Raw genomic sequence first — 217,785 nt, 5'->3', positions numbered from 1 at the left:
TCTCCTCCTGCCCCCAATCCCTCCCAGCATCAGAGTCTTTTCCAATGAGTCAACTCTTCGCATGAGGTGGCCAAAGTACTGGAGTTTCAGCTTTAGCATCATTCCTTCCAAAGAACACCCAGGGCTGATCTCCTTCAGAATGGACTGGTTGGATGTCCTTGCAGTCCAAGGGACTCTCAAGAGTCTTCTCCAACACCACAGTTCAAAAGCATCAATTCTTCGGTGCTCAGCCTTCTTCACAGTCCAACTCTCACATCCATACATGACTAGTGGAAAAACTATAGCCTGACTAGACGGACCTTAGTCGGCAAAGTAATGTCTCTGCTTTTGAATATGCTATCTAGGTTGGTCATAACTTTTCTTCCAAGGAGTAAGCGTCTTTTAATTTCATGGCTGCAGTCACCATCTGCAGTGATTTTGGAGGCCCCCCAAAGTAAAGTCTGACACTGTTTCCACTGTTTCCCCATCTATTTCCTAATATAGGGTGCTTCTATTTTTTCACATTAATTAGCTTTTTATTTTCGGCTGTGCTGAGTCTTCATTGCTTCAGGAGAGGCCTTTCTCTAGTTGCTGTTAGCAAGGTTACTCTAGATGAGTATGAGGGCTTCTCTTGTTGAAGAGCATGGGCTCCAGGGCGAGCGGGCTTTAGGAATTGCGGCTCCTGAGCTCTCAAGCACAGTCTCAGGAGTTGTGGTGCACTGGCTTGGTTGTTATGTGGCACGTTGGATCTTCCTGGACCAGGCATCGAACCAGTGTTCCCTACACTGGCAGGTGGTTTCTTAACCACTGGACCCACCAGGAAAGTCCCAGGGTGTTTTTACTGTTGCTTCTGTCAAAGGAGCATGTTTCTGTAAGCCTTGCTTTTTCTCCTGTGACTGCCAGAGGACAGTAGAGCAGCCAACACACAGACCTAGCATTTGTGCATGACTGAAGAGAGTGATGGTTTTATAGCATCTGGGCATTTTGCATCCACGAAGTAGGAATTAGGGTTCCACTCCAGATGGAGTTTCCTTTCTCCTCTTTTCTTCTAGAAAGGGATGAAGGAGATCCTTTTCAAGAAGCAGGCTTTCATGGGGAGGTTGTCACTGCTGACAAATACTTTTAAATGTTACTTTAGGCAGATACTATTAAATACTGGGGATATAATAGGGTACACAAAATAGTCACAGTCCCTGTCCTTATCAAGTCTGTGATTCTGGCAGAACCTACTAGTGACTAGTAACCTCATAAATAGTGTATATTGATGTTTTAGAAGCCACTTCTTATATTCAAATTTTGTTTCATCTGAGAGTTTCAGGTTATGCTACAAATTATCCCTGAGAGGAAAGCAGAATTCAAGCAAATTATCTTCTAAATATATAATGACTCAAACCTCAGGTAGAATCTTGAATATTTAATTAGCAGCACTTCCCAACAACTGTAGATTTCTATTGTTTGCATTATAGGTTTATCCCTAGAAATATCCTCCAATGTGCAATTTAGGAACAGACTGAAATATTCGATATCTCTGCTACTTGAGATAAAGAGTTGATTTGAAGAAAACAGTTGAACTTTCACCTCTGGAATCTTAGGATTATTCCTTTATTATTTATGACCCCTAAATATATATTTATCAGAATTTTAAATTTTACAATCAAGTCACACTGATACGGGAACAATGCTGAATTAAGACAGAAAGTCTGGATTCTGGTGTCAGATATTATTTGACTCCCAGGACCTTATGGAAGTGAGTTTACCTCTTTGTTATTTGTTTTTTTTTAATCTGAAAATGAGACAGGACAAAGGAAAGGAGGTATCCAGTTCACCAGTGTTCTGACTCATTATCATCCTCACTGCCTCACACTTTTTGCAATGTTGGATTTAATCACATGAAATTACCAGTATTTGACTATTTGAAAAGATTCTGTGTTTAACCTACATAACCAGCCATTTCATTTGGTTCAGTCTAATTGTTGAATTCAGTTGTGGGCTTTTATTGTGATTATCTGAGTTATTTATTTTAGGGTTCAGTTCAGTCACTCAGTTGTGTCCGACTCTTTGTGACCCCATGAATTGCAGCACGCCAGGCTTCCCTGTCCATCACCATCTCCCAGAGTTCACTCAAACTCACGTCCATCGAGTCCATGATGCCATCCAGCCATCTCATCCTCGGTCGTCCCCTTCTCCTGTTCCCAATCAGAGTCTTTTCCAATGAGTCAACTCTTCGCATGAGGTGGCCAAAGTATTGGAGTTTCAGCTTTAGCATCAGTCCTATTTTAGGGATAGCTGAAGCTAAACAAAATTAATGGCTCAAGTGTGAAGGAAATGTGCATTTGGAGACTATAATATTACTTATCAATGCAGTCCATTCTGGGTGTGCATAGAATCCAGTCTAGTCTTTTCTTTCTACATTATGCTAATTTTCTGGTCCATGGATGCTAGATGATTTGATTGCTGTATTTCTTTAGTGTCTGTCAAAGGAAGAGTTACTTGAAAGTTTTGTTAGGGTTTTCTCTGTAATAAGTTTTGGCCAGAAGTATCTTATTATGGAAGAGGAGAATATACTATTAGCACTGATATCCAGGGTATGAGTTAAATAATTCTGCAGAGTTGCCTTTCTTTTCCCTCTCTTTTCTATGAGTTATGTCAAGGAGTTGAAAGGGCGAACTTTCTCAATTTCTAGTTTTAGACCGATTTTGTCATTTTGTCATTCCATCCTACATCTGAAGGGAACAGGGCTAAGTTTCTCTAGTTGTTTGATGCAGATCCTTAAATATTCCTGCTTGAGTAAGCTGATGTATTAAACTTTTTTTCCCCCACTTCTTGAGGCGTTATTCATCTCTTTACCATGAAATAAATTGGACTTTTGTGTCTTTTGTCATTACTTAGACTTTTGGTCGCAGAAATTAATCAGTGAGAGGAAAGATAACCCACGGAGGATTTTTTTTTAGTTCCCCACCCAGGATAAAACCCATGCCCCTGCAGTGGAAGTGCAGACCACCAGAGAAGTCCCAAGACCTCTGGCTGCTCTACCTGAGACACTTAAAACTGTTGTTTTGTTACTGAGTTCATGCTTGTACTGCTTGCCACAGGACAGGCCAATAAATCGAGAGACAAGTTGTTGAGGCAGGGAATAGTGACTTTATTTGGAAAGCCAGCAGACTGAGAAGATGGTGGACTGTTGTCCCAAAGAACCAGTACCCAAGTTAGAATTTAGGCTTCTTTTATACTAAAAGTGTGTGTGTGGGGGAGTTGGTTGTTACAGACTTCTTAGGGTCAGAATCCTTTGTTCTTGCATCTGTCCATGTAGGTCAGGTTATTGTTTCTGTGTACCTCCAGCATGACAGATGTTACTCTGTTCTGTAGCCTTTTACATCTCTGCATGAATGGAAAAGTGTTATACCTTAAAAGTCAGAACCTTGAAAATGGGCTCTTCTTTATATTTCAGGCTATAGGCAGCATTCTTAACTTGTAGCAAAAGCAATAGAATACAAAGGTTAAAGTAAAGAAACAGATCCAATATGGAGTCAGATTTGTTCTTCCCTATTACAGTTTTTCTGGAGAAATCACATACTAGTCTATATGGAATTTGAGGTATAGATATCTCTTTCTAAGAGATGTTCCAAATAACTATTTTACTTTTCCCCCCCTCAGAAAAACTCTTGGGTGCTATGCCCAAAAGAACCAAGAATTTGAGAAACATTGACTAAATCTAGAAAAATGTAAGCAGTCATAATGGGCAAAGCAGATGAGGGGGTTGGGTGTCAAAGTAAACACACTGGAAGAAATAGGATTCTTCCTCTTCTCATACACTTTCTGAATCTAACCACAGAACTCCATCACCTTCTCTGTCACTTCCATAAGATTCTATAACTTCCTTCATTTATTTTTAAAATATTTGTTTATTTATTTAGCTGCACTGGGTCTTAGTTGCAGTGTGTGGATTCTAGTTCCCTGGCCAGGGATCAAACCCGGGCCCCTGCTTTGGGAGCACAAAGTCTTAGCCACTGGACCACCAGGGGAGTCCCTACCTGCTTTAAAAATATACTTAAAAATGGACTTCCCTGGTAGTCCCGTGGCTAAGACTTGTAGTCTCAATGCAGGGGTCTGGGTTCCATCCCTGCCTGGGAACTAGGTTGCACATGCTGTGAGCAACCAAACTCTTGAGCCACATCTAGCGAGTCCGTGGGCCACAAGAAAAAATGCTGTGAGCGGCAACTAAGACCCAACACAGCCTAACAAATAAGAACATATATATATATATATATATATATATAATAGAATTTATTTAATTGGATCCTTCTTTATCTACTTTTAGAGTGGCAAAACGGTGTTAAATTTTAGGGTATATGAAGATCTTCCTCTTTTAAAAATCTATTTCAGTTTCTTAAAGTAGCAGGACTCGAGAAATGGGAGTTGGGATGTCTTGTCTAATGTGCTTTGATTCTGCATTATTTTGTTTCCTTTTTTTTCCCTAGAGATAAGAGATAGTCCACCAATTTCAGGAGATTGGAGTTATGAAAAGAATTTTCAAATAATCAGATCGTTTGCTTCTGGAAGATAGAGAAAAGAAATTGGGTTGGATGATTCCTGAAATTTCTTATTTAGTATTTCCACTTATATAGTTCAGCCTGTCTAGTCCTAGTATGATCTTTTGAATGTAACTAAAATACTGGTTTTTGGAAATGTTCACATCAGATCATAAAATCTGGGTTATGTAATACCCAGAGGGATACACACTGGGAGACAGTGATTAATCTAAATGGAGCTAACACCTGTTAGCTTTTTACCAAGTGTTTACCAAGTGTGTCACGTACCTTCCTAAGGGTTTTATATGCATTACCTTATTTCACTTCATTACAATTTAAGGAAGTAGAGACTGTTTATTTACTGTATTTTACAGATGAGCGAAGTGATGTTCAGACATGTGAGGTAGTTCTCCCAGTGTCACTCAGCTTGTGAATGAGAGGACTGAACCAGAACTTGGATTTGACCCTAAAGACTAATGAAGGAGCTATTATCTCCACTTTAGAAATGAGTGCATCAGAGATGTTAAGTAACTTGGCCTAAAGTTACGTAAACAGTAACTAACAGTGGTGTCAGGATCTGAATGCATGTCTGCTTTTCTCTAAAACTTATGGTTTTAACTATCTTAAATTCTAAGATATCATTGAGCATTAAGGAGTGCAGTAAGAGAACACAACACATTGAGAATATTAGGATTCTTAAGAAATTAGGTTGAGTGCTGTTATAAACCTCATTATATTTATTTATCTCTGCTGGGTCTTAGTTGTAGCACACAGAATCTTCTTAGTTGCAGAATGAGAATTGTGCTCTAATTACTATATAGAGTTGAAGTGAAGTGTTAGTCACCGAGTCGTGTCCGACTCTTTTCAACCCCTACTTCACTTCAGCTCTATATAGTAATTAGTTCCCTGACCAGGGATTGAACCCAGGGCCCCTACATTGGGAACACAGAGTCTTAACCACTGAAAGATAAACCCCACTCTAAATCAGGTCTTAAAGACTAAGGTTTGGTGCCACATTGTTAGGCTAAGGGAGAAGGAACTAAATGTCAATGATAACTTGGCATATAGTGAATGAGGACCTCTGAGGGCAGAAAAGGGACTTAAAAAAATATGGTATCCGTGGGAGATGCCTTTATTGATTTATTGACTGCATCTGGCTGCTGTGCTTCCAGGCTCAGTTGCAATTCCCACATTGAGGCTGTTCCCACCCTTCCTGTGTCCCTTGAGCTTAGCAGGCACTTCCTGTCCTATTAGAAATGAAAGTTAGAGATTGGGGGTGTGGTATGTATGTATTTACTCTGCAGAATGTTGGTACTGTTTGTCCCTTTATTATAGCAAAAAGGTGACAGGAGAACTGGAATAGAGACTGGGACTTCATTTAAGGGAGGGTTTGGCCTTAATGTTTGTTGTGGCAAAGCAGACAGGTTAATTTATTTCTTAGAATATCCACTATGACAGTGAGGGGGCCTTAAGGGATTTGAAGGCTTTCATCCTATATCCCTGTTCCACTTGGACTAGATTGGTAAATTACTGGATAGCGTTCTTAAATTTTTGGTTTCCTACAAGTTTGTTTTATTGTTAAGGCACCATCTTCAGCACACTTCTTTAGTACTATTAGAGGTAAGTGTAGCAATTGTGTTAAATTTTTGATTCTAAAGTTAATGTTCCTTTCCTCCTAAGATCTTTGTATTTTTCTTCTCTGTGAAGCGTGTTTTTAAAAAAGTTATTTGTTTATTTTTCTGCAGTTTAGAGACAGCTTGAAGCAAACATCCCAGCTCTGTGAACTTCAACTTGGGGATAAACTTCAGATTGGGTGAGTAATCGTTTCAGTTTCATGGACCTTGAAGCTCAGAATAGTGGGATCAAGATTCATATAAGATAGCTTACAATTGTCAAAGAAATCACTAGGCAATTATGTCTCAGTAAAGCTGGGGGGAAAAAAAGAACTAAGCATCAAGTTTCATGACTTACTCCGGTTTGAAAAATCATTTTTGAAGTCATACCTGGGGGAATCTGAAAGGATTAAGAAGCATCAGCCCATCAGCGTGACCCAAGAGGAATAAAACTGTGCAAAGATCTGAAACTAGTTATTTCCCCATCCTCTGTTTTGCTTGTCTCTGCTCTTCGGTGAGCTCTTCTGTTTGTTATTCTGTGTGTTAAGCTCGCTGTAAATATGAAGTGGTGGTGGGGGAAGTACTGAGCTTATTTTCTTCACATGTTCTCCAAAGCAGTGTCCCTTTAAAATCAAGTTTGGAATCTTATAGCTAAGATCTAAGGAGAAAATGTCCTCGTTTTTTCCATGAGAATCTGAACTTGTACAAAATAAATAGGAAAGGGGATAGAGTTGAAAGACCTAAAAACTTCTTTTTGGTCTAACTGCTAAGCCTATGAAAAATTAAAAAATAACATCTTGGGCATTAGGACCCAGTGGAAGAGCCTCACTCAGACTCGGGGTTAACTTCTATCAGTGACGTAAACAAGCAGCCCTAGCTCATTCTTTACTCCCCCTCCCTCCCCCCTCCTCCTCCTCCCTTTTGCCTCTCCCTGCTCTTCCTCCCTCCCTCCCTCCTTCTCTCCCTCCTTTCCTCTCCCTTTCCCTCTCCCTTTCTCTCTTAGCTTCCTGACATTAAAGAGAAAATGCTGCTATCAGTGACGTCCAGGCCTGGGATTTCGACTTTTGGCTATAACAAGAACAACAAGAAGGTAGGGAAAAGTGCTTTTTTGGAATTCAGCTACTTCCTTTTCTGGGGATCGGGGAGTGCCCTTGGCTTTAACATTCTCCTTAAGAGGGGAACAGGCTTCCTCTCCTCTCAGCTCCTCTCTTTTTCCACCACTTTTTTTGGTCATCTTTTCTTACCTGGTTCCGAAGTTCCAGGAATTTACAGCCCTTTACCTGAGGCCTGAGAAGGCAGTGGAATTAAAAACAAATCAAGCTTTGCAAGTTCAGAGCTTTGTGAAGTTAGTTTGACTTCCTGCTGATGTATCCAATTTTCACAGGGAAAATATGTCACCTCAAACCCTGGCCCCCAGCCTGCTCACTCCAAGGTTATTTCGTTGTTTTAATTAACTGCATTCTCCTCCAGCCCACCTTCCTTCCTACCATTCCATCAGCGTTATCAGGTAGCTTGAATACAGTGAGTGAAATCACAGCTTCATCTGAGGACTGAGTCTACTCTTGGAGCTTAGATAGAGACCCTACTCCACCCAGCCTGTAGGCAAGGAGTTTTTAAGAGAAGACCTTGGGAATTAAGGCAGAAAGTTCTGGGATTCTTTGGGGTCTGCTGCTAAGCTGGGGCTTCCTGCTCTGCAGATAGCCAAGCTCAGCAGGCATCTTTGAAGTCTTTTTGATTAACCCACAGCTGCCAGAGAGTTGTGCTATGCTTGGGCACAGGGGCAGTCTGGGGAGAGGTGTACAGTTGTGCCCACAGTTGCCAAGGAATATCTTGGGCAGTTTCTTGGCATTTCAGTGCACACAGTGCTGACTAGGAGAAACTTTATGCTGTAGCAGAAAGACCCTTTACCCTCTGTCTTGATTTTCTAGCTGTTCTTTGTAGAAAAAAAGGTGCCGTATATATTTTAGGATATTTTGTTCATTTGATGGATTGTTGGGGCGTAGGAAGGGATTCTTGATTCTTTCTTATATACCTAACGAGACTGATATAGGTGAACAAAGTATCTGATGAAGGCAGTGGGTAAATGTTTGGAACCGAAACACCTGGTGTTAGTTTATATGCTATTCATTCTGTCATTGCTTCCCTGGGGGCTCAGACAGTAAAGATCTGCCTGCAGTGCAGGAGACCAGAGTTTGATCCTTGGATCGGGAAGATCCCCTGGAGAAGGGAATGGCAATCCACTCCAGTATTCTTGCTTGGAGAATTCCATGGACAGAGGAGCCTGGTGGACTACAGTCCGTGGGGTGGCAAAGAGTCGGATATGACTGAGTAACTAACACACACGTGCGTGCGCACACACACACGCACACACACACATTTTATATCCTTAGGAAATATGGGTTCATATGTTATCAATTTTATATACACACATAAATCAATATGATTTTGACAGAGGGATAGCTCATCTGTCTTTATTCTCTTCAAATCTTGTATAGTACTATATAAAAGTTTCCTTCCTAATTTTTCCCTCCAAGTCTCTCAGATTACCCGTTAAAATACAGTAAAATGAATTCCAGAAATTGTTTTTTTCCTATTAGTACCCATGTATTTGATGATATCTAAAGTATTCTTGTTTCTTAGCTCTGTACTTCCTTTTCCCCTTGTTGTATAGGAAACATTTAACCAGCTTCTAAATCTAGGATATTGTAGGGCAGGGGTCCCTAACCCCTGGGATCTAATGCCTGATGCCCTGAGGTGGAGCTGATGTAGAAATAATAGAAATAAAGTGCACAATGAATGTAATGCTCTTGAATCATCCGAAAACCATTCCCCACGCCCATCTGTGGAAAAATTATCTTTCACAAAACCGGGCCCTGGTGCCAGAAAGGTTGGGGACCACTGATGTAGGGGACAAGGGTTATTATTGTGGACTGGGGTTCAAGTATATCTCTTTCTGATAACTTGTAAGGTTTGAGAAGCGCATTAAGAAACCTGGGTTGGGGTAGATCGTAATTACTCAGGCTATTTGTCAAATGTTCTTTGGGTTCCTATAGGTCAGCGTTATGATGACATCACTTTGTGACTATGACAACTTGTGTGTATATGTAGGTTTGTAGGTATTGGGCCTATTTAAATGCAGTGATTAGTACGTTACTGTTTGTCTTTTTGTTGATGTGTACAGCTTAATGTGTTCATTTTTTGAAAAGAATGTTTTGAGTGAATCTGATCATGTAATTTGGCTGTTTATATACTGAAGGTTAGTTTTTTAAATAAGTTGTTAGTTTTTAGTAATAAACATAAGATGTATTTATTTTTAAAATTTAAGCATCAAGAGGTATATAAAACAAAATATCTTCCCTTCATGTCCTGAAGTTACCTAAATCCCACCCGGTAAGGGAAGTAATTAGTAGCAGCTTGCTTTGTCTATTCTACCAGACTCTTTTCAATGACAAGTTAAAGTTTTAATTTTGACATTGGCTTATTTACCATTTCTATTAATACCTAAGTTTGTCAGGTAGGACAAGTCTACAAAGTTTTGGAGATCTCTGGAACATTTGAAAAGCTGAAATAAAATTCTAAATTTCTGAGAAGGTACGCATTATAAATATCTGCTTTTCTTTTCCATCATTTTGTTGTACCAAAATCTGTAAGTCACAGATTTGTAGAGATCTGTTTTCTCTAAGGAGTATTTTTGTATCATAATTTACTGTAGTTGTCACTTCTGGTTAGTGGAATATCTTGAGTGAGCTCAGTTTGAAAAGATTTATTTGTACAGCACTTTTGTAACTCCATTAATTTTTATTTAATGTCTTTTAAAAGTAGAATTGTTTGGGGACTTTCCTGGCAGTCCAGTGGTTAGGACTCAGCGCTTTCACTGCCATGGCTGGGGTTCAGTCCCTGGCCAGGGAACTCAAATCGTGTAAGTCCTGCAATTCAGAAAAAAAAAAAGGAATGTTTTATTTTGAAACATATTTGTGTATTTTATCAGAGAAGTTGTTTCCCGAGGAGCCAAGGACAATTACAGTTTTCTTATTCTTTCTTGGCTGTTGTAAATACAGGTATACAATGAACAAACGTATAATGCCTGGTAAAGGCACATACATTCTTTCTCAGGATGTACTGTTGAATATCCATTCTTTTTAATGGAATTGAGTAATCACAAGGGCTTCCCTGGTGGCTCAGTGGTAAAGTATCTGCCTGCCAAGTCAGGAGATACTGGTTTGATCCCTGGGTCGGGAAGATCCCCTGGAGAAGGAAATGGCAACCCACTCCAGTATTCTTGCCTGGAGAATTCTAAATCATAGAAAGGAGAAAATGTGAATTTCAAAGAGAGATTCTGAAAAATTATGGTATTAAAAAAATCTATCTTAATTATTCTTAGTTCTTAAAGAAAAAAAAGAGAAGACTAAAGGTAAAAAGATCAGAGTTCTAAGGTCTCAACACTTCCTTCAACTTTTGAAAGAGTTGCCTCAGTAGAGAGATTTGTGTATAGGTGAGACTGAAAGAGGAAGTGTTTGTGAGTAAAGGAATTTCAGACTTGTAAAGAGCCTAACCACACCTTCCCTGACATCATCTTCCTGGCATGTGTTATTATAAGTTAACTCCTCACAGCATCAACAACCATTCCCTTTGGAAAAAAAGAAAAGAGACTTTGTTTAACTTGGGATAATTTGCCTTCCCTGACCTGTTTTGCATAAATTTCTATTTCTTCTTGATCTTAACATATTGAAGGCCATATTGGGGTGGGGAGTTGCGGGGAGTGGGGCGGGCTGGAGGAGTAGAGGCCGTGATGAGAGCGAACTGGCTGGTGGGCATTGCCAGATTTTCACTCTTTAAGAAGTCTGAGTTACCTGAAGGTTTTTGGAAGAGTTTACTCAGGAGAGCAGAAAGTGGGAAGCAATATTAGAATTGTTCATACTCCTAACAGGGAGAGAGAATTTTTGTGTGTTGCCCGCCAGGCTCCTCCATCCATGTGATTTTCCATGCAAGAATCCTGGAGTGGGTTGCCGTTTTCTTCTCCAGGGGATCTTCCTGACCCAGGGATCAAACCTGAGTCTCCCGCATTGCTGGATGGGTGTATATTACCTGCTTAGCCTAGTGCCTGCCCACCGTTGGGCCAGCTTTCCTTATCTCCCCACCTCCCCTGCATGTTGTCATTACACTGACTCTGCTTGAACCAGCTGTGTTATCTGCAGTTCTCTGGCAGTACTCTTTGGTTGTTGGCTTCCATTTCTAATCTCCTAAGAAAATATGCGGTAAGACAGAAAAATATAGAAAAGAAACAAAACAGAAGAAAATATAAATCAGAAGTCAGGGACTTCTCTGGTGGACCAGTGGTTAAGATTGTGCATCTCCAATGCAGGACACCCGGTTTCAGTCCCTGGTTAGAGAACTAAGATCCCACATGCTGTGTGTGTGCAGTGTGGCCAAAAAAAGTCAGCTAGAATTAAAATGCAGATGTGCAAACCTTAAGAGTTAATCCTGGAAGATGAAGACTGATGAATAGTCACGATTTTGTCAGTGGAGAGGTGGTTGGTGACTTTAACAAGCAATTTCAGATTGAGGAGTAAAAGCAGGGTTGGAGTGGGTTGTTGAGTGAACGAAAGTAAGGAAGTATAGATGGTAAATATGGACTGATCTTTTAAGAATTTGGATTAAGATGAAAGTGCAGGAAAAAAATTAAAAAAACAGGCAAAATGTCTGAATAGATATTTCATCAAAGAAGATCTACAAATAGCCATGAAAAGATGTCCAGCATCATTAGCCATCAAGGAAATCAAACCCACAGTGAGATACCACTTCACACCCACAAGGATGGTTGTAATCAAAAACACAAATAATAGCGTGGTGTAATTGTACTCTTATAACCTGCTGATGGGAATGTAAAATGGTGCAGCTGCTTTGAAAAAGATTTTGGCGGTTCCTTAAAAGGTTAAACACACTCTGTATAGACATTACTTTGCCAACAAAGGTCCGTCTAGTCAAAGCTATGATTTTTCCAGGGGTCATGTATGGATGTGAGAGTTGGACTGTGAAGAAAGCTGAGCACCGAAGAACTGATGCTTTTGAACTGTGGTGTTGGAGAAGACTCTTGAGAGTCTCTTAGACTGCAAGGAGATCAGTCCTGGGATTTCTTTGGAAGGGATGATGCTAAAGCTGAAACTCCGGTACTTTGGCCACCTCAGGCAAAGAGTTGACTCATTGGAAAAGACTCTGATTCTGGGAGGGATTGGGGGCAGGAGGAGAAGGGGCCGACAGAGGATGAGATGGCTGGATGGCATCACCAACTTGATGGACGTGAGTTTGAGTGAACTCCGGGAGTTGGTGATGGCCAGGGAGGCCTGGCGTGCTGCGATTCATGGGGTCGCAAAGAGTCAGACACGACTGAGCAACTGAACTGAACTAGGTATATACCCAAGGGAAATTAAAACAATGTCCACACAAAAAGCTTGTACATCAGTGTTCATAACGGCATTATTCATTATAGCCAAAAAGTGGAAACAATCCATATAGCCATCAACTGATGAATGGATAAGTAAAATACTATATTTACCCATACAGTGGAATTTTGGATTTTATTCAGTGATTAAAAAGTAGTAAGAGTACTGGGACTTCCCTGGAAGTCGACTGGTTAGGACTCCAGGGCATGGGTTTGATCTCTGCTTGGGGAACTAAGATCCTACCTGCCGTGTGATGTGCCAAAAAAAGAAAAAGTAATAGGGTACTGATACAGTCTACAAAACGGAAGAACCTTGAAAAAATTATGTTAGTGAAAGAAGCCAGTCACGAAAGACCACATACATTTGACCCTTGAACATCGTGGGGCTTGTAACACCAGCCCTGTGCAGTTGAACATCCACATATAAGCTATATTTGATCCTCCGTATCCATGACTCCTCCATATCCATAGATCTGCATCCTCAGATTAAACCAATAGCAGAAAATCCACATGTAAGTGGATTAAAATCTGTGTTGTTCGAGGATCAGCTGTATTTGATGCTTTCATTTATATGAAATGTCCAGAATCAGAGAGAGAGGAAGGAGACTAGCAGTTGCCTAGAGATGGAGTAGGAGAGTTCGGCGGGAAAGAAAAGTGACTGGTAATGGGTATTGGGAGAAGGCAATGGCACCCCACTCCAGTACTTTTGCCTGGAAAATCCCGTGGACAGAGGAGCCTGGTAGGCTGCAGTCCATGGGGTCGCTAAGAGTTGGACACAATGGAGCGACTTCCCTTTCATTTTTCACTTTTGTGCATCGGAGAAGGAAATGGCAGCCCACTCCAGTATTCTTGCCTGGAGAATCACAGGGACGGCAGAACCTGGTGGGCTGCCGCCTATGGGGTTGTACAGAGTCGGAAACAGCTGAAGCAGCTTAGCAGCAGCAGCAGTGGGGTATCTTTTGGGGGTAATGAAAATGTTCTAAAATTGATTATAGTGATCCAAATACCATTGAAATTATATTTTAAATGGGTTAATTACATGGTATGTAAATTATATCTTAATAAAGTTGTTATTTTATTTTTAAATATTTGTTTATAATTTTTAATTTGGTTGTGCTGGGTCTTAGCTGTGACATGTGGGATCTAGTTCCCTAACTAGGGATCAAACCCGGGCCCCCTGCATTGGGAGCATGAAATCTTAGCCACTGGACCGCCAGAGAAGTCCCAAGTTATTTTAAAAAGATGGGGAGCAGAGAAATGAGATGAAGGCTGGAAGAAGATAGTGGTATGTGGGGAGAATTTTCTTAAAGGTGGGAGATACAGAAGCCAAAACATAATTAAAAAGGTTCATGATCAGTTACTTGATACTTTCCAAATATCCCATTCTCTGATTCTGTTGCCTTTGTGCTTCGGGTAGTATTCAGCCTCTGATGCTTTCTTGTTGTTGTTCCTTCCTTTTGGAATGGCCTTTTGCTATTTATTTGTTCATCGTACTCACATTCATTAAATAGCTCCAGAATGTGCTAGGACCTATGTAAATAGACTGTCATTTCTTTTATTAAAAGAAAAAAAACAAAACCCTTTCTCTTGGTGCCATGTCTCCCTTCAGCTGCTGTTCCATTTTTCTTCTTCCCTTTATATAAACTATCTTGAAATAATTTTTTTAAGAGTTATATATACTAGCTGTGTCCAATTTATTTCCTTCCATTACTTCTCTTTTATTATCTTTAATATATTATTTAATAACAAGATTACATGTAACTATAAAGCATATCATGCACGGATATGAGAGTTGGACTATAAAGAAAGCTGAGTACTGAACTGATGCTTTTGAACTGTGTTGGAGAAGACTCTTGAGAGTCTCTTGGACTGCAAGGAGATCCAACCAGTCCATCCTAAAGGAAATCATTCCTGAATATTCATTGGAAGAACTGATGTTGAAGCTGAAACTCCAGTACTTTGGCCACCTGATGTGAAGAGCTGACTCATCTGAAAAGACCCTGACGCTGGGAAAGATTGAAGGCAGGAGGAGAAGGGGATGACAGAGGATGAGATGGTTGGGTGGCATCACTGACACAATGGACATGAGTTTGAGTAAGCTCTGGGAGTTGGTGATAGACAGGGAATCCTGGGGTGCTGCAGTCCATGGGGTCGCAAAGAGTCGGATACAACTGAGCAACTGAACTGAAGCTGATAAATCATAGTAATAAGAGGAACACCTGTGGGCTTCCCTGGTGGCTCAGTGGTAAGGAATCCGCCTGCCAATGCAGGAGACGTGGGTTTGATCCCTAATCCAGGAAGATCCCATATGCCACAACTACTAAGCCTGTGCTCTTGAGCCCAGGAGATGCAACAACTGAGCCCACAAGCTGCAGCTCCTTAAGTCCACACACCCTAGAACCTGTGCTCCACAACAAGAGAAACCACCACAATGAGAGCTCACGCGCTGCTACTGCTAGGGAGCAGACCCCGCCCGCCACAGCTGGAGAAAAGCCCTCGCAGCGGCAAAGACCCAGCCCAGCCAGAAGTAAGCAAAATAGTTTAAAAAGAGGAACACCTGTAAACCCATCTTCCAACTTAGGAACTATGATCATTGCCTGTAAATTACATACACGTAGGAGTTTTTCACCATCCCACTGCCTACCTCCCTTCTAAAGGTAACTACTCGTATGGCAAAACCAATACAGTATTGTAAAGTAAAATAAAGTAAAAATAAAAATTAAAAAAAATAAAGTGAAAAAAATTAAAAAAACAAAAATTCGAAAAAAAAAAAGGTAACTACTCTTAAATTTTATATTTATCATTCTATTGCTTTTTAAAAATAGTTTAAAATCGTGTTTAGTTTGCTTTTTTACATTGTTCTAAGTGCTTTACATATATAATTTAATCCTCATGACAGTTTCATGATTATTTTCCCTGAGTCACAGATGAGAAAAAATGCACTATAGAGAGCTTAATAATCACGTTTCTAGTGAATGGCCCAGCTGGGATGTGAACTCAGATCGCTGGCTCCTAATCTGTGCTGTCAACCTCTGCTTTATTGTCTTATTGCAACAGTCTTCTGTTTGTTTGTTTCCATTCAGTATTACATCTTCATGATTCATTCATGTTGTATATTTTATTCATTTTTTCTTGTTGTATAATATTTCATTTTGTGAATATACCATAATTTATCCATTCTTCCACCAGTGCGCTTTTGGACTATTCCAGGCTTGTTTGTTTTTGCTGTTCCTAACATAGCTGCTCAGAATATTATCATATATGTGGCACAGTTGTGTAAAAATTTCTTTGAAGTTTATACGTAGGAGTGGGGTTGTGGAGCATAGTTTGTGAATGTTGGCTTTTAAGAGATGATGCTGGAGAATTCCCTGGTGGTCCAGTGGTTAAGACTGCAAGGGGCATGGCTTGGATCCTTAGTGGAGGAACTAAGATCCTGCATGCCCAATAGTGTGGCCAAAAAAATTAAAATACATGTGCATGTTCAATCGTGTCTGATTCTTTGAGACCCATGGACTGTAGCCCGCCAGGCTCCTCTGTCGGTGGAATTTTCCAGGTAAGAATACTGGAGTGGGTTGTCATTTCCTACTCCAGGGGATCTTCCTGACCCAGGGGTAGAACCTGAGTCTCTTTCATCTTGTGCACTGGCAGGCGGATTCTTTACCACTGTGCCTCCTTGGAAACCCCAGTCTAAAAAGAGATAATGCTAAATTGCTTTCTAAGTATACTACTGTTGTTTCCATAAGCGATATAAAATTTATTGTAGATTCATAGCCTCTCTACTTATTGAAAATGTCATACCTCTCATTCTCGCTTAAATTCAATCTAATTTGACTTTTATTCCCAACGCTCCACCAAAACTGCTTTTACAAAGGTCTGCAATGACTTTCCATTTTCCTGAGTGGTCAGTTCATAACCCTCATCTTACTTAATCTGTTGTCGACACTTGACACATTTGATCACACAATTGCTTGAAACACTTTCTTCATTTGGTTTACAGACCACCATACCCTCCTGTTTCTCTAGCATCTGTGGCCTTTTCTCTGCAGGCTTCTTTGCTGGTTCCTCCTAATTTTCCTGATCTCATTTGGGAGATGCCCAGGACTCAGTCCTTGAGTTTCTTTTCTATCTGCACTTCTCCATTCATAATTTTATTGAGCCTCATAGCTTTAAATATTATCCATATCTAATGGAAAATCTGAAAAAGACTATATACATACATATATATATGACAGGGCTTCCCAGGTGGCTCAGTGGGTAATGAGTGTGCCAGTGGTGTGGGAAATGTGGGTTTGATTCCTGGGTCAGGAAGATCCCCTGGAGGAGGGCATGGCAACCCACTCCAGTCTTCTTGCCTGAGAATCCCATGGACAGAGGGTCCTGGCGGGCTGTAGTCCACGGGATCACTAAGAGTTGGACATGACTGAAGCGACTTAAGCACACACGCACACATGTATAACTGAATCACTTTGCTGTATACCTAACACTACCACAGCACTGTAAATCATCTATCCTTAAGTTAAAAAAAAAATCACCCATAGGATGACAAATCTCAAATTAGATTTCAACCTGGACTGCCTTCCTACAATTCAGATTCATATTCTAACATCACATCTCCATTTAGATGTTTATCAGACATTTCAAATTTAACGTGTTTAGAACAGAGCTCCTGCCTGCCTTCTTCCTTCTTACTCTGCCGCAGCTGTCCTTCTCACTGTCTTCTCCATCTAAGTAAATGTAAATTTACTGTAAATTTCATTTTTCCAGGTGTTCAAGCCGAACTTCTTCACTTATCCATGACTGTTCTCTTTCTCCTACAGCCCCATAACTAATAACATAATACACTAGTACCTACTTTATTGGACTCTTAGTAATTAATGCGTGCTACATAGTAAATGATCATTAAAATTACCCATGGAAGATATGATTCCATTCTTTTTCTTCCTGTATGCATATAAACAAACTTATAGTTTCTCTCATCTTAAAACAATGGAAACCCTGCTTGATCCCATTTCTTCTGCCAGTTACTGTCCCATTTTTCTGATCCTTTTATAATCCTTTTTATAATCTACCTTCTTGAAAAAGTAGTTCCTCTAAAATCTCTGCTTCATTACATTCCACTCTTTTTCTCAATATTTGCTCTTTTTATCTTTTAATTGTAAAATATATACACCAAAATTTGCCATCTTATCGATTTTTAAGTATACAGTGTAATGGTGTTAAGTAGGATGCATTCACATTGTGCAGCCCATCTCTAGTAGAACTCTTCATCATGCAAAACTGAAATTACCCTATTAAACGGCTCCCCCATTCTCCCCTCCCCACAAACTATTGGCAACCACTATTCTACTTTCTGTCTTTTATGAGTTCTCTAAGTACTTCGTATAAATGTAGTCATACGGTATTTGTCTTTTTGTGATTGACTTATATAACTTAGCATAATGTCCTCAAAGTTCATCCATGTTGTAACATATGTCAGGTTTCCTTGCTTTATAAGGCTGAGTAATATTACATTGAATGTACATACCACATTTTGTGTATCCATTCATCTGTGAGAGATACCTGAGTTACTTCCTTCCTTTGGTTATTGTGAATAGTGTTTCTGTGAACTTGGGTGTATAAATATCTCCTCAGACTCTGCTTTCAGTTCTTTTGGGTATATTCCCAGAGTTGGAATTGCTGGATCATATGGTAATTCTATTTTTAATTTTTTGAGGAATTACCGTATTATTTTCCTTAGTGGCTATACCATTTTATGTTCCTACCAGTAGTGCACAAGTTCTGATTTCTCCGAATCCTTGCCAACACTTATTTTCCATTTTTTTGATAGCCGCCATCCTAATGGGTGTGAGAAGGTATTTCATTATAATTTTGATTTGTATTTGTTTAATGATTAGTGATGTTGATCATCTTTTCAAGTGCTTATTGGTCATTTGTATGTTTTCTTTGGAGAAATACTGAAGCCCTTTGCCCATTTTTAAAGTGGGATTTTTTTGTTGTTATTGAGTTTTAGGGGTTCTTTATATATTTCGAATATTAATACCTTGTCAGGTATATGATTTGCAAATACTTCTCTTTCAGGAAGTGAATTTTTATAAACAAGTTCTACAATGAAGAGAAAAAAGCATCTTGATACATAAAAGTTAAAGTTTTAAAAAATTTGTAAAGGGTTTTGAAATTTAATTTTATTTGCTTATTTTTGGCTGAGCGGGTCTTTGTTGCTGCTCAGGCTTTTCTCTAGTTGTGGTGCCTGGGGGCTGCTCTCTAGGTGGAGCACACAGGCTTCTCATTGCAGTGACTTCTCTTGTTGCAGAGCACGGGCTCTAGACATGCAGTTGTGGCTTCCCGGGGCTATAGCACAGGCTCAGTAGTTGTGGCTAACGGGCTTAGTTGCTCCTTGGCGTGTGGGATCTTCCTGGCCCAGGGATCAAATCTGTGTCTCCTCCATTGGCAGGCAGATTCTTTACCACTGAGCCACCAGGGAAGTCCTAAAATTTTTAAATCAGAAAGTGTTTAAGACTGCGTGGGTACTAAGTTGCATGAGTCATGTCTGACTCTTTGTGACCCTATGGACCCACTATAGCCTGTCGGGCTCCTCTGTCCATGGGATTCTCCAGGCATGAAAACTGGAGTGGGTTGCCATTGCCCTTCTCCAGGAGATATTTCCCATCCAGGGATTGAACACACATCTCTTACATCTCCTTCAGTGGGTTCTTTACCATTAGTGCCAATTGGGAAGCCCCATTTAAGACTAAATTCTTTCAAATGTTCAAACAAAACAGAAAGCAATCTCAATAATAAAAGGTGTCCTTGGGGCTTCCTAGTGGTCCAGTGGTTAAGAATCCACTTCGTAATGCAAGGAACAGTGGTTGGATCCCTGGTCCAGGAAGATATCACAGCTGTGGGGCAAACGAGCCCATCCTCCACGACTATGGAAGCCCACACTCTTGGAGCCCATGCTTTGAAATAAGAGAAGCCGCCATGATGAGAAGCCTGTGCACGGCAACTAGAGAAAGCCTGCTTGCAGCAACGAAGACCCCGCACAGCCAAAAATAAATAAGTATTAAAAAAGACTTGATCTTGGTATATCATCCTTTTAACGTGCCGTTGAATTTGTTTTGGTAGTATTTATTAAGAATTTTTGCATTTATCCTCGTCATGGATGTTGGCCTGTTGTTTTCTTGTAGTATCCTCATCTGGCTTTGGTATCAGGGTTGATGTTGGTCTCGTGAACTGAGTTTGGGAGTGTTCCTGTCTATTGAGTTTTTTGGAAGAGTTTGAGTATTGGTGTTAATTCTTTGAATGTTCGGTAGAATTCACTTGTGAAGCCATCTAGTGCTGGAGATTGTCAGTCTCCTTATTAGTCTGTTCAGATTTTCTCTATTTTTTATTACCAAGACTTGGTAGATCATACATTTCTAGGAATTTATTCATTGCTTCTAGGTTGTCCAACTTGATGGCATATGATTGTGTCTTATGATCCTCTGTGTTTTTGTGATATCTCCTCTTTCATTTTAAATTTTATTTCTTTGAGTCCTCTTTCCTTGTAAGTCTAGCTAAAGGCTTGCCAATTTTATCTTTTTAAAAAAACTAATGTCTATCTATTCCTGATTTTATTTATTTTTGTCTTTCTATTCCTGATTTTATTTATTTTTGCTCTGATCTTTGTTACCTCCCTCTTTCTTCTAACTTTGGCCTTAATATGTCCTTCTTTTTCATGAGGTAGTTTGAGATTTTTTTTTTCTTCTTAACATGTGCATTAACTTCCCTCTGTGCTCTATTTTTGCTGCATCCCATGGGTTTTTGTATGTTGTGTTTCCACTTTTGTTTCAAGATTTTTTTTTTACTTCATCTCTGACCCATTGGTTGTTCAGGGGTGTGTTTAATTTCCACACATTCGTGAATTTTCCATTTTCCATCTGTTGTTTATTACTAGTTTATACCATATTGGTCAGAAAAGATACTCGGTATAGTTACAATATTTTTAAATTTACTGAGACTTTTTGTGACCGCATGTGCTCTATCCTGGAGAATGTTCCAGGTGCACTTGAAAAGAAGATGTAATCTATTATTTTTAGATGGAAGACTATGTTGTTAGATTATTTGATCTAAAGTATAGTTCAAGTCCATTGTTTATTGATTTTCTGTCTGGGTGATCTGTTCATTATTGAAAGTGGGATATTGAAATCCTCTGCTATTATTGTATTGTCTGTTGCTCCCCTCAGATCTGTTAATATTTGCTTAATATTTTAGGTGCTCTGATGTTTAGGTCCTCTTAATATTTTCAGTTTAGTCCCGTTGCTCAGTCATGTCTGACTCTTTGCGACTCCATGGACTGTAGCATGCCAGGCTTCCCTGTCCATCACCAATTCCCAGAGCTTTCTCAAACTAATGTTCATCAAGTCAGTGATGCCATTCAGCCATCTCATCCTCTGTCGTTCCCTTCTCCTCCTGTCTTCAGTTTTTCCCAGCATCAAGATCTTTTCCAGTGAGTCGGTTCTTTGTATCAGGTGGCCAAAGTATTGGAGTTTCAGCTTCAGCATCAATCCTTCCAGTGCTGTAAATCCTCTTGATGAATTGACACTCTTATAATCATATAATGACTTTCTTTGTCTCGTTACAGTTTTTGACATATTTTTCCCCTGATATAAGTATAGTTATCCTTGCTTTATTTTGGTTTCCATTTGTATGGAATATCTTTTTCCAGCCCTTCATTTTGTTCTTATGTGTGTCCTTGTAGCAAAGTGAGTCTTTGTAGGCAGCATAAACATTAGGCCTTCTTTAAAAATCCATTCAGCCACTCTTCACTCTTGCCTTTTGACTAGAGAATTTAATCTGTTTGCATTTAAAGTAATTATAACTCAGTGAGGACTTTTTATGGCAACCCACTCCAGTATACTCACCTGGGAAATCCCATGGATAGAGCAGCCTGGTGGGTTACAGTCCATGAGGTTGCAAAGAGTTGGACACAACTTGAGCAACTGACACAAGCTAAGGACTTATTACTGCCATCTTGTTAATTGTTTTCTGGCCATCTTGTAGTTCCTTTCTTCCTCTCCTCTCTTACTGTCTTATTTTGAAATTGATGATTTCTGATATGATGTACTTTGATTCCCTTCTCTTTATCTTACATATATCTATTATAGGTTTTTGTTTTGTTGTTACCGTCAGGCTCACCTGAAACATGTTACAGGTGTGACAATCTATTTTTAGGCTGATAACAACTTAACTTTGATTGCATACAAAATCTACCCCTTTACCTCCCCCCCATTTTATGTTTTTCATATCAGTTTACATCCTTTTATATTGTGTATCCATTAACAAATTATTGTAGCTATAGCTATTTTAATACTTTTCTCCTTTAATTTCTATACCAGAGTTAAGTAGTTAATATTATGATACTAGAGTATTCTGAATCTGTGCTTACCTTTATCAGTGTGTTGTGTATTTTCATGTTATTAGTTGGTATCCTTTCTTTTCAGATTGAAGAATTCTTTTCAGCATTTCTTGTTAAGGCAGGTTAAGTGGTGGTGAACTCTCAACTTTTGTTAGGGAAAGTCTTTATTTCACCTTCACCTCTGAAGGACAACTTTGTTGGGTAAAGTATTTCTTGTTTTGCTTTTTTTTTTTTCTTCTTTCAGCGTTTTGAATATATCGTCCCATTCACGCGTGGCATGCAATATTTCTGAGGAGAAATCAACTCGTAGCCTTATGGAGACTTTCCTGTATGAGAGACATTTTTTTTTCTGACTTAAAAAAAAAAGTTTTTTTGTTTATGTATTTATTTCTTTGACTGCAGTGGGTCATTGTTGCTGCGCGTGGGCTCTCTCTAGTTGTGGCGAGTGGAGGTTCGTTGCTCTAGTTGTGGTGCGTGGACTTTTAATTGCAGTGGCCTCTCTCGTTGCCGAGCATGGGCTCCAGGGTGTGCAGGTCTCAGTAGTTATGGTGCGTGGGCTTAGTTGCTCTGTGGCACATGGGATGGTTTTACTGTAATGCATCTTGGAGAAGGTAATTTTGGATTGACATTTTGAAGTGAGCTTTTAGCTTAATGAACCTGGACCGTTCACATCTCTCCCCACATTTGAGAAGTTCTCAGCCATTACTTTTGAATAAGCTTTCTACCCCTCCCTCCCTCTCTTCTTCTGTGACTCCAGCAGTATGCAGATTGTTTCTGTTAATGTGCCCTGTAAGTCCCATAGGCTTTCTTCATTTCTGTTAGTTCTGGCTTTGTTTTCTTTCCTTCTGGCTGGATAATTTCAGATGATCTCTCTTCAGGCTCACTGATTCTTTCTTCTGCTTGGTCTGGTCCATAGTACTTTTAAGTTGACAAATCCAACTAGTGTTTTGTTTGTTGTCTTGTAACTTACATAACCTCTTAGTGGCATTGCTAGAGTTGACCATTCCCCGTTTCTTGAATTGCTGTCTTTTGTTGCTTCTGGTAACACCACCTTCTCAGGTCTTGCCCTTTCCTCCTCCTCTGTTGACCTTCTTGTCAATTACCCTACTCAGTTTCTGAGTGTTTTTAGTTCTTTAGGCTTTCTTGCCCTCTCTCTAAATATACCTTCTTCCTAAATTTCACTTATTACTATGCTAATAGGTTTACCGATAATTACTAGACCAGACTTCTCCTCTGTGTATCCAACTTCTTAATTGGTATTTTTTCCTAGAAGTCTCACAGATTATTAAAATTAATGTATTCAAAATGTGATGATTGCTTTGTAGTACTCAAATTGGCTCTGCCCCCCCATCTCTATAGTAGTAGTGAATGATACCACCTTCCATCCAGTTACTCAAGCTAGACATGATACTTTCCCACATCTAATTTATTATACAAGCTAACTGTCCATCTTTACAGCCATCTCTCCAATTATAGGCTCTATTGTTGCTGGTTTGGACTATTACAGTGACCTCCTAATCGAGCTTGCCACTTCACCTCCTGTCTTACTCTTGTTTATTCTTTCCGTAGTAGCCAGAGTAGTATTTTGAAAACCTAGATCAGATCTTATACCTTCTCTCTTACATAAAATTATTCACTGTCTGTAGGGTTGAATGAAAGCCAGACACTTTAAGACAGCCTGAAAGTTTGTTCCTACACTTTCATCCTTCTATACACAAGTGTCACTGGCCTTCTGCTTCTTTCAGATTCAGTTGAAAGTCTCACTTTGTGTCTTTCGCACGTTTCTCTTTCTGGAATGATCTTTTATTTCATTCTCTGAATGACTGGTTTCTGCTTATCCTTGAAGTCTCACTTAAATGTCACCTTTATAATAACTAAAGTAGGTCACAGTCTTCTGATCTTTCTTTCCCCTAGCCCATTTATCACACTCGGTAATTATACCGTTCCTTTGTGATTATTTGATTAATGGCTGTACCTCTGCTAAATGCTGAATTCCGTTAGGACCAAGACCATCTCACGTCTTTGTCTCTAGATGGTCTTTAAGTCAGCGTTTTGCTCTTGGTACCTGACATAGTGCCTGGTACTCTAAAGTGGGCATGAAGCATTCACCGAACGAACGGATGTGAGCTCGTTTCATGTTTCAAGCACTGTAAGAGCTGCTGTTGCTGCTCCGTCTCTCAGCTGTGGCCCTTTGCGACCGTGTGGGCTGAGCACGCCAGGCTTCCCTGTCTTCAGCATCTCCCAGAGCTTGCTCAAACTCATGTCCATTGAGTCGGTAATGCCATCCAACCGTCTCATTCTCTGTCGTCCCCTTCTCCTCCTGCCTTCAATCTTTCCCAGCATCAGGGCCTTTTATAATGAGTCGGCTCTTCGCATCAGGTGGCCAAAGTATTGGAGTGTCAGCTTCACCATCAGTCCTTCTAATGAATATTCGGGGTCGATTTCCTTTAGGATTGACTGGTTGGATCTCCTTGCAGTCCATGAGACTCTTAAGAGTCTTCTCCAACACCACAGTTTGAAAGCATCAATTTTTTGGTACTCAGGCTTCTTTATAGTCCAACTCTCATATCCATACATGACTACTGGAAAAACCATAGCTTTGACTAGATGGACCTTTGTTGGCAAAGTGATGTCTCTGCTTTTTAATACGCTGTCTAGGTTTGTCACAGCTTTTCTTCCGAGGAGCAAGCATCTTTTAATTTCATGGCTGCAGTTCCCGTACACAGTGATTTTGGAGCCCAAGAAAATGAAGTCTGTCACTGTTTCCATTTTTTCTCCATCTATTTGCCATGAAGTGATGGGACCAGATGCCATGATCTTAGTTTTTTGAATGTTGAGTTTTAAGCCAGCTTTTTCCACGGTCCTCTTTCACTTTCATCAAGAGGCTCTTTAGTTCCTCTTCGCTTTCTGCCATTAGAATGGTGTCATCTGAGGTGTCACTTCATATCGATATCTGAGGTTATTGATATTTATCCCGGTAATCTTGATTCCAGCTTGGCTTTATCCAGCCTAGCGTTGTGCGTGATGTACTCTGCATATAACTTGAATAAGCAGGGTGACAGTATACAGCCTTGATATACTCTCTTCCCAATTTTGAACCAGTCTGTTGTGGAGTTCTAAGTATTGCCTTTTGACCTGCATACGGTTTCTCAGGAGGCAGATAAGGTGGTCTGATATTCCATTCTCTTTAAGAATTTTCTACAGTTTGTTGTGGTCCACATAGTCAAAGGCTTTAGCATAGTCAGTGAAGCAGAAGTAGATGTTTTTCTGGAATTCCCTTGTTTCCTAAGATCCAACAGATGTTGGCAATTTGACTTCTGGTTCCTCTGCCTTTTCTACGTCCAGCTTGTACATCTGGAAGTTCTTGGTTCACATACTGTTGAAGCCTAGCTTGAAGGATTTTGAGCATGACCTTGCTAACATGTGAAATGAGTGCAATTGTGCAGTAGTTTGAACATTCTTTGGCATTGCCTGCTTTATTTGTATGTATTTTAATCCTCATACTAATCATATTACACAGTTGCTGTTACTGTCTGTATTTTGCAGGTATGCTTAAGCAACTTACCAAAGTCACACAGCTCACACATGGCAATAGTAGAATTAAACCTCAGTCTTTTAATTTTTGACCCTGTGTTTTAACTACTTTCTGCTAGTTAATGGGCTCTATAGACAAGAAATACACTTTTTGAAAAAACATTTAGTGAAATTGACTCATTCCCTACTCAATTGCTAATTGAATAGTGAAATAATTGAGTGCTTATATAAAAACTGAATCTTATTTTTTTTCTCATTTGTAACATAAAGATCTTACATTACAAATGAAAATTATTTTTTTTGTTGTCCCAAATTTAATTAATACTAAACCGTTATTTTACATTTACAGAATTGGTAGATTGGTATGGCTAGGCATGCTAACATTTTACCCTGGCCTCCAATTCAGCCACCAAATACTTGCCTAACCCTTAAAGACTGGTAGGGTTTGAGGGTTTCAGTTTGAAGCATCCTTCTTCTCCACTCCAGTTGAGAAATAAGAAAAACGTTTGACAAATGGAAATAAAACCAACACCTTTATTACTGATAAAACTGATATTCAAGGTGGTACCTCCTATCTGTGGGCCAGTGAATTTTCTAATACTGCCAGAATTAGGCAGATTTTTCCACCTAGGTGCAAGCAGTGATCAAAGCCAAACCAAACAGAAAGCTATGGTCCTCCCTTGTAAGGCAACCCCTGTGAAACCTCACTAGTGCGTAAGGTAAGGTAGCAAAGCTGAATGCATGCTCCCTTCAGGCAACTGTATGCCCAGAGTAGAGCTGCCTGCCCACCAGGGATGGTATGCTGATGTCTGTCTATTCACATGGAAGGGCACAGTGGAGTGGGCAGTCAGTGATTCCCCCAGAGAGGGTGATGATCAGATTCCTCAGTTTAGTTCCATTTTCATGTACCAGACCAGTGCTTAAATCTAGTAGATTTTTTAAACACTATGTGTTTGTCTGTCTTTGGCTCTGTTGGGTCTTCATCGCTGCACGCAGGCTTTCTCTAGTTGTGAGGAGCAGAAGCTGCTTTGTTGTAGCGTGCAGGCTTCTCATTATGGTTTCTTCTCTTGTTGCAAAGCACAGTCTTCAGGTTCAAAGGCTTAGTTGTCCTGCAGCATGTGAAATATTAGTTCCCCAACCAGGGATCAAACCATGTCCCCTGCATTGCAAGGCAGATTCTGAATCACTGAACTACCAGGGAAATCCCTAATCTAGTAGATTTTTTGATGATTAAAAAAAAATTTTATTTATTTTAAATTGAAGGATAATTGCTTTACAGTATGGTGTCGGTTTCTGCCAAACATCAGCATGAATCAACCATAGGTATACATATGTCCCCTCTTTCTTGACTCTCCTTCCCTCCTCCCTCCCCATACCACCCCTGTAGGTTGTTACAGAGCCCCAGTTTGAGTTCCCTGAGTCATACAGCAAATTCCCATTGGCTGTCTATTTTACACATGGTGATATATGTTTCTGTGTTACTCTCTGCATATTCTTTCCACTCTTTCCTTTGTCCCTCTCCCACCCTCATATCCATAAGTCTGTTCTTTGTGTCCTGTCTCCACTGCTCCCCTGCAAATAATTTCATCAGTACCATCTTTCTAGATACCACATAAATGTGTTAGTATATGATATTTGTTTTTCTTTCTGAGGTACTTCACTCTCTATAATAGGGTCTAGGTTTATCCACCTCATCAGAACTGACTCAAATGTGTTCCTTTTTATGGCTGAGTAATATTCCATTGTATGTATACACAACAGCTTCTTTATCCATTCATCTGTAGACAGACATCTAGCTTGCTTCCATGTCCTAGCTATTGTAAGTAGTGTTGCAATGAACATAGGGGTGCTTGTGTCTTTTTCAGTGTTGGCTTCCTCAGGATATATGCCTAGTAGTAGGATCGTGGGTAGTACAAAGGTGAAGAAGAGGAATGCTGCTATTGTATTAACAACCGGCTAGTTGTTAATTAAGGATACCACTGAATGCAACTGTCAGGAGTAAGCCTAAGCAAAGATAGAGAGGAAGGGAAAAAAATGGAAGAAGAATGGAGAGGAGTAAGAGAGAGGATGGAGACTAGAAAAAGGGAAGAAGTGAGGGGCAGTAGAGGGTTGCCGCTAAACTATAAGTCTGTTATTCTCATTCTAAATTTTCTTTCAATTTCACCTCTCAGTTCAGTTCAGTTCAGTCGCTCAGTCATGTCCGACTCTCTGCGACCCCATGAATCGCAGCATGCCAGGCCTCCCTGTCCATCACCAACTCCCAGAGTTCACTCAGATTTGCGTCCATCGAGTCAGTGATGCCATCCAGCCATCTCATCCTCTGTCATCCCCTTCTCCTGCTGCCCCCAAACCTTCCAGCATCAGAGTCTTTTCCAGTGAGTCAGCTCTTTGCATGAGGTGGCCAAAGTACTGGAGTTTCAGCTTTAGCATCATTCCTTCCAAAGAAATCCCAGGGTTGATCTCCTTCAGAATGGACTGGTTGGATCTCCTTGCAGTCCAAGGGACTCTCAAGAGTCTTCTCCAACACCACAGTTCAAAAGCATCAATTCTTCGGCGCTCAGCCTTCTTCACAGTCCAGCTCTCACATCCATACATGACCACAGAAAAAACCATAGCCTTGACTAGACGGACCTTAGTTGGCAAAGTAATGTCTCTGCTTTTGAATATGCTATCTAGGTTGGTCATAACTTTTCCAAGGAGCAAGCATCTTTTAATTTCATGGCTGCAATCACCATCTGCAGTGATTTTGGAGCCCAAAAAAATAAAGTCTGACACTGTTTCCACTGTTTCCCCATCTATTTCCCATGAAGTGATGGGACCGAATGCCATGATCTTCGTTTTCTGAATGTTGAGCTTTAAGCCAACTTTTTCACTCTCCTCTTTCACTTTCATCAAGAGGCTTTTTAGTTCCTCTTCACTTTCTGCCATAAGGGTGATGTCATCTGCATATCTGAGGTTTTTGGTATTTCTCCCGGCAATCTTGATTCCAGCTTGTGTTTCTTCCAGTCCAGTGTTTCTCATGATGTACTCTGCATATAAGTTAAATAAGCAGGGTGACAATATACAGCCTTGACGTACTCCTTTTCCTATTTGGAACCAGTCTGTTGTTCCATGTCCAGTTCTAACTGTTGCTTCCTGACCTGCATACAGATTTCTCAAGAGGCAGGTCAGGTGGTCTGGTATTCCCAGAGGTCTGGTTTCACCTCTAAAGGATACCAAAAGTAAGCAGGAACCTGAGATTCTGCTCTGTAAGTTCTATCAAAACTATTTTGTAATAAGGAGAGAGGAAAATAGCTGTTTTGTTTTAGTAAATCAGCCTAAAAGAATAGGGATTTCCCCTTTTTCTATATTGTTAATGGGTTAAGCATACTGTGGCTGTTCTGTAAATAATGTCTTTATGTGGGTATGGGTACTAGATCTTACAAAAATTCTTACAGAACCTCCACATTACTATCCAGGAACTAGATAGAACTTACAGAAGTTTCTCTTCCTCTTTTGGCGACCTTAACCCTTTGTTTATAATTGGCTTTTGGTTTTCAGTTCTTACTTTGGCAACCAGTCCTTACTTCTACCCCTTAATTCCAACTTCTGCCTCATTCCCAATTGTGATCTAAACCATGAATTGGATTAGCTAGGTTAACACTTTCCTAAGGAGTAGTTCTACTCAGATCACTGTCTTTTTTGAAATTCAAGGTATGTTAGAAACTATCAGAGTGTGGGTCCAGGAGTCAGGCTGTATGGACTCAAGTGTTTTAACGTTCTATCCTAGTTTTTTTTTAAAAAGTATGTCTGACTTTAAGAGACTTTTGGTTGTTTTTAAATAGATAATAGATGTATGGACTTGTTATAAAATATAAAAGATTCAAACAAGTATAAAGGAAACGAAGAAGTCTGTTTTCAATCCATCCTCCATGTACCTAGTTTGTCTTTCTAGTGGCCATCATTATTAACTGCTTCTTGTGTATCTTTCTAGAGATAGTTCTATGTGTATTATATCAAACTTTGAAAAATTATTTCCAAAGTCCTTTGTGATTTGTAAAAATCAGTATAGATAAAGATTAAATTTGATCTAGTTAATGGGGGGCTAGGTGGTTGCATATATGCATTTTATTTTGATCTGAAGATAGACTGGGCACGTATACCTTTCATATTCTTGGGCTAGGCTACTTCCTTCAAATGTGTAGTGTTGCCAGTATTTATTGTTTGGTGAAACAAAAATATTTCTCTAATGACCACAGGAACAGAATATTTTCATGACTTTGAGATTTTAAGCCTTGATGAAACCAGACCCCTAATCTACCAATCTAAGTATTCTTCCTGTGGGTAGTATAAGGGTGAAGAAGAGGATGCTGGTGTTTCCGAACTTCTAAGGGTTTGTGATCTCTGTATGTCTTACCAAAATTAAATTGGGTCAAATGATGAAAATAGGGTAAAAGACAAGGGAGGACAAAATAGACTCTAGGCAGACGTTATCTTTTCCTTCATCTTTTCTCTAAGGCACCCGTTTTGTGGAAGAGAGCCACATACACCTCTCTGCAGGCTCTGTCACCCTTTTCCACCTTGCAGTCCCTTCTTCAGCCCTATCTCCTCCTGAACGCAGCCGATCCACCAGCTAGGCTGAATAGTGGAGGGGTTTGGTTATGCAGAGTCAGGCTCCATGGGGACTCAGTTGTGTCCCAGCCATGTTCTGCCTAAGCAGTTGGTTGCCATGTTCAGACAAGCTGCTTAACCTTCAAAGCTCCCTTTCCTGTCCTGGAAATTAAGCTTTTTGTCTATGTTTCCTGGTACATAGGAGATGTTGCCACAGTGACATGTACCTACACACTGATGGCATAGTTGGTTATTCCTTGGGATATAGGCATGGGCTTTCGCTGCCTGAGAGGGCTGTGCCCCCCATAGCGCTGTCCACGTATTTCAGTTGACGGCTCTTGCTCTGGTCAGTCTATGTAAGCACCAGTCTTATGTAGGTTTTACTCTTAACTTGTTTGGGTCATGGTTCAAATGCCTTTGTTTCTTAAATGTTCTCCTTTGGACTCGACATTACCTATTCCCAGGGAACTTAGAACTGTCCTCTTCTCAGAAGGGAGACGAAAGGATGTAGGGTCATGTAAAGAACTGTTTTACTCAGCTCTCTGCACCGGTTTGGATACTGTCCGTCTTAGGATTTCCATTACTTGGTTCTGCTTAATAAAAAGTGAAGTGACATACCAAAAGGAATGTTGAAATAAAATTAAGACTCAGTTTCTAAGTTTTAGAAGGAAACTAATAACATATTCCCTGCTCTACTTCACAGAGTTGTTGGGAAGATCAAATGAAATCATAAATGTTATAGGACGTAAGATACTGTTTAATTGTTAGACAAAAAGATATAGTACAAAATTCTGCATCAAACTGTGCCTACAGTAGTGAGGAGGTTCTTTTTCCAGTCTTGAAGAAAGCAGTTTCTTAAGAGTTTCTGGTATGTATCCCCTTGCACCTGAGTCTTTAAGGTAGAATGGTTTGTTCATCATTCAGGGCCCCAAAAGGAAACAGATGGCATACCCAAGCAGAGTAATTTGAGAAAGATGTAATAAAGATACTATTTACAAAGAGACTTAGGGAAACCAGTGAGAGTAAGCAGAGTACCCTATGGCCAGCAATTACAGAGCTTACGTTACTGTAGATCTAAAGGGGGAAAGAACTGAGGGAGATTGCCAGAATCTGAGAGTAGCTGTATGGAGAGAACTTGGGGCCCCAGTAGCAGTATGCAGTCAAATCATGGTATTCTGGCAGGGGAAGGAGCTAGGAAAAGAAATATTCTGATCTCCTTCTCCTCCTGCCCTTTGATATCCTGTTGGTGTGTATCTGGTTCACCAAACCCAACTGGAATCCACAGGACAAGGGAGCCTGTTCATACACTCTTTATGGTCAGCTTCCTAGCCACAAAGCAAAATGGACAGGAGTGGCAAGCAGATCTGGAAGGGCGAATGGATGGATCCCTGGGCAATAAGTTTGATTGTTTTATTAACTGAGGATTCTTTAGTTATTTTGACTTAGGGTTTGAAAATGTTGATTTTATACCTAAGACCTTGTTTGAGTATCACCTGGTGTGGATGTGAGTAACTCCCCCTGGCATTAAAGGAATGTGGAAAACAGATTACTGTTATAGCGGTAAGAGCCGTGAAAGAGGAGATGAGGAGCTGGAGGTGGTGTCAGGCGTACTTGAGCTGAGAAGAAGCAGTGGAAGCGCTGAGAGTCAGGTTTTAAAACCAGGTGTGTTGGGCAGATCTGTGGTGTGGGTTCTCTGGCTTAGGCTCTGCGTGTTGCAGAGCAACCTTTCTGTTGTTACTGCCTTTTGATAATTTTATTTATTCATTTTTGGCTGTGCTGGTTCTTCGTTGCTGCACGGGCTTTCCCTCGAGGTGGCTAGCAGGGGCTACCCTCTCGCTGTTTTGCACGGGCTTCTCATTGTTTGGCCTCTCCTGTTGCACAGGCGCGGTTGTTCGGCCTCTCCGGTTGCAGAGGCGCGGTTGTTCGGCCTCTCCGGTTGCACAGGCGCGGTTGTTTGGCCTCTCCGGTTGCACAGGCGCGGTTGTTTGGCCTCTCCGGTTGCACAGGCGCGGTCTCTAGGGCCCATGGGCTTCGTTAGTTGCAGCGTGTGGCCTGCGTGGTTGTGGCTCCCGGGCTCTGGAGCACAGGCTCAGTAGTTGTGGCGCACAGCCTTCGTTGCTTCTGGGCATTTGGGGTCCTCCTGGATCGGGAATCGAACCTGTGTCTCCTGCATTGTCAAGTGGATTCTTTACCACTGAGCCACCAGGGAAGCCCCTTGTTTTGTTTTTAATGTTACTGTTTTCTTTTTTCCCAGAAGGAAGGATTATTGAAAATACTCCTTTTTTGTTCTGATATGATGTAATGTCTAATTTATATTTTTACTTGAATTTCAATAAAGTATGTTAATTTTAAGACTTCTCTACCTGTAAATGAAGTGGGGTGATGCCAACTTAGGCTGAATCCTGTGCTAGGTCATGCTAGCCTGTAGGACGTTTTCAGTGGTTGGAATGTCCTCTCCTCTCCACCCGTCTCTGTGAAGATTTTTTAATTATTCGCTTCTGTATTTGACTGTGCTGGCACTGTGCTGCTGTGCATGGGCTTTCTCTGGCTGTGGTGAGTAGGGGCTGCTCTCCAGCTGCGGGCGCAGGCTTCTCACTGCAGAGGTTTCCCTTGTTGTGGAGCACGGGCTTTCGGTAGTTGTGGCTCCCGGACTCTAGAGGGCAGGCTCGAGTGCACGGGCGTAGCTGCGGGATCTTACCAGACAGGGGATCGAACTCGCGTTCCCTGCATTGGCAGGCAGATTCTTAATCACTGGACCACTGGGGAAGTCTCTCTATGAAATTTTTATAACAGCTTTATTGAGATATAATTCCCATGGTGTACAATTCACCCATTTAAATGGTACAATTCAGTGGCTTTTCATATATTTGCAGAATCATGCATCCATTACCATACTTTGAGGGCATTTTCGGTACCAACCCCCCAAAGAAACCTCACTCACACAACCATCACTTCCCAATTCTTTCATTATCCCCCTCTCCTAGCCATAGGTGATCACTCATCTACTTTCTGTTTCTAAAGACTTGCCTGTTCTTCATATAAATGAAATCATATAATTGGTGGTATTTTGTGATTGCCTTCTTTCACTTAGCATGTTTTCAAGGTTCACATCATAGCGTGTATCTGTATTTCTTTCCTTCTTAATGACTAATAGGCTCATATGTGGATTACCACATTTTATTCATCCTTTTTATCAGTTGATAGACATTTGTGTTCACTTTGGGCTATGGTAATGCTGCTACGAAATCCTTGTACAGGTTTTGTGTTGGACACATGTTTTCAGTTCTCTTGGGTACATACGTAGGAATGGAATTGATGAGTCATGTGATAGCTCTGTGTTTAATTATTTTAGGAACTGCCAAACTGTCTTCCAGAGCAGCTGCAACATTTTACATCCCCACCAGTAGTGTACAAGGGTTCCAGTACAGCCTCACCAACACTTGTTATTTTTTATTGTCGCCATCAAAGTTACTTTTGATTAAAGCCATAATCTTTTTATTATAGCCATTCTAGTGGATATGAAGTTGTATCTCATTATGATTTTGATTTTCCCTATGGCTCCCTTTTAAAAGTTTACCGTCCTACTCATTTTTCAAGGTAAAACCCAAAACATTTTCTTTGAGAAACTTTTCTCTCAGGAATTGTTTTTCTTTCATGTTCTCATACCATTTTTCTTGGATCTCCATAAAAAGCACACACATTTTGTTCTGCTAGTTATCTAGGTTGTATGCTCTGGTTTGTGAATTACTTAGTGGCTTCTTGTGAAAGTGAAGTCACTCACTCGTGTCCGACTCTTTGCGACCCTATGGACTGTAGCCTTCCAGGCTCCTCCTTCCATGGGATTTTCCAGGTAAGAATACTGGAGTAGGTTGCCATTTTCTTCTCCAGGGGATCTTCCCAACCCAGGGATCGAACTCGGGTCTCCTGCATCGTAGGCAGTCCCTTTACCCTCTGAGCCACCAGGGAATCCCAATGGCTTCTTGTGGGTATGTGTTTAAATTTATTATGAAATATTTCACTTATACACTTATTCACCTATGAGTCCCCACTGCATCAAGCAGAGCTTACACATATTCGGCATTCATATATTTATTGAATGATTCAAATAATGCAAAGGGCTTCATGAGTGAGTATTAGGAAGATTGATACTTTGCAGGGAAAGTGGACTTTTATTAGGAGACATGAGAGAACTCAGGAAATAATGTGTTAGATAAAAATGATCAGATGTGTTATATGTCCCAGAGACCACTGGCTCCAGAAACTTGTCTTGTGGATCATCAATATTTGTATTGTAATAGGAATTTCGATGTCAGGCCACTGGATTATGTGTCTGTGAGACTTTCTTAGGGGTTTATTAAGATGATGCACAGTTAGCAAACCCCCTAAATTTGTTTTACTCCTTTTAGTAAATATCCATGCATATATTCTGTGCCAGGAACTTAGCTGGGCACTAGACATGGGGTGGAATTTTCTCCGGCTCTGCTGATAATAAAATTAAGGGCTCAGAATGGGGATGACTTTGATAGCAAATGAATGGATACAGGATTTGTGAATTTTCTTAAACCAGGCAAAGTGAACAGTTGATCTGAGAACCTTATTTTCAGAATAAAGACAGTGTTTTACTTGCATTAGATTTTAATTAGCAAGTGACTCATCTGAGTAGATCATTCTCTTAAAGATCTGATGAAAACTTAGTGCTTGGGAAGTAGGCTTTGAATCTCTGCTACCATTGTGATCTCTTGTAAGAGAGCAGAAGGAAGAACACACTCTTGTCTCCTCGTTTCCTGTAACTCAGCAAGACAGGAAACATAAAGTTCCTGCTACAGGAAGAGGGGAGTTTGCTTTTTCTTTTTCTGGATGAAGATGAAGGAGTTATATGTTTCTTTATCCCCGTGCTATAAGCCCTTCCCCAGATTATCCTGCCCCAGAGATTCTTACAGGATATTTTTACAACATAGTTCTCTAATCATCCTTTAAATACCACCGCACCAATCTTTAATCCCACCAGTCTTTAAGAAATTAAAGTCTTTTCAATATTTTATCTTAAAGGTCTCAGCCTTAGTAAAAGAAGAACAAAGCAGAATGAATTGTTTTATAATCTAGACATAAGTAACTATCGAGGTGGTCAGAGAGAGGTAGTTCTCAAGATGGTTAGGACCCACTTACTGCCTGCCTTCTAACCTCATATCTCTTCATGTGCTTTCCATGAAAACATCTCTCCAGAATTTTCCTGGATCCTTAAGAACTGCTAGGGGAAGCATCAAGTTTCTGAAGACAGATAATAGCTCAATTTGGGTGAGTTATCTATATTCTGAAAGGAAGGATTTTATCCTTTAATTATAGAACAACTTCATTTTTTAAACGATTCCAGCTTCTAAAAGAATAACTGTAACTGGCAGTTTGTCCTTGCTGTGTGCTGAGCCCCGTGCTCAGTCCCTATCCATTAGCTCATTTGTCCTACCTTCTCTGCCTTCCTTCAGCTCTCGTGTATGGCCGTTCACTCTGCAAGGGGAGTGGTCTTTCTTGGAAGCAGCCAAGTCCTCCGCATGCTGGTGTTCCCACACACCTTTTACTGAGAGATTCTAGTCTCCAGCCAGCCTTAAATTTGCTGTCCTCTGGCGCTTGCATTGAGTCCGTTCACCTTTGCAGTCCAGCCAGTGTTCTCTATTTTGCCTTGGTAACCCGCTGCCCATAGGTCTCTGAATTTCACTGAAAGATCCAAAGCCATAAAGTCCTTGCCCTGAGATTGCCTCCTGTCTTTAGGGATCACAGCTGAATTTATTCCATTTCCCAGGAATTAGTGCAATATTAGAACTTTCTAAAAGCGTTAATACCTACTCCATAAGCCTACATTTCTAAGGCGCTGTGTTCACTTTCAGCTAAGAAATCAAATTTTAAGGCTCTCCAACACTTAACTACTATGCTTTTCAGGCCTTCCCTGCATAGTATTTCTAAGATATTTAAATGTTTATTAAATGAATAAAATTAACCAGTATTTATTCTAAAAGCATTCACATATATGCATCAAGCAGTTCACTTCCCATTCTGCAAGTTTGATTTTTTTCCCAAGTAATTCCAGTAGAGAGCTTCCCTTTTTATTCCTATTATGTAGCAATTTAACAAGAAAAACTTCCTAAAAAATTTATGAACACTAATTTAATGAAACAGTAACTTTTAAAAACCAGAGACAGACAGTGTGACATTCACTCTTGGTAAAAAACTGAGAAACAGAGTATTAACCCAGAATATTAAACAAACACAACTTTTAGTCCCCCATTCCCTGTTCCTGTATCAGCTAAAGACTCTTAAAATGATTTAAAGCACTTGGATATCCTTGGAAAGTAATATTAAAATGTACAATAATATTTCTGCATTGCATTTTCATAGGTAGTATTAAAAGGAATAGTAAATTGCTTATTCTTTCATTCAAAATACAGAAATCTGAAATATTAAAACAAATTTTACAAAATTGTAATTGGTTTGTGCTGGGTTTTACCTAGTTTTAACACAAATAGTTATTTTTATTACATACTACATACGTTTGAGGGCATAAGAAATATATTTTTCTTGATTGTACAAAATGATTCATTGCAAAATGCTTAAATAAGCTCTCTAGGAACATTTCCATGTTCTTATCAGTGACCATAAAGTGAAGAGAAGGCATTTGTCAAATTTTTGAGTGTCAGTGTAGAGGAAAGTGGGATGGAAGGTGACTGAGATCTAGAGTTTAGGTGACTGGCAAGGTCATCCAGTTAGGAGGCTGCAGAGTTATGGATGGGACCCAGGATTTTCTTACCTAAAAATGCTTCAGATTAGTATACTCAAGAAGGGACTAGGGAATCTAATTACGACTGTAGAAACTTCACAACTCAATTAGGTGTGTGTACGATAACACCTGCCTATTGCCGTAAGTGCTGTGTTCCGCCGCAACCTCAGCTTCAGCACACTTGCTATTAGCAGCTAATTCTTTTTTACACTGATTCACAAATTGGGAATCAAGTTCTAACCCCTCTTCTTTTCCAGAGTTACAGCGATGCTGCATGCTTCTTCCTTTTACTCTCCCACCAAGGGTGGCTTGAGGGATGATAAGAATGTTGCCAAGTAGATCCAGTATAGAGACGTGCTTGCCATTTTCTGTTTCACTTAATTTCGCATTTAACAGTGTATTAACCATTTTGGGAAGAAGCTCTTTATCAGCGCCCTTGAGAAAGCACAGCAGATCGCTAATCCTCTCTGAGCCTCCACCCACTCTGCCTCAGCGTCGCCCTCGGCCTGGCGTACTTGCAGCCAGGCGTGCTTGCAGCCAGGCGTGCAGGCGCTGCTGCGGGAGAGCCCGGGCCTGCGGTGTTTTGCCGCTGTCAGCCCTGGCTCAGGCCACGTGGATATCCCACAGGTTCCAGCCCCGCGCCGCACAGGCCCACCCCTGCAAGTTTGAATTTAACTCCTATATTTTCCCTGACCTCCCTTCATGTCTAATGTCTCCTAATTAGTCTCACTATCTTTGGTCTCCTACCCCTCTGAACCAGCTGGGATAATGCAGCCAGTGTTAACTTTCTTAAATATATGATATCATGTCATTTCTCAGCTTATAATAAACCTAGTAATGTTTCCCAGTCACTTCCAGAATTAAATCTCCTTCATAACATGGCTCATGCCTACCCTCGTCTATGGAATAACTTTACATATTTCTTTGCTACATCCTTTATTTCTAAAGGCAAATTTAATACCATCCCAGGTGTCTTAAGATCCTAGGCCAAATGTGAGGGTCCTTGCTTTAAAGAGTTCAAATCTTGCTCTTCATTTTCTAGCTTAGGCCCTGACAGAGGACCAGTGGCCTCAGAGGACTATTTCAGACAAGGAGACAAGGAAGACAATTCTACCCTACCCTTCCCACCCCCAGTAAAAATATCTCAGTCCTCTGGACTCTCATATGTATTACCCTTTTCTCTTTTACATATATAGGTAAACATGGATCATTAGTTTACTTTAGTTAGTATTCTGTCTCCAAATAGTTTCTTTTGGGAAGCCAAATAAGCTTTCCTTAGAGCCTTGCTCAACTTTATTTCGTAAATTCTCTTGAAAAGAGAGTATTTTTCTGTTTTTTCTCTTTGGAGCCAAACCTGCATAGCAGTTTCAGAAGCTATTTGGGAACAGCAAGAGAGAAAAAAAATTTTTTTTCTGAACTGCATTTTTTTTCTAGGAGTTTTTCTGGCCTTTTTTTTTTTTTTTTAATTAATGACTAAGTCATATTTTTAGATTATGGCTAAGACCTTACTGTTAAAACCAAGATTATAACCATGGTAGCAAACCAGTAACTTGTTTTCGATTTCTTTCTTTCCTCAATAACCCTTGGTTCTTCTTTGGACAGTCCTAGCATCATTGATGGTTCCTCTTAGGCACGTTCTCTCACACTGGGAAAGGGCATGGGTGAACTCTGGCTGAGACGGGTGATCTCGTGTACTTGCGCTTGGTGCCTGATGCAATGCTGCTGGAGTTGCTTCTGCTGCTGCTGTACTGCCGGCGCCGCTGTCATCCCCAGGCCTAGACTCTCATACTGCTTGGTTGCCAGGGCGTGAGGCTGCTGCACACCGTCAGCTTGCAGGATCTTAGTTCCCCAACCAGAGATTGAACTCAGCCCCAGCAGTGAAAGCACTGGGCCCTAATCACTAGACCTCCAGGGAGTTCCCTAGAATCTTATATTTAGAAGAAGCAGCTTGGCTTTCTCAGCTAAGAGGAAGGGCATGTCTTAGCGAATGACCTCTAGCAGTGATCTTATTCTGAACTCAGAAGCACTCATGATTAGAATATAGGTCATAATCTTCTTGCCTTTAAATCAGACGGTGCACTTACCGTAGTAGTGACAATGGGGGAGGTCTTGACCACTAGTATTTGATTATTATTACATGTCTACTGATTCACTGGCGATTTCAACGTCGTTCTTAAGCACTGGCATTTCTAGCACTGGATGTATGACTTTTAGGTTTATTTGCTCTGTTTTTGTCTTGTTATCTGAAAGTTGCTTAAAAAATACACATGCCTTGCCCTGCCCTTGTTGACTGTCACTGCCACCACAGAGGAATAATAATTCATATTCCACCAGCATGTGGACTGTTTTGTATGGAAAATCCTAGTATGAGTGCTGGCAAAGAGAGGGGAACAGGGATAGGAAATAGATAGGGTATATCAGGAGCTGCAGTAGGTCATGAGTCTTTGGGCCATTCCAGAATGTGGTATTGAGTTTCTTCTTCGCTGTAGTATGGAGCTAAGGAGTGAACAGCGTATTTGCAAGTGGATACAAATGTGTATTTGCACATTTTTTTAATGGCAGAAATAGGGAAATACTTGCTTCAACATATTTAGCCTGAGCAAAGATTTTTATGTTAAGAGTTTTCTAAAGGTCAGAGGCATGAAATGTAAGAGGCACATATTACATTAAGAGTATTTGGGGGAAGGTTTCCCCTCTTTGGTATTTATGTATCTCTTTCTCTTCATTACCACTCCAGTCTCTTACTGCCACCGCTACCAAAGGAAAGCAGGTAGGGGAAGCCCTGGAGATGAAGCTGGCATTTTATAGGAAAGTAATTCCAAATAGATCTGTACTGGAAAGTGCTTTAAGCCAAGGCAGAACTGGAATTTGAGTATGATATAGTAAAGTGTACCACATTATAGGTAGTTATGCAAATTTGGGGGTTTCCTCAGTGGCTCCACAGTAAAGAATCTGCCTGCAATGCAGGAGACTAGGGTTTCATCCCTGAGGTTGGGAAGGTCCCCTGGAGGAGGAAATGGCAACCTACTCCAGTATTCTTGTCTGGAAAATCCCATGGACAGAGAAGCCTGGCGGGCTACAGTCCATAGGATTGCAAAAGAGTTGGACATGACTTAGTAACTAACAAATGCAAATTTAGAATATTATGAGCCATATATTTGTATACACTAGAAGCTTGATTAGAGCATAAGGATATAAAATATGTCTGGAAAGAATGAATCCCTGTTCTAGTCAACCTGGTAGTTTTTCTCTAACAGAAGGACCCCCAAAGCGTAGCAAAGTCTGGTTGCCTGTCCTGGTATCAATAGTGAAAAATTACAGATGTTTCATCCCAAATCTTGGATTTCCTTACCCATACTTTATCTAGTATTCATTCATATTTGAACCTTTAAAATATGGTAGTAAAGAACTTATGACTAAACCCCTATTAGCAGAGTAAAAAATTTCATTTTTTTTTTACTACCTGGCACGATAATTAGTATTTCATTTTATTTGTCGAAGTGTATAATAATTTTCAAACTCCTGCAAGTATTTTGCAGTTTTCATATTCTACAGTTCTATGAATAATCTGTGTTCTGCATTTCTATACCTTCTTGATTTGATAAATTACTAGTTCCTCTCTGTCATTTTTGAATAGAACTTAGATTTTTATTAATCTTGTCTCATTACAGTTTACTTAAGAGGCATACATCGATTGTATTTCCAGCATCTATATAGTAAGAACGCTTCTCTATCACAAAGTATCTTTTTTCTAAACCTTTAGCAAACATATTTTGACCTCTCGTTTTCTGTGAAAGGACAGTTAAATATTTTCTTATTCAGAGAAGAATTCCTCTAGGGTTTGTTTTTTTTTTTAAACTCTTCTATGACTTCATTGCTGTTCGGGTTTGGAATCATTCTTTCCAAGGCGCCAAGATCTTCCTCACTCCTGAGCATCTAAGTGTTTGATTTTTCTGACCTTTTGCTCTTCGTGTCTCCCTGCAGCCATATGTGTCGTTGTCTCAGCAAATGGCACCACCTAGTCCAAGCAGCAGTACCCCTAACAGCAGCAGTGTGAGCACTGCAAATGACCAGCTGAGTAAGACCAACCTCTACATCCGGGGATTGCAGCCAAGCACTACTGACCAGGACCTGGTGAAGTTGTGTCAGTCGTAAGTTGGGGCACATGTGGATAGGTTTCCAGGGACAGTACAGATTTGGTGATGCTGGCCTCTTACCAGATCCTCTTATCCTGAAATGCAGTATTATTTTGCTTCTACCCCTATTTTCACAAGGTTTCTCAGCAACCCCTCCTAAAGAAATTCTGTGTACTGCCAATATATAAAACTTTTCACGTGTTTCTCTGAAGAAAGCCAGATCAGCCTGACCTAGAAAGCCTGGTTAGTATATGAGTTTTGTTTCCAGCATGTATCCAGAACTGATGGCCTTAGTGGAAAGATTTCTAGCCTTACACCTTGAATAGAAATGCTCAATATCTCTGAAGATATCGATCAGAAGATAAAGTTGGCAATGAGGATAGAAGAAAGTGGGACTAAATTGAATTATGCTCTTAGGAGAGTTTCTGCTGCTAGAGATATTTCCAGGGACCCAGAGGGGCCCTCAAACTAGTGGATAAAGAGGAGTATGAAGAAAGAGTTGTCACCTGGTATTTACCCCCTAAAGATCTTTGGGGTTCTCTTGCATAGACTTGAGTCACGAGGTAGAGATAACTACTGTGGAATTAGCCCAGTTAGGAAAGCCGGAAAAATTGCAAGCATGCAGAGATGCCAGCTCAATTCTATGTAGCAGAAAAATATGTGTTTCAGATCATTTATGTGGGGGTGTGATTAGAGGCTGGAAGGATGGGAGTACTAACAGGGAAGGAGAAACCGAGCTTATTTATTTGGGTGTGCCCGGTCTCAGTTGTGGCAAGCAGGATCGTCATTGCAGTGCACGGGGTCTTCAGTTGCAGCATGGGTTCTCTAGTTGTGGCCTGTGGGTTCAGTGGTTGCAGCACTCAGGCTTAGTTGCTGTGAGGCATGTGGGATCTTAGTTCCCTTACTAGGGATCAAGGCCACGTCCCCTGCATTGGAAGGTGGATTCTTAACTTCTGGGCCACCAGGAAAGTTCCTAAATTTACCATTGTTTAAAACTGTTGAAGTATAACAAGCATACAGAAAAGTGTACAAATCATAAGTGCTTATAAAACAGTGAATTTTCATATGGTGAACACATCCTTGTAAGAGTCCCTTGTAACGCAGATCAATGGAACATTATCAGCTCTTCAGAAGCCCACCTCTAGAAAAGAAAAAAACAAAACAAAACAAAAGCCCACCTCCCTGTGACAATCTCTCTCCTGCCCTCAAAGGTATCTACTGTTTGACCTCTGAACGATTAATGTGGCTTGTTTGAACTTCATATAATGATATAGCACATACCATTTAATGTCTAGTTTCTTTTTCTCAGTGTTTGTGAAATGCATCCACATTGTTGCTTGTAGCAAAACTTGGTTCATTCTTCTTGCTTTCTAGAATTCCATCATAGGAATATAGCACAGTTTGTTTACTGGTTCTACTGTGGCGAGATACTGGGTTGGTTTTCAGTATGTGACTGTTACAGATATGAATAGTGCTGCTCTGAATTTGTGCAAGACTTTTGTTGCATGTGTATATACACTTATGTTACTAGGAGTAAAACTGCTAAATTATAGGGTATACATTTGTTCAGCTTTTGTAGATACTAGTAAACAATTTTCTGAAGTGGTCAAACTGATACAGACTCCCATAATAGTATATGCATGTGCCAGCTGTCCCAAATCCTGGAGAGGCTGAACATCCAAGGCCTCAGAGGTACTCTATAAATCCCGTAGTCTTCTGAAGTCGTGGTTTTGGAATTCTGTTTGCACCAGGCTGCACAGACCCAGTCTCTAAAGGCTGGATATGTGTATAACACTGGATCCTTTGGCTTACCTTGTTAGAAAGGTATTTAAATGAACTTAGGGGACTTGGTCTAGGACTAGTAATTTTTTGAGGGAATAGGCCAGAATGTCTTTAGGAAACATAAGAGACGTGGGTTTGATCCCTGGGTTGGGAAGATCCCCTGGAGGAGGGCATGGCAACCCACTCCAGTCTTCTAGCCTGCAGAATCCCCATGGACAGAGGAGCCTGGCAGGCTTCAGTCCATGGGGTCGCAAAGAGTTGGATACGACTAAAGTGACTTAGCACATGAAGGAAAAGAGTACTCTATCAATCTAGTTCCTTGATTTCTCTACCCTTTGTTTCTTGGCCTAAATATAGTGTGCTACAGAAATCAATTCTGTGACTCCACAAGACAGAGGAAAAGCTCAATTCTACTTCACTATACTTTAAGGCTTTCATTTTGTCCTTACCGATAGTTGCCTTACCTTCTGTTGTGTCTGAGGGATGAGAATAATCAGTGTTGGTGTATAGGATGGGAGTAAGGAGCCCAGGAGGGGACCATAAGTGGGAGTGCCGCAGAAAAAAAATTGGTGCTAGATGAGTTATGACGAAAGGGAAGCTGAGAAGAGCAGGTGGGTGGAACCCTCACAGGCATGTGAGCTGGGAGATAAACCTCTCTGTGAATGGTGTTTCCCATGCATAGAAGGACTTCCTGCCTTTGTCCCAGCTATCTCTCTAGGTTGTAGGGGAAGTAGGCGTTGCTGGATCCTAAGCCCTGGTGGGCAGGAAAGAGAGGTGTGGAGTCTGGAACTGGAACTCCTGGTTCTCTCTTGGAGGGCTCCTTCCACGGAGGAAGCAGCACGATCCAGCTGTTGCCAGCTGCAGTGGAAACTCTGAGCTCAATGTCTCAGGCTGCTCAGACCCCGCGAGCCCCACCCTAGGGCCTGGGTGGAGATAGCAGCATGTGTGTTCTCCAGCTCGCAGTCTCCTTCATCCCTTCTCTTGCCTAAATTTGGGGAAGAATCCAAGTATGCAGCCCAGAAGGGTTAGGATCACATCTATTCCAGCCTCCAGGGCCCTGCTTGGCTTATTCTGTCTAATCCGAGGGTCACAGAGCCCCACTAGAACAGTCAGGGGCTGTCAAGGAGCAAAGCAAATGCATCAATCGTCATCTGTTCTTTAGGGATGGAAAAGTAGAAAAAAAAATTCTTGTTTCAGATAATTCAGTCCCTGCCAACTGTTTCCAGTTAAATTTTATACTCCTGACTTTGTTAGTGATTTCTTTTCTGTCTGTCTAATATGGTTCACCCTCCTGGAGTAGAATGTAGAGACTTCTTTCTAGTAGAACACTTCTAATATATCCCGGAACAGTTATACTCCACCGTTCACAAGTTTGGGGAACTCCACAGGACCCCACATGGCTAAAGTATAATTTTAAAAGGTTGAAGAACATAACTCTCCTACAAATATAGGTGAGCCTATGCCAAATATTTACTTTCCTCATTAATGAGGGAACTAGCAGAATGGGGTCAAAGAGCATTTGAGAGACTGAGTATCGATAGGTACTGAAGGAAGAAAGTTGGAATAAGATTAGGTTACAGAGAAAAGTGCTTCATACCCTTTAGAACAGTAAAACAGAAACCTTTGGGATTATCTTTTCTAATGGACAAAAATTACTTGTATCTCTACTAGATAAAAATCTACAAGTTAATATGTATCTTCATAAAATCTGAGCCTCATCAGTAATAAATAGCAACCCAGAGAAACATCCTTCTCGATAATAGAATATACCTTGAATGGGCCTTGTAGACAGTGTTCCAGAATGACATTGAAAGAAGGTGAAATCCTCATTTTGCCTTATCAAGTTTTAGGTAATTTTCTTAACACAGCTATTGCATTTAGTCTAATGCTCAGTCCCCTCCCTAACACACTGAGATCTTGACAGATAGAAATCAGGGAATTCCTTGGCAGTCCAGTGATTAGGACTTGGCATTCTCACTGCTAGGGCCCTAGAATCAGTCCCTAGTTGGGGAACTGAAATTCCATAAGCCACATGGCACGGCCGAAAAGAGAGAAGTCTTAGACACTAAAGCCCCAGAGAGAGCCATTTGGGTAAATGTTGAGGTCCTTTGGATGTAATATTATAATAATAGCAATTAACAATGTTCAGGTGTTTTTTGGTAGACATTAGTGCTTTGTATTCATGATCTCATTTCATATTCCCAACAATCTTCTCTCCATTTTACTGATGGTGAGACTGAGGCACAGAAAGATTAAATGACTTGTCCAAGATCACACATAGCTAAGTGGCAGAATCAGGATTTGAATAAATGCGGTTTGGCTTAAGTTGACCTTCAATCAGGGGGCCAGTAGAAGAGTGAGGAATGGGACATTAGAGAAGAGAAATAGATTTTCATGGGAGAAATGCTGTTTGTCCAAAGGAAGATAAGTAATATCAAGGATTACTTTTAGTCTTCAGGGAATTCTTGCCAGAGCTCTGCCCTTGCACACTGCTGAATGGACGTCACCAAGCTTCTTTCCCCCGAAAAAGACAGTAGTCTCTTTCTAACTGGTATCTGAGTCTTACTTGGGGGAGAAGAGAGAAATGTGTTGATAGTGTAGCGACTATAGTTACCTTATTTCTTGTAGATGCCTTTGGGGGATAGGTTTATATGAGAGGTGTGACATTTTAAATTCATTTGTTCTTATTGCTAAGGATTGAGCAAGGACAGTTTTTCCTAGTGGGAGTGAAGACAGGGCATGGATTCCTCTAGATGTCGCAGTCTCTGTCCTCGTCTAAACCCCTGCCCCCAGATTATCACTTTGCATTTTCCTCTCCCTTAGATACGGCAAGATTGTCTCCACTAAAGCCATCCTGGACAAGACCACAAACAAATGCAAAGGTGAGAATACAGCTATTCCTGCTGGTGGAGAGCAGCTGCAGGTGAGGCCCTCGCTTGCCTCCATCCCTCACTGCTTCAGGCTCCTGGTTTCCAGTACCAGGGTGGTGTCTCTCAGGGGTTCAGGCTTGAAAGTCAGGTAGGTATTTAGATTCTTTGGTGACCAGAGAGCTTGAGCTAAAAATGCTGTTTGGGGGACCCAAGGCTAGCAGCCTGCACAGAGTGCCTTTGAGTCCTTTGACTGCGCTTTTGTGTCCTGTTCCCCTGGATTGGATGGTAGATATGAGTACATGAGACTATTTCTACTTAGCAAAGCACTGTAAATGTCTTTTATGTCTTTTAGATTGGGCAACTTAATTTTGTTGGGGTTTTGAGCAATTCTAGGTGGAGAGGGAAAGAGGGAAGGGGCTGGACGCTGGGGTGAGGAGGGGCTTCTTCCAGCAGGTGGCTGGTTGTCTGCAGTGGAGAGGCTGTATTTCCTACATGCCTAGCATTTCTGGGATGTGGCTAGAAAAGAGGAGGGAGTTCTTCTGGAAATAGAAGGGGGCCGTGAGTTACTAGAGGAGCCTAGTTCTTGAAACCTTGGGTTTTTCTAAGGGGAGAGGGAGGAACGCAAGGATACTACAAAGACCTCATGGCCCTTGGCATTCTTAGCTATAAAGTAGACCAAATCTCACAGGGTTTGGGGAGCCCATGGAAAACCACCTGAAACCTCTTGAGCTCTCTTCCTCCCTGCCACTTCTGTTATGTGGGTCGTAACTCTTCCTCTGTTTCCTGAAAAGCCGGGGCCTCCTACCTCCCTTCCACCTCCTGCCTCCCAGTGACTCTGTTTCCCTGTTCCAGGCTATGGCTTTGTGGACTTTGACAGCCCTTCAGCAGCGCAGAAAGCGGTAACAGCACTGAAGGCCAGTGGTGTACAAGCTCAGATGGCCAAGGTAAGGGTACTGCCCCACGTCTGTTCCTCTGAGAGGTGGTAGTTAGCCTCCAAGGTGTCCGGAGGACTTAAGAGCCACGTGGTTGAAGGGCAGGGGCTTCCTGCAGTGCGTTTTGACTAAATCTAGTCTCAACCAGGGCCCCACTGAGTGCCTCTGCTGCTAGAGGAAGGCGGTATTCAGAACCCATGGCAGGTAGCTCTGTCATCTCTCTTCCTCTCATCAAGTGTTACAAGCAGGCAAGAGGGTCCAGAGGCTTCTTCCCTTCCTCCAGCTGTTTCTCTGTCTCCACCCTGGTCCCACTTCGCTACCAAACAGCTTGTGGTATTTTTGCAACATTCTCTGAAGCAGCCAGTTGTGCAACTCCAAAGTTCAGAATAATGCTTTCCACCTCCCAGCACTGTTCCTGTAGGAATGGGCGGGGGTGGGGCGGGTGGTAGGGTGTCAGGGGGGTAGACACCACAGAGAGAAAGGAAACTGTCCCTTCCTTTCTCCCATCTGTCTGCAAGTTTTCTTTTCATTTAGGCTACTAGAAAGCTAGAGACTTTCCCCTCTTCTCTTAGGTGGAGTTACCCTCTTGCCCTTTTAAGGTCATTGTGAATACCTGAGAGGGGCTGATGCAGCAGGCCTGCCAGCCATCCTTTCCTGTAATGGTTGAAGGAAAAGGAAGCCCTGAAAGGAAAGGCCGAAGAGGGAGGAAGGTTGCAGCTGACCCGCTGTCTAGGGCAGAGTGACTGCTTAAATTCTTAGCAGTGCTGGGCAGTTGTTGCCGTTTTACAGAGTCTGCCCCCTGGAGGTGCTCTCTCACCTCTTCTTTCTGGAGAAAACCCTTCTGACTTTGGAGTGACTTCAGACTTCCTGTGAGACTGGAACTTCTGGGATGACCCCGTGCGCTGTACATCTGGCTCTTGGTGTAGCCCCCCCACTTCCCTTCTCTCTTCTTCTAGCGTGCCCTCCATCAGGGAGTGTACAGACATTCCTGCTACTAAGAGGAGTCTGCTGTGGCCGGAAGAGGGGGGAGGGAGATTACTCAAAACAATCCAACCCTGGAAGCAAGGCAGTCCAGGAGAATCCAGCCTCTGGGACAGGCTGCCGGCTGGGAGAGAGGAGTACTGCCCTGCCTGGTTCTTAAAGCGACAGCCCAAAACTTCGTCCATGACTTGTCTTATAGGCTCGTACAGTGCTAGAAATAGTAGATCTGTGTGGTTTTAGGCCTAGACTCAATATATAATGCATAACCCATGGTAGTGGGACTAGGTGTTAAAATAGTTGCTAAGATTCTCTTTGTTCAGTCATCCCTTCCTCCTCTCTCTTTTCTGAAATGTCATTTTGTGAATAACGGCTGAGGTTGGGAGAGGGTTAAGAGATATGAAATTCATTTTTCACTTTTATTTCCATAGCAACAGGAGCAGGACCCCACGAATTTATACATCTCAAACCTCCCACTGTCAATGGATGAGCAAGAACTGGAGGGGATGCTGAAGCCCTTTGGCCAGGTTATCTCCACTAGAATCCTTCGAGACACCAGTGGGACCAGCAGAGGGGTTGGCTTTGCCAGGTGAGGGATGCCAAGAGTGGCAAATGATGACGTTAATAAAGAATGTCACATAGAAGGTCATCAGAAAGTCTGTGTCTTACTACCCCCAGGACCAAAATACTGGCCTAAAGTTCTTGACAGTAAATCAAAAGTTCATTTAATTATAAGTCACAATACTCAAAAAAACTGTTTACTCTCAAATCTATGCTTTCGCCACTATTTCCTGTTACTCTAGCCTTTGTTCCTTTGATCTAGAACTAAGCAGAATAAAAGATTATAATTCTGTATCCTGTTTTAGTTTCCTGAGTATTTCTCATCCTATTATCTCATTTGGGCTTCCCTAGTGACTCAGATGGTAAAGAATCTGCCTGCAATGCAGGAGACCCAGGTTCAATCCCTGGGTTGAGAAGATCCCCTGGAGAAGGGAATGGCAACCCATTCCAGTATTCTTGCTTGGAGAATTCCATGGACAGAAGAGCCTGTCAGACTACAGTCTGTGGAGTTGCAAAGAGTCAGACACGACTGAGCGAACCTCTGTCTGTCTTATCTCATTTACTCTATGAAATAAATATTTTTTTATTAAAAAAATAAGTTTTATTGATAGTAAATGCAATGAAATTCAATTTTAACTATACAGTTTGAGTTTTTACTTATGTAGTTTTTTTAATTTTTAAAAAATTGGAGTATAGTTCCTTATAGTATTGTTGAAATAAATATTAATTCTCTATTTTATGGAAAACCCAAGTTCTCAACATGAAGTGATTTGCCCAAGGTCTCAGGAGTGGGTGGTAGAGGAGAGCCCTTGCCCTTGTGGCTTCAAGATAGGCAGGATTAGATGGAAGATCTGGTCTACCTTTCCAGATCTGTTGAGAGCCTTAAATTCTCCATCCAGCTCTACCACTAACTGCCCATGTGGTATCAGACCTTTATGAGCCTTGGTTACCTGGTGAAGCAGAGGTTTAGATGGGTGATTTTCTTTTTTTTAAAAAAAATTAATTTGTTTTAATTGGAGGATAGTTACAGTGTTGTGATGGTTTTTGCCGTACATCAGCATGAATCAGCCATAGGTACACATGTGTCCCCCCATCCTGGCCCCCCCTCCCACCCCCGTCCCCACCCTGTCCTCCCAGGTTGTCCCAGAGCACCGGCTTTGGGTGCCCTGCTTCATGCATCTGACCAGCACTGGTCACCTAGTTTTCATACGGCAAGGCGTATGTTTCAGTGCCACTCTGAAGTCATCCCACCCTCCCACTGAGTCCAAAAGGCTTATCTGCCTCTGTGTCATCTCTGCTGCCCTGCAGGTAGGATCATCGGTACCATCTCTCTAAGGTGTTTCCTAGAGCTGTAGAGTTTTCCAGGGCGCCTTCTTTGGAGCTTAGTGTCACTGGTGGTGTAGGGCTTCAGCTTTCCCTAGCCCACTTAGGAAATGGCTTTTATTTATTTTAAGATTTTGCTTGAAAGGAGATTCTGATGCCATTCTAAAAAGTTTGAAAAGACCTGGACTAAGTGATCTGAAAGTCCTTTTTTCTTTTTTAATATTTTCTCTGGTCCAAGAACACTGCTTTACTCTGCAGCGTTCAGACCTTGGGAACGTGGAATAAGACCTCTTCCCTAGCCTACTCAATCTCAATGGCACCACCTGCTGGTGACCCCATGTATAACTAGAGGGGCATTTCTAAAGCTTGTAATCAAACTTTTTTGTTCCCATACCCTCTTAAAGCAGAAGCTCCATTTCATCCCGATAATTTTCTTTGCCCTAGACCAAAAGAAATACTTAACAGTTTAATTTATCAAGTAACTAAATGGTCTAAACATTCAAAAAATTTTTAATATGGTTTAACAACTTTGAAGTTATTTGAAAAATACATTGAAAGAGAAAATATTTTTATCTCATTCTTAAATAACTATACTTTCAGTGGATGTGGGCCTGTTGGACACTGCACATTTCTCAAACCTTGGAATCATACTGAACAAGGACACCCTCATTTCCTGTTATACGTTAGTTTTCTTATTGTACTTGCTTTTGTCATAGCAACTACTGAAAACCCAGATTGTAGAAATATTGAACTGTTTAGAGTTAGTAGTCTTTATGATCAGTAGCCAATTAGTGTTGCTGTATTTTCTTCAGAAAGTTAAAGTATCCCTTGCTATGCCTCTGTGAGCTCATCACAATGACCCAGGGTGCCTCAAAGCCCGGTTTAGGAACTATGACTTTGAAGTCTTGAAAAGCCATGAAATTTCTTGTATGTTTCTACATTAATAACTTCAAATTTTCTTCATACATTTAGATTCTTGCAAAGTATAATTTCCAGCAAATTATAAATATTATGTTACTAATATTTACATAATGTTAATAATAATAATTTAGACTATGCTAGTCTAAATAAAACTGTCATACTATTTTAAAATATATCCAAATGAAATCTAAATGTAGCAATTTAATACACAAAATCATTTCAGAAATACATGGGGCATTTCTTTGTTTTAAGTCATAACTCTTAGATAATTCTTATAGTATTCCTTTTTCTCTTGATCTTGTATTGCCATCTTATTTCCCTACAGAATTGTATTTTAGTTTAAAATATTTTTTTAATTTTTTTGATCTTTTTTATTTTATTTTATTTTATTTCAGGATGTTTTATTTTTATTTATTTTACTTTACAATACTGTATTGGTTTTGCCATACATCAACATGAATCTGCCACGGGTGTGCACGTGTTCCCAATCGTGAACCCCACTCCCACCTCCCTCCCCACACCATCTCTCTGGGTCATCCCAGTGCACCAGCCCCAAACATCTTGTATCCTGCATTGAACCTAGTCTGGTGATTCATTTCTTATATGATATTATACATGTTTCAATGCCATTCTCCCAAATCATCCCACCCTCTCCCTCTCCCACAGAGTTCAAAAGACTGTTCTATACATCTGTGTCTCTTTTGCTGTCTCACATACAGGGTTATCATTACCATCTTTCTAAATTCCATATATATGTGTCGGTATACTGTATTGGTGTTTTTCTTTCTGGCTTACTTCACTCTGTATAATCGGCTCCAGGTTCATCCACCTCATCAGAACTGATTCAAATGTATTCTTTTTAACGGCTGAGTAATACTCCTTTGTGTATATGTACCACAGCTTTCTTATCCATTCATCTGCTGATGGACATCTAGGTTGCTTCCATGTCCTGGCTATTATAAACAGTGCTGCGATGAACATTGGGGTACATGTGTCTCTTTCAGTTCTGGTTTCCTCGGTGTGTATGCCCAGCAGTGGGATTGCTGGGTCATAAGGCAGTTCTATTTGCAATTTTTTAAGGAATCTCCCCACTGTTCTCCATAGTGGCTGTACTAGTTTGCATTCCCACCAACAGTGTAAGAGGGATCCCTTTTCTCCACACCCTCTCCAGCATTTATTGCCTGTAGACTTGGATCGCAGCCATTCTGACTGGTGTGAAATGGTACCTCATTGTGGTTTTGATTTGCATTTCTCTGATAATGAGTGATGTTGAGCATCTTTTCGTGTGTTTGTTAGCCATCCGTATGTCTTTTTTGGAGAAATGTCTATTTAGTTCTTTGGTCCATTTTTTGTTTGGGTCGTTTATTTTTCTGGAATTGAGCTGCAGGAGTTGCTTGTATATTTTTGAGATTAGTTGTTTGTCAGTTGCTTCATTTGCTATTATTTTCTCCCATTCCGAAGGTTGTCTTTTCACCTTGCTTATAGTTTCCTTTGTTTCACAGAAGCTTTTAATTTTAATTAGATCCCATTTGTTTATTTTTGCTTTTATTTCCAGTATTCTGGGAGGTGGGTCATAGAGGATCCTGCTGTGATTTATGTCGGAGAGTGTTTTGCCTATGTTCTCCTCTAGGAGTTTTATAGTTTCTGGTCTTATATTTAGATCTTTAATCCATTTTGAGTTTATTTTTGTGTATGGTGTTAGAAAGTGTTTTGGTTTCATTCTTTTACAAGTGGTTGACCAGTTTTCCCAGCACCACTTGTTAAAGAGATTGTCTTTACTCCATTGTATATTCTTGTCTCCTTTGTCGAAGATAAGGTGTCTATAGGTGTGTGGATTTGTCTCTGGGCTTTCTATTTTGTTCCATTGATCTATATTTCTGTCTTTGTGCCAGTACCATACTGTCTTGATGACTGTGGCTTTGTAGTAGAGCCTGAAGTCAGGCAGGTTGATTCGTCCAGTTCCATTCTTCTTTCTCAAGATTGCTTTGGCTATTCAAGGTTTTTTGTATTTCCATACAAATTGTGAAATTATTTGTTCTAGCTCTGTGAAAAATACCGCTGGTAGCTTGATAGGGATTGCATTAAATCTGTAGATTGCTTTGGGTAGTATCCTCCTTTTCACTATATTGATTCTTCCAAGTTTAAAATATTTTTATAGTTGAAAGTCTTTGTATGGATCATTCTGCTATACTTCTCTACAACAAAAATATAAATTATTTTTTTTATTGTGCCTCTGAATCATTATGCATTAATCCATAGGAAATTATCTTTATAAATAGTTAACAGTTGCCCCAAACAACATAAATATATTAAAATGTTGATACAAAATTGTTTTATATGAAATAAATTTTATTGGAAATGCTTCTTTTAGATTTTTATAATTAAATCATGTAGCCATCAGTGAATATTGTTTATTGCTGTAACAAGACAAAATATAATGTCAGTTCTATTTGTGTTTTGTTTTCATGGTAAGGAACCTTGTTCACATAAATAAGTAAATGGGAATGGAAAGAGTTTTGCTAAAATAGGAATTCTTTGAGTTCCTTCTGAATTATATGCCAAGAATCAGGGTGATCTGTCATCAAAATTGACTTTTTTTAATGTGTCAATTGACAACTTGTTGAGTCCTTTAGCTTTGTGGGAAGGAAGAATTGGAAACATGTAACTTTAAAAAACACCTTGTAACTCAGTCCTCTGTGCTCCCTATTGAGCTTTGGGATGAGTCTGGAGTAAACTGAGCAGAGTACTTGTGAAAGGGGCCTCAGCCTTGATCACTAGTGATGATGAACTCCCTCAGGAGGAAGTTGAATTCCTGAAAGTGATTCTTTTAAAGCCCTACATGCCTGTCACCCTTTTGAAAGACTCAAGAGTAGGAGTAACCCAACTGAACACTGTTTGCTCTAGAATGTTGAGCATGGTTTTCACTAGAAAGTTCCATATAAGGTCTTTTTTTAGTATCTGCCAACATGGAGATTGTTCAGATCCTTAGTGGTTACTGGCATAGAAAATAGACTAACTTACTTTAATGTGCAAAAGGGGGAAAATACTGTACCTTGTCTTATGTAGATCTTCATATAACTTATAGAACACATTAATACGCATTATCTCATTTGAGTGCTGTATAGTACGGTAGATGGAGATTTGAAGCAGAAATGAGGAATGAGTCTGGAGGACTTTCGTGCATGTTCCAACTCACAGAGCCTGTGAGTGGTGAACAGCACCACGAATTCCTTACTCATTTTCTCTTTCCCCAACAAGACACTTTAGCTGTGTAGCTTATAACATTGTTCTATCACCATAAACCCTGTCTTAATACTCTTTCTTCTTACAGATTCATGAAATCTTTTTTCCCCATTTAAAAAATAATTGAAGTGTAGTTGAATTACAATGTGGTGTTAGTTTCAGGTGTGCAGCAAAGTGGTTTATGTATTTTTCATAAATACGTTTGCATAAACACATGTGTCTTTTTCATATCCCTTTCCATTATGGTTTATTACTTCCCTGGTGACTCAGATGGTAAAGCGTCTGTCTACAGTGTGGGAGACCCGGGTTTGATCCCTGAGTCGGGAAGATCCCCTGGAGAAGGAAATGGCAATCCACTTCAGTACTATTGCCTGGAAAATCCCGTGGACAGAGGAGCCTGGTAGGCTACAGTCCATGGGGTCTCAAAGAGTCGGACATGACTGAGCGACTTCACTTTCACTTTATTACAGGATACTGAACATAGTTTCCTGTGTTCTACAGTACAACACTGTTTATCTGTTTTACGTATAGTAATTTGTATCTGCTTACCTCACACTCCTAGTAAGCCTCCCTCCCCCGACTCATGAAACCTTAAGGAAGTTATTGGTAGCTAATTAGACCTTTATAAGTATAGCCAGAACAAAAAAATAAATATTGGTAAATTTTTAGGTTGTACAGTTTTATCAGAGTGAAGGAACAGGGAAATTCCCTGGTGGTGCAGTGGTTAGGACTCAGCCCTTTCATTGTTGTGACTTGGGTTCAATCCCTGGTCAGGAAAGTAAGATTATGCAAACAGAGCCAAAAAAAACCTAGGAAAGTTTCCGTTAGGAATTTTGTAATAAAAAAATAATGGTAACAGCCACTGTTTATTGTATCCTTATTTAGGAACCCAGACACAATACTGAATACTAGACCCATCCATCAGTATCTTCTTTGGAATATTCATGGCTTGCAGACCCCCATTATTCCTTTCAGGATCCCTAGAGGAACCAGTTGAGAAAACCTTCATCAGAAGCTGGGGTTTCTTCTCTAAGATGCCTTGAATTTGTGTAGAGGAAGCTCTGTTTCTGTAGTTGACAATTTTTGGAGCATTTGTGGGGCTGGGAACTTAAGAGCTTTTTCTTTAAATGTAGGGAGGGTGTAGATCCTGGAGAAGCTAGACCCTAACTCCTCTTGTGCTCCTTAGGATGGAGTCCACAGAGAAGTGTGAAGCCATCATCACCCACTTTAATGGAAAATATATTAAGACACCCCCTGGAGTACCAGGTGAGGCATCTGGGAATCAGGCTGAGAGGCCACAGGTTATGACTTCTGTGAAGATTCTGGAGGCTATTTGCATGAATGAATGGGCTAAGTGAGGTGGGACTCAGCTGCCTGTCTGTTTTCTCTCTCGGCAGCCCCATCTGATCCCTTGCTTTGCAAATTTGCTGATGGGGGTCCAAAGAAACGACAGAACCAAGGAAAATTTGTGCAGAACGGACGGACCTGGCCAAGAAATGGAGACATGGTAAGAGGCCCTCTCGGAGATAAGAATACTAATGACATTAAAATGGAATGGATGGGACTTCCATGGCGGTTCAGTGGTTGGGACTCTGCTTCCACTGCAGGGAAGGCAGGTTCGATCCCTGGCCAGGGAACTAAGATCCTGCATGCTGAATGGGGATGCCAAGGAAAAAAAAGGAAGGAATGGAAATTTCCATGGCTTGATTCCTGGGGTAGGCTTGAGAGCTCCAGTATGTAAATGAGCAGTGCTGGCTGCTTCATGCACTCTTCAGTGTGAATGGGATTGTGCACCCAGCACAAGCAGGAAAACCCTGGAACAGTTACTGTGGGGACTAGTCCAGACCTGGCTTTTAATCAGTTGAACCAAACGCTTCCCCAGCCTTGGAATTCTGGGCCTGCTCCTGTTCTCACCTAAGCGCTCACAGTGTGTGTGCTGTGTTCTTTCTTTCTAGAGTGGCATGGCTTTGACCTATGACCCCACCACAGCTCTTCAAAATGGGTAAGGGTGTTGTATGTACACAGCCCGCCTGAAAATGCCACAGCCGTGTGTCCAGGCCCTCGCGTGGTTTGCCTTGATGTTCGTGGCTGTATCTGTCAGTGGGGGCCCTTGCCTTGCAGTTTCCTGTGACTCCTTACTGATGTGGTCCCTTCCCACAGGTTTTACCCACCTCCTTACAACATCACCCCCAACAGGATGCTCGCTCAGTCTGCACTGTCCCCGTATCTTCCATCTCCTGTGACGTCGTATCAGGTACGTTCACGCCCAGAAAAGGGCTCGGGTTTGCCCTGCCGTCGTGTTTTAGGCTGGAAACAACTTGCTGCTTTTTCCGTTGTTTCCTTCACACAGATTATATGCAAACAGTTTTACATAAAAGTGTAACACATGATCCCCTTACATGCATACAGGCTGTTGTAGAAGCACCCTTTGTACTCTCCGTCCACCATTCCCACAGGCAAACCCATGTTAGTTTCCTGCTAGTTTCCACCTTTTTTTTTTGTCATTTTCATGTACCTATAAATATATGGTTTTGGAAGTCATTGTTTATGTTATAAAAATTTGCCATATTAAATGTCTTTTTTACACTTTTCCCACATAAACCAGTGATTCTCCAAGCGTGGTCCCTGTACCTGCAGTATCAGCCCTACCTGGGGATTTTAAGAAACAAATTCTTGGACCCCACCCTAGATCAGAGGAACTCTGGGGGATGAGTCCTCCCAGCCTGAGATTTAACAAGCCCTCCAGGTGGTTCTATGCAGCTCTGTTCTAATTATTTCTTTTTAAACAGTTACATTATAGTTCATGCTGCATAAATACCAGAATTCTTTCACTAGACCCCCGTGAAGGGCATTCTTTGGATTTCAGTTTTTTCTGGTACAAATGATGCTCTGGTAAACATGCTTTTGCCTGTGTCCTCACAGATGAGTGCTTTTGTTTCTGGGGGCTAGAGCCCAAGGGGTGAGGTGGTAAGGTTGAATGATACACAGACTTTTGGCTTTATAGATGTTACAGATTTCTTTCCACAAAAGCTGCCAGTTCATATTTCCACTGGCAACATATGAGAGTACCTATTTCCCTCCAGCCAGAGGTGGCATTGCTCTTATAAAGCTTTTCCTATCTTGGTAGGTGTAAAGTACAGTGTTGCTTTAATTTGCGCTTCCCTGACTGAAGCTGAGTTTAAGCATTTTTTGGTCATATTTTGATTTGTTCTTTCCTGATTACTCTTCATATACTTGGCCCATTTTCCTATTTATTTGTTCTTTTCCCATCAGCTTATAAGAACCATCAATATTATTGGGATGTCTCTGTTGGTCCAGTGGCTAAGACTTTGTGCTTCCAGTGTAGGGGGTCAAGGTTCTATCCCTGGGTGGGGAACGAGATCCCACTTGCCACAAGTAAAGTTCCTGCATGCTGCAGCATTCCACAAATAAAACCTGGCACAGCCAAGTTTAAAAAAACACCTCCACAGTGCACGCTCATCCAGTGGGATTTTCTGAATGCTGGAGGGATTTATTTCTAAGTTACCCACATACGCTTGTCAGACTCTCTACTGCCTTGCTTCTGGGCAAGGAAGCAGGCTCAGCTATGGTTTTTTATCACATGCTTTAAAAAAACCAACAAACTGTCAATATTATTGGAATTTCCCTGGTGTTCCTGTGGTTAAGACTCTGAGTTCCCTATGCAGGGGCACAGTTTCAGTCCCTGGGCAGGGAACTAAGATCCTGCATGCCTGGCCAAAAAAAAAAAACAGCTATTATAAGTGATAATCTTCTGAATGTTATCTTTGTTACAAGTTTTTTTCCAAAATTTTTTTTCCCCACTGACTTTGTGGTCCTCAAACTTCAGCTGTGCGTCAGAATCAGTTGGAGAGCTTATTCAGTTCAGTCACTCAGTCATGTCCGACTCTTTGTGACCCCATAGACTGCAGCACGCCAGGCTTCCCTCTCCATCACCAATTCCCGGAACTTGCTCAAACTCCTGTCTGTCGAGTCGTTGGTGTCATTAAACCTAGGTCAGAAAGCTTATTAAACGTACTGGGCACCACACTTAGAATTTCTGATTCAGCAAGTCTAGGGTGAGAGGCAAGAATTTGTATTTCTAACAAGTTCCCAGGTGTTGCTTCTGCTGCTGGTCCAGAGATCATACTTTGGGAATCAATAGTTTTTGCTATATACAAAAGTTTAACATTTGTATATAGTTAAATATGTCTGCTTTTTTTTTTTCACTCATAGCTTTCTAATTTCTTGTCCTAATTCAAAAGCTCTTCCCAGTCTGTATATTGTTCATGTGGTCCCCAAGACTTATTTCTTTGTTTTACATTTAAATGTATAGTTACCAGGAATTTATGTTTGTATATGACTTAAGATAGGGGTCCTGTTGTATTCCCTTCAAAGTATTCACCAGTTGTCCTAGCACCAAATTATTAAATAATCCATACGTTTCCTGGGCTTCCCTGGTGGCTCGGCCAGTAAAAAACCTGCCTGGAATGCCAGAGACCTGGGTTTGAGCCCTGGGTTGGGAAGATCCCCTGGAGGATGGCATGGCAACCCACTCCAGTATTCTTGCCTGGAGAATCCCCATGGACAGAGGAGCCTGGCAGGCTACAGTCCATGGGGTCGCAAAGAGTCAGACATGACTAAGCGACTAAGCATGTCCTTTGCCCACTGAATTGAGATGCCACGTTTGTCATATAATAAACACTGGAATTTTTTTCTGTATCCTTTATACCCTTCCACAATGGCACCCCACTCCAGTACTCTTGCCTGGAGAATCCCATGGACGGAGGAGCCTGGTAGGCTGCAGTCCATTGGGTTGCTAAGAGTCAGACACGACTGAGCGACTTGACTTTCACTTTTCACTTTCATGCCTTGGAGAAGGAAATGGCAACCCACTCCAGGGTTCTTGCCTGGAGAATCCCAGGGACAGAGGAGCCTGTTGGGCTGTCGTCTATGGGGTCGCACAGAGTCGGACACGACTGAAGCGACTTAACAGCAGCAGCAGCAGCAGCAGCAGCAGTGATCATTATATCTGTTCCTATTTCAGTAATATGTTAATTTGATTTCAGTGGCTTTCATAGTATGTTCTAATATTTAATAAGATAAAACCTTCTCCACTCTCTTTTTCATACTTTTCTTTGGGTTTTTTTTTTTGTTTTTGGCATCTGTTATTCTGTAAAAGTTTGTGATCATTTTATCTAATTTTTAAAAATCTGAGGGAGGGCTTTAATTGAAATTACATTATACCTATATATTTGTTTAAGAGAATTGACTACTTAAAAGGTACAGTCTTTTCACCTAAGATGTATTTCTTTTCATGTTCTCAAATCTTTGTTGTGTCCTTCAGTAGGATTTTAATTTTGCTTATGTAGGTCTATACTTTTTATTATCATCTTTAGGTGCTTATTGATACACCAAAGAGAGGTTATTGATTTATGTTCATCTATTTTGTATACAGCTCACAGCTCACTTAGCAAATCTTCTCTTATTACTATTAGTAATTTTTTAACTTAAATCTCTTAGGTTTTCTAGGTATATAGTTATATCACTGATGCAAAATAATAGCTCTCTTTTCCATTTCAATTTTATGCCAGTTGTATCCCAATTGTATTTCTTTGACTCCACTACCTAATATGTTACCATAATTGCAGTGTGTTTAATGTGGGTTAATGCTTGCAGCTAAGTTTTTGGTAAATAGCCTTTAATATATATAAGTAGTTTCTTTTTAGTCTCTGTTTTACTTTGTGATATTTTTTTGAAATTTATTTTTTGGTTGTAACTCTCGGCTCTCAGAATCTTGGTTCCCCAACCAGGGGTTGAACCCAGGCCATGGCAGTGAAAGCTCTGAACCATAGACACTGGACCCCCAGTGTCAGTAGGGAATTCCCTACTTCATGATTTTTTTTTTTAAGTAAATGGCTGTTGGATTTTATAAAATGTCTTTTCAGCATCTAATATTACACTGACTTTTTCCTTCAATTTTGACTTACATTTGTAGAGTTTCTGATTTTGAACAATCCCTACATTTGTGGAATAGACCTACTTGTTTATCAAGATGCATTTCTAGTTTCTCATTGCCTTTTTTCTTTTAAAATTGAGATATAAATTACAGACTAAAAAAGTCTTGCTTTCTTAGAGTATGCTAGTCAGTAGTGTATATTTATAGGATTATGCAATCATCACTGTTATCTAATTCCAGAATGTTTTCATTACCTCAGAAAGAAACTCTGTGCCCCTTAGTAGCCATTCCCCATTCTCCCTTCACCCTAGCCCCTGGCAGCCGCTGATGTACTTTCTGTATCTATAGATGCGCCTCTTCTGGACGCACTGTCAAAGTGGAAGCATGTAGTAAATGTCTTTTGTGTCTGGGCATCTTTCACTTAGCGTATTTTCACAGTTTGCTCATGTGTCGCATGTATCGGTGCTTAATTCTTCTTTATGACTGAATCATATTCCATCGCATGGACACGCCCCGTTTTGTTGTCAGTTTATCAGTTGATGGTCATGTGAGCTGTTTCTACCTTTTGGCCATTATGAATAATAATACTCAGTATTATTGGGTAATACTGCTATGAACTTCTGTGCACAGTTTTTGTGTGGACATATGTTTTCATTTCTCTAGGTATATTCAATTGCTAAGTACCTATTAACTCTATGTTTAACTTTTTGAGGAACTGCCAAACTGTTTTCCAAGGTCACTGTACCATTTTACATCCCCACCTGCAGTGTATAACATTTGTTATTTGTTCCTCTTAAAATTGTAGCCATCCAAGTGGATATGAAGTGGTATCTCATTGTGACTTTGATTTATATCTCCCTGGTGACTAGGGACTTCCCTGGTGGATCAGCGGTAAAGAATTTGCCTACAATGCAAGAGATGCGGATTCGATTCCTGAGTCAGGAAGATCCTTTGGAGGAGGTAATGGCAACCCACTCCGGTATTCTTGCCTGGAGAATCCCAGGGACAGAAGAGCATAGTGGGCTACAGTCCACGGGGTCGCAAGGAGTCGGACACAGCTGAGTGACTGAGCACAGCGCGGCAGTGACTAATGGTGTTGAGTCTGTTGAATGTGCTTGTTGGCCATTTGTGTATCTTCTTAGAGAAATATCTACTCAGATTCTTAGCCCATTTTAAAATTGGGTTACTTGAAGTGTAAGAGTTAATATTTTTAAAATATTCTTAAGTATTTCTATTTTCTAAGAGGGCACTGAAATTGAAATTGCTAGTCACTCAGTCATGTCTGACTCTTTGTGGCCGCATGGACTGTAGCCTGCCAGGCTCCTCTGTCCATCGAATTCTCTCGGCAAGAACACTGGAGTGGGTAGCCATTCCTTTCTCCAGGGGATTTTTCCCACCCGGGGATCAAACCAGGTCTCCTGCATTGCAGGCAGATTCTTTACCAGCTGAGCCACGAGGGAAGCCCCACACTCCAAAACTTACTTGTGTTTTGCTGAAAATTATCAGATCATGGGGTTAAATAATAGTCTCCAGGAAGTTAACATTTTTGTTTATTTTTGCTTGCATTAGAGAGTAACTCAGACATCTCCTCTACAAGTGCCTAACCCGTCTTGGATGCACCACCAGTCCTACCTCATGCAGCCTTCAGTGAGTGTTCAGAAGTGGGCAAAAGCCAAAGCGGCAATTTGATGTAAAAGAAAAAGTGGGATTTGATGAAAGGAGGTGTGGGTGTGAGTCCTGGCTCAGTCTCTTGTGTGACCAGGTGTCTGACCTTAAATTCTGAGTTTACTATTCTTAGACAAGGATGCCTCCAGACTGGTAGGCAGAGTGCATGTTCCTGCTGCAGGGCCAGGTGGTTGCTTGCCTGTCATTTTTGGGGATTTTTAAATGTCTGTCAGCAGTGGTTCTGGCAGCCATGAACCACTGCTTCCTGCAGCCTCACAGGATGCTGCCAACTAACTTTGCCCTTTGTTGCTGCTTCTAGGGTTCAGTTCTGACACCAGGAATGGACCATCCCATTTCTCTCCAGCCTGCCTCCATGGTGGGACCTCTTACCCAGCAGTTGGGCCACCTCTCTCTCAGCAGCACGGGCACGGTAAAGCAGGATATTCCTCTTATAAACTCCTGCCACACAAGGAACACCTGTGTAAGACTCTTAGGTTTAAATACGCTTGGATAAGGATGGGAATGACTTCACTGTCATTGAGGACGCACTCAGAAAAGGAGATGAACTGAAAAAGTATCAGTCTGTGAGTGAGGAATACAGCCTTCTACTCTGAAACTCATTCGTTTTAACTGATTCCTCTTCATGTAACTAAAGGATCAGTGCTTCTGTCTACGTATTATCCAGTAGGCATTCACGCACATTTCTTGAAAGCCTTATCAGAATAGTAATAGGAAAAATGGGTGAAGCCTGTTAGGTTTCTCGAAGCTCAGGTGCATTCTGGTTTGTGGAGGAGTGCTTAAACCAGAGAGGGCAGTGCGTTGAGAAAAAGCAGCAGATGGGAAAGAGGAGGAAAAGCAGTCATGTAGGTAGAAGTCTCTGTAAGCCAGTGTACTTCAGTCAGCGGAAGTGCTTTTGAAAAGCACAATTACATTAGAGCCTCTGGAGAGGGAACTCAGGCACTTACAGTGTTCAAAGGCCCCAGGTGTCTGAATTGTAGCCAAGAACCACTGCTCTGAGCCTGTCCATGCGTCTCATTCCAGTATGTGCCAACAGCTGCAGCTATGCAAGGGGCTTACATCTCCCAGTACACCCCAGTGCCTTCTTCCAGGGTTTCAGTTGAGGTAAGAACTTACAGTCTCTTGGGGTTGAAGACTGGAAAATGAACAGAGGCAGGTTTTCCACTGATCAAAATCTTCCTCGCTCAGTGATGCCAATTCTGTGTTCATAAATAGCTGGTGGGTGTGTGAAGAATATAGGAAGGAGAGACTTAGTCAGTGCCTTTGATTGAGGCCCTTCCTCTCGTTTAGCCAGACAGCAGTTAATCCCAGGGTGCTGGCTTGCGTTGAACAGTGTGCCCTGGGATGAGGATATGAAGTAGCTCAGTCGTGTCCGACTCTTTGCAACCTCATCGACTGTAACCTACCAGGCTCCTTCCTCCATGGAATTCTCCAGGCAAGAATACTGGAGTGGCTTGCCATTTCCTTCTCCAGGGGATCTTCTCTAACCAGGGATCGAACCAGGGTCTCACGCATTGCAGGCAGACGCTTTAACCTCTGAGCCACCAGGGAAGCCCGGGGTGAGGATAGGTTGCTCTAAAATTGGGGAAGTGATGCTGTGAGTGTGCATGTGTATGCGTGCACTCGCACAAGTGTGTGGCAGTGGGTAGGTTGGGGAGGGCACTCAGCTTAGTGAGGCTGCTTCAGTGGGAGGTGAGGGAAGGATGTGCAAGCTGACTCGCCCGCCTTGCCTGTGGTACAGGAGAGTGGCAGCCAGCAAAATCAAGTGCCGGTGGATGCACCCTCAGACCACGGCGTCTACTCTTTCCAGTTCAACAAGTAACAATGGTAAGAAACACACCGAGGGCAGGGTGGGCTGAATAGCCTGATATCAGACTGGTTCTCATGCTTGTCGCTCCCCCTCCCCACCCTCTCTGGCTTATGCCTCTTTTAGGGTTTCCCTCCCCGTCTTTGTTGAATATAAAAGAATTCTTGGAGATGCTGATGCTCCAGACTCCAGAGGGCTGACCAGGAATACAGCCCTTCTGTGGGCCCAGCTGAGGACTAACACTTGGTCGTCGGTTTTCACAGGCCTGGGCCTGGAAAAAGAAACCTCTGCACCCCTGCCTTCTGCTCTTCCTCCACTCTTGGTGGAGCCTGGGGGGGTGGTGGCTGTCACCTTTTGTGTGTGCTGCAGTCAAGGACATCGACCAAACTTCTTTTCTTTTGTGAAGAAAGTTTGCTGTTTTCCTTTTAACTGCAATATACTCTTATCCTACCCCAAAGAGACATGGTGCCTGGAACTTCTCATCTTTGTGAAAAACCATTTTTGATGTGTTGGACTTATTTGGGAAGGCTTTTTTTTATTAAAAAAAAAATTATTTCTTAAGAAAAAAGATGTGGTGCTAGAACACTAATGGAGCCCTTCGTGGGCCCTTCTTGCTGAGTTTAGCAGTGGACTTTTTTTTTGTGGGGAGGTGTGTGTAAGAATACACAGACTTTCAATGTTTTATTTTATAAAGCTCTTAGATCACACATCCCATCTCTTCTTCACATACATTTTATGCCTTCTTTTCCTCATCCAGATTGTTCTTTTTCTCTTTTCCATACAGCAGAACCTGCTTACTTTAACCTCTTTACAGCTTTTAATTTTGTGATTTTTTTTGAATGAAATTTCCTATGGAGTTTGAGGGGCGGGGCAAGGAACAGGGAGACTAAGCAGGCAGTGGAAGCGGCTTTTCCTCCCTCTGCCCTTCCGAAAGCAGAGCCTTGACCTCGGCTGACTAAGGAGACAGTTCCACCGCCTTTGGTAGCCATCTTTGATCCAAATTGGGATGAAGACTAGGTTTTCCCTGGCAAGTTCCAGAGAAACAGACCTACTGACTTCTAATTCTTCTCACTGCCGAGGCCAGCACCACACCTTCTGAGAAAATGTCTTCTCCAGCTACAGCTTTTCAGGAATGCCTGCTTTTTGCTTCCCGGAGGACCTTTTCTGCCCTGGGTCTCAGGGCCCCTCTCTTCCGTGTCGCATGTCATTGCCATGCTCAGAGCCTTTGCATTTGTGACCTTGCTGAATCCACTTAGGTTCCTTCCCCACCGTGGACCACCAGTGGCTTCACCTTTAGACCAGTGATTCTCAGAGAGGTGGTTTTGTCCCCTAGAGGCCTTTTGACATTTTTTGATGGTCACATCTGGGCGTGAGGCTGTGCGCTGCTGCCATCTAGTGGCTGAAGACTAGGGATGCTGCTGAACATCCTGTAGTGCACAGGAGACCTGGCTCCCCCAACCAAAGAATTCTCTTGACTCAAAATGTCAGTAGTGCCACGTTTAGGAAACCCTGATGAAGACAGTGTCAAGCCTGCCTGTGTACCAGAGGTCTTGGTAAATTCCCAGCCCTGGACACACAGTGCCTTTTGAGCTCCGGGCAACTAGTTGAGAGAGAACTGAGGTTCTTTAATTTTCCCCAGGCTTTGACCTTTGGCACCTCGATGTATACAGCAAGGGCTGCCCTTGAAAGGTTCAGGCCATGTGCACACACACATTGAGAGGGATCGAGGCGGCAGCTGTTCTCTGTGTTTGTGTGTGCTATGCAGGGGGTGGGAAAGGACAAAGTTCTTTCTAACTGTCCAGAGCATTTGGGCCCCTTTCCCAGGGAACCATGATGTCAAAAATAATTTTCCTTGTGGAAGGACAGCAGGGAGCTAGGAGAGAAAAGAGCAATAAATCCCATCTCAGTATTCCCAAGGTCAGGAGCCCTTCACAACAAGCCTCTGTTTTGCTCTTCAACCCTGCCTTCCTTCTGCAAGACCTGGCTACGCACCTGGAGACAGATCAGAGGAAGCCTTTGCCCATCATCCAGGAAGGTCGGTCCTGCACCTTCTCTTCCCAGTCACTCCCTTCTACACTGAAAGGAAGAGTGCTGCTCCCCTTCACTTCCAGGTCAGGTGTCTGTCTCTGAGACAGACAGAAAGCCCAATGATGGAGAATGGGGAAACAGGTGTTCAGTAGGCTGGCTGTAGGGAGGGGAAGGAGATGCTCCAGGGCGGGAAGAGGCTGTGATGTCAGTTGTACACAGAGCTTGGGCCCAGCTCGCCCTTCCCTTTGCCCATCCCAGAGTTGAGAGCCCTGCTGCTCCCCACCCCGAGTCCTCTTGTGCATCCTGAGGGTGAGGAAGTAGAGGCAGCAGACAGTAGGTAGGGGATAATAGGTAAGATGGAAAATACAAAAGACGAAATTGCCGGTTTTCTCATGGGTACTTCCAACCTCAGGAAGGGTTTATCTGATGTAAAACAGCCCCAGTAACCTTCTGGGAGGGTTTGCCTGGGCAGGTAGTGCTTGTTTCTGAGTCTCTAGTCCTTAGTCAGAAAAGTACACCATAGGTCTCTTCAGGGGCTTTGAAGAAAAGAAGAGTCTAGTTCAGTTCATTAATAGCAGTTTGGAGGAACCTTGCTTTGCTAGGAGGTTTAGTGAAAGGAGGGCCTTTCATGTGCAGAAGCTGTTGACATTAATGCTGCCCCTTCTCTGCCTCTCAGAATTCTTGGTTCTACTTTCTCTGTATTTAAATGGCTCTTATTTTGCATTGTTTTGTTTTAAAATTATGAAGTTACCTTTAGTCCGTTTTCCTCATGTGAATCTGCTTAATGGATTTTATTAATGAATGTTTCTGGTTTGGGAGGTTTGGGCATGGGAAGTGAGGGAGTGAGAGCCTGAAGTTATCTTTGTAGTGGTTAATGGCATCGTGGAATTTTGTTTGGACCGTTTTGGGTTACACTCATGATACTTTCCCCCTAATTGTTAGTTCTTTTCTGACAGTTCATAACATGGGTGAGTGGAAAAAGGAGAGAAGGAATGACGGCCAGTTTTTCTCTCTCAAAACGGCCCCCTGGTGGCAGTGGTGCTGCTGAGGGATTGTAGGGGGCGTCTGCAGGCTCATAGCCTTGGGCTGGGCTCATTGAACTATGCTAGTGTTTTCTGCGTCCTGTCTTCATGGAGTCCAGGTCACACTCTACCTGTACTTCACATCTCACCCTTGATCATTACAGTGCTCGTACCATTCTTAAAATATTTTACTACTTCGTATTTTTTTCTTTTCAGTCAGACAGAACATACTAGAATCACTTTCTCAGATGATATAATCCTTTATTAGGCTTAGTGCCTGCCTATCCCACCTCATGCCAATATTAGTACTGCTCTTGTCTCACTCTGGATACTCAGACCCAAGGCTTTTTGGAGGAGGGTGTGGGTTGAGGTTACGGAAGATGTAGAAATGACGGTGGGGAGAGATGTTATTTTTAGAGTATTTTTAACCAAAGGATTGGAAGAGCTGTCCAGGACTAGGAAGCCTAGTGGCTCTGAACAGTAAATAAATACCCCTTGTCAGGAATAGATGGGGTAGTAGGGGGACATTACCTGCACTGAGTGTGAGGACTAGACTTTGTTGCTTTACTGACCCTCCCTGGATCAGGCCACCTCAGCCCAGTTCTTCTTTTCCTGACTTACTGATCAATGAGCTCATTTAGCCCCTTGGTGCTTGCATTGCTTATCCCCTGCTGCTTCAGTGTATGCCATTTGGGGCGCCTACTTGTGGGTTGTTCTTTTGCTCCACAAAGGTGCGGTGAGAGGGCTTGCTGGAATGGATTGTAAACATCTAAAAAAAAAAAGTTATTTTGTGCACTTGCCCCCCCTTCTGGGAGAGCAGCAGCATTGCACTTATTATTAGCAGGTTACCTCGACCTTCTTGGCCTAGGGCAGTAAACGTGGGTCAGAGATCAGGTCTAAACTTGTCCCCAGGCTCTGATAGACCAACTTCAAAGAGGATGGTATGACAGCCAGTCTGTAAGGGCTAGGTCTAACCTCGTGCCTTGCCACATTAACCCCTGCCTGACTCCCTCCTAAACCAGCTATGCCATTTCTGTGCTACCTGCTTTTAACTCCTTCCAGGCATTAGCAGATCTCGCCTTCACTCAGCTTTTACCCTTTCCTTTTGTAGGAGGGTCTTCCTTCAACAGCTGAGCCAGGCCTGTGAGCTCTATCACCCTTCTCCTCTTTGCTGAATTCTGCGGCACCTCCCTAGAGGTGCTCCCCACGAGACTAGTAGTAAGAGAGGTAGGTGCCCTCTCACCCCAGTTACCACTGCTGCTTCTCCTTGGCCTGTCCACTTCCATTTCAAACGAACCTCTGTTCTCCCGGGTATGGCCCACAACTTCCTTGTCCTTGTTACAGATCTACCTCACAGTTCCACAATTCAACATGGGCACAAGCACCTGGTTTACATGTGTTTCCTTCCTTTACTGTCCTTCCCTTCCCGAGGTTTAGGAAACTGGGGGCTAGAAAGGGCTCACGATCAAATGCAAGAATTCGTTATTTCTATTTCTGGAATGTCTTTGAGATTTTTACCTCATTTATCACCCTAGAATAGTGTGAACTCTTCAGTTAGATATTGCTGTGGTAGGCCAAATGATGACTGCTTAGGATATTAAGTAATGCTTGGGAGCCACCCCCAGGAACACCAGCATTGGAGCAGAGCTTATAACTTGATTAAGTTTGCCAGTGGCTGCCACTAGCTGAGAAGGTAAGCATGTACCAAAGCAGCCATCTGAGGTTTTTATAGGGCTGAAAACAGATATTCCTTCTCCTCCTATTCCAGTTAGAGGGTCACCAAAACAAAACTTCCAGCCTTCAGTGTGATAAGCTTTCCCAGCTTGTAAAAAGTTCTCACAGCATGTACTGGTGTCTGCATCTGCCAACACATACAGGGGTGGCGAGTGCACTCCTGCATGCACTTAACCACCTTGGACAGGAAATGTTTAATTATCCTCAAAACACATTTTGTGCAGTTTTTCTTTATCCAGAGGTTTCTAATTTTACACTCTTGTCATGTTTGTGCCAGTGCTACCCATTCTAATTTTTCTGACCGTTGGTATTCTCATGTTTCTTCCCTATAATTTGGTAGAATTTCTCTTATTTCAACTTGTGAAATAAAACACAAACGTCTACCTTGTGGTGTCTTATCCATGGGTGGGAAGCTGGGGAAGGTGGTGATGAGCACATACTTTTCCTGCATCAGGAACACAGGTGGCAGCCTTAGAAAGCCAAGGCCATGCCTCACAATGTAGGAACTCGGCACACTTCAATCCTTTGTTACAGCACCTCGGCCAGAAGCACCTGTTCCATTCACAGAAACAGAAATTCTGCCTTGGACGCCTCTTGGAAAAAGAAGGACCAAGCCTGGAGGTTTAGAGAGAACTGTTGACACTTAGGGGCACACTGCTCTCCTGCCTGCTGTCTTCCCCATCAAACCAGTCATATACTTACCCTGACACCACCCAGTTCTCCCCTTTAGGCAATTACAAGAACCTATGTTGAAGGAAGATAAACACACGGAGTCTTTTGAGTCTCTATCAAATGTGGTTTTTATTCAACTGACAAGCACTTTTCTACAGCTGCACTTGTGGAACATCACATGGCAAAAACAGGAGTTTTTTTTATCTCTAGACTTTTTTTTCCTTTTTTTACCTTATTAAAAATGAGATTGGTCCTAAAAATATAGAAAGAAATAAATTTAAATTCACAAAAAACTGTACATTATCAAAAAGTCACTAAAACACCACATTTGGTTATATAAAAAGTCAAGTCCCTTTTGTTGTAAAAGGAACATGGAAATTTGTTGGTGTTGATGGTGTGGTTTCTTCCTGTTACCAGACTGATGGGAGAAGGGAAACAGAGGGGCAGGGGTGGGTTTTATTTACTTTTAAAATTTGCCTTCCCTATCAAATACTCTCGTCAAGAAGAGAAAATCCACCTAGCTCAAGGGGCAGTGAAGATGAGGAAAGAAAAGTGAGAAATGGCCCCTTTGATCATGCCCTGTCCCCACCCCCCTATCAACCCCCACTCCAAACTGAGGCTAGGACTCCACCCCACCTTCAGAGTGCCTGGTCCCTAGGGAAAGAGATGGAGCTGGGAGAGGAACACATAGCAGGAACAATTGAAACTTCACTCCCCCGTCCATCTAACCTCCAACAGTAAAATTAATCTAGAACATTTTATACTGGGGAAAACTGCCGTGGGGAAAAAGAAGAGCCCCCAACTATAACAGTTCCAAATGCTTGACTAACACAAAGTTTGTTACAGAGCAGTTATTTAGATAAAATATAAATATTTATGCATAATATAAAGTCAATTCAAATATTCTTCAATCCACCTCTTATTTAAAAGCAAAAAAAAAAAAAATCTCAAATAAAATTAAAAGTTCTGAGGTTTATCTGACAGAAAAGGCGACTTTAGAAATAGGCTATGGGGGAGTAGGGGCATAAAGAAAGAAAGGGGTTGCCCCAGGACCTACACTGCCCCACCCCCTTCAGTGGCTATTCAGGGCTGCTCAAAGTACAGCAATGCTCCCCTCACCTGGCACCCCTCTCCCACTAATGGAACATTTCTTGGATGCCTCAGCTCTCTGCTTGGGCCAGCCAGCAGCCACCTCCCCAGTGCAAGTACCCGTAATCTCTGATGGGAGGGGCTCTGCTGAGCAGGAAAGCAGGGGGCCAGGGGCCCATGGCTATAGCTGGGAGTTAGCAGCTTTCCTCTCACATGTTGGGGCTTAACTTGGGCGTAGTCACATGTAGGGCAGTGGTGGACCCAGAGCCTCTCCTCCCTACTCACTCGTGCTCTGGGGTCTCTGCTCCTGGGGAAGGGGTCCCAGGATATGAAGTGGATAAGGGAAGGAGAGCACAACTAAACCCACAGAAGCTCATGGGATTAGGGAAAGGTCCAGTTCTACCCCTCTCCCTGCAAAAGCTTAGGACTCAGAGCTACTGAAAGGAGAAGCTGTTCCTGCTAGAAGATTGCACAGTTTGAAGAGGCTGGAACAGAAATGACTGGGAGAGAGGGAAGAGACACAGCTTTGACCCAGAAAAACTGTTCCTGTGGTTTCCCAAAGACAAAGTGATAGTTTAAAACAATGAGAAAGGTGTTTCAATGGTTTGAAACAATGGGAAACAGATATTTGGGGGAAAAACTGAATGGATGCCACCAAAAACAGGGGCACAATCACATCCTCTCTCACTCACTCACACACCCACACACACCTCTCTCTCTCTCAGGCCAGTCGATTGCTACCTGGCCTCCATCTTGGGGTGTGCCCGAACTCAGCAGTAGTTGTCCCTGAGGAGTTCCCAAGAGGGAGGTTTGGGTAAGAGGTGGGGAAGGAGGCTGGAAGGCCCAGGGTCCAGGGTGCCTCCCTGCCCTCTCCCCAGTTTACTGAGTTTCAGAAAAGGCTAGAAACTCAGCATTTGAGGAGTATCCAACATTATAGAGGGGCTAGCTATTGGCCGGAAGATGAGGACAGAGAGAAAGACAGGGACCTCTGAACTTCTTTTTCCTTTGAAGGGAAAAAAGATTTGGGGGAAGAGAAGGGAGGAACCCGTACACATAGTTTTACATTATTGGATGAAGAGACAAATCTGAAGGGGAGAGGGGAGTGAGAGAGAGAAAGTGAGAAGCAGGGGAGGGACTGAACATGGAAGCAGCATGTCCAGGGCCCGGTGTCCGGCTCGACACACTTGGGAGTTAAGTCCACTTTACTGGCCGTCACTGCGGGTCCACACACAGTACAGAGTGTTTCTCGGTTTCACACATTCACTAGAACTATTGCTATTGTTAAATAGCCCCAGAATGCTGGGGCACGTACAAGGAAGGTGAGGAAGCTGGGAGGAGGAAGTAGGGGCTTCTTTCCTCCTCCTCTTATTTAATTAGGAAATAAAACAGGAAAAATTATTTTTTCTTTTTTGGCTTTCAGTCCAGAAGGACCTCATCTCTGCCCCTCTTATCTGAGGAACAAGAGGAGGAAAGGGAGAAAGGGTGTAAGGATAAGAAGACGTAGGGTGCTGCCAAGGGCAAGGTCAAAAATCAGGGTTCTCCCTCTGACTTGAGTCTGGACCCAGGGCAGCATCAGCAGGTGAGAATGGCAGGGTCTGTGTGGAGGGCAGGGAGCAATGCCACAAGGTGACTCCCTAGCTCCCACGCCTCACAGATTGGCCTGTTTTCCCTGATAAAACTCCTCCCAGCGGCTCTCAAAGAAGCGGCGCATGATGTGTCCAGCCTTGCCCACTTCAGAATCATCTTCATTGAAAGTCTGGCAATTGTCAAAGACCAGGAGTGCATCAGCCGCAAACTCCTCTGAGCTGGTGTACCTGGGCAGGGGTGGAGACAGAGCTGTCAGCCGGGGTACCAGCATGGCAGTAACAGAAGAGCCAGCAGAGTCAATCATGTCTACTTACCCTCCCCGGAGCAGTCGCTCCCTCATGGTGGAAAAATCCATAGGGTTTTTGATGATCCGCCGGTACCCACTCACCAATCGTGGGTTCACAGGCTCCAGGAAAGGCCAAGCTGCATCATGGGACTCCATCTCCATCAAGATAATCCTATTATGAAACAGACAGTGATGATACACTATCAGGAAGCAAACCACGGACCCCTCCTAGCCCTATACTCTGGAAAATGTAGAGCCGGTTGTCCCCAGAATTCACTCAACTCACTCGCAGAACGTGAGATCACTGTGATGGTTCCGCATGGAGACGCGCCGCCGCTTCGAGGGGGACAGCCCTTCCTCTGAGTACCGGGGCACTGCTGGGCTCTCTCGGCCCCTTGGTAGCAGCCGGCGGCGGCGGTTGTCACCCTCTGGGAAGGTCAGCACATAACTGCTTTTCCGCTTCTGGCCTCGTTTTGGGAAACCAGATTTCTGAGTCAATTCTCCTTCTACCTGCTGAGGATAAGAAAAAGGTGAGATCAGCCACAGCTGGAAATACGTACTCTGCTTGCTCTCTACTTTATCACAATCCCTACTTGTCTGGGGGACTCCCAGTGGCACAAGTGGTAAAGAACTCACCAGCCAATGCAGGAGTCGTGGGTTTGATCTCTGGGTCAGGAAGATGCCCTGGAGGAGGGCATGGCAACCCACTCTAGTATTCTTGCCTGGAGAATCCCATGGACAGAGGAGCCTGGCAGGCTATAGTCCACAGGGTTGCAAAAGTTGGACACGACTAAAGTGAGTTAGCACAGTACTACCTGTCTGAGTGTGACTGAGGTTTCAAAATACTTTCATGTATTAAGTCAGTCTGTGACTTTATTACTCACCCTTTTGGGTTATGTGAAAAAGGAAAGTATAATCACTCCCATTTTACAAGGAAAGCAAGTAAAGTGGTAGAATTTAAGTGACTTGTGCAAAAAAGGACCGGAACCCAGGTCTCCTAGTATGTCATCTGGAACCTTTTCCCAGGAGAGATGGAAGGCATGGGAAGAATGATATTTTTAAGACTGGTGGTAAATGGGATGAGAAAGAAAACCTCTGACTTGCTCGGGAGTGGGATGAGAGAGCAGACGTACCTGGGCCAGACAGACAGCACAGAACCAGTCTCCTTCTGGGACAGCCTCCATCTTGGGCCGAAGGCAGTAAATATGGCAGCCACGGTCACACCCATCACAAAGTAGAAGAAACTCATCGTTGTCACCCTTCCGGCAGACTAGACAGGTCTGGACCAGGGTTGTGAGGAGTCAGGGTGAACCCTCAAGCCTCTCTGCCTGCCACTCACCCCACCCATCCCAGCTGCCAGCTCTTCAGCTCCCCAGGCTTCTCACCACTTTGTTGACAGACTTCTCCCAGGCAATGGACCTCTCCAGCTGGCCCAGGCACAAGCAGACTTGGGCTGCGCTCCGGCATCGCTCTAGCGTTTGGCGCCAGGCCCGAACTCGAGGAGTGATCTCGTATGATCTGATGGGAGAAAGTGGTGATTTGGGGATGAGGAGTAGGATTTATTAAATTGATTCCTTCTCCCCAAGACCAAGAACTGGAGGGTGGGCACTCACATCTCTGCAGGCGTACACTGTGGGGCACTACTGGGCGTGCTGAGCAGTGCCTTCTCCAGCACAACCTCATGAGCTGGCCACAGGGGCTCCCGCAGGTACCGCCGCTCCACATTCTGCTCCAGGGCAGCAAGTCGCATCACTGCCAGGTCCAAGGGGTTGGTGGTTTTACGCTGGGGTGCCAGACCTTCCTTGCCTCGACCCCGCCAGGTGATATCCTCCTGGGAATCAGCCAGGTGCTCACAGTAGGCCAAGTCTTCACGAGTAGAGTCTGGGCTGGGACATGTCCAGCCCTGCAGGTGGGAGAGAGAAATAAAACTCATTATAAAAGAAGGACATTAAGCGCAGAAAAAGATGTGACCCATTTAGGGTCATGGGAAGTCACTTTGCAAAATGAGAACCCTAGGTTTTTCCTAACAGGGTATAAGAGATTAACACCCTCTCCTCAACAACCCCCTACCCAGTGCCAGCCCAGGGTACCCGAATCTGCAGATCAGACAGGATCACCCGCTGTTCCAGCTCCTCCACCCACTGAAGGACAGCCAGGTCTGTCTCATATGTCTTCTCTTTGGGGGTCCAGCTCACGATCCCTTCTTCAAAGGCAGGTAGCTGACTGGGCTCAAAGATGGGGTCTGAGAAGACAGAAGGCAGAAGGAAAAGCCCATCAGGCTGTTCACCATCCACAGCAGCAGCTCAAAATTGACCTGGGCTCCTCAGCTCAGGTTGGTTAAGTATTTATTTTACCTGTTGAGGGCCGTAGGCAGACTTCCTGTAAGAAGTCCCTGTGCTTGTTTAGGTGTTTGTGAAGTGCTTTCTCTCGGATGCCTCGGGGGTGCAGGGCCTTGAGCGTGGCATCCAATGTCTCAGGATCTCGGATCCACCACCAGCCAGAGCGCATCTCTGTGAACACAGTTTATCTGTGTAACATGGGCAGTGGGAACTACATGGTCCATATCTGATGCCACTCCTACCTATACTCATCCCAGCCCATCCCAAGGTCACTCACCAGGGGGGACAGGCTGGGCTGTCAGCTGGGTCAGGTAACGCTGCTCCATCTGTTTGAAGAACTTACTGGGAGGTCTCCCTCTCCGTTTTGGCTGTCCTTGCCCTGTGGGGCTCTGTGGTGTTTCTCCAGCATCTCCTGCTCGCCTTTTATGAGCCATGCCCAGCAAAGGAGTAGAAGAGAACGGCCCTGGAGAATAGGAGTTGGCAGCACTGGCTCTACTCACCTATGAATGAGATGAAACATAAGATGATGGGGCTGTTTTCATGCTGACAGGACCCCAGTGGCCTCATCCCTTCCCCCCAGCCAAGGCAACAGCCCACAGCCAGACAACCTAGCCTATGGCCAGATGAATGTAAGTGCATAGCACTAATTCTGGGTACTTACTGGCTTGGAAGAAGCAGGTAGCTGAGGGGAAAGAGTGGGCTGGTCCTCAGAAACTGCAGGGGGTGGTGTAGGGACAGCATTGCAGGGCATCTGGGCTGAGAAATTAAACCAGGGAGCTTGAGAATCAGGGCTGGCTTCTGTCTCGTCAGGTTCTGGCTCCTCCGGGGCATGTGATGGGGCTGGGTCCAGTTTTCCGGGACTGCTATCAGGCGTGAGGACTGAGCTGCTCAGCAGGGAGCCACGGTTCTGAGTCTGGCTCAGCCAAGACAGGAAGGCTGACTGGCTGAGGTCATGCTGGCTCTGACCCAGAGACAATGGGGAGCCTTCTGGCTCCAGGAACCCATTATGAGTGTGAGGATGGGACTGAAGCTGGGGCTGGGCATGAGCCTGAAGCTGAGGATGGGACTGAGTCTCCGGCTGAAGCTGGGTCTGAGGCTCTTCTGAACCTTGACCCTTGGAATGAGATTTCAAGTGCCTAGGTTGCATAGAGCCAGGCTTAGTTTTCCGAGGTCGGCCTCGGGCCCGGGCAGGCGAACTGGCAGAGGTGCTGGAGCCAGCTAACTCCCTCTTCAGAGAGAAGGAGGCTGGGCTGGTTGTTGAATGGGTTGCCACTTTTAAGGAGTCAGTTTCCTGTTTCATCACATCCTCAGGAACTGTAAAGCAAAGGGAAGAGCATAAGACACACTGATATATAATGGGAAAGAAAGAGGGTGTACAAACACAGGACATATACTTTCTTTTTCTCTTGGACTTAATCCCCCACTTTTTGAGACTGCACTGGAAAATGCTTATATGGCAACCAGCATAGTATCTGCAAAAGAAAAACTATGTTCCCAAGTAATTATCATCAGCATAAACATAAGCTAACATTTATTGAGAACCAGCTATGTTATACATTATTCTAAGTTATTATTCTATTAAGTTACTTTAATCCCCTCAATACTCAATAGCCCTATGACATATACATTTTATTATTAATTCCATTTCACAAATCAAAACTGAAGCATATCACTGGTAAATGGCAGAGCACAAGGTAGGCAGTCTTACTCCAGAGCCTGTGCTCCTATCCATAGTATGCTAAACTGACTGTCATACAATCAAAAGCCCAAGATGCTAGGTAGAGGAAAAGGAATTCCTTAACTTTTGTGAGCTGGGACTCAAACCAGGGTCCTACAACACACCTACCTAAGCTTCCCTCTGTTCCTTCCACAAAGATACCAGTCAAGTAGGGCAACACCCAGTAGCGGCGTCTGTAGCGGTCCTGACCCAAGGAGACTGCTCGAAGCATCTGGGATGAGTGAAGCAGCTTTTTTCGAAAGAAGAGCTGACGCTGGGTAGGCAGTGGAAAAGGAAGATGAATGAAAAACACACTTCCAGGGTGACAGTGGTGACTTCGTCCAGTATATGGGAGAAAGGCATGGCTCTCAGCTTCCCTATAAAATTGATACCATCTAGGCCCAACTCATAAGGTAACCAATTCCCGCCCAGGCCCTATCTCCAGCTCCTGGGAGGCTAGAAGCACAATACCTTGCTCAGTTTTTCTATCTGGCGCTCTAGCTCTGGGATGCTAGATGCTGTGATATCAACCTGGAGAAGAAACAAGAAGACACCGAGAAAAAGGGAATCATCAGATTCAAGGGAAAGAAAGAATGCTTCCCACCTCCCACCTTCCTAGGTCTAGGCTAGTACCTCTCCATCCCTTCGACCCCTACGGCCATGGACAGCAGCTGCAGTCTCCTCCTCTTCCTCCTCTTCCATGCCACTGGTCTCCTCCATGATCCGAGAACTGCGCCTCCGCCCCAGGCCTTCCTCTGGCCCCTGCAGCTCTACCTCAGGTCGCCCCGTTCGCTTGGCCAGAACAGTTTTCAATCTTGACACACACAGTTTAAGGGAAACTGTGGTGAGGAACACAATACCGCCACAAAAGGAACACCTTGAATCTAAGCCGCCCCGGGCCCTGGACCGGTCTCAACCCCAGGAGAGGGGCTAAGGACACCAAGTTCCAAACACAAGCCCTGGGCATGCTTCACCTTGTCCCCTTCTCTCCTCTGTCCTGTCCTTACCTCCGCAGCCGGCCTTCAACAATCCACTTGTTTTTCCTGTAGCTGGACATACTCTCTAGAGTCTTGTCAATCTCACTGCAGGGAAACAGAGAATAGTATTTTGAGGGAGAAGTGGCAACATACACACAGAAGAAGGGAAGTTCAAGGGTAAAAGGAGTTTCATCCTGGAACCTAGACTGGATGAATGGCAGAGTAAGGCTTGGGCTTGCCCGGGAAGGAAAATTAGATTCAGTCCCAGGTCATACCAGCATGCCCAGAACATGGCGGTAGATACACACCACCTAGGATTTTTAGATGGCTAAACCCCTCCCCTATCCCGGTCTGACCAAGGCACGTAATAACCATCCCCCGCCCAGCCCCTCACTTGATGATGAGGGTGGAGCCATTGAGCTCATGCACAAGGAAGGCCAGAACAGCAGCCTTCTGTTGGGGTGGCTGGGCTTGAAAAGGCTGGGTGCGCAGGCTGTCACAGAGGGCTGGCTCCACTCCATATGCCATGAGGAAGCAGCGCAGGATCTCAGACACATTGTCTCTTGTTAGTGGGATCTCGGACACCTTCTCCCCCAAGATCTTTAACGACTGTTTGGAGAAGAACATAATAGGAGTTAAGAGAGAAAGAGGAGCAACTCAAGTCAATCTGGAATAGGAAAATAGGAGAGAACTATAGGGTTAAGATAGAAAAAGTTAAGAAGGAAAGTTGCTAGGGTAAGATGAGAGAAGAAAAAGGACAGGTACAAAAGAAAAGAAGTATATTAAAGGAAAATGAATAAAATAAGCAAAGGAAGGTCAGAAAGAAAAATAAAAAATAGAGGAAAACAAAAATAGGAAGAAACTGCAGATCTTCCTCCACTTGTCCCTGGAGAGAATAATGGAGAATCAGGACCTAAAATCATAAAGCAATGAGAAGTAACCTAAGAAAAAAGGCAGTAAATTACAAGGGATAGCATGTAGTATGCATATCTTCCTCAATTTATGATGGGATCATGTCCCAAAAAATCCATCATAAACTGAAAATATTGTAAGTTGAAAATGCATTTAATACATCTAATCTACAGAACATGACAGCTTAGCCAACCCTACTTTAAACATGCTCAGAACATTTAAATTAGCCTAGAGGAAGGCAAAATCATCATTTAACACAAATCCACTTAATAATAAAATGCTGAATATCTCACACAATCTACTGCATACTGTATTGAAAGTGAGGAACAGAATGGCTGCAAAAGTGACATGCACGGCTGACTCGCTGCCCAGCACCATGAAGAGTGTACTATTGCATTTCTCCAGTCCAGGAAAAGATCAAAATCAAAACCTTAAGTACCTCTACTGAAGACCTATCACTCTTGAACCACTGTAAAGTCGAAAAATTTAAGTCAAACCACTCCTATTTGGGGACCATTTGTGTATCTCCCTTGACTTGTCCTGATCACTTTGGAAGGGGCTTCATGTGTTCAACTCAAAAGAGAAAGCAAAGCTGAGAAAAGCACAGACCCCAAGCCCCTGAGCCCAGGAAAGGCCCTCACCTGACAATAGGAGGGCAGGCCAGGGTCACAGAGAGCCGCTTTCAGGAGTCGCACCAGGAGATCCTGCACCTCGCCCAAGCTGTCGCCTTGACACAGGAGCCCCTCCTGCAGGACCCCCAGACTAGGGACATCTTTGGCAGGGTCAAAGCCCAGCACCTTGCCGAAGCTGTGCAGGAACTCCACAATGGTCAAGCAGTCTGAGAAGGCCCCACTAGGCAGGATCAGACCAGGGATGCGTGAGAAGTCAGGCAGCGGCTGTAGGGATAAAAGTGGTAGGTGTTCTGTCAAACACACGGGAAGGCAACAGTGTGGATATCTAGGAGGTTCCTCCTGTAACAGAAGTGTCTTCATGGGTGGCCCCTCCAGGACCTGCTCTTCTCCCCTCACTACCTGGTGGTCAGTCAGACACATGTCCTCTGTGGGCTTCTTCATCTCCTCCAAGATCATCTGCTGCCTCTGCCGCTCCTCCAAGCGCCTCTGTGTGGCCAGCACTTTATCTGCTTTACCCGTTGGCTTGGTCTTGGCCACCTCCTCCTTTTCCTTCATTTTTACCTTCTCCTTCTTCTCCCTCTTGACTTTTTCCTTCAGTTTTTCCTGCTTTGTTTTTACCTTCTCCTTCTCAGCCTACCCACCCAAGGGAGAGAGGAATCAAGAGTGCCGTGAAGATTCACATCACCACCCTTCCCTGGTCCCCTCCTCCCCACCTTACACCCAGAAACATGACTATAAAACATGACCAACTCATATATCCTGCAAAATCAGTTTGGTGACTTCAAAGTTACACCTGTGCATATATGCACCTACCTTGGATTTCTTCTTGGTTTCCTTCTGCTTTAAGCTCTTGGTCTCTTGTTTCCTCTTGTTTTTGGCCTGTAAACCATAAAGGAAGTCATTTCTCCTCAAACTCTGAAAACATCACTGCTTGGGCTAGGATTCAAAAACAAACAAGGATGCTGGGGAGAATAGCTGAGACATGGGATGAGGGGTTGGCAATGGATCAATTCTTTCACCCTGGAGATGCCCACATTATTTTTGAACAAGCCAAATTCTCTAAATGGCAGGTGGCAGGCGTGGGAGATGGAAAAGAAGACAGAGCAGCTGTAGAAGTTAACCTACTGTGGAATTTTGCTGATGTCCCTCACCTGCCCTTGGTTAGTAGTCTGACACTCTCCCCGCTGCACCTTCTGCTTTATCTTCTTCTTGATTTTACACATCTTTGCTTTATCCTCCTCATTCAGTGTTTCTGTGAGAGCAAAAAGAAAAATGAAGAGTGAGGCAGGCAGACCGATCTCCAGCATCCAGACCAGCACATGCCTATCACAAAGCTAGCCTCCAAACAGCTCCATGAAGAAACTAGATGCCTGTTTGTTTTTTTTTTTTAAGTATACATAAAATGCTGGGAGAAAAAAATGTATGAGAGGAACCTCCTATGGAGGTAACACAAATGGCATCTCGTGCCCAGAAGCACCAGCCTCTGGGACTTAGACTGCTTTAGAAAGGGTCCTGGAGGCCAGAACAGCAGAGTAGCCTTAGAGACTGTCCCTCTCCAGGCTGCCTGACAGGTTGATTTTAGAACTAAGAAAGGAAGCAGAAAAACTGCCAGAGAAAGCAGGTGGTCTTGAGTTGGAAGCACCAATTAAGCAAGAATGTGCCAGAAAGGAAGGGCCCAGATAAAGGACACTTAAGTAGAATCCTACCAAATCTGACACAGTTATTGCCTATGTTCAGCTCCTATGTCTTACTCCATTAAAATATCTGAATTTCTTCTCCATTGGAAGATGATATTGAGATGCGATTCTGCAGACAACAGTGTTTTAGAACTGATGTTTTTGATACAATAGCACCTATCCTATTCTGGCATAGAAATACTACCACCACTACTACATCTGTGCAGCAACCCTCTAAGTTTAGATACTATCTGCAGATGAACCACTATGAGGCTTTACTTGCTCCAGTTCATACAGTCAGAATTTGGCAGAGCTGGAATTCTGAATAAGAGATACCTAATTCCAAATTCTTTCACATTCTTCATACTATATAAGGGTAAGTGCAATATTTACTGAAAAATACAGACATTTCCTACCTATCCATCCCATTAAAACAGTACCAATTATCTTTTGGATTCAGATGTGAATTCTAAACCTCTATGATGGTGGCAAACGAGTGTTTACACAAGACAAGCCAAGACCAGTAAGATAAGTAAGAAGCTAAAAGATGGTAAGAAAGGACATGAAAGCCCTCTCCTAATTATTTCTGGGATACCACCCCCACCTCCCCGCACAAGGCTCCACTAAAGAGAAACTCAAGAAAGGAACTGGTTGTTTAAAAAAAAAAGAGAGAGACACACAGATGTATAGAACAGACTTTGGACTCTGAGGGAGAGGGTGGGATGATTTGGGAGAATGGCACTGAAACATGTATACTATCATGTAAGAAACGAATTGCCAGTCTATGTTTGATGCAGGATACAGGATGCTTGGGGCTGGTGCACGGGGATGATCCAGAGAGATGATATGGGGTGGGAAGTGGGAGGGGGGGGCTCAGGATTGGGAACTCATGTACATCCGTGGCTGATTCATGTCAATGTATGGCAAAACCAATACAGTATTGTAAAGCAAAATAAAGTAAAAACAAACAAACAAACAAACGAAAGTGCTAGGACCCTGATGCTGCTTTCCAGAGAGGGGAAGGTAATTCAGATTCATTCCATCCAGATGTCAGTCACACTCCTGGGAAACCCAGGCATTAATCAATTCATCAACATTTCAGATACCTCAGAGAGTGAGCAGAATTCCCAAGTTAAGAAACATCACGGTACCTTGGGCCTCCAGTTTCTTTAGGAGGCGGGTGTCTGTTTTATTCAATAGCTCAGTGATTTTGACCTTGGGTGGCCGACCTCGGCCCCGTTTCACCTTGGGGACTTCCTTGGTTTTGGCCTTCTCAGTGTTTCGAGGTCGGCCCCGTTTCCCAGTAATTGCCTGAATCCTGGATGGGATCTCCTCTGCTGAGAGCTGTACCCACTGCAAGCCCTGAGGTAAGAAGGAAGACATTGTTACAACTGAAGTTCATGCAAGCCACCAGAACCTCTGAACCATCTGATGTCTGAGAATCTCCAAACCCCATGAGGAAGCTGCAGCTTGTCCACCAACCCCTCCTCATATTTAAAAAAGTATATTTAACCCTTGGGTGTGCACCTCTGGTGTGTCTCTCTCTTCAAAGAAATCACCAACAGGCATACGAGGACTGAAGCTGAAGTGCTCCCGACGGACATTGTGTACCACGTTGCGGCTCAGGTACTGCAAGGAGGAGGTAAAGTGCTGTCAGTGAAGTTACAGTCCTACCATGCCCTTTGGCCATCAACAGCACAAGCAGAACAAGCCCCAGAGCAGACAATGCCAGCCTGTCGCCACTGGGCCCAAAAAAGGAGTCTGTGCTTTCCTACAAGAGTCCACAAAAGCTCCATTACCTTGATCACTTCCGGGAACTGTTTCATCCTCTTTCCACAAGGGCCGTAATACCAGGTCTCCCCCTGCCATCGGTGGCTGCCCTTCTTGATGCGCACCTCTCTCCGCCATCTGCCAGAGAAGCACACGGGCCCTGCCGCCAGGTCACACCCCTACCCACTCTTAAGCCACCCAGAAGCCAACCCCACTAAGCAGATGGCCCTCCCCACACCTATCTCACTAGAACTGCATGTAGATGCAGAGGCACAAGACTTCCCTGGTGGCTCAGACGGTAAAGCGTCTGCCTGCAGTGCGAGAGACCCAGGTTCAATCCCTCGGTCAGGAAGATCCTCTGGAGAAGGAAATGGCAACCCACTCCAGTACTCTTGCCTGGAAAATCCCATGGACAGAGGAGCCTGGTAGGCTATGTCCATGGGGTGGCAAAGAGTCAGACACTTTGTGAGTGACTTCACTTTCACTTTTTCTGAGATACAAGGTTGGCCAGAAGGCAGGCCTGAGCCTCAAGCCCCTCAGTGGCTCAGGGAAAGCAACACAACACATTGCACAACGCAGAAAGACCTCCACCCGCCCACTTCCAAAGTCAGCGAGAGAAGCCGTCAGAAACCCCCTCCCTAATGCCATTCAGGACAAATTACTGGGCTTCCAGCAAAGAATATAGACCGAAGAGAATAAAGGCAGAAATGACAGAGGGTAGGGAGGCAAGCAGAAGAACAAACTCACTGCCGACTCCATGAAATGACTCCGCAGAGGCCAGGGTTTAGTAAGGAACTCTGTGTTCTGAGCAACAGATTATTCTAAGACTAAGCCTTATCTTTCTCTCAAAACTTAAAGCAGAACTCAGACTTGGTGACCACAAGTAGCCTAGAGGGGCGGGGGTGGGGAAGATCAGGAAGGCAGTTATTCCTACAAAGCCCTTGGTGTTAGCTGGCTTGTTCATTCTGGTCACATACTGTTCCTGCCCTTAGAGTGCATTAAAAAAAAACCCCGATTCATGGGGATGAAGCCACTCCCCATTCACTGCTATTCCTTCTCCAAACATATAGGACAAATGAACTCAACTGGACACCTGAATCCCAGACCCGCCAGCTGAATTTGGAAAAGATAACAGCACTAGCCCCTTGAGGAAAACACTAAGTAGCCACAAAATGAGGAAAGAATGGGTGAGGGAAGGAAGACGGTGACAAAGGAAGAAAGAAAGCCTAAGAATCTCATGCCCAAAAACATTATCATTGCAGATAACTATCCTTTAACCTATTCTTGTCGAGTCCATTCCTCCCCCACCTCAGATGAGAGCTCCCTTCCCTTCTTCCTAGAATCATTCATTAAATGTGTCAAAGGTCAATGCATGTAATAAATTAGAGCATTTACCCATGTTGGAGGGGAAGACGAACTTCTTCTGGGGTAGCAATACGTCTCCTCAGGACATCACCTGGGGGGAGGAAGACAGGGATACCCAAGTTACGAGGTCAAGCAAAATACTGAAACAACAGGTCAGTGAGGAGGGGCTAAATGCCACAAGAGACAGATAGGTTTCCCTGGAACCAGTCAGGGGTGGAACAGAATCTAGAGACTCACCGCTACCAGAGGGAGGGACTCCTACAGTGGTGTCTTCCAGGTCAGCAGTTGTTTCAGGGACGCTGCTTATATCCTTGTCTGCTGGGGAGACTGTCGGGAAGACAGCTGCCGGGGAAGTGGCAGGGGAGGCTTTTGGGGAGGTCACTGGGGAGGCTGTCAAGGAGACTTCTGAGGAGACTGGTGGGAGTGCTGCTGAGGAAGCTGGAGAGACCACTGGGAAGGCTGCTGGGGAGATGGCTGGGGAAATTTCTGGAGAGGCTGCTGGAGACACTGCCAGGGAGATTGCTGAGGAGGCTGTTGGTGAGACTGCTGGCGAGGTTGCTGGATGTAGCTGAATAGTGGATGACTGGTCAGGGGCTGGCTGGGTCAGAGGTGGGAAGTCTGAAGCCTGAGTCTCCATTTCTTCCTGTTCTGCATCACTACCATTATTCAGGTCAAAGCTATTATCTAGAATCCAAAGGGACAGGATGGATAAAGGAAAAATGACCCTATAAAATAAGAGAATCTACTCAGACAAACATGGACTAAGTTAAGCAAGGTTACTTCAAGGGCTTTCCCCTAGGATAGGAAAAAGAGAAGTAGCCTCTGGCTGTCCTCCCCTATCATTCATGAAGGTTAAAGGGCAAAACTGCTGCTGCTGCCACTGTGTGAATACCTTTCACCTGGAGCCAATAAAGGCCTCTGGTTCCTTTCTCCTGCAAACTCCAAGTCTTACCCACAAGATCTTTGGGCACAGAGAAGTCAGAATGCCTTTTTTCAGTCCCACCATACACCATCCCATGGCCCCTCAGCTCCCAGCAAAGTGTTCTCATAGATCTCCCAGCCCTAAGGCCTATACTTTCACCTTTTCCTAGGTCAAGGACTTCGTCTAGCTTTCCTCACTCACCTTGCAGAACAGACTCCCCGAGGACAGGTGGAGAGGTGGGGCTGGCAAAAATAGAGGCTGAAGTTTGACTGTCATCTGCCAGGAGACTGAAGGCAGTGGCATTATTGAGGGAAGGGCAATCAAGGGCAGATATCACAGGGCTGTCCTCCAGAGGCAGCTTGTCCTCTGCACCCATCAGCTCCGTGTCATCTATACCGTAGAGTCCTCCACTCACTGGCTCTTCAGGGGTAGAAAATCAGGAAGTGAGATTTAAGAAATATTAGTGTGAATATATCCAATTCTACTTCCTACAGGGTGAAGGTTCTTTCTAATATTAGTGAAGGAAAGGCAAATGGTTCTATTAACCCACAGACCAACACAAAATTCTAGTATCTATCATAAAACAGTGTGGTAAAAGGTAGTGTTTTCCTTCCAGTTAGTGAGAACCCAAATAGCCCAACTGTGTTGTAAGAAGTCCCTATCCAGGGCTCCTGGCCAAAAGGAACACTGGGAGAAAATGTGGGAAATGAACCAATTCAGCTCAGAGTGCAATTGGCGCAGTCAGGCCAGTGGCATGAAACTGTGTCCTGCCAGGATCATCTGGGGGCCCCAGAGGCCCAAATTCCCAAATACTTTCCCTGGCTTACTATCTCTTCTAGGTGGTATAAGTCAGTTACCCTCTGCATGGATATGTTGAAGGGAGTCAATCTCCAAGCCTACCCGGTGCCAGAGTGTTGAAGGGCTCAAGAGAGACTTCACTGAGGATTGGAGTGTCTTCCAGTTGATCAGGAAGATGCGAAGGATCATCTAAGCAGCTCACTGTGGGATCAGGGACCAAGACTGAGACCTCCTGGTGTAATGATTCCACAGAAGGGACGGAGCCGTTGTAGCCACACATCTTTAGTTCTAGGATACCCCAGGAGAGGGCAAAAGTCAAAGTCAGTGCCTTCAATGGGTTCAGTCAGCTATAGTAGGCAATCTTTGCTAGAGGGACAGATGATCATTCTTTCAACATTTATGGGTGCCAGTTCTATGTTGGGTACCGAAAATATCAAGAACTTTGATTAAACAAAGATGTGTGAGTAAGATCTTACAGCAGATAAAAAGGGAAAAGAAGAGTGGGGTCTGAGACAAGAACCCATGGTGTTTTCAGCTATTTCCCCCCATCCAGTGGGAACAGGTGTTAGAGAAAACATCCTGTGACTTTACAGGGTGGTCATCCCTTGTGCTTGGAATCAATAGCAAATTCTATTCTGAGGGAGAAGATGAGAGAGACTGCACATGCACCGATGCTAAGAACAGCAAAGAAGAAAGGAGACTGAGTGGACAAGCAATGGCATGCTCTGCCTGTCCCTTCCCTCCTTCATGTGCCAATCACCACTTAGGGCTCAGCCCACTTTAGCAGCCAGTCTGGCTCTGCCACAGTCAAATCAAACTGGCCTCTTTGCCTCTTGCTGATGCTCCAACCCCTTCCTATATCTTAGAAGAAGCCTTTATTGATGCAGGGTGTCTGTTGGGGCTGTTTCGGGCTCGCCCACCTGCCCTCTCCAGGCCAGCAGCTCTGCATGAGCTTGAAATAATTTGCACTCCCACTCTCGAGCTGGTGCTGCTGCCACAAAAACACCAGCCACTTGGCTCTGCTAATCACCAACATGCAAATCAGCCTCCACTGCAGAGAGCTGGAAAGACAAGTTTTCCTCACCTCAAAAAGCCACTGCCCCCCACAGCCCCATTTTCCCTCTCCCACCCAGCTCATGGGCCCACATGAGTATACCTGGCTGCTCTTCCTCCAGCTCCAGGCTGCCCACTAAGCCAGCACCATTCTCTGTCACAGCGGAAGTCAGTGCCTTTTCTGCTGCCGCACCAGGATGGACACCACTGCCCACCTCCTGGGAGGGTGCAAAGGTCTGGATGCTGGACCCCAACATAGGAGAAGTCTGTGGGGAGGTGAAAAAACTAGGGGGTCCATTGGGCATCACCTCAAAATTCTGGTCGGGAAAGGAATCATAGAGTTCCTGTGAATCGAAGTTAAGCCCCATGGGACTCTGGGTACCGTTGGCCCAAAACTCTTGGCTCCCAGCCCGAAGGTTAGTGTTGTGACTTGGGGATGAAGGTTGCCGGCTGCCCCCAAGGATGCCATTGAGTGGGTACTGTCCCCCCGAGAACTGGGAGAGAAGGGGTGGGTCCTTGAGGTTGTTGCCAGGATTGGCAGATGGGTACTGTGAGTAGTTCCAGAGACAGTCGTAGGCCACGTTGGGGTGATGGAGGTGTGAGGTGCTGGAGGAGTGGGGAGCAGAGTTCAAAATCCCTGAAGTAGTAGTGTGAGATACAGTAGATAAGCCATTAACATTCACATCCCCATTCAAACCTGGCAGAGAAGGAGGGAAAAGGGTCAGTTTCAGTTATGTATGCAAGTAACAATACCAATTCTACTAAAGGAATAGCACTGACTAGAAAAAGTAAAGGTGAAGGGGTGCGAGATTCCCCCTCTACTATATTTACAGTTTTTTTTGGTCTCCAGGGAACACCAAACCCAGATGCTCCTGGATGTTAAGCTTAGCAACTGCGGCTGAGGCTGCTGAGTAGGGGGTTGGGGAACTCTCCCGGCCTACTACAGAAACGACCAGCAGGGAGATGGCTGCTGCTGACGCTCAGGGCTTTTAAATTTTTTTTTCTTTTCTAAATGAAACTGTTTGCAGAATCTCTACAGTGACTTGTATTCTTCCCCACCCTCATTCCCTGGAGGAATTCTTCCCTTGGAGTGGCATGACTGAATCCTCCATTTCCCTTCCCCCGCCCCCCTGCCTTTCCCAGTGCCTGTTTGGCCCCACGGTGGCACCAGAAGGGACAGCCTCCACCTCACTGGCACATGCAGATCCAGCACTTTGTGCTGGGCTAAGAATAGAATCTGCAGTCACCACAGCAGCAAGATCCCAGCTCAGAGGAGACTGGACTTGGCCCCTCCCCATAGGCACTGAACCCCACAGGGTAATAGGCACCGAGGGGAATCTCTGCATGACCAGTACTGCAGACTTCACCTTTCACACCCATGGCAGCCTCTGGACTGGAGGGCAATCAAATAAAAGAAACCAAAATACTAAGGAAGCTTCAAGGGAGGTGGGGGTGTGAGGGAGTTTCTATCTATCTGCAACCCTCTTGAAGTCAGGAGGGAGTGGTGGTTAAGCATAAGCCTGGGACAGTATTTTTCTGCTGCAAGGAAGGAGGGAAGCATTTGAGATCCCCCTGCTTCTAAGCATAAAGTACCTGACTGAAACCAAGGCAAGAGTAGAGAGGTACTTGGCAGAGCCACTGCAGAGAGCAACTGATAGGCCAAATCCAGGGAAAGACCTGATCCTGGCAGCAGCACTTCTGTCTGGAATTACAGATGTTTCTCTCTGGGGAAGTAGGTAAACTTAAAACTCTCACTGTCCCTCTCTTCTATCCACAAGGACAGGAAGTGGCACAGGCACTTCAAGCATCTGCCCTCTTCTCCGCTGCACAAAGTAAAAGCCAGACAAATCCCAATCCTCACCCAACCCCTCTACCTCCAGTCCTGGGGCGGCTACTCCAATCTCTATAAACAGTTTCTCAGAGGACTGGCCCTTTATCTCTTTCTCACGAGTGCTGGTTATCAGAAGCAGTAGCCACCTCACCACTTTGGGGCAGTAGCCAGGGAACAGGGCTAACAGAAGAACAAGCTAGCATGAAAAGGCCAGTATATTTTTCTAATCTCTTCCAACCTTAAAACTAACAGTGTTTCTTCCAAACCCCCCTAGAACTTGCTCTAAGAAGCTTGACTTCTCTCCAGCAGCTGGAGTTCTGAGGATTCACTTCTTCCCTTCCCACCTGACATAAAAGAGAGCTGTTGTGAAATAGCCAACCCAGCGGCGAGCCCACTGATCCCATCAATCTACTCTAAAGAAATGAAGCCCACTCCCTCCCAGGCCACATGGCCCTCACACTCACTTTTCCCTTGCTGGGGGAAGTTCATGGGAGACCCGTTAGTGTAGAGCCCCTCCCCTGAGGAGGGAGAGGGTTTCAGTCCTGAGGCAGCAGGTGCAGGGGGAAGGCCAGTAAAGTTAAAATGGTCGTTTGCCTCCATTTCTGTAGGAGGGGAGAGAAAGGGGAAAAAAATACTGGCGGTTAAACAAGGTTATGTCACCTGAAATATTCTAGAAGGAATGCCCCCACCCTTCCATCTACTTTACTTACCCTTCTCCTACGTAAGTACTGGACAGGGCAGAGTGGTGGGGAGAAAGGGGGTTGAGGAAAAAGAAAAGAGAAGAGGAAATATACTCCTAATCTGGGCAATGACCCTATACAAAGTATTTTTTTTTAAATATCAGCCTTGTAGAGATACAAAGAGTTAGGGAGAAAAACCAAAATAGCTGCCTGGAGGAGTCTTTCCCCAGTATAAGCTCTACCCTTTTAACTCCCAGCCCAGGTTAGCCCTCTGTGTTAGATATTAGCCCTCAATCGTAATATTTAACATTCTCCATCCTTTTTTCTCCCCCTCAATTAAGGTCAGAGTCCCATTCTCAGGGTCTACAGAAGGTTCCCAAAGCCATCTTTTGACAGGAAAGCATGGACATGTTGGCAGAAAAAGTATATTTACTACATATCATGTTTTATTATTATAGTTGAGTTAATTTTCATGTTATCCTATCTATAGCCTCAGACATCAGAAGACAGTATAGTTACCTGAGTAAAGGAATTTGAAAAGCACATATTTCAGGAAAGCTGATCATAATGGCAAAACTCGAATCATCAAGTAATACTTCTACTCCTTTTTCATGGGAAATCCTACGCTCTCAAGAACAAAGCTCTGAAAAGTGTCAAAGCTGGAAAACTGATTAAATAAGAGTGCCCTAAAGAACAGTATTTTGTTATGACTACTTCCCCATGTTTTGGTTTTGTGGCTTAAATGTAAAGGGTCACTGAGAGAACTGCTAGGTACTTAAACTGTAAAATGCAGTGGCTCATTGGGGAGAAATATGGTTAAAAAGTTCTTTACCCTCTACTGAATATGAGGTGATATACTAGTAGGAATGATGATCAGAATAAATTTATCTTTGGCGCTTCCCTGGTGGCTCAGTGGTAAAGAACCCGCCTGTCACTGTGGGAGAGATGGGTTCAATCCCTGGTCCAGGAAGAACTCACATGCCACACAGCAACTAAGTTCATGCGCCACAACTATTGAGCCTGTGCTCTGGAGCCAGGGAGCCAAAATTACTGAAACCCACGAACCCTAGAGCCTGTGCACCAAAATGAGAAGCCCGCACACTGCAACTACAGAGTAGCCCCCGACGTACAAAACTACAGAAAAGCCCTCGCAGCAACAAAGACCCAGCACAGCCATAAATAAATAAATAAATAAAAGTATTTTGAGGAACTTCCCTGGTGGCCTAGTGGTTAACGATCTGCCTGCCAATGCAGGGGACATGGGTTTGGTCCCTGGTCTAGGAAGAACCCACATGCTGTGGAGCAACTTGGCCCATGCCCCCCAACTACTGAGTGTGACTGCCCCAGAGTCTGTGCTCCACAAGAGCAGCCACCACAGTGAGAAGCCCATACACTACAACGACTAGCCCCACTCGCTGCAACTGAACAAAGTCAGTGTGTGGCAGCTAAGACCCAGTGTAGCCAAAAATAAATAGATCTTTATAAAAATTAAAAAAAAAAAACTTTTTTTACAGAATAAATTTACCTCTGATAGAGCAAAGAGAAAAAGAAAGGAAACAGAAGCTAGGATTATTGGCAAAGTCTGACACATCAATCAGATTCTTAGCACATACTAATTTGACATGTGAGAGACATGATCTGTTGTGATACAGAAAAAGCAACTCCTCTGGTTACTACATCTTGAAAAAGGACAGAAGAATTCAGATAGAAAGATTTATCAAGCTCCCAAGATGAAATAATAAGCAGACCTAGGTTATGTGGGGTTTTTTAATATATAATTTTATTTATTTATGGCTGTGCTGGGTCTTCGTTGGTGCGAGAAGGCTTTCCCTAGTTACGGAGAGTGGGGGCTACTCTTTGTTGCAGGCCCTAGAGCACGCAGATTTCAGTAATTGTGACATTCGGGCTTAGTTGCTCTGCACCATGTGGAATCTTCCTGGACCAGGACTGAACCCATGTCCTCTGCACTGGCAGACAGAATCTTATCCATTGCGCCACCTGGGAAGTCCTAGGTTACATTTTTTGTTTTGTTTTTATTCAGTTGTGCATGTGGGATCTAGTTCCCTGATTAGGGATCAAATCTGGGAGCACAGAGTCTTAACCACTGGACCACCAGGGAAGCCCCCTAGGTGAGGTGTTTTTTTTTTTTTTCTTATAACTTCTTAAAAAAATAAAATAAAAAAACTAGAAGTAAAGCTTTATAAAGAATGAATAAATTAGTTAAGAATATATAAGACCACTGCCCAAGGTTTGTAAGAATCATATTCTTGAACATGCTAGATAATGCAAACTGGCCACCTTTAAGTGAACCTAAGAACCTGAGCATGAAACAAAAACCCAGTATAGCCTATGGTATGATAGCTATAAGATTTTCCATGCTTAATACTGTAATTGTCTCCACCTTCATCAATTTTAACTAGAATTTGAAAAATAAAAGCCACTCTGTATTTTGTCAATTTAAGGGAAGAAAAGTTTTTAGGATAAACTTATTTTCCATATAGGATTTCCTATCTTCATTCTAAAATAAGCAGCAGATCCAAACTTGCTAGGCATCAATGAAGACACTGGGTCTCTACAGAGAAGACCTCAGGGCCCTCCAAGATTTCCCTATAGTTAAAGGCCACTCCTCAGCACTAACGGTCTGATAAAAAAGCATTGCGAAAATAGTGATCCTTCCGAAATGAAAGACATTAAGGAAGAAAAGTTCATCCTCTATCTCCTAGGTTGCATGCATGCTCAGTCACTAAGTCATGTCCAACTCTTTGGGATCCCATGGATTGTCGATCCCGTAGACTATAGCACACCAGGCGCCTCTGTTCAGGGGATTTCCCAGGCAGAAATACTGGACTAGATTACCATTTCCTTCTCCAGGGATTTTCCCAGGGATCAAACCCACATCTCCTGCATTGGCAGGCAGGTTCTGAGCCACCTGGGAAAGCGTACATCATAGGGAATTCCCTGGTGGTCTAGTGGTTCGGACTCGGCACTTTCACTACTGGGGCTTGGGTTCAATCCCTGATCGGGGAACTAAGATCCCTCAAGCCAGGCAGTACAGCCAAAATAATAAGCAAAGCTATAAGCAAACTTACATCACAGAGAGGATATTCAATAATTCATTACACAAGTCTAGAAATGCTATGCTTGATAATCAGATGAGAGCCAATCTCATCTGATCTCCACCTCTCCACTCCTCCAGTTTTATGCACAGCCACATATCTGCTGGGGTGTGTGAGACACACATCTTCTCTCCTATATCCGCTGGACTATATTCTCCCACTCAATGACAGGCCACAGTTAGTTGTCCTTTTTCTGTTTGAATCCATGAGGAAACTAGTGGCTTTTTCATCTCTGCTAGTCTGGGACAGTATACCATTTCCTGTCTCACCAATTATATACTAATAAGCATAAATGGGGAGAAAGAAATGCCAACCCACTCCAGTATTCTTGCCTAGAGAATCCCGTGGACAAAGGAGCCCGGTGGGCTGCTGTCCACAGGGTTGCACAGAGTCAGACAGGACTGCAGTGACTTAGCATGCATGCACGTATTGGAGAAGGAAATGGCAACCCACTCCAGTGTTCTTGCCTGGAGAATCCCAGGGACAGAGGAGCCTAGTGGGCTGCCATCTATGAGGTCGCACAGAGTTGGACACGACTAAAGCGATGTAGTAGTAGCAGCAGCAGCAGCAGCAGCAGCAGCAACAGCATAAATGGATGCCTTACAGAAATCAGATAAGTAAAAGGGATGAGAAGTTATCTAGTGCCTGAGGTCTGTTTCCCAGTAGCCTCTACTGAGGGGTCACCAGTACCACAATCACTTCATTTATAAGAAGCTTCCTAGAAACATAAAATACTCTGTGCTGTGCAGTGAGATCAGTGGAACAACAGTGGGCTCTAGGTACTAATTCCAGCTCTACTACCACTAGCTGTGTGACCTTGACAAGTTACTTTAAAACCATTACTATTTTACTACTATGAGAGATATTACAAAAGCAGGAATGATCCTCCCAGCCAGACTCACTGTATACTTTTGATGTTCAGTCGTGCAATCGTGTCCAACTCTTTGCAACCCCATGGACTGCAGCATGCCAGGCTTCCCTGTCCTTCACTATCTCCCAGAGTTTGTTCAAATTCATGTCCACTGAGTCGGTGATGCCATCCAACCATCTCATCCTCTGTCACCTGCTTCTCCTTCTGCCTTCAATCTTTCCCAGCATCAGGGTCTTTTCCAATGAGTTGGCTCTTTGCATCAGGTGGCCAAAGTTTTGGAGCTTCACCCTCAGCATCAGTTCTTCCAATGAATACTCAGGGTTGATTTTCTTTAGGATTGACTGGTTTGATCTCTGTGCTATCCAAAGGACTCTCAAGAGTCTTCTCCAGTACCACAATTCAAAAGCATCAATTCTTCGCTGCTCGGCCTTCTTTACGGTCCAACTCTCACATCCGTACACGACTACTGGAAAAACCAGAGCTTTGACTATATGGACCTGTGTGTCAGCAAAGTGATGTCTCTGCTTTTTAATATGCTGTCTAGGTTTGTCATAGCTTTTCTTCCAAGGAGCAAGCGCCTTTTAATTTCAGATGTCACTTAAATATGGCATCACAGTACAGGAATGCAAAGAAAATGTGGGCAGCTCCTCTCAGCAATAAAATCAGAGGTATTTTATTTTAACCTTTCTACCCAAGATGATTTTCACGATAAGGCCTGAAGGTAAATCATGTCTTCCCATCTAGAGCTAATGAGAACAGTAAAGCAAAGGAGAGTGTCTCCCTTTGAACTAACAGGATTTTGGCCAAATGAAAAAAGGAAATCAGTTAGTGCCCAACCCCCAGAATAGTAGACATCTCTCCTGACCAGGAAGTACAACCAGGCCAGCACCCAGCCCAGTCCCAGTAGTATGTAAATGGATCTCTTAAGAGCCTTTAAGCTTCATTTATAAGAGTTAAGCGAGGGACACTGCCCCTTCAGCTTGAGGCAGTAAAGCTCTTGCCACATGGCCAAACAGCCTGCTCTTTCTCTCAGTTGCAACTGAAGAGGTACTACTCTGTGGACCTGTGACACGGCTTTAACAGAAAAAGACTGACAATGCCCAAAGCATTGAAACACTGCAAATTTCAACACTGTTGCAGGTGCCCTGACCAACACCAACACTCAGACCTCTGAGGCTACCTACCCGCAAACAAGACACATCATCAACACCATCTAGCTGGACCCCTGAGCAATGCCTGCAGCTTCTTGCTTCCTTCTTCCCATACAGAATGCTAAAATTCCAGAGAAATTTCTAATCTGGGGGCCTACGAAGAGATTTCAAACACCTGTCTTTACTAAACAGTGAATGTAAATCTTGCAGTATAGTAAATAAATCATATTACTACATTTTAGATTTGTAATGGTGCATGTTATGATATTTCTGAACAGTGAACATCTCTGGATTCACCCACCATATTCTAATACAGTGGTTCCCAACCAGGGGACATTTAGTTATGTAGAAAGGTATATGCTACTGTTATCTAAGAAATCGACATTAGGGATGCTCCTAATGATCATGTAATACACAAGACAACCTACCACAACAAAGGATTATTTGGCTCTTGCTCAAGGTTGAAAAACTCTGCTATAATACAAAAGCGGCCTCATTTCCCATTCTTATCCTATTCTCTGGGGAAGATCCAAAAGTTCTCACTATTCCCAGTGCCTGATGCTGCAAACAAGGATGCTTTGCCTTTCAAATCTAAAAACCCCTTCCCTAGCTAGGCTGTCTTCCTCCACCAACAGAGTTCCAAGTGTCAAGCCACAAAATCAACATGCCTTCTTCTCCTGTCAGGATAGCCCATTTAGACAGCACTGGTAACTGACTTCCCTTGGAATGCTGACTCAGACTATAGCCATACTGACTGAGGCTCATTCTCTCATAATGTCGTTTCCTTAACCTCCCTTTCCTAGTCAGGACAGCGAGGCAGAAGGAATATGATGAAAGAAGGAAGATTATTATACTAAGGAAAGCAATTCAAAGACAACTGCCATGTCCAAGCTGCACAGAACACAAAGATGATTGTTCTCTGTTCTTATTTCTTCTATACTTGTAGGTTCTAGGGGGCCCAGGTGGTGCAGTGGTAAAGAATCCACCTGCCAGTTCAAGAGTTTGTCATGGGTTCAATCTTTGGGTTGGGAAGATCCCCTGGAGTAGGAAATGGCAACCCACTCCAGTATTGCATGGAAAACTCCATGAACTTGAAGAGCCCGGCGGGCTACGGTCCATGGGCTCACAAAGAATCAGACAAGACTGAACGACTGAGCACACATGTAGGTTCTACAGCATCAACCAGGTACTAGCTCCACCATTGTATCTCCAGCACTTAATTCAGTGCTAAGTACATAAAAAAATGAAAGGAAGTATTTGTTGAACCTGTGGATTAAGCAAATGAATGAATAAATCTATCTTTTCTGTCACTATCAATTTACTCATCCAATATAGAATATGGTTTTTTGCTCCTACCATTCTCAGAAAATAGTAGGAACACAAAAAATTCAGTTTCATTGTTCATAGAGGTAACTCTTCTAGAGGGAAGAAAGGTCCCAAATCTTGACATATTTTAGACAGATGTCTCATGCAGAAAATAAGGCCTAGAAACAGGGAAGCATGACTGAACTGAACACTCAAGGTATACAGCAGGTTTTAAAATATTTGGTGACTGAATAGAGGAACCACATACCAACAATCTAGGCTAGGTTTTCTGCCTCTGCTCTGGTCACTTCACCAGAGAACTGGAAATGCCTTCAAAATTGAAGGACATTAAAAGCTACACTCCAGAGGCTATAACAAGGTTATTTCCCTTTCAAGCTCTGTTTCTCAATTTCAGCTCTAACAGTCAGACTTCACCCCTTTCTTCAAAAATATATTAGCCTCCTCCTCAAAAAAAAAAAAAAAAAAACTGAGCTGAGAAGGCAGGGTAAAGACCCCGTTTACTGAGGCAGGTTTTATAAATTTATAATTTTATAAATCAGAATTATGAAAAAAAAAACAAGGTGGTGAAAAATGGTCCCTCTGACCCATGTGCAACAATGCTAAGAAAGTATAATTTGGGGCTATGAGGTATATGAGAACATTCATATCCTAAGAAACAAGTCCAGAAGATTACTTGCCCCACAAAATCCTCAAGAGTTTTATAAGTCACTCTATGTCATAGGAAATAAAATTTCTGGCATTACTGCCTCACTGTACACATCTCACACAAGACTGAGCAGCATTCCAGTTATTGGAATAACTTCCACACTATTTTAACTATTTTAGTAAAAGAATATAGCAGACCTCTTCAGAGGTGAGAAGAAAGGTCAACAGGAGCAAGACACAGTAACCCTAACAACCTTTGCTTCTCCCTTGGCAACACCCGATTCCAGAACCACAAGACTGCAAGATGAGCCTCATAGGGCATTCTAGATTTCTGACTGACACTAAGGTTGGCCCACATAGTTCTCTTTACACCTCAAATTTTCTCCTCTACAGAGAGGCTTAAGAAAAAAAAAGTCAATATTCAGAAATCCACTTCTCAGAGAAAAATACATCCATTTTACAAAAAGGCCATGAAAGCTTTACTTCATCCAGCTTTCCGATCAATCATGTATCGAACGAAGCCATAGCTATCTCAAAAATCAACTTCTCTTACAGAGTCCAAAGAAACAGGAGTAGTCTTTCTCCTTCCTTCATTGTTTTAATTTCCAACAGGGAAAATCAATTTACTATTCCGTCAGGCCCCAATCTAGGTAAACAAAGGTTGAAGAAAGGGGAACTTAAAAATCAGTGTCAAGTCAACCCTGTCAGAAAGCAACTCAAAAGCCAACCAGTCAAGCAGAGGGGCAAGAAAAAGGACAGTGACACTGAACTTGTTTTTACTGTTCCAGAATATCAACTCCACCAACCAGGAAAAAGAGCAGTGCTGCTATCCTAACAGTGATGATGCTGCTGTCACATAATCATATATGTCTACCAGGTCCTATCCTGGACCTTTAATCTAAGAATCTACAATTCAGGTGGAAAATACTGAAAAGATTATTTAAATGTTAGGCTTAAGCCATCTTCAGGGTAGTTCAAATGATCTCAATACTTCCATCTCTCAAAACATAAAATCCTGTGGCCAACTCACCTCAAACCAAACCCAGGGTCTAACTAAGTGCCTGGGGGCATAGTGCAGAGTCCATTGCTGTACACGGCAATAAAAATCTCCTGGGATTATCAGGTGGGAGAAAGAGAAAATCTTTGCATAGACACATGACTTTGCATAGAACAGGGGAAAAGGTTACCACTCTCCATGAATGGTAATAAGAGAGAATATGTCTTTTATGAACTGAGGTGTAAGTCATATGATAACTCACTCCCCTAATGAGTTGTTTCTGCAGAAGGTAAACCATCCCCTATGTTAACTAGCAGACTTCCAAAAGGGACTTTTTCTTAGGCTAGAATTACCACTGAGGAACAAGCCCACCACCCTCACTCTGCAAATCAGTCCTACCCCAACACACATTTAAATCTTCCCTCTTCCCTCCTCTTCTTCCACATCTCAGAATTAACTTCTTCACAAGCTCACTTGCTCAAGTGGTCTGCAATACAGCAACTGTCATATGTAAGAATATATTTAATATTCATATACACATGTAAATCAAGATCCCCAAAAGCCACTCTCATGCCACAAAAGATCCCAAGTCTTCCTGGCTGCTCTTTACACTCAGGGAATTTGCATCACTTGTACTGAAAGTGTAGCCCTGCTGGTGAATGAGTGAGTTTGATTTTCTATGACCTCTAGCTCAGGAGAAAAAAATCCAGACAAGGAGACAGAGATGCTTTGGAGGAGGGATTGGGATCAGTGAGGCAACCGCAGTGACTACTTTCAGTTGACAAATTAAGTTTACTTAAAAAAAAAAGTCGAACGAAAGGACTCTCAGACCACATGGTTGACAGGATCCAAGCTTGCCTGAAGGCCTCAGAAAATGAAACCAAATCTGATTAAAATGGACATTTCAAAACAACAAGAGACGCAGCAGCAAACGCACAGCTGCCATTTCCCGGCCACTTCCTGCGGGAGGCTTGGGGGAGGGGCTGTTTGTGTACAGATGGAGGTGGAAGCTATCCCCCCGCATCGCCCCCCGAAGGATGCAAATCTCTCACTCCAACAAATCCTACAAAGAATGACTGCTGATGGCACTGCCTTCCCCTGAAAACTGGGGACCTCAGGAAAGAAAGGGATGATGCAGGATCATCTTTTCTGCCATGGAAATGGGGATCCCCTTAGAGAGGGATCCCGCTTGTTAAGGGTTCCCTCTTTATTCTTCTCTCCGGCCCCTAAGCCCAGCTCAAATCCGGACGCCTCAGCACCGGCCCTACCAACCCCCATCTTTGGAGTGGGGGATTCTCCCTGGACTCGAGGGCCCCAAGCCAAGCACAGCTTCACTCCAGCAGGGCTCGCTCCTGCTCGCCAAGCTCAAGAGAACGTGCACCCCACCCCCTACTCCGCCAAGGAGACACCCCGAGACCCCTGGAAAGCCCTTTAACCTCCACTCACCGTTGCCAAAACGCCCCAACCCCCACAAACGGAGTGTGAAACCCGTCCAGGGAACCCCCTCACCTACCCTTCGCACTCGGGCAATCCCCACCCCTTCTGAAGAGGTGGAGCCCCTCCCGGGGATTCCACCCTGAGTCCCCCACAGGAGTCATCTCCACCAGCCAGGAGGCTTCTCCGCCTCCTCCTCGCAGCCGCCGTCGCCGGGAGCCTCCACAGCTCCTCTCGCACCCGCCCCCGCCGCCCCATCCCAGGTCTACAGCAGGCCGGCCAGCCGCCTTCTCCTTCCAGCCCCCTGGGCGAAAAGACCCCCGCCCAGGGCTGGGTCCTAACTAGAAAGTCGGCGTCTCTCCCCCGCTACTTCCCCGCAAGGCTGTAGGCGGTTCCAGAGCCTCCGTCCCCTGAGGGAAACCTCGGATGAAAGCGGGGCTCCCTCCCCTCAGGCCCCCAGCCACAGACCCAACAGACCTGAGGCGGCGGCGTCCAGCCAGGCTCGGGGCTTGTCTCTCCCCGGGGGACGGGCGGTTCACATGGCCGCGCTCCGGGCGCCAGGAGGGGAGGGGAACGCGGGGGAGGGGGTCTGGGGTCCGGGAGGGGGGAGGGGGACGCGGCTCAACCGCGGGGCCCGAGCGGAGCCAACATGGCCGGCGGGGGAGGAGTGAGCCGAAGCCGGAGGGGGCGGGGAAGCTGCGGCCGCAGGAGAGCCGCCTTTCGCCGCCGGGTCCTAGCGCCGGGGCATCCCGGCTCCCTGACCCGGATCTGGGTCCTAGCGCCGCGGCGTCACCCTAGCTTACCGGTGAGCTACCTCTGCACTGTTTCACTGTGGGCGGTAGTCCCGCATCACGTTGAGCAAACTGAAAGGCATGCCCTAAACCCAAGGTTAACCTCAAAGACTACACCAAATTTCTAGGACCAAGACATGTGCCAGTCCCCTAAGGGGGGGCGGGGGGGGCGGGGGTGGGATAGGAGAGGGAGATCATTTCGGGGGCAGCTATTTTCCATGATAAGTAGTGGAAAAGTGGAAGTGCAGAAGCGGAAAGGTTAGGAAAAATTCAATCCTGGTAAAGAGGTGGAAGAAGGCAAGCTCCATCTGCTGCCCACTCACCTGTCCCGTGGATGGCAGCCCGTTCCTGCCTGGATCACCAATTTCCCGGCGACATTAGCAGGACCCTGAGGGTCAGGAAGATTCCTGTGGGTAAGAAAAGGAACCTTGAGACGAGAAAGGGAAGGCCAGAGTCTAGCGTAAATCTGGTCAGAGGGACAGGGGAGGAACAGGAAAACTGACCAGCAAATAAGGTGCCCCAAATCACCACTTTTAAGATAGTTCCAGTACTTTTTCTTATAGCACTATATTTGAAAACTTCTGAGAAGAGGAAGGAAAAATCTAGCAGAGGACTAGAGATTAGCTATCACCTAAAATGTCTATTGCAGAGGCCCAGAGTGGAGAACAGTGTCATATGTGATGTTAGAATTTAGAAAATTTCTAGTTCAATCTTCTCTGGTTAGATGAAGAAATTATGGCCTGAAGACAGTAACCAACTCGTTCAAGGTCAAACAGTGGATAAAATGTGACCAGAAACCAGGTTTTTTTTCCCCTTGCAACTCAACAGACTTTGCAGGCGTCAAGATAATTCCTATTCAATTCATTGCAATGCAGTTCTACAAACAACTGCCTAACTGTGCAAAACTCAGGCTGAATTCTCTGGAAGAGGAACAGCTTCAGAGTGGGGATGATGAAACTCTGGCAGGTTGCGGGTGTCAACAAATACTTTTTTCCTCTGGGAGTCTGGGGAGGAAGATCTGAAAACGGTGTGGGACCAGAGTAAGGCAGGACCAAATCCATCAGTCTAGATTGGATTTTCTTACTCCACAGAGAAGTGAGTTCTTCCTGAGTTTTGACAGACTTCATTCACCACAACAAACAAATGGCTCAGAAAAGCTAAGAAGGAAGTGAGCTTCAGCAAAGCTCAAAGTGTGTAGGCCAGAGACAGGCTGAGAAGGGTTAGGAGGATGTCTCTCCTCCTGAAAAAAATGTTGCCAGTGGAAAGGAGCAGACAGAAATCAAAATCCTTTTCTCCTCCACGACTCAATAACAGATTTATAGGGTCACCTTGAATAAAAAATCAAGACCCCTAACAGCCTACTAACCTCAAGTCTCTGGGTAAATAGGGATCACACTCAGGGTAGAGGGAGGGTTCTTTCTTCTGGTGAAAGCAAGGATCCAGCAAACTTCTGCTAAGGAATGCCTCCCCCATCCCCCAAATAAAGACAAGTGAAGAAGAGAGGGCATGGAACTGGCTTCCTAAAGGGACAACAGACAGAGCTAGGTATTCTTTTTCTTTTTCTCTTGTCCTTTTCCAGGGCAGATGAGGGCGAATCTTCCTACCTCCCGCCCCCAATCAGTGGGCAGGACAGTCGGAGGCGGGCAGCAGGGGAGGAGCCTGCGCCAGTCAGACGGGTGTAGCCACTCCCCCTCCCCTCCCCCCCACCACACACCCACACACACCCACCCGCTGGCTCCACTCCTCTCCGGAAGAGCCGGTTACTCTTGTGCCCCACTGACTGCCCCCACCCCTTCCGAGCCTCAGGCCTAGTCTCCAGGGCAACCTCTAGGACTATCCCAGCCAGGAGCCGTTGGGAAGAAGGGTGTTGGATAGGAAAGGGCCACTCGGGATTAGGAAAGTGAGGCAGGATCCATTCTTTCCCATCTGATGCAGAAAGACTACAATCACCTTCCTCCTTAAATGAGACCCCTTCTCATCCCTTTTAATCAGAGGTCTTCCTTGCTCTTTGAGTAAGGATGAGGCTGGGGTGTCAATATGCCAACAGCTGGGTGTTTCCTTCTTGCCGGAAGCCACCCCAAACAGCAGCTGTGCTTCTCCCCCACATCCAGACGACAGAGGGCAGACTGACCCTTTAGATCCCCAGACATTCCTCAGTCCTATCAGATGTGGACAATTCCTACCCCATCTCTCTTTAGGAAGCTACTAGAAACAGGAAGGGGCAAATGGTCATTTTTTTCAGCAACTTGTGAGAAGAGTAGCTAGAGAATACTCTGAACCTCTAACAAGCCAGGCCAGTGGGCGGGTAATAAAGACAATGGGGAGGGAGAAATTAGCACCTGCTCTCCCTTTCTCACCCTCCCTGTGTTCCTGCTGTACCACCCTGACTGGGGTCAGCTGCCATAGTGCATGGCACCACTGAGGAGCCAGATGGCTGGAGCTCAGAGGGGGAAGAGACAGAAAGCAAGAGACGTCGGATTTGTCTGCATCCCTCTGCCTCTCCCTCTCCTTGTCCAGGCACTCCTGGAATTCAACCCCAACCACCACTGCTGACCACCCTCTCCTTCATCCCCCATCCCTACCCAGCTCCCTCTCAGCCTGTGAAACATGACTCAAATCCAGACACCCTTGTCCCTTCATTCTGGAGTGTGTTGTGCTGGGGACAGTGGGGAATGAGAGGGCAAGAAGAAAAGGGGCAGAGCTAAGGTCTCAGCTGGATTTGGACGGAGGGGAATTCTCTAATGGAGATGGGGTCCTTATCAATATTAAAGACCTACCTCACCCTCACTCGCTGAAGGGTTCACATGTTAATAGAGTCTAGTGCAGAGATAGCCTTCAACCTGTTAACCATTCCAACTTGTCCCACTTTCCTCTCCAGGTTAATGGAAAACAGTCTCCTCCCCCCACCCTCCCACCCCGTATTTAGGGGAGGCCAGATTCTCCCCATCAAAAGGACCACAACTCATCCCTCTTCTTTCCAAATTGGTATGGTCCCCTCAGATTCAGCAGTCTTCTTTCAAACTCTCCAAGGAGCTTATCCAGACTGGTCTCAGAAGAGGATGGGGAAAGACCTAATTTCCTCAGGACTTCTTTTGCATCTGAATAGAAAAGGCCGAGCTTCCCAGGCCTTCCTCACCACCCCCAACACCCTTAGAGACTTAGTCCTAGCCCTTCATCCACTGTTCTACAACAGCCCCTTAAGCCCAGAATCACAAGATTCTGGGTGGCACCCCCCCATTCCCTGACTCTGGGGTAAGAGCGGTCTTAGGCGGGACTGGCCCACCCCAAGCTTAGAAGGGCCGTTCCCACCTGGGCTGGTGCTGAGATCGCACCCCCGAAGTCTGGAAGAGATGAGGTAGGGTGAGGGATTCAGGAAAGCTTTAGGTGAGAGTTAGTTGAACTTGAATGGCTAAACGGAGCAGGGCCTGAAAGTGACTCTAGGCTACGATAACCCCCACCCCCCTTACTACGGGGAAAGAGAGGAGTTGGGGTGGCGGTTATTCCCCCTCCCATTGGAGGTTAGGATGGCGTGGGAAAGCAATGGTTCCAGGGGGGAGGAGGCGAAATCCAGACCAAGGGAGATTTTTCTGGCGAGGAAGGCGCGGGGGAGGGGGAGATCCTGGGTCCAGAATAGGAGGGGTACCCGGGAGAGGTTGGCCGAGAGGCGTGAGAAGCCTCCGGATTCCGGTCGCAGAGGACAGGGGAGAAATGAGCGAGTAGATAGTGCGGGGGAGAGAGGAAGGGCAGCTCCCGCAGCGGGAGGATCAGATCCTGAGTCCCCGGCAGCGCGGATCCCGGGTAGGAGACCGCAGGGGCGGCCCGCCGGGGGACTCCGGGACCGGACGTGGGTGCCGGGCCTCACCTGGAGCAGGGCCGGGCGGTGGCGGCAGCGCAGGTGGCCGAGCCGGGCGGCAGCGGCGCCTCCTCCCCCAGCCCTGGGCCGCCGGCGGGGCGGGGGGGGGGGGGGTAGCACTTAAAGGGGCAGGAGCTACTGGGGTAGGGACAAGCGCTCGGGTAGGGCTGTCGCGAAGAATCCGCTGGGGGAGGGGGAAGCCGGTGGCGTCTCCTAGGGGCCAGAACCAGGAAGAATCCCAGATGGAGGAAGAGAACAGATCCCCAGGAAGGAGAGACAGAAACTTCTGCGGTGAAGTGGGGGATGGTGGTGGGTTCGAACTGGAGGACCTGGGATAGCTCCACCCGCGCTCCGGGAGACACCGGCCGAGATCTCTTCACAAAGGAGGACCAGGAAGGCTGTGAGAGTCACAGGGACTCCGGAGGAATAGAGGTGTCCGAGAGGAAACTCACGGCCGAGCCTGTTGAGGGTAACGCACAGCGGCCCTACTAGGTGAACAGGTTCAACTCCTCGGGAGTTCAAGCCCTACCGCTGTGGGGAGACGCAGCCTCCTTCCCCCGGCACGACCCAAGTATAAAAGCTTCTGGAATCAGGAAGCCGTGAGGGCAAAGACCTTTCAGGCCTTTCAGCCTCAGTCTTGCCTCTCCGTGTTTCTCAGTGACTGGAACGTGGGGGGCCGCCAGTAGCTGCGCTGGTGAAGCTGATGTGGGACCGTGAGAATCGGCTTTATTCTAGTTCAGTTTTCCCCCAACCACCGCCACCTTTGCAGCAACCTCTGGGGCAACAGGAAGCAGCTGCTCAGTGCAGCCCCCACCTGGTGGTGGGTCAGGGTGGGGGAGGAAAGAAGACAGGGACTTAAAAAGGCCTGGGAAAAAATAGAGGGAGAGGCGCCTTAAAAATTCTCCAACGTGACCAAAAGTGGGCTTTACTTTGAGGGGGAGGCTACCCATGAGGGCTGTAAAATATTTCTTGAATCCCAGCAGCTTAATGGGGAGGCACAAGGGACTGCGGGGTTGAAGGGGCGGGAGTGGGGAGGAGGGGAAGCCCCCACCTAAGGGGCAGTCCAGGCTCTTCCCTGAGGCTGGTGCTTGCCAACGCTGACGATCCCTTGGTCAGCAGCCTCACCAGCTGAGTCCTGTGCCCCTGTAGTCTGGTTTCCCCTCCTTCACCCCCCAAAAGAGCAAAGGTTAGGCCCCACCCCTGCTGAGTCAGCCAGGGAGGGAGGTAGGCATCCCTCAGGCCTTGCCGGGGGCTGGTCCTCATACTTACTCATGTCAGGCTGGCAGGCCTCCAGGGCTGGGACCACCAGCTCCTCACTGTCCTTGGTTCCCCCTTCACGTGCAGGCTGGTGTTAGATCCTCCCAAACTATGAGCTGGGAACTAGCACGAATCAAAAAGCCAATGTATGCTTCCTGCGAACCACAGCCTGAACTGCTGTAGGGTGATGTCCCTGTGTGACAGACTGGGGTGGGGAGGGAGGAGGGAGGGGCGGGGCTTTCTCTGGGTGGAGAGGGAGGAGGCGGTGAGGACAGGGCCGAACCAGGAGAAATATGGAGGAAGGTTAGATCTGTGTTGACACCCTAGTGGCGTGGTACCAGGAGTGGTGAAGGGGGAAGGAAATAAACAGTTGCAGCTACTGAGAGGGAGAAGGTTCTCGATGAATGCTAAGAGACAGAAATGTGGTGGGGGGGGGAAGGGGTAGAAGTATGGGAGAAACCACCTTTAGGATCACAGTTCCTAGGTCTTTCTGCATCTAGATAACATGGGAAAACAGAGCAGAAAGGGTGGACCCGTAGCCCGGGGACTTCTGCGTCAGCTTCTTACCCATTCCAGAGTCAAAAACTAGAGGATGTGCCCACACCCCCATAACTCAGCATTTCCCCAAATCCAGGCTTTCCTAGGGGCAAACTACTGAGCACAGGCGGCTCAGGGGCTCCACCTTCCGGCCAAACCGTGACACAGGACAGGCTGGTGCCAAGGACGTCAGAGGCAGATGGGAGGAAACTTAAAGGCCCCTACTCCACCCCTGGCACCTCTCCCAAGGCCCCTGCCCAACCTTCAGCCCCCAGGGGCCTCTGAATTGGGATCTCAGTTTATCCTGCCCTGCTTTTTACCCAACTTGAATGCCTCGGGGTGGAGCTTATAGATTCAGGCTCCTCCTTAGGACAAAAACCCCAGCTGGTTTGTAAACAGTCATTAGCAAAGAACCACATCCCAGCAAATGGCCTTCATGGATTTCAAAATGGTGAGATCAGTTCTTGCAGAGCCTTCAGTCCTACCACCAGAGGGCAGATGGGTCTGGATCTACAAAAGAACATCTAACACCTAAGGGGCACCAAATCCGACCTTGCACTTTAATAGGGCACTTGTTAGGTGGCTGTTCTTGTAATCCTTGCCTAAATGAAGCCTAAAATGAAGGGAAGATTGTCTACATTCCATTATTTGGCTCAGAAACTCAAGCCCAACAACCCTGAAAATTACCTCTTAAAAAAATTTATTTTGGCCACACCACAGGGCATGTGGATCCTAGTTCCCCAAACTGGGATCAAACTTGCACCCCTTGCAGTGGAAGCAGTCAACAGCTGGACCACCAGGGAAGTCTCTGAAAACTACTCTTCCTATAACATTCTTTTCCCAATTTTCTTAATTTTAGCAAACCTCAGAATAGTCCTTAAGGCACTTTATATTCTGCATTGCCTCAAGGAATCATACATACAAGTCTTGCCCAAAATGTTAGGAGGTAGTAGTTAGGGACACCTTCTGAAAAAAATGGTGGTAATAGAAGAGAGCCCTTTTGACTCAGTTTTAATCCCTCAGAATTTAACTGCATCATTTCCAAAAAATTTAATTCACTGATTAACCTGTGCCTTCTCTTAGAACAGCAGTTATTTCTAAACCCATTTTCCCCAAAATGCTCTTCTAAAAATCCTTTTGCTTTTTAAAAAAGTAGGACTACACTACATATATTTAAGAGGCAAAATTCAACTTGAACAGTGACATAAAAGGGCCAAAAATGAGGCCCTATTAGGATCCCATCATCCCCAGGAAATCCCTTCACAAGACTCAGCTATTCAACAATGCAAGACAATGGCTTTTCTTTTTGGATGACCCCATTTCAAACATATATATATAGCCTACTTTGTGCTGTTTCTTGTGGCTATTCTAAACTACTATTAAAAACTTCAGTACTGGCTGTGTTGTCAGGACCAAGAAAAACAGACAGATGTTGAGGGATGTACATTTTATTGGAAACCTTAAATATTCTTCAGACAGAACACAATGTCTTCAATCAAGGCTCTCACGTGGCCTACAGAGAAAACTGCGACTTCTGGATTAGGGGCAAGGAGAGGGACACCATGGAGGATGAGTGCTTAATTTGCCAAAAGGACCCCCTCATGAGTGCTCTTCAGCCAGCTTATCAGCTTTTGCCACAGCTTCTTCAATGGGTCCCACCATATAGAAGGCCTGTTCTGGGAGATGGTCATAGTCACCTATATGGAAAAAAAAATCCAACTGGTGAGAAGTGAAGGATATTAACTTCTACAGTGGTTACATACCTCACCACTTGAGGCCACCAGTCAGAACGTGATGAAATCCTGTCATCTTAGGTTCTTTTCTTAAACTCGCCTCATAATTTACAAGAAATGCTACAGTACAGATTAAGAATATATGGCCTGGAGTCACATAACTCAGGTTCAAATTCTTTCTGGCTGTATGATATTGGGGCCAGTTAAACTTTCCAAGCTTCATGCTTCCTAATGTGTAAAATAGGATAATAATGCCTTCTTTATAAGGATGTTGTAAATCATGTAGAAGAGTAGCTGGCACTGAAAACTAAGACTCACTAAATCTAAGGCTCACTCTCAGATGGTATTTTCAAAGAAAATTGATGGAGAATTTCTTATTTTCATATAAAAATTATGCAATTAGGCACAATATATATTGCCTGATGGTTCCTTGAACAGGAACACAGCACAGCATTCAAGGGAGTTCAGATTCTATGCCACTTTATGTTTAGCCTTATACTGGAAATCTCACCTGCCAAAATCTGCTGGAATCCTTTGATGGTCTCCTTGAGGGGTACCAGCTTCCCCAAATGACCGGTAAAGACCTCAGCCACCTGGAATGGCTGAGACAAGAAACGCTGGATTTTCCGTGCACGAGACACAGTTAACTTGTCTTCCTCAGAAAGTTCATCCATACCCAGGATGGCAATGATGTCCTGGAGGGATTTGTAGTCCTATGAAAAAACAAGATGAGAGGCCAAGTAAATATTTACATTCCTCAAACTTGGACAAAAACTTAAGGGTTAATACAACTTTATATTCACAATGAGCTTTGTATAGAGCATTTTAGCACTTTACTGTACTTCTTAACTGAAACAAATCAGTTAAATGAGGGTCATGAGGGCCCTCAGCTAAGATTGGTATCTTGTTTCCCCGACTCTGAATCTATCTGCTGCTGTTATAAAAAACTGCAACTCCAAACCTGGAAACTCAGGAGACCTCATTAACACTCACTAGGAATTCTAGTCTCTTCTTTCCTTGCTCTAATGCAAATCACACAAATTACCAGGGAAGATCTTAGTCCCCAAATTCCCTCTACGACTTTATGGCCACTGATCTCACCTGCAGAATCTTTTGCACCCCACGGGCAACATCATAATGCTCACTGCCAACAATGTTGGGATCCATGATGCGAGACGTGGAGTCCAGAGGATCCACAGCTGGATAGATGCCCAGCTCAGCAATAGCACGGGACAGCACCGTGGTAGCATCCAAATGGGCAAAGGTAGTGGCCGGGGCAGGGTCAGTCAAGTCATCAGCAGGCACATAGATAGCCTAAAGTGAATCAAGAACCTATTGAGAGCAGCAGGAACCCAAGTAAAATTTTACTTAAACCATCCCCTTTTCTGACCCCTCCTCATTATGTTACTCTATCTTCTCAACATTCAAGAGTCCAACGGAGACTCTCACCACTCCTAATGCTGAATATTAGTGGTTACATATTATCTAGTTCCTCCAAGCTGTAATGGAAGAATTTTCATTGTTATCCCATTTGTTCTTCATCCTACTTTCTAACTCTAAACCAAAAAACTCGCCCTACTATATCAGGAAAATGAATCATGAAAGTTAAAAAAATTTAGAATAATTTTTTGATAATTTTACTTTATACACCATCTACATACATTTGAAAACTGTAGTAGCTAGTGTAGTACATTGGAGAAGGCAATGGCACCCCACTCCAGTACTCTTGCCTGGTAAATCCCATGGACGGGGGAGCCTGGTGGGCTATAGTCCATGGGGTCGCTAAGAGTTGGACACAGCTGAGCGAATTCCCTTTCACTTTTCACTTTCCTGCATTGGAGAAGGAAATGGCAACCCACTCCAGCGTTCTTGCATGGAGAATCCCAGGGACGGGGGAACCTGGTGGGCTGCCGTCTATGGGGTCACACAGAGTCGGACACCACTGAAGCGACTTAGCAGCAGCAGCAGTGTAGTACATATTTAAAGTTCACTTCAAAGTTCCCTTCAGGTTGGAAACCACTCTTTTGTGATCTACATTTACATATACACCTTCAATTAGCTCAGATGAGTGGTTTCTTAATCTTTTAGGGTCTTTAACATGCACACACAGAATTTTAAGTATTATTTAAGCTCCAGTACCTACTTAAAAAAAGTAACGAGATTTTATACCTCTGTACATGCCTTTACACAAATCAGACCTTCATCCATTTAACTGTTCTCACCTGTACAGAGGTGATGGATCCCTTTTTAGTGGTGGTGATTCTTTCCTGCATGGTACCCATGTCAGTGGCCAGGGTAGGCTGATAACCCACAGCAGAAGGGATTCTGCCCAATAAAGCAGACACCTGGGGAAAAAAAAAAAAAGAAAAACCATATTGTTAGCCTTATCTCCATCACTCCATAAAAAGGTCAAATGAACCAGGTTCTCCCAAACCTACCTCTGAGCCAGCCTGGGTGAAGCGAAAGATGTTATCAATAAACAGCAACACATCTTGACCTTCTTGGTCTCTGAAATACTCAGCTACAGTCAGCCCAGTCAGAGCGACCCGGGCCCGAGCACCAGGTGGTTCATTCATTTGACCATACACCAGAGCTACCTGCAGCAATTATAAACAATCAGAAATCCTGGCAGAGGAGTATGAAAGTCATCTATCCAAGGTCCCCAAATCAGAGAAACTACCAAAAAACCCTCCTCCTCAGGTGTCTAGGTTTTTGTTCATAATTTTTTTTCCCCTTTTAGAGCTGCAGTTCAAAACAAAAGATAATTTCTTTTATTACTGAGGCAAAATTCTTCTGGCAGGAAGGAAATAAACTGTAAATATGTGAAAAGCACAAAATAGGGTTGAGACATTAACATTTAATGTCCCCAGAATTAACTTTCAAATGATGGGTCTATATATCAGAACAAAAACCCAAGAAACGTTATCTAATATTAAAAAGGAAAACGCAATGTACATGAGTGTATTAGCAACAGGGAAAAATACTGATAGAACTTTCCTTTGTAGGTCCTAGGACAATAAAATGAAAATACGAAACAAGTCAACTTCAACAGTTTCCTGACCTGACTTACATGGACATCGGCTCAGTGCTCACCTTAGAGGTAGCATCTTTTAAGTTGATAACACCAGACTCAATCATTTCATGGTATAAGTCATTGCCCTCACGGGTCCTTTCACCAACACCAGCAAACACAGAATAACCACCATGGGCTTTGGCAACATTATTGATTAACTCCATGATCAGTACTGTCTTGCCGACTCCAGCACCACCAAAGAGCCCTACAAGAGGTTGAGAAAAAACAAATTAAGAATTTCATTTCCATATAAGCAAACTTCAAGAAAATTTTTTTGTGTGTTTCTTTCCATCTTTTCCCTTCTCAGAAACGGCATCTGGCTTCAGCAAACTCAGAAGAACGAAAGTCAGAAGCTGCTCATCAGTGAGGGACGTATCTCAGTACCCACTCATAACATGGTAGGATTTGTTTCCCACATTAGGTTTGGAAAATATCTACCTGTCACTTAACATACCAATTTTGCCACCCTTGGCATATGGAGCCAGCAAATCCACAACCTTGATACCAGTAACCAGAATTTCCTGCTCAACACTCATCTCCACGAATTCAGGAGCCTCAGCATGAATAGCAGCAAATCTGTAAAGGCAGACGAGAAGATCAGTGTCTGTTCATCTTATTAAAAAGTTCTTCTCAAAAAAAAAAAAAAAAAAAGTTCTTCTCAATTCTCAAGCCTAACCCTTTACTCACAGTCTCATCTTTTATATAACACTCTAGACAAATTACCACCCACCATCAAGCCCAAATACTCTGCAATAAAAGGAATTTCATTATCTCAGGAAGCAATAATCCCATTCCCTGACAACTCTGTCATGAAGTTTTCCTTTTACAGAGTCTAAACATCACTTCTTCACATACCAATATGAAATACAAACACCACTGGTATTAAAATGAACTGAAATAATCAACCTATGGAGTTCAATTTTCTCTTTTTTATAATCAGAGTTTCTGCATCATTAATTTTCTTCATTAGAAATTGCATCATGTGGTTTAGGGATTCTCTTCAGAAAAATTCTGCTATAGTAGATGGTGCCACCTTAATGTGTAAAACTGCTAGGAAAAAGTTCCTTTGTGTGTGGATACAACAACAGGAATACTTACTGCTTGGTTTTGATGGGGCCCCTCTCATCAATAGGTTCTCCAATGACGTTCATGATTCTACCCAAGGTCTCAGGGCCAACAGGAATTCTGATTGGTGCACCAGAATCCAGGACTTTCTGACCTCTAACCAAGCCTTCTGTACCGTCCATAGCAATGGTCCTTACGGTGCTCTCACCTGTCAGATATAGGCATTGCAGGATTACACAGGACAAACTGGCTTCGTGGTATTTATTTAAGTTGTAGCTGGCATTAAACACCTAAGTCAACCAAGACTTCTTCTCAGTATCTAAATGTGGCTTCAGCAAACTCAGAAGAACGAAAGTCATTTTGATAAAATCATCATAGAAGACAGCCTGGTTTTGAGGGATATTTGGGTCGAACAAGATCTTTACTATTCCTAACAAACTCTACTTACCCAAATGCTGGGCCACCTCCAAAACCAGCCTGGTCTCCCTGCCTTGCACCTCCAGGGCATTTAGGATGGGAGGCAGTCCCTCATCAAACTGGACGTCCACCACTGCACCAATGACCGCCACGATGCGCCCAGTGGCGCCGCCGGCCTTAGGCGATGGAGATGCTTGAGCGGCATAGTCTCTGGCTAACAGACAAAAAAGATGTTGAAGAAGTTGGGGTTAGGACAGTTAAAGGTCATCGGACGCCCGGACTTAACTCACAAGTTACTGGGCAGCCTAGGCCCGTCCCCCTTCCGCTTGCACGGAAGGCGGGTCCAGAGGGAGGGCCGCGCTGGAAGCGGAGAGCGAGCCTGCACCATCTTCCCATCCTCATGCACAAAACTCCATTATTCGAGAGGGCGCGCGGTGCCCCCATTTCACGGGAAGGTCAATGCACCTGCTCGCACTACTACGTCACACAGCGCCCCTCTTCCAAAATAAGACGGAATTAGATCGTCCCTGTTCTTGTTCTTCCGCCGTTAGAGGGCAGGGCGCTGGCGCTGGCGTCCTTCTAGCACCACAGATCCCTTAGGCCGGAGCAACTATCGGCCCCAGGCTCAAGGTCATGGGATGACAGAACCGAACCCAGCTGCCAGAGCAAGGCACTTACCAGGCTGGAGCGCTGCAGGAGCGGCCCGCAGTAAGAGCTGGGCTTGCGGTAGCGGCGCTGAAGGGCTGACTCCCCGCAAGGCCCCGGAGGCCGAGGCAGCAGCCACACGACCCACAAGTCCCAACATGGCGGAGCCCGGGTGGAGACTGAGCACTGCAGCGGTCTGGCCTCCAACTGCCAGCAGGTGGAGGCGAGACCTACTCTGCAGTAGGCACGGCCATTGGGTAATTTTTCTGCTTATCACTCTGGGCGCTGCTCCTATAGGCCAGTAGTCTCTCATCTTCTCAACCATTGGCCAAAATTCGTGCTAATCTGAATTCCTTTTTTTATTGGACAGTGACTGGCTCGGTGCCACCCTCAGAGCTTTGAAACATAATTGGACAACAGGGATGTCAGTCGGAGAGAGCACTTGGAGGAACTGCGTTTGGGAAAGGGGCCGAGTTCCTGTGCGGAAGCACGTGGGCTGTCTTTGGCTGTCCTTGGGCTCTCTCTTTAGATAGGACCTTGAGCTAGGTGACAGTCTCAGGGGCGGTTTTAAGGAAGTGGTAGCCTCCTGAGGCAACATTGACTGACCTTGGCTAGTTAGGAGTCTTCTCTAGAGTCAAACGGTTTTTCTTCCGCAGTAGGGAGATTGGAAGTTTTTAGACGATTCAGCAGGTCAGGAATCTGGACAGAATTAAAGATACAATGAAAGACACTCATGTAAACCAGTCTTTTAAAAAATGTGTGCTGGGCATTGAGGAGGCAAAGATAAATAAGACTTAAAAACAGATGAGCAAAAAATCCAATAAAGTGTGATAGGTCTTGGTTAGCACAGGGTAAAACAGATGGAGGAAGGGATAAATTTAGGTCATCTAGAAACTTCCCTGGTGACTCAGACGGTAAAGTGTCTGTCTACAATGCGAGAGACCTGGGTTCGATCCCTGAGTTGGGAAGATTCCCTGGAGAAGGAAACGGCAACCCACTCCAGTACTCTTGCCTTGAAAATCTCATGGACCGAGGAGCTTGGTGCAGGCTACTGTCCATGGGGTCTCAGAGTCGGGCACGACTAAGCGACTTTACTTTAGAAATGTAAAATGTAGGTGGAATTGCCTTTAAAGTGGAAGAGGTTGACAGAAACATCCGTAGAGTGTAGGAAAGGTTGGGAAACATAGAATTCCGTAGAATTCCTAGGGTAAAGTAGGAAGGAAGACTATTCCATTATATATTTGTATTACACAGCATGTTTCTTTTGTGGTACTGCAGGTGAGGAAGGGAAAAAAAGAGGCGAATAAAGAGATGAATACAGAGAGAAGAACCAGTTTTCATGGCCTTGGATGGGAGTGGAGGCAGGGCAGAGGTAAGTGTGTGGTCCTTGAACACGAAAAATCATAAAATAAATAGGACATCCTTTATTGTAGTATTGACTTTATTTAAGGTATTTGGGAGCAGGGTGGAGGAAACCCTTAATCTATTAGAACAAACATGGCTGCTGGTCAGCATGAAGCTACTTCCCCAGACTTTCTCCAACCAGCACACATTAGTTCTTATTTTTCTGCGTGATAGTGAAAGTTTTCTACTGTTTGGTAGCAAGAACTACAAAGAACTTAAAAGGAGAAAGCAGGTACATAAGAGAATTAGAGAAAGTTTGATTTGAAGTGCCTGTGGTTTCCCAGGTGGCGCTAGTAGTAAAGAAGCTGCCCGCCAGTGCAGCAGACCAGAGACCTGGCTACCATCCCTGGGTCAGGAAGATTCCTTGAAGAAGGGCATGGCAACCCACTCCAGTATTCTTGCCTGGAAAATCCCATGAAAAGAGGAACCTGGTGGATTACAGTCCATAGCGTCCCAAAAGTTCACGTCTAAAGCAACTTAGCATGCACACAGGTAATCTTGCCTAGTAAGAGGGAAAGAACCCAAGAAAACAGCAATGTGTATGGAGCAGGTAGAAAAAAATAAACCATCTTGGGAAACAGCAGAGGAATAAGAAGACTAAAGAACATACACTATGCAAGAATCAAGTAGAATATTAAGGAGAGAGTGGTCAATAGTATCAATGACCTAACTATGCTATAAAATAAGGGCTCAAAAGAACTAGCTGGGTTTGGCAACTAGGAATTCATACTGCAGTGATACAGGGTCAAAGAATTTCAATGGGCTGCATGCAGGGTATACATTTTTGTTTTGCAACTTGTGCTCTTTCCATTACACCGGGTAGCATCGCATTTAATAGGAACCTATACATTTCACTTGCTTTTCTCAACTATTAAGAGTTGAAGTCTCTATAGAAAGGATAAGATACTTAAGAATCGCCCCTGGAACCAGACTGGGTTTAAAATCTTTTTACACTTACTAGACATCATTGAGCAAGTTTAAAATCTCTGTATATCATCTTCCTCATTATAAGAGATGAGGATAATCTCATAGAGTTGTCTCAAATCAAATAGATTAAAATGTGAAAGAAGCATTTAGAAAAATGTCTGGCACATAATCAGCACATTTGTGTTGACTAGTATTTTTACTTACTATTGACTTAGTGTTAAGATCCTTTGGTTCTGTATCATCACTTTTGGTTGTGGCCAAAATTCTTTATTAACCATCAAACATTTAAACTGACACTTCACTTAATCCAGGTGTCCAAGGGAAGAGTTCAACATAAAATTCCAGGTAACTGAGGCTCATCACTTTTTGAAATGTTTTTACATTTAGGATATTATCAGGAAACTTTATTCTTTGGGCAGTTGCTGTGGCTGCTGCTGCTAGGTCGCTTCAGTCGAGTCTGACTCTGTGTGACCCCATAGATGGCAGCCCACCAAGCTCTGCCGTCCCTGGGATTCTCCAGGCAAGAACACTAAAGTGGGTTGCCATTTCCTTCTCCAATGCATGAAAGTGAAAAGTGAAAGTGAAGTCATTCAGTCGTGTCCAACTCTTCTCAACCCCATGGACTGCAGCCCACCAGGCTCCTCTGTCCGTGGGATTTTCCAGGCAAGAGTACTGGAGTGGGCTGCCATTGCCTTCTCTCTTGGGCAGCTGGGTTACATTAAACAAATCTTTGTATCACAGTGCAACGCTAAATGCTCTTAATGTTACCGAGGTGGATAAAGCTATTTCTCCATTATGCTCGTTTGTAAATTTTTAATTTTTCTAACTCCTTTGCTGTCTGAAATTAAATAACCTGCTAAATTTATAAGTAATACTGTCTAAAATCCGCCTGCAATGCAGGAGAACTGTTTGATTCCTGGGTGGAGAAGTTCCCCTGGAGAAGGGATATGCTACCCACTCCAGTATTCTTTGGCTTCCCTGGTGGCTCAAACAGTAAAGAATCTGCCTGCATCGTGGGAGACCTGGGTTCAATCCCTGGGTTAGTCAGATCCCCTGGAGGAGGGCGTGGCAGCCCACTCCAGTATTTGTGCCTGGAGAATTCCCATGGACAGAGGAGCCTGGCAGGCTACAGCCCATGGGGTCACAAAGAGTCAGATATAACTAAACACAGCACATTTGAGTTTTGACATATTTGGTCTTGCTTATTTCTTGATTTCCAGATAGCCCAGGTAGTATTTCATGTAAAATACAAATTACTTTCCATGGGATAAGAGACCACAAAGACTGAACCTGAAGTTAATTTCCAATTAACTAACCTCTCAATTTATGACTGGAAACCTTATGAATTTCATCTTAAGGTGAAAATTGTTTACCATGAACTTTTTTTTTCTTTTGGCTGAGCAGCAGCTTTCAGAATCTTAGTTCCAACTAGGGATTGAATGCACAGCAGTGAAAGGATAGTCCCAACCACTGGACTGCCAGGGAATTCCTTACAAACTCATTTAATGGTCAAGTCCCACATTCATTCAGTACTTTGTCTCTACCATATTTTTTGACAATCATGTTGGGTGATTTCAAAAATAATCCAATCAATTCCCTGGCTTCAGAGTTTTTTAATCTCTTCAATTCCAATTAGTTTTGAACTGACATTCCACTTAAGTATCCTACTCAAGTTGTACCTCAAAAATCTAATATTCTGTCAGACAATTTTTTTTTTTAATGCAAGTAGTACATGAACATTGTAAGCACACAGGATCAGGATAAATCCTTTCATCACTACCCAAATCTCACTCCCAGAAATAAGCATTAAAAAATATTTTTCATCTATGCATTCACTTTTCTATCCCATGTCCATAAAACATGTCTTCTAAAAAACCTTCAGTGGAGGCACACTAGAGAAAACATAAGGTTTCTGATCTTTGTTTTTGAGAACTTTGTGTGAGCTTACATTTTTGGTTGTAGCTACACCTTATGGCACAGAAATGTGTAATAACTTACTCCGTTAATGGTTATTTGGATTGTTTTAAATGACTATTACATGCAGTATTGAAGAAAAAAAAGGAAATCTTATAAACATGAGTACACCATCTATTGCTTCTTTAAAATTACTAGAAATAAAACGTTGGCTTAAAGTTATGTTCATTTAATTTAAAAAATTTTATTTTTGGCTGTGCCACAGGGCTTGTCAGATGGGGGAATCTTAGTTCCTCCACCAGGGAGTGTACCCAGGTGCCTGGCAGTGACAACACAGGATCCTAACCACTGGACCAGCAGGGATTATATTTATTTTAGATCTCTCCTTTGTACCTTCTAGATTTTGCATCATTCTTGGAAGAATTTCCCCGTATCGTTAATAAGAATTTGAATTTTTTTGCAGTGAGTGGGCCAGGAACCACCAGCACAGAATCATCTAAATCTACAATATCTACTGTGGTAATCACTAGCTATATGGGATTACATTTGTTAAAATTAAGTAATTCAGTTTTTAGTCACACTGGCCACATTTCCAGATTTCCAATAGTTCTTTGCAGCTGGCACTCACTGTATCAGACAACGGAGACACAGAATAATTTCATCAGTCACACTGGATGGGGTTGCCAGCTAAGCAGGACCAACTGATTCAGAATCTGTGTTTTAGATCTAAAGAAGTTATCAAGCTTTCAGCACACATCAGAATCAGCTAGAGGCCTAGTTTAGTTTCTGATTTGGAAAATTTGGGGGCCCAGATATCTAACAAGTTCCTAGGTGAGACGGATGCTGGTAGCCAGGACACTTAAAAAGAAACCAAACTACATCTCTATTTTGGCTGCACCTTGTGGCATGTGGCATCTTGAGTTCCTTGACTAGGAATCAATCCACTGCCCCCTGTGTATCCAAAGCATGGAGCTTTAGCCACTGGACTCCTGGGATCACACGTCAAGTATCATAATTGCAATTTTCTGGGCCCCACATGCACCTACTATCCTAAGGCGTATCTTCTGGTTGGGACTTCTGAATCCACATAGACCCAAGGTGGGTCTATAGCTACAAGGCTACAGGTACAGGACAGGAACTAGAGCTTCGAGATGAAACTTGTGAGAATATAAAAATATGGCCGAGGGAGGGAGGTAAACTCAAAAGGCTGTTAATTATACTGGATACAGCAATCCCTCCTAAACCTGTGATCACGAGATATGGGAATGGGTTGCTAAGGAGAGAAGTAGTCAAGGTCATTGGACTTGAGGCAAAGAAATTCGAGCTAGAGGTCTGGATAGGTTCTTCACATAAACAATGAAATTATCCAGGCTGACACTAAAAGCTACAAGCAACTGACATTTTGTTTTCACTTTAGCAGGTGCTGTCCTCCGGGTGGGATATTTAGTGGTGACATACCCGGTGGCTCAGATGGTAAAGCATCTGCCTACAATGCGGGAGACCTGGGTTCGATTCCTGGGTTGGAAAGATCTCCTGGAGAAGAAAATGGCAACCCACTCCAGTATTGCCTCGAAAATCCCATGGACGGAGGAACCTGGTAGGCTACAGTCCATGGGGTCTGGGTCGGACACGACTGAGCAACATTTATTTACATCCTTCACTATTCCTGAAGAGATTACCGACTATTATCAAGTATGAATGCCTATCTATTATCAAGTATGAATGCCTATCAGAGTAGAATAATTTGGGAGTTAAGAGTAGGCCTTACACAAACCTGCCTACCCTATCCTCCTCAGCCTTTATGTTCTCAAGGGTTAGTACAATACTGGGAGAGCAAAGGGGAACAGCAGCTGATATTCACATACAGGTGAAGTTCATTATCACATGTCAAAAGAACTCCTGCTAAATAGAAAAAAAAAAAAACCTGCAAAGAACTGAACGGGTAAATAAAACGTAAGCTGTAGCAACTATCACTTTCCTTTCTTCCTTGAAGGTAACTTTATAGTTCAGGAAGTTGAATATAGCCATCTTTATCACGTCACAACAGCCAAATGGTGACATGCCATCTCCCTTATCCAAGCTTAAATTCACCAAATGATCCTCTCCCCAGTGATTCTTTAAGGCAAAAGAAGCCATGGTTCAGATTTGCAATGCAAGGCCAAATAGTCCTCCTTAAGTTCTGGCCTGTCAATTCACCTTTTGGCATGATATCCTTTTAACTTAAAGAGGGGTCAGATACCACTGAGAGGCCTTCATACCTGACAGCAATAAGCATTACTGAAATCCCACTATAGTATTTGAACACAAAGCAGGTTTGAAAAAATCTTAACAGGATGGAATTAGAAATCCATCATGCTATATTTTAATACTGTAGCCCAATGGCTGGCATTAAGCCAATAAATCATTAATGACTCACTAACTTCCAGAACATATAAAAATAATTCTTTGCAAGAATAAAACTAGAGGGTATTTTTTTTTAATTTAAAGTTTTTCTATGAAGCAGTACATTATCAATCATACTGATACCTCTGGCATGCTCCAGAGAAAGGAGACCAAGTTTAAAATAATTTTCTAGAAGTACAGAAGTCCAAACATACCTAATGTGGAAAAAACTAAGGCTTTGAAGAAAAACTGCATTCCCATAAGAGGACCAATGTAACAAAAGAGCTGATTGCCCGGTCTCTAGTAAGATTTTCTATTTGTACCATTTCAAGAAAATGGCTTTGAGTATCTCATTTGAAACAATTATATACTTAACAAGGAAAGAAAAAAGGCTGTGTTTTTCCTTCTAAATCCCCACAATACTCTATCCATACCTATTACTACATCTGCCATTTCCCTAGTTTCTTTTCACTATTTGTCCCAAGGCTTAGCTTGTGATGTGTGCTCCCTGCGTATACAATTACACAATTACCTGAAGGATTTATCTTTGTATTCCCTGCCCCCAGCATGTTTAACACTGCCTATAACAAAGGTCCTTAGTGTCTGACATGAGAAAGTACTGAAATATGAAGCATTTCTATGCTATGACAAATACACAGAAGCTGGAAGGAATAAAAAGTGCCAAAATGCAAAAGCTCAAAGATTTAGAGGAGGACAACACATTTAGTTTTATTTCAATCAAATCACAACACTTTCTTTTCCAATTGTTGCAAAGTGCATCTACAATTTTCTATTACAGATCCACTTTTAAAAGGTTTTCTCTGACATTACAGCAAGCCTTTGTTTCCCCCAAACAGAGGAATATTCCCAAATTCTTCCTCAAGTAAAAATAAAAACTCCATTCCAGTAAATGGCAATACATGAAATTACAGTAAACCAGACACTTGAAAGGATAGCCAAGAAGTCTTCCAACAGTTTATTAGAAAGAATGTAGACATTAAAAAAAATCCTCACTGTCATGAACATAAATTGAGGTTTTCAGCCCAGGTACACGCTGAATCCAAAAAAAAAAAAGGAATAAAAAAATCCAATAGTGTATTAACATTTTTTTCCACTCATTTGCCATACTGACAGTGCAAATACAAATTTGGTCTAAATGTACAGACTCTCAAGCAACAATGTACAGCCTTTCTTCGTCCTCCATGCTAAGAGATGTAAAAGTTTAAGGGTCAAACAATACCAAATGTACAGGCTTCAAAACCATCTAAGTTAGGGCATTCACTAGTTTTAGCTAAGATACATCTGGAACACTGACAAGTGATCACTTACATACAATAATGTGAAGTAAATTTTTTGAAAAATAAAACTTTAGTGGAACAATCCTGAAGGATATGGCAGAGGAATAACATGTTACCAGTTTAAAAGTATCAACCAATTCTTTCAGCCACTTTTGAGTCCATGTTCTATAATCTAAAATTTAGTTACTTTCCCTAAACCAGAGAGCTTCCTATCATGTCAGTATCTAAGTTATGAGTAAAGGAGACTTAGGTGAGATTTTTATTTATCACAACTGCTGTGTCAATTGCCTAGGACCTCAACAGCATCATGGAAATCTGGGAAATGTTCATGCACAAGGTTATTGCCTTAGCTGACTTAAAACTGCCCCATACAATGGTACATATCAACCCTTAGTGAAGCCTTAAAAAAAACAAACAGGTTGAAAAATGGGTTAAAGGAGGCAAATACAGCATCTGCCTTTAGAGCTATCAACTCAGGAATTCTCTCAATTATGAAATCTTGCAGAGAAGTTATTTTTCTTTCTCAAAATCCAGCGATGACAATATCCCTTACTCCAGATCTGGCATTTCTGAAAAGATTTTTGAAAGATTAGTAAAAATTACAAGAGGATAATAACCCAACAACTTTTGAATCATTCAAATTGTTGCTTTAGCTGTTTGTTAGAGGCCATAAAGAAATAATCACGTATCTTCCATAATCACGGATCTTCTAAGAATTTTAAACAAGTAACTTCTCTATTTTAAGAGTTTGGTCTTTGATGTGAAATATCTCTGTGCAGATTTATTTTTACAAAGATACTTACTTTCATCATCACTGTCTTGTGAATCCTGCAGAAAGAGAAACAAAAAATTTCAACCAAATTATCAAATACTCCTCCGCTAACTGAACAGTTTGCCTTAAAAAGTTGAAGCACTATACTTTTGACCAAAGTAGCAGAGACATGTGGTTACATTCATCTCATGAACTTATCAATGGACTTAAAAACAGGTTTATTTAAGATGAATAGTATGTACAGCTGAGGATATATCTTCCTATAAGATGTGTGCCTTTTGGAGGGAATCGAGCCCATTCTTTGAATTCCTTTCTACTAATCAAAATGAATTTTTCTATAAAATGGTTTCTTTTCTCTCTTGGCATTTAATGCAAGAGAAAAATGGCTCAATATGAAGACCACTGGAATGACAGAAGACAATGAACTCTAATCCTAATTGTTGAACTATTTAAATAAATATTTTCCAAACTAGATTGAAAAACTTTCTTAAAGATGTTAACAGGATGCCAGGTGGGAAAATTTTGAGAAGAGTGGACCAGTATATCCTTACAGATTCACAACATCCACTTGTTTACTATATGTCTCTTTGACCATCCTGCTGTTAAAACCTGTTTAACTTTGTCAAAATATTCCCTAAACTGTTAATTGAATAAGGTATATGTCTCTGCACAAAGATTATTCTGAACTATAACTCTGGTCCCTTTAAGAATGATCCATGGGACACCTGATTCCTAGTAGGTATCCATCGCTCTAAAATGAAGACTTCTAAAAGAATTGGTTTTCCCTGTAATATTTTTTAGGAAAAAAACCAACCAGTGGCAAAAAAAGCAGTCTTGATTTATATAAAACAACCTGTAAATACATTGTTTCTTATTATTTTATTAAACATAGAAAAGAATTTATAGACTTACATCATCTGCTCCATCTACTTCTGGTAAATCTACATCCTCATCACCACCCATGTTGTTCATCATCTATTCGAAGTGTAAAAATTAGTTTTAAAAATGATGTTAAATTAAGCCCTAATTATTAGGTTGCACACTCCAGAATAAACCTTAGCTCTGCCATAGATTTACACCAATTAAAAAAATATTCAACTATAGGTTAGGTACTTTCCTTTCTGGAAAAGCTAGATTTTATGTAATTACATAAAATCCTGAAACTGTAGTAGGAAGTTAAGAGTAAGTTCTCATTGAAGAAAAGTGAAATTTTAAAAATTCATCCAATTAGACACATATGTATGATGCAGAAATTAAATACCACAATCCTGAACAGCAGGTACCTCTGGTGACTAAGAATGGGATTATTTTTAGTTGTTAAGTTTTGTATGTTCAACTAAGTGGTGTGTGTATTATGGTATTCTCATTGTAGTTTTAAATATTGTGAAGAATCAACGGTAACTTAAAAAAGTCCTTTGGGCTGATTAGTTTGTATAAAAGCCTTGAATACTGAATTTAGCTAAACACCAGTAACTAAGTTAAAATCAGAAAATAAACATAATCCTTGAAAGAAAACATATAGGCTGTGTAAAATACTCTTATATACTTAAATTGGACCCAACAGAGAATAAGAACTGCAATATATTACGTAAAGAGGTATAAATAAGCAGACTGAATAATTCATATGGAACTTCAAAAACACATGCTTACCTGAACTTCAGAGTTAGAAGGGGTCTTAAAAAGATACTGACTCAAAAACCTTTCAGTATAAAAATCCTGAGCATCTACTCTCAAATAATATGAGTAACTAGTGAAGTTTTCCTACATCTGAAGACACTAAATACTGGTTAAGATTCTTTGAGCAGGAAAAATACTCAGAAGGCTCCAAAGTGCAATACTAGATGTCAAGATGCAATGGCAATAGATGCAGAACTGAATACATTTAAGAGTTTACTTAGGAGATTGTTAAAAGTTGTGACGTGCACATCTGGGTAAATGGTGGCACCAATTACTACAGGTAAGGAGTAGCACAGTTTAGGAGAATGAATATCATTTCTCCCTTCTCTCTTTTGAAATCAAGGTGCTAGAGCCATATGAGAGATGTTAAATAAGCAACTGCACACATGAAATTGGGTACTTACTTTTTAACTTTTTTTTTTCAAAGAAACAGTAAAAATTAGCTGTTGTACTGACCATATAGTTTATTTTCCCTTACACATCAACTTTAGAACTTGACACTAATTTTTAAAAACTTGTAAAAAAAAACAGTCTTGAAAGTAAAGTAATGCAGGTCCTTACATATCACTAGGCCTTTAAAACCAAATTAAACTGCCTAGAAAGAAGTATACTGACAGGGAGGTGGAAGAATGCATTTAAAAGAACTTACCTCAGAGAAACGATCAAAATTAGACATGTCCTCGTCAGAATCATCTTCCCAGTCTTTCCAATTATTAAAGTCCACACTAAGCCAATTAAGCTATAGATCAACACAAATATCACCCTCTGATTAGATTATTGAATCGTGGAGTTCATACTCACTAGCAAGGCATGGAATCAGCACAAAGAAAGAATAGACTAGAAAAATCAGTCAATCAAATGCAATATATATTAGTAAATATAGTTTCATGGAGTCTCAGTTGTCAGAAACCTTTTTTCTTTAAAAAAAATTCACTAATAGAAACTATTCAAATTCAGATAATCAATTAACATTATTTTTTAAATGCCACCATGATATACTCTGATCTGATATTTCAGTAATTTATACCTTTAAGTCTTTCTCTTGAATGCAAAAGAGCCTGCATCAATTAGAGACTGATCTTATTCTGACCACCCTCGGTACTGACACTAATAAATCTCAAAGTAGAGAAAAGCATATGGAACACAGGGCCTTAATAGAAATATGCCATGAAATAAACACACTATAATTCCTCATACCAATTTTTAAAAATACCGGTTCCAGGTGTATAACATTGTCACTTGACATCTGTATACAACTACAAAGTGAGTACCTTCCAAGTCCACTTATTGTCTGTCACTATAAAACTGACTCCTTGTACCCCTTTATCTACCCCTTCAACTCCCCCTCCCCTGCTCGTAATCATCAATCTGTTCTCTGTATGTGTCTTTTAGTTTTGTTTGTTGTATTTTTTAAAACTAGGTTTGTCTTTTTCCTTCTGACTCATTTTACTTATTACCCTCAAGGTCCATCCATGTTGCTGCAAATGGCAAGATTTCATTCTTTTAAAATGGCAAAATACTAATCCACTGAACAGACACACACACACGAGTTTACCATTCATTCATCAATAGATACTTTGGCTGCTTCCATATTTTGGTTATTTTAAATAATGCTGCAATGAATAGAGATGGCACACATTTTTTCCAACTAGTTTTTTCATATTCTTCAGATAAATACCCAGAAGTGGAATGCCTAGATCATATGGTAGTTCTACTCTTTAATATTTTGAGAATCTCTATACTATTTTCCATAGTGGCTACATCAGTTTATAATCCCAACAACAGCATTTCTTATTGGCCTTCTTGACATCAGCCATTCTAACAGTTAGAAGATGATATCTCATTGTGGTTTTAATTTGGATTTCTCTAATAATTAATGATGAACCTGGGCCAAGGCAATGAAAGCCTGGAATCCTAATCATTAGGTCACCAGGGAACTGCTCTACCTGTTCCTTTCTTTAATTTTTATTTTATATTGGAGTATAGCAGAAGTCTGCCCCCTTTTTAATTGGATTTTTGTTGCTGAATTGTAGGAGTTCCTCATATACATTAGATATTAACCTTTTATCAGATACATGATTTGTAAATATATTTTCCCATTAAGTAGGTTGTCTTTTCATCTTGGTGGTTTTCTTTGCTGGGCAGAAACTTTTTAGTTTGATGTCAATGTATCTTTAATTATTTTAAAATACCTAACTTTCAAAAAAAAGGAAAAGAAACCTACCTTTGCCCTTTCTTTCGTTAACCTTGGCCATGACTGGCCAGATTCTCCTTTTCGTAAACAACATAAAATCGATCTGTCCGTTCTTTTATGCTTGGAATCCTAAAACAAAAATAAATGTTTTCACACTGTTATAACTCTCTAGTATCAATATAGGATACAAAGTTGCTTGGTGTCATTTCTTTCCCTACACCCTGAAACATCTAGGCTACTGAAGATTTCATAAGCTATCCAATAGCGAAAGTATCATTTTTTGCCTCCCCTGAACAAGGTGAATAGCATAAAAAGTTTAAAAAAAATTAGTAAACATGGTGTAAGCATAGAACATACTTAGCTACATCTATGCTTAAATAAAACAAGCATCAAGAGTACTGTCATTATATTAACTACACTGCAATTTTAAAAAGGTTAAAAAAGACAGTACTGTCCTGAATCTAAACATTGATAACAAAAATAATATGCAAAGTAGTAGTTACAAGATGGAAAACAATGCAAACCATGTAACTATATTTAGCTTCTGAACTGTTAAGAATTAATATTCATCTCTAAAATGAGTATTTAAATTATGTCCATTTCCTCACAATTTAAATTTAAATTTTGGGGGGGATTAAAGTTTCAAAACTACTTACATTTGGATCAATACAGTGAAAAAGATCAATTTCATTTAAATGTTTAAAATTATCACTTCCTCCAAGACAACTGTACAAAAAAAAGGAGGGGGAAAATGAGTCTCTTCAAAGAGGTAAAGATTAGTAATAACCTCAGAGAAAACACAAAACAAGCAAACCAAAGCTATTCAAGCTGTCGGAAACAAGTTTTTCACCCAAGGATGTAAAAATGGTAATTTACCTGAATGTAAGTTTTGATTTTTCAAAATTTACATTAACATCTTTACTGTCTTCAACACAAAACTCAATGAAGACATAGTCCCTCCGATCGTACCACTTTGCAGAAGCAGGTTGCCTATAATAAGATAAAATTAGACAAAGTTAAGCTGAAATTCACTAAGTGGGTATTTACATAACCTCTGAAATTTAGCATGTAAGTAACATACTTCCATTCTCCATCAGAGTGTTATTTTGAGGCAATATATTACAATTTCAAATGTGAACTATTAATATGTTTTTTCCTAACAGGTGCATTTCAGGTTAAAATGCAATGATACTGTTTCCTCATAGGAAGAGATTTTAAAACATAAGACCAAAATGTTCAATGGAGTTAACCATTTAGGTAGCCCTGTTAAAATTTGTGTGCTACTTCTTTACAGCCCTGCTCTTAAAAATTCAACTTCACAGGATTTAAAAGAACTAATCCATTGTCATATGAAATATAGTATGCAACATTACTACTTACAATTCGAGAAACTGGGGGGGGAATTTTTTAGAAGTATGAGAAATGACAGTATTTCAAAGTTCTGCCTAAAGCTCTACTCATCATTAAAAATTATGTTTTAAATATAGCTAGAAATCTGCTAGAAGCAAATACAGTCAAATATAGTTAATTAACAGGCAGTAAAGATTATAACCACTTCCCAGGTGGTGCTAGGGGTGAAGAATCCACCTGCCAATGCAGGAGATGCAAGAGACATGAGTTCAATGCCTGGGTAGGGACGATCCTCTGAAACAGGAAATGGCAACCCAATTCGTATTCTTGCCTGGAAAATCCCATAGAGAGAGGATCCTGGTGGGCTACAGTCCATGGGGTCACAGAGAATCAGACAATACTGACTGCACACACACACAAGATTACATGTGATAAATAAAATTTTTGTTATCTTCAAGACCAAGACAGGTTACTTCGATAAATATTTACACACTCATAAAAACTTCAAGAATTCTCTCACACACACGCAGGCATGCACGCACGAAGAACAGGCAGAGTAACAGCACTTGCCTGTAAAGCATGAGCCAGAAAGAGAAAAGAAAGGAAATAGAGCCATATTGATCCTAACTGTTCCAATTATTTTAAAAACCATTTATTTTCCATTTTGGGTGCAATTTTTAAAAATAAGTATGTGCCACTTTGATCATCTAAAAATCAAAGTTACAGGAATTATTTGTATTTTTTAAACTTTTCTATAAACCCAAAACTTCAAATCAAAACTTTTAAAGAAATTAGTTATATCTTCAAACACTATTCATAAATCAACTCAACATAAAGGAATTGTTTGCTTCCGAAATTCCCAATCCTAAGGTGTAACTGTTTCAAGTTCTAAAACGTTACAGCCACAGCTCATTTTTACACAATGATTACACCTGTGTAATGGTTAAACTAGTTGCCACACACTACTCTGGAACACTGATATCAGCTCTGAAATTAAAAGTTATAAATGGCGGGTGGTCCACTGGCTAAGATTCCAAGCTCCGCATGCAGGTCAGGTTTGATCCCTGGTCAGGGAACTAGATTCCACAAGCCACAACTAGGGAGCCCACATGCCACAACTAAGATCCAGCACAGGCAAATAAATATTTTAAAAAAATATATAAACAGCAATTTCCAAAGCTGAAATACCAACAAATCAGCAAGAGTAACAGCTATTTCTTTAGGCATCTACTGGCAGACTTGGGTGGGATTTAAAAATGTCTTTGAAAAATGTCTATGACTTCCCTGGTGGCTCAGACGGTAAAGCGTCTGCCTACCGTCTGGGTGACCTAGTTCGATACCAAGAAAATGGCAACCCACTCCAGTACTCTTGCCTGGAAAATCCCATGGATGAAGAATCCTGGTAGGCTACAGTCCATGGGGTTGCTAACAGTTGGATACAACTGAGCGACTTCACTTTGAAAAAGAACCAAACTTCTGTGGACTAAAAAAATTAAAAATAAAAACCACAATTTCTATGTTACCATGTCAATGTACATAAAATAAATGGTTTAGGAGTTTATTAATAGGTTCCAATAGGCCACACATTACCTCTAGTTCATTTTCTTGCCAAAACAGCTTTCTCAATATGTGGTAACATGTTTGGTTCTTTCTATGCAGCTTGTGGGATCTTAGTTTCCCAACCATAGATCAAATGGGCCTTCAACAATTAAAGCACCAGGAGTCCTAATCCCTGGACTGAGAAGGAATTCCCCCCATGTTTGCTCTATAACGGAAAATATTTATTACTTGTTAACTTAACTCATTACTGACTAGGGAATTTTCGCAAAAACATCAGTGGCTGGAAATTTGTTATATAAGTGAATATTTAAACATCTCTGGTCAATAATGTTTGGGTAACAAATGTTTGGGCTTCCCAGATGGCTCAGTGGTAACAAACCTGCTTGCCAATGCAGGAGATGCAGGTTTGATTCCAGAGCTAGGAAGATGCCCTGAATAGGGAATTGGCAACCCACTTTAGTATGCTTGCCTGGGAAATCCCATGGACAGAGCCTGGCAGGCTACAATCCATGGTGGTCCCAAGAGTCAAACATGACTTAGGAACTAAACAATAAAACAAATTAATATATCTTTGGTCATTAATATGTCGGAACTTCTCTATGATCCAGTGGTTGAGAATCTCCCTTTGAAGGGGACCTGGGTTGAGCCCTGGCTGGAAAACTAAGATCCCATATGACTGAGGGAAACTAAGCCCACTAACTGCAATTACTGAGCCCAGGGCTCTGCAATGAGAAGCCTGCATACAGCAAAGAGGCCACATGCTACAACGAAGACCTAGCGCAGCCAAAATTTAAAGAAATAAAAATAAAAACAATGTTTTGCCCACTTCAGGCAAAAAAAGTATGGTCTCTCTCTCCTTGGCCAGTGACAATTTGAAAGAATGACTGCAAACTGATCCAAATACACCGACTATAAATACTCCAAATTTATATTGATTTAAAAACTATCCACAATTCTAGATTACCAGATAATACAGCTCCAATTCTTTACAAAAAGGCAACTGAGAAGAAAGAACAGGCATCTATCCTCTTTTCCCTTTATGAATGTTTAAATTTTGTTTATCCATTTATATTTTACTTTTGGCTGCACTGGGTCTTCACTGCTGCTCTCAGGCTTTCTCTATTTGAGAAAGTGAGTGGGAGCTACTCTCTAGTTGCAGTGCTCAGACTTCTCCTGTTGCAGAGTGCAAGTTCTAGGGTGTGCAGGCTCCACTTCTAGCTCTAGTGGAATGCAGGCTCAGCAGTTCTGACACACAAGCTTAGCTGCCCTGTGGCATGTGGACTCTTTCCAGATCAGCGATAGAACCCACGTCCTCTGCACTGGCAGAGATTCTTTACCACTGCACCACCAGGGAAGTCCTCTTTATGAATCTTTATTAATGATACCTGAATAAGACCATTTCATGAAGGAAGCTTCCTTACAGAATTCTAGCTCTGGTGTGGAATAAAATGTGAGAGGCGAAAACAAAAAATAAAATCACCATTTTTCAATCTTTATACTGATTTGGCAGTTATTCATCAATAAATAGGACCATGAGTAATGATTAGATGAATAGCAGATTAAGAATTTATGATCTCAGCATCACCAAAAGTTGGACAACCAGACATTTACCTCCTGATTTGATCAACATGATTCATTCCAATCTAGAACTTAACTGTTCTAGATTAAAAGAGACCTAAGAACTATCGAACAAGCACAAATTGTACATCTGGTATGCATCTCAATTCAAACTGAATATAAAGAAAATATTCCCGAAACTGTGGAAACCTGTCCTAGATATGGACAGAGTATTAGACAATGTGAAAACTGGTAGTTTTGTTAGGTGTGAAAGGCACTGCTTTACCAAAAAAAAAAAAAGCACTCAATATTAAAAGAGAAGTACATGAGGCTTGCTTTAAAATAATTAAGGGAAAAAAAGGAGGAGAGAGAAAGCTACATGGCAATGACCTGCTAAATGTTCAAACTGCTAAGTGTAGATGGGTTATTTTCATACTTTAGAAAAATGATATTAAATGGTTTTGACACAGAATGGTTTGTTTCTTTAGAGCAACATAATCTAATGGCGAAATTTATTTAAAAAGAAAAATCAATCCTTTCCATTCAATTAAGACACAAAACAACAAAGACTGTAATAGCTACAGACCAGAAGATCTGTTTAGGATTTACTGCCCAATTGTCATTTATTTTCAAGTTTTAGAAATTGTTGTTTTGGTAAACAAGAATTGCCTGTTGTCAAAGGTATCCAGATTGCAGATGTTCCTTATTTAAAGGAACATGTCTGGTATTTTCAATGTAAAATCCACTGGGGAAAAGAGAGGGGGGTAGATAAAATAAGAATACCTGTACTGGTAAAGGTTGGGACTGAATAATGGGTTTCTGAAGAATTCATTGTAGTATTCTATCTTTCCTGTAGTAGCACTAAAAACAATTACCCAGATTTTTTGAAAATGAATTTTTATTGGCCCAAGTTGACTTACAATGTTGAATTAACCTGATTAATGAGAAGATTCTTCTCCCAGCATGTTTACCAATGGCTATTTCAGTACTGGTAAACACGCTTTTCCAGCCAATTTAACAATGTAATCTGAAATAGTTAACAGTACCGTTTACCATGTTAAAGTAGAGTGTTCACCTTCTTAAAGTGGTGTTATGCATTAAGAACCTATAGTAATGGAGGAGGACCACCACTGGTGACCTGGCAGCTCTATCAAAAACCAAGTACATAAACTCTTCGGTTTCTGTTCATATCAAGGACAAAGGAATCAGGGAGAATCTTTCTTCCTTCCTTGAATTCACATTCAGTAATCTAGATTTACATCATTGTTACAGCCTGAATTGTGTCCCAAATTCCTATGTTAAGTCCTAAACCTCATGTGACTGTATTTGGAGACAGGGCCTTTAACATAAAATGAGGTCTTAGAGTGGACCATAATGCAGTATGACTAATGTCCTTGTACGAGATCACAATAGCTACAATAAAGCAACCTAAATGTCCATACATAAGAGGAACGGATGAAGAAAATGTGATAGGTCTATACAATGAAATATTACTCTCAGCTGTAGAAAGGAATGAAATAACACCATTTGTAGAAACATGAATGGACCTAGAGTTTGTCATACAGAGGGAAGTCAGAAAGAGAAAAACAAATATATAATATCGCTTATATATGGAATCTAGAAAAATGGTACAGAAGAATTTATTTGCAATGCAGAGAGAGTCAGTCAGATGTAGAGAACAAATTTATGGTTACCAAGCAGAGAAGGGAGGAGTGGGAAGAATTGAGAGATTAGGACTGACATATACACACTACTATATATAGAACTGACAACTAATGAGAACCTATTGAATAGCACAGGGAACTGTGGTGATCTAAATGGAAAGGAAATCTAAAGAGAGGATATAGGTATACGTAACTGATTCACTGTGCTGTACAGCAGAAACAAACACAACACTGTGAAGCAATTATACTTCAATAAAATTAATTTTAAAAATACATTAATTTTTTACAAAAGATTAGGACCATTGCAGAGGGAAGACCCTGTGAAGATAGATGAAGGCCATTTGCAAGCCAGGTAGAGAGGCTTCAAAAGAAACCAACCTTTCTGACACCTTGATCTTGAACCACTCTCCAGAATTTTAAGGAAAAAATTTTTACTGTTTAAATCATCCATCCTCTAGTACTTTGCTATGGCAGCGCTAACAATCTAATATGATCATTTACCAGATAAGAAAAGCAAAATCAAATGATCCAAATCAGAGGTTGGCCCAGGAGCCATTTGGTGTGTGTATATATATATGTATGTATGTCAATTATTTATTTATTTATTTTTGGTTGTGTGGGTCTTCATTGCTTTGTGCAGGCTTTCTCTAGTTGTGAGCGCGACTACTCTTTGTTGCAGAGCATGGGCTCAGCAGTTGTGGTGCACAGGCTTAGTTGCTCCACAGTATGTGGAATCTTCCTGGACCAGGGCCTGAACCTATGTCCCCTGCATTGCAGGTGGATTCTTATCCACTGAGCCACCAGGGAAGTCCTAACTTTTGTAATATTTAAGAGTTGAAAAAATAAGAATGTGAGACAGGGATACTCATGGCCTGTAAAGCCTAATAGTTACCAAGTGACCCCGATCTAAACCATCAGAAAATACAAGAGGAAATCCTACCCTTAACCTAAATAGTAACAGACACACATATTCACTCACTTGAAAGGCAAACCAAGTGTTTATGAAATCCTTTTTGTCTTCTGTGAGGATCATATCACATCACCCTTTTTTCCTATTAACCCAGAGAAAGGCTGATTTTAAACTCTAGCATCTTAATTATGTTAGATTTATCTCTAGTCTTATACAAACCCTGGCAAAATCCCGTACTACCATTCAAGTCTATTAATCCATTTTTTAATACTAACATAGATGCAAAACTTTTTTCATCTCTCTATACATTATGTAAATAAGCCACTAATTACAACACCACCCAAAATCCCTGAAGTGGGACATTCCAAGTTGTTCTGACAAGTATTTTCAAGTTCAATATTTAGGGCTATGTCAATTTGAGCAATTAAAATTTGCATTACCTAAAATTCTCCTCTGTAGTTTTGACTAAAATTTCTTAGCTTGTCTTAGAATGACAGTGGAAACCACATTTGTTCCCAAATACTGCTTTTAGCATACTAGAATCTGGTTCATCGTAACTATGGCTTGTAGGAAAACAATAAGCACTTCTCTCCTCATTTTAAATTGGAGAATGATTCTTTACAATGTTATGTTGGTTTCTACCTTACAACATGAATCAGCTCTAAGTATACATATGTTGCTTAGCTGCTCAATCATGTCTGACTTTTTAGCAACCCCATGGACTGTAGCCCACCAGGCTCCTCTGTTCATGATTTTCAATTCAAGAACATCGGTGTGGGTTGCCATTTCCTACTTCAGAAGATCTTCCCAACCTAGAGATCGAACTCACATCTCCTGCACTGCAGGCAAATTCTTACCATTGAGCTCTCAGGGAAGAGCATTTCTCCCTTTAAAACAATGGATGCACCACTGACTTCCCCTAGTGGTCCAGTGGTTAAGATGCCATTTTCCCAATGCAGGGGTTATGGGTGCATTCCTTGGTCAGGATCCTGTGTGCGGCATAGCTTGGCCAAAAAAACAAAACAAAAAATGTTCTACTTTTGTAAAAGTACTTAAAGGCCTTGAAAAATGTGATACGAGCACACACTAAATGACAATAATCTTTGTGATTAAACAAATATCGTTAAATGTGTTAAGTTTTGGGACTTCCCTGATGGTCCATGCTCCTAATGCAAGGGACCCAGGTTCAATCCCGTCAGGGAACTAGATACCACACATCTCAACTAAAGATCCTGCATGCCACAGTGAAAACTTAGACACAACTGAAACCTGGCACAGCCAAAGCAGTAAGTACATTTTGAAAAGATAAATCTGGGCTTCCCTTGTGGCTCAATGGTAAAGAATCTGCCTGCCAATGCAGGACACACAGGTTCGATCCCTGGTCCGGGAAGATCCCACGTGCCACAGAGCAACTAAGCCTGTGCAGACTTTATTGAGTCTGTGCTCTAGAGCTAGAGAGCCTAACTACTGAAGCCCAACGTGCCCTAGAGCCCACGCTCCCCAGCAAGTGAAGCCACTGCAAGGAAAACTGCGGGCACTGCAACTAGGTAGCCGCCCTCCCACTGGTAGCAACTAGACAAAAACCCATGCAGCAACAAAGACCCAGCACAGCCAAAAAAAAAAAAAAAATTAAAAATGTATTAGGTTTTATCTTCAACTGATGGGCACATATAGAAATTAATCAAGCAAAAAAGTATTACTTTTTTACTGAAAGGCCAATTTCTTTGGATGTGAAAAAAATTGGAGGGGAGAAGAAAAGGGCAGAGTCTCTTAAAAGAGAATCTATGGTAATCACTCAATTAATTAAGAGAAAGATCAGTCTGATCAATTTGTTACTAATAAATATTCCCAAAATAAACATTTCCCTAATAAAGGGCTCACAAACAAGTCAAATGTAATTTGAGGGTATATACTCCTTTGGTGGTACTTCTTTTCCAGATTTCCCCAAATACAGCAAAGTCTCAGTTAACAGAATCTAAAGCTATAGATGACTCTCACCAACTTTACCTTTCAACTAGAGACCAGCAATCTACTTTTGAATCTATATGATATACAGCTGAATTTGACCAAAGATGTGATATAGCAGAACACAGGACCAGCTGTAGAAGATCTGAGTTAGTCCCAACCTTCACTGTCAAGAACCTCATATAGTCAAGCCTTATAGCTAAGAGATTTAGAGTTTGAATATTATTCAATGAACAAGTATTTATTGAACACGATACCAGGAACTGTCTAGAGACAACTGTCCAGAGATAAATCCTCTGCCTTTAAGAAGCTCACATTCAAGCTGGATGACATTTAGCCCCAAAGTCTTCTATGAAACATGGGCATAGATGGTTCAGATCCATTACTAGTTATGGTTTATCTTTTTTATTTTTTTTTTAATTTTAAAATCTTTAGTTCTTACATGTGTTCCCAAAGTTTATCTTTTTTAGAGCATAAATATGTGATATACCATAAGATACTTGCGTTGGTTACCACTTTGAAAGGTAACTCATTTGTGTGTTTAACTGTAAGATACATTATGACATACAACCTCACATACTTTATTCAGAAGTAATGATAGTCCCCCATGAGTTCATTTTTAATGGAACGTTTGTTTGAATTAAAAGATCACTTTGAATTCTAAGATACAACAATAGTAATCAGAAGACTAAATTTTTTTAAAAATAGAACTTAATGGAGTAAATATACTCTATGTTTAGAGGATAAACTAAACATTTCTAGTAAATGGAAAGCTTCTTAAAGACTAGACTCACTCATTTTTAATATACCTAGAATATTTTTAAACATCTAGAAAAATTACAGGGACTTCCCTGTAGTCCAGAAGCTAAGACTCCATGCTCCCAATCAAAGGGGCCGAGGTTCTATCATCCCTGATCAGGGAACTAGATCCCACATTCCCACATGCTGGAACTACGACCAGGCACAGCCGAACAAATAAATAAAAAAAATTTTTAAAGGAGAAAACGGAAAAAAAGTTTAAATAAGATGTCACCGAAGTTCAGAATAACCGATACTTTAAGTCTATCAACTGGCCTATCATTTACAAAAAAAGAAACTGTAATCTTTTTCAGTTTGTATCAAGTGAGGAATGATATGGAAACAAGAATATTCTGCTAAAAAAGAAAAAAAAGCAGTTCCAGTTAGTTAAGTGTTATCAAAAGTCCTGCCTGTAAACATCTAAAACCAAACTCTCTTTCACATATTCTTTGCTCACAGAAACCCTGTTATGCTTCTCATATTTTCAGATCTTCTGTATGTCAGTTGCACTACTATGTAGAACTTTCTGGAAAAGTGATCTGAATATACATGCAAGTCCAGTGATTCCCAAACTGGGTGCCAAGGTGGATCACAGCTCTATGGGAGAATTTACAGAGCTGTCACAGAAGATTTCAAATTTAAAAGAAATTCAGCGATACTCAGCTTCAGTCAAGATACCAAGTAGCTCAGTTTCAGCAGTAGATTGCACTATATCCTTTTTCTCCACTAAGTGTCATCTTTGCAAAACTGGATTTCTGGAGGCTGTTCTAATTTAAAACTAACAAAATAACACAACAAACAAACCAAAAACAAACAAACAAAAAATCAGTGAGGAATTGAGATGGAAGTATCCAATCTGATTTCAAGGTATAACAAGTTATAGAGTGCACAAAAGGCAGACACCTTCCATTAATAACCATAGTTATACAATAAACTACATTTTCCTTGCAATTTATGTGTATTAGTTTTCCAAAGAGTTAAGAGGCTGTTAGGACAAAGCTTTTAAGTTGTTTGGATCCAACTACCTAATAAATAGAACTGCTAGGTTACGCCATTTGGCGGTCTAGCAGCACCATTAAAAAACTAACCAACCCAAAACCCCCAAACAGTTAACAAAAACAGAAACACTACCAAGACACCAAGGGGTGAGCGAACCTTTGTGCTAGTTCCTTTCTTTGGTAATTACTACTTTAAAATATAAAGGTGAATGTGTTCTTAAATACACTATTCCCGCCCCAACTTCGTGCCTGCCTTCCAAGCAACTCTATGACTTTCTCACATTACCACTTGTGTGCTCATATCCTTTTAACATCGTCAAACCAGGTGAAATTTTTAATTTTTCTTCATATAAATAAAACTGAAGTAAGGTCAAGGTAACAGATTTCAGAGCCTCATATCTCAGGAAGTAGCAAGGTTTTAATAGAAGCAGTTATATTAAATAATAAAACTGAGTGGTTAGTGATAGTGAAGTTGCGCAGTCATGTCCAACTCTTTGCAACCCCATGGACTGTAGCCCAGCAGGCTCCTCTGTCCATGGGATTCTCTAGGCAAGAATACTGGAGTGGGTTGCCATTTCCTTATTGGAAATATAAGGACCACTTGGAAAATTATTCTCCCTTTTCATAAAGTAGGGGAAAAAAAACTTTGTCAGAAATTCCAGGTTCAAATCATAGCTGAAGAACTAAACCTTGTAATAATACTAAAAATTTAAAAAACACCTCTGTGACTTACATCCTTTCAGTACACAAAGATAATTAAGCATATTGAGGTGGAAAGAGCCCTGACATAAACTCTTTCTAGCAATAAAGTATGGGTACATGAGAAGATCAACTATTGCACAGACAATCCACAACAACACGTTTTATTTGGCTCTGGAATACAACAAGATGTATTAGCATCTTCCTGGAAAACCAAAAGTTCAAAGGTGTTCTGGGGAAGTCAGATTCTATGTAAAATCTATTACTGCCAATCTACACAGCAAATAATAACACTTTAAAATACACTAGATACAGCAATTTTCAATTTAGTGTTTCAGAACTAGATTGAGTCTGAACAGTTGATATTACAAAAGTTTTTTTTCCTGGGACGCAATTATCACTAACCACTCCACAATGATACAGCTTCTAGAAGATCTTTTAACACAATTCAAAAGGGAAATCTTAACAATACATACTGGTCTGCACTCAAGTGATCTGTCACTTCGCTTCTACTGCCTTCTAGTGCAAACACAGGAGAAAAAAAAGAAAATCCAGTTGCCAGGTTACAGTGGTTAGGAAATCAACACTGAACAAAAGCCAACATCAGTTACTCTTAGCTTATAGACATTAACCATATGCTGTATGGTCATTATTATCACTTGTTTCGGAGGTTGAAAACAGATGGATTTTACTTTGGGAACAATCTTACAAAGCTGAATGATGGCAAAGTAAGTACGATGTTACCCAACGGTAACAATAGTCACAGTACATTTCTGGATAGTGTAATAATAAGACTGGAAAGAGTGACTTCAAATAGCTCAAATCTGAACATTTTACTCCATCTCTTAATAGGTCCAGCTGATATTAAAACCAACTACAATAGCTTAAAAAAGAAAAAGTAAAGTAGCAACCCCGGCGGGGTGGGTCTTAAACAGAGGAGAGGTCCTCAATTCCCAGCTTTCTCCAAGGTAGGAGAATGACTTCCCTGGTGGCTCAGACGGTAAAGCGTCTGCCTACAATGTGGGAGACCTGGGTTCGATCTCTGGGTCGGGAAGATCCCCTGGAGAAAGGAAATGGCAACTCACTCCAGTATTCTTGCCTGGAGAATCCTGGTAGGCTACAGTCCGAGAGTCGGACACAACTGAGCGACTTCACTTCTATGCAAACTACTAGACAAAAGTTTAAAAACTTGAAAGAAATTTACCTCAGAAATGACGACTGAAGAGCTAAGAAGTGATAAAAAGCAGACCCTAAACCCTTGAGATGTCCGGCAAAAAACACCTTTCTCCACAACTAAAACAATGTTTCCAGCAGACATCAACAAAATGAACCCTGATCAGCCAAGATTCTTCCTAGGACTCTTACTAGAAAGTCTTTTTCAACTCAAGTAACTGACTCCTAATACTCACCTTGTAAATTCATTCAATCATTAATAAGATATCCTAAAGAATTTGCGAGAGGGTATATATGCAGTTATCTTAAAACGAATGAGATTTACCTGGACTCTCCAAACACTCATTTTGAAAGTAGCATTCTTAACTACAGACAGACTGCTTTTAGAAATAGTGATTGTTACACTACCCGAGCTCTTAATCTATTTACAAATACTTAAATCTCTTACCTATTTAACTATTTCATGTGACCTCCCAGAGTGTTTCTATTTCAAACCATATTCAACATACTATTTCTTCGTGAAAGGATTTGCTTGGTTACATTAACCTATTAAAAGTTGGTAAGGCCTTACGTGAGGATTCATGTTCTCAGTTTTAAAACTTGACAATCCTTGTACATTATCTGGAATACGGATTTCTTAGAGTAAAAGCACAAACTACGTAGATTAAAAGCTATTATATACTTTTGGGGGTGGAGGAATCCTTCCAAATTCTAACATATTACTTTACAACAATACACGCGTTCTTCTCAAGGCTTATCGTTAACTGGCTCTGGTGTTTTTTTCCATATCCATTTAGATGTCTAACTAAATATACTCACCGCATTATTTTATTAAGGAAACCCCTGAAAGAGCATTATTTTTTCCAGGAATAAAAACTGTTCCCCTCAATTGCTCTCCATATGCAATTTTTAGGAAGCATTTAGTGCCAAAAAACTCTCACATCTGAAAATGTAAAGCTTTCCCTGAGAAAAATTTAAAGGCTTGAAAGTGGCGGTGCCAAGAATTCTCATTTGGTTAAAAATCATCAAGGATTCCCTGTATCATAAAACTTCTTAAGTATCTAGCCACCTCACGTAAACAAATTTGAGCCAAGGTAATGACATGCCTGTTTCATCCTTGAATTAAGCCAAGATAACGAAAGCTCGCCTGAAGTTTAATATAGAACACAGAAAATGTCCACAAGTATCTCTCGACTCCAACACGTGCAGAACTCCCCGCTCAATGGTAATTCCTCGCTGCCAAGGACACGATTGAGTTTTGGCAACCTTCACTCAGCGAGACTGGAGTCAGGAGGAAGTCTGGAAAGACCACACTCAAGCAGTCACGACACCCGAGAGGGAAGTTAAGTTGCGAAGAAGGTATGGCCTCCCTCCAGTCGCCTGGAAGTACCTGTCGCTCGCGGGGGAGGGCCGCGTGGTGCTCTACGGCGAGCACCAGTAGCCTCGTGGTAGCACCCACCGCAGGTGCACTTGGCCCCGGGCCTAGCCCCAGCATCACAGAGCGACAGGGGCAAACTGCCCCTGGAGCGCAGCAGAGGCCCACCAGGGTCCACGCCTCCAGGGCGCCCGCGTGGTCAAAAGCTCACAGGAGATTAAGGCCTACGGCTAAGTTACCGAGAGTTTGGAGCGGCCCGCCCGGCCGATGGGGGGTAAGTGGGATTTCCGGCACAAGGAAGCCAAAGGCCAGTATAGAGGTGGGGAAAGCGGACATCGGAGGAAAAATGTCCTCCACCCGCCAACGGTAACCGGAACTAGGATAATGAACCTCCCACCCCCAGGCAAGAACGATTTCCACCGAGGACGAAAGCCGAGGGGGCCGAAAGAGGGGGAGGGGAAGGGACGGCTTCCCGGCAGCCCCCCGCGCGGCCTCGGCCTCCCTCCCGGACGACCTTCTCTCGGCGAGGTATCGCACTCACATCGTGAAACGGGGCAGGGGGACGGGCGAACGGGTGGGCGGGCCTCTCCGGCGGCAGCTTCTGGGCAGGCGACTCCTCTCCGGTGGCGACCCCGGCGTCTTCTCCTCAGTCGCGGCCTCTTCTCGCTTTCCTCAAGCGACGGCGGCGGCGGCGGGCTCGACCTGGCTCCCCAGAATGCACCGCGCGGGGAGAGCGACTCCTCCGGTCGGAGAGAAGAGGAAAGTGTAGGAAAAGGGGCGCGAGGACGGAGAATGAACGTGCGTGCGTGCGAGCGAGGGGTGGTGAGGCCGGGCGGCGGCTGGTGACGCAGCAAAATGCCCGGGCCTAGCCGCCGCGCGTGCGCACTCTTTGTTTTCGGGCTCCTGCGCGGCTTTCTAGAGATATCTACGGAAAGGGCGGGGCCTCCCAGCTCCTTCGCGATCCTTCCCGGCGCTGGCTCCGCCCTACGTCCACAGCCTCTGGCCGGACTGGTTCCCGCCGCTCGTCCCGCGCTCCCCCCTAGCGGTGGAAAACCGTTGGCCGCTAACCGCCGCGCCACGCGCCTCGGACTATCTCCCAGAAAAACGGCCGCGTTGACCGCGGGAGAAAGGCCGAAGCGGAGGGTGCGGAGCCCAGAGTCTCCGAAAGTGAAGTGGAGGTCCGGTTCCTCTTAAAGAGAGTAAACCAGTCCGCCGAGGAACTGCACCGCAGAAGCCTCTGCTGTTCATATTTGCGGAGAAGGGCTAACTTCTGAATTAAGGGCCTGGGTCCACCTCGCCATCTTTTTGAGGGTTGGAGATCCTGTAAAGAGGCAGCGAAAATTTGAGGTCTTTTGAGGGGGAACTTTTTACTCTTTGCGCGCGGCATTTGCACCTACTTTGAGAAATTAGTGCTATAGGTGAGACAGGAAGGTTATTTGCCGTTTAAGTTTGTAGGAATGGGGAGATTAGGACACTCCTGTCTCCAGGTACATCAGTTGGGGGATAGGCCCCCTCCCATCTTTTTCCAACAGTTATTTGTGGAACTGCCGGTTTGTGTAAGGCACTGGTTTAGGATCTTGAGCGTTGGTAAAAAACACAGTTCCTTGTCTACTCTAGAAGGTCAGTTAACCCTGGAGCAAGGGGAGACATACACCAGTGCACCGTTCATTAGCAGATAAAGTTTAAGGAAAGTGCAGTCGACTTGGGAAGTGTTTGGGGGCTTGCATGTTCAGCATTGAGGACTTGGTGTATATTCTGTGCAAGGCAGATGTTGGGAGCTACAGAGATTGGACCCATTGCTCGAATCTCGGTAAAAGGGGAGGTTAAACGCCAGCTATCATATACTATGATTCTACGGAGCCTAGTACTTGTTGGGGAAAACGGAGTACACACACAAATCAAGATATTTGAGTCCTATAATGGAAGTACAAAATATAATGGGTGCATAAAAGGAGAGGACGATATTGACTCGAAGGGTTAGGAGAGGCCTTATGAAAAAAGATGATCTAAAGCATGGAAATGAGTGGAGGCATGAATGACCTTTCAGTTGACTCTGGGACATAGTTTAACCTCTGCCCAAGGATGAGTATCTAAGAGAAGGTACCTGTGTTTAACTTTGCTACTTGTTATATAATTAGAGCTCAAACATTGTGAAGTTACTTGAGTTGCAAATTTCTGATTGATAGAAAAGGTAACCCCCAAATTTAGGGTTTTATTGCTCTGTGGGACGCTATCCAGTTTTAACATGCAACCTTATTTGAATTCTTTTGTGCCCATAAATAAATAGTCCCTCAAATCCCCTTGGAACCAGCTTTACCATCTTACTGGGTCCCTCAATGAATTGAGGAAATGCTTAAGTGTAAGTGTTAGTTGCTCAGTCATGCCCAACTTTATGGACCCCATGGGCTGTAGTCCCACCAGGCTTCTCTCTGTCCGTGGAATTCTCCATGCAAGAATACTGGAGTGGGTTGCTATTCCCTTCTCCAGAGAGCATTTTTCCGAATCAGGGATCTAACCTGGGCCTCCTGCATTGCAGGCAGAGTCTTCACCATGTGAGCCACCAAGGAAGTCTAAGTTAATGCTTGGCTCATCTTGATTTTGTGTTTGTGGGAGAAGCATGTTTTGAAAGTTTTTGAAAATTTTACTTTGATATCCTCAGAGGTGACATCAGAAACGAGTGGGAGTAGTACATTCCAGGCAGGGAGGGATCTTGATAGGTTAAGTGGTGGGAACAGAAGTGGATCTTGGTGGGACTGGCAAACTTTCTGTAAAGGGTCAGATAAGACCGCAAGGTCTGCACTGGAACTTTTGAACTCTACTATTGTAGCATGAGCTCAACCACAGAAAATATATAAGAAAACCAGAGTGACTATTTTTAAAAAAACTGCTGAAATTTGAATTTTTTATGTCCATGTGTCACGTTATTTTCTTTTCCATCCTTTGTAAATGTAAAAGTCATTCTTGAAGGCCATACAGAAATTAACAGCCTGAAGGCTGCAGGCCAATCCTCGGCATAGGTAGTCCAGAGCATAGGGGGAAGGTAGGTCGCAACCAGATAATGGTGGCACTGAGTAGCAGGCTAATTGTTTTCAACTTATTTCTCTGACAGTGGGAAACTATTGATTTTTTTTGAAGGGGAGTAACACTCTTGTGTTCTAGAAAGATTAATTTGGCACCAACATATAAGATGAACTGAAAATGGAGGAATTGAAGATAGCATTTGGAAGTCTGCAAGCTGAAACAACTGGCAATTTCCATTGTCAAAAGAAAGTGCTATGGGGAAAATTGCCTTCCATACGAATTTTTTGAAAATTCAAATCCATTGCATTGTATTTTATAGTTTATTTACTACCCCCATTGTACATATTTTAAGGGATTTCACGTTAGTGTAGCTCTGGAAATGGCTTCTCACCCAGAAGTTTCACAAATACCTTGTAATCAGGATTATCCATGCATACAGCTTATCTATTAACTGATGGGGACCCAATTTGTACCAGATCTATTTTTCAAATTCACTGAAAAGTTTTATATCTAGTAGGGAACAAAATCAAGTTTCAAGGATGTGTAGCTATAGTGTCAGGGATCTGGCGAGAAAAATATGCAACCCAAATTGGCAGAAACCAGAGAATGGTTGGTATTAGCTCCTATTTCACAAATTTGATCCTAACAGTCTTCCAAGAGAAAAGAATTCCCACGCCAGTTTAACAAACTAGTGGACTTCGCTGGTGGTCCAGTGGTTAGGAATCCATCTGCCACTGCAGCGGACACCAGTTTGATCCGTGGTCCGGGAAGATTGCACGTTCCCAGGAGCAACTTAGCCCATGTGCCACAACTACTGAGCCCCATGTGCTGCAACTGTTGAAGCCCAAGCCTAGATAGAGCCCGTGCTGTACAGTAAGAGAAGCCATCACAATGAGAAGCCTGTACAACACTGCAGCTCGAGAGCAGCCCCTGCTCCACAACTAGAGAAACAGACCCAACATAGCCAAAAATAAAATTTTTAAAAATAGCAGTAAAAAGGAACACAAAGAATTTGTCAGTTTCAGTTGTAGCATCCATCTTTTCCCTGAATTTTTCTGAGGCTGGAGTTTAAGTGTCCACAGTCACTAATAGCAAGAGAGAACTTTATAGATTGACATGAGCCATTTTTTTAAAAGTCCAGTTTTATGAATGGGTTTTCTAATAAGACAAGAACTTTTGTAAATAAAAGGAAAAGGAGCAAGTAGTAATCTGTTCTAGGTATAGGGTATAAGAAATTGGTCAAAGTTTAAGGGAGACAACATGACATGTAAACATCACATATCCCATGATGTAAACATAACATATACCAACTTAAATTACTTTATGATCATAAATTACTTTTTTTTAAACTTAAATTACTTTATGATCTCTGATACCATCACATCTTCCTGCTAGAAACATACCCTGCCAGCCTGGTTTAACAGTAAGAGAAAGGGGTAAGAAAATAACTGTCTTATGTTGAGCTTTTTCATATCCTGAGTTTTGCTGCTACTTTCTCCAGTAGAATGACAAAGGCATGAACTGCTCTAAGTGAAGGAAGAGGCTTTAAAAAGCTAATTTCATTTTAAAATAAAATACATTGAAATAGGCTAAAAATGGTCTTCTACCCCAAACATCACCTTACTGCAGTTCATATTGTAGAAAATATGACAATAAATAGTGATATATTCTTAATTCTATGTAAATTATCAGTACTGTCTGGGATCAGAAAAAATGAGCTAATAGTTTTAATTTCATAGTCTTCATGAGAGAGAATGTATTACTGTTCGTGGGTAACTCTGTTTGCCATAGGTAAATAGATCATTGTGCTTTTTCCATTGAGTGAGGTGGGAAGTGACCAGAAGAAGGTTACATATACATTCAGACATTAGATTTTGGAGAAATATTAACATTTTGTTCAGCACTTTGCAGGATAACTAGGATAGCTGGGTATATAATGGGATGATGGAGAGAAAGGATTACTTTCAAAGTTAAAGGAGCCTTTATTTTTTTCTGATTTTTTAGTTGCTCACTTGAATTTTTTTTTAATGCTCCCTTTTCCAGGACATAAAGACTACCATTTGGGGGAAATAAGAAAAGACCAAGTGCTTAGAGATTTCATGTAAAAAATATTTGGAGGGAATTCCTTTGTGGTCCAGTGGTTAGGACTCTACTCTTTCACTACTGTGGGCCCAGTTGTTCCCTGATCAGGGAACTAAGATCCCACAAGCCACCCAACGTGGCAAAAAAAAAAAAAAAGAATTTTTCATATGCCTGATACAGCAAAGCAATACTGTTCCTGACTTCCAGGAATTGTAGAAAAGATAAGTAAATACATAGACTATAATGCATGGTGATGAGTACTATATTAGAGCTGTAAACAGAGTACTGTGGGAACAGCAACCCATAGAAATAAGTAGAGAAGTCTGGGAAGGTGTCAAAAAGGGGTAAGGATCAAAGCTGAGTTTCAAAGGCTGAATTAATTTCTCCCAGGCCAATGGTGAGAGGGAGAAGAGGTTATTCCAGGCATAAGATAGCACATAAAAAGCAGTGGAATTTTCAAGGATCTGTGCAAAGTTCAGCATGGTTAGAGCTTATGAGAGACTGTAGGTAAAGGAGAGTAGTGAGAAATAAGGCAGCAAATTCAGTGGGTTCAGGGCAGATGGTAAATGGCCCTATATGCTTGCCTAAGGAGTTTGGATTTAATTCTGCTGGCAACAGAAGTTTTTTATTAATCATATAGGAGTGATGCTACAGTGTGAGTGGACAAGCTTCTTGACTACAGGGACTGGTGTCATATTTGTCTTTGTGTTTCTAGTGCCAGACACGTAATAGGTGCTCAAAATTTGTGGAATATAATTTGCTGGAAAAAGACTACAGACAGGTCAGCTATGGTAGTTTAGGCAAGACAGTAGACCCAGAACTAAAACAATCACTGAGGAATTGAAGAGAAGTGCTTACTCAAAATTTTTACTAATTTCTGACCTTGAAGACCAGTTAGAAAAAGGGGACGAGATAAAGAGGCTTCTAGTTTGGGAGAGTAGGTGAATGACACCATTAGCTGAAACTAAAAGGGACAGATGGAGAAGTAAAAAGAGACACTTTAATATTGTATATATTTAGTAGTTGAGGGAAGGTTTTTTATTTTTGTGGCTTGCTTAGGAATGAGGAAGTGTTTTTGTTTTGTTTTTATCATGTTTGAAGAGTAAGAGAAAAAGCCAGTAGAAAGGGAGGGGTCAAAGACAGGATAATTGAGAGCACAAGGTCGGATATGAGACGCAGGAGAAGATAAAACCCAGAGGAAAGAGGGAAGGCGATGAATGTCTAAGGGCTTTTAAATTATTATATAAGCAATTTCTAAACCCCTTACAAAAACTCAAGGCTTGGCTTATAAGGAGATCTCTCATGTAGTGTATATAGATAGAACTATTTTGGTACTCTAATCCTAAGTTTTGGATTTGTGTGATAGACTGAATGCTTGTGTCCCCCCCAAAATTCATAGGTTGAAATCCTAACTCCCAATGTGATGGTATTAGGAGGTGGAGACTTTGAGAGGTAATTAGGACATGAGGGTGAACCATCCATAAATGGGATTAGTGCCCATTTCGAAGGGAACTCAGAGACGAACTGCTCTTGTCTCATCTTTCCACCATGTGAGGATACAATGAAAAGTCACAGTCTGCAACTGGGAAGACAGCCTTCAGCAGAACCTTACCATGCTAGTACCCTGATCTCAGATTTCTTAGCCTCCAAAACTGTGAGAAGTAAAGTTCTATTGTTTCTAAGCTACCTAGTACATAGTACTTTGTTAGAGCAGCCCGACCTAAGACAATTTGCCAAAGATGATCAGTCATATATCAAAGTGATGATTTCATACAGATCCAATCATCTTTATATAAACTTTAATGATAACTGATAACAGGAATGAGGGTATTCCTTTTTAAAAATATTTTATTTATTCAACTGTGCCTAGTCTTAGTTATGGCACATGGGATCTTTGATCTTCATTGTGGTACACAGGATGTTTAATTGCGGCATGCAGGATCTTTAGTTGCAGCATGCGAATTCTAAGTGGTTTCCTGACCAGGGATCTAACCCAGGCTCCCTGCCTTGGAAGTGCAGAGTCTTAGCCACTGGTCCACCAGGGAAGGCTCAAGAACGGGAGTACTCTATTTGATAGAGTCCTGATACAGACTCAAGAATATTTTGTACTGAAGCTCATATAATGTTATGTGTCAATTATATCTCAAAAACTTAGAAGAATACTTTGTTACCTAAATAGTGAAGTTTCATCACTTTAATATTCTTATTTTCAGTATAAAATTGTAGGTTCCAAAGAGTCTGAGATTTTGTCTTGTTTGTTGTATTCCTAGGGCCTGATATGTAATAGATATTTCTTCCATTCATTTATCCAACACATTTATTAAGCGCCTTCTGTGACCCAGCATTGTTGTAGATGCTAAGGATATAACAATAAACAAAACAAAAATCCTTACCCTCAAAGAGCTTACACTGTAGTCAGGGAGACAATAAAGAAGCAAGAAATATGCTGAGATGTATTACTCAACATCTTTTACAAAAAAATTTAAGAAGTTACAATCTATCAAATATCTATTATTTATTAAAATAACACATTCTCAAGTATGTGGCCGAAGAAGTTTGCAAAGAAATGAAGTTATGGGTAAGTTACAGTTATTGGTGATGATAAGGCCAAGACCATTGAAATGAGTGGCTCAGGTATGATGTAGAATATCATTGGGGGAAAAGAGGTCAATGAACTTGAAATATAAGGTATTGAAGAAATATTGATATCACCAAGAATTCTGATAGTTTTGTCCCTGGAGAGAGTGACAGACAACCAGGATCTAAAATCTTAAAGAAATGAGTAGAAGTAACCTAGGGAAAAAGGCAAATTACAAGAGGAGCTAGTGAGTGTGTAGTATACAGATCTTACTCAACTCACAGTGGGGTTATGTCAAACCCATTGTTTGTTAAAAATGCATTTAATATACAACCTACTGAACAACATAGCTTAGTTTAGCCTACCGTAAATGTGCTTAGAACACATTAGCCTACAAGTTAGGCAAAATCATCTAACACAAATTACTTTGTAATGTTGACATAAAAAAATGTTCAGCATCACTAATAGAAAAATGCAATTCAAAACTACAGTGAGAGGGAGTTCCCTGGTGGTCCAGTGGTTAAGAATCTGCTTGCCATTGCAGGGAACACAGGTTCAGTACCTGATCCAGGAGGATTCCACATGCTGTGGAGCAATTAAACTCCTGTGCTACAGTTACTGAGCCCATACTCTAGAGCCCATGCTCCACCACAAAAGAAGCCATTGCAATGAGAAAGAAGCCTGTGCACCACAACGAAGCAAAGGCCCCCACTTGAGGCAACTAGAGAAAGCCTGTGAAGCACAATAAAACAAGGTATCCCTGAATTGTACTAAAAGTGAAAAATTGATCATATGGGTACATATGACAACCATTCTGTAATGGTTGTCAGCATACGGCTTGTTGACTCTCTAGATCACATCGCTGATTGGGAGCTGTGGGTCCCTGCACTGCCTCGTATCACAAGAGAGTATTATACCAAATAATGCTAGCCCAGGAAAAGATCAAAATTTAGAATTTGAAATATGGTTTCTACTATGTGCATATTGGGGCTTCCCAGGTGGCTTTAGTGATAAAAAACCCACCTGCTAGTGCAGGTTACACATAAGAGACATGGGTTTGATTCCTGGATCAGGAAGATCCCCTGGAGGAGGGCACTACAACTTACTCCAGTATTCTTGCCTGGAGAGTCCCATGGACAGAGGAGCCCCAGGCTACAGCCCACAGGGTGACACACAGTTGGACACGACTAAGCACACACACATATGTATAGTTCTTTTGCATCATTGTAAAGTTGAAAAATCAACCATAAGTTATACAATTCAAAGTTGGGGTCTGTCTGTAGTCTGATAACTTATGCTTTTTAAAAGGAATTTATTTTGGCTGTGCCAGGTCTTCGTTGCTGTGCCAGCTACTCTGTAGTTGCAGTTTGAGTGCTTCTCATTGCAATGGCTTCTCTTGTTGTGGAGCTCAGACTCTAGGGCCCTTGGGCTCAGTAATTGCAGCTTCCAGGCTCTAGAGCACAGGCTCAACCATTGTGGCCCATGGACCTAGCTGCTCCGTAGCACGTAGAATCTTCCCAGATCAGGGATCAAACGCGTGTCTCCTGAATTGGCAGGAAGATTCTTTACCACTGAGTCACCAGGGAAGTCCAACTTATATCAAGAGGACACCCCATCTCAAGGTGCCATAGTCCCAAAGACTGTAGGAGAATAGTTACATTCAAGAAGGCTGCGGGGAAACACTGCCATCAAAGGAGAGCCAGGTTCCACTTAAGGCACTAAGGTGAAGGAAATGTTCAGAAAACAGATTGAGAAGTAAGTGATTTTGCAGACATTTGATCTTGAGTTGAGTTGTGAAAGGATTTCAAAATTTAGAAAGGGGTGTGAAATAAAGTTAGAAGTGATGATACGCAGACTGTAGGAATTTTAGTGGCTGGGGAATCCTGGATTCTAATGATAACTGACTGAACAGGGATAAAGGGCATAATGATCTCAAGGAAGATAGTGTTAGAGAAGCTGTGAATGTTGAGTAAAATGGGGACTTTTGCCAGGACATGCACAGTTCTGGGGTTCCTGCTTGACTGCTGCTGACAGAGGTCAACCGGAAAACATGCAGAAGCTGTTCTTAACCTGAGCATACTGATTCCCTCATTTTTTTAAAAAAATAAGGTTTGGGGAATTTCCTGGTGGCCTTGTGGTTAGGCTTCCAGGCTTTCACGGCTGTGGCCTGGGTTCAGGCCCTGGTCGAGGAACTGAGATCCCACAAGTGACATGGCACAGCAAAAGTAAAAAAAATTAAAGTGTACAAATCTTAGTCCCTCTCGACTTATCAGGAAACTCTACTCCATGCTTAAAGAGGGACATTTTAAATTCCTAGCCCATGGGTCACTCTCTTGACCCCTGCAGTTGCCAACAGCATCTGGTTTTATTTCTAGTAGCTTTTTTTTTTTTTTTTTTGGTCATGCTGTGGGGTATGCAGGATCTTAGTTCTCAACCAAGCATCAAACCTGTGTCCCTACAGTGGAAATGTGGAGTCCTAACCAATGGACCACTAGGGAAATTCCTATTTCTAGTAGCTTTATCTTGATTCTTGCTCAATAAATAACTTGTTGAAAGAGTATGTCAGGTGCCAGATCTGTGAGGGAAATAATTTTTTAAAAGATCTTTTAAGTCCATATCCTTGACCTCTTTGAAGCATCTGACATAATTGATCAATCACTCCTTTTTCTTGAAATGGCTCACTTCTAGTTCTTGTCAGTCTCTGTGACTGATGACTGACTGGTCTTTCTCTGTCCTTCACTGACTCTCTGCTGTCCTCTAAAATACAAGTGATCTCCTAAATTCTACTCTGGAGCTCTCCGTTCCATCACTAGTGGTTGCCAGACTTTCTTGATCACAGTTATTTATTAATGTATATATCTCAACATATATATTGCTCTGCACATATCTGTAAGATTACCACTAATTCACAGATGTGAAATCCATGAATAATGATGATTAGCTGTATATGCACATACATTTTGTTGTTGTTCAGTCACGTCTGACTCTTTGCGACCCCAGGGTCTGCAGCACTCCAGGCTTCCCTGTCCCTCATTACCTCCTGGAATTTGCTCAAATTCATGTCCATTGAGTTGGTGATGCTATCTAACCATCTTATCCTCTGCCATACCTTCTCCTTTTGCCTTCAGTCTTTCCCAGCATCAGGGTCTTTTCTAATGAGTCAATTCTTTGCATAAGGTGGCCAAAGTATTGGAGCTTCAGCTCCAGCATCAGTCCTTTCAGTTAATATTTAGGGTTGATTTCCTTTGGGATTGACTGGTTGGATCTCCTTACAGTCCAAGGGACTCTCAAAAGTCTTCTCCAGCACCACAATCCAAAAACGTCAATTCTTTGCCGCTCAGCCTTCTTTATGGTCCAACACTCACATCCATACATGACTACTGGAAAAACCATACCTTTGACTATACAGACCTTTGTCAGCAAAGTGATGTTTCTGCTTTTTAATATGCTGTCTAGGTTTGTCATAGCTTCCAAGCAGCAAGTGTCTTTTAATTTCGTGGCTGCAGTCACCATCTGCAGTGATTTTGGAGCCCAAGGAAATAAAATCTGTCACTGTTTCTACTTTTTCCGCATCTATTTGCCATGAAATGATGGGACTGAATGCCATGATCTTAGTTTTTTGGATGTTGAATTTTAAGCCAGCTTTTTCACTGTCCTCTTTCATCTTCATCAAGAGGCTCTTTAGTTCCTCTTCACTTTCTGCCATTAGAGTGACATCATCTGCATATCTGAGGTTATTGATATTTCTCGTGGCAATCTTGATTCCAGCTTGTGAGTCATCCAGCCTGCCATTTCACATGATGTACTTTGCATATAAGTTAAATAAGCAGGGTGGCAACATACAGCCTTGACATACTCCTTTCCAAATTTGGAACCAGTTAGTTGTTCCATGTCCACTTCTAACTGTTGCTTCTTGTCTGAATACAGGTCTCTCAGGAGACAGGTGTGGTATTCTCATGTTGCTGTCTCTTTATGAATTTTCCAGTTTGTTATGATCCACATAGTCAAAGGCTTTAGTGTAGTCAATGAAGATGTAATTTTTAAAATTCCCTTGCCTTTTCTATGATCCAATGAATGTTGGTAATTTGATACCTGGTTCCTCTTCAGTTCAGTTCATTCACTCAGTCAAGTCCAATGCTTTGTGACCCCATGGACTGAGCACGCCAGGCTTCCCTGCCCATCACCAACTCCCAGGGCTTGCTCACACTCATGTCCATCAAGTCAGTGATGCCATCCAAACATCTCATCCTCTGTCTGCCTTTTCTAAATCCAGCTTGTACATCTGGAAGTTCTCAGTTCACGTACTGTTGAAGCCTAGCTTATTAGGACTTTTGAGGATTACCTTGATAGCATGTTAAAATAGTATGGCCATAAATAAAACAAAATGGTTTCTTCTCATACTTCAGGGCTTCCTTTCCCTGTTGGCTTTGAGGCATGAGGGTGGTAAGATGTCAGTTTTTTTTTTTTTTTCTGGCCATGGTGCAAGATTTGTGGGATTTTAGTTCCCCAACCAGGGATTGCAACCCAGGACCTCAGCAGTGAGAGTACAGAATTCTAGCCACTGGACTGCCAGAAAACCCCTGAGATGTCCTTTTTGTTTTTTGGCTGCACTGGGTCTTATTGCAGCATGTGGGATCCAGTTCCTTGATCTGGGATCAAACCAAGGCCCTCCCACCTCGGCAAAGAGAGCTTGAAGTCTTAGCCATTGGACCACCAGAGTAGTCCCAGGCCTCATTTTAAAGTGAGCTTGAAAACTATAGCTACTTAGTTGAATTATTGTGGGGATTAAATAAAATAATGTACTTAATCACACGATCTAGCAGATAATAAAAACTGGATGAATGTCAGGTATTGTTATTAAATCTATTGTCCACCCTCATTTGGTAGAAAATCTTCCAGTGGAATAGCATAGGGGAGGGTTCCACCCCAGTGCCAGTCTAAATTATTTTAGCATTCTGGGTTCTGTTCAGTTCAGTTCAGTCACTCAGTCATGTCCGACTCTTTGTGACCGCATGGACTGCAGCACGCCAGGCCTCCCTGTCCATCACCAACTCCTGGAGTTTACTCCAACTCATGTCCATTGAGACGGTGATGCCATCCAACCATCTTATCCTCTGTCATCCCCTTCTCTTTCTGCCGTCAGTCTTTCCCAGCATCAAGGTCTTTTCAAATGAGTTCGCATTAGGTGGCCAAAATATTGGAGTTTCAGCTTCAACATCAGTCCTTCCAGTGAATATTCAGGACTGATTTCCTTTAGGATGGACTGGCTGGATCTCCTTGCAGACCAAGGGACTCTCAAAAGTCTTCTCCAACCCCACAGTTCAAAAGCATCAGTTCTTTGGCACTCAGCTTTCTTTATAGTCCAATTCTCACACCATACATGACTACTGGAAAAACCATAGCCTTGACCAGACAGACCTTTGCTGGCAAAGTAATGTCTCTGATTTTTAATATACTGTCTAGGTTGGTCATAGCTTTGCTTCCAAGGAGTAAGTGTCTTTTAATTTCATGGCTGCAGTCACCATCTGCAGTGATTTTGGAGCCCCCCAAAATAAAGTCTGACACTGTTTCCACTGTTTCCCCATCTACTTCCCATGAAGTGATGGAACTGGATGCCATGATCTTAGTTTTCTGAATGTTGAGCTTTAAGCCAACTTTTTCACTCTCCTCTTTCACTTTCATCAAGAAGCTCTTTAGTTCTTCACTTTCTGCCATAAAGTTGGTGTCATCTGAATATCTGAGGTTATTGATATTTCTCCCGGCAATCTTGATTCCAGCTTGTGCTTCATCTAGCCCAGTGTTTCTCATGATGTACTCTGCATATAAGTTAAATAAGCAGGGTGACAGTATACAGCCTTGATGTACTCCTTTCCCAATTTGGAACCAGTCTGTTGTTCCCTGTCCAGTTCTAACTGTTGCTTCCTGACCTGCCTACAGATTTCTCAGGAGGCAGGTCAGGTTGTCTGGTATTCCCATCTCTCTCAGAATTTTCCAGTTTATTGCGATCCACACAGCCAAAAGCTTTGGCATAGTCAATAAAGCAGAAATAGATGTTTTTCTGGAACTCTCTTACTTCTTCCATGATCCAGTGGATGTTGGCAATTTGATCTCTGGTTCCTCTGCCTTTTCTAAAACCAGCTTGAACATCTGGATGTTCACAGTTCATGTATTGTTGAAACCTGCCTTGGAGAATTTTGAGCATTACTTTACTAGTGTGTGAGATGAGTGCAATTGTGCGGTAGCTTGAGCATTCTTTGGCATTGTCTTTCTTTGGGATTGGAATGAAAACTGACCTTTTCCAGTCCTGTGGCCACTGCTGAGTTTTCCAAATTTACTGACATATTGAGTTCAGCACTTTCACAGCATCATCTTTTAGTATTTGAAATACCTCAACTGGAATTCCATCACCTCCACTAGCTTTGTTCGTAGTGATGCTTCCTGAGGCCCACTTGGCTTCACATTCCAGGATGTCTGGCTCTAGATGAGTGATCACACCATTGTGATTATCTGGGTTGTGAACATCTTTTTTGTACAGTTCTTCTGTGTATTCTTGCCACCTCTTAATATCTTCTGCTTCTGTTAGGTCCATATAATTTCTGTCCTTTATTGAGCCTGTCTTTGGATGAAATGTTCCCTTGATATTTCTAATTTTCTTGAAGAGATCTCTAGTCTTTCCCATTCTATTGTTTTCTCTATTTCTTTGCGCTGATCACTGAGGAAGGCTTTCTTATCTCTCCTTGCTATTCTTTGGATCTCTGCATTCAAATGGATATATCTTTCACTTTTTCCTTTGCTTTTCGATTCTCTTCTTTTCACAGCTATTTGTAAGGCCTCCTCAGACAGCCATTTTGCTTTTTTGCATTTCTTTTCTCTTGGGGGTACAGAATGAAGCAGGGCAAAGGCTAATAGAGTTTTGCCAAGAGAACGCACTGGTCATAGCAAACACCCTCTTCCAACAACACAGGAGAAGACTCTACACATGGACATCACCAGATGGTCAACACTGAAATCAGATTGATTATATTCTTTGCAGCCAAAGACGGAGAAGCTCTGTACAGTCAGCAAAAACAAGAGTGGGAGCTAACTGTGGCTCAGATCATGAACTCCTTATTACCAAATTCAGACTTAAATTGAAGAAAGTAGGGAAGAACCACTAGACAATTCAGGTGAAGTGAAGTGAAGTGAAGTCGTTCAGTCGTGTCCGACTCTTTGCGACCCCATAGACTGCAGCCTGCCAGGCTCCTCTGTCCATGGGATTTTCCAGGCAATAGTACTGGAGTAGATTGCCATTTCCTTCTCCAGGGTATCTTCCCAACCCAGAGCTCGAACCTGGGTCTCCCGCATTGTAGACAGAGGCTTTACCGTCTGAGCCACCAGGGAAGAATTCAGGTATGACGTAAATAAAATCCCTTATGATTATACAGTGGAAGTGAGAAATAGATTTAAGGGACTAGATATGATAGACAGAGTGCCTGATGAACTATGGATGGAGGTTCATGACATTGTGCAGGAGACAGGGATCAAAACCATTCCCAAGAAAAAGAAATGCCTTCTGGGTTAAGGATCCATAACTTACTCATTTTGCTTTTTCCCGTCTTTGTAGACAAAGAGTATCTGAACTGTAATATTTATAATAGGTGAGCATTAGAGGTCACCTAATGTTCCATGTAAGGACAAATCTTCAAAGGATCTCAACATAACCTAACCTCTACTAGGTATATTATTATCCAAAATTATTATAAATAATATTATTATAAATAATATCAGTTCAGTTCAGTTCAGTTCATTTGCTCAGTTGTGTCCGACTCTTTGCGACCCCATGAATCACAGCACGCCAGGCCTCCCTGTCCATCACCATCTCCCGGAGTTCACCCAGACTCACGTCCATCGAGTCCGTGATGCCATCCAGCCATCTCATCCTCGGTCATCCCCTTTTCCTCCTGCCCCCAATCTCTCCCAGTATCAGAGTCTTTTCCAGTGAGTCAGCTCTTTGCATGAGGTGGCCAAAGTACTGGAGTTTCAGCTTTAGCATCATTCCTTCCAAAGAAATCCTAGGGTTGATCTCCTTCAGGATGGACTGGTTGGATCTCCTTGCAGTCCAAGGGACTCTCAAGAGTCTTCTCCAACACCACAGTTCAAAAGCATCAATTCTTTGGTGCTCAGCCTTCTTCACAGTCCAACTCTCACATCCATACATGACCACAGGAAAAACCATATCCTTGATGGACCTTAGTCGGCGAAGTAATGTCTCTGCTCTTGAATATGCTATCTAGGTTGGTCATAACTTCTCTTCCAAGGAGTAAGTGTCTTTTAATTTCATGGCTGCAGTCACCATCTGCAGTGATTTTGGAGCCCCCCAAAATAAAGACTGACACTGTTTCTACTGTAATTTGTAGACTGTATTACAGTTTATAATGCTTTTTCATATACAGTATTTAGTGCTCATCACTCTTATGAGATTATATCCCCATTTTACACTTCAGTTGAACCTCCATGGAATCAAATTACATTCATGTCCAATATTACATAGATTTTAAGCAGTAGAATTAGTATTTGAATCCAGTGTTACAAAAGCTATAGTTTAAAATATAAACAGTAAGATATGTATATGTAAGGTTAAAATTATACTGCTAGTGTAGATGGCATTCTAACAGGGAATTCATACTCCATAAGGGTTACCAGAATTACTTCAGTTGTCTTAATTCTGGTCAGCATTAGACATTTTGCACATTAAACTAATGAGTGTCAGAAATTAGCTTCTGTTGGAGACATTAATGGATTATTAATTGGAATAATGGATGTTAAAATATGAGCTCTCATTGTTGAAAATAGTGGTACTATGGATGAACTAAAATACTCAAAACACTCCCCATGCTTACATGAACTGGTAATGGTACACGAAATGATAAAACAAACAAAAAAATTAGTTAAAATCAAGGAAAGCCTATAGCCTATGTTCTTAGGGATGGAACCTGACACTCAGTGGGGATTTGTGGTTGCCTGGTAACTCTAAGGGTAATAGCATCCTGATTTTGTAGTATTACTGCAAGTATCTTGATTCAAACTTCATGCCAAATATTGGTGGGGTCATGGAACACAGTGCTTAGATTAAAAAAAATTTTTTTTATTTTGGCTTGTTTGTGTGTGCTAAGTTGCTTCAGTCCTGTCTGACTCTTTGTGACCCCATGGACTGTAGCCAGCCAGGTTCTGCTGTCCATGGGGATTCTCTAGGCAAGAATACTGGAGTGGGTTGCCATTTCCTTCTCCAAGGGGATCTTCCTGACCCAGGGATCAAACCTGAGTCTCCTGCATTGCAGGCAGACTCGTTACCTTCTGAGCCACCAGGGAAGCAGAAAATAACTGCCAATTGGGACATGCGAAGGGATAGGCTACCCACTCCAGTATTCTGGCCTGGAGAATTCCATGGACTGTATAGTTGGACATGACTGAGCAACTTTCACTTTCACTTTCTTTCAACTATGTGAATCACAAGGAAGCCCTGTGAAAGCAAAGGAGAAGAAACTTTTATAGAAGAGAAGGGGAAGTCAGGAGGAACCTTATAAACAAAAGTCCATTGGAGGAAACTAAAAGTTCAAAAAATTCAAAAACAGGCTTCCATAGTAGCTTGGGCAGTAAAGCATCACCTGCAGTGCAGAAGACCCTAGGTTTGATCCCTGGGTCAGGAATATCTTCTGGAGAAGGAAATGGCAACCCATTCCAATACTCTGCCTGGAGAATTCCATGGACAGAGGAGCATGGTGGGTTTCAGTCCATGAGGCTGTAAAGAGTTGGACATGACTGAGTGACTAACACACACACACACACATACACACACACACACACACACACACACACAGAGGAGTTCAAAGTATTGTGGTTTTTCATTGGCTGAGTTGTGAAAGGCTCATTGGCTGAGCTGTTGCCAGGCCAGATTTTTCTTCCTCCTGCTGCCTTAGTGAAATAGTGTTAGTTTCTTCTGGAAGTGCAAAGTAGGTTCCTTGGTACTGGGATCTGTATTGATGTTTCGTGGCACTGCCTGAAAGCTCCCTATTCTGGTCTTGCTGCTCAATTTTAGTGAAGTTTCCCTTAATTTTCCCTTTATTTTATCACTAGTACCACCTGGGAGATGCTAGTGGTAAAGAACTAACCTGCCAATACAGGAGACATAAGAGACGTGGGTTCGATCCCTGGATTGGGAAGATGCCCTGGAGGAGGGCATGGCAACCCACTCCAGTATTCTTGCCTAAAGTATCCCATGAACAGAGGAGCCTGGTGGACTATAGTACATAGGGTCGCAACGAGTCAGACATGACTGAAGTGACTTGGCACACACACCCTTTATTTTCACAATATAATTTTGTGTGTACTCAGTTGCTCAGTTTTGTTCAACTCTTTGTGACCCCATGGGCTGTAGCCTGTCAGGCTCCTCTGTTCATGAAATTTTCCAGGCAAGAATACTGGAGGGAGTTGCCATTTCCTTTGCCAGTGGATTTTCCTGACCCAGGAATCAAACCCCTGTATCCTATGTCTCCTGCATTGGGAGGGGATTCTATATCACTGAGCCATCTGGGAAGCCCATTTTCACAATACTAAGATGTTATTTTCTGACTTATAAACTTATGTTCTTTTTGTTCAGTTCATGTGTTCAGTAGTGTCCAACTCTTTGTCACCCCTTGGACTGCACACACCAGGCGTCCCTGTCTATCATCAGCTCCTGGAACTTGCTTAAACTCATGTCCATTGAGTCGATGATGCCATCCAAACATCTCATCCTTTGTCATCCCCTTCTCCTGCCTTCAGTCTTTCCCAAGATGATGGTCTTTTCCAATGAGTGAGTTCTTCACATCAGGTGGCCAAAGTATTGGAGCTTCAGCTTCAACATCAGTCCTTCCAATGAATTCAGGGTTGATTTCCTTTTTGGATTGACTGGTTTAATCTCCTTGCAGTCAGAGGGATTCTCAAGAGTCTTCTCCATTTCCACAGTTCAAAAGCATCAATTCTTCTGCACTCAGCTTTCTTTATAGTCCAACTCTCATATCCATACATGACTACTGGGAAAACCATAGCTTTAACTAGACCGACGTTTGTCGGCAAGGTAATATCTCTGCTTTTTAATATGCTGTCTAAGTTTGTCATAGCTTTTCTTCCAAGGAGCAAGCGCCTTTAATGTTCTGGCTGTAGTCACCATCTGCAGTGATTTTGGAGCCCAAGAAAATAAAAGTCTCTCACTGTTTCCCCATCTATTTGCCATGAAGTGATGGGACCAGATGCCATGATCTTAGTTTTTTGAATGTTGAGATTTAAGCCCATTTTTTCACTCTCCCCTTTCACTTTCATCAAGAGGCTCTTTAGTTCCTCTTTGCTTTCTGCCATAATGGTGGTGTCATCTGCATATCTGAGGTTATTGATATTTCTCCCTGATTCCAGCTTGTGCTTCATCTAGCCTGGCATTTCACATGATGTGCTCTGCACATAAGTTAAATAAGCAGGCTAACAATATACAGCCTTGATGTACTCCTTTCCCAATTTGGAACCAGTCCATTATTCCCTGCCTGGTTCTAACTATTGCTTCTTGACCTGCATACAGATTTCTCAGGAGGCAGGTAAGGTGGTCTGGTATTCCCATCTCTTTAAGAATTTTCCATAGTTTATTGTGATCCACACAGTCAAAGGCTTTAGTGTAGTCAATAAAGTAGAAATAGATGTTTTTCTGGAACTCTCTTACTTTTTCAATGATCCAACAGATATTGGCAATTTGATCTCTGGTTCCTCTGCCTTTTCTAAATCCAGCCTGAATATCTGGAAGTTCTCAGTTCACGTACTGTTTAAGCTCGGAGAATTTTGAGCATTACTTTGCTAGTGTGTGAGATGAGTGCAATTGTGTGTTAGTTTGAATATTTTTTGGCATTGCCTTTTTGGGGATTGGGATGAAAACTGACCTTTTCCAGTCCTGTGGCCACTGCTGAGTTTTCCAAATTTGTTGGCATATTGAGTGCAGCACTTTCACAGCATCATCTTTTAGGATTTGAAATAGATCAACTGGAGTTCCAGCACCTCCACTAGCTTTGTTCATAGTGATGCTTCCTAAGACTCACTTGACTTCTCCTTCCAGGAATGTCTGGCTCTAAGTGAGTGATCACACCATCATAGTTAGATGGGTCATTAGGAATTTTTTGTATAGTTCTGTGTATTCTTGCCACCTCTTCTTAATATCTTCTGCTTCTGTTAGGTCCATACCATTTCAGTCTTTTATTGTGCCCATCTTTGCATGAAGTGTTCCCTTCATATCTCTAATTTTCTTGAAGAGACTTCTAATCTTTCCCCTTCTATTGTTTTCCTCTATTTCTTTGCACTGATCACTGAGGAAGACTTTCTTGTCTGTCCTTGCTACTTTAGAACTCTGCATTCAGATGGGTATATCTTTCCTTTTCTCCTTTGCCTTTGCTTCTCTTCTTGTCTCAGATATTTGTGAGGCCTCCTCAGACAACCACTTTGCCTTTTTGCATTTCTTTTCCTTGGGGATGGTTTTGATCACCGCCTCCTGTACAATGTCAGGAACCTGTTTTATTATGAGGCAGCTATTCTAGTGTCTCCACTATCCTGCTACTCCTTTTGTTTTTTAGTTTTCTTTTCCCTTGTTTAGGCAGTGGCAACAGCCCTCAAGGCATTTGACTGGCTGACCTGGGCCCACAGGTGGAATTGGATCCAGCCCTGCCTGTGGGGACTTGGCAGCCATGGAGGATAGTGTCTATGAGCACCCAGACTGAACTCCTGAGGAACAGATGGAGCTGGAGAATGCCTCATTGTTGTCACAGAAGCTGCTGCTGGAGATCCACCACCTGTGGTCGGAGCTCAGTGAAGCCATGAGGGAGGGTGCCTGGAGGCCACTGAGGGCAGTGAGTCCTTGCAACAGGAGCAGAACATGGCAATAGTTAGAAAGAACTTCAGCAAGGACCCCAAGAAGGGGGATCAAGTTCTTGGTAGAGAACAAACTTCCCCAGTGCACACCCCCAAGGGGTCACTTCTTGTTTCCTGTTCAAGGGCAAGGGCCTGAACAAGACAGTCACGGGGACTACTTAGAGGAGAGGGAAGAGCTGAACCTACCAATGCTCCATACCTTCATGGATCTCCATGACTGGTGAGGCCCTCAGGCAATTTCTATGGAGCTTACTGTCTCCCCAGAGAGGACCAGAAGATTGATCAGACGATGGAAGCCTTTGCCTGTGGATACTGCAGATGCCACCCTGGGATTATCCAGTCCACAGATGCCTGCTATGTACTGTCCTTCACCAGAGATAATGCTAGAACAAGCCAGGCCTGGAGCATTTTGTGGCTATGAACCAGCACAGCAAGTAGGGTGGGATCTGCCTAAGGAGCTGATCTGGAACTTCTAGGACCACCCAGAATGAGCCCTTCAAGAGCCTGAGGATGATCAGGAATGATAATCAGAAATTCTTCAACCAGTGCCCTGAGGCTGACTCCTTGAACTGGGGTGAGGGAAGGGGGCCAGGTGAAAATGTGGAAGCAGCACTGGTTAATCCTCAGAGACAATTGCCTCTACTATTTTGAATACATGATGGATAAGGAGTCCGGAGGAGTCATCCCTCTGAAGAATATGAGCATCAGAAAGATAGGTAACAGCCAGAAATGTGACTACTTTGAGCTTTATATCCGCAATAACAAGGAGGAGCTCATCAAAGTCTGCAAAACAGAGACAGACAGTTGGATGGCTGAGGGAAACCACGTGGTGTGCTTGATCTTGGCCCTATGCGGAAGTGGACCAGGGGATCCAGTCCATTCAGGCAGCTGTGAACATGGGCCCCTTCCAGAGTTGTTGGCGGCAAGGAAGAAGTGGATTTCTGTTAACAAAAACCATTAAGAGCCCTGCCCCTTTGTACCCACTCATTATTTAGTACAGAACTGCCTACCCCAGTGGCTGACTGGGCCCTGCAACTGTGGATCCTGGTGTCCTATTTAGAAAACTGTTCATCCTAGCACCTCGCTCTGATTTGTAATCAACATGCAGTTGGTAATTATTAATTATTTAAACATCAAACAATAAACAAAAGTAGGAGAGTTCCTACTTGGTGGGGTGGTTATTCTAAATAACACATTAGCGAAGAGAATCCGTCAGTGTGCAAAAGAATAATACTCTACAACTAACTCAAGATTATTTTTGGAATGCAGGGGTGGTTTAATATTAAGGAAACCAATTACTATAATTTATTATGATTATATTAGGATTATTATTAATGAAAGCAGAAAAACTTTTCACAAGTCAGTATTTATGCATAACAATATAAATAATAAATCTAAGTAAATAAGAATTCAAGGAAAAAATTTAAATAAAAGCTATGTTATATCCAAACAAATTGCAAATATTATCCTAAATGGTAAAACACTACAGTAATGTGTAAATCATAAACTAGTTGGGATGCCCCATTACCATTTATTGTGTAATTTTTATCAAAATTACAGAAGAATGTGGTTTAAAAGAGTCATTCAATCCTATATGTTATGACAAAATAACCAGCCCCAACAGCCTGACTCCCCATTTCCACTCAGAGACAACCTCTTATAAAGGCAAACATATAGAAATCAATAGCTTTTCTCTGTTTTAGCAATAGTCACCTGGGAAACCACCACAGACTGCTAATGAGGAAGGAGCTATGCAAGAAAAGTGCCAGGACTACTGCTCTGGCCAACATAAAGTAACAGGGATCTAATCTAATCATACTATACTATATATGAAATGATTGTTTTCAAGACATTGAACATCAGGTAACAAAGGCTGCTGCTGCTGCTAAGTCGCTTTGGTCGTGTCCAACTCTGTGCGACCCCAGAGATGGCAGCCCACCAGGCTCCCCCGTCCCTGGGATTCTCTAGGCAAGAATACTGGACTGGGTTGCCATTTCCTTCTCCAATGCATGAAAGTGAAAAGTGAAAGTGAAGTCCAGGGACCCTATGGACTGCAGCCTTCCAGGCTCCTCTGTCCATGGGATTTTCCAGGCAGGAGTACTGGAGTGGAGTGCCACTGCCTTCTCCAAAGGCTAGTGATTACTTAAAAATTACAGACCAATGACGTGAACCCTATGATTGTCTCAGTTTAATGCCTAGAGAGAAGTTCCAGGTCATGGCACAAGGAGGAAGAATCTAGGAGGAGCCTGGCCATTACCTTGAGTAAAGGAGGTGGATGAGCAAATTGATGCTTTTGAGAATTGATGCTTTTGAACTATGGTATTGGAAAAGACTCTTGAGAGTCCCTTGGACTGCAAGGAGATCAAACCAGTCCATCCTAAAGGAAATCAGTCCTGGATATTCATTGGAAGGAGTTGATGCTGAAGCTGAAGTTCCAATATTTTGGCCACCTAATGCAAAGAACTGACTTACTGGAAAAGACCCTGATGTTGGGAAAGATTGAAGGCATGAGGAGAAGGGGACGACAGAGGATGAGACAGTTGGATGGCATCACTGCCTCGATGGACATGAGTTTAAGCAAGCTCTGGGAGATAGTGATGGACAGGGAAGTGAGTGACACACTAAGTGACTGAATTGAACTGAAATGAGATGGAGGCCAAGGTATCACGGGGTAAAGTATCAGAAAAGAGAGAGATACACACTGAGAGATTTCTAGAAATCTTTAGGGGTTCCCTCTTAGGTCTTTTCCTTAGTATTGTTTAGTGCATAAACATGAGGAAAGAACCTTTAGAGTGGGGAAAGAACCACCTGAAACAAAGAGGGAGCTACTTATCTTTGAATGTAAGATAAGATCAGGAATAATGCTTATTCCCACTAGCCAGGGTAGAAAATCTCATAAATGGCTAAGTGTATTTAGAACAGTTTGCCTTAGTACTGGGGAAAAATTAGCCCTAGATCAAACTTTGCCCTGGCCTCATCTAACAAAGTTTAAAAGTAAGACCTGAAAGAATCAAACTGTTTGCAAGTGATTTAACTGCACCTCAGAAAAAAATCTCGAGTGTTTATAGAAATACAAAAATATCCAGAATCCAGCAAAGTAACATTCATGTCAGAGTACTCAATCAAAAATTAACATAAGGGCCTCCTTGGTGGCTCAGTGGTAAAGAATCTGCCTGCCAGTGCAAGAGACAAGTTCAAACCCTGGTTGGGGAAGATTCCACATGCCGCAGAGCAACTAAGCCCAAGCGCCCAACTACTGAGATTATGCTCTAGGGCCCATGAGCCACAACCTCTGAGCCTGTGTGTGGCAGCTATTGAAATCCTTGTGCCTAGAGCCATTCTCTTCAAAAGAGAAGCCACAGCAATGAGAAGCTCATACACAACGAAGCGTTCCACTCACCACAATTGTAATATTGCAAATGATGCTGCCAACAATGGGTTAAATTCCAAAATATACAAACAGCTCATACAACTCAGTATCAAAAACACAACCTAATCCAAACAATGGGCAGAAAACCTAAACAGACATTCCCCAAAGAAGACATACAGATGGTCCACAGCCACATGGAAAGATGCTCAATATTGCTAGTTGCCACCTCACACTAGAGAAAGCCCTCGTGCAGTAATAAAGACCCAGCACAGCCATAAATAAGAACAAAAGTATTATTTTAAAAAAAATGACTGCCAATGGAGGGGGCATGGGTTCATCCCTAGTCTGGGAAGATCCCACGTGCCACGTATGCTAAGCCTGTGTGCTGTATCCACTGAGCCCACGCACTCTAGAGCCAGAGGAGCTCATGCACCACAGCAAAGAGTAGCTCCCACTTGCTGCAACTAGAGAAAGCCCACATGTAGCAATGAAGATCAGCACAGCCAAAAATAATAAAATTTTTAGAATGATTGTTTAAAAAAAATACACGCACCCTAGTGTTCATAACAGCACTGTTTACAATATCCAAGACATGGAAGCAACCTACATCAACAGGAAACTGTGACAAGGTTAGGATGACAAGACTTTTCTTTTAAAAAAATAACACAAGATAAAATTTACCTTTTTAATCATTTTTAAAAATGTACAGTTCAGTGGGATTGTGCTCTTGTCATTGTGCAACATTCAGTTCAGTTCAGTTCAGTCGCTCAGTCGTGTCCGACTCTGCGACCCCATGAATCGCAGCACGCCAGGCCTCCCTGTCCATCACCAACTCCCGGAGTTCACTCAGATTCACATCCATCGAGTCCGTGATGCCATCCAGCTATCTCATCCTCTGTCGGCCCCTTCTCCTCCTGCCCCTAATCCCTCCCAGCATCAGAGTCTTTTCCAATGAGTCAACTCTTCGCATGAGGTGGCCAAAGTACTGGAGTTTCAGCTTTAGCATCAGTCCTTCCAAAGAACACCCTGGACTGATCTCCTTTAGAATGGACTGGTTGGATCTCCTTGCAGTCCAAGGGACTCTCAAGAGTCTGCTCCAACACCACAGTTCAAAGGCATCAATTCTTCGGCGCTTAGCTTTCTTTATAGTTCAACTCTCACATCCAAATGACCACTGGAAAAACCATAGCCTTGACTAGACGGACCTTTGTTGGCAAAGTAATGTCTCTGCTTTCTAATATGCTATCTAGGTTGGTCATAACTTTCCTTCCAAGGAGTAAGCGTCTTTTAATTTCATGGCTGCAGTCACCATCTGCAGTGATTTTGAAGCCCCCCAAAATGAAGTCTGACACTGTTTCTACTGTTTCCCCATCTATTTCCCATGAAGTGATGTGACCAGATGCCATGATCTTCATTTTCTGAATGTTGGGCTTTAAGCCAACTTTTTCACTCTCCTCTTTCACTTTCATCAAGAGAGTATTCAGTTCCTCTTCACTTTCTGCCATAAGGGTGCCATCTGCTTATCAGGTTGTTATTTCTCCCGGCAATCTTGATTCCAGCTTGTACTTCTTCCAGCCCAGCATTTCTCATGATGTACTCGGCATAGAAGATAAATAAGCAGGGTGACAATATACAGCCTTGACGTACTCCTTTTCCTATTTGGAACCAGTCTGTTGTTCCCTGTCCAGTTCTAACTGTTGCTTCCTGACCTGCATACAGATTTCTCAAGAGGCAGGTTAGGTGGTCTGGTATTCCCATCTCTTTCAGAATTTTCCACAGTTTATTGTGATCCACACAGTCAAAGGCTTTGGCATAGTCAATAAAGCAGAAATAGATCCATCTCCAGAACTTTTCCATATTCCTCACCTAAACTTCTGTACCCATTAAACACTACTTCTTCCTTCCTTTCTCCCCCAACCTCTGGCAACCACCGTTTTGTTTTCTGTTTTTGTGAATTTTACTAATCTAGGTACTTCATATAAGTGAAATAATATGCATTAATATTTGTCTTTTTTGACTGGCTTATTTCACTTAATGTCGAGGTATACTCTTATAGCGTGTATCAGACTTCCTTCCTTTTAAGGTAGAATAATATTCCATTATACGTATATGCTGCATTTTGCTTTTTCCTTCATCTCCAAGAGACACTTAGGTTGTTTCTTCATTTTGACTATTGTGAATAATGCTGCATGGTGTATAGAAGTCTCCAAGGTCCTGATTTTGACTGGAGTATATACCCAGAGTGGAACTGCTAGATCACATATTCTATTTTTGATTTTTTGAGAATTGACATACCATTTTCTGTAGCAGCTGAAGTACTGTATAGTCCCATCAACAGAGCACAGGTGTTTCCATTCTTCACATCCTCACCAACACTTGTCATCCATTTTATTTTTTGATAGTAGCCATTCTATTGCTTGTGAGGTGGTATCTCACTGTAGTTTTGATTTGCATTTCCCCCTATATGCAGGTCAGGAGGCAACAGTTAGAACTGGACATGGAACAACAGACTGGTTCCAAATAGGAGAAGGAGTACGTCAAGGCTGTATATTGTCACCTTGCTTATTTAACTTCAATGAAGAGTGCATCATGAGAAACGCTAGACTGGAAGAAGCACAAGCTGGAATCCAGATTGCCGGGAGAAATAATAACCTCAGATATGCAGATGACACCACCCTTATGGCAGAAAGTGAAGAGGAACTAAAAAGCCTCTTGATGAAAGTGAAAGAGGAGAGTGAAAAAGCTGGCTTAAAGCCCAACATTCAGAAAACGAAGATCATGGCATCTGGTTGCATCACTTCATGGGAAATAGATGGGGAAACAGTGGAAACAGTGTCAGACTTCATTTTTTTGGGCTCCAAAATCACTGCAGATGGTGACTGCAGCCATGAAATTAAAAGACACTTACTCCTTGGAAGAAAAGTTATGACCAACCTAGATAGCATATTCAAAAGCAGAGACATTACTTTGCCAACAAAGTTCCGTCTAGTCAAGGCTATGGTTTTTCCAGTGGTCATGTATGGATGTGAGAGTTGGACTGTGAAGAAAGCTGAGCGCCGAAGAATTGATGCTTTTGAACTGTGGTGTTGGAGAAGACTTTTGAGAGTCCCTTGGACTGCAAAGAGATCCAACCAGTCCATTCTGAAGATCAGTCCTGGGATTTCTTTGGAAGGAATGATGCTAAAGCTGAAACTCCAGTACTTTGGCCACCTCATGCGAAGAGTTGACTCATTGGAAAAGACTCTGATGCTGGGAGGGATTGGGGGCAGGAGGAGAAGGGGCCGACAGAGGATGAGATAGCCGGATGGCATCACGGACTCGATGGATGTGAATTTGAATGAACTCCGGGAGTTGGTGATGGACAGGGAGGTCTGGCGTGCTGCGATTCATGGGGTCGCAAAGAGTCGAACACGTCTGAGTGACTGAACTGAACTGAACTGAATGATTTGTGATGTTGAGTATCTTTTCATTTGCTTATTGGCTATTTGAATAACCTCTTTGGAGAAATGTCTAGTCAAGTCCTTTGCCCACTAAGTTGTAGTTATTTGTACATTGTAGATATTAAGCTATTATAACCCCAAAATTGTCATTTGCAGGTACTTTCCCCCAACTTCCGAGTTGTCTTTTTTCTCTGTTGATTTGTGTCCTTTGATACAGAGAAGTTTTAAATTTTGGTGAAATCTAATTTATCTAATTTTTTCTTTTGTTGCTTGTGCTTTTGTTGTTTGATAAATCATTGCCAAATCCAAGCACATGAAGATTTCCCCCCGTTTTCTTCTGAGAGTTCTATCATTTTAAGTCTTACATTTAGATCTTTGATCCATTTGTAGTTATTGTTTATTTTTTATATATATTTTTGGCCACACCAGTAGGCTTGTGGGATCTTAGTTCCCTGACCAGGGGACTGAACCTAGGCTCATAGCAGTTAAAGTGCTGACTCTTAACCACTAGACTGCCAGGGAATTCCTTGTAGTTAATTTTTGTATATAGGGTAAAATAAGGGTCCAGCTTCATTCTTTTGCATGTGGATATCTAGTTTTCCTGACACAATTTGTTGCAAAGACCAGGTTACTTTTTCTTTTCAAATTAATTTTTGGCTGCACTGCATGGCTTGCAGGATGTTAATTCCCCAACTAGGAATTGAGCCCATGCCCTCAGCAGTGAGGATGTCGAGTCCTAACTACTGGACCACCTGGGAATTCCTTTTTTTTTTAACATGACTGAATGAATAGATGTGTCATTCATTAACTGTATTAACAGGAAATACATAAGGGAAAATTTTGACAGGCTAGATAATGTTAAGAAAGCTAATTTGAAGAAAGACAAATGCAGCCATGCATGAAGTGTCCGTCCACTGGACTTAGCATCTAGGTGCCCTGGATGAGAAACAGTTCCTGGAGAAGTAGAGATAAAAGGAAGATGACAGTGGACTGGGAAGGGAATGAATATATCTATCATCATAGATAAATTTTGGAAAGTAAGTTGAAAAGCAATTTGTATGACGATATGTAATATACAATTTTATTTAAAGTTTTAAATTTGCAGAACACTAACTTTTTTGGCATATTATAAATGTATGTTAAGAGTAGGAACTCATGTATAGGAATTTAAAAAATCAATTTTGGGGATTTCCCTGTTGGCCCAGTGGTTAAGAGTGTGTCTCCCAATGCACAGGGGCATGGGTTTGATCCCAGGTTGGGGAATGAAGAGCCCAAATGCTGCACAGGAGACACAGGTTCAACCCCTGATCAGGGAGCATCCCACTAAGCCCCTGAGCCACAGCTACTGCGCCCATACAGCCTAGAGCCAGGGCTCTGCATCATGAGAAGCCTCTGCAGCGGCTTCTGCCCGCGAACTGCAGCTAGAGAGCAGCCCCCGCTCCGGCAACTACGGAAAAGCCCGTGCAGCAGTGAAGACCCAGCGCAGCCAAAACTAAAGAAAATAAATTTAAGTGAGTGGTTGAAACGTGAAAGCTAGCTAAGTAAATAAATGGCCCATTAGGAAGCTTTTCATTTTTCATTAAAAAAAAAATGTTTATTTTTACCGTTGATTGTATTGGGTCTTCACTGCTGGATCCAGGCTTTCTCTAGTTGTAGTGCCTGGGCTTCTCATTGCAGTGGGCTCTTGCTCTGGAGCACAGGCTCTAGGCGTGCAGTCTTCTGTTGCTGTAGCATGTGGGCTGAGTAGGTGTGGCACATGGGCGTAGTTGCTCTGAGGCGCTTGGAACCCTCCAGGACTAGGGATCGAACCTGGGTCCCCTGCATTGGCAGGAGGACTCTTACCCACTGTGCCACCAGGAAGGTCCTCATTTTTTATGTTTATTGTATGTATTTTTGGTTGTGCTGGGTCTTTGTTGCTGAGCACAGACTTTCTCTAGCTTCAGCGAGTAGCGGCTACTCTTTTTTGCGATGTGTGGGCTTCTCAGTGCAGTGGCTTCTCTCATTGCAGTGTGTGGGCTCAGTAGTTGCAGCACATGGACTTAGTTGCTCCATGGCATGTGGAATCTTCCTGGACCAGGGATCCAACCCCTGTCCCCTGCATTGGCAGCAGGTTCTTATCCACTGTAACACCAGGGAAATACTTTGTTTTTATTTTAAATTAGAAGGGTGATTTAGTAAATAACCTGTGCCAACTTCAAATTCTTATCAAATGCTTCCAACCATCCTAAATATGTTTTGGGAGTATTAGGTCTACTGTTACAGATGGAAGCAGAGATTAATTGAGATTTCACTGATATGTGGCCTATTGAATATTTGAACATAAGTATTGAATCAGTTTGAGAATAGGAAGGAACAATTCCTCTTTAAAAGTTTTATCCAAACTATACATCCTCTAATTTGAGAACTAAAAATTTAATAATTCTGTAGCAGAGGAGGTTAGTTGTACATTTTAAGGGTAGTAGATAAAAAATGGTTGAAGGAATTATAGGCATTCCTAGTTTTATTTGCTTTGCAGACACCGTGTTTTTTACAAGTTGAAGGTTTGTGGCAACCGTGTTGAGTGTCTATTGGCACCACTTTGCCAACAGCACTTGCCCCCTTCATGTCTAGCTCACATTTTGGTAACTCTCAAAACATTTCAAACTTTTAAACTACTATATTTTTTATGGTGATCTGTGATCTTTGATATTACCACTGTAATTGTTTTAGGACATCATGAACCATGCCCATATAAGATGGTGGACTCTATAAATGTGTTTTGCCTGTTTTACTGACCAGCCATCTCTCTTTCTCTCTCTCCCCTCAAGCTTCCCTATTTCCTGAGACACAAGGATACTGAAATTAGGCCTAATTAATAGCCAAACAATGGCCTCTTAAGTGTTCAAGTGAAAGGAAGAGATTCACGTCTCTTATTTTAAAACAAGAGCTAGAAATGATTAAACTTAGTGAGGAAGCCATGTCAAAAGCAGAGATAGGCTGAAACTAGGCCTAAATTACACCAAACAATTGGCCAAGTTGTGAATGCAACCTACACACCGACTTTGAACCAAATGGCATGGCCATAAAAAAAAAGTTACTCTCAAATCGTCAGAAACTCCCACTTTATCAGTCGGTAGCCATCAAGACTTCCACCAGTTTAAAACAAAAACAAACAAACAAAAAAACTGGTAAGTCCTATATCACTTTTAAATGCACTAGAAAAAAAAATCATGACTCACTGTATTGTGTGATGGTATGGAACTGAACCCACAATATCTTTGAGGTATGCCAGAGATCAGCCTTTTTGCCTTACTACCCCTTCTTCCTTTCTGGGTTTCCCTGGTAGTTCAGTTCAGTCTGACTGTTTGCGACCCCATGAACCGCAGCACACCAGGCCTCCCTGTCCATCACCAACTCCTGAAGTCCACCCAAACCCATGTCCACTGAGTCGGGGATGCCATCCAACCATCTCAGCCTCTGTTGTCCCCTTTTCCTCCTGCCCTCAATCTTTCCCAGCATCAGGGTCTTTTCCAATGAGTTAGCTCTTTGTATCAGGTGGCCAAAGTATTGGAGTTTCAGCTTCAACATCAGTCCTTCCAGTGAACAACCAGGACTGATCTCCTTTAGAATGGACTGGTTGGATCTCCTCGCAGTCCAAGGGACTCTCAAGTCTTCTCCAACACCACAGTTCAAAAGCATCAACTCTTTGGCACTCACCTTTCTTTATAGTCCAACTCTCACATCCATACACGACCACTGGAAAGACCATAGCCTTGACTAGACGGACCTTTGTTGGCAAAGTAATGTCTCTGCTTTTTAATATGCTGTCTAGGTTGGTCATAACTTTCCTTCCAAGGAGTAAGCATTTTTTAATTTCATGGTTGCAGTCACCGTCTGCAGTGATTTTGGAGCCCAGAAAAACAAAGTCAGCCACTGTTTCCAGTTTCCTCATCTATTTGCCATGAAGTAATGGGGCCAGATGCCATGATCTTAGTTTTCTGAATGTTGGGCTTTAAGCCACTTTTTCACTCTCCTCTTTCAAGAGGCTCTTCAGTTCTTCACTTTCTGCCAAAAAAGGTGGTGTCATCTGAATATCTGAGGTTATTGATATTTCTCTTGGCAATCTTGATTCCAGCTTCTGCTTCCTCCAGCCCAGCGTTTCTCATGATGTACTCTGCATATAAGTTAGATAAGTACTCCAGTACTCTTGCCTGGAAAATCCCATGGACGGAGGAGCCTGGTAGGCTGCAGTCCATGGGGTCGTGAAGTCGGACACGACTGAGTGACTTCACTTTGACTTTTCACTTTCATGCATTGGAAAAGGAAATGGCAACCCACTCCAGTATTCTTGCTTAGAGAATCCCAGGGATGGGGGAGCCTGGTGGGCTGCCGTCTATGGGGTTGCACAGTCGGACACAACTGAAGCGACTTAGCAGCAGCAGGGTGACGATATACAGCCTTGACGTACTCCTTTCCAGATTTGGAACCAGTCTGTTGTTCCATGTCCAGTTCTAATTGTTGCTTCCTGACCTGCATATAGATTTCTCAAGAGGCAGGTCAGGTGGTCTGGTATTCCCATCTCTAAGAATTTTCCATAGTTTATTGTGATCCATACAAAGGCGTTGGCATAGTCAATAAAGCAGAAATAGATGTTTTTCTGGAACTGTCTTGCTTTTTTCAATGACCCAGCGAATGTTGGAGATTTGATCTCTGGTTCCTCTCCCTTTTCTAAAATCAACTTCACTACCCAGATAATCACGATGGTGTGATCACTCACCTAGAGCCAGACATCCTGGAATGTAGTCAAGTGGGCCTTAGGAAGCATCACCATGAACAAAGCTAGTGGAGGTGATGGAATTCCAGTTGAGCTATTTCAAATCCTGAAAGATAATGCTGTAAAAGTGCTGCACTCAATACGTCAGCAAATTTGGAAAACTCAGCAATGGCCACAGGACTGGAAAAGGTCAGTTTTCATTCCAATCCCCAAGAAAGGCAATGCCAAAGAATGTTCAGACTACTGTACAATTGCACTCATCTCACATGCTAGTAAAATAATGCTTCCCTGGTAACTCAGTGATAAAAAAAATCCACCTGCAAAGCAACAGACATGGATTTGATCCCTGGGTTGGCAAGATTTCCCTTGAGGAAATGGCAACCCACTCTGGTATTCTTGCCTGGGAAATCCTATGAACAGAGGAATCTGGTGGGTGATAGTCCCCAGGGTCACAAGTCAGACATGACTTGGCAACTAAACAAATGCCTGTAATATATGATATAAAGGGTAGCAGTAGTTTGAAATGGGAATACACTAGTTATCAGTGGCAGTAATAGCCTTGAACAAGATACTTCTCTAAAAATGTAACCAAGAACTGGCAGTTTGTTCTCTCTGTAGAGAGGGAAGGGTGAGGAAATGGGAGTTAATATCCCTAATTTCTTCCTGAAATAATTACTACCTGACTCAGACTTGGCAGAACTCAGCCTCTTGAGATTTCTGTTCACTTAATGATTGTTTTACTCCAGAGAAACAGTTCATTATTCTCAGCCAAAAGTCAATCTGTGCTTCTCTAGGATAGACTACTACAGTGAAAAGGCTTTGGTCTTTGCGGAAGTCATTTAACCTCCTTTGGTCCTGTCTTAATCCCAACTCCTAAAATAATGCCTACTTTCTCAAAGGAACTGAGAATAGTAAAAAGATTTAAACTTTTAGTTCCCAAAACATACCACAGCATCTAACTTTTTTTAAAACATAGCCTTTCTATTTTCAAATTTTAGCCCTCTGCTCTTCCCCAAACCACTTCCTAATAACTAAAGAGCTTCTAGATGAAAGTGAGAGAGCAGAGTGAAAAAGCTGGCTTAAAACTCAACATTCAAAAAACTAAGATCATGGCATCCGGTCCCATTATTTCATGGCAAAAAGATGGGCAAACACTGGAAACACTTGACTTTTTCTTGGGCTCCAAAAGCACTGTAGATGGTTACTGCAGCCAGGAAATGAAAAGACGCTTGCCGTTTGGAAGAAAAGCTGACAAACCTAGACAGCATGTTAAAAAGCAGAGACATTACTTTGCCCACAAAGGTCTAGTCAAAGCTATGGCTTTCTCAGTAGTCAGTCACGTATGGATGTTCAGAGTTGGACCATCAAGAAAGCTGAGTGCTGAAGAATTGACGCTTTTGAACTGTGGTATTGGAGAAGGCTGAGTCCCTTGGACTGCAAGATCAAATCAGTCAATCCCAAAGGAAATCAGTCTTGAATATTCATTGTAAAGACTGATGCTGAAACTTCAACACTTTGGCCACCTGATAGGAAGAATTGATTCATTAGAAAAGACCCTGATGCTTAGAAAGACTGAAGGCAGAAGTGGATGACAGAGGAAGTGATGGCTGAATGGCATCAATTCAACGGACATGAGTTTGAGCAAGCTCTGGGAGCTGGGTGATAGACAGGGAAGCTTGGCATGTTGCAGTCCATGGAGTCACAGAGTTGGACACAACTGAGCAACTCAGAAACTTCACTGTTCTTTTTATGACTTCTAGTTACCTGTATTGTGTATTTATCACGACTGGCTAAACCAAACTCGTTTGCCTGGAGCAGTTCTGATTTCATTTATTATTGTAGGATAATTATGGCTACCCTAATCATAATTTATAGATTAATATGTCTGTATGTCTAAGAGCACAGCATGTGCACTGTCTATAGTCAAAAATCTCTCCTTCATGAGGTACCTTCCTTCAAAAAAAATTTAACCTGGGCCCCCTGCATTGGGAGTGAGGAGTCTTAGCCACTGGACTACTAGGGAAGTCCTAGTATCTTCGCTTTTTTACAAAGTACTGTCTGAATACATACTGGGCCTCATCTGGCCTCTGTGGCAAGCATTTCACATCTATTACTTCCAACCCTGTACCAAGCTACTACATGACAAGAGGCCAGATGAGTCCCAATATGTTTTCAGAAAGATCATAGGTCAGAGGAGAAGATAATTATTAAAAGGGAAACCTGTGGCATTAAACCTCTTTTTTTTTTTTTGGCATTAAACCTCTTTAACTGAAGCTGAGGTCTTTAGAGTTACAAATAAATGTGTTCTTATTTCTGGAGCTTTTGTCCCCCCCCCCCTCCCCCCGCCAACCCCAAAGAGATCAAGCACCCAGAGTTCATCCAACAAGAAGCCATAACTTTATTAATGATAGAAACAGTACAAATTTCAAACCCAGCTGCAGTTACTCTTTTGAAACACCAAAAAAAGGTCCTCTTTTCTGATGGTTACATTGTTAATTCCTGTAAGAGAAAAGAGATCATCAGAAGTGGTTACAGGCAAATTCAGAGAATACAGGTCACTAAAATCCAAGGAAACTCAGAAAAGACTCTGGAAAGAGGCTTCTTAATTGGCTGATATTAAGCACAAAAAATAGTCACCCACAACCGGTCAGGGAAGAGGGAGTCAAAGAGTAAGCTTGGATACTTACCATAATAGCATTTACAATATCATTGCTGTTGTTCTTCAGGGCTCGGACTGCCTTTGCTCTCGACACATTTGCTTGTGACATGACCAATTCTATGTCCTTAACTTCCACACCTGTTTCATCAACCTAAGATAAGGAAAAAATACTTAATAATAAACTAAAGGCAAGAACAACTTCAAGAGTTGTCAGGCATCACTTGAATCTACAGATAGGACTTAAGTCAAAAGCTACTTAACTGATGGAGTTCAAGAGCCTAAAACCATATAGAAGACACCCATCAAGACAAACATGGTATTATCTTGAAAGGATTTAAGATACAAAAGATTTCCTTATATACCTCTTCCTCTTCACTCTCCTCTTGTACAGTTGGAGTCTGTGTGTTTTCTTGGATGTTTGAGACAGCTTCACCTTGAACTTTGAATTTCTCAGCAGCTGCTAACTGTGCTTGTTGAGATAAATCCTCAATCTATAGGACAGAAAGTACAGATTTAAATGAGTAGATCAACTGCAGTAAATCAACAAAATGGTATCTTTCCCAAACTCTCACTCTAACTAACTTAATCTAAATCACATTAACTTACCACCTAGCTTTAAATCACTTGATCTCACTCAGATTATACTGATATATCCCTGTAGACAAAGAAATAGCTTATGTCTAAAGCAGTGGTCCTCCACTGCAGGGTGATTTTGTTCCCCAGGGGACATCTGTCAAAAGCCTGGCGATTTTGTTGGTTATCACAACTGCAAGTGATACTGCTTAATGGATAGCCCTTCTACAACAAAGAATTATTTGATCCAAAATGTCAACAGCACTGAGGTTGAGAAATCCTGGTCTACAGCAATTCTCAAGAAAACCTTCCTTACCTTGGCTTCCCCAAAAACAATGTAGGTATCTGAAGCTGGGCTCTTGTACACATCTGGTTTTGTGATGACAAAAAGGATATTCTTAGATTTCCGGATAGTGACTCTAGTAACCCCTGTAACCTGTCGAAGACCCAGTTTGGACATAGCCTAAAGAATAAAAAATAACAGGTCGTCAACTTCTTTAGAAGCAGCTTCAGGAAATAAACTCAACAAAACTACATTCTAAGCAAAGACTTTCTGTGGGTCAAGAAAAGTTTTACACAGGAATACATCATTGATTCCCAGGCTTCCTGCCACGACCCTGAGTCCCACTACAGATTCCGCCTTTAGAAAGTTGCTTCATCAGAACCTTTAACTCTTGTTTATAACTTCAATTCTTACCTTCCGTGCCTTCTTTTCACTCCGGCTCTGTTTTGCTTTACTGACTGGTTCTTCATCGATTTCAGCTGCTGCTGCCAGCTAAGAAAATTAAATAGCTATGAGTAAACTGGAATGGGAGACTTGGATACCAAAATCCCCATGTGGTTTTCCCTTTACAAAAGTTCACAGCTCCAAATGCATAAGCCAGCTTTCTCTGATCAACACTGGTTCACCAATGTTTCTCTGACCCAAGCACTTACATTAGTAAGTTAAGATAATACCCACCTGAGCTTGTTGTGTGGTTGCCTGTGTAGAATCCTGTTCCTCAAGCTCTGGGACTGATTCGTCACTATCAGATTCTGTTCCAGACCCTAAAATGACAAATAACTTTTACTATTATATAGTGAAGATTACAAGAGGCACCTTACCACGGCCTGCCCAGACCAAAACTCACTGGTTTATACGCCAGACCTCAGAGAATTTAATGCAAACCAATGGACTTGTATGAAGTTGGCTTGTACAGTATGACAGCCTGTAACTTAGTCACAAACTAGTGTGTACACATCCATTAAAGACTCAGGCCCAGAAACACTAGACACAGCTCAGCATTTTATATAACTGTTACTTTTCCTTCAAGTTCTTCACTTGAACAGACAAATACCAATGATTTATGCAATGCCAAATTCTACCCAATAGCCCATCCATCTTAGAAAGGTTCTGGTAGGCAAGGTGCCTCCAGGTATACTTCAGTGAAAACAGTTAAGATGACATTGTGGAGGTGGTCTTGAGGGGGTTCAGGGAGAGGACAGTTCCCCCTCATCCTTTAAACTGGGTTGGGGGAGGCCAGAAGCAGTTGTGTACACATTTAGCTTTATTTTCAAACTACTAACCCTAGCAGTTTGATCTAATCAACCCAACCCAAAGATTCTCAAAATGCTGATCTATAGTTTTTTTTTTTTGATCTATAGTTCTAATAGTCACTTCTAGATAATTGTCCTATGACCTCATCCATTTCTTCCAAATGTAACTCACATATTTAAGTTTCTCTCAATTCAAAGGCCAAGCATCAATGGACTACTGAGGGTAAAAGCACACACCTCCACCATTCTCAGGCTAGGAAAAATAGGTCTTGGAGGAAAAGAGTCCCTGGGCACTGCTTATTACTAAGTTTAAGATGTGAAGAAATTCAAGCAGTTCTACATTTCCCAATATTTTAGCAAATCCCAGGCCCAGGGACAAGGTTAGTGATGTGGTAGAGATTAGAGCAAATTAAAGGTCTAGGTGGTCTTGGTTTTCAGTGTCAGATCAGGTAGGTAAGGAAGATGATGGACCCAGAGTTAGTCTGGACCACATTACACAAGATAATACACAATGGACTATCTGAGGCGAAAACCAAGATTCTGTCTCACATTCCTAGAGTTTCTGCATTTAAGCTTATTCTATGCCCAAACACAAGCAGATATACTGGAGAAAGCGGCGCATCCTACGGTTAGTATTGGTGGGTAGCCCGGGAGGGTTGTGGGCAACACACCATGCACACGGCAAACCAAGGCAAATACCCTTATTGTTCTTCACAACAGGTTGCTTGGTAGAGGGGGTTGGGGCAGGGATCCCAGCAGGTTTAGGAGTGGGCATGTTGACGAGGACCGGCTGGAAAGGCACTCCCCCCGAGATTGGTTCCGGGGGAATCAGAGGCGGCAGCTCATCCTCATCAGCAGGGGCTGAGGGCTTACAGGGTGATTCCAGCACCAGCCCAGGTGAGGACGGCAGAAATTGCTGTTTAGGAAGCAGAGGGGGAACTGGGGAGGAAGCAAGAGGCAGAGAGACTGATGGGGTAGGTGCTGGAGAGACAGACACTGATCCAGCTTTAGGAAGTATCTTCTCTGGGGCAGCTGTTGCTGAAGGGGTAGATGTCTCTGACTCAGGAGGAGGCGGCAAGGGGCCCTTTGGGGAATGGAAAGAATCTTTGCCCTTTAAGGGAGAGACAGGGAGGGCTTTTGGAACCTTTGGAGAAGAACCTTTCTGAGTAGAGACTGTCAGTAGAGGAGCTGGAGCCACTGCAGGAAGGGGTCCTTTAGTACCATTCTGAGCTGAGGGATCTGGGCACACAGGTGGTGAAATAGAACTCTTCTTGGCTGCTGGACCTTTCTGAGTGGCAGTTGTGATGACTGGTGCACTTTCTGGAGCTGAACCATCAAGCACTGCTTTGACAGCTGTGGGGCCTTTCTTTATTGGGGGCCCTTTAGATGCCTGAGGGGCAGTGGACCCCAAGGGACATGTGACTGAAACTGGGGAGGTAGGGGCCTCTTTGGGAGAGAGAGGAATCACAGTTGGGGCAGTGGGAGCCCCTTTGGAGGATGAGGTTGCTGGGGCCCCTTTGGGGACTGGAGACTTTTTTGGGGAGGGAGGAATTACAGCTGAGGGAGTGGGCACTCCTTTGGGGACAGGGGTTCCTGTTGCTTTTTTGGTGGAAGGAGTCACGGCTGGGGAAGTAGGGACCTCTTTGTCTGGAGTTGCTGAGGCTCTTTTGGGGGCCGGAGTCCCTTTGGAGGAGGGAGGAGCCACAGCTAAAGGAGTGGGAGTTCCTTTGAGTGATGCTGCTGCTGAGGCCTCTTTGGGGTCTGGAGTTGCTGGAGACTCTTTGGGAGCCAGAGTTGCTGAAGCTCTTTTGGGGGAGAGAGGAGCCACAGATGGGGGAGCAGGGTCTCCTGTGAGAGGTGGGGTTGCTGGACCCCTTTTGGGGGGAGGAGAAGTCACAGCAGAGGGAGTGGGGGTTCCTTTGGGTGATGGAGTTGCTGGGGCCTTTTTTGGAGACGGAGGAGTCATAGCTGGGGAAGTAAAATCCCCCTTTGGAGGTGGGCTAGCCGGGGCTCTTTTGGGAGATGGAGTGGCTGGGCTCCCTTTGGGGGAGGGAGGAGTCACAGGTGGGGGAGTGGAGTCTCCCTTTGGAGGTGGGCTAGCTGGGGCTTTTTTGGGAGATGGAGTGGCTGGGCTCCCTTTGGGGGAGGGAGGAGTCACAGGTGGGGGAGTGGAGTCTCCCTTTGGAGGTGGGCTAGCTGGGGCTCTTTTGGGAGATGGAGTGGCTGGGCTCCCTTTGGGGGAGGGAGGAGTCACAGGTGGGGGAGTGGAGTCTTCCTTTGGAGGTGGGCTAGCTGGGGCTTTTTTGGGAGATGGAGTAGCTGGGCTCCCTTTAGGGGAGGGAGGAGTCACAGCTGGGGAAGTAAAATCCCCCTTTGGAGGTGGGCTAGCTGGGGCTTTTTTGGGAGATGGAGTGGCTGGGCTCCCTTTGGGGGAGGGAGGAGTCACAGGTGGGGGAGTGGAGTCTCCCTTTGGAGGTGGGCTAGCTGGGGCTTTTTTGTGAGATGGAGTGGCTGGGCTCCCTTTGGGGGAGGGAGGAGTCACAGGTGGGGGAGTGGAGTCTCCCTTTGGAGGTGGGCTAGCTGGGGCTTTTTTGGGAGATGGAGTGGCTGGGCTCCCTTTGGGGGAGGGAGGAGTCACAGGTGGGGGAGTGGAGTCTCCCTTTGGAGGTGGGCTAGCTGGGGCTTTTTTGGGAGATGGAGTGGCTGGGCTCCCTTTGGGGGAGGGAGGAGTCACAGGTGGGGGAGTGGAGTCTCCCTTTGGAGGTGGGCTAGCTGGGGCTCTTTTGGGAGATGGAGTGGCTGGGCTCCCTTTGGGGGAGGGAGGAGTCACAGGTGGGGGAGTGGAGTCTCCCTTTGGAGGTGGGCTAGCTGGGGCTTTTTTGTGAGATGGAGTGGCTGGGCTCCCTTTGGGGGAGGGAGGAGTCACAGGTGGGGGAGTGGAGTCTCCCTTTGGAGGTGGGCTAGCTGGGGCTTTTTTGGGAGATGGAGTGGCTGGGCTCCCTTTGGGGGAGGGAGGAGTCACAGGTGGGGGAGTGGAGTCTCCCTTTGGAGGTGGGCTAGCTGGGGCTCTTTTGGGAGATGGAGTAGCTGGGCTCCCTTTGGGGGAGGGAGGAGTCACAGCTGGGGAAGTAAAATCCCCCTTTGGAGGTGGGCTAGCTGGGGCTTTTTTGGGAGATCGAGTTGCTGGGCCCCTTTTGGGGGAGGGAGGAGTCAGAGCTGAGGAAGAGGAAGTCTCTTTGGGAGGCGGGATTGCTAGGCTCTCTTTGGGGGAAGAATGAGTCACAGCTAGGGGAGTGGACTCCTCCTTTGGAGGTGGGTTAACTGGGGTTCTTTTGGAAGAGGGAGGAGCCTTAGCTGGGAAAGTGGGAGCCTCTTTGGGAGGTGGGGTGGCTGGGGTTTGCTTTGGGGAAGGAGTTGCTGGGGCTCCTTTTGGGGAGGAAGGGGTCACAGCAGGAAGGGGAGTCTCTTTAGGTAATGTGGTTGCTGAGCTCCCTTTGGGTGAAGGAGGAGTCACAGCTAGGGGAGTGGGAGCCTCTTTAAGGGAAGGAGCTGCTGGGGCTCCTTTGGGGGTGGAAGGGGTCACAGCTAGAGGAGTAAGGGTCTCTTTAGGGGATGGGGATGCTGGCCCTTCCTTGGGGGAAGGAACCATAGGCGGGGGAACAGGAGCCTCTCTGGGGGATGGGGGAGTAGGGGAATGCTTCTCAGCTAGTGATCCTTTAGAGACATGAAAAGGAAGATCGGCCTCTGGAAGAGAGGAAGCTTCAACTGGAGAAACAGAAAACGAGAGATTTCCAGCAGGAGTATCAGGGATAGCAGGTACACTTTTAGAAGCAGAAGGGGCAAGACTTAAGGGAGCAGTAGCTGAACCCTTCTTGGTTGGGATTCTTTTAGGCTGAGGAGACACAGTAGTCCCTAAAGGAGATGGGGAGTCAGCTAGGTACATTCCTTTGGAAGATGCAGTAATAGAAGCACCAGAGTCTTTAGTTGGGTACCCTTCAGGAGCAGAAGCCACAGGTGCCAATGGTGAGGTTTGAGAAATGCCATGAACTTTCTTTTCACCCTGAGGAGTACCAGTTGGAGGCAGAGGGGTAGAAGACTCAGACTTGGGAATTTCAGGGACCTGTGCCATAGGAGCTAGAGAAGCAGAAGCATTCTGGGAAGATAAAGTCACTACTGGAGCCATAGGGCAACTTTCAGAGGTTGGAGGCATCAAAGGTAAAGTAGTAAGAGTGGAAGGACTGGCTACATTTGAAGGAGTGGAAGTACCTTTGGCAGTTGTAGGAGCCATTCCATCAATGGCAGCACTTTCCAAAGGAAATGCAGCTACAGTTGGGGTAGTGAAAGAACTTTTGAGAAGCAGATTAGTTGGGTCTGGGCTTGCATAAGAATCTGTCCCGATTACAGAGACTGGGGAGTTAACACTCAGAGAAGAGGGAGTAGTACTGGCTGGCTTCACTACAGGGAGAGGCTCTAGGTAGCTTTTTGTTGCTAGAGTGGCTTCAGGAGAAAGAGCTATCTCTGGGGAAGACGATGTACTTTGGGGAGAGGGAGCATCTTTAGGTGCTGCCAGGGCTGCTGTACTAGGAAAATCTTTGAGAATTAGAGAGGCTGTAGGAGATAATGGAGAAGAGGCAACTACATTTGAGGAGGTGAGGTCAGTGACAGCAGAGATGCCTTTGTCAGCAGACAGAGCCAGAGAGGAAGTTGGAGTCCCCCCTGGAAAAGCAGTCACAGCAGTAGGAACCACCTCATTTCTAGAAGGAAGGGGAGGAATTACAGATCTCTGAGAAGAGGCATCTGTAGAAGAATCATCTACAAAAATAGTATCTTCTATGGGATCTGACAGAATATTAGAACTTGAAGTTTGAACAGGAGAACTCTGATGTAAAGGTGTAAGAGGAGAGCCCAGAGAAGTGAGGCAAACTGGGGGGGACCCAGCAGCCTCAGCAAAAGACTGAGTTGAAAGAGATGAAGCAGCAGGTGGACTAAGCGGTCCCTTTAGGCTGAGGCTTACAGGGTTTTGTGGAGCAGTCAGAGCCGAGGAAACAGAGACACCTTTGACTTGAGGGGAAGGGATGGCTGGGGGAGTGGCGGGTGGTATCTGAGAACATGAGGGTAGGTCAGACTGAATAGAGGCCAAAGGAGTTACAAGATGGGAAGGGATAGCACTGACTATACTTGGAGGGTTGGGAGTACCCTTTGGATTAGGAATTACTTGAGAGGGAGCTTGACTAGGAGAGGGCTTTGGTTCTGAGCGAGCAACTGGAGCTGACAGAGATGTCACTGACCCCGACTCAATCACGGCGACTGAAGGAGGTGAACTAAGAGCATTAGGGGGATAGTCAGAGCTCTTCTGAACTGAGTGGGGAGCCAAGGCCACCAGAGCCAAGGGAGCTGAAGAGGAATGAGCACCTTTCAGAGTTGGAGTTATCATGGGAGAGGCCAGAGCTAAGGCAGCTGGGGAGATGGGAGGCCCTATTAGGTTTGGTAAGAAAATGGGGGTGTCAGTGGGAGGGGCAGCTCCCAAAGGCAGGGCTGTCCCATGGGATGACGGGAGAAAAGGAGCTTCAAAAGGGGTTGAGGCAATGGTAGAGGGAGAAAGGAATGGGGAAGGCTGGTCAGGGGTTGCCAGAGGGCATTGTTGGGAGGCCAGGGAACGAGGGGTAGGGGTAGGTTTAGGCTGCCCTAAAGCAGCAGTGACACTCAAGGCTGAAGACACAGGAGGCACAGCTGGAGAAGAAAAGCGGAAAAAAAAAAAAAAAGGCCGGTGGGGGGGGGGGCGGGTGAAGGAGGAAAGGGAAGGAAAAAAACAAAAGTGAGTTATACAGCCCAACTTGGTACAACACACCTCACACAAGAAACACTGGAATTTTAAATCTGAGAATGAAAGTCACCACGCAGGATTAGACAAAGGTGACAAGCAACAGCAATCTTCCCCAAACATACTTCAGTGGTCAAGTAGAATACATTCTTCTCCTTTCCCAAATCTACTAAAATAAGTAAACCACTTTATGGTGAAGAACCGGCTAAAAGCAGCCTATTAGTCTCTAAATGGGGAGCACAGGCCCAGGAATAAGTTGGCAACAGCAGGCTTTCTACCCTTTCCCAGTTATGCCCTTCTCTTCCCTCCTCAAAGGAACCCTAAGACTTTCTCACAGACCATGGAATCACCAACAGAAAGTTCTCCTCTATCCACCCAAGGGGCATGAACTGAAACAAATGCTGAAAACTGGAACAAGGAAGCTAACGAGTGGCAATAATGATGGAGAATCAGAGCTGAATGAGAAACACAGGTCTCTTAATGCTCAGGCTTCAGAATACTCAATGTTGAATACTAAGTCGCTGAGCTTCCCTATACTTCATTTTACCCACCCAAATCAAACAAACAAAAAACCAACCGCAAAAGCGTGGACTCTACAGTCTCTAAGCAATGTTAGCTCTTCAGATATCAATCTGGATGAATTAGACCACGAGTAACAGAGCTTAGTCACAAGGGTAGGAACTGTATTATGAAACTGCAATCCAACTTGTCAAACTAGACGGTGGTTCTATTTTGAAAGTAGGGAATCCAAGTGGAGAGAATACACTGGGTCCCCACCCCTTAATCTGGAGTATGCCACTGTACCAAAACAGGCACTACTTGCCACCACACTGAAGCTATGCAAAAGATTCTGAATGATTGCTCAACACCTAGAAGGGAGTATTATTTTTTAAAAAGGCCTAGAGCATCCAAATTCACAGGTCACTCAATCAAGAGTATCCCATACAGAGGTAGGCTCAAACCAGTCTTTCCTGGAAACTTGGTAGCTCAAAGTCTTTATGACTACAGTGCAAATGCTCTCAAACATATTAATCAGAATTTGAAACTTAGAATGTTTTCTTCTCACTGAACCTCAAAACTCCGGGATAAGGCCCAAATTACTTGCTTTAGACACCATAACCGATTTCCTGAGTTAGTTTCCTCACTTACTCTAATAATAATTATTTAGTCATAGTTATGTATTAAAAAAAAAGACCAAAAAAACAAACCCTGAGTATTCACCACAGGCACTTAATCTAACCTACAGTGCAATCTCAAAATACTCAAGTATAGTTTAACAGCTGTGAGGACTGCTTCAGAAGCAAACAGCATTAACTTTGAAGCTTGATTCAGATTATTCAAAATTCATCTGAATTTCAGTCCCCACACTTGTAAAATCAAGTTGAGACTCTCTAAAGTTTTGTCTAACACTGAAACTACAGACTCTTCAGAGACCAGTCCTTTATTTTTCAACCTTAAATCTCAATAGTTCAAGGATTTCATATAGCTCATTCCCCAATTCAGAGGCCCCCTCCTCTTTCTTTTCAAGCAGCTGTATTAATCCTTTCAGCTGCTAAATCAGACAGGTGGGGAGGGAGAACCTTAATGCTTTCAACTATTTTAATTCCAGGAGATAGAAACTGCCCTTACGTGACAGGTGGAGTTAAAAAAAAAAAAAAAAAGAATTTACCATGGGGGCGGGGAGAGGCCAGAATGGAGGTCATAGCCTGAAGATTCCCTTCATTTACTTCTGCACAACTGAACAGCAAGAAGACTACCATAAAGTTTTTTCACTACTCCCCTCAGATTTTGTAGAGTTGTATTTTAAACAGGATTCAAACCTTGCATTTACACTACGTTCTACATTCATTAATTTCAAAGCTGAAGAGCAGTCAAAAGAAGGCTCTAATTCAATCCTGGGTTCCAGATAAGCTGTTGATGCAGGCATTGTTCCAGGACACTAGAAACATCTCAGCACCAATCCACAAAAAAACAAGTTAACCAATCTAGGAGGGCCCCAGGGCCCAGGAGAACACATTTACCACCAGCACACAACTCATCCAGGCATGTGATGACAGCACAAAGCCAAGCACTGCCATCTAAAACCTTGATGCAACTTGCTGGCTGCAACTTCACAAAAGCTCAGGTCTCCTTGGCCTGCCAGTGTGTCACCTATTTCCAACAGGTAAGTAACCATTATGGACTCTCCTCCCTGGCAAAGCTACAGCCCCATCTTCTTTAATGAGAACCAATACTGAAAAACAGAAATATAATCTATATGTCATTTAACCCACCATATGTTTTTAGGGCCAATTTTACAATCTTAATTAAGGGCAAGGCGTCCAGGGGGAACCTACCTGTCTCAGCCTGGGGCTGTGGCAACTCCTGCTCTGTAGCAGGGACGGTTTCTGTGGCTTCACCGGGCATTTCTGAAGGGAATAAAAAGGAGGCCTGAATTGACTGGAATCCATCCCGCTGCCTAATCCAGAGTCACGCTTAAAACTGCTGAGAGCTGTTAAATAGCGTAAGGGTGTGTGGGACAACCCTCCCCAAAGTAGCTGGAATAGGTGAAAAACACGACGTAACCCTCACATTTTTGATCAAGAGAATCACCTTTTAATCGCTCCTCTTCACTCCGCGGAGAGCGGATTTCCCAGTGCCCAGGGATTCGTTTTATTCCACACTCCAAATCCCACACAGAAGCAATTACCACTGCGTTCTCAACCCGAGGGAGAGGATCCCGGTCTGGCTCCTGAGCACGGGATGGGAGACTTCAGACGCGACCTCGAAACGCCGCGCCCCCTCTCCCCCGCGCTTTCTGGGCGAGGACCTCCAGGACCCCCGTTTGCTGACTTCCGGGACCCAGAAGGGGAAAGAAGGTGTCTTAAGTCCCAACACTGGCTTGTCACAATAAGGGTGTGTGTGTGTGTGTATACGCGCGCGCGCGGGGGTGGGGGTGGTTGTTCCAAAGCTGTGACCCCTTAACATCTTCTGGGGTCTGGCGAAGCCGGTTCCAACAGCAGACGCAGCCCACTTCCATCCCCAACGGCTCCCATCTCCCCAGCCCGGGACTCTCTGGCCTTCCTGCCCTACTCTTGCCAGGACACGAAGAGCAGACCCCATTTTGTCCGGAGGCCCCAAGGCCACACTGCCCAGGGTTGAACAGGAACCCCGTGACCTCATAAAAACTCTAGTTCTCCTTAGCTCTTATTCTGCGCGGCGCCTCAGACCCCAAGAAAGGCGGATGGCTATGGATAAAAAGTAGCGGCGAAGACAAGCACTTACTGTGCGGGGAACGCGGAACCAAGATGGCGGCAGAAAGAGAGCGAGCGAGCGAGAGCGTGACCCACGCCTGTTGCAGAACGAAGCCTGGGGGAGGGGGCGGGACCAGGATCTAATTCCGGGTCAGGAGCTGCTTACAGTCACTTCCTTTAACCAGTAAGTCATCCGGCTGTTTCCAGTTGGGGGTGGTGACAAGGGCTAAATAAGGGTATGAATTTAGAACAGGACTCGCTGGCCTGGCAGAACTCTCTATCCTGAGCTATGCAGTCCTTAGATAGCCGACCCCTTCGCATACCTCATGTTGAGGCATTTTTGACACGCGAAAGGCAGCAGCCTCTGCTCTCGGGTCAGCAAAGTAGCCACAACATTATTACTTTCTGACTTAATCAATTAATTCAGTAGAACGACGTATTAAGTAATGCCGAATACACGGAGATTGTAGTCACCAATGAAAGGTAGCTGTGACCTAGGCTGTCAATTATTTTACTTTGGAATACATAATTTAAATGAGATTATCATGAAGGTGTAAATTTCTATACCCATTATATTTCTTTTTGCCTCTATTTTGGACACTGTATCCTGAAACTCATACGTTCTAGAGGATCCCACTCCTTATACAGTAGTTTTTGAAAAGTAGAATACAAACGTTTTGTTAATGAAAAGGTTAGGGGTCTTGATTCCCATATCCTCTCTCCAAAAGGACTCAACAAATACAGTATTCACACTTTCAGTTCAGTTCAGTCGCTCAGTCGTGTCCGACTCTTTGTGACCCCATGAACCGCAGCACTCCAGGCCTCCCTGTCCATCACCAACTGCTGGAGTCTACCCAAACCCATGTCCATTCAGTCAGTGATGCCATGCAACATCTAATCCTCTGTCGTCCCGTCTCCTCCTGCTCTCAATCTTTCCCAGCATCAGGGTCTTTTCCAATGAGTCAGCTTTTTGCATCAGGTGGCCAAAGTATTGGCGTTTCAGCTTCAATATCAGTCCTTCCAATGAATACCCAGGTCTGATCTCCATTAGGATGGACTGGTTGGATCTCCTTGCAGTCCAAGGGACTCTCAAGAGTCTTCTCCAACATCACACTTTAAATACACTTAAAAGCTAGTGGCGTTAAGACAATTGTGGCTACCTTTTAAGATAAGTGGGCTTCCTGTTGTCTCAGATGGTAAAGAACATGCCTGCAATGCAGGAGATGAGGGGAGGAGTCGTGGGTGGGGAAGTTCCCCCGGAGAAGGAAATGCCAACCTACTCCAGTATTCTTACCTGAGAAATCCAATGGACAGAGCCTGAAGGGCTAGTCTTTGGGGTCCCAAAGAGTTGGACATGACTGAGAGCCTAACGCTTTTAAGATAAGCAGTGAATATTTTAAATGCTCTAAAAGCTACTTTAAAATTTCACTATTTTACTATAGTGTTGAGGATTACTTCATAGGATTGTTAGGAAGGTAAAGGCCAACTTAATCTTACTATTAAATTTTTTGATAGAATTTCTGCTTAATAGTGATCTGGGAGGCTTTCAGTGCATTCCACTTACCTTCAGAAGAAAGGGCCCATAATAGCCAACTGTGGTCTTAGATAAGTAAAACATTCTGACTACTCCCCTTTCTTTCCCAGCAAGCCTACCGACTTATAACTGTTAATCGTTAGCCAAGGATGTGCTTTCTTTCTTTGGGTTTCTTTATAAACTGGGCAAGTTTGAAGATGGAAACTAGTTCTGTGCCCTTTGTTTCTACAATTTTCATACATGGATGAGTTGGCAAATCAGAGTTAGAGAAGTTAATTGTCTTTGAGCATGTTTCTGCTATTTTCAAGAACCAGACGTTGTTATATACAAGCACAATATATTCTGTATTTTATGGGCGGTTATACCAGTTTTTATCAAGGGCTCTAATATTAAAGCATTAAAATGCTTTAATGCTAAAACATCTTTTATTGAACGGGTAATCCCAGTCTTTCTCCTCTCATTCTAAGTACTTAAGATGGACTAAGGAGTCTTTAGTAATTCTTTATTCAGGAGTTTTAATTGACCAGTCACTGTTTTCCAAAAAGACTTAACAATATATAGCAAACAGAAGTTCAACAGAGGAATTTTACACAATAGTCTTTAATTTTTTCTTAAAAAATTAGAAAAGAGAAAGAAATGCAAGGCATTTCAGTGTGTTGACTGTATTACACAATCTGTTTTATATAAGTCAAAAGACAAAAGAAAAAAAAGACTGTGGCTATGGTGAAAACAATGTTATAGGTAATGCAAAGAAAGGAAAATTTTCATACCCCACGGAAAGCACCAGCCTGAAAGCCTGCTTCTTAATGTTTCTCAAAAGACAATGTAAACCAGAATGACTTGTTTTTAGACTGGCTATAAAATCAGGCAAAAGTAATCTGACATTTCAGAATCTATCATATGAAATCAAATATGGAAGAAATGAAACCTTTAAAATTAAATTTAAGTGTCTGGAGATATACAAAGTCCAAGTGTTTTGACAAGTACCAAAAGTTTTATGCTGGTGAAGTGGTTTTTCTAAATTGCTTAGAAAATTATTCTCTGAGGGAAAAAGTTAGGAGCTACAATTGCCAACACTTGTAAAAAATACTAGGCTCTAATATTGTAACAGTATTGTCATATCTTTTGAAGTAAAGTTATAGTAGGCTTAGATGCCCATTTTAAAATGATTTTTTAAAAGACAGGGAGTGGGGTGTGGCCTGACCAATAAAAATATCAGTGAACAAAATGAGGAAGTTACTGAATATACACTCCAGGTATAATTAACTTAAGTGTTAATTAAGAACTTAAGAACAAAACCCTCATACACCTAGAAATATGGAGGTTGAATCTGGTGAGCTGACATTAAAGTCTTGGTCATATTACTACTACTCACTTCTATATATGGCAACTACTAGAAGTTAGTACCTGTATAAGTAATCTTAGAATTATAATATTAAATTTTACAGATTAATCTGCATTCACTTAAATCCTCCCATTATTGCTCCTTTCAGGAATCTGAACATTCTCCTTTGGTGGTTTCCTGAATCTTTTCAACATAATTATTTATCAAGAAAAGGAAATTTAGCTTTGAGCATTAAGACACATACACAGTTCTGCTACATTTATTAAATGGCTCTTGAAGTATTTGATTCTTGGTTGATGGTAGACGATAATCCATATTCATATAGAAGGAGCTGTTGTCTTCAGAAGTCTTTTTGTAAATCTAAAATAGGATATACTTTTATCAAGGATAGTAAAGGAAAACAAAGCTCATTTATTTCACATTCTGATTTGCTTAATATTTCCATTAAATTCACATCATGCATAAAGATTTGCTTTCACATTTGCTGAAGCCCACATTATAGGCTGAGTTAGTACAGAACGAGAATACAAAGGACTTAATATGCCCCATTGGAATGGCAGCTTCAATGAGGCTTTCCAAGTTCAGAGTCATCACTGTTCATTCAACAAGCGCGTATTTGAGTGTCTGCTATGAGTAGAGCATTATCTTAGGCACTGCTATTTAATCATCACACGTTTTATTAAAAAATGAAGTGGAAAAGGGGCTTGCATTTCTATAACATTGCCAATTTTCTATGGTATTCATCAATCTCTTGAATAATACTCACTACTGATTTTTTTCCTTTTGCTTTACACATATGCTTGGGTGTCTCCTAGTCAAAGAACTTGATAAGCTCGTTGAAACTTTCCTCTTGCTTGGCTTCTGTGACACTTATACTTAGATCTTTCAGATTCCCCCAAAAATCATTACCAAGTTTCAAGGATGGCTCTAGTATTTGCACTTTTTGGAGATCTCCAGCTCTGTTGTCCTAATACTAACAGCTCATTCTATTCCCTGTTTCTCCCCAGATACTGCTAGTAGATTTATCTTTTTAGATACAACTACAAATCATGACACTCCCTTCCTCAAAAAGCTTTAATTGCTTCCCTGTTCATGTGAATTAAACTCAAATTCCCAAGTCTGAAATTAAAGGCAATCTACACTGTGGCTTCTTTGAATTTCTATCTCATCACTTCCTGATGCATCTTTTTCCAAATAAGCTATGCTACTTGATGGCCTCTAGAGTGACTTGATGTTTTCCTGCTCTATGTCTTTGTTTCTGCTGTTCCTTTGAGAATGAACAACCTGTCTCCTTTCTCCACTCTTGTATCTTTATCTCATCAAATCTCTGTGGAATTCTTACTCATACCTCAAGGCATGATATAATGGCACTGGGGACTGAGTTAAATGCCATTCTTTTCTTTTTTCATTCTTTTCATATAAAATCTTCCTAGGTTCTCTCAGTCAGACGAGACCTCTATCGCTTTTTTAGCATTTTATACTTTTTTTGGTATCAGTTAGTACTCCCTAAGGGCAGGGAGCCATGGTGTGGAATTCATCCTTGTATAATTCATTTTTATTTTTCTCATAGAACCTGACATATAGAAAGTGTTATATGAGTATGTGCTGAATTGAATTAAGGGACTCAGTTTTCAAAACACTAAAGATAGTAAGATAAACTAGTAACTTTTCTTGAGAGGGCAAAGATTAGAGCTCTTAAAATTGTTCACTTGTTAGATGTTTTAAACTGCCCATACTAAGATCAAAATAGCTATAAGGGAAAGGTGTAGAATCTTACCACTCTTCTTGAGAAGTTCTCCTTTTCGGGATTTATCCAGGTTTTCAAGAAACTGCTCAAAAATTTTTACAAAAGGAGCTAGACTGGTCTTCTTATAATCTAAATTACGAAGACCATGAGTTATAATTAGCATTTTGGCAGCAAGAATAACATAAAGTATAACTTTTAGTTTCTTGTAAAAATTCTATAGAATGGTACTGTCCAATAGAAAATAATGAGAAATGTATAATTTAAAACACTCTAATAGCCACATTAAAAAGGTGAAATTAATTTTAATAGTATATTTTATTTAACCCATTATATCTAAAATATTTCAACATATGATAAAAAGTGAGTGAAGTTCCTCAGTTGTGTCCCACTTTTGCGACCCCGTGGACTGTAGCCTACCAGGCTCCTCCATCCATGGGATTTTCCAGGCAAGAATACTGGAGTGGGTTGCTATTAAAGATTGAAATATTTTACATTCTTTCATATTAAGTCTTTCAAATCTAGTATTTTGTACTTAAAGTATAACTTAATTTATTAACAGATACTATATTATCATATCATTGGAAATACTTGATCTAGATTTAAATTATAGTATATGTAGGTAAAAAAGCAAGCTCATAGAACTAATTTTTCTAACATGCTTAAAAGTTTTCCAATAATTGAATCAGTTATCAGTTTTTAAGCTTAAATTAATTAAAATTAAGAAAACAAAACAAAACCCTGTTCTTTAGTTATACTAGCCACATTTCAAATGCCTAATAGCCACATATGGCTAATATATTATAGACAGTGCTGCTCTAAAACATCCAAACCATATGTATATAACTACTCTAGTAGTCAGGCTTTCTGGTATTAGACCAGCATCATCTACTGCTATGTATTAAGTCCCACCAAACACTCCTTTCTTTGGAAATTGTGGCTTCAATAATAAATAGTTTTACCAACAGATCAAAACACTGAACATGTGAAGTGGGGGCCATACCTTCTAGAAACAATCAGAAGTTTATAGTCACATGCATTAAGTACAGGTATTCTTTGATTTATAAAGTCTTAAAAATGTACATAAAACTTTGAATACAGCACAAAGACAGACATATAGATCAATGGAACAAAATAGAAAGCCCAGAGATAAATCCACACACATATGGACACCTTATCTTTGACAAAGGAGGCAAGAATATACAATGGAGTAAAGACAATCTCTTTAACAAGTGGTGCTGGGAAAACTGGTCAACCACTTGCAAAAGAATGAAACTAGATCACTTTCTAACACCGCACACAAAAATAAACTCAAAATGGATTAAAGATCTAAATGTAAGATCAGAAACTATAAAACTCCTAGAGGAGAACATAGGCAAAACACTCTCTGACATAAATCACAGCAGGATCCTCTATGATCCACCTCCCAGAAATCTGGAAATAAAAGCAAAAATAAACAAGTGGGATCTAATTAAAATTAAAAGCTTCTGCACAACAAAGGAAAATAGAAGCAAGGTGAAAAGACAGCCTTCTGAATGGGAGAAAATAATAGCAAATGAAGCAACTGACAAACAACTAATCTCAAAAATATACAAGCAACTTCTGCAGCTCAATTCCAGAAAAATAAACGACCCAATCGAAAAATGGGCCAAAGAACTAAATAGACATTTGTCCAAAGAAGACATACGGATGGCTAACAAACACATGAAAAGATGCTCAACATCACTCATTATTAGAGAAATGCAAATCAAAACCACAATGAGGTACCACTTCACACCAGTCAGAATGGCTGCGATCCAAAAATCTGCAAGCAATAAATGCTGGAGAGGGTGTGGAGAAAAGGGAACCCTCCTACACTGTTGGTGGGAATGCAAACTAGTACAGCCACTATGGAGAACAGTGTGGAGATTCCTTAAAAAATTGCAAATAGAACTACCTTATGACCCAGCAATCCCACTGCTGGGCATACACACCGAGGAAACCAGAATTGAAAGAGACACATGTACCCCAATGTTCATCGCAGCACTGTTTATAATAGCCAGGACATGGAAACAACCTAGATGTCCATCAGCAGATGAATGGATAAGAAAGCTGTGATACATATACACAATGGAGTATTACCCAGCCGTTAAAAAGAATTCATTTGAATCAGTTCTGATGAGATGGATGAAACTGGAGCCGATTATACAGAGTGAAGTGAGCCAGAAAGAAAAACACCAATACAGTATACTACACATATACATGGAATTTAGGAAGATGGCAATGACGACCCTGTATGCAAGACAGCAAAAAAGACACAGATGTGTATAACGGACTTTTGGACTCAGAGGGAGAGGGAGAGGGTGGGATGATTTGGGAGAATGGCATTCTAACATGTATACTATCATGTAAGAATTAAATCGCCAGTCTATGTCTGACGCAGGATACAGCATGCTTGGGGCTGGTGCATGTGGATGACCCAGAGAGATGTTATGGGGAGGGAGGTGGGAGGGGGGTTCATGTTTGGGAACGCATGTAAGAATTAAAGATTTTAAAATTTAAAAAATAAAAAACTAAAAAAAAAAAAAAACAACTTTGAATACAGAATCATAATCATCCATTTAATTATACAATCAATAATTAATACCCAAAGGAAGGGAAAAAATCTAATTGAGATCAAGATGAGATTTGGATTTTATCTGCATGGAATTAAGAATACTCATAATAGTTTACTAAAAAGAATTTAAAGGAAAAAAAAGAAAAGAAAAGGAACCAGGGACTTCTCTGGCGGTCCAGTGGTTAAGACCCCATGCTTCCACTGCAGGGTAGGGTTCCATCCCTGGTCAGGGAACTAAGATCCCACATGCCATAATTATATATTGAGTACTGTGCTAAATTATAAAAAAGTATAATCCATACATACTACTTCATCTCAAGAAATTTTTATGTTTTAAAATATTTATTTATTTATTTGGGCCACTCTGTGAGGCTTGCAGGATCTTAGTTCCCTGACCAGGGATGGAACCTGGGCTCCTTGCAGTGGAGGTATGGAATCCTAACCACTGAACCATCAAGGAATTCCTTCAAGAAGCTTTCAAAAGAATTGGAAAAACAACTCCTCTATGTAGTAACAGAAGACAACATATAATTAAAGGCCAAACAGGCATACGGATAATTTTGTGTCCAAAGAACTGACCAATCACAGTTGACTGAGGTAGCTATGAACTGGGTCTTAGAAAAAAGATTTAATTAGATAGTCAGTGAGGAAGGTAGAGAACATACCAGTATTTGGGAAGCAGAAAGGAAGGAACAAATGGTACTAATATGAAAATGGACAAAAGTTTAGAATCATAGAAATTAAAGAAATAATAAGAACTTATATATCACCTATGCCAGCCTCCCACCTCATCTAAAGCATCCCTGACTTACTCATGGCTAATAGCCTGTACGAATACTTGAAAGAGCAGTTTATTTCCGAACAGATATTTATTATAAAGCTTCTCCTTATAGGGAGCCAAAACTTGCTTTCTTAAAACCTCTGAATAAAGTAAAAAGATGTCCACAAAGAGAGACTATTCTTTTATTATTAAATTTAAAAAGTTGTGTTAAAAGTAATTTGCTAAAAAAAAAAAGGTAAAATAGTATTAACAGGTTTTTGTGGAAAAAAATAGCAGCTCCCTGCTAACCTTTCCATCTTCTTGAATGGCAACTACTTTTTTCTTTTCTAGCACTTACTTCTAAAAATGAATACTTCCATTTTTACTTAGAAATTTAAGGCCATTCTTCCTAGGTCCATGGCTTTTTTGTGGGGAGGGACTGTAGGAAGGGGTCTGAAAGCTCTTAAGATCTTCTCTTAATTCTGTTAAATTTCAAAACGATGTGCCTTGGTGTAGGCATATCATTCTCATTATGCTGAGCCCTTTTAACAAAGGGCTCATTTCTGGGATGTTTTCATATATAATTTTGGCAATTTTTTCCCTCCCTATTTTATTTGTTCTTCTTCTGTCAGATATTAGACCTCCTGAATCAGTCTTTAATTTTCTTTATCTTTTTCCTCCTTAAAAAACATAACTGTCTTTTTTTTTTTTTACTACTTTCTAGGAAGTCTCCTCTTTTCTTTTCCAGCCCTTCCAGTGAAAGTTTTATTCTAATGATTATGTTTTTGATTTCTAAGACCTCTTTCTTATTCTGAATGTTTTTTTTTCCCATAGCATTCTGGTCTTGCTTCATGGATACACTGTCTTCTCTTAATCTCTGAGATCAGTTATTTTAAAAAAAGGTTTCCTCTGTTCCTTGCATTGTTTATTTTCCCTGAGTTCTTTTTTTTTTTCAGTTTATTATTTTCCAGTTTATTTGTTAGAGACTTTTGTCCATTATTTTAAACAGAATGCTTGTAATCATTCTATAAATATTGATGGAGGAATGTACCTTGTTTATGTTAGAGCTGAAATATATGAAGTGACATTTGAGCTTGGATTCTGAAAGCAAGGTAGCAACATTTGACTAAAAAGATCAATCAGAGATCTGTTCTGCCCATTACAGTAGTCACGAGTCACATGAGGCTATTTAAATTAAATGAAGCTAAAAATTTAGTTTCTCACATTTCAAGTTCTCAAAAGTCATGTATAAAGGCTAGTGATTACCATTTGGACAGTGCATGACATTTTCATCATAGAAAGTAGTGTTGAACTATTGCTATAGTGTCTCTTGGGTATTGGTATAAGATTTGACTTTCACTAACTCAGGGAGATGGTGATGGACAGGGAGGCCTGGTGTGCTGCAATTCATGGGGTCGCAAAGAGTCGGACACGACTGAGCGACTGAACTGAACTGAACAGGCCGTTTTATATTCCCATCTCTTTCAAATTATTGGATATACAATTCAGTTACAGTTTAGACATATATTTAACATAACACTCATCTGGATACAAAAATAAGTAGAGGACGAAATACTGCATACATGGTAGTTGTTAAGTAAATAGTTATTGAATCTAAGACTGTGAGATTCAAACAATTGTCAAAATCAATTGACAATTTAATCTTTCAGTATAGATCCTGGCATTAAATGTTACTTTGTAAATATTTGTAGACTCACATTGGATTCAACAGTACCATTTGGGCAACTGATGAAGGAGAGAAACATTGTGATCATATTATTTGCTACTGAGCTGGTTTCAGGATAAACAATGATCCATTCTGGTCTGAATCCAAGGCAAATTAATTACTGAGTCACAGAAAGACGTCAATATAAAAAGATTATGTTAAAGTAAGACTTCAATATACTAACCTACCTCTGGTTCTGTGTTTAATATCAGATTCAGCTCCATTCTCTTTTTCTTCTTTAGTAGAAATAACATCCAACTCATGGCAAATGGAACTACAAATAATAGAAGATAATTTAAAAGTTGATTCTTGGTCAATATTACCCAGTGTATGAAAGCACATGAATCTCACAAGATTTTCTGTGAAAAAAATGTGGCCAAATGAATTTGGGATATTCTAAACATCATACTCTCTTTCTGGAGTTTTCCATGCATGTTAGCATATTAAAGACTAGGAAATTTTGCTTAAGTCAACATTTCTCAAACTTATTTGAACTTTTTTTTTTTTGCATAATAGTAGCTGAAAAATTTGTGTTCTGTAGAACTCACGAGGAAATGCTCTTCTGGAAGGGCGCCATCATACAGCCTCAGAGAAGCTGCCTCTCCAGAAGGGATCTAGTCCAATTTACTTCACATTTACAACAGTCACAAACAAAAAAGGAGTGATCAGTGATCTGGAACATACCTTATGGTTGGAACAGTAAATGGATCAAACTGATCCACTTTCTGTAAGTCAATAGGCACAGAAATGCGACCTGTGAAAAACAAAAAATTATAAGCTGAATATTGTACAATACAAATAATTATAGGCTGTGTCCTATGAGTTATTTTTGGCTAAAACTTTAAGGCTTAGAAAGAGGGTTACACTAATCTGTTAAGAATATTTATTTAGAAATATAAAAGTACTTTCGGGACTTCCCTGGAGGTCCAATGGTTAAGACTCCACACTTCCGACGCAGGGGGTATGATTCTCCTCCTGCCTAGGGAACTAAGATTCCACATGCCATGTGGCCAAAAAGTTTCAAAAAATACATAAACACAATAAAATTGGGTCTTAAAAAAAAGTACTTTCACATTAGTGCCTTTTATTTCTCTAAAAACACCAAAAAATAGATGTGAAAGACTGTTGAGCTATTACCTAGTTGCTCTTATATCCATTTTGATTTCTGTTTTTCTCTTCCCTATATCCTCCAATATGTAAGTACAGAACAATCTCAAATTTAGTGAGTCCTGAAGATGGAACACAAAATAGATGGAAGTAGTTTACTTCATTACTTTAATTTGCTGAAATCAAAACAGACACCTATGTGTTGAGCATCTTTGGAAATAATATAAATGACATATTACCCTTTTACAAAATCCACAACTGGGACATGAGGATAAAATTCATATCTGAAAAATGAGATAATGAATTTAAAGAATGGCAGGTGACTAACAAAATAATTAAGGAAATTGAGAGTTACTGGTAGAAGGCAGAGTGAAAAGACTATAGCCATTTAATGGGAAAAAGATATAATAAAAATGTATACTTACGAGTGAATGTAATTAGTTACTCAAATCTTGAATATTAAATAAGGGGAATACTCACTGAAGCTTTAGAATATTAAGAGAAACATTAAGAAACATTAAACTTATTACCAAAATAAACTAAAAACACATAACTGGCAGATTTGAAAAGGGGCTATATAAATGTATATACTACAGAGTCATTGTAGACTATTAAAGAAAACTAGGCAATGTGGGAGTACTGAATATGTGACAGACACTTTTCTAAGCATTTAACCTTTTAGATCTTCACCATAAACCACTGAGGTATCTCCATCGTTCAGATGTTAAAACCAAGGGTCGTTTGCCTAACTTCCCAAGGCAAGTGGCAGAGTTGAATTGTTGACACTAAAAAGGATAACTAGATACTTCTAATTGTGTCCTCTAGTTGGATGGAGCAAAGTTTATGCCACTGTATCTACTATCATACTTATTGTAAAGTCAGTTTTAGTCCATCAAATCTTATCCAGAAGAGTGAAAGAAGAAAGCTAAATCTATTGAAAAAGACCTGAGGGAGGCAGCATAGTGGAAAGAGCATGGAATGGAGTATAGCTGCTTTACAGTGTTGTTAATTTCTGCTGTACAGCAAAAGGAACTAGTTCTATGTATACATTACATATACCGCTCCCCCCTTTAAGAGTTCCTTCTCATTTAAGTTACCACAGATAACTGGTACAGGTTCCTGAGCTATACAGTCGGTTCCCATTATTTATTTACATAGTAGAGTATGTATGTCAATCCCAATCTCCCAATTCATGCCACCCCCTGCTTCCACCTTGGTAACCAGAAGTCTGTCCTCTACATCTGTGATTCTGTTTCTAAAAAGCATGGAACTTTGAGTCTTAAGAACTGAACTCTGTTACCAGTTCTGACATAATTTTTTTATTTTTGGCCACACTACGAGGCTTGTGGGATCTTAGTTCCCCGAATGGCAATAGAACCTGGTCCCCATTAGTGAAAGTGCCAAGTACTAACCTCCCTGGATCACACCAGGGAATTCCCCAAAATTTGTTTTAAGACTGTGGACAAATCACTTTAACCTCTCGAGCCACTGTTTTCTCATCTGAACAATATGTGCTGTTGTTCTATGATTTTTAAGTTCCTCTCCAACTCTACTTCTAACGCTGAACCTTAGAAATCCAACTGAAAATTATTTACATAGTGGAAACTCATTGAATACCTACTAACTGACAATGGAAAAATAAGTTAATTCAGATACTAGCTGACAGAACGATTCTTCAAGCTTTACTATTTCAGACATTCACACTCAGTGACATGCTTTCTATAACAAAAAATAACTTTGATTTTTCTTTTGTTCTTAATTTTTTTTTACATAGTACCTGTTTTAGGATGAACACTAAAAGGGCTCTTCAGTAAATGATTGATTCCTTTGCTAACATTGATATCCAGTCGTGGAAAACAATACTGGAGCATGATCTCCCACTCAAGCCAGGGTCCACATTTGTCGTTTTTGTTGTTTTTCTAAAAACAGATGTAAGTCCAGCATGAGGATCAGTAGGAACTTTTGAACATTTCTTTAAGGTGGTGAAAAAATGATCTTCAACTATCTTTAACTTAGTAAGCGAAAAAATGATAATTTAATTAAGAACTGCATTTTTGTATTTGTAATACAGATTTCAATGGAATATACCTGATATTTGTTGATGGTGTTCTTCAAATTCTCCCAACGCTGAAGTGAATTGCTATGCCTTTGGAAGCCTTGTTGAAGTTCATCACGCATTGGTGATGGATCATTAAGGAACACACTCATTTAGGGTACATCAATGAACAACTTATTTTCAATGTGTATTACCACAAGGATATCTAAAGATTACATAGAAAGTAATTATTGTTTTCTAAAATACAAATATTAAACACAAAACCTTAGAAAAATTCCCCTGTTAAACTGTATTAGGTACGACAGAAAGAATGCCAAAATAGCTTTAAGGTTTAAGGTAAAACTGGTCCGTGATCTGTATATATTTTGATGATGATTTTGTATCCGTTAAGTAGTCACTAATTTTAGGAGGATCAGCTTCCAAAATGAGGAAATTTATTTACAAAACAGCCTCGCTTCTTATTGTATTCCAGACTAGAGATTTTTAAAAAAAAAATGCAGAAATACAGGAGATGTTTTGTGTAAAAAAGATTAAAACTATATAAGTACATGAGAACATGCAGGTAGAACAAATTTATAATATCACAGGTCAGTACAAGTAGCTCACATAGAAATGGTCTTGGGAAAGGATATTTTCAGGAACAAGGGCTAAAATTTTATCCCAGCTTTCTTTATTCTCAAGAATATCTTGATCAACTAAGGCATATTGTTCAAAGTACTTTTTAATTATGTTTATAGATTTTCTGTAGGAACAATAATAACAAAGTCCCAACACTATTAGCGACATATATGGCACACGGCTTTTGTTCACTAGGGAGGCTAGTACTTATTTTCACTGAATTTCTAGAACTTAACTAGATAAAATGGGAATTATACCTCTTCACAGGGTTATGAGAGTTAAATGAAACACTCTAAGGGGAAAGAACCTAGCGAAGTACTTGGCTTAGACTAGATATTCAAGAAATGTTTACTTCTTAAATCCCACAATTTAGAAGGTTCATAGCATCATAGACATGTAACAAGGGCAGAAAGCAACCAAGTCAGGACAATGTAATAATACATCAGTAGTAGGATGTGGGATACAATCTACAGTTTCTATTCTGAATTGCTTGCTTTAGCATCTCAACACTTACAAAGTGCTTTGCAGTTTGAAAATAGACTTTGCATCTACTGTTTTATGTATATATATTTGTACATTAGGTTACTAGCTTTTATTTTATTATTATTGTTTTTTTGGCTGCACAGCATGCAGCATTCAGGATCTTAGTTCCCCAGTCAGGGACTGAACCCATGACCCCTGCAGTGGAGGCAGAGAGTCTTAACCACTGGACTGCCAGGGCCCTTTATTGTTTCATTTAATCTCTGCCACAACTCTGAGATAGATGGAGTAGACACTGTTCTCCCCATACTGATAAGAAACAGAGTCTCTAATATTTTATCAAGGTCATATTAAAGTGGCAGAATAGGGATTCTTACTTCTAATGCAATGCTCTTTCCATTATCCTAGAGAACTAGTGAATTAAATGGAAAGGGTATGGTCTTTGGGATCAAGCAGACAAGGACATATATCCTGATTTTAATAATTACTTGCATAAAGCCAAACAAATTATACAATCTCTCCAAATCTCACTTCTCTCATCTATAAGTGGAGATAACCATCATGTATCTAATGCGGTTGTTGTGAAGACCAATAAGAACATTTGTGAAACACCTATCAAGAATACTGGAATGTACAAAACAGACAATTAATTAATTCTGGCTATTATTGTTGTAAAATGCTACCCTGGTGCAGAAAATTGATACAGTAATTCTAAAAGCACATGCAGGTAAATCAGACACAACTTAAACTTCATGGAGTCTTCCCCAACAGACCTGACAAAAGGGTGAATTTTTTCACTTAGGTGAACTTTCTTTTTAACATCTTGACCACCCTGAAAAACAAACCATCAAAAACAAAACAAAACTTCATGTAAGAATCAAAATTTTCTTTAATGTATTCTAAAGATATTGATTAAATTCTGTCAAAGTATAAATCTTGGTTAACTTTACTTGACATACTTGGACCAGAAAAGTAAACTAAACTTCCTTTTGCCACATACAGCAAAATATGAGATATCTTAAAAAATATAACTACTATTATTTTAACTGATCTACTGGTAAAATCATTTACTCTGAAATATGAATGCTTAAAAGATAGTTTGCTTTTGTTACTAAACATACAAGGCTGGGTGATGTCTAGCTAACGAAGAAATGTAAACTATCATTAAGAAGACCTTACCTTTACCAGACTCAAATATTCAACTATCCCAGAACGTACTGCAGAGGACAGTTTTCTAACTGATTCATCACAGACCCAACAATGAACACCTCTCCTTCCAGAATATACCCAGAGACGATGTTTAAATCCAAAGTCCTCTGAGGAGGGAAGAAATCATCAGTTTTAAAATAAATTTGTAAATTTCTGGTTCTTGCATATTTCTCTAGCTTGATTTTTTTTTACCTCTTATCCACATGTACTCATCTTAACTATACTGCAGTTGACCCTTGAACAAAGTGGGATGCCAACCCTCCCACTAGAAAATCCACATAAAACTTGTGGTTGGCCCTCCATAGAAACAGTTCCTTGAACTTCCTGGGTGGCCCAGTGGTTAAGAATCTGCCTGCCAATGCAGGGGACACAAGTTTGATCCTTGGTCAGGGAAAATTCCACATGTCGTGGGGCAACTAAGCCTGTGTGCCACAACTACTGAGCCTATACTCTGCAATAAGAAAAGCCTGCACACTATAACGAAGAATAGCCCTCCTTGTCAACTAGAGAAAGCCCATGTCTAGTGATGAAGACCCAGTGCGGCCAACAAATATGTGTATGTATATATGTGATATATATACACACACGCATATATATATATATATATATATATATATATATATATATAAAAGGACGAGTTCCTCTGCATCAGCAGTTCCTCTATATTTGTGGTTCTACATCTGCAGATTTAACCAACTATGAAGCATATAGTATTGCAGTATTTACTATTGAAAAAAATCTGTATAAGTAGAATTGCACTGTTCAAACTCATGTTGTTCAAGAGTCAACTGTACATTATTTGTAGTTTCCCATGCTCCCTGAGCTCTTGCTTTCAGTTCTTTACTTATCCTGGTCACTCTGCTAAGAATTTCTTCATGCCCCAGTACTTCCATTTCTCTCCCTGACCAACTGCCATTTCTCTCTAAAGACCCTGGCTAAGAATATTAAAAGAGGTAACACATTTAAAGTGTTTGAAATAGTGCCTGGTACATAATAAGCCTCTTATATAAGTTAGTCATTATCATTCTCATCCTTACCATCACCTCTTCCAGGAAGCCTTTTCTGATCTAATATCTTCCCATTCCTGTATGCACTCCTACTGTTCTATATCCCCATAGCACCCTGTGCATATTAACACATATGTAATCCTTAATTTTCTTATTTCCTCCTTAGACTGCATAACTTACTTGAGGTAAGAATTGTTATCTTTCATAGTTCCCTCACTTAGGACAGTAACTGGCATGCAAGAATTGCTCAACACATGACTGAACTGGGAAAAAAATTACATGATTTGATCAATAGGTTTATCAAAGTTTTAACTACAACTTTAATCTTTTATTTTCCCATCATATATTTCAAAGAAACATGTCAGAAATTTATGAGAATTGATTATAAAATGGTGTAGACAGATTAATATTCAGAAGAAAAAAAGATTCTTGCACGTGACCCCATTTAGATACTGCTAATACTTGCCTTTCAGTGCTCGGTCGATGATATGTATGGCCATCGTCATGAGGGTCCAACACTTGGAACATATGTCTGCAGAACTGGGGCAGAATGATCATTACTCACTGTCAGTGATATCACCCACCCTACTAGCAAAGCATGAGGAACTCACCTGCAACATCTCCTCACATCGTCATAGTCTGTCATGTCAATGTCAAACACCAGTTCTTTTTCCTGAGCCTGGAAAGCTCCCAGCTTCACTGTATTGTGTTGATTGGGCTAAAGGGACAAAATATCAATCAGTTTCTATAAGAGCTGCCACACTGTCAGATATGCTTATTTCCTACCTATAAAGAAAAAGGGGCCAAAGAGAAGGAAAGAAACCATATAATGCCAAGTCTGTCAGTGACTGACATAGAAAAGAAGCTCACTGATTTGATCCTATATAGCCAGAAGTGATGCCAGTGTAACTTTCATCTACTAAACAAGGTTTGATCAATGTTTTACCATAAGTATGTTTTCTGATAATCCTATTAAGATATAATTGACATTGTATAATAAACATTTGTTGATCAGTAGAAATCATAATGAAGCATTTTGAGGTTTCTGATCAGGAAAGGTCCATACAAATAATTAGTAGCCTACTGCAAGATATTTTAAGGACCTTTAGTTGTTATTGGTCATATAAGTAACAAAAATGTGTTTAAAATTTTTCAATAATTCAAAAAGATCTCCCAAGTCAGTCTGGCTCAAGCTCTAAGGAATTTCCTTTGAGGCTATGGACTATCTGGTAAAGAAGGTAGACTGAATGCAAATACTTATTTGGCTTCCTCTAAACCTGCACAAAAATAATTTTTTCTTTTTAAAGACAGGTATAAGTCTTTTTAAAAAGAGAACCAGAGAGGAGACAATACCACCACAATTTTTATAAGGAGATTCAAAAAGCTGAATCTTCAGCTCTCAGTAAAGAAGAACAAGAAGAAACCCAGTTTACATCTCAGAATCTCCAAGTCTTAGGAAAAGGTGACAACAGGTATCTCTGGAGCTGAGATTAAAAACAGGAGGACTGATTATAAATCTATTTACGAAGCAGTTAGTGCTAAACCTACTGGGTGGAGCTAGCTGACTGTGCTTCCATTTCCCTGGCAAAGACACCTGAATCATTACCTAGAGAGCATAAAACAGAGGGTCCCTGGACTGAGAAGGGGAGAGTAGGCACAGCTGAAAAAAGGTTGTACTGTACAGATATTCAGGGGATTAATTAGACATTTACTTGTGGAATGTTGAGACCTAGTTCTCTCCTCTGTACCTTTCCATTGCCACCCCAGGCAGAAGACAGGAAAATTCCTCTCTGAAGACTGACCAGGTGTGTCAGGCATTGTTATTAGGCTCTAGGAACAGATCAGTGATCAACTGGAGTTTTCATTCAAGCAAAGACCTAGAGAAACTGACACCAGAGCTTCCCACAATAAAATGGCCCAGATCTCAGCCAGAGCTTCCAGTCAGCTCTTTGGTACTCTATTCTTAAATATAAGCAACAAGCAAGAAATTAACAGATATATAAGGAAAACCTCTGATAAAAGTGGAAAAACAGAAAAAAATGTAACTGTAGATAAAACAGCCTGTGTAACAGAAGAAAATGTAAAAAACTGTCATTGATATCTTCAGCAAGACCAGATATATCAATGAAAAGAGTACAGGATATGTTAGAAAAAAAAAAGTTCTTGGAAATGAAAACATAATAGCAGAAATGAAAACCTCTGAGGAAATTCCCCAGAAAGCAGAGAAAATGAAAACAAAAATAGGAAGAGAGACTTCCCTGGTGGTACACTGGCTAAGACTCTGCACTTCCAATACAAGGGGCCCTGGGATTCAATCCCTGGTCAGGGAACTAGATCCCACATGCCACAACTAAAGATTCCACATGCTGCAATGAAGATGGAAGGTTCCTTGTGCCTTAGTTAAGACCCAGCACAGCCGAAAAGAAAAAAAAAGAGGTTGCCTCTTGGGAACAGAAAATAGAGGCAAAAGTAAGAAACCAAAAAAAAAAAAAAAAAGCCTATTTAACAGTAGTTGATTTTGTAAGCTACGTGCATATATAACCAATAAAAACACACAAAGATGATGTATAGATGCCTGTCTGGGCCCAATTTAAGAAATGACACCTTTTCCCCCTTCTGTGCTAGGGAGGAGTTAGAGTGACACCTTGGCTCTTCTACAGACTTCAGTTTTAATCTCTATCCCTAAAAGAGGAGAAACCTGCTCCAAAGTGTTTTCCCTGCCTGCCTTTTCTTACCTCCTCTCCCTTTCCTTTGGGATTTAGAGTCCGAAAACCTGGATTCAAATCCCATCTCCCTCATTTAGAAATTGTGTAACCTAGGCCAAATTATCTAAGTTCTCTTTTTTAAAAAAGAATAATGAAGAATGATATGAAAAACAAGTTATACAACATGAAAAAAAAGCTCCATACAAAAGCTGTTATTCTATGTGTATCTTTTTCCTACCTGTGTGTATTTTTAAGGAGAGGAAGAAGGGCAATTTTGGGCAATTATGTTGATTCATTCAACAGATACTTATGATGTACTCTCTCTGCCTGGCAGTATTCTAGGCACTTAGAATGCATCAGCGAGGGGAGAGGGTAGGAGGAAGGGCAGGCTGCAGGCCTCTTTGAGTAAGGACTTGAAGGTGAGAAAAATGAACCAAAAGATACTTCGGGAAATGGGTTCTAGGCAGTGGAAATTGATTGAGCACAGGTCAGTGTGACAGGATTGGAGTGAGTGAGGGAGAGTGGTTCTTAACTCTGCGTAAAATGAGAAGCCACTGGAGAATGGTTTTGAGCAGATGAATCATGATGATCTTACTTGTTTTAAAAGGTTCCTTTTGGCTGCCGTGTTGAGAACACAGTCTAGAGTCTACAGGAGCAAAGTGTTAGGAAGTTTTTACAATAATTCAGATAAGAGGTGATGATGATGATAGTAGCACTAGTAGCAGTGGTTAGTAGATATTATTATGGTAGAGTTAAAGAGATTACCTAGCGAAACAGATATAGGTGTGAGAGAGGAATCAAGAATGATTCTCTCCAATGTCCTCTGTGTTCAACCATGCTGACTTCTTCATTTCGTCTTTAAAAAATGTTTTTTAATCTATTTGATTGTGCTGGCTCTTCGTTGCTACATGGGCTTTCTCTAGTTTCAGTACACGGGGTTCTCATTGGAGTGGTTTCTCCTGTTGAGGTGCATGGGCTCTAGGGCACCTGGGCTTCGGTTGCAGCTCTCAGGATCTAGAGCACAGGCTCATTAGTTGTGGCACACATGCTTGGTTGCTCCATGGCACGTGGGATCTTTCTGGACCAAGGATCGAACCCATGTCCCCTGCATCCACTGTACCACCAGGAAAGTCCCTCATTTAGTCTTTTAGCCAGATACTGGCTTAAAGTATTTTTGTCCTACAGTGAATATAGCCAATCCATTTCTAAATGATTTCCAGTCAGTAAAGTATCAAAGGACATTAAAAAAAATTTTTTTTTACCTTTACAACTTCCTTACAAAAATGGTTAAAGTGTGGCTCTTCAAATAAAATAAACACTACAAATTTATCTCAAAATGCTAGGGGCACCAACCCTTTCTTGGTTTAAAAAACAACAAACTACATAAAAAAACGATTTCTTACTCTGTGGGAATATACTGCGCCAATATCAATCTTGTATGGATTCATTTTCTGCATCTCCTTTTCCAGATCACTTTGGTTGTTGAAGGATTGGTAGCGAATGTAAATATCATCTTTCAATGTGAATGAAAATTCACGATGCTGAAAGTAATTCTTTACCACTGCAAAATAAATGTACACCTTAATTTGGTACTTTATCCAGCTCAGAGCATTAAAACATTAACCAATGAGAAGATATTTTTAGTGAGTCCTCTGTGCTTAACACTATGCTACATGTTAAAAAAAGAAAAGACAAGAGCTAGTTCCTAATTTGAAGGGGTTTACAAAGATGAAGATAAAGTTGCAGAAATATTTTCAATATGTAATACCACCCCTCTTTCCTTGGTGGGCACTAATAAATTCAAGAGGGAAGAGTTAAGTACCTCTCCTCTTTTAGAAGATGCCCCCCCGTCCCTGAGCAGATCACGACTTTGCAGCTTCATGCTATGAACCCTGTACCTACCCCCCCCTCCACTCCCCTCCCGCCCCGTGGTTGCAGGTAAACACCAAACGGAAAGTGAGTTCGACCATTTGAGCCGGAAAAATCTCATGGACTGAGGAGCTGGTGAGCTAGTTTACAGGGTCGCAAAAAGTCGACATGACCAAGCGACGTAGCACACACTAACACGTAGTGGTAGTGGTAGCGGCTATACCTTTCCGTGTGCGGCGTAGGCTGGTCATTACATCCTCTCTCGGCCCATTTACCCCTCAGAGGTGACGGAGAGGGCTGGAGATAAGAGACGAAGGCGCCCAGCACAACGCCTGGCGCACAGGAGGCACTTCATATTGTCATTCCAAGGTACCCTCCCCAAACCTCCTCACATTCCTTTGCAGACACACTACCACCCCTCTCCCCTGCCTCCATCACCTCCGCCATAGTTGAGCCAGCGATAGTATTGGCCGTAGGGAAAGAGCCTTCGGTAATAAAGCTTAAGCAGCTCCGGCAGCTCAGCAGGATCAAACGCCTCCATGGAACGCAGAATTCAACCCTGAGAGGACTACCGCAAGAATTGGCGGGAACCACACAGGGCGAGCCTGCGCCACTGCGCAGGCGCATCGTGGCGCCCTCCGCAGGGGCCGCTGGGAATTGTAGTTCCTATTTGGAGGCTGGCCTGGGCTTCCATGGTCGCTCAGCTGATAAAGAATCCGCCTGCAAGGGGAGACCTCAGGTTCGATTCCTGGGTCGGGAAGATCCGCTGGAGAAGGGATAGGCTACCCACTCCATTATTCTTGGGCTTCCCTGGTGGCTCAGACTGTAAAGAATCCACCTGCAATGAGGGAGACCTGGTTTCCATACCTGGGTTGGGAAGATGCCCTGGAGAAGGTAATTGACTACCCACTCTGGTTTTCTGGCCTGGAAAATTCCATGGACAGAGGCGTCTGGCAGGCTATAGTCTATGGGGTCTTAAAGAGTCGGACTCGACTGAGCGACTTTCCTGTTCACTTTCTGGTTGAGGTAGGTGCTCCTGTGGTCCCTGCCCATTTACTTCTTTGCTAGTTTCCCTGCACAGGTGGGACGAAGAAGACCACGCCCATTCCTGGACGATTTACTACGGAAAGATGAGCCCAGAAGCATATGGTTGTTGTTCAGTCTCTCAGTCGTGTCGGACTCTGCGACCCAATGGATTGCAGCACTGCCAAGCTTCCCTGTCCTTCACCATCTCCCAGAGCTTGCTCAAGCTCATGTCCATTTAGTCGATGATGCCATCCAGCCATGTCATCCTCTGTCGTCCCCTTCTCCTGCCTTCAATCTTTCCCAACATCAGGGTCTTTTCCAATGAGTCAGCTCTTGCCATCAGGTGGCCCAAGTATTGGAGCTTCAGCTTCAGCATCAGTCCTTCCAATGAATTCGGGGTTGATTTCCTTTAGGGTTGACTGGTTTGATCTCCTTGCAGTCCAAGGGATTCTGAAGACTCTTCTCCCAATACCACAGTTCAAAAGCATCAGTTCTTTGGTGCTCAGCCTTCTTTATGGTCCAACTCTCACATCCATACATGACTACTGGAAAAACCGTAGCTTTGACTAGATGGACCTTTGTTGGCAAAGTAATGTCTCTGCTTTTAAATACGGTGACTAGGTTTGTCATAGCTTTTCTTCCAAAGAGCAGTGTCTTTTAATTTCATGACTGCTTTCACCATCTACAGTGATTTTGGAGCCCAAGAAAATGAAGTCTGTTACTGTTTCCATTGTTCCATTTGCTATGAAGTGATGGGACTGGATGCCATGATCCTAGTTTTCTGAATGTTGAGTTTTAAGCCAACTTTTTCGTTCTTTTCTTTCACCTTCATCAAGAGGCTCTTTAGTTCCTCTTCGCTTTCTGCCATAAGGACGGTGTCATCTACCTATCTGAGGTTATTGATGTTTCTCCCGGCAATCTTGATTCCAGCTTGTGCTTCATCCAGCCCGGCATTTTGCTTGATGTACTCTGCATAGAAGTTAAATAAGCAGGGTGACAGTATACACCCTTGATGTACTCCTTTCCCAATATGGAACCAGTCCATTGTTTCATGTCAGGTTCTAACTGTTGCTTCTTGACCTGCATGCAGGTTTCTTGGGAGCAGGTAAGGTGGTCTGGTATTCCCATCTCTTTAAGAATTTTCCACAGTTTGTTGTGATCCACACAGTCAAAGGCTTTAGCGTAGTCAATAAAGCAGAAGTATATTTTTTTCTGGCATTGTCTTGCTTTTTCTATGATCCAGTGCATGTTGGCAATTTGATCTCTGGTTCCTATGTCTTTTCTAAATCCAGCTGGAACATCTTGGTATTCTGGGTTCATTCATATACTGTTGAAGCTTAGCTTGGAGAATTTGAGCATTACTTCGCTAGCATGTGAAATGAGTGCAGTTGTGTGGTGGTTTGAACATTCTTTGGCATTGCCCTTCTTTGGGGTTGGGATGAAAACTGACCTTTTCCAGTCCTGTGGCCATTGCTGAGTTTTCCAAATTTGTTGGCATATTGAGTGCAGCACTTTAACAGCATCATCTTTTAGGATTTGAAATAGCTCAGATGGAATTCCATCACTTCCACTAACTTTGTTTTAAGTGATGCTTCCTAAGGCCCACTTGACTTTGCATTCAAGCATGTCTGGCTCTAGGTGAGTGATCACAGCATCATGGTTATCTGGCTCATTGAGATCTTTTTTTATATAGTTCTTCTGTGTGTTTTTGCCTCCTCTTCTTAATATCTTCTGCTTCTATTAGGTCCATATCTTTTCTGTCCTCTATTGTGCCAGTCTTTGCATGAAATGTTCCCTTGGTATCTCTAATTTTCTTAAAGACACTGCTAGTCCTTCCCATTCTATTATTTTTCTCTATTTCTTTGCATTGTTCACTTAGGAAAACTTTCTTCTCTCCTTGCTATTCTTTGAAACTCTGCATTCAGATGGGTATATCTTTCCTTTTCTCCTTTGCCATTTACTTCTCTTTTCTCAGCTATTTGTAAGTCCTCCTCAGACAACCATTTTGCCTTTTTGCGTTTCTTTTTCTTAGGAATGGTTTTTATCACTGCCTGCTGTTCAGTGTTACAAACATCTGTCCATACTTCTTCAGGCACTCTGTCTATCAGATCTAATCCCTTGAATCTATTTGTCACTTCTACTGTAAAATCATAAGAGATTTGATTTAGGTCATACCTGAATGGCCTAGTGGTTTTCCCTACTTTCTTGAATTTAAGTTTGAATTTGGCAGTAAGGAGTTCATGATCTGAGCCACAATCAGCTCCTGGTTTTATTTTTGCTGACTCTGTAGAGCTTCTACATTTTCGACTGCAAAAGTATAATCAATCTGATTTTGGTATTGACCATCTGGTGATGTCCATGTGTAGAGTTGTTTCTTGTGTTGTTGGAAGAGGGTGTTTGCTATGACCAGTGCATTCTCTTGGCAAAACTCTGTTAGCCTTTGCCCTGCTTCATTATGTACTCCAAGGCCAAACTTGCCTGTTACTGCAGTTATCTCTTGACTCCCTACTTTTGCATTCCATTCACCTTTGATGAAAAGGACATCTTTTTTTGGTTTTAGTTCTAGAAAGTCTTGTAGGTCTTCATAGAACTGTTCAACTTCAGCTTCTTCTACATTAGTGTTTGGGGCATAGACTTGGATTACTATCATATTGAATGGTTTGCCTTGGAAGCCACCCAAGATCACTCTATCATTTTTGAGACTGAACCCAAGTACTGCATTTTATACTCTTTTGTTGACCATGATGGCTACTCCATTTCTTCTAAGGGATTCTTGCCCACAGTAGTAGATATAATGGTCATCTAAATTACATCGCCCATTACTGTCCATGTTAGTTCACTGATTCCTATAATGTCAATGTTTGTGCTTGCCTTCTCCTGTTTGACCACTTCCAGTTTACCTTGATTCATGGATATAACAGTCCAGGTTCCTATGCAATTTTGTTCTTTATAGCATCGGAATTACTTTCATATCCAGACACATCTTCAACTAGGTGTTATTTCTGCTTTGGCTCAGCCTCTTCATTCCTCTGGAGCTATTTCTCTGCTCTTCTCCAGTATCGTATTGGGCACCTACCAACCTGGGGAGTTCATCTTTCAGTGTTACATCTTTTTGCCTTTTCATACTGTTCATGGGGTTCTCAAGGCAAGAATGCATATAGACTTAGGTTATCAAGATGAAGTAAAAGAGATGTTCTCTGCTAACTTTATAACTGTTTTAGAAACAACACATTTAAGCAATTAAAGAAGGTTTGGAAATTAGTTCTTCATAGAATTTCTAGGTCCAATATATGGAAATAAATGACCAACCAAATGAGAAAAGCGGGATCTATTTATTCAAGAACTTGTTTTATACAGAAAGGGAGTCAGCCACCCTCACTTGTATTTTGACAGACTTAAATGTAGGCAGAGGAATGGGAAAGCTTTAATAGGGACAAGAGAGAAGGTTTCAGGTATATTCTAAATCAAGGCCTTTGCATTGGGCAGGTATAAGTGGGCTAACACACATTGGGACATCCTATGTGATTGGTTAGGTGCGCATATTTGGCTTTCTCTTGTTGGTTCTAAATTGAAAGTGGGGGCAAAAATTAGGGAAGCTGTCAGTTTTTAACCAAGTCTTGACTATCTTGGATGGATTATTATGTGGGTTATTTAGCTTCCTGGACTATTACTCCAGACTGCAGTCTCACTTCCTCCAAGTCTGACCTAAAGCAAGCTGGCTTTCTGGGCTGTTTATTATAGATAAGGTAGTTGGTTTCCTGGGTATATTTTGGGCAGATTGTGGATCAGAGTTCTGTTTTTGTATATGGTCTGGTCATTATTTCTTTCTATATTTGGTCTCTCATATAGAGCATCCAGGAGTACTAAAATCTGAATCCAAGGAAGCTTGCAGAATCATGGAGAGTTTTATAAGTATGAAAGGAGCCTGTTTACTATTGATGTGCAGATTTGCCAATCAGTCTTACCAGGTAAAGATACATCTCACTACAAATGTGGGTCAGGGTGGGCAGTCTGATAGTTACATCAGTATTATTGCTTGAAAGCTATCATTTTCATGAACTTTAATTTTTGAAAGTGGTCATGGTCCCTCATCTTTTGTAGGTAACATGGTGAAAAATAGTCTCTAGACAGATTATATTTATTTGAGTATTTCTAGAAGTGTGATGTTCTGCACAATGTTAGCTGATTTTCACAATCCCCAGACAACCTGTTTTGGGTAGAGTAAATTTCATTTCTGGGAATGTCTTCACTCTAATAACAGTAGCAAGAGTACCAATAGAGGGACTTCCCTGGTGGTGCAGAGCTTAAGACTCCATGCTTTAAATGCAGGGGATACAGAAATTTGTTGGGGAACTAACTGAGCTTCCCACAATTAAGACCTGATGCAGTCAAAAGTCAAAACTTAAAAAAAGAACAAAAAAAGAGAGCAACATTAAGAGTTCTCTTTTCCAGAGCTGCATACCCTTGGGCTTTTTAATGGAGGTTTTGGTGTTTCTTTACTGGAAATTCCTTATTGCTGCCTTTAGGAACTAATTTCTTTTAGCTATTTGGGAGTCCTCCATTTGAATTTCAGGACCATTAAAGAGGGCACACTGGAAGGAGCTAAGACATAAGGGGGCAAAGCAAAGGAAGTTTATTTATTGAGTTCCTATTGTATGCTTGATTTATTTAACATTAGTTTTTCTCATTAGGCAAGAGGACATAATAATAGCTAACATTTGTAAAGCATTTGCTATGCTGTCAAGGACAAATGTGATTGGTACTAACCATATCCCTGTTTTACAGATGGAGACCTACCTATTTGTTGTTGTTCAGTCACTCAGTTGTGTCCGATTCTTCATGGCCCCATGAACTTCAGCACGCCAGGCTTCCCTGTCCTTCACCATCTCCCAGGGTTTGCTCAGACTCGTGTCCGTTGAATCAGTGATGCCATCCTATCATCTCATCCTCTGTCATCTGCTTCTCCTGCCTTCAATCTTCCCTAGCATCAGGGTCTTTTCCAACGAGTCGGCTCTTGCCATCAGGTAGCCAAAGTATTGGAGCTTCAGCATCAGTCCTTCCAATGAATGTTCAGGACTGATTTCCTTTAGAATTGACTGGTTTGATCTCCTTGCAGTCCAAGGGACCCTCAAGAGTCTTCTCCAGCACCAGTTTGAAAGCATCAATGCTTTGGTGCTCAGCCTTCTTTATGGTCCAACTCTCACATCCATACATGACTACTGGAAAAACCATAGCTTTGACTAGACGGACCTTTGTTGGCAAGTGATATCTCTGCTTTTTAATATGCTGACCAGGTTTGTCGTAGCTTTTCTTCCAAGGAGCAAGTGTCTTTTAATTTCATGGCTGCAATCACCATCTGCAGTGATTTTGGAGCCCAAGAAAATGAAGTCTGTCACTGTTTCCATTGTGTCCCCATCTATTTGCATGAAGTGATATACCAAATGCCGTGATCTTAGTTTTCTGAATGTTGAGTTTTAAGCCAGCTTTTTCACTCTCCTCTTTCACTTTCATCAAGAGGCTCTTTAGTCCCTCTTTGCTTTCTGCCATTAGGGTGGAGACATATGCCGAGATCTAATTTGTCCCAGTTACAAAGCTAGTAAGTGAGAGGAGCAGACATCCTGGCTCCTAGTCTGTGAGATTAACTCCTAAGCTTCAAGCTATTTGTCTGCAAGGGGTTGTTGTGAGGGTTAAATGAGATAAACTAAGAGGTGCCTGGCACAAGCTCATAGCCCAGAACCACTCAAAGAGAGAAAGATATTTTGTGGAAGTGCTTTGATATACAGGTTTTTATCCCAAGGGCCACTGGGAGGCAGTATTGCCATTCAGTTGGTTTCCCCTGTGTTTTCATCTTTGTACTTGCAAAACCCCTTTGTCCTTCAAGTCTTACACTATCTACCTTCTTTACATTTACTGCTTATGTCTACTGTCAACCTCTTTGGGTAATCTGTCAGCCCTCCATCACTCTCTTCAAGTTCTTTGCAGACTTGGACACCTACTTCATGGACTTTCAGTCCAGCTTGTATTGTTATTCTGGATGTTTTTAGCATGTAAAAGGAATGTTTGGGAAAGATATGGTTCATCCAGTCATTTTTTTAACTAATTCATTTATTCTGCAGTTAATAAAAATTTGTATTGGACATTTAGCTAGGCTCTGGGGAGAAAAATGACATGGTTTCTGTTTCTAAGAAAGTTATAGTCTAATAAGGGCAATTGATACAAATCAAAAAGTAGAATAAAATGTTATAGATGAATTTTTTCCCTCCCACTGGTCTTCCAGAGAAGCCCCAAAGTCCATCTATTTGTAAATTATCTTTTGTTTACTCTTCAGTGAATTTTTAACCCAGTTGTCTATTGGTATCAGTATTTTTTTTTTTTTAAAGACTTGGGCAAGATTGGTACAGGGAGGAAGGGCTCAAAAGCTTAAATGGCATGGTGTTTCCAGGAAACTGCCAGTAATAGTTCCATATGGTCAGAACTCAGACTTCAAGGGAAGGCACAGTAAGACATCTCTCTGGCAAGCTATGGCCAGAGCATTGTGTGCCAAGCTAAAGAGTATGGAAATAAAAGTCATTTGTCCATTTTAATTCAGTTTTGGTTAAAATTAAAATAAAATATTGATCATATCTGATTCGATCATATCTGCATTGAAGGCTTGGGAAAGAATAATATTGTTGAAACAAGTTGAAAATTTGAATTACCCTGTGCTAGTTATTTTCCTCCTCAATAAAATAGGAGAAAATAAGAAAATCTGTTATGTTCACAGAAGAGCATCATAAACCAGGGGAGACTGTCTAGGTGGAGCCAAGATCATATTTCAATTTATGATAACTTTTATCACTTGTTATCAACTACTGAAAGTAATAAAGAGTACCCTCATTTTTTTTAATGACAAAGTTTTAGTTAAATCTCACAGGAATGATTCTTTTAACCGCAAAGCAAATGATGACTTCAAAGCTGATAAAACATGTTATAGGCCTTTGCAATCGTTTTTTAACCTATTTGATGGATATAATATATGAAATTGAATTTTTTCACTTAAGCTGTAAATGAACCCACAATATTAAAAAAATTTTTTTCTTAATTTTATTTTTTAACACCAAAAACATTTTGTATTGGGATATAGCCAGTTAACAATGTTGTGACAGTTTCAGGTGAACAATGAAGGGACTCATCCATTCATATACCTATACATGTATCCATTCTCCCCCAAACCCACCTCCCATCCAGGCTGGCACATAACACTGAGCAGAGTTCCATGTCCTATACAATAGCAAACCCACCAGATTTTTGATGAGTAACCTGCTAATATACCTACTGAATATATTTTCTTGTTAATTATAAAGTTACATACATTTTAGGTCTAGCTTCCTCCTTGCAGACTGCTTAAAATAAAGGATGACAGATTCAAATCAAAACATAACATCAAACTTTGTTCCTCCCCAGGAATCTGTATTTGTCTGAAGACTATAGGGACTCTTGGAAGGCTTTTAAGCAGGGAAGAAACATAATCAGAACTGTGTTTTAGAAATAAACTCTGGAGACTTCTATGATGGTGCAGTGAGTAAGAATCTGCCTGCCAACGCAGGGGACAGTGTTAGATCCCTGGTTTGAGAAGATTCCACATGCCATGGAGCAACTAAGCCTGAACAGTACAACTAGTCCTGAAGCCTGTGCACTCTAGGGCCCATGAACTGCAACAGGAGAAGTCATCGCAATGAGATGCCCACACACCACAAGAATCAGAGAAAGAACCACCAGAGAAAACCTGCACAAAGCAGTGAAGACCCAGGGCAGCAGAAAAGAAATAAATAAAATTTTAAAAAAGAAAGAAAGAACCTTTCACTTCAGTTCAGTTGCTCGATTGTGTCTGACTCTTTGTGACTCCATGGACTACAGCATGCCAGGCTTCCCTGTCCATCACCAACTCCTGGAGCCTACTCAAACTCATGTCCATTGAGTCAGTGATGCCATCCAACCATCTCATCCTCTGTCGTCCCCTTCTCCCACCTTCCATCTTTCCCAGCATCAGGGTCTTTTCAAATGAATCAGTTCTTTGCATCAGGTGGCCAAAGTATTGGAGCTTCAGGTTCAGCATCAGTCCTTCCACTTAATATTCAGGACTGATTTCCTTTAGGATTGACTGGTTTGATCTCCTTGCTATCCAAAGGACTCTCAAGAGTCTTCTCCAACACCATAGTTCAAAAGCATCAATTCTTTGGTGCTCAGTTTTCTTTATAGTCCAACTCTCACATCCATACATGACTACTGGGAAAACCATAGCCTTGACTAGATGGACTTTTGTTGGCAAAGTAATGTCTTTCTCTGCTTTTTAATATCCTATCTAGGTTGGTCATAACTTTTCTTCCAAGGAGCACGCATCTGTTAATTTCATGGCTGCAGTCACCTGCAGTGATTTTGGAGCCCAGAAAAATGAAGTCTGTCACTCTTTCCAGTGTTTCCCCATCTATTTCCCATGAAGTGATGGGACCGGATGCCATGATCTTAGTTTTCTGAATGTTGAGCTTCAAGCCAACTTTTTCACTCTCCTCTTTCACTTTCATCAAGAGGCTTTTTAGTTCCTCTTCACTTTCTGCCATCAGGGTGGTGTCATCTGCATATCTGAGGTTATTGATATTTCTCACAGCAATCTTGATTTTCACGTGATGTACTCTGCATATAAGTAAAATGAACAGGGTGACAAAATACAGCCTTGATGTACTCCTTTCCCGATTTGGAACCAGTCTGTTCCAATAACCTCTGGAGCCCTGTAAAGGACAGATAGAAGGGGAAAGAGCAACCAGAGGCAGCACCATCCCAAGAAACTGTTGTTGGAATCCAGGGCACGAATACTTGTGGCCTGAACTAAGGCAGTAGAGATGGATGTGATTGGGTGGACATAAGTGACAAGAAATATTATGAAGAATTAATGTTGATTGGATGTAGGGGATTAGGGATGGGTCTAGGATGATCTCCCAGGTTTCAGGATTGGGCAGCTGGTTGGAAGGGAGTTGTTTAGCATCTAGTGGGTAACCATTAAAGTTGTTGAGTATTTGTTGAATACATGTAGGGATAGGAAGTAACATGAAAATGAGGAGGATCAGATTGCACTGAATCATCATCATTTCAGTTTTGAAAAGTTAAATTTGAGTTTCTATTGTGATATTTCCTAAGCTCCCCATGCTTTTCTTCCATAGCCTTCATCACAGTGTGTAATTATATATTTATTTGTAGGGATGTATATTTAATGTCTGTTTTCCTACTAAAATGATAAGTTCTAAGATTTCAAATATCATGCCAATTTACTCTCCTCCATTAGCTCCAGTGGCTTCCCTGCTGGCTCAGTGGTAAAGAGTCCACCAGCCAGTGCAGGAGATGTGGGTTTGATCCTGGGTCTGGAAGATCCCCTGGAGAAGGAAATGGCAACCCACTCCAGTATTCTTGCCCGGGAACTCCCTTGGACAGAGGAGCCTGACAGGCTATAGTCCATGGGGTTGCAAAGAGTCAGACACGACTTACTGACTAAACAAAATCAACAACATTAGCTCCAGTAAATAGCACTGGACCTAGCACATAGTAGGAACTCTATATTTATGGAATGAATGAATGAATTCCAGTGAAAGATGCCCAGCAGGCAGTTGGATATGAGGAGCTAGATGTCAGGAGAGATCTTGACTGAAGGCAGAGATTTACAAAGTCATTAGACTGTAGATCAGGTTGAAGTTGATGATGACTGAGGTCCCCATACAAGGAAGGTGTGTGCATTGAGAAGAGAAGAAGGCCCTGGATAGAACTCTTAAAGATACTGACTTTAACTATTGGGTGGAGGAAGAGAAGCCAGCGAAGGACAAGGAGAACAAATAGAAATAGAAGCAGGAGAGCTAGGAGATGGTGATTTCATAGGAGCCAAGAAAGGAGAGAGTTGTGAAAGGGTGCTGAAGGATTTTATAACAATTCCAATGTGAGGGAGGGATGGGTTTACCCATACCTCTAAACCAGTTCTTTGGATACCAGCTGTGTGTACTACAATTCAACTCAGCCCTGATACTATCTACCCAGTTTCAGGAGACGAGTTTGATCCCTTGGTTGGGAAGATGCCCTGGAGGAGGGCATGGCAACCACTCCAGTATTCTTGCCTGGAGAATCCCATGGACAGAAGAGCCTGGTGGGCTACAGTCCACAGCGTTGCAAAGAAGTGACTGAACATGCATGCACCCAGAGGTAGTGTCAGAATCCATAGATTCAAGCCTCCTCCCCAGAAAACTCCCCCCAACCTCAGATGCCAATCGCAAGCCCAGGTTGTTACCTGTGCTTCTGATGGACTGGCTTTAAATTGAAGGTTCCCATGACTCCCTCCTTGGGTTTGACTGATTTGCTAGAATGTATTAGATCATAAAGCAGTGGCAGGTCTTTTGTAAATGTGTCTGACAGCCTTAAGGCCCAGAGCCCCAGTTCACGGAAACTGATCTCAGGTGGGCAGTCTAAGAGCAGGCTCTGCTTCCCCATTCCCTGACTCCAGCAGAGGCTCCAACTTAGAGAATGGGAGCTTTCTGTTTTTAATTTTGACTGTAACAGGTCTGATTTTGCAGCTGAACAAGGCTGGCACTGTTGAGAACTGTAGGCACAAGCTAGCGAAGCACCCTGAACTCTGACCACAAGAGAGTGGTGTTGTGAAACAGGTGCAGAAGGTTGGGATGGGCAGCGTGCAGGAAATGAAAGGGACCTTGCTCAGTGGGGTTCATGAAGTCCTCTGAAAACTCTTCCTGAACAAATGGTGTGAGTGTGTGTGTGTGTGTTTGGGATTGGAAATAAAACCTGTTTGGAGAAAGATCTTGATTGTGGTCTATAATTTTCTTAAAAGACCCTTCAACTTTGATTTCTGAAAGAAAATTCATCACCATGGCTTTCTCTGATGCTGAAGCTGAAACTCCAACACTTTGGCTACCTGATGCGAAGAACGGACTCATTGGAAAAGACTCTAGTGTTGGGAAAGGTTGGAGGCGGGAAGAAAAGGGGACAACAGAGGATGAGATGGTTGGATGGCATCACCGACTCAATGGGCCTGAGTCTGAGCAAGCTCTGGGAGTTGGTGATGGATAGGGAAGCCTGGCATGCTGCAGTCCATGGGGTCACAAAGAGTAGGACACAACTGAGTGACTGAACTGAACTGAACTGATGATTTTCTCTGCTTTTTTTATCTTTATTCTTTTGCAGTTTAAATATTGTTTAGAAGTTGACAGTGATTTTATACTTACACATAAGACCCCTTGGATATGCTCTGTAAACTGGGAATCTTGACAGTGTGGAAAACCAGCTCTTTTTTAGTTAATGCTGGGAGCTGTGGAGTAAGTTCGTGAACTTTGGGATAAGCAAAAGCAGCTTTATGTAATTAAGCCCTGAGAGTTGTGTTGCTGAAGCTCTATGATCTAGTTCTGTCCTGCCCTAACCCTACCCCCATTTCCTACTATGAGCAAGCTCTTTGCAGTGGGAGTGGTGAAATTTTTTTTCTTTCTCTTTTTTAACCCATGTGACCAGTAAACAAGGTTTTAATAGTCCCATAATTCTTTCTCTCTTGTTACATTTCTAATCCTGCAAAGAACAGAGAAGAAGTAAAATTCCAAAGGTAGGTGAAATGTGATATATATTCACAAATAAAAATTCCTCAGGTAACATTTGTCCTTTCTCTTTGTGGAGTCTCATATACTGATATGAAATGAATGAAGTATGATTTATGTATATGTGTATAGATACATTTTATCATATTATACATAGATATATATGTGTATATATGCCAGTACATGGCATCAACTACTGGAGTATTTGCTAATTTTTTTCCCACTTGGCAGAGGGATTGAGTCAGCTTTTGGGATGAGACTAAGGTTGGCAAATCTGTTAGATTTTATTTTTGGACAAATGTAGCATCTTCAAAAAGAGTTTGAGGTAATCTATAGTAAAAGACACATACACAAAAGAAGTTATTAAAATGCAAATGAAACATAAAAAGAGAAAGAAAATCCATGTGTTGAAAGAGAAGAGAGAAGAAAAAAATGCTATTTATGAGGACTAATAGAATTACTATGACTGAACGTTAAATTTGGCCTTAAACCACTAAGATAATATGGAAAAATTAGATAATATAAAAAGAATCAATAGTATACTATTTACTTAGAAAAGACAAAGTCTTTCCTGGTACTAAATGCATGACAGGATTTATCATATGGGATCTTACACAGTGTATAAATGCACAGGGTTCTTGATGAGAATTTTATGACAAATGCAGAAGTGATTTTCTTCAGGCTGTTTCTTTTCTTCTCTTTTTAATCAAGGTGGTATTCTTTTTTAATTATTCAGCCTTTATTTTATTTATT

General features: G+C 42.2%; 7 protein-coding genes and 2 pseudogenes across 16 annotated transcripts in view; 3 read left to right on the top strand and 6 right to left on the bottom strand.

The window, feature by feature from the left end:
- RBMS2 (RNA binding motif single stranded interacting protein 2) lies at window positions 5,852–68,835 on the top strand. 4 transcript variants are annotated; one of them, XM_013963948.2, is made up of 16 exons: window positions 5,852–6,128; window positions 6,254–6,321; window positions 7,125–7,211; window positions 40,829–40,995; window positions 45,586–45,644; window positions 46,485–46,576; window positions 47,974–48,131; window positions 54,777–54,856; window positions 54,988–55,097; window positions 55,546–55,592; window positions 55,751–55,844; window positions 61,116–61,193; window positions 61,531–61,641; window positions 62,253–62,333; window positions 62,971–63,056; window positions 63,163–68,203. In XM_013963948.2, the coding sequence occupies exons 3-15, from the start codon at window positions 7,146–7,148 to the stop codon at window positions 63,049–63,051; spliced, it is 1,224 nt and encodes a 407-aa protein (XP_013819402.2). In that variant the 5' UTR covers window positions 5,852–6,128; window positions 6,254–6,321; window positions 7,125–7,145; the 3' UTR covers window positions 63,052–63,056; window positions 63,163–68,203. The 4 variants fall into 4 exon arrangements, with proteins under 4 accessions (XP_013819402.2, XP_005680393.2, XP_005680392.2 ...); XM_005680336.3 differs by lacking the exons at window positions 5,852–6,128; window positions 6,254–6,321; window positions 63,163–68,203 and adding an exon at window positions 68,355–68,835 and having other exon boundaries at window positions 7,051–7,211; XM_005680335.3 differs by lacking the exons at window positions 5,852–6,128; window positions 6,254–6,321 and having other exon boundaries at window positions 7,051–7,211.
- LOC108636088 lies at window positions 36,921–38,611 on the bottom strand (annotated as a pseudogene).
- Window positions 68,603–103,756, bottom strand: BAZ2A (bromodomain adjacent to zinc finger domain 2A). 5 transcript variants are annotated; one of them, XM_018048058.1, is made up of 30 exons: window positions 103,580–103,756; window positions 98,781–98,864; window positions 87,911–88,048; window positions 85,719–86,312; window positions 84,665–84,850; window positions 83,966–84,184; window positions 83,080–83,526; window positions 82,873–82,933; window positions 81,507–81,615; window positions 81,235–81,336; window positions 80,859–81,069; window positions 79,183–79,283; window positions 78,845–78,910; window positions 78,431–78,664; window positions 78,041–78,295; window positions 76,882–77,096; window positions 76,518–76,592; window positions 76,144–76,324; window positions 75,982–76,041; window positions 75,640–75,784; window positions 74,455–75,107; window positions 74,071–74,293; window positions 73,809–73,964; window positions 73,545–73,696; window positions 73,068–73,357; window positions 72,840–72,972; window positions 72,588–72,734; window positions 71,741–71,967; window positions 71,483–71,626; window positions 68,603–71,395 (listed from the first exon to the last, which is right to left on the bottom strand). In XM_018048058.1, the coding sequence occupies exons 3-30, from the start codon at window positions 88,044–88,046 to the stop codon at window positions 71,230–71,232; spliced, it is 5,688 nt and encodes a 1,895-aa protein (XP_017903547.1). In that variant the 5' UTR covers window positions 88,047–88,048; window positions 98,781–98,864; window positions 103,580–103,756; the 3' UTR covers window positions 68,603–71,229. The 5 variants fall into 5 exon arrangements, with proteins under 5 accessions (XP_017903547.1, XP_017903549.1, XP_017903548.1 ...); XM_018048060.1 differs by lacking the exon at window positions 103,580–103,756 and adding an exon at window positions 102,320–102,372; XM_018048059.1 differs by lacking the exons at window positions 98,781–98,864; window positions 103,580–103,756 and adding an exon at window positions 98,144–98,503.
- ATP5B (ATP synthase, H+ transporting, mitochondrial F1 complex, beta polypeptide) lies at window positions 105,537–111,291 on the bottom strand. The gene is made up of 10 exons (XM_005680331.2): window positions 111,071–111,291; window positions 110,424–110,606; window positions 110,009–110,183; window positions 109,365–109,486; window positions 108,931–109,115; window positions 108,276–108,434; window positions 108,060–108,182; window positions 106,939–107,151; window positions 106,349–106,550; window positions 105,537–105,801 (listed from the first exon to the last, which is right to left on the bottom strand). The coding sequence occupies exons 1-10, from the start codon at window positions 111,195–111,197 to the stop codon at window positions 105,704–105,706; spliced, it is 1,587 nt and encodes a 528-aa protein (XP_005680388.1). The 5' UTR covers window positions 111,198–111,291; the 3' UTR covers window positions 105,537–105,703.
- On the bottom strand, window positions 118,364–138,600 carry PTGES3 (prostaglandin E synthase 3). Its single transcript, XM_018048057.1, has 8 exons — window positions 138,196–138,600; window positions 124,482–124,595; window positions 124,262–124,331; window positions 123,636–123,734; window positions 122,061–122,150; window positions 120,647–120,709; window positions 119,766–119,790; window positions 118,364–119,531 (listed from the first exon to the last, which is right to left on the bottom strand). Coding segments are annotated over exons 1-8 (483 nt in total). The 5' UTR covers window positions 138,198–138,600; the 3' UTR covers window positions 118,364–119,511.
- Window positions 157,978–158,674, top strand: LOC102191215 (annotated as a pseudogene).
- NACA (nascent polypeptide-associated complex alpha subunit) lies at window positions 172,191–183,787 on the bottom strand. 3 transcript variants are annotated; one of them, XM_005680329.3, is made up of 9 exons: window positions 183,670–183,770; window positions 182,998–183,136; window positions 182,742–182,813; window positions 174,010–174,095; window positions 173,746–173,823; window positions 173,365–173,511; window positions 172,838–172,966; window positions 172,504–172,626; window positions 172,191–172,315 (listed from the first exon to the last, which is right to left on the bottom strand). In XM_005680329.3, the coding sequence occupies exons 3-9, from the start codon at window positions 182,809–182,811 to the stop codon at window positions 172,301–172,303; spliced, it is 648 nt and encodes a 215-aa protein (XP_005680386.1). In that variant the 5' UTR covers window positions 182,812–182,813; window positions 182,998–183,136; window positions 183,670–183,770; the 3' UTR covers window positions 172,191–172,300. The 3 variants fall into 3 exon arrangements, with proteins under 3 accessions (XP_005680386.1, XP_005680385.1, XP_013819389.1); XM_005680328.3 differs by lacking the exon at window positions 182,998–183,136 and having other exon boundaries at window positions 183,670–183,787; XM_013963935.1 differs by lacking the exon at window positions 182,998–183,136 and having other exon boundaries at window positions 182,742–182,835; window positions 183,670–183,760.
- Window positions 186,761–205,027, bottom strand: PRIM1 (primase (DNA) subunit 1). Its single transcript, XM_005680327.3, has 13 exons — window positions 204,833–205,027; window positions 203,929–204,086; window positions 200,432–200,538; window positions 200,287–200,360; window positions 198,784–198,920; window positions 198,378–198,436; window positions 197,139–197,248; window positions 196,539–196,630; window positions 196,228–196,369; window positions 194,028–194,097; window positions 193,532–193,617; window positions 188,295–188,393; window positions 186,761–186,877 (listed from the first exon to the last, which is right to left on the bottom strand). Exons 1-13 carry the CDS (start codon window positions 204,933–204,935, stop codon window positions 186,858–186,860), a joined length of 1,257 nt encoding a protein of 418 aa, XP_005680384.1. The 5' UTR covers window positions 204,936–205,027; the 3' UTR covers window positions 186,761–186,857.
- The window catches only part of LOC102185066 (17-beta-hydroxysteroid dehydrogenase type 6), a 23,714-nt gene continuing 22,868 nt past the window's right edge, over window positions 216,940–217,785 (top strand). The window contains exon 1 of the mRNA XM_005680325.3: window positions 216,940–217,040. The gene's annotated coding sequence lies outside the window, so the exon portion shown is untranslated. The remainder of the gene's footprint in view (window positions 217,041–217,785) is intronic.

This window comes from Capra hircus, chromosome 5 (genome assembly GCF_001704415.2).
Source record: "Capra hircus breed San Clemente chromosome 5, ASM170441v1, whole genome shotgun sequence".
Lineage (NCBI taxonomy): Eukaryota > Metazoa > Chordata > Mammalia > Artiodactyla > Bovidae > Capra > Capra hircus.
This window is presented reverse-complemented; position numbering and strand designations above follow the sequence as displayed.

What these genes read in the sequence shown, in the direction of transcription:
- RBMS2 (XM_005680336.3), top strand. Translation starts at nt 7,146, where the DNA reads ATGCTGCTATCAGTGACGTCCAGGCCTGGGATTTCGACTTTTGGCTAT. An exon ending in GACACCCCCTGGAGTACCAG is followed by an intron (nt 54,857 to 54,987) that starts GTGAGGCATCTG and finishes CTCTCTCGGCAG; the next exon opens with CCCCATCTGATCCCTTGCTT. An exon ending in ACCACAGCTCTTCAAAATGG is followed by an intron (nt 55,593 to 55,750) that starts GTAAGGGTGTTG and finishes CCCTTCCCACAG; the next exon opens with GTTTTACCCACCTCCTTACA.
- BAZ2A (XM_018048058.1), bottom strand. Translation starts at nt 88,046, where the DNA reads ATGGAGGCAAACGACCATTTTAACTTTACTGGCCTTCCCCCTGCACCT. An exon ending in AGTTCCCGGAAGTGATCAAG is followed by an intron (nt 81,337 to 81,506) that starts GTAATGGAGCTT and finishes TCCTCCTTGCAG; the next exon opens with TACCTGAGCCGCAACGTGGT. An exon ending in CAGTGTACGCCTGCAGAGAT is followed by an intron (nt 72,973 to 73,067) that starts GTGAGTGCCCAC and finishes TTCTCCCATCAG; the next exon opens with ATCATACGAGATCACTCCTC.
- ATP5B (XM_005680331.2), bottom strand. Translation starts at nt 111,197, where the DNA reads ATGTTGGGACTTGTGGGTCGTGTGGCTGCTGCCTCGGCCTCCGGGGCC. An exon ending in TAAAAGATGCTACCTCTAAG is followed by an intron (nt 108,435 to 108,930) that starts GTGAGCACTGAG and finishes TAATTGCTGCAG; the next exon opens with GTAGCTCTGGTGTATGGTCA. An exon ending in TCACCCAGGCTGGCTCAGAG is followed by an intron (nt 108,183 to 108,275) that starts GTAGGTTTGGGA and finishes TTTTTTCCCCAG; the next exon opens with GTGTCTGCTTTATTGGGCAG.
- PTGES3 (XM_018048057.1), bottom strand. An exon ending in AAGTAGATGGAGCAGATGAT is followed by an intron (nt 119,791 to 120,646) that starts GTAAGTCTATAA and finishes CTCTTTCTGCAG; the next exon opens with GATTCACAAGACAGTGATGA. An exon ending in ACAAGACAGTGATGATGAAA is followed by an intron (nt 119,532 to 119,765) that starts GTAAGTATCTTT and finishes AAATCTTTTCAG; the next exon opens with AAATGCCAGATCTGGAGTAA.
- NACA (XM_005680328.3), bottom strand. Translation starts at nt 182,811, where the DNA reads ATGCCCGGTGAAGCCACAGAAACCGTCCCTGCTACAGAGCAGGAGTTG. An exon ending in CAACCACACAACAAGCTCAG is followed by an intron (nt 173,824 to 174,009) that starts GTGGGTATTATC and finishes TAATTTTCTTAG; the next exon opens with CTGGCAGCAGCAGCTGAAAT. An exon ending in TTGTTTTTGGGGAAGCCAAG is followed by an intron (nt 172,967 to 173,364) that starts GTAAGGAAGGTT and finishes TCTGTCCTATAG; the next exon opens with ATTGAGGATTTATCTCAACA.
- PRIM1 (XM_005680327.3), bottom strand. Translation starts at nt 204,935, where the DNA reads ATGGAGGCGTTTGATCCTGCTGAGCTGCCGGAGCTGCTTAAGCTTTAT. An exon ending in CTGGCTCAACTATGGCGGAG is followed by an intron (nt 204,087 to 204,832) that starts GTGATGGAGGCA and finishes TTTATTTTGCAG; the next exon opens with TGGTAAAGAATTACTTTCAG. An exon ending in CATCGACCGAGCACTGAAAG is followed by an intron (nt 198,921 to 200,286) that starts GCAAGTATTAGC and finishes TTCCCTCCTCAG; the next exon opens with AGGACTTTGGATTTAAACAT.